Source organism: Salmo salar, chromosome ssa08 (assembly GCF_905237065.1).
Source record: "Salmo salar chromosome ssa08, Ssal_v3.1, whole genome shotgun sequence".
Classification (NCBI taxonomy): domain Eukaryota; kingdom Metazoa; phylum Chordata; class Actinopteri; order Salmoniformes; family Salmonidae; genus Salmo; species Salmo salar.
In genome coordinates this window covers 11,188,791-11,477,148 of record NC_059449.1, presented here as the reverse complement: position 1 = coordinate 11,477,148, position 288,358 = coordinate 11,188,791, and the positions used below count along the sequence as shown (strand labels likewise).

The following is a 288,358-nucleotide window of genomic DNA, read 5'->3' as shown; positions in this document are numbered from 1 at the left end:
TATCTAGGAGGCAGGGAAATGTATCAGCCCCAGTGTTACCCAGCGAGTTAAAGAATGAAAATCCACTCTGCATCAATTTTTAATCACTCGTGTCGCTAGTGACTCATATGAATGGCAGCGGGAAATACATTTGGAACGAAATCTTGGAGAGTTTCAGAATGTTGAAGAGTTACGCAACTGCTTTCACCTGGGAGTAATTGGATGCTACATGAGTTGCATTATGTTACAGTTGTCCCAGGAGCCACAATCAAGGAGGAACAGGCTTCCAATCCATGTAGATCTAACTCAAATATGGATATGCAATACACAAGAAATCCCCAGTCTTCTGCTACATGGATTCCACTCAGCTGTCAGTCAGGCAAGCAATTCCTAGGATTATAGGCACAAAAGAGCAGTGCCTTCAGAAAGTATTCAGACCACTTGACTTTTTCCCCAAAAAATTGTGTTACAGCCCAAATTTATAATGGATTTTGTGTCACTGATCAATACACAATAGCCCATAATGTCAAAGCGGAATTATGTTTTAGAAATTTTGGGAAATGAATAGAAAATGTAAAGCTGAAATGTCTTGAGTCAATAAGTATTTCAACCACTTTGTTATGGCAAGCCTAAATAAGTTCAGTAGTAAACATTTGCTAAAGAAGTCACATAATAAGTTGCATGGAATCACTCTGTGTGCAATAATAGTGTTTAATGTCATTTTTGAATGACCACCTCATCTTTCCCACACATACAGATAATTGTAAGGTTCCTCAGTCAAACAGTGAATTTCAAACAGAGATTCAACCACAAAAATCAGGGAGGTTTTCATTGTAAAGATGGGCACCTATTAGTAGATGGGTAAAAAATAAATAATAATAATTGAATATTCCTTTGAGCATGGTGAAGTTATTAATTACACTTTGGATGGTGTACAGTATCAATACATCCAGTCACTACAAAGATAAAGGCATCTTTCCTAACTCAGTTACCGAAGAGGAAGGAAATCGCTCAGTATTTCACCAATGGAGATTTTAAAACAGTTACTGACTTTAAGGGCTGTGATAGGAGAAAGCGAAGGATGGATCAACAACATTGCAGTTACTCCACAATACTAACCTAATTGACAGAGTGAAGGATGTCTGTACAGAATATTCCAAAATATGCATCCTGTTTGCAACAACGCACTAAAGTAATACTGCAAAAAATGTGGCAAGGCAAATTAACTTTTTTCCCTGAATACAAAGTGTTATACTTAGTGCAAATCCAATACAACACATTACTGAGTACTACTCTCCATATTTTGAAGCATATATCGATGGCTGCATCATGATATTGGAGGATGCATGGCAGAGTTCCTCTTATTTTGGTTATTGCTTTGTCCCAGAGCGGTTTCTTTCAGTTTCCTAGAAAACACCTTGACACCCTGTTTGTTCAAGTGTACTAGGTCGTACATCAGCCGGGGGTGAATGTCACAGTGGTTCGATAGGTAAACATTGTCCAAGAGAGCACAGCCTCTAGACAGCTCAGTGTTGTTGCTCTGAATAATGTGGAAGGGCACATCTCCATATGGCAACAGGGTGTGACATAGTGATTTTGATGTTAGGAAACTTCTCAGCGTCTCCGGCTGCCACTTGCTGCATTGCAGAGGCTACAGTACATGTCCTCTCATTGCCATCAAATCATTAGTACCTGTGTGGATTATAATATGTTTGGCCCCGTTTAATTTGTTGCTTGACAGACTTTTCAAGGCACTTGCTGTTATTGGGCTCCATAGCTTTCACACTGACATGCCAGGGAATAGCAGTTTCTTGCTGAGAAATTTCCCTTTGGAGTCACATAAAATGAAGGCTATAGGGTACTCAGCCTGTGTGCTGGTGTTGTGGGCTGCGGTGTCTGGAGCGACGTTCTTTGGCTGGGGACCACAGGTAGCCTTTCCTTGTCTTCCTCTCTCCTGAGGGTCCTAACAAGGTTCACTATGAGAAGAAGTGGCATTGCCGATGAGGGGATGTGAGGGTGTGGTGGTGAGGGTTGTGGTAGGCTCCAGTTGTTCTCTTAGAGTGGGGATGGTGGTGTCTCTGTGTTCTAGGCATTCTATGACTGCTGACAACTCCCCTTGTAGCTCCTCCCTGATGTCTGCCACCTCTCTCCACATGATGCCCTCGACCGTTGCCCGTTTCTCTCTCAGATCCTCCTTATCCTGCCTCAGAACTGTCCCTCACCACCAAGCTCAGGGAGATACTCCCAAAGGCCAGTGACAGGTTGTCTCTCTTCCTGTCTGCTAGGGTGGCTTGGTTAGATGAGGGTGGGGGGACTCATCCAATCTGTCTTTTCAGATTGAAGTGTAGCAGTTATCTTTCAAGGTGTCTGCTAGCTCTTTCAGTGATGTAAACTCGTGTGTATATAGAGGAAAGGGCCTTGAATCATTACGGTGCCATTGTTGTAGGTGTGAATGGTGAAGAGTCGATTATCAGGCACCTGTTCATCAAATACCAAGATCTGTCGACCATTAGTGATTCCTCTCTTTCTGACATGGGCAAAGTACCTACATGGGGGGGGGGCAAGCTCTTGATACTTCTGCCATAATTTTTTTAATAAAGCACTCTTTTTATAATGAAAATATAAAAGCTATTCAATATGTAATTTAGAGTGATTAACACTGTACACATCAATTACAATGTCCAGAACAATCCTACCTCACATTTATGTGCTTTTTTGTTTGTTTCCTTTCCAATGCCTTGTACTGTCTTTCCTCCAGAAATCCTCCAAATCAAATCCTTTTCTGGTGGTTTTATTCTCTATTTTATCCACTATCTTATCAAAGGAAAAACATCTACTGATATCTCCAGATGTGGAGAACACAGCACTGCATTGAAACAACCAAACTGTTCACTAATTATTATTATTATTCTTTTTTAAATATTCACATTTTAGGAGGATCTCTCCTAGCCTTAACTCGGACAACACCTGCCAGTCTGCACAGTGCGATATCAACCCAGAGCATATCAGACTGCTTCTCTCTACCATATCACCGGATTCCTACCGCTCTGGATCATTACACCGGATCATTACTCCGGCTCATCGCTAGCTAGCTAGCTGCAGAGCTAACACCTCTGTCCCGAAGCAAGCACCAGCTAGCCTTGAGCTAGCCTCGAGCTAGGCCCATATACCAGCTAATTCTAGGGCTACAATACCTCCTTTGCCAATTGGCCTGGACCCTTTATTGTCGACACGGAGCCCCGCCGATCCATCACGACTGGACTGCCGATGTGATCGCCCAATGTGGTCTCAACAGGCTATTCTGTTACGAGGTCGCCGTAGAACCATCTACTAGCCCCGGCCCGCTAGCTTTTCTGAACGCTGTGTCCCCTGCTCGCCTAGCATAGTAGTGACTACCGAACAGCATCCTGACTCACCTATTGCTGCTCTTTTGACGCTTTGATCACTCGGCTACACAGCTGATGCCCCCTGGACTGTTTCAATGGCACAGTGCCTAATTTTGTTTACCTGTCGGCCCCAGCCTCGAACTCAGGTCCTGTATGTACCTAACTGACCCGCTCTGCCCATTCATCGCCATTTACCCGTTGTTGTCTTAGCTCTCCTGATCAACACCTGTAATTGCTTTATGCCTCTCTCTAATGTCAATATGCATTGTCTACTGCTGTCTTGGCTAGTTTTTACTGTTTTATTTCACTGTAAAGCCATCAGTCCCGTTCAAAATGCCTTAGATAACACTTTTGTCCCACCCCACACACATGCGGAGACTTCACCTGGCTTAACGTGTGCCTCCAGAGACGAAACGTCACTCAACGTCTAGGTTTACCTCCACTGTACTCACATCCTACCATACCCTGGTATGTACATTATGCCTTGAATCTATTCTACCACGCAAAGAAATCTGCTCCTTTTATTCACTGTCCACAATGCACTAGACAACCAGTTCTTATAGCCTTTAGCCATACCCTTACCTTCTCCTCCTCTGTTCATCTGGTGATGTAGAGGTTAACCCAGGCCCTGCAGCTCCAAGTTCCACTCCTATTCCCCAGAAGCTATCATTTGTTGACTTCTGTAACTGTAAAAGCCGTGGTTTCATGCATGTTAACATCAGAAGCCTCCTCCCTAAGTTTGTTTTATTCACTGCTTTAGCACACTCCGCCAACCTTGATGTCCTAGCCGTGTCTGAATCCTGGCTTAGGAAGGCCACCAAAAATGTGGAAATTTACATCCCCAACTTCCACATTTCCGCCAAGATAGAACTGCCAAAGGGGGTGGAGTTGCAATCTACTGCAGAGATAGCCTGCAGAGTTCTGTCGTGCTATCCAGGTCTGTGCTCAAACAGTTCGAGCTTCTACTTTTAAAAATCCACCTTTCAGAAATAAGTCTCTCACTGTTGTCGCTTGTTATAGACCCCCCTCAGCCCCCAGCTGTGCCCTGAAAACCATATGTGAATTAATTGCCCCCCATTTATCTTCAGAGTTTGTATTGTTAGGTGACCTAAACTGGGATATGCTTAACACCCCGGACATCCTACAATCTAAGCTAGATGCCCTCAAGCAGCACCCACCCGTAGCACTGGCTCCAGCAGGTATATTTCACTGGTCACCCCCAAAGCCAACTCCTCCTTTGGCCACCTTTCCTTCCAGTTCTCTGCTGCCAATGACTGGAACGAATTGCAAAAATCACTGAAGCTGGAGACTTATATCTCCCTCACTAACTTTAAGCATCAGCTGTCAGAGCAGCTTACCGATCATTGCACCTGTACATAGCCCATCTGTAAATAGCCCACCCAACTACCTCATCCCCATATTATTATTTATTTTTTTGCTCCTTTGCACCCCAGTATCTTTACTTGCACATTCATCTTCTGCACATCTATTACTCCAGTGTTGAATTGCTAAATTGTAATTATTTCGCCACTATGGCCTATTTATTGCCTTACCTCCCTAATCTTACTACATTTGCACACACTGTATATAGACTTTTCTATTGTGTTATTGACTGTACGTTTGTTTATCCCATGTGTAACTCTGTGTTGTTTGTGTCACACTGCTTTGTTCTATCTTGGCCAGGTCGCAGTTGTAAATGAGAACTTGTTCAAAACTGACCTACCTGGTTAAATAAAGGTGAAATAAAAATGTTAAAAAATAAACTGCTGCTGCTCAGTTTGATGGTGATATGAACATAGAATGTTTCTGAGTGGCCTAGCTCCAGTTTAGACTTAATTCGGCTTGAAAACATATGGCAAGACTTGAAAATGGCTGTCTAGCAATGATCAACAACCAACTTGACAGATCTTGAAGAATTATTGTAATGTTTAATGGGCCAATATTGTACAATCCAGGTGCTGAAAGCTCTTAGGAACTTACCCAGAAAGACTCACAGCTGTAATCACTGCAAAAGGTGATTCTAACATGTATTGACTCAGGGGGTTGAATAGTTATACTAGTGCTTTATTTTCCATACATTTTTTGACATTTTCTTGAACTTTGGCATTAGAGTATTTTGTGTTGACAAAAACTTTGTGACACAACAATATTTGGAAAAATTTAAGGGGTGTGAATACTTTCTGAAGGCACTGTATATTGGTAGTCAGTCAACGATGGTATTCAGTCAACGTAATACTGTAGTCGTCATTAGCGTGACATAACAGACTGCATATGTCATAGTCAGTAGATCATATAGTCAGTAATGTAAGGTTCAAGAAAACATCAAGTCACCCCACATTCAAAACAATACTGAAGGTATTATATGAGATACTACTTCACCCAAAGGAATGTCCTCAAACAGAGCAGGCTCTGGTTCATCTAGTACTACTACATTAGCTCTAGTACACCAGCAGTTCAAAGTGAGTAATGTCCATTCATTCTTGATATGCTTTTAAAGTAAAAGAAAGTGTAGACGGAGAAAAAACAAATTGTTGCCTGAAAATTGAGTGGCGCAGTGGTCTAAGGCACTGCATCTCAGTGCAGGAGGCGTCACTACAGTCCCTGGTTTGAATCCAGGATGAATCACGTCTGGCCGTTATTGGGAGTCCCGCAGGGAGGTGCACAATTGGCCCAGCGTTGTCCGGGTTTGGCCGGGGTAGGCCGTCATTGTAAATAAGAATTTGTTCTTAACTGACTTGCCTAGTTAAATAAAGGTTAAATAAAGTATATTGAAACCTGGAGGAGAGTGGCATGCCCCCTTTAGTTTATTACATTGTTCATAGAGCAGGCTGGCTTTAAAAACCTGGAGTTATTGGACTTATTTTCAACTCTCACTCCCCCTCGTTCCCTTGGAACAACATTAAATATGGATAAAGTTTATAAATAATTAACGGTTTTGGAAATTGCACTTGGATTGATTGTGTGCAGATGTGAAATGTTAGGCGAGTTTGAAAAGGTATTTTAGTGAAATTGCTTTCCTTAATGAGCTCCTAACAGTTTAAAAAGATTCATTTGAAATAATATTTTTAAACGAGATGATCTCTTCTCAGCCTGCGGCATGGTGGGATAATTGAAGTAGAACTGCTAGTTTCCTCACATAATGAACATAGATAAGCACACTTATTTTAGTATGGGTAGATTTCCAACCATAACATTTCCAGTCCACAAATGTAATTGCTGTGGAAATTACATTAGGAAAATGGGTTGGCACATGGGTTTTGGCACATGGTCTGGCCAAAACTGTCAGTTTTACTAAAGAAAGAGAAACTTATGTAGGACATTTCAACAAACGGTTTTCAACAAACGGTTTTCAACAATATGATAACTAGCAGAAACAACAGGCTTACCTATTGGGGACACAGGGCAAATATCCATCTTGGCTCATTATGAAGGACTAAAGGTCATAGCAGTTTAGTAGTGTTTGAACCTTTGGTAGTAGCCTTTTTGCATGCATGATTACAATAGTCGTTTCAAAATCGCTGCAGCTAATAGAACAGACAAATATATTATCACCTCCGTAATGGTGAACCTCACAAAAGGTCCCACCTGTCACATTTCATAATATTTTGCTTGCGATAATCTACCGGAACCCCTATGACTGACATTACATAATTGAGCAGGCATTGTGTAGGTGTAACGGATCTCTTTGGAAGAAGAGGACCAAGGTGCAGCGTGGAATTTGTTCATCTTTTATTTTGGATGAAAAAAGGCACTTCACAAAGAAAAAACAAACAACAGCCAAACAGTCCTGTCAGGTATCCTAACACACTAAACAGAAATGAACCACCCACAAAACCCAAAGGAAAACAGGCAACCTAAGTATGGCTCCCAATCAGCGACAACGATGTACAGCTGTCCCTGATTGAGAGCCATACCAGGCCAAAACAAAGAAATACAAACACATAGAAAAAAGGACATAGAATGCCCAAAACACACAGAAAAACACCCCCTGCCACGCCCTGACCAAACTACAATAACAAATAACCCTTTTTACTGGTCAGGACATGACAGTAGGCTCCATATTTTGGGGGCTTTACCTGTCATCCCTCCCTAGCTTCCGCAGACTGTGACAAACTTTAGAAGCCTTTTTAAACATAAATATACTACAAGTTATGTGAGGAGACATTCGCAGCCTGAACAAAGAGCAAAAAACTATTTTTTCAGGGGAGTGAAAAGAAAAAAGTGCATTTGGGTACTGAAGTGAGCAGAATGAGAATCCTCCCCTCCCCCACACTTAGCTGTCACGTTCGATCCCGTTCCTCCCTGGTAAAAAGGGTTTTTAAAATGGGAGAACTTCCTTGTAACCCCACAATAACCCCATCCCGTTTGGGTTGTGTCCCCCACCAGAGGGAAACCCTCTGGTGATAAAAGCATGTGACACATCCACCAGCTAGCTTCCTATTATGGTTCCTTGTACACTAATTTAAACAGTGTCATGGGCCACATACTGAATACTTGTTGACAGTTCTGTAAGTCGCTTTGGATAAAAGTGTCTGCTACTGTGAATACCTTATCCTTTCAACAGCCCACAACTCTTATGAGTTGAACCTTTTATGGGCTGTTGAAAGGATAATGAAGGATAAGGATAAGGAATGATGAGGCAGTAGACCCAGAGTAACCCAGTTCTTGTCTTTTTCTCAGCATGGGCAAACTGCACTACAGGGGAGAGATGGAGAAGGAAAACAGAACTGATAAAGCTGAGGAGAATCGATGTGTTTTCTAGTGAGAGACCTATGAGGAAGAGAGACAAAGCCCTTTGAACAATTCGGCAAAGCTATACAATCACCCCGGTGAGCTGCATTAGCATTTACTGTTTTATTAACACTGTCTCTTTAACAGCTTTCTCCGAGATATCCCACTGCACATTTCGTCAAAATGGTGAGTCCTAGCCACATAGGCCAATCACCAAAGACTACTCCTTCCCCCGAGATACAGTATATTTTCATTCAGAATATTGCAGTCATTTTTAGAAGGTACAGTAGTTATACTGGAAGGTAAAGTTAGGAGTACACTCTAGAAACGGAAATAGCTTCAGTCACGGTTGTCGTCAAAGAGCAGAACTAGTGTTTGCTACTGCTGCAGTAATTCCACCACTAAACAGACGCTCCAGTTTGTTTGACTGTTAACATCAGTGGGAAAGAAATGTGTCTAAAGTCTGGGACTGACCAGACCTCTGTGCTCCAGTGAAGCAGAACTCTTGCTTGGTGTCACTCTGTGGTGCACATACTAAATAATGCATGCTGTTACAACAGCGAATTCATCCACTCTCCCCCCAGGGGGGTGATGACATAACAATGTGTTGCTAACTGCTAGACTTCTATCTCTCTGTGCCTTTCGCTCAGCGCGCACACACACACACACACACACGCGTGAGCGCGCGCACACACACTTTCTGAGTTCAAAAGAGTCATGATATCAGCCTAATGGGCCTTGTACTTCTTTTCTTTCCGACGACGGAGGCACTACATCTAATTGTAGCTTTTTTAGGGCCGGGGTCTATTTTTCATCCTCACAGTGACGTCCAGGCGTTCTGCAGTCCAGTTGCTGCGGAAATGTGGTCATGATTTTGTGTCTGAAAACATTACCCGCCTTTTCATACACACATTTTCGCACATGCAGGGCTAGAGATATGCACACAGCCAAACCGCCAGCTGCATCTCTCACAGACAAAAAGAACATGGCCCCGTGCGTTCACTTCTAGACCTTCACAGCACTTCAATAAAGGAAATCACACACTTCCCACTGGGCACACACTGGTAGAAACAACATGGAATAGACGCTGAATTGACGTCTGTGCCCAGTGGGTTGTGTGTCTGAAGAGTTAGCTCCCTCTAATCTTGCGATGTTGTAAAGTTTCCCAACAACCCTAGTCTTTCATTTCTTCTTCTGTCCATCTTTGTGATTTTGTTTTCTTCTTCTCAATCTCTATCTTTTCTGTGCTCAACATGCTTGACTCCTGGTGTTCTTCTACTCAATTGAAAGAGACATTTCTGTAAAAAATACAGCAGCAGGGTACCTCAGTGTGTGTATGATAGTCAGGAACAGGGTACAGTACAGTAGGAGATATAATCAAAGGTAGACATGTCATTAGAAAATCCACAGAATGTTAACATATTAACCATAGTAGTTATACATCATCCAAGGTGACCGATAGTTATGTCACTAACCAGCGATACCATCTCAGCCTCCATCTTATTTCCTATCCATCTCTAGCCTACTGTACCATCTCTGGTTGGGACAGGGAGGGTTCTCTCTCTAGTCTACTGTACCATCTCTGGTTGGGACAGGGAGGGTTCTCTCTCTAGTCTACTGTACCATCTCTGGTTGGGACAGGGAGGGTTCTCTCTCTAGTCTACTGTACCATCTCTGGTTGGGACAGGGAGGGTTCTCTCTCTAGCCTACTGTACCATCTCTGGTTGGGACAGGGAGGGTTCTCTCTCTAGTCTACTGTACCATCTCTGGTTGGGACAGGGAGGGTTCTCTCTCTAGTTTACTGTACCATCTCCAGTCGGGGCAGGGAAGGGTTCTCTCTATAGTTTACTGTACTGTCTCCAGTCGGGGCAGGGAAGGGTTCTCTCTATAGTTTACTGTACTGTCTCCAGTCGGGGCAGGGAGGGGTTCTCTCTATAGTCTACTATACCGACTCCAGTCGGGGCAGGGAGGGGTTCTCTCTATAGTTTACTGTACTGTCTCCAGTCGGGGCAGGGAGGGGTTCTCTCTATAGTTTACTGTACTGTCTCCAGTCGGGGCAGGGAAGGGTTCTCTCTATAGTCTACTATACCGTCTCCAGTCGGGGCAGGGAAGGGTTCTCTCTATAGTTTACTGTACTGTCTCCAGTCGGGGCAGGGATGGGTTCTCTCTATAGTTTACTGTACTGTCTCCAGTCGGGGCAGGGAGGGGTTCTCTCTATAGTCTACTGTACCGTCTCCAGTCGGGGCAGGGAGGGGTTCTCTCTATAGTTTACTGTACTGTCTCCAGTCGGGGCAGGGAGGGGTTCTCTCTATAGTTTACTGCACCATCTCCAGTCAGGGCAGGGAGGGGTTCTCTCTATAGTTTACTGTACTGTCTCCAGTCGGGGCAGGGAAGGGTTCTCTCTATAGTCTACTATACTGACTCCAGTCGGGGCAGGGAGGGGTTCTCTCTATAGTTTACTGTACTGTCTCCAGTCGGGGCAGGGAGGGGTTCTCTCTATAGTTTACTGCACCATCTCCAGTCGGGGCAGGGAGGGGTTCTCTCTATAGTTTACTGTACCGTCTCCAGTCAGGGCAGGGAGGGGTTCTCTCTATAGTCTACTATACCGACCCCAGTCGGGGCAGGGAGGGGTTCTCTCTATAGTTTACTGTACCATCTCCAGTCAGGGCAGGGAGGGGTTCTCTCTATAGTCTACTATACCGACCCCAGTCGGGGCAGGGAGGGGTTCTCTCTATAGTTTACTGTACTGTCTCCAGTCAGGGCAGGGAGGGGTTCTCTCTATAGTTTACTGCACCATCTCCAGTCGGGGCAGGGAGGGGTTCTCTCTATAGTTTACTGTACCATCTCCAGTCTGGGCAGGGAGGGGTTCTCTCTATAGTCTACTATACCGACTCCAGTCGGGGCAGGGAGGGGTTCTCTCTATAGTTTACTGTACCATCTCCAGTCAGGGCAGGGAGGGGTTCTCTCTATAGTTTACTGCACCATCTCCAGTCGGGGCAGGGAGGGGTTCTCTCTATAGTTTACTGTACCATCTCCAGTCTGGGCAGGGAGGGGTTCTCTCTATAGTCTACTGTACTGACTCCAGTCGGGGCAGGGAGGGGTTCTCTCTATAGTTTACTGTACTGTCTCCAGTCGGGGCAGGGAGGGGTTCTCGCTATAGTTTACTGTACTGTCTCCAGTCGGGGCAGGGAGGGGTTCTCTCTATAGTTTACTGTACCGTCTCCAGTCGGGGCAGGGAGGGGTTCTCTCTATAGTCTACTATACCGACTCCAGTCGGGGCAGGGATGGGTTCTCTCTATAGTTTACTGTACCATCTCCAGTCAGGGCATGAAAGGGTTCTCTCTATAGTTTACTGTACCGTCTCCGGTCGGGGCAGGGAGGGGTTCCATTTAAGGGGCTGTAGTAGACAGACGGGGCCATGTGAGGATAGGAAACCCTGCCAGTTTTTTTTTAAACGTGTGCTCTTACAGCATGTAAGAAGCTTGAATGATGTAGGGTTTTCAGGCAGCATGATGCTATCCCCACTCTCCTCCTGCTGTCATAGAGGAGTGAATACCAGTGTAGCAACATGCTAGTTTCAGAAGGGTTGTTGCTGTAAATGGCTATGCACTGATATGATGCTACACCCTATGTTTAAAAATAAATAACCAGAAAAAGTGGTTTGTCATCGTTATGAAACCCAGTGGTAACATACTGTAGGCCACCCAATATAATTTGACTGATAAACCCTTTATTGATTAGCAACATCACAATCTGTTCTAGTGTAAATCCAAACTGTTTTCTGGGTTTTCACATGATGTGAATGCATACCTTGGTACCAGGACTGTTATTATGCTGGAATACAAACACATTAAGATGTTATTAGGGCCAGGGGACATGAATATATGGATGACATCAGGTTTAACGACATGTCTGTAACCATGGTGAAGTTTATTGAGGGGCCCCAACTGTTCTGTGTCCTGCCGTTCGCTCGATACCTCTCGACACACACACACACACACACACACACACACACACACACACACACACACACACACACACACACACACACACACACACACACACACACACACACACACACACACACACACACACAGGCAACTTGATACAGTACTTCTCATTCCCTAGGAGCCAGGCACCAGCGAACCTGTCAGTAAATCTGTAGCCTCATTGGATTTCTATTCCCCTCGCCGACGCCTGTTGAATGGACATGTGCTGTTGTTGTCGTTAAGTGTTTTCGTCATTCATCAACACTGCCTTCTTTAGCCTTCATCTTTCCCAGACTATAACATATTATATGAAATTACATGGTTATCTTTTTTGTTGGATTAGAGTACATGATTTGTTGATGTTATATTTGTTATTTTATATATATATATATATAAATAAATAAAGGCCTACAGCCGGTTTTGATCATTTAATTAATGAGACTCATTGGTTCTTGAAGAATATCAAGAATAATGATTTGTTTACCTCGAATCAATCATGTGATTATCCCGGTGATTATCCCAGCACTAGTGGCATCGTTACCGTTTTTTACAATCCCTTCGGCACAAATTTCAGAACCTTGTGGTCATTTTTCAAAACTCAAGACACAAAACTCATAACGGTCATCACTTGTAACACAGGCTGTCCAATGTTCAAAACATTGCATTGTGCATTCATATCTTTAAAGAAACCTTCCACTTGCAGAATCATTGGTTCAAATAACTCATTTATCATGAAATACCAAAGGAACATTCATTTAGATCACCCACACACAATATACCGATAGTTTCACTGTGTAGTTGTTCATACAATCATTAAATATTGTAGTTCAAAATATGTGATACATGTTTCATTATGGTACTACACGTAAATACATCACTGTAAAAGGACTAGTAGAGAGAATACTACAGACACAGTGGAATCATTGAACAAAATCCAAAATGTATTGATGAAAAATAATAAAATCACAACATAGGTTTCTTTGAATCATAGCAAAAAATAATTAGCTACAAAAAAGAAAAAAACTGCAGTAAACATCAACTGCGTGTTCCTCACCTGGCTTACTGTAAAAAGCAAAACAAAGGATAGATTACTGTACTTCTATATTTCCATCAACCCTGTCTTGTGGATTTGGCCACAGGTTCTCATCCACATCACAATGGATGTTTTCATTAGACAAACATCTTGGGAAGAATCTCCGGGCGAATCCAGGCCTGACACTGGTCTGCCGTGATGTCATTGCATGCGTCATCCATGGCCTGGAGAAGGGCGGCTTGTTCGTGAGGGCGCCTATCACATACCTTCCACCAATTAAATTCCGACCTCTCCTCCTTGTCTTGGCCAGGTTGAAGCCTGCCATCCAGTAATTGGAATTTGTGATGGTTTTTGTCAGCATCCAGCTCCATCACCCTCTAAAAATACATTTTGGAAAGAGAATTACTGATTACAATGATGTAGAATTTTGGGGGAATTTTTCACAACAGGCATCTTGAAACTGAACATACCTGAACATACTCAGTCTTCAGTTGCTTCACTCTGTCTGCATTTCTTTCAAAAGGCACACGGTATAGCTGTTTTAGAGAGACCTGGAGCCTTTTCAGCATGCATGCAATAGTCGGCAAACTTATGGCTTCCACATTGTTGAACATGTCGTCATTGTCCAAGATCTGCTGCTGAATTTCTGTAAGGCGAACATCATTTCTGGCCAGAACCAAATTGACCACAGCCCGCTCTTGTAGGTCAGTCAGAATTTTGTCTCTGCCTCCTCTATGTGGCCTAGTCTCAATTCTGCAGGGAAATTACAGTAACAACACATTCAGTCACATCACCTACTCTGTGGTACACATTAGCATGCAGTATACAATCATTTGACAATTGAGAGTAGCCTAATGTTTAATGCATGCTGAAGACTTACCGGTTCTCATTACAGAAAGTTCTGATGAGGCCATGGTTTATCATCTGAGGTTTGGTTGAATCATTGTAGCTGCCTCAGTCATTGTCATGCCATGATTTACGACATGGTCTACAACTATTGCTCGGATTTCATTGGACACTCTTTGCTGTTGCTGCCGCTGTCTTGATCCGTGGCCTTGTCCTCTATCACCACGTTCCCCCATACCTCTCAAACGAGACCCGCGACAACCTCTCAGAAGGGGTGCTTGTCCCCTGCCATTCCTTTGACCACCACGTCTTCTTCATCTTCCTCCTCCCACTGCTTGACCTCCATTGTGACCTGGATCACCTGCTGGCTCCATGTTATCGCTATGTTGTTGTAGGTGGATACCACTCATTTTACTATATACCCGTACCACAATGTGATATCAATCATCAGTAACGAGTTGGCAGTATTGGAAAAGCAATGACAAGGACCTGAATACATACACTAACCGGCCACTTTATTAGGTACACCTGCGTGTTAAGGCAAATAGTCTGCTCCTTCGAACAGCGAATCATGTGGCTGCCTGCAACTCAATATATAGAGTGTATAGAGTAAAGAGCTTTAGTTGTTGTTCGACCAAACATTAGAACGGGCAAGATGAGTAATCTAAGTAACTTTGACCGTGGTATGATTGTTGGTGCCACACATGGTGGTTCCAGCATCTCAGAAACAGCTGCCCTCCTGGGATTTTTACACACTACAGTCTCTAGAGTTTACAGAGAATGGTGCGATAAACAAAACACATTCAGTGAGCGGCATTTCTGTGGGCAAAAACACCTTGTTAATGAGAGAGGTCAGAGGAGAATGTCCAGACTCATTCAAGCTAACAGAAAGGCCACAAATGCTCAAATAACCGCCGTTTAAAACAGAGGTGTGCAGAAGGGCATCTCTTAACGTACAACACCATTAATAATTCAGGCTGTTGGGGGGGAACAAAATGGCGCCGTAGAGAGAACACGGTGTTTCAGTGAGCTCACGCGGTATTCGTAAATTTATATTCTTTCATTAATCTCCTAGCTTGAAAAAGTGGTAGAATTGGCTAAATAAGTTACCCTACAATGAGTCTTGGCGACTATTTCTCAAAAATCCCCGACAACATGCCCAACAGAGCTACTAAGAAGTCGACCAAAACCGCCATCCATGTAGATGTGCAGGAGGAGCTAGCTAACGTTAGCGAATCTAACAGCATTACAGATCCAGGCACAATGGACCTGGTGATTCAAAGGATGACGGATAACATTACTAAAGTGATCGATGTTAAGATAAGAACGGTCCTGGAAGCAATAGCAGGCCATTCAGCTGAACTACAGAGGGTTGTCAAACGTGTTGATGAGGCGGAAGGAAGAATTGCTACTGTGGAAACTTCAACTACATCCATGGACACTAAGATAAAAGCACTTGAGAAACAGGTGCGCGAAATGGCGGAGCACATTGACGACTTGGATAATCGAGGACGCAGATGCAATATACGTGTTGTGGGACTCCCGGAAAATTCTGAAGGGACACGTTCAGTAATTTTTTTTGAGGAATGGATCCCTGGCTACCTACAAATGGACACTAAGGCTGGTCGGGTGAAGCTAGACAGAGCACATCGCTCTCAAGCACCGATACCTGGTCCCAATCAGCGCCCACGACCAGTGGTTATAAAGTTCCACAACTTTACCGACAAGCAGCGCGTCATGGATGCGGCTAGAAACATCGGTTCTGATGGTAGTCAACGTAAAGGTCCAAAGGTCTCATTCTTCAATGATTATTCCACAGCAGTTGTACGAAGGCGCAAAGCGTTTGATGAGGTGAAGGCCCGACTCAAGAGAATGAAGATCGACTACGCACTGCTGTACCCGGCCACATTGAAGATTATGGTCAACGGATCGCCTAAAAAACTCTACACATCTGAAGAGGCTGCTGCGTTTATTGACTCTCTCGGGTAAATAACCTTAAGCTGCACCTCCGCAGCATTGGATAACGTCTTATTTTATTTTTAATCTGATCATGAAACAGGGGTGTAAGTTCTCATGTGCTCCTGTTCAGTGACATTCGTATTGTTATTATTTTTCTTGCTAAAGTAACTGCCGCCTTAGCTCAGACTGAGATATGTGTGAACCTATATTGGTGCCCAGGCTTGGTTTTAGGTGGAATAGCCTCAATCTTCTATTGATTTTAATTTCCACATATATAAAGGATGAGGCTATTGAGTGGCAATGCGGACTTAAGAGTCTACATTGGAGAGTTGAAATCCCCTGCATGTTAGCTAGTGGGAAAACCCCCTTTTGGATCTTTTCATGTTTAATTTTTGGGTTTAGTATAGTTCGAGTTCAGGGTTCATATCGTTTGTTTACGCTCAGTGAGATAGAGGAGAGTTCAACACATGGAAAAAGGTACCACCCCATTTTTACAGTAGAATTCAGTCTGGATATTGAATGGTCAAAGCGCAATGGCAGGTAACAGATTACGTATATGTACATGGAACATTAGAGGGAGCCATAACCCCATTAAAAGGAAGAAGATACTGTCCTTTTTGAAAAAGAAAATATTGATATTGCCCTATTACAAGAAACTCATTTGAATGATAAGGAGCATCTGAAATTACAACAAGGGGGGTATGGTCAAGTGTTTTTCTCATCAGTTACATCCAGAAGTAGAGGTGTAGCAATTCTTGTGAAAAATAACCTACCACTTAAGGTCTTGAAGTGTGTGAAAGATAAATTGGGTCGCTTTGTTATAATTAATGGTACTTTACAAGGGCAGAGCATTTCCATAATGAATATTTACTTCCCCCCTGCCCACCCCCCTGACTTCCTCACTAAGGTATTTCTAGACTTTTCAGAATTAAACTCAGACACTGCAGTGGTTGGAGGAGATTTTAACTGTTTGTTGAACCCCCTTATTGATAAGCTTCCCAGTGGTATAGCCTCACTCTCTCCTCAAGCTAAGTCACTTACGGCTATTTGTGACGATCTGGGGTATGCTGATGTTTGGAGAGCTTTTCATCCCTCCAACAGAGAGTTCACTTTTTTCTCTGCACCTCATGGATGTCAGACTAGAATAGATTACTTTTTATGCCCAGGACGTCACTGCAGTCGGTTTTATCCGCTAGGATAGGAAGCATAGTCATATCTGATCATGCGGAGGTGATCCTGGACATAAAACTCAACGGGGCATTCAATCAGTCAAGACACTGGAGGTTGAATACAACCATTCTTAAAGACCATACATTCACATCATATTTTATTACAGAGTTTAAGGCATTTTTCTCTATTAACTCTCAATCAACAGATAACCCCTCACTCCTTTGGGAAACCTGTAAGGCGTACGCCAGGGGTCTGATTATGTCATACGCAGCCACTAAGAGGCGGAAAAAGCGTGAAAAGCAAAAAACACTAGAGGGTGAATTAGGAACTAAAGAGAAGGACTACATTGAAACTCCCACTCCTGCCCTATTAAAGGAAATATCAGTCATTAGATCAACGTTGGACTCCCTCCTAACACAGGACGCTGAAAAGAAAATTAGATTTGTCAAGCAAAAGCTATATGAACATGGCGATAAGCCAGGAAAGTACTTGGCGTACCTAGCTAAAAAGAGAGCTGACTCACAGTCAATTGCAGCTATTACTGATTCTGATGGCAATCATTTATATGAAAATAAATTGATAAATGACTCATTTAAGAAATTCTATGCAAATCTTTATGCCTCAGAACTGCCAAATGACGCAGCCAAGTTAATGGAGAACTTCTTTTCTAAGATTGAGCTCCCTACTATCTCCGAAGAACAGAGGTCTCTCCTTAATGCCCCTATTACCGAGGAAGAGATATTGTCCGCAATTAAGAATCTGCAAAATGGTAAGGCCCCAGGACCGGACGGGTTTTGTAGTGAGTTCTATAAAGAATTCCATGGCCTGATCCTTGAGCCATTGCGTGATATGTTTAACCACTCATTTTCAAATGACCAGCTCCCCCAAACGCTGCGAGAAGCCAACATATCACTTATTCTCAAAAGGGAAAATGCCCGGAGTCTTGTTCCTCGTACAGACCAATTTCCCTTCTGAATGTGGATAGAAAATTGCTTTCTAAAATTCTAGCCACAAGATTAGAGGACTCACTGCCGCTAATTGTGAAAGGAGACCAAACTGGCTTCATTAAGGGACGCAGGTCATGTAACAATGTCAGACGGCTTCTTAATGTAATTGAAGTCTACCAACGAAGTGCTATGGATGGTCTTGTGCTCTCCCTAGATGCTGAGAAAGCATTTGATCGTGTGGAGTGGTCTTACCTATTCTTTGCTCTAAATAAATTCGGACTGGGGGACAACTTTATAAAATGGGTGAAAGTTTTATATGATGACCCTCAGGCTGCTGTCCTTACTAATGGACTACGGTCAAATAGCTTCCCTATACACAGAGGTACCAGACAGGGCTGTCCTTTGTCCCCCCTCCTATTCGCACTTGTTATGGAACCACTGGCCGAGGCCATCAGGGCAACGCCTGCTATACAGGGGCTGCTCATTGGCGATGTTCACCATAAAATAAGCTTGTATGCTGATGATGTCCTGATATTCATTTCTAATCCCGAGACTTCAATCACACCTCTTATTAATATTATTGAGTTATTCAGCGAATTCTCAGGCTACAAGATTAACCTCACTAAATCAGAGGCTATGCCACTTGGTAACCTTCACTCTGTACCTAATACTTCTCCCCCTTCCCTTTTAAATGGTCTCCCTCAGGTTTTACGTATCTGGGTATATCTGTAACTCCTAAATTCCAACAAATGTACAAAGCCAATTTTGTTCCCTTGTTCGACACAATAAGACAGGATCTGGAGCGCTGGAACTCTCTTCCGATTTCATGGTTGGGTAGAATATCCCTCTTGAAAATGAACATTTTACCTAGGCTACTCTACCCAATCCAAATGATCCCAGTATTACTCTCCAATAAGGTAATAAAGGATGTAAATGGATGGCTAAGTTCCTTTATATGGAGTAAACGCAAGCCAAGACTTAAGATGGCAATATTGCAGCTGCCAAATTCTATGGGTGGCTTGGATCTGCCCAATATCAGGTTCTATCAGTGGTGTGCCCACCTATGTTATATTTCAGACTGGATCACAAACGATGACTCCTCTATTTGGTTAGACATTGAGACTTCTCTTTCAAAATACCCTTTACAGGATCTTCTGTTTTTCACAAGTTTCAAGTCTGTAAAAGATCATTGTAACAACCCCATTACACTTAACACACTCAAAGTATGGAAGTCAGTTCAACGTTTCCTGGGAAGGTCCAAACTAACCTCTGCTCTTACCCCAATTCTTAACAACCCAGATTTTGCTCCAGGATTGCTGGATGCTGGCTTTAACGTTTGGCTTAATAAGGGCATACGCAGACTAAATGACTTATTTGCAGATAAGATTTTATTGTCATTTGAGCAGATGGTCGAGAAATATCAACTCCCAAAGCAGGACTTTTCCGTTTCCTACAAGTAAGGCATTATATTCTGAAGAGCACCACCTTAATTGGCAACCCTGATATGTCTGTCATTGAAAGAATGCTTTTTTTCCCACAAAGGAAAATGTCTGTAAGTCTGCTTTATGATGCTTTAAGGTCCTTTTCCGCTGTCGATACACAGAGGGTGAAACAAGTGTGGGAGAAAGAACTGTCTGTTACTATTGATGAAGAGATGTGGGAGGACATTTGGAAATATGCAAAAACAATATCTATATGTAATCGTACTAGAGCAATTCAATTAAGAATAATACACAGATTGCATATATCCCCAAATCGCAGACATGCTTTTAGCCCCTCTTCCTCCTCTCCTCAATGTCTTAAATGTAAAACTGATACAGGCACCCTAACACATTGTTTATGGTCATGTACCAAAATACAAAGATATTGGTCTGGTGTTCTGCAAGAAATTGAAAAGATCCTAGGGGTCGATCTAGAATTGGACCCAGTCTCTCTACTGTTAGGTCTACCTAGTAGGCATGTAACTTCTGTGGGTAAGAGGAGGCTTTACAACATCCTCACCTTCGCAGCAAGGAAAAACATACTTTTACAGTGGATTAGTGATAAGGTTCCCTCTATTAAAGATTGGCATAAGATACTATTTGAATGGGTACCGCTGGAATATCTGACATGTACATTGCATTCTAAGACAGATCAGTTCTACAAAGTATGGGAACCTTACCTAAATTACCTAGAACCTGAAGTGTCAGCTATTATGCTGCAAGGATTCTCTTAGAATGGTGATCTATGTATTTCAGAATTACACTGTACGTTCCATGTGGGGAACTCAACTTCTTGGTTTAAACTGAGCTCTTTATTTTCATGTATTTTAATTTTTTTTTTTTGTATTTTATTTATTTATTTTTATTATAATTTTTTATTTTTTTTTCTCTGTTCATGTTTGATTAAATGTATGTATTGAGAGACGCAATGGGGGGGATGGGGTGAGAGAAGCGCTGAGCGGGGAGAGGAAAATGGTGGGTGTGTATGTATGTGTGTGGGTGCGTGTGGGTGTGGGTGTGGGTGCATGCATACATACGGATATGTGTAAGTGAGTGCGTTTTTTTTTTGCCTTGTCCTTGTTGTTGTATCTCTTAATATGGGTGAAAATTGTGAAACTCCAATAAAAATACTGTTACAAAAATAATTCAGGCTGTTATGGAGGCAAAGAGGCACTCACCTAATAAAGTGGCCGGTGAGTGTACAGTAATGTCAAATCTGAAAACATGGTCTGGAAAAGTGGTACATGGGACCATAGAAACAGTGTCTGATAAAGAATGATGATGAAATATTACATCCATAGATAATGTAGTCCAATTGGTTCATGTTCCACGGTAATTGGTGTCAATGGATCTCGTTATCCTGAAACTGTCATGATCTAAACATGGAGTATTGTTTGTCAGTTTCCATAAAACTATGCATTAAGAGTAATGCAACAGTTACTTCTCATTTTGAGCAGTTGTATCAATTGATAGTTAGATCATTGTAATGAAATGAATAGACAGTCATCTCAGACGTAATGTGTGAATTGCATTTTGAAATGGTAATACTTTGATGTTAAGTCATTTTGAACAGGTGATTTTAGTTCAATGAACAAATGATCTTAGTTTTATGTGTATTGCATCCAAGCAATTGGAAAAAGTGTTAAGAGTTTTGAACAATTTGCATTTTGATCATCGGTTGTGAGTTTTATGTCTAGAGTTTTGAAAAATGACATCAAGGATCTGAAATTAGTACCAAAGTGATTGTAAAAAACATGCAGACTGAGCTGGTTCCCTCCATATTAGCATTGCCTATGGTGGCTGATCATTGCCCTCTACACCTCTTCAATTTAGACTTGGTTGTAATCTGTCGACGTGATGTATTACCATCAACAGGGTGACATTTTGGAAATGTTAATTGTACTTTCATACTTAGCCTTTTCATATAGCCGCCAAATTGATTTGAACGTCTATTAGGCTTGACTGTGGTCGCGTGTGTTTGTGTGTCTACGTGAGTGTGTGTATGTGTGTGTGTACCTGAGTGTGTGTACCTGAGTGTGTGTGTATGCGCGTGCATGTTTGTTCTCTATTTCCTCTTACAAAATGTGTAGATTTTGGATTTTGACTAAGACACAGTACACTCAGAAAATCCTTCAGGCAGTTCCAGGCACTTCCATTTCACTTACTGGTGCATATCTTTGCTCAAGACAGGTAACATCTTTTTTCTTTCTGGTAGTCTCATTGCCCTCTGGCATTGTTTTGGCCTTTTAAGTCACAGCTTCTCAAACATTCCCTGTGATGTTCTGCACTGCAGGATTTAACCTGACAGCCCGGCGTGTGATCTCTCAAATTACCACAAAAAAACCCTCCATTCTCCTCAGTGAGAAACCAGCCTAGATAAACCAGGCAAGATTAAAATACTTTCCCTTCTCTGCAGTGAAAAACGAAACAGGTTAGAGATAACAGACTAGACTTAACAACGTTTCAAGTTTCAAACTTTCAAACGTTATTCACCACGTGCACAGGACAAAACAGGTGTAAAACAGTACAGTGACATTCTTACCTTGAGAGATCTTACCAAACAATGCAGTGATAATGATAGAAGATATAATAAAACATTTAAATAAGAATAAAAACCACACAAGAACTACAAAGAGAATCCAAGTACTGTACAGTGGCTTGTGAAAGTATTCACCGCCCTTGGCATTTTTCCTATTTTGTTGCCTTACAACCTGGAATTAAAATAGATTTTTTGGGGGTTGTATCATTTGATTTACACAACATGCCTACCACTTTGAAGATGCAAAATATTTTTTATTGTGAAACAAACAAGAAATAAGACAAAAAAACTGAAAACTTGAGCGTGCATAACTATTCACCCCCCAAAAGTGAATACTTTGTAGAGCCACCTTTTGTAGCAATTACAGCTGCAAGTCTCTTGGGGTATGTCTCTATAAGCTTGGCACATCTAGCCACTGGGATTTTTGCCCATTCTTCAAGGAAAAACTGCTCCAGCTCCTTCAAGTTGGATGGGTTCCGTTGGTGTACAGCAATCTTTAAGTCATACCACAGACTCTCAATTGGATTGAGGTCTGGGCTTTGACTAGGCCATTCCAATACATTTAAATGTTTCCCCTTAAACCACTCGAGTGTTGCTTTATCAGTATGCTTAGGGTCATTGTCCTGCTGGAAGGTGAACCTTCATCCCAGTCTCAAATCTCTGGAAGACTGAAACAGGTGTCCCTCAAGAATTTCTCTGTATTTAATGCCATCCATCATTCCTTCAATTCTGACCAGTTTCCCAGTCCCTGCCGATGAAAAACATGGTGTTCTCCTGATGATGAGAGGTGTTGGGTTTGCACCAGACATAGCGTTTTCCTTGATGGCCAAAAAGTTAGAATTTCTGTCTCTCACTGTTCAAATAAACCTACTATTAAAATTATAGACTGATCATTTCTTTGTCAGTGGGCAAATGTACAGAATCAGCAGGGGATCAAATACTTTTTCCCTCACTGTATGCATGCACCACTTTTCTGTTTTTCATTGTTTTAAATTTTTGGAAACAAGTACTTTTTTTCACCAATTTGGACTATTTTGTGTATGTCCATTAAATGAAATTCAAATAAAAATCCATTTCAATTACAGGTTGTAATGCAACAAAATTGGAAAAACACCAAGGGAGATGAATACTTTTTCAAGGCACTGTATATACCGGTCATTGCCAGTACCTTATTCAATGTGCAGGGATACTAAAGTGGTTTATACATAAAAAGTGACTGGTAGTAGGATATACATGTAAACAGGGCTGAAAAGTGTCTGGTAGTAGGAATATATAAATACTTGTACTATATAAACACATGTAAACAGGAGTAATAGTGACCATTAGCAGGATAAATAGATGAATGGTACTGGTAATCAATAGACAGCAGCATAATGGAGTAACATCTAATCAATAATGATTTTAGCAGCAGCGTAGGTGTCTGAGTGAGTAGAGACCTGTGGATGGGCATAGAGTCAGTGTGGATAGTCTGTGGGAGAGGGAGAGAAGTAGTTGTTAGCCATTTAACAGTCTTATGGCCAGGGGATAGAAGCTGTTTCGGAGTCTGTTAGTCTGAACCTTGAAGCACCGATATCGCCAGATGGGAACATGGAGAGCAGTCCATGTCTAGGGTGGTTGAAGTCTTTGGAAATGTTTCAGCCTTTCTCAAACACCGCCTGGCATGTGCGTTCTGGATGGCTGGGCACTCGCCCCCAGTGATGAGCTGGGTCGTCTGCACCACCCTCTGTGAAACCTTCTGGTCGAGGGTGGTGCAGTTGCCATACCAGACGGTGATACAACCAGTCAGGATGCTCTGAATGGCGCAGCTGTAAAAGTTCCTGAGAATCTGAGGGGTCATGCCAAATCATTTCAGCCTCCTGAGGGAGAAGAGGCTTTGCCGTGCCTTCTTCACGACTGTTCTGGTGTGACCATGTTAAGTCCTCAGTGATGTGGACACCCAGGAACTTGAAGCTCTTGACCCACTCCGCTGCGGCCCCATAGATGTGGATGAGGGTGTGCACTCCTCTGGTTTCCTGTAGTCCACAATCAGCTCCTTTGTCTTACTGACGTTGGGGGAGAGGTTGTTGTCTTGGCAACACACTGCCAGTTCTCTGACATCCAACCTATAGGCTGTCTCATCGCCTTTGGTGATCAGGCCTACCACCGTTGTGTCGTCAACAAGCTTGATGATGGAGTTGGAGTCGTTTGTGGCCACACAGTTGTGGGTAAACAGGGAGTACAGCAGGGGGCTAAGCACACACCCCTGAGGGGCACACACATTGAGGGTCAGCGTGGCAGAGGTGTTGTTGCGTACTTTCACCACCGGGGGCCGACCCGTCAGGAAGTCCAGGATCCAGTTAACGAGGGAGGTGTTCAGTTCCCGAGTCCAGAGCTTGGAGGGCACTATGGTGTTGAAGGCCGAGATGTAGTTGATGAACAGCATTCTCACTTAGGTATTCCTCTTGTCCAGGTGGGAGAGGACAGTGTGGGGTGCAATTGAGATTGCATTGTCTGTAGATCTGTTGGGGCGGTATGCAAATTGGAGTGGGTCTAGGGTGTCTGGGATGATTGAGTTGATGTGTACCAACACCAGCCCCTGGAGTAAATTAAGGTTAAGTGCCTTGCTCAAGGGCACATATACAGATTTCTTGGGTATTTGAATAAGCAACCTTTTGAATACTGGCCCAACTCTCTAACCACTACACTACCTGCCACCCCACTCTGTTGGGTAACTTTGTTGGGTGAGAGGTCTAGTCAGTCAAACAAACTCACACATTCCATGTTTTACCATATGCTGGTGACTGCACCAAATCATGGATGAACATTTGTGATGATTGCGAATATATTTAGATACAGAATGAGCCTTTGTGTCCTAGAATGATAACATATGAAAAGTAACGCTTGAAAGTGATAGGAAATCATTTATTCAATCAATGCACAAATAGCAGTTAGGTTTAGTTTGTTTATACAAAGGATTGCTGTCTAAGGTGCTGGCTGAGTGGACATGGAATGTAATCCAATATCTATATGAATATGTATGGCTCAGTTGGTAGAGCATGGCGCTAGCACCACTAAGGTTGTGGGTGTGATTCTCAGGGCCAATCATACGTAAAATGTATGCACGCATGACAATAAGTCACTTTGGTTGAAAGTGTCTGCTAAATGGCATACATTACTATAGTAATGCTGATCTATGCAGATGAAGCCTAACCTAGCTGTGACCCAATGAACATTTCCATATCAGTGACCTTATATCCTGCATCACCAGTTTTCTACATTAATGACTGAATGATTTCGAGGGTAGCATTGTATATCCATTAGTTTAACCCTCAAACTCTTCTATTATGACTTTGCCTTTCCTTCCATATCCAGTACAACCTGTTAACCTCCTCCTAGCTTACTGGTCATGTTTGGCATTCATACAGCTCGCTATGTTAATGGGACCAATACACGCTAGGTGCTTTGCCAAACAAGAACACTTTGGAATCCAACAATATAAAATATAAACGTGATATCCTCTTAAGTGAAGTAGCCTATAGCTTCATGTCTTTAACTATTACACTGCTAGACTTCCCCAGTATCTACAAATATGCCTTTTCCCTGTTTTGTTCCTGAACTTTCCCCTGTGCATCAATACCTCTATTTCCAGAATCAGTTATGGAATCCAACAATGTAATTATTTTTGAAACACAACTGCACATATAACCATTACATGAAACTCAGATACCTATAAATAACCACAAATATGCCTCTTTGGTCCCTGGACCTTTCTCTCTGCATCAATACCTGTGAAGAAGTTGAGTAGAAAAAGACATTGTTTTGCCACGTGGCAGGATGTTACATCATAGCTGCTTCCTCTTGTATGGCTGACCTTCCGAGGCAGTGAAGTTAAACACACTGCATCTATTAGCTTTCTGTTTCTATTTTTTTTGTTTCCCTCTCTTTATTTGAGTCACTCCCAGTTCCCTGGGGGTAAGGGAGAAACTGTCAACTCGGAGAGTCAGCACACTCCTCATCCTCCTCGCCACCCACAGATGTGCCTCCTTCTAGATAGTGCGCTCATTCAACATAGAAAAGCACAGCGGGAGTCTCCCTGTGCGCCGGGTGGAAATACTGTACACGCACACAGACACACACACACAAAATTCAGAGTCCCTTTTCTACATTGTCATGCTGAGGCCCTCCTGCTCTCTCCTGGGTCACGCATGTTACAGTGCAGGATAAGGTGGCGTGTTTTACAGTATGTAAATATGTTCACTCTGCTCTCTCCCTTCCAGAGACAAAGGAAAACCCTGAATTATGTCAAAATGATTAACATTTTCATTAAAATACCTTGAGCTGATCACAGGCGTGGAAGTAATACTGACCTTGTCAACTTTGGGGGCGGATTTGCACTAACGTTTCTTGCCAGCTTCACCCATAAATGTGTACATTCACTGACATTTTACTTTGCTGTGTTGTTTTGCCTATAGGAATACACTCTAGCTAGCTGAGTGCAGCTTTCACTGACAGAAGAACACTGCAGAGCGATTTGTGTGACATTAAGGCTAATTGTGCTTGACTGCGGAAACTTGTAAATAGAAATGGGTGACAAGGGTCATCCTTGTCGAGTCCCTCCCTGTCAATCCTAAAGCTAGTGCTGTCTTCTGCTGGATCTCTGTCTCAAGTCTGTTTCTGCTGACTGCTAAGTGGTGTCAGCTTCTCAAAACTCTTTTAAAATGAGAACTGATGCTCTGTCAGTGTCAACTGACCAACATTGTCTTACAATGCCTTATAACATAGTTGTAGAAAGGTAATAAGCCTAGCTTAACATGATGCAACTGTTAATGACAACAAATCTTTTGCTTATGACAGCTGACATAACACTGCATATGTAGGATCTTAAATTGATCGCCCTGTTCCAGGACAACTTTTCTACAATGCAGGAAATTTAAAACTGGTAATGTATTTGAGGTTTAAAAAGGCTTCAGAAGTTTGCAATTTCCACTTAGAAATTTCAGATTTGATTTTCCATTACGAAAAATATATCAACCCCTACAAAAATGTCCATTAGTTATAATCCACATAATAATTCACGTTTCTTGTTGCTGCAGGATTATTTTCTTGTTGTAGCATGCTGGCTCAGGTTATGATCCTACATCTGTATAGGAGACATGATGTAGATAGCTGTTATAGGATATATTAAGTAATTTTGGCGAGCGACATGTATCCCGACAGTGTTAAGCAGTCATAGTATGTCTTAGCATTATCTCACTGATATGACATTGTTGTAAATCCATTATGATAGTACACAGCAGGTTAAGTACAACTATTAGTATACACTATCACATTAACAACTACATCTCCGATACTAGTACTGTAACGTCTGCTTCCAGCTCACACTCTCAAACACCTAGATCCCCTGAATGCAGCTCACTCTCCAGATCCCAATCACCTGAATACTGATCACCTGTTCACACACCTGTATGTCATTATCACACACTATTTAGTTCAGTTCTTTGCACCCCATCATTGTGAGTTATTGTTTGTTTTTTGACACACGTCTTTTGGAACTCTGTTTATCCCGTGATTTACTCCTCCCGTGTATGATAGTTTTTGCCTGCCTCACTAACGGCGCCTTTTGCCTATTCCCTGCCTGTCTATCGGATTTCCTGTTATCAACCTATTGCCTGATCTCCCGGACGACGTTACTAGCCTTTTCCCTGCCTGTATTGTTGCGTTTTTGGACCCCCTGTGTATGACCTTCTGTCTGCCCTGGACCCAGCTACCTGCCTCCTCCTGTGGTCCTTTACATTAAACACCTGCTGCGCCCTGCGCTTGAAACCAGCTCTCTGTCTCCCCTCGTGTTCATTACAAATACATTATCAACTACATCTCCCATACTAATTAATACATTATCACATTAACAACTACATCTCCCATACTAATACATCTATCACATTAAAACTACATATCCCATACGAATTAATACACTATCACATTAACAACTACATCTCCCATACTAATACATTATTACATTAACAACTACATCTCCCATACTAATACATTATCACATTAACAACTACATCTCCCATACTAATACATCTATCGCATTAACACTACATCTCCCATACTAATACATTATCACATTAACAACTACATCTCCCATACTAATACATCTATCACATTAAAACTACATCTCCCATACTAATACATTATCACATTAACAACTGCATCTCCCATACTAATACATCTATCACATTAAAATCTACATCTCCGATACTAATACATTATCACATTAAAATCTACATCTCCGATACTAATACATTATCACATTAACAACTACATCTCCCATACTAATACATTTCATGATGTATTTAATTCAGGAAAATACAATGTAAAATGTATTTAATTCAGTCAAATAGATGTTTAGAAAAAGAAAAGACTGATCCATATGACGGGGTTGTTCCAATTTGCCTCGAGGAATTCAAACAGGCTTGTGTATTAAGATGGCGATGCCTCCAACAAACAAACAAACAAACAAACAAACAAAACACAAAGCTTAAATGGTGCCTTCGGAAAGTATTCAGACCCCTTGAATTTTTCCACATTTTGTTACATTACAGCCTTATTCTAAAATGTATTAAAGTTTTTTCCCCTCACAATCTATACACAATACCCCACAATGACAAAGCAAAAACAGGTTTTAAGAAATTACTGCAAATTTATTACAAGTAAAAAATGGAAATATCAGATTATCATAAGTATTCAGACCCTTTACTCAGTACTTTGTTGAAGCAACTTTGGCAGAGATTACAGCCTCAAGTATTCTTGGCTATGACGTTACAAGCTTGGCACGCCTGTATTTGGGGAGATTCTCCCATTCTTCTCTGCAGATCCTCTCAAGCTCTGTCAGGTTGGATGGGGAGCTTCACTCCACAGCTATTTTCAGGTCTCTCCAGAGATGTTAGATCCAGTTCAAGTCCGGGTTCTGGCTGGGCCACTCAAGGACATTCAGAGACCTGTCCTGAAGCCACTTCTGCATTGTCTTGGCTGTGTACTTAGAGTTGTTGTCCTGTTGCAAGGTGAACCTTCGCCGCCAGTCTGAGGTCCTGAGCGCTGTGTGAGCGCTGTACGGATCTTTCCGTACTTTACTCCGTTTCCCTCGATCCTGACTAGTCTCCGAGTCCATGTCACTGAAAAACATCCCCACAGCATGTTGCTACCACTACCATGCTTCACTGAAGGGATGGTGTCAGGTTTCCTCCAGACATGATGCTTGGCATTCAGGCAAAATAGTTTCATCAGGGTCCTTTTGGCAAACTGGCAAACTCCAAGCGGGCTGTCATGTGCCTTTTACTGAGGTGTGGCTTCCGTCTGGCCACTCTACTATAAAGGCCTGATTGGTGGAGTGCTGCAGAGATAGTTGTCCTTCTGGAAGGTTCTTCCATCTCCACAGAGTAACTCTAGAGCTCTGTCAGAGTGACCATCGGGTTCTTGATCACCTCCCTGACCAAGGCCCTTCTCCCCCGATTGTTCAGTTTGTCCGGGCAGCCAGCTTTAGGAAGAGTCTTGGCGGTTCCAAACTTCTTCCATTTAAGAATGATTGAGGCCACTGTGTTCTTGTGGACCTTCAATGCTGCAGAAATGTTTTGGTCCCCTTGCCCAGATCTGTGCCTCAACACGATCCTGTCTCGGAGCTCTACGGACAATTCCTTCAACCTCATGGCTTGATTTTTGCTCTGACATGCACTGTGGGACCTTATATAGACATGTGTGTGCCTTTCCAAATTTTTATTTATTTATTTTTATTTCACCTTTATTTAACCAGGTAGGCCAGTTGAGAACAAGTTCTCATTTACAATTGCGACCTGGCCAAGATAAAGCAAAGCAGTTCGGCACATACAACAACACAGTTACACATGGAGTAAAACAAACATACAGTCAATTATTATTGTAGTAGAAAAATAAGTCTATGTACAATGTGAGCAAATGAGGTGAGATAAGGAAGGTAAAGGCAAAAAAAGGCCATGGTGGCAAAGTAAATACACTATAGCAAAGTAAATACACTATAGCAAGTAAAACACTGGAATGGTAGATATGTAGTGGAAGAAAGTGCAAAGTAGAATTAGAAATAATGGGGTGCAAAGGAGCAAAATAAATCCAGTGGAGGAAAAAAGTATTTGATCCCCTGCTGATTTTGTACGTTTGCCCACTTACAAAGAAATGATCAGTCTATAATTTTAATGGTAGGTTTATTTGAACAGTGAGAGACAGAATAACCACAAAAAAATCCAGAAAAACGCATGTCAAAAATGTTATAAAATGATTTGCATTTTAATGAGGGAAATAAGTGTTTGACCCCTCTGCAAAACATGACTTAGTACTTGGTTGCAAAACCCTTGTTCGCAATCACAGAGGTCAGACGTTTCTTGTAGTTGGCCACCCGGTTTGCACACATCTCAGGAGGGATTTTGTCCCACTCCTCTTTGCAGATCTTCTCCAAGCCAGTTTCGAGGCTGACGTTTGGTAACTCGAACCTTCAGCTCCCTCCACAGATTTTCTATGGGATTAAGGTCTGGAGACTGGCTAGGCCACTCCAGGACCTTAATGTGCTTCTTCTTGAGCCACTCCTTTGTTGCCTTGGCCGTGTGTTTTGGGTCATTGTCAGGCTGGAATACCCATCCACCACCCATTTTCAATGCCCTGGCTGAGGGAAGGATGTTCTCACCCAAGATTTGACGGTACATGGCCCCGTCCATTGTCCCTTTGATGCGGTGAAGTTGTCCTGTCCCCTTAGCAGAAAAACACCCCCAAAGCATAATGTTTCCACCTCCATGTTTGACAGTGGAGGTGGTGTTCTTGGGGTCATAGGCAGCATTCCTCCTCCTCCAAACACGGCGAGTTGAGTTGATGCCAAAGAGCTCCATTTTGGTCTCATCAGACCACAACACTTTCACCAGTTGTCCTCTGAATCATTCAGATGTTTATTGGCAAACTTCAGACGGGCATGTATATGTATTCTTGAGCAGGGGGACCTTGCGGGCGCTGCAGGACTTCAGTCCTTCACGGCGTAGTGTGTTACCAATTGTTTTCTTGGTGACTATGGTCCCAGTTGCCTTGAGATCATTGACAAGATCTTCCCGTATAGTTCTGGGCTGATTACTCACCGTTCTCATGATCATTGCAACCCCACGAGGTGAGATCTTGCATGGAGCCCCAGGCCGAGGGAGATTGACAGTTCTTTTGTGTTTCTTCCATTTGCGAATAATCGCACCAAATGTTGTCACCTTCTTACCAAGCTGCTTGGCGATGGTCTTGTAGCACATTCCAGCCTTGTGTAGGTCTACAATCTTGTCCCTGACATCCTTGGAGAGCTCTTTGGTCTTGGCCATGGTGGAGAGTTTGGAATCTGATTGATTGCTTCTGTGGACAGGTGTCTTTTATACAGGTAACAAGCTGAGATTAGGAGCACTCCCTTTAAGAGTGTGCTTCTAATCTCAGCTTGTTACCTGTATAAAAGACACCTGTGAGCCAGAAATCTTTCTGATTGAGAGGGGATCAAATACTTATTCGCTCATTAAAATGCAAATCAATTTATAACATTTTTGACATGCGTTTTTCTGGATATTTTTGTTGTTATTCTGTCTCTCACTGTTCAAATAAACCTACCATTAAAATTATAGACTGATCCTTTCTTTATCAGTGGGCAAACGTACAAAATCAGCAGGGGATCAAACACTTTTTTCCCCCACTGTAAATAAATAAATACAGTAGGGGAAGAGGTAGTTGTTTAGGCTAAATTATAGATGGGCTATGTACAGGTGCAGTGATCTGTGAGCTGCTCTGACAGCTGGTGCTTTAAAGCAAGTGAGGGAGATAAGTGTTTCCAGTTTCAGAGATTTTTGTAGTACGTTCCAGTCATTGGCAGCAGAGAACTGAAAGGAGAGACGTCCAAAGGAGGAATTGGCTTTGGGGGTGACGAGAGAGATATACCTGCTGGAGTCCAATCAACTCTAATCAAGTTGTAGAAACATCTCAAGGATGATCAATGGAAACAGGATGCACCTGAAGTCAATTTTGAGTCTCATAGCAAAGGGTCTGAATATGTATGTAAATAAGGTATTTCTGTTTTTTATAAATGTGCAAAAATGTATAAAAGCCTGTTTTTTATTTGATCCATTTTAGAATAAGTCTGCAACGTAACAAAACGTGGAAAAGTCAAGGGGTCTGAATACTTTCAGAAGGCACTGTATGATGAATGCTGATGATGCCCTCTTTACCTTCTCACATTTGCATGTCTGAATCGTGTTGTAGTAAGTACACGTTTAGCATGTCAATCACAGGGTGTCAGTGTGTGGGTTCTCTCCATGAAGTCTGGGACTCTACAGGGAATGGGCTCAGCTGTATAGGCTTATGTGTCTTGACTTTTGTTGTACATGTTCAGCATGTCAATCATAGCTGTTATAAGATGTCCTTATCTCAGCTCACTGGTCACCATAGCAGCACCCACTCGTAGCACGCGCTCCAGCAGAGATAGATCACTGGTCACCCCCAAAGCCAATTCCTACTTTGGTCGTCTTTCCTTCCAGTTCTCTGCTGCCAATGACTGGAAGGAACTGCAAAAATCTCTGAAGCTGGAGACTCATGTCTCCCTCACTAGTTTTAAGCACCAGCTGTCAGAGCAGCTCACAGATCACTGCACCTGTACATAGCCCACCTGTAAACAGCCCATCTACCTCATTCCCATACTGTATTTATTTATTTATTTATCTTGCTCCTTTGCACCCCAGTATCTTTACTTGCACATTCATCTTCTGCACATCAACCATTCCAGTGTTTAATTGCTATATTGTAATTACTTCGCCACCATGGCCTATTTATTGCCTTAACTCCCTTATCTTACCTCATTTGCACTCACTGTATATATACTTTTTGTTTTCTTTTGTTCTACTGTATTATTGACTGTATGTTTTGTTTATTCCATGTGTAACTCTGTGTTGTTGTATGTGTCGAATTGCTATGCTTTATCTTAGCCAGGTTGCAGTTGCAAATGAGAACTTGTTCTCAAATAGCCTACCTGGTTAAATAAAGGTGAAACAAATAAATACAAAATAAATAAAAAATGTGTACTACTTTTGTATGGAAGGGTAGTGTACAGTCGTAGACAGTTGGGTTCTGTGAAGCCTCAGTGTGCTTGTCTATTGGAAAAAGGCTCAGGTGTGAAGCTTAGGTGTGTCTTGACTATTGAGTTGTACATGTTTAGCATAATAGCTGTTATGGGATGCGTATAACTGAAGCCTCCACGTGATTGTCTACAGGGAATGGCTCAGGTGCTGTGAGGTCTGTGGGGCCTATTCTTAGAGTCAGTGGTAAGCTGGATTTCATTTTATTGTCTGAGTTCGAGTCGCTGGGGCGGTAACAAAGGTGACGGCGCATTCGGATATCCTGGTGTGTGTGTGTGTGTGTGTGTGTGTGTGTGTGTGTGTGTGTGTGTGTGTGTGTGTGTGTGTGTGTGTGTGTGTGTGTGTGTGTGTGTGTGTGTGTGTGTGTGTGTGTGTGTGTGTGTCCTATCTTAGCTTCCCAGCACTGGTTCATTTATTCTAATTAATAAACCAGTGATGTGTGCACATGCTGGTAAATGAGAGTTAGAGGGACGGAACCCCAACGTTACCACATTAATAACAAATCAGAGAAAGAGTTGTTGAACACACACACACACACACACACACACACACACACACACACACACACACACACACACACACACACACACACACACACACACACACACACACACACACACACACACACACACACATGCCCCCAGGTCTTCCTCCTACATCCTAGGAGAATGCAACAACAAAATGGTATTCTCCTGATGCAAAGCGAAGTGGAAAATATTACGAACATCATGCAAAACTTGATGTATTAAAGACGACATGGCTGTGAGCTGATTTGTTAATAGGCTGTTAGGAGCTAATAAACAGTGTTTCATATGGATTTATCAGCAAAACTGCTGGGGGGGGGCAATGTTGTGATGCCTTTTCCCCCATTTGTTCTCAAGATTACATTACACAGCTTGCTCATAGATCAACCTTTATTAAATATCCAATGTTGACATATTATGCTACAATATGTTGAGTACAGTCGTCACAAATTTACCACCTCTGTACATGCTGTATCTGCCACTTAAAATGAATATGTCCTTTTAACCCCCTACAGTCGATTTACCGCGGCCCCTCAAACATTTTATTAGGATAATAATAATATAAAACCATTAAAAAAACGTCAGTTTAAGCTAGAGAGATCTGTTTTTTGCATTGGATGCGTCTCAATACATCGCATCCGCCAATGTCGCACTTCCGCATCTGTGGTGAAAGGTGACAGAGCTGGAGCGGTGTTTGTCAGACCATGAGACATCCCAAAAATCGGTCTTCTCACTAAATCGTTTGTAGCGTCCGAACGGTTTGGCCTACAAAGTACTCTGACCCCTCTATGGAAAGATGAGACTCTCACAGCCACACAAAATTAATATGTCCTTTTAACCTGTTAGGGCTAGGGGGCAGTATTGACACGGCTGGATAAAAAACATACCCGATTTAATCTGGTTACTACTCCTGCCCAGTAACTAGAATATGCATATAATTATTGGCTTTGGATAGAAAACACCCTAAAGTTTCTAAAACTGTTTGAATGGTGTCTGTGAGTATAACAGAACTCCTATGGCAGGCCAAAACCTGAGAAGATTTCAAGCAGGAAGTGGCCTGTCTGAGAAGTAGTGTTTCATCTTGGCTCTTTTTATTGAAGACTCAGGATCTGTGCAATAACGTGACACTTCCTACGTCTTCCATAGGGTCTCAGAGCCCGGGAAAACGTTGAACGATATCGAGGCAGGCTCTGGCTGAAACACTTTATCGCTTTTGGCAAGTGGCCACTCAGAGTACTATGGGCTTAGGCGCGTGCCCGCTTCGACCGAATGCTTTGTTTTCCTTTGTCTGTTTATCTAAACGCAGATTCCCGGTCGGAATATTATCGTTTTTTTATGAGAAAAATGGCATAAAAATTGATTTTAAACAGCGGTTGACATGCTTCGAAGTACGGTAATGGAATATTTAGAATTCTTTTGTCACGAATTGCGCCATGCTCATCACCCTTATTTAGCCTTTAGGATAGTGTCTAGAACGCACGAACAAAACGCCGCTGTTTGGATATAACGATGGATTATTTTGGACCAAACCAACATTTGTTATTGAAGTAGAAGTCCTGGGAGTGCATTCTGACGAAGACAACAAAGGTAAGAACATTTTTCTTATAGTAAATCTGACTTTGATGAGTGCTAAACCTGCTGGGTGTCTAAATAGCTAGCCCTGTGATGCCGGGCTATCTACTGAGAATATTGCAAAATGTGCTTTCACCGAAAAGCTATTTTAAAATCGGACATATCGAGTGCATAGAGGAGTTCTGTATCTATAATTCTTAAAATAATTGTTATGCTTATTGTGAACGTTTATCGTGAGTAATTTAGTAAATTCACCGGCAGTGTTCGGTGGGAATGCTAGTCACATGCTAGTCACATGCTAATGTAAAAAGCTGGTTTTTGATATAAATATGAACTTGATTGAACAAAACATGCATGTATTGTATAACATAATGTCCTAGGGTTGTCATCTGATGAAGATCATCAAAGGTTAGTGCTACAGTTAGCTGTGGTTTGGGTTTATGTGACATTATATGCTAGCTTGAAAAATGGGTGTCTGATTATTTCTGGCTCGGTACTCTGCTGACATAATCTAATGTTTTGCTTTCGTTGTAAAGCCTTTTTGAAATCGGACAGTGTGGTTAGATTAACGAGAGTCTTATCTTTAAAATTGTGTAAAATAGTCATATTTTTGAAAAATTTAAGTAATAGCATATCTAAGGATTTGAATAACGCGCCACAGGATTCAACTGGCTGTTGAGTAGGTGGGACGCATCTAGCCCATAGAGGTTGAATCACTAACTCCCATTGCATACTGTCTTCCGGGTTTGGAGCGAGTAGTCGTGCCGCACCTCGCTCTGCAGGTAATATTACATTTCATTACATTACAACGGTTTGATTTGTTTGATCTGAGCAATTTTTTTTTAGCTAGCTACATAGCCGTCTTTGTATGAAAGATAATTGTGTAGTTTAGAGTAATTATCGAGGTTAGCTAGCCAGCTATTTTCGTCCTCCGCGACGCGTTCTCCAAACTCAGTCAACACTGCTAGCCAACTTCTAGAAACGAAATACATTACAACGGAACGATTTGATTAGTGTAGTGTTAGCTAGCTACATAGCTGTCTTTGCTGTCTTTGTATCTAAGATAATTGTGTAGTTTAGAGTAATCATCGAGGTTAGCTAGCCAGCTATTTTCGTCCGCCGCGACGCGACACCGTTCCCCAGACTCCAGACTTAATCAACACACCTAGTCATCATCAAACCCAATGCTAGCTAGCCAACCGTTACCGACTAGCAGCACTGTAGAAACTAATACATTACAACGGAACGATTTGACTAATGTAGTGTTAGCTAGCTACATAGTTGTCTTTGTCATAGTTTGATAATTGTGTAGTTTAGAGTAATTATCGAGGTTAGCTAGCCAGCTATTTTCGTCCCCCGTGACGCCATCTTCCAAACCTAGCCAACTATTACCGACGAGCAGCATTGTAGAAACTAAATACATTACAAAGGAACGTCTTGATTAGTGTTATGTTAGCTAGCTACATAGTTGCCTTTGTATCATGATAATGGCGTAGTACTGAAACTATCGAGGTTACCTAGCCAGCCACACTTTCAAACAAAGTCAACAACGCAGCCACTGCTAGCTAGCCTACTTCACCAGCCAGCAGTACTGTATCATTTTAGTCTTTTTAGTCAATAAGATTTTTGCAACGTAAGCTTAACTTTCTGAACATTCGAGACGTGTAGTCCACTTGTCATTCCAATCTCGTTTGCATTAGCGTAGCCTCTTCTGCAGCTTGTCAACTATGTGTCTGTCTATTCCTGTTCTCTCCCCTCTGCACAGGCCATACAAACGCTTCACACCACGTGGCCGCTGCCACTCTAACCTGGTGGTCCCAGCGCGCACGACCCACGTGGAGTTCCAGGTCTCCGGCAGCCTCTGGAACTGCCGATCTGCGGCCAACAAGGCAGAGTTCATCTCAGCCTATGCTACCCTCCAGTCCCTCGACTTCTTGGCGCTGACGGAAACATGGATTACCACAGATAACACTGCTACTCCTACTGCTCTCTCATCTGCCCACGTGTTCTCGCACACCCCGAGAGCATCTGGCCAGCGGGGTGGTGGCACTGGAATCCTCATCTCTCCCAAGTGGACATTCTCTCTTTCTCCCCTGACCCATCTGTCTATCACATCCTTTGAATTCCATGCTGTCACAGTTACCAGCCCTTTCAAGCTTAACATCCTTATCATTTATCGCCCTCCAGGTTCCCTTGGAGAGTTCATCAATGAGCTTGACGCCTTGATAAGTTCCTTTCCTGAGGATGGCTCACCTCTCACAGTTCTGGGTGACTTTAACCTCCCCACGTCTACCTTTGACTCATTCCTCTCTGCCTCCTTCTTTCCACTCCTCTCCTCTTTTGACCTCACCCTCTCACCTTCCCCCCCTACTCACAAGGCAGGCAATACGCTTGACCTCATCTTTACTAGATGCTGTTCTTCCACTAATCTCATTGCAACTCCCCTCCAAGTCTCTGACCACTACCTTGTATCCTTTTCCCTCTCGCTCTCATCCAACACTTCTCACTCTGCCCCTACTCGGATGGTATTGCGCCGTCCCAACCTTCGCTCTCTCTCTCCCGCTACTCTCTCCTCTTCCATCCTATCATCTCTTCCCTCTGCTCAAACCTTCTCCAACCTATCTCCTGATTCTGCCTCCTCAACCCTCCTCTCCTCCCTCTCTGCATCCTTTGATTTTCTCTGTCCCCTATCCTCCAGGCCGGCTCGGTCCTCCCCTCCTGCTCCGTGGCTCGACGACTCACTGCGAGCTCACAGAACAGGGCTCCGGGCAGCCGAGCGGAAATGGAGGAAAACTCGCGTACCTGCGGACCTGGCATCCTTTCACTCCCTCCTCTCTACATTTTCCTCTTCTGTTTCTGCTGATAAAGCCACTTTCTACCACTCTAAATTCCAAGCATCTGCCTCTAACCCTAGGAAGCTCTTTGCCACCTTCTCCTCCCTCCTGAATCCTCCTCCCCCTCCCCCCCTCCTCCCTCTCTGCGGATGACTTCGTCAACCATTTTGAAAAGAAGGTCGACGACATCCGATCCTCGTTTGTCAAGTCAAACGACACCACTGGTCCTGCTCACACTGCCCTACCCTGTGCTTTGACCTCTTTCTCCCCCCTCTCTCCAGATGAAATCTCGCGTCTTGTGACGGCCGGCCGCCCAACAACCTGCCCGCTTGACCCTATCCCCTCCTCTCTTCTCCAGACCATTTCCGGAGACCTTCTCCCTTACCTCACCTCGCTCATCAACTCATCCTTGACCGCTGGCTACGTCCCTTCCATCTTCAAGAGAGCGAGAGTTGCACCCCTTCTGAAAAAACCTACACTCGATCTCTCCGATGTCAACAACTACAGACCAGTATCCCTTCTTTCTTTTCTCTCCAAAACTCTTGAACGTGCCGTCCTTGGCCAGCTCTCTTGCTATCTCTCTCAGAATGACCTTCTTGACCCAAATCAGTCAGGTTTCAAGACTGGTCATTCAACTGAGACTGCTCTTCTCTGTGTCACGGAGGCTCTCCGCACTGCTAAAGCTAACTCTCTCTCATCTGCTCTCATCCTTCTAGACCTATCTGCTGCCTTTGATACTGTGAACCACCAGATCCTCCTCTCCACCCTCTCCGAGCTGGGCATCTCCGGTGCGGCCCACGCTTGGATTGCGTCCTACCTGACAGGTCGCTCCTACCAGGTGGTGTGGCGAGAATCTGTCTCCGCACCACGTGCTCTCACCACTGGTGTCCCCCAGGGCTCAGTTCTAGGCCCTCTCCTATTCTCGCTATACACCAAGTCACTTGGCTCTGTCATATCCTCACATGGTCTCTCCTATCATTGCTATGCAGACGACACTCAATTAATCTTCTCCTTTCCCCCTTCTGATAACCAGGTGGTGAATGGCATCTCTGCATGTCTGGCAGACATATCAGTGTGGATGACGGATCACCATCTCAAGCTGAACCCCAGCAAGACGGAGCTGCTTTTCCTCCCGGGGAAGGACTGCCCGTTCCATGATCTCGCCATCACGGTTGACAACTCCATTGTGTCCTCCTCCCAGAGTGCTAAGAACCTTGGCGTGACCCTGGACTACACCCTGTCGTTCTCCACTAACATCAAGGCGGTGACCCGATCCTGTAGGTTCATGCTCTACAACATCCGCAGAGTACGACCCTGCCTCACACAGGAAGCGGCGCAGGTCCTAATCCAGGCACTTGTCATCTCCCGTCTGGATTACTGCAACTCGCTGTTGGCTGGGCTCCCTGCCTGTGCCATTAAACCCCTACAACTCATCCAGAACGCCGCAGCCCGTCTGGTGTTCAACCTTCCCAAGTTCTCTCACGTCACCCCGCTCCTCCGCTCTCTCCACTGGCTTCCAGTTGAAGCTCGCATCCGCTACAAGACCATGGTGCTTGCCTACGGAGCCGTGAGGGGAACGGCACCTCCATACCTTCAGGCTCTGATCAGTCCCTACACCCAAACGAGGGCACTGCGCTCATCCACCTCTGGCCTGCTGGCCCCCCTACCTCTGAGGAAGCACAGTTCCCGCTCAGCCCAGTCAAAACTGTTCGCTGCTCTGGCACCTCTATGGTGGAACAAGCTCCCTCACGACGCCAGGACAGCGGAGTCAATCACCACCTTCCGGAGACACCTGAAACCCCACCTCTTTAAGGAATACCTGGGATAGGACAAAGTAATTCTTCTAACCCCCCCCCCCCCAAAAAAAAAGATTTAGATGTACTATTGTAAAGTGGTTGTTCCACTGGATATCATAAGGTGAATGCACCAATTTGTAAGTCGCTCTGGATAAGAGCGTCTGCTAAATGACTTAAATGTAAATGTTAAATCACTAACTCCCAATGCATACTGTTTTAAATCACTAACTCCCATTTCATACTGTTTTAAATCCCTAACTCCTATTGCATACGGTTTTAAATCACTATCTCCCCTTGCATACTATTTTAAATCACTAACTCCCATTGAATACTGTTTTAAATCACTAACTCCCATTGCATACTGTTTTAAATCACTAACTCAAATTGCATACTGTTTTAAATCACTAACTCCCATTGAATACTGTTTTAAATCACGAACTCCCATTGAATACTGTTTTAAATCACTAACTCAAATTGAATACTGTTTTAAATCACGAACTCCCATTGAATACTGTTTTAAATCACGAACTCCCAATGCATACTGTTTCTTCTTCTCTTTCTTTATTTTACATTAAGATTTTCTTTTCCTTAAAATCCTTAAGAGTCTATTGACGCACCCATGCGTCAATCTAAGTAACAAATTAAAAAAATCCCCATCAAAAGCCGTCAGTTCAAGCTAGAGAAATCCGTTTTTAGCATGGACTGCGTCTCAATCCACTGCATCCGCTTATGTCGGCCTTCTGCATCTGCGGTGGAAAGTGGCTAAGCTACAGCGGTGTTTGTTAGACCATGAGACATCCCGAAAATCGGTCTTCTCACGAATAAGTCTGTCGCGTCCGAACGGTTTGGCCTGCAAACTAACATGACCCCACTGTTTAAAGGGGAGACTCACGAACACAATGGTGTTCTCCGATGTTGTTCTTTGCTCAACGATCCCAACAAGTGTCACAAGACTCATCTGAAGGTAACCAATACAAATGAATGGAATTAATGGAGATAGTTTTGTGGAAACAAAAATAATAAGCGGTTAAATATGTGTAAAAAACATATCTATATTTCTTATATCCTAGGTATTTCTTATATCCTGAGCTTTCTTATATCCTAGGTTAGCTTCTAAGCTAACATATGGAATTGTTTTAAGATGGTCTGAATTTTAGGACCCCTTTAGGTATAAAAACATATTTAAAAATGATTTGATAAAATATTGAATTTGGCATTTACTATTATAGCCCATAGAAACACATTGAATAACACATTCAGAAATGGAAAGAAAGAAATAAGAAATAAGGTTTTGAAGTGTCTGTCCAGTATCTAGGAGATATAAGGAAGCTTAAACAGTGTCTTTCCTATACTCTTTCCCGTGCTCTAGTCTCATCCTCACAGTTGTTAATGTATGGGTCTATTAACTGTTTACTAAGCACCCTTGCCGACAGACAGCACAATTATAGCCCCCCTCTCACTGCCAGTGCTTAGAGGTTAAATCTCTTTAATGAGACGTGCAATGCCACGCTGTTCATCTTTATATCACGTCATGGAGCCCTGATACCCAGAATGCACTAAAACTATCCTGTCGCATGGAATAAACTGTCTCCCCTCTCTCCCTCCCTCGTCACGGAAAGCAGAGCCGTTGCTGAGCAGGGGAGAGGGGGTGAGAGGGTGGAGGAGTGGGTGGGGGGTTAATGGAGAGGTAAAGTGAAGCTGAGCACAGACAGAGGTTCCCCCCTCCCTAACTCAAGGCCAAACACCAAGCTATCAACAGAAATGAGGACAGTAAAAGCCATCTGCCTCAGCTCCCACCCCCATCAATAGTACTACCTCATCACTGAGCATTCCATTCTGCTCCACCCTTTCAATAACCCTTCATTCCTGAACGATCTGCCACTCTCCCTCCCCACCTCAACCAATAACCTACTTCATCACTGAGCATTCCATTCTGCTCCACCCTTTCAATAACCCTTCATTCCTGAACGATCCGCCACTCTCCCTCCCCACCTCAACCAATAACCTACTTCATCAGGCCCTGAGAACGATCAGCCCCCCCCCCCCAACACCCTGACTGTCACCTTCAACCCCTAAGCACTGCCACTGAACACACACCTTCCAGCAATCCCAACAGGTTAGTGAAGCGGCACTGAACACCACTGGCATCTTGCGTCACGTCCGTCAAAGAATAAGTGAACTGCAGTCAAAGAAGTGGACATACTGCAGCAACCACTACATACTCAATTCCTATTCTCAGCAGCTGTAGCCAATTACTGACAGGGCCAGACAGAACCCCACTGACATTCTTACATCATAAAAGTGGACCCAACAAACAAGCTATCATTAGAAATAAACACAGCGTGTCCTCTATGCATTCAATGCCCTTCTCTCAGGAGCTGCACGTCGCTAGTCACTGACAGGGCTAGGTGTTCTGAGGACCACCCACGCTCTGTGTCGACCCCATTCCCCCTGCCTTCCCATCAGGTCGTACTGCAGTTGCTCTGGCGGCGTTTTTCCCAGGCAGTGGCAGGTACCTGCAGTGTGTCCGTGACGCCACCCGCCTTCGCTCCTGTCCGAACACATTTCCTGTGACACACACACCCTGTGACGCAGGTGTCTCGAGTTCTCTAACACTCTGGGCGAAGAGCAGGAGAGAAGATGCCCAACTCACGTTGTCGACCTGAGTTAATGTTTACCGTATAGTCTCAAACTGATTATGTGTGACTAGTGCATCACAGACTGATATGAATGAACAAGGTATTCACGTGTACAGTGATACTACACTAGCTATGAAAGTATCCTGGGGTGTAGATATGGGTTTATATTGGGAGCATATATGAAATTAATCTGGTTATATGTTTGTTAAAGGAATTTTATATCTTGATGATAATAATCAATAATCAATTCGCCTTGACTAATGCCCAAGGTTTGTAAGACAATGGGTTAAAATAATTAGGCAAGGACTCAGCTTTCTGCAAAAGGTTTCTGTAGCTTTATTCAGAGAACGTTCTGGCGTCAGGATAACAAAACAGTCATTATATAGTTCTTGCTTACTTACGCACATACATTTACACACAATCTGTTGGTGACCTGCAACCCCCATAAACTTCTCACGCTGTTTATCAACTTCTGGCTCAGCCTGTTCCTTTCCTTCAAGGTTAGGAACTCTCTGAAGTTTTACTCCCTTGACCATCTGCTTCTCTATCTCTCTATACTAATTGCATACACACATTTCTTTCCCTCTCCAGTGGTTCCTGGACTTTCCGGAACTAATCAGACCAATCGATCCCTACATTGATCATTACATTGATTATTCATTAACCCTGCTGTATGACTCATAATTCATCATGGTTTATTGATTCATTTACCTTTATTAGATAATTCTCTTATCAATGTTCAAGGCTTGTAAGACCTTTTCCTATGGCACATAACAGCATCATTCATTTGTGTCAGTTACATAACAATATCAGTAGAATGTCAGTAGAATGGCATCACATTCCATAATTTTACTCATTAACCCATTATAATATCCATAGGCCAAGGGGTGTCTGAAAGGCACCCTATTCCCAATGGAGTGCCTAGGGAATAGGGCACCATTTCAGACGCACTTATAGTGTGTGATTATTGCCAGCAAATTAACCCGAAGCTGTTTGCAATATCCTAGCATCTCCAGATACACGTACCGCAGATGTCTCAAGCACAGCGCGTGTCTTAGTTAGTGAATAACCTTTCACATTCAAGATGGAGAAATCAGGGAGGTAGTTTGATTCAGCTCATTATAATCAGGGTCTTGCTGTTGGGGGGTGGGTGGGGGTGGGTGAGGGGGGGGGGGGCTTGGAAGGACACGGCCGAGTTGCTCCCACAGTCTGAATGTCATGCTGTTTATAGTGTCTAATCAAGCTTGAATGTGATGTTGATTTCAACTGTCAGGCCTTTTATGTTTGTTTGTGTACAAGCGCTTTGAGTGAAGTGAGATACCAGAGTGCAGTAGTCTGTGCGTATGTACACTGTTTCATTCTACCTCTCTCTCTCTCTCTCTCTCTCTCTCTCTCTCTCTCTCTCTCTCTCTTCCTCTGTCTTCGTTTTCTCTTGCTTATTCTCTCTCTCCTTCTCTCTCCCTCTCTCTCCCTACCTCCACCAGTCTGTCCCTTCAGTTCTCTCTCCTTCCTTTCTCCCCCCCATCGCTCTGTGTGACTTAGAGTCATTAGCATTTACAGCGGACACTTTCTTCTCAATTAACCATGTCGGTAAATCAAGCAAAACACCCTAGCAACACATGCCCATCCCGCATAGCAACGCATATTCTAAGAACAACGTGTAACTTAAATAATAAAAGGCATTTTCCATAGGAGTCCCTGTTCTAATCCGCCTGAATGAAAGACAAGTTGTTTCCTTTGCAACCGTCGAAATGGGAATACGATCCCAAACGAGCGAACTCTGCCACCGAAGTGAGTGAACCAGCTCTCGTAGTTAACTTTCTGTGTCAGGCACGGTTTCAAGTGCACGCATGCACGTGCACACACACAGCTTGCCTTAGATAACATATTGCCATGCAGTACAAGGAAATATGGTAGATGATATTTTCCCCTACGAAAGACAATTATCCTACAAAATGAAAAACTGGATTCATATTCTGTTATGTTTTATGTATGATAAACCTGGGGCCAATGTATCGAATTCCAGAATTTATATGGGGCTTGCCTGACAGCAATTTTGTTTATCATAGTTTCATATTTATGAAGGCATAAACAGCCGTTAGTGCTGATAGACAATATTGTTTTATGAGATATTTCTAAATATGGAATGATGATATCATGAACAATTTGTATGCACCGTTCGTGCGAAGTCAAGCAGTGAACATTCAGTCCAGGAAGACTATTTACTGTCTTCACAGAACATTCCCTCTCCAGAACATTCTCTCTCCAGAACATTCCCTCTCCAAAACATTCTCTCTCCAGAACATTCCCTCTCCAGAACATTCTCTCTCCAGAACATTCTCCCTCCAGAACATTGTCTCTCCGTCTTCTCCCACAAAATTCCTGGTATCTAATAATGGAATAACTTTGTGGAAACTTTGAATGCCAGATTTTTCCATGGAAAGGTGGCCTATTGTATGGTTCGGTAAACGTTCCCTGGGTTGGACAGAAGCCTTATTCCCAGGAGAGTTTTGCTTGAGAGCTCCTCTTGTCCTCATCGTCCTCCACCCCCTCCATTTCCCTCCTTGTGCTGTCCTCAAATCCACCTTTGCTCCCTCTCATCCTACTGCACCTCCACCTCTCCTCCTCCTCTACTCTCACCTGCTCCCTCTCTCATCCCATCCACCGTCACCACTGAGGCCCCAGGTCCGTGAGATGGGACCTCCACTCATCACCCGTGGCTGGAGATGGAACGGTCCATCTGGGCTGACCACATGGCAGGCAACTCAAGTAGGGACATGTCTCTGGGGGTGGGAAGGGGCCGTATGGGTGTATCCCTTCGCACACATACATACTATGTCTGTTGTTTCAAAAAGAGATCAGAACAATTCCCATTCCAGGATCCAAATTGGTCGTAAAATGCAAAACAGTCCATCTAAAATGTTACTAAAGCATTTCATAGTTTGTATTCAATATCAAACTCAATGTAGAAGCTACAATAGAAATGACCCTAAGGCTGGTACAAATCTCCATCCCATGTACGTATATGGTCAGAAGCAAAACCAATAACCCCCTTATTGACTATACCGCACAATTTCATAAGTTATTCAAAGCACCATCCGGAAAAAAAAGAATAATCCTTAACCCAAGAAGACTTCAGAGTGGATGGACGCTCATCTAAAAACCCAGAGCATCATATTACCCACATCCAGACACTGATTGTCTTGGAATTGGCTGGAGGCATCAGTAGCAACCCATTAGGTTGTAACTTGGGGTGCGTCTCAAATGGCACCCAATTCCCTACATAGCGCACTACTTTGGACCCAAAGTAGTGCACTATGTAGGGACTAGGGTGCCGTTTGGGACACAGCCTTGGTAACGGCGTAAACATGTAGTGAACTGTGGCAGTTATCTAAACGGGCCACGTGGACGCGCTAATGAGGATGTCAACTCTAGTGCGCTCGTTTAGCGAGAGGTGATAGTCCGTAATGAATGCGGCTACGCACTTTTCAACCCGACTGGTCCGTTTAGATTCGTTAATGTTGCATTGTTACAATGTGCTACCTCTTCTTCTTAAAAATCTGTTACGCGAGTCACACTACAAAGTCATACAGCCACAAAAGTGATGTTATTTACTACAAAGGGACATGCTGTAGCACATATTGACTTAAGCTATGGAAAATGTGGCTTATTATTTGCCCCGCACAGTATCTTTCTTTATTTTATTTAACCTTTATTTAAACTTTATTTAACCAGGCAAGTCAATTATGAACACATTCTTATTTATAATGATGGCCTAGCAAGAGGAAAAAGCCTCCTGTGGGTACGTGGGCTGGGATTAAAATAAATAAAAAACAGGACAAAACAGACATCACGACAAAAGAGACACCACAACACTACATAGAGACCTAAGACAGCAACACAACATGCTAGTAGCACAACATGACAGCAACACAACATTCTAGTAGCACAACATGACAACAACACAACATGCTAGTAGCACAACATGACAACAACACAACATTCTAGTAGCACAACATGACAACAACACAACATGCTAGTAGCACAACATGACAACAACACAACATTCTAGTAGCACAACATGACAACAACACAACATGCTAGTAGCACAACATGACAACAACACAACATTCTAGTAGCACAACATGACAACAACACAACATGCTAGTAGCACAACATGACAACAACACAACATTCTAGTAGCACAACATGACAACAACACAACATGCTAGTAGCACAACATGACAACAACACAACATTCTAGTAGCACAACATGACAACAACACAACATGCTAGTAGCACAACATGACAACAACACAACATTCTAGTAGCACAACATGACAACAACACAACATTCTAGTAGCACAACATGACAACAACACAACATGGTAGCAGCACAACATGACAACAGCAAAACATGGTAGCAGCACAACATGACAACATGACAACAACACAACATGATAGCAACACAACATGACTCCACAAAGCAAGTACTGCAGGCCCTAGTTGTATCTTATCTTGATGATTGTCCAGTCATATGGTCAAGTGCTGCAAAGAAAGACCTAGTTAAGCTGCAGCTGGCCCAGAACCGAGCGCCATGTCTTGCTCTTCAGTTGAGGAAAGACTGACTGCATCACTTCTTGTTTTTATAAGAAACAATGTGTTGGAAATTCCTAATTGTTTGCACAGTCAACTTATACACAGCACTGACACACACACTTGCCCCACCAGACATGCCACCGGGGTCTTTTACAGTCCCCAGGTCCAGAAGAAATTCAAGGAAATGTACAGTATTATACAGAGCCATAAGTGCATGGAACTCCCTTCCATCTCATATAGCGTAAGTGAACAGCTTTACCTGGTTTCAAAACACAATTAAAGCAACACCTCAAGGCACAACCCCTCTCCCCCATGTGACCTACTTGTTGTGTGAATGAACTGACATGAATGTGTAACTGACAGATGCACACACAAACTACTTGTGAATGTTTTTAAATGTATGTAAATTGTAAAGTCTTTTGTCTGTAATGTATTTTTCGTTATATGTCGGACCCCAGTAAGACTAGCTGTCGCCATTGGCATCGGCTAATGGGTATCCTAATGAATAAAATGTAACATGGTAGAAACACAACATGACAACAACACATAATGGTAGAAACACTACATGACAACAACACATCATGGTAGCAACACAACATGACAACACCACAACATGGTAGCAACACAACATGACAACAACACATCATGGTAGCAACACTACATGACAACAACACATCATGGTAGCAACACAACATGACAACACCACAACATGGCAGCAGCAAAAACATTGTTAGGCACAGACAACAGCACAAAGGAAAACATTGCACAAAAAAACGCATCACACAAACCAGCCACACGTGTCATTAACGGGTGCTGTATGTGGGGGATGAGGGTTGTAGTGGGTATCTCAGATAGGGGGGAGTGAGGCCTAAGAGGGTTTTATAAATAAGCATCAACCAGTGGGTCTTGTGTCGGGTATACAGAGATGGCCAGTTTACAGAGGAGTATAGAGTGCGGTGATGTGTCCTATAAGGAGCATTGGTGGCAAATCTGCCTCTCGAGAGCCCCCTTACCTACTAATGTTTAAATTATGTCTCCGTAATCTAGCATGGGTAGGATGGTCCTCTGAATCAGAGTGAAAGAGCAGCGATAATGATAGAGGAAACCAAGTCTAGATTTAACCTTTGCCTGCAGCTTGGATATGTTCTGAGAGAAGGACAGTGTACTGTCTATCCATACTCCCAAGTACTTGTTTGAGGAGACTAACTCAAGAGAGTGATTCCTAGAGCCTGAACTTTGTTGTTGATGTAAATTGAGAAGAGCGTGGGGCCTAGGATTGAGCCTGGGGTACTTCCTTGGTGACAGGCAGCGGCTGAGACAGCAGATGTTCTGACTTTACACATTGCCCTCTTTGAGAGAGGTAGTTAGCAAACCAGGCCAAAGACCCTCAGAGACACCAATAGTCCTTAGCCGACCCACAAGAATGGAATGGTCTACCCGTATCAAAAGCTTTGGCCAAGTCAATAAAAATAACAGTACAACACTGCTTAGAGTCAATGGCAAGAGGTAACATAATTTAGGACCTTTAAGGTTGTAGTGACACATCCATAACCAAAGAAGAAACCAGATTGCGTACCATAGAGAATACTATAGACATCAAGAATGCCAGTCAGTTGATTATTGACAAGTTTTCCCAACACTTTTGATAAGCAGGGCAAGATAGAAATTGGCCTATAACAGATAGCATTAGCTTGATCTCACCCTTTAAATAAACAATGCACCGTGGCTGCCTTCCAAGCACTGGGAATCTCCCCAGAGAGGATAGACAGGTTAAAAAGGTGAGAGAGAGGCTCGGCGATGATAAGAGCTTCAACCTTAAAGAAGAAAGGATCTAAACCATCTGACCCAGATGTTTTTTTGGGGTCAAGCTTAAGGAGCTCCTTTAGCACCTCAGACTGCAGGGAGAAGCTGTGTAGGCCGGCAGGGAAAATAGAGGGAGGAGCATCAGGGCTAGTCGAATTAGAAGGGCTGGGAGATGAAGTGTTGGACGGGCAAGGAGGCATGGCTAAGTCAAATAGGATTCTTGACTTAATGAAGTGGTGATTAGTCTAGGTCCAAAAGGCTTCTTAACAGCTTCTACCCCCAAGCCATAAGACTCCTGAACAGCTAATCAAATGGCTACCCAGACTATTTGCAGGTCATGAAGGAAGGTTTGCTCATTAAAAGTTTTCAGCAAGCGTCTATAATAAATAAGGACAGGTTGTTTAACTGAGCATTACAAACACAGGCCTTTAAACAGTGATCACTAAGGTCATTACAGAAAACACCAGACTAATAGCTATCAGGATATTTGTGAGGATAACATCAAGGACAGTAGCCTTTCTGGGTGTTTGGGGTCATACCTGCACTGGATAGCCAATTCAGAATTTTTTTGTGGTTTTTTTTTAGATATTTTTCCTACTACATCTTCCTACTACTGAAAAGAGCGATAACTAACCTGCTTTTTGAAGAACATTTCTACTTCATCAAGTTGGAGGCGCAGGACATAATGCTCACCCCGGACCATGCCCTAATCCCCGAGAGTCAGAAAAGAAAAAGGTGGCTTAAGAGAGGCCAACGTGCTGGCACCCTGACGAGTTCATAAACGGCTTCTACCCTCCATTCTATTTGCAAATGTACAATCACTGGATAACAAACTGGACAAGCTCTGTTCGAGACTATCCTATCAACAGGACCTGAAGAACTGTAACGTATCCTATGTTACTCAGAGTCGTAGCTGAACAAGGACATAATATACATCTCGCTAGATTTTCTATGCATCAGCAGTACAGAACGGCAGAGATGGGTAAGTTCAAGGGGGAGGTGAGTGTTTCTTTGTTAACAACAGCTGCTCGCCTGAGTTAGAACACCTCATGATAAGCTTTAGACCATCCTATTTACCAAGAGAGTTTTAATCTATATTTTTCGTAGCCGTCTATTTACCACCAGAAACCAATGCTGGCACGAAGACTGGACAAGACAATGCTCATCCAGAGGCGGCACTCCTAGTGACCAGTGATTTTAACGCAGGGAAACTGAAATCCATCTTACCCTAATAACTACAGTCGAAAAAGCTATACATCACCTTTACTCTCCCTTGCCTTCATTTGGCAAATCTGACCATAAGTATATCCACTTGATTCCTGCTTACAAGCAAAAACTCAAACAGGAAGTACCAGTGACACTCTCAACACGAAAGTGGTCCGATGAAGTGGCTACTAAGCTACAGGTTCGCTAGCACAGACTGGAATATGTTCTGGGATTCATCCAATGGCATTGAGGAGTTTACCACATCAGTCACCAGCTTCATTAATACGTGCATCGATGACATCATCCTCACAGTGACCGTACGTACATATCCCAACCAGAAGCCATGGATTACAGGCAACATATGTGCTGAGATAAAGGCTAGAGCTGCCGCATTTAAGGAGCGGGACACTAATCCGGGTGCTTATAAGAAATCACCCTATGCTTTCCGACGAACCATCAAACCGACAAAGCGTCAACACAGGACTAAGATCAAATCCTACTGCACCAGCTCTGAAGCCCGTCGGATGTGGCAGGGCTGGCAAACGTTAAAAAAAAAGGAGAGCCGCACACTCTAGGAGCTCAGATGAAAAAATATTTATGTCCAACGTTTCGACAGACAAGCTGTCTTCATCAGGGTATAACGACAAACACTGCGAGATGACTCATTTATATAGTGTCAAAAAACACACACAGGTGTCTGTAATCATGGCCAGTTGTGGCCTGATATCATTGGTTATTTATCATATATTTAAATAGCATACAAAAAACATAAATGGATAGCATACGATCATAGATACAACTTGGCTACATAAGCCTACAAACATTTACAATAGCAAAATCACAATAATCACAAAAATTGCTTCAGATCAAAGTCTACGTTGAGACTGAAGGGAGCAAGGGTCTTTAAATTAAAGATCCATGCAGCCTCTTGTTTTAGCAATACATTGTCGAGGTCACACCCTCTCCTAGGGAGGGTGACATGTTCGATGCCAATATAACGTAGAGACAAAATCGAGTGGGTTTCTTCCAAAAAGTGGGCTGCAACTGGGTAAGTCGAGTTTTTGCACCTAATGGTGCTACAGTGCTCTGGCAAACTATCACGGATTACAAAGGGAAACCCCGCTGCGAGCTGCCCAGTGACACGACCCTACCAGGTGAGCTAAATGCATTCTATTCTCACTTTGAAGAAAGCAAAACTGAATCATGCATGAGAGCACCAGCTGTTCCAGATGACTGTGTGATAATTCTCTCTGTAGCCAACAAGAGTAAGACCTTTAAACAGGTTAACATTCACAAGGCCGCAGGTCCAGACGGATTACCAGGGCATGTACTGACCAGCTGGCAAGTGTCTTAACCAACATTTTCAACCTCTCCCTGACCCAGTCAGTAATACCTACATGTTTCAAGCAGACCACCATAGTCCCTGTGCCCAAGAACGTCAAAGTAACCTGTCTAAATGTATATTACTCCGTAGCACTCACATCTGTAGCAATGAAATGCTTTGAAAGGCTGGTCATGGCTCACACCATCACCCAGCCACACTGGACCCACTCCAATTCACATACCGCCCCAACAGATCCACAGATGACACAATCTCTATTGCACTCCACACTGCCCTTTCCCACCTGGACAAGAGGAACACCTATGAGATAATATTGTTAATTGACTACAGCTCAGCATTCATCACTAAGTTAAGGACCCTGGGATTGATCACCTCCCTCTGCAACTGTATCCTGGACATCCTGATGGGCCGCTCCCAGGTGGTAAGGGAAGGCAAAAACACATATGCCATGCTGACCCTCAACATGGGGGACCCTCAGGGGTGCGTGCTTAGTCCCCTCCTGTACACCCACGACTGTGTGGCCTCGCACGACTCTGACGACACAACGGTGGTGGGCCTGATCACAGACGAGGATGAGACAGTCTATAGGGAGGAGGTCAGAGACCTGGCAGTGTGTTGCCAGGACAACAACCTCTCCCTCAACTTCAGCAAGACAAAGGAGCTGATCACAGACTGCAAGAAATGGAGCACTCCCCCATTCACATCAACAGGGCTGTAGTGGAATGGGTCGAAAGCTTCGAGTTCCTCAGTGTCCACGTCACTAAGGATTAATCATGGTCCACACACATCAACACAGTTGTAAAGAGGGCACGGCAATGCCTCTTACCCCTCAGGAGGCTGAAAAGATTTGGCTTGGGCCCTCAGATCCTCAAACATTTCTACAGCTGCACCACTGAGAGCATCTTGACAGGCTGCATCACCGCTTGCTATGGCAACTGCTTGGCATTCCGACCACAAGGCGCTACAGAGGATAATGCGTACGGCCCAGCACATCAGGAGGGCCGAGCTTCAAGCCATCCAGGATCTTCATACCAGGCAGTGTCAGGGGAAGGTCCTAAAATTTGTCCAAGACTCCAGCCACCCAAGTCATAGACTGTTCCCTCTGCTACCCATGGCAAGCATTACCGATGCTTGCCATGTGAGGTAACTACCGATACTTGACAGTGAGGTAACTAATTGGTGTCTACAGTGACGATCAACTCTCTCTCTCAGACTCAGTTCTTCTCTGTCACCGGGCTCTATCATTCTCATGTACATAGAAGGAAGGTAGCTATAGAATTCTCCTGCAACTCTGCAAGTTTCATTTCGAATTCTGGAGCCGGCAGCGAAGCCAAGGGAAACTCTCACGGCTGCTTGTGTTCATCAAGAGTATATGTGTGCTTTCTGTTTGCTACACGTGTGTGTCTGCTGTGTGATTGTATGTGTGTGTGTTTTACTGCATGTGTATGCACACACAAGTCGTGTGTGTATGACTGCATCTTTATTCCAATGTAATCATCCTCTCATCCACTCCAAATGGAGAAGTGAATCTCAGTGGAGGGAGGGAGCGGAGAGGAGGAGAGGCGTAGAGAGAGGCTTTAGAATCTGTTTACGATATTATGGAGATAAAGTCACCTCCACATAATTCATGACACGGGGAGCGAGATAAGGGGATTAGGCATGCGAACCAGTCCCGTGTGATGCTTTTATCATAACAGACCAAGTGCAGGCTGACGACTTGTGTGTTGGTGTCTGTAAGAGTGTGTGTGTTGCCTTTGTGTTTATGCCTGCATATACAGAAGGGAATTGGCGATTGGAGTTGACAGCAGAGTCATCATCAGAGTGGATTATATCTGCTCTGCCTGGGTATTGCTGCTCCCCTACTTCACCGAGACACACATTACCATAGGGACACGCTTTGTATTAAGCTCCGGTGTTAAGTCGACATCGGCTGCTGGAAGCAAACGCACGTGACAAAATCAATGTTGTTTTTCTCTCCCTACACTTCCTCAAGGTCGTGTCTTTACTCGGCAGCGAACACAATACAATACTTACTTATTTTTTTCTTCTTCTGGCCCTCAGCAGAGACACTGTTCTGTCACACTGACTGGCATGATAATGGCACCCTTAGGCAAAGGTAGAGGCTATTGAGGCCATAGAGACATACTGTGCACTATAAAATGCTTCATTGACACATAGGGATGTCTGTCTCAGGCCATTCTAAAGGTTTGATGTCTCTGAGCCTTCTTGTCGCTGTTGATGACCTTTGAGGATACATTTTGTCTTCTACATTCCTTCACATTTTCTTCTTTGTTATGATTGCCAGTTCAGCCCGTTATTGGTAGGTGACCCTCAGACTAGAGGCAGCAACATCTTCAGCTATGTTCACGATGCTTTCTATCTGAACATAGATCTGTGCCCCCGCAAATGTCAATGTAAGTGCCCACACTCCCTCTCCAGTGTATTGAACATGAACACTAGTAAGCACTTTACCCACCCTTTAGTTTTCAAAGTGACCCAACACATAGCCATACACCGCGGCGGAGAAAAGCATAGCGGTACTATGCTTGTCCTTAAACCACCCTTTGACATTAAACTCCAGTCATTATGAAGCTCTCTATAATTTCATCACTCTAGTGTGAAACAAGATGGCACACCTGTCAAAACACAACAAACTCAGCACGGTAATGCAGTCAAAAGCCTAACCTGTACATGCAACCAGCCGGCTGTGGAAGCTACTTTACATTCAACAGCAGCACAAACGATGACTATGGAAGAACTGAAGATGAAGAAGAAAAGCATCCTATGTTCTACTCTTTTACCTTCCTACCTACGTTTCTGGGGCTGGTTAGGATTGTTACTAAGGTCAGCGGCGCTGCATGGGGCAGAATAGTATACATGTTGAGGCCAGGTGCTATTCTAATCAGGAATGAAGCTGAACTTTTGGGATGTTTGACCTATGGCACCTTTGTGTTACTTTTCACATCGATACTTTTCACATTGGGTCCCAGTATGCCTTGACTCAGAGTGAATTTAGTAATACTTTGGGGCAGTACACTGTGGTACACCTACTGTGCTCTTCTACCTGCCTTCCTGTCCATCTCTCCATTCCCTGCTATCTAATGATGAGCGGGTGGAGAACAGTAGCACTGAACACACACAGACACACATGAACACACACACACACACACGAACACACACACACACATGAACACACACACACACACACACACACACACACACACGCACGCACGCACGCCACACACACACACACACACACACACACACACACACACACACACACACACACACACACACATTACCATTCACAGTCACATCTCTTAAAACATCCATTTATCCCACATGCTCCTGCTCCAAAACCGGCCAATGAAAGCTCACGCTCATAATTCATGCAATAAAAGGAGGGCTTAGTCTTCCATTTATTTCCTGAATAGTTTTGTTAAGTTTCAATGCATCACTGTCAGTAGTGATAGAGTGAGTTTGGAAGCATGTCTTTTGGTGCTTCGCCAGAGCCGCCCAGATCAATTGTTCATCGACAGCTGAGATGAGCTTTCATTGTTCAGAGAAGTGAAGTCTTACACAGGCTGTCACTGCCATCAACTGGCTAGAACCAGTATTACACACACTTTCTGTCATCTGCAGAACAACTGTCAGCATCAACTAGATGTTGTTATTCTTACTCACAAACATAAGACAACACTGAAAACCAAGTTCCCAAAGAAGGACAACAATAAAAGTTATACATTATAAACTGGGGGAACTAACTTGAGTCTCTGCCGTCTTCAGTCTGTGATCTAGTCCCTTGGTTCCCCAACATATTGTTCAGTAGAAGGGCTGGCAGGTCTGGGTTGTATCCAGCGGCCAGTTCATATTAGTTTCCTCACCTGCTAGCTACAGATTGTAACACCAGATAATGTGATTAAACATTTTGTTGAGGAAACCATTATACTGGGAGTTACATGTTTGCCTATACAAAACGTCAGCAGCGATTTTTCAACTAAGCTGGTATTGGCGATACTATCTTTGTCCTCGATTTGTGGAAACTAGAGTCTCAAAATGTCCGTGTCCAGTTGCCGGGGTCCGTTTGAATTTAGAAAATGCTCCGTTATTAAAATAAATATATTTTTTCCCTACATGAAGCAACTCAACAATGTGTATGCTGCCATCTTGTCTTTTTCAAATCTTCTCTAATTGACTGGGACAGGTGGGTCCACCCCAAAGTGCTACATGTCATGATGACAGATACCTGTCTCGATCAATGAGAGAAGAGCAGTTGTTGTGGGGGGTGCTTTGCTCAAGAGCACAACTGCAGGCATCTAGGATTTGATATCAGTTGCTAGCTCAATTCAGCAAACTGTCAGACCCAAGACTCAAACTGGCAACCACACAAAGTTGCCCTCAGAACAGCCTCAATTCGTCGGGGAATGGCCTCTACAATGTGTCGAGAGCGTTCCACAGGGATGCTGGCCCATGTTGACTCCAATGCTTCACACAGTTGTGTCAAGTTTGCTGGATGTCCTCTGGGTGGTGGACCATTCTTGATACACACAGGAAACAGCTGAGCGTGAAAAACCCAGCAGCATTTTAGACCTATTAAACACGGATACCTTCACTCCCCTTTAAGACCTATTAAACATGGATACCTTCACTCCCCTTTAAGGCCTATTAAACATGGATACCTTCACTCCTCTTTAAGGCCTATTAAACATGGATACCTTCACTCCCCTTTAAGGCCTATTAAACATGGATACCTTCACTCCTCTTTAAGGCCTATTAAACATGGATACCTTCACTCCCCTTTAAGGCCTATTAAACATGGATACCTTCACTCCCCTTTAAGGCCTATTAAACATGGATACCTTCACTCCCCTTTAAGGCCTATTAAACATGGATACCTTCACTCCCCTTTAAGACCTATTAAACATGGATACCTTCACTCCTCTTTAAGGCCTATTAAACATGGATACCTTCACTCCCCTTTAAGGCCTATTAAACATGGATACCTTCACTCCCCTTTAAGGCCTATTAAACATGGATACCTTCACTCCCCTTTAAGGCCTATTAAACATGGATACCTTCACTCCCCTTTAAGACCTATTAAACATGGATACCTTCACTCCTCTTTAAGGCCTATTAAACATGGATACCTTCACTCCCCTTTAAGGCCTATTAAACATGGATACCTTCACTCCCCTTTAAGGCCTATTAAACACGGATACCTTCACTCCCCTTTAAGACCTATTAAACACGAGTACCTTCACCTAAACCAATCCGGCAAACTGTTAAATGTGCTGAAGTCATGTGTGCAAATGAGGGGATAAGATACACACGTACGTTACATGTCACATATGTCTGCCTGATTCAAAGGATGTTATCCTCTAGTATACACTGTAATGATCCCAAAAACGGCACACCTATTCCCTAGTGCACTATTTTTGACTAGAGCCCTAGTCAAAAGTACTGCACTGTATAGGAAATAGGGTGCCATTTCAGACGCACCCTCGGTCTAGCCTTTCTGTGATATGGGGAATGTCATCTAAGCTGCTCTAGTCTATATCTGATCGAGGCTTGTTTCTCTTCTCACACTACCTTAAGGTCAGACTCTGGCTGTCTTTGATTGGCCAAGGGCTTCAGTCTATCTGCTAAGGATGAGAAGTTCACCGGGGTTAGCGAGAGTTTGCTGAACACGTTTTCATTTGGTACACCGTATCCACAAATGTAATATGCTATTTAAATGCCACGGGTAAAGGTTAGCCAGTATAGAGAGAACATGCATAATCTTTCCCCAGGTCGGCGAATGTTTGTGACATGATATCATGCACTCTTCTTCAAGCCAAGCTATGTGGTATAGTCGGGTATAGTAAAGCCATTCTATTTGTGTGGATAGATGGAAACTTTGTTTTTTTCTGCTGGTAACGTAAATCCATTTCAATTCCATGCACAGCACCAGAGGTGTGTATAAACGGAATCCTTGTAGGCATGTACGTACCCACTGGGCAAAATCTGGTTGAATCAATGTTGTTTCCACGTAATAAAAAGAAATAATGTGATGATGTTGAATCAACGTGGAAAACTGATTGGATTCGCAAAAAGTCATCAAGGTAAGGGAATTTACTCTTTTTTTCACCCAACTTTCAACCTAAATCCAATGACATGTTGAGTTTTTCGTTGTTGATTTCACATCGAATTCCCGTTAGTGATGTAAATCAAAAACTAGATGTTGAAATGACGTCTGTGCCCAGTGGGTATACAGGTATATACATATACAGCTCTGACATAAATACATAAATAAAGAAATGGACTCGGGGTTTAATTATTAACAAGTACACAAGTGTATTTTATTTAACGCAAGCAAGTTTGTTCCTACAATAAAAAAAAAAGCCACTGTTTAAGCCGTTGGCACATGTATGTACAAAACAGATTATGAAGAATCGTACAGCCTGCTACAAAGCATTCTTAGTGTAAGTACAAAAGACTAATATGGGAGGAGAAAGCAGAAAGCATTGTCAGGTTAATACTGAAGAAGTGAATACGCAACATCATAACAAGTAGTATCTGTTTTATAAGACATGGTTTTCAAAAAATGAATATGACAAACGAAAGGAGGAAGGGAAACAAAATCATTCCCTACAACCTAATAGGCTATTTGTTTACTTAGCATAACACTGTTAGCGTAGGATCCGCAATACTGAAGCGTATAAGAAATCAGTTGACTCAGACAGTCCAAGCGTAAAAATGAGAAATGAAAATTATAAAGAGAGATGATATTTTGACTTTTTGAATCAGTTAAAAACTATTACCACTGAATGAATGCATAACCATGCCACAAATAACAACTAGATTCACGGTTCTTTTTACCTAGATAATACAAGTCATTTTTTTATTGGTTAATAACCAAATGTTGCATGGCTACAGTACAGAGATTCAGCTTCAAATCCAAACGCACGTAACATCTAGAAAGACCTCACCATGGTTGAATTAGTGCACCAAAAAAAATAGTTGTTCTTTTTTGATAGCAACGGAATGATGAAACGCTGTACTGCAAAACTAGAGTAGTAGAAAGAGTTAAGACAGAGTTTGGTCCATACTCAAGAGTAATATAATTGTAATTGTTTTATTGACATTTCATGTTTTTTAGTATAGCTTCACAGACAGTCAGGGTTTGGGTCAGTTTTATTTCAATTCAGTAAATTCAGCAAGAATTTCAGTTTATTTCCAGAATTGACTGGACTTGAATGCAATTGAACCCAACCCTGCAGACGGTTAAGTTATCTCTCAATGTGATATTCAACTTTTTCCACGTGTAGCAATACGACCGTTTCAGGCCTAAAGCTTGTTTATCCGCTTGCCGTCTAGATTTGGTTACCATATTTATTTCACTGGTATCTCTGAAATGGACGTTCACAAGAATATCACCAAACTTTGACCAATGAAATGAATGACCTGAAATTGAAGTGTATCACATATATGTATATATTTATATACCGTAGATATATATATAGAGCAGAATACTGACCAAAAAAACATCTCATATTTTTTCTTCTGATAACTTGTATTTAAAAAGTTGAAGATTAAAACATATAAAAATTAAACCTGTAAAATGTTATTTGCATGTGAGTTATGGCTTGCGATGGATGAGAAAAGTCGTTTTCTACAGAGTTTCCCCCACAGCGAAATCCTGAAAGGCCATTCTATCAGATGTATTTCTACGTCATGTCATTCCCACTACCCTCTTCTTCTTCCTCCTTATACTACATATCATCATCTTCATCACTCCGCTGACTTGCCACTCAAACAACTGTTTTCTTTTCACAGTTTCAGAACACTATTATTATTGACAGACAATCAGTGTTCTTCACTTTGAATGACTAGGCTACTCAACAAAGCTAGCATACATTTCTGACAGTTAGGCCAAGCTACAGTTATAGCAATATGTAAAAAGTCACTTTAAGGTACTTTTTTTTTGTTTGAAAATCTCTGGCACTCCCAAACCAATAAAGAATTTTCTGAAAAAAGATTCTGTACATAGTTTTTATACCGGTGATGCTTACTGTTTCGGAAGCTTATTATGCTGTAATTTACCTGTAAATTATACAAGTTTGGTCACATTTTGGTCTTGTTAAGTGGATATGTTGAAATAAAATGGATGTTAAGACCTATGTATGATTGGAGGTCCGTTGGATGACGAGTGTTTCGGAACGTATAAATATATTACACGGAAATGTGAATTAAAAAGCGATAAAAACTCAACAGCCCCCCAGCCCGACCCCTCCTAAAACCAAACATAAATAAATGGAAGTACTCGACGTCGAGATATAGAACAACATGGTAAAAAGCAATGACACATTGTAAAAAGATGTGCTACTACTAACATACAAAATGCAAATGGGAAAAAAGAGGGGAAGAGGTAGAAGAGGAGAGAGAGGGAAAAGGTAGGGTATAAGAAGAAGAAAGGGTAGAGGAAAGGGAGGAGTAAGAGCGGGAGAAATAGAAAGGAAATCTCAATACAGGAAAGAAGGGTTCGTCAGAGAAGACACACGATATCCCGTAGGAACGACTTGTCTCGTCACACCCGTAAGCTTAGTGAAGTCGAAACCACCCACAACACGACACCACAAACCCCCCTTACACTTGTGCCCCTACGAACATAAACACCAGACATTGAATAGCTTGTGTGGTTTCTGTGTGTGTGTTCTGCTGCGTGTGTGTCATGGACGTGTGTGTGTGTTGGAGAGGGAGGGAAGGATAGGGGGACGGGACGGGGGGACGGGGGACGGCGTGTGCTTTAGGTGTAGGCATTGAGACGCTCTTTAGAGCGGGTGGAGTGGATGTCGTGGAGCTCCTGCTCCTCCTTGGACTTGATGTCCTCGTACTTCTGCATCCGGCACGCGTCCTTCACGTAGGCCCAGTTAGCGGACAGTACCATTAGGTAGTGGACCTGTATTAGAGGGACACATGGGTTACAGGGATGTTAGTGGGACGATTGTTAACCCCTCGACCAAGCCTGTACCTCAGGGGAGAGTTTATTGATTAATGAATTAGGCTGAAACAGAATTAGTTAGATAATTAGACAAAGCTATAACCAAAAACCCAAAGCAGATCTTTTAGTGGCGCTGCGCCTTCACTGGTTTAAAACCAAAACAAACCAACCAAAATTGAAGTGATGGATTAGTTGATCAACCTTATTCTTTAGTGAGCTCTGTGTCTGTTACGGCCGTGTCAGCATTTGTGCTCGTCAGGTGCACGGGGCGTGACAGGAGAGCTCGGTTATCAACATACCTATCGATAGCAACCAGAGGAGCTTGGTTATTATAATCAGCGGTGCCAGCAAAGCATATTTTAGTGAATAACAACAGAATCATGTGACGTGACCGATGACAGAGCTGGCGATGCTTTGGGGGCGACCCCTAAGCTCCTAGGTTCAGAGTTCAGTTCGGCCATGTTGATATCGAGGCGGTCGGCTCCTCTCAGCTCCTGACGGCGTACAGTGATGTCACTGAGACCACTGAGGTCAGGGGTAAAGGTGATGGGCCAACCGATAGGCCCCCGTCAGAAGCGGGTGCAGTATTTGCCCAGACTCTGAGACGTCAGGAGGACATTGTTACGGATAAGGACCGTGGCAGCTGACGCCTGTCCGCATCAGACCAGAGAGAAAGAGAAAAGGAGAGAAGCAGTTATTGGACTCTGGGTCGCGTTCATTAGGCACCAAATGGAAGAAGAAGGACTGAAACAGGAAGCGACTACGTTGAGTGCCCTACCTAAGGAACATATCCCTGATGTGTTTCTGCAGTAACTCTTTCCTCCACTGAGTGGCAGTGAGGTGTCAGTGATCAGCCAACCAGAGCATCTGCTGCAGAGGTTCTGAAGAAGTAGTTATGAGGTAATTAAATAAAGAAAAACACCTGCACTCTGGTCCAGTTCTAGGATTTATGGCCATTGGCCAAGTGTATGGCATTTATCTATTGATGATATTGTGTTGTAATGACGATGTGAAGATTAACATGCCCAACGAATTCCCTAAGCTTGGGATAATGAAGTTATTCTATTCTTTTGTTATATAATGGCATGACTCAAACTCATCATGAATAAACAGATTCGCCTAGATAGATACAGACAGTACTTCCTTCATACAATCTCACAGTGATCTAAGATCATTTATCATGGAAAATATTAGACGAGAAGATGGTACATCAATATTATCTACGCAAATTGATTTCTTACCCCAGAACTAACACAAACACGCTTGGGTGAGTCATCCCATTGTGTATTACCATAGACATCCACCGGGTGGCCAAAGAGCACACAGTTGGGCCACGGATACAGACTTTGTGTTGCAAAGAGCCGCTCCCGCCCAAATTGATTACCATTTCATTTTCTCTCGTCTTTTATAGTCTTCAGACAACGCAGCAACAATGTCCTATTTGTAGATTTAAAACATTACGTCATGGGTCTAAGGACTGGAAATGTATGGCGTTTATATTTTGTGGTAACAGGAAGCTGTTATGGGCATATCTATTTGATGACAACCAAACCATAAGAAACTAGTGTCATTGATGTTTTGACAAAACATTTCTCTGTTATTTTCACAGTGAACATATGTTTTTGTTTAAAAAGGAACTAGATACCGAATAACAGCCTTCATTAAATGTGTATCCTTCCACCCTGGCTACAGACGCAGCAGTCTTCTCCAGTGAATATGGTTGCTCCAGTCCTCACCATCACTTAGCTGCTCTCAACAAGCTCCTTTCTTCTTCCCCAGTTTCCATGGCAACTGCGCCCTGTGCTTCTCCATCGCTAGGTTAACACCTCCCCTCTAATCAACAGCTCTCTCTCTCCCCCCTCTCGCGCTCTCTTTCTCTCTCTCTCTCTATCGCTATGTGTTACTCTGTGTGTCTCTCTCTCTCTCTGTGTCTCTCTCTCTCTCTCGCTCTCTCTCTCAATCACTCAGTGTCTCTCTCTGTCTGTTTCTCTCTGTGTCTATCACTCGATCACTCTGCCTCTGTTTTGCACTTTCTCGATCTACCTCGCTCTTAACACTGGGAGGACCTCTTTCAAAGTCAGCAGCATAAAAAACAGTCCGTTTTTCCTCCCGATTACCAATCTCTTGAATCCCTAGTCGTATAACCTTTGGTATGCCCCCACACAACAAGACAATCCTCTCTCACTAAGGTTTACCCTGCCTGCCTATCTTTATGTGTTCAGACAGAGGGGATGGAACAGAGTGGCGATGCTATCAACAGACATTTAAGGACCAATAGGCAGGTCACACAACCCTCAGACATAAAGTAGAGCTGTCATTGTCTCACCATGGCGATAACTGCAGCCCCAGCCCCGGCCAGAGCACAGACGAACAGGTGGAACGTCATGTCCAGCTGAAAGACAATCAAACACAACACAGCTTTATTAGTCACCAGGAAATAAAGACAATATACAACATCAGTGCTTGCTTTGTTGGTATTCAAAATGGGACACAAAGCATCGTTCCAACCTGTAATGTCTGTGTTTACAATATTGCCAGGTCATGTTGAGATTAAAAAACTAAATCACAGAGTGGTTGCTTTGAGAGTGAGATAGGGCAAGATTTATTAAGATTTGTCCCAGTGCAATATTAGCTCACTTTTTCAAAGGGAATTAAACGGAGGTAAGACAAAAGGATAAAGGAGGCTAAAGGTTAAAGAAAAAGACAGACTAATCTTTATTACGCTATGTTTTTTGTTCCCTTTCCACAAGAGGTTAAAGTTCAAACCCCTAGAAATCTGGAACACTCATCACACTCACACAAATCACAATTTAAAATGACAGCAGTGTTCCTATAGCAGTGTTCCCAATCCTAGTCCTGGGGTCCCAAAGGGGTGCACATTTTGTGTTTTTGACCTTACACTGACACACCTAATTCAAATCAAAGGCTTGACGATGAGTTGATTGGTTGAATCAAGTGTGTGAGCGTTAGGGCAAAAAACAAAAAGTGCATTTTGGTCCCCAGAGGCAGGATCGGGAAACACTTCCCTAAAGCATTTATGATTTGAGAAACATATTCCACCTCTATGGACAGACAGCCTTCAATGTGAGAGAGGAGCCTAACCCCTGAGGTGCGGCGATCACTAAAGGTTACAGCCAACAGAACCTCGCCTCCGCCCTTCATCGCTCCCCAGCCACACACACACACCCTTACCTCGTTAGACTCACACATCTTAAAGAACTTCTCGGAGCCCGTGCACACCTTCCTCTCCTCCCCGATAGTTACCATGCCTGCGAAAAAACAACATTCAATTTCACATTTACATTTCAGTGACTTAGCTTGGCAAGCGCTTCGATCCCCAGAGACCTAACAACAGCTACTGCAGCGAGTTACAACAAACACTCTTGTTAAAGGGCTGTAAAATAGATCTCCTTCGGGAGCATTAAATAACTGCAATGAAATGTAAAAAATATTTATTGAATTGTGTGTCCGCGAAGTGAGAAGACTAAACGACACACTATTCAGTACAGTATGCTCTATAGGTCATTGTCTTGTCAGACATCTTATCCACGTTCATGATAGAACACAAAGAAACAAACAATAAAATAAACAATGGAAATAAACCACCAAAGCCCTGGTTAACCACTGCCAGTGTCAGTGACTGTGTACGTATACTGTAAATGGCAACAGTGGCGGCGCCACCCGGGCCCGCCCTTACCAAACTGGCGCAGGTCCAGGCAGAGGTTGGCGCCCTCCACCACAGTGGTGTTCTGACAGATGGTCCAGATGTTGAAGTACATGAAGACGGGCAGCGAGGTGAAGGCTGTCACACCCAACCAGGCCAGGAAGAAGATATAGGTCAACATAATGAACTGCAGGAAGAAACGGAGGACACAAGAGAGAATGGTTCATTAGAGAGAGAGGGAAAGAGAGAGAGTGTTAGAGAAGAGCACAGAAGGAAATGAGGGAGGAGAATAAAGAGAGGGAAGAGAAGAGAGGGAGGAAGGAGGAGAAGGAAGAGAAGGACAATTCATTAGAAAGAGAGAGGGAGGGGAAGAGAGGGAGGAAGGAGGAGAAGGAAGTGAAGGACGGTCCATTAGAAAGAGAGAGAAGATGACAGTTGTAAGTCGGTAGAAGGCTGACTGACTCATCAGCTGTCATTAGCATTGGGCCATAATTCAAAGAAGAGACATCTTAAACTGTAAATTCTCCATCACCAGATCTCTAATCCCGTCTCTCGGGTACTTCCTCCAGAAAGACGTGTCCTAATTGTCTACCCGAATGCTTATACCCATCCAACGCCTTCAGAAATACAGGGAGCGGATAGGGCGCAGAAGATAAGGGTTGATTTAAGTGTATTTCTTACCCAGGCGGAGACGCACCGTCCGCAGGCGGTGATCTTGAAGTCTCCGTACAGGTCCCTGATGGCGCCGGTGGTGAAGAAGCCCTCCACCATGAGCAGGATGCCGTAGACGAAGAATGCCGCCGCCACGCCGTAGATGACATACTTCAAGATATCAATCCTGCGGAGGAAGAAAGAGAGACAGGAACAGAGCGATGGGATCACTCAGTTGGTGTGGCTAGCACACCAAGACTAGCGGTTTCATTCCCAGGAACCATAGAACTAGGAATTAGAATACTAATTAAATAATCATTTAATAGGATCTGGGCAGGAACATACAAAGATCCATTTTTGGAATCAAAACATTGCTAAACAATACAGATGTGTGCATTGAGTGTGCGGGCCATTTAGTACAGTACTTCACTATTACATGTTTTTTTAGGCCCAGCAGCCCCATTTGTAGTCCAAGTGCATTGGACTACAAATTATATTACTTCCAGCAGTGACAGACAGTATTCTGACTGTATACTGCAGTCAGTTTGCTTCCACAGTCATTCTGAATTTTTTCCTTGCTTGGACTAGTGGATTAGCTCTCATTTAGCTAATGAGTGTGTGTTTAATTCTGTGGGGTTATGTAAAAAGCTCTAATGTCCCAGAAAGAACCTGGGTAGGAAAGTTAGGGTTAGCTCCATCCCTGCAGGTTCGGAAGAGGTTTCGGAGATAGTTTTAGACAAACACAGTGGGTAGATTTCACAAGCTTTCCTCTGATAAAGATGATTTTATAGAGGTGTAAACCTTATTTTTTTAGTACCCTTAATCTGAAGTGAATTTCACACCTAGTACAGCACACACCACATATTAGTGGCCTAGAAAGTGTATAGAAAGCCCAGTTACATCAGTAAAAAAAGACCAGTTAAATCAGTATAACAAGCCCAGTTACATCAGTATAACATGCCCTGTTACATCAGTAAAAAAAGACCAGTTAAATCAGTATAACAAGCCCAGTTACATCAGTATAACATGCCCTGTTACATCAGTAAAAAAAGACCAGTTAAATCAGTATAACAAGCCCTGTTACATCAGTATAAAATGCCCAATTACATCAGTATAGAAAGCCTAGTTACATCAGTATAAAATGCTCAATTACATCAGTATAGAAAGCCCAGTTACATCAGTATAAAATGCCCAGTTACATCAGTATAACAAGCCCAGTTACATCAGTATAACAAGCCCAGTTACATCAGTATAAAATGCCCAGTTACATCAGTATAAAATGCCCAGTTACATCAGTATAGAAAGCCCAGTTAAATCAGTATAAAATGCCCAGTTACATCAGTATAAAATGCCCAGTTACATCAGTATAATAAGCCCAGTTACATCAGTATAAAATGCCCAGTTACATCAGTATAAAATGCCCAGTTACATCAGTATAGAAAGCCCAGTTACATCAGTGTAAAATGCCCAGTTACATCAGTATAGAAAGCCCAGTTACATCAGTATAGAAAGCTCAGTTACATCAGTACAGAAAGCCCAGTTATCTCAGTATAAAAAGCCCAGTTACATCAGTATAGAAAGCCCAGTTACATGTGTATAAAAAACCCAGTTACATCAGTATAAAATGCCCAGTTACATCAGTATAGAATGCCCAGTTACATCAGTATAGAAAGCCCAGTTACATCAGTATAAAAAGCCCAGTTACATCAGTATAGAAAGCCCAGTTACATCAGTATAGAAAGCTCAGTTACATCAGTACAGAAAGCCCAGTTACATCAGTATAAAATGCCCAGTTACATCAGTATAGAAAGCCCAGTTACATCAGTATAAAAAGCCCAGTTACATCAGTATAGAAATCCCAGTTACATCAGTATAGAAAGCCCAGTTACATCAGTATAGAAAGCCCAGTTACATCAGTATAGAAAGCTCAGTTACATCAGTACAGAAAGCCCAGTTACATCAGTATAAAATGCCCAGTTACATCAGTATAGAAAGCCCAGTTACATCAGTATAGAAAGCCCAGTTACATCAGTATAAAATGCCCAGTTACATCAGTATAGAAAGCCCAGTTACATCAGTATAAAATATAAAAAGCCCAGTTACATCAGTATAGAAAGCCCAGTTACATCAGTATAGAAAGCCCAGTTACATCAGTATAAAATATAAAAAGCCCAGTTACATCAGTATAGAAAGCCCAGTTACATCAGTATAAAATGCCCAGTTACATCAGTATAGAAAGCCCAGTTACATCAGTATAGAAAGCCCAGTTACATCAGTATAAAATATAAAAAGCCCAGTTACATCAGTATAGAAAGCCCAGTTACATCAGTTAGGCCAGGTCTACTGCTCATGCCACAATCTCCCGCCATTTACAACATCTAGTAGAAGCACAGACACACTCCCTCTCGGCAGGCGGAGTTCCGGTGAGCAGGTGCGCCGGGACAACCCAGAGTGATTTCAGAGGGCTTAAATCCCCCAACGGCCCCGTGCCAAGACATCACGCAGACGTAGAAACACAAGCATACACACACACACAGGAGTGGAAAAATCGATCTCCGTCAGTGTGCTGCGTCAGGGAAAAGTCTCCCTCCCTCCCACTCACACACATATTCATGATCAAACACCTGATAAATACACCTCTCTTCACCAGACAGCCATCCTGAATATATTTTTAGATTTTAATTGAAGCTTAAAAATGCACGAATGTGTGTATTTCTATTTCTATTTATTATGGATCCCCATTAGCTGCTGCCACTCTTCCTGGGTTCCAGCAAAATGAAGGCAGTTCATACAATTTTAAAAACATTACAATACATTCACAGATTTCCCAACACACTGTGTGCCCTCAGGCCCCTACTCCACCACTACCACATATCTACAGTACAAAATCCATGTGTGTGTATAGTGCGTATGTTATCGTGTGTGTGTATATGCATGTGTCTGTGCCTATGTTTGTGTTGCTTCACGGTCCCCGCTGTTCCATAAGGTGTTTTTTATCTGTTTTTTAAATCTAATTGTACTCCTTGCATCAGTTAGTTGATGTGGAATAGAGTTCCATGTAGTCATGGCTCTATGTAGTACTGTGCGCCTCCCATAGTCTGTTCTGGACTTCGGGACTGTGAAGAGACCTCTTGTGGCATGTCTTGTGGGGTATGCATGGGTGTCCGAGCTGTGTGCCAGTAGTTCAAACAGACCTCGGTGCATTCAACATGTCAATACCTCTCATAAATAAAAGTAGTGATGAAGTCAATCTCTCCTCCACTTTGAGCCAGGAGAGATTGACATGCATATTATTAATATTAGCTCTCTATGTACAGCTAAGGGCCAGCCATGCTCCCCTGTTCTGAACCAATTGCAATTTTCCTAAGTCCTTTTTTGTGGCACCTGACCACATGACTGAACAGTCGTCAAGGTGCGACAAAACTAGGGCCTGTAGGACCTGCCTTGTTGATAGGGCTGTTAAGAAGGTAGAGCATCGCTTTACTATGGACAGACTTCTCCCCCATCTTAGCTACTGTTGTACCAATATGTTTTGACCATGACAGTCTCATCTCAACTTGCTCAATTTCCACATGATCGATTACAAGATTAAGTTGACGTTTAGGGTTTAGTGAATGATTTGTCCCAAATACAATGCTTTTAGTTTTAGAAATATTTAGGGCTAACTTATTCCTTGCCACCCACTCTGAAACGGACACTTAACAAAGAGTTAAACGCAGTCATTTCAGACACTGTATAGTGAGACTCACCATCGCTTCAACAGTTCAGTACTATACTGTTGTGTATTGAGATAAGGGAGGGGAGAGTAAGGATAGTTTTACTTGATCACATTTTAAATACTCATCTTGTTGGGTACATGTATAGATAGTGAGTAATAATGTAGGTGGAAGGGAGATTTTACCGAACCTCAATCTACACTTACGAGGCAGCTGTTCACCGCTAATGGTTAATCACTTCAGAAGAAAGAGAAGAGAAGAAAATGTTCCATTAAGTAAGTGTGACTCACTTCCAGTACCAATCACCAGGGACTGCTTGGAGGGACTGCTTGGAGGGACTGCTTGGAGGGACTGCTTGGAGGGACATGTACATTTTACTATCTAGGGCGAGCGAGGATACGGCGTCTCGATAAGGTGTTAACTAGGTGTGCCAGTCATAGCACAGGTGAGATCGGAACCATTCCCTTTACAGGTACTGAAGCTTTCAAAATAGGGTAGTGTTTTTTTTTTGTGAGGACACACAGACTGCTGTTTTAACCACACTAATAAAGCTAGTTTCTCCAGGGGTCGAAACAGACAAGGAGTAGGAAGAAGTGAAAATTCAACGGCAACTTCTTCTCATTGAGTTTCAACACATCTCCAGGCTGCATGTAGGTGTTTTGACTAACCAGACCATGAGTCATTTAGAAAACGGTGAAAAAACCCCACTGTGACACCCCTCCCACGCAAACACACCCACACTCACATGGTTAAGACGTCCAGGGTTTCTGCTCGGACCACCTCGAAGTAGTTCTGCAGGATGGTGACGGTGCCAGAGAGGGCCTCGTGCCCGCAGCCGCAGAACAGCGCCACCCCAGCGTACAGAAGGATGGTCGCGAAGAGAGAGGCATACGGGAGGACGCCCAGGCATTTGACGCAGCACTCAAAGCATCCTGGACAGAGACAGAGAGAAGAGGAGAACGTTTAGAGTAAAGACGATGGTAGAATATCTTAGATATTCACAGGTGCTCTAGTCATGAAATACTGTACATGTCACACTCTATTCATGGCTTGACAGGAATTGAAATACGTTTGACACCAGAACCAAAGGAAATAAAAGCACTCTAACAGCAAGGAAATCGTTGATTCAGAATCAGAAGATCATTAAATCAACGTTTTTCATTCAACCTTTTATTTTATTTCATCTATTTTACCACACCAAATCCCACCGCATCTAATTTAAAATGCACAGGGATCAAATGATATCCCATCTACCATCCGATAACAACAAACACTCTAACCACATTTCTCCAGTTGACCCAGAGCCAATAAATCGCCTGTTGCCATCTCGAGAAGGAAGTTTACTGTCACTCCAGCCAATCATAATCGCTCCTCGGACAGATTTATGGGTTTAATACAAAGAGCGCAAACAGTATTGATCTGTGGATTGCGGCCCTGCAAATGGAATCCCTCTCTTCACCCAGGGTAGAGCAGCTGCTGGATTTATGACCAGTCGTAAACACAGTGAGTCAGTGAGTGAGAGAGTGAGTGAGAGTGAGAGCGAGAGAGAGCTACAAAACAGAACACTGATAGCTAGAAGGAGAAGACACAGTGAGAGAGGGATAGAAGGAGAGATGCAGTGTAATGGATAATACTGTGTCTGTGAGGGGGGGTATGTTATATTATTTCAGACTACAGGAAGTATCTATCTGACAGTCTCCGATGAAGAGAAAGCGTGTTTGTGATACTTGAGTGTAACGCTCCCATCTCTCTTCAACTGGACTGGATAGGCGAGGTTCAGATATCGCTTATCAAACGAATCGGCAAATGTCCAATTGCAATATTGAACTCCTATTTTCCATAGCCTGGTCGCAGATCCATTCGGGCTCTTGCCAATGCCAACAACATTGCTGTTTGGCATGACAGTGAATGAAAAGGAGCTGGCATGATAGCTCAAACAGACTGGCACTCAGGCTAGGTTTTCCTTGTTGTATTACTACTGTGCAGTTGGTGACTACAGCACAAATCCCAGTTCTGTTCTGCCTCTACTGTACATTAGTGCCTCTGGACTTGCTTTAGTTAGAACACTTGGAAGGCATTTAAACTGCAGGGTCCCAGCTGTGTTGTGAATGAATAACCCTCACACCTACGCTACAACTTGACTTCACCTGAAAGCACTCCTGTCTATTACTGTTATACCCCTCTCTGCGCACACAGGATGCTCTGGAGACCACCACTGCTACAGCCTGGAGAATGTGCGTAACCGTGTGTGTGTGTGTGTGTGTGTGTGTGTGTGTGTGTGTGTGTGTGTGTGTGTGTGTGTTAGTCAGTTGATGTCAGGTGGTATTTAGTCTACCGTGAGCACAGGACCAGACTTCAGCCAATAGGAAATCAGACTTAGTTCAGAATCCTCTGCACGTCTCTTTCACTGTCAATCATGCTTATTATCCCCTTAAGGCACAGAGGAGTGTGTGTGTGTGTGTGTGTGCACGCGTGTCTGTGTATGTGTCTGTGCAGTCAGGCGAGAGACAGGAAAGACCGTCAACTCACTCCCCATGTCTTCAGAGAGCCAAGACTGACACAGGGAGAGGAGAAACTGACAAAATAATCTGAATCTATACTGTTTCATATCACCATCATCCCATCAGGCCATGTGGTATACTGATTTTAATATATATTCATGATGAATAAATATTGGTGAATAAATTACAGTGATAATAGTAAGCAAAGGATATATGATCCTTTTACGGTACCCTCCTCTTTGTGCATTGAGGGAAGATTACTGTATCATGCAGGGGTATGCAGCAAGATAAAACCAATCTCTGTGTCAAAAAAGTACAGGGTCACCTGTTTCTAATTGCCCCAATCCTAGTCATATTAGTAACATTGATTAACAGTACAGGGTCACCTGTTTCTAATTGCCCCAATCCTAGTCATATTAGTAACATTGATTAACAGTACAGGGTCACCTGTTTCTAATTGCCCCAATCCTAGTCATATTAGTAACATTGATTAACAGTACAGGGTCACCTGTTTCTAATTGCCCCAATCCTAGTCATATTAGTAACATTGATTAACAGTACAGGGTCACCTGTTTCTAATTGCCCCAATCCTAGTCATATTAGTAACTTTGGTTCCTTGGTGTTGGACTGCATGGGCATGCCTATATACGGTCGCTAGTGAATGTCTACACACCCCTTGCACAGTCTTCAACATTTTCTCCCTTAAAATTCAATTTAAAAAAGGGATTACCGATCTATACAACCTACTCCACATTTTCAAAGTGAAAGAAAAATTTTACAAATTAAAAAAGAGGGGTGTGTAGACTTTCACTAGGTTATCGGCTCTGGTGTGTGTGTGTGTGTGTGTGTGTGTGTGTGTGTGTGTGTGTGTGTGTGTGTGTGTGTGTGTGTGTGTGTGTGTGTGTGTGTGTGTGTGTGCGTGTGTGTGTGCGTGTGTGTGTGTGTGTGTGTGTGAGAGAGCGAGAGAGAGGGAGTGTGTGTGTTCCTGTGGCAGACTAGACACAGTGGGGTATTGATTTCTGAGCCCAGTCCACAGGGATCAAAGCACAATATGGGCAGTGGACACCTTCATTAATCTACAAACACACCCGATAAATCGTCCAAACGATGTAGTCATAAGTATCTGTATGATGGCAGCTGATCAATTATTTACAAAGCTGATATGTCATGTGGGTGAGGACTTGGGGAATGATTCAAGCAAGCTTAGATTAACAGACCAAGGTATTTTCCCATTTCAAGTGATACTGGGTTGATCACATTTTTTGAAAAATCGTACTGCATTTACTAGAGTCAGTTGTAAATACTATAGCTATAACTTCACTATTTCATCTTATTAATTCTATAACTGGTGCAATGAATTGCAAAGATGACACGATTGCACCTCCACTGTTTTCACTGAAGTACGCCTTTCCGTCTTGCCCCAATGCCCAGCTCAGAATACTAACACGAACTGTGCTCTCTCAGTTGAGAAACATTCGAAAGAGTCCATGGATATTCATTGGAAGCGGTCGGCCGGATGCCCCCAGGACTGAATCTGGGAAAGCCATTGTCAGCACAAAGTGGGAACGAGCAGCTCAGTTCACCATCTTTCCCAGGGGGAAAAATCCTTCATTCTACAAATCTATTAGCTGATGTGAGTGGGGTGTGTGTGTGTGTGTGTGTGTGTGTGTGTGTGTGTGTGTGTGTGTGTGTGTGTGTGTGTGTGTGTGTGTGTGTGTGTGTGTGTGTGTGTGTGTGCATATGCAGAGACATTACTAAATAGGGTGGTGGCAGGTTGTAATTACATTGTCCTCCTCTATACAATATGTCAGGTTAGACACTGTGCCATCCTCTTCTTCTGCCATGCTGTTACCCACTGTGGGGGAGTGTAGTAGTTGTCTGTATGGCAACATGCCTATGGGGGATACGGCAGGTAGCCTAGTGGTTAGAGCGCTGGGCCAGTAACTGGAAGGTTGCTGGATTGAATCCCCGAGCTGACAAGGTAAAAATCTGTCCTTCTGCCCCTGAGCAAGGCAGTGGATGTCGATTAACGCAGCCTCCTGCACCTCTCTGATTCAGAGGTTATTGGGTCAAATGCGGAAGACACATTTCAATTGAATACATTCAGTTGGATAACTGACTAGGTATCCCTCTTTCCCTAAACCTTCATATATGCACACTCACATGTAGACGCACAAAGGCCGGCAGATAGGCATGGACACCCAGAGCCAGCGCCAGCCAGTGGTGGAGAAACTACCCAATTGTCATACATGAGTAAAAGTAAAGATACCTTAATAGAAAATTGTAAAAGTGAACGTCACCCAGTAAAATACTACTTCAGTAAAAGTCTAAAAGTATGTAGTTTAAATATACTTAAGTGTCGAAAGTAAAAGTATACATTATTTCAAATTCCTTATATTAAGCAAATCAGACATAACCATTTAAAAAATAATAATAATAATAATAATTTACGGATAGCCAGGGGCACACTCCAACACTCAGACATAATTTACAAATGAAGCATTTGTGTTTATTGAGTCTGCCAGATCCAAGGCAGTAGGGATGACCAGGGATGTTCTCTTGATAAGTGCATGAATTGGTCCATTTTCCTGTCCTGCTAAGCATTCAAAATGTAACAAGTACTTTTTAATTTTATTAGGCAAGTCAGTTAAGAACAAATTCTTATTTTCAATGGCAGCCTAGGAACAGTTCAGGGGCAGAACAACAGATTTTTATCTCGACAGCTCGGGGATTCAATCTTGCAACCTTTTGCTTACTAGTCCAACGCTCTAACCACTAGGCCACCCCATCACCATTTCCCTGGGTGTCAGGGAAAATGTATGGAGTAAAAAGTACATTCTTTTCTTTAGGAATATAGTGAAGTAAAAGTTGTCCAAAATATAAATAGTACAGTACAGAAAGCCCCCCAAAACGACTTAAGTAGTGCTTTAAAGTATTTTTACTTAAGCAATTTACACCAATGGCACCAGCCCTAACCCAGCCTCCCTCCCTCACTCCCTCCCTCCACACACACCCAATAAGATGTCATCAGAGATGATCTAACACCCTACTGACTGCCTGGTTCAGACCCCTCTGTTCAAATACACGTCTAGCAATGTCCAACACTCAACACAGTTGTCTGGTGAACAGCCAGCAGGGGGAGGGCTATGTTGGATCATCATTCTTAGCGATTTGTCATAGACGCCACAGGCATGTTAGGAAAAGGAGGATTTCGCCAACAGAGAGAGAGAACTTATGGCATGTTTGAGATCTGGGAAGGAACATATTGTCTTATTCATCTAGTCTATTCATGATTGGGATAAATCCATGTATTCATCTAGTCTAATCTATGATAGGATACAGAATTGATAGGTAGCTGACTTTTGATTGATAACTAATCAATAATTACTTTCCAAGTGGATAACACACCACACATCATCTCTACAACTAATGGCACCTGATATGGGATCTATCTGATGACAGTCCTCTAAGGACTCAAATTATAACACAGATGCATGATCTATCTCTCTATGTCCACCCTATGAACATGAGTAGTGCTACATAGATGATTAATAACTGTATGTAAGGCCCAGTAAACCAACATACACAGAGTAGTTAGAGACCTCCCAGTGGGCAAAAACTGTTTGAATCAACGTTGTTTCCACGTCATTTCAACAAAGAAATTCAATGTGATGACATTGAATCAAAGTGGAAAACTGATTGAATTGTCTTTGTTTTCACCTAAATCCAGTGGCATGTTTTGTAGATTTCACTTTCAGTTCATGTTAGTCAAAAACTCAACCAAATATTAAATCAAAATTAGAAATGACGTCTGTGCCCAGTGGGATGTCCTGTTGATCGATGAGGTAACAGTAGATGAATGGCCTCTTAAAGGTATCTTAAAGGGGATGCGAGTCTCTTAATGGGGAGGCTAGGGGAAATTTACTGTAGTGCTGTGCGGGTCTTAAGTGGTTGTTTTTTTCATCTAGATGGATGGTGACACACACAAACACTCACATTGAATGGTGATGGATAGAGATGCTCGCTTGGCTCAATAGTTCTCTGTCAGCACTATCAACTCCATTTCCCAGGAAGCTTTGGCTTGGATGCCTAATCACCCAGTGAGGGCCTAGTCTGTCTATCTGGTCTGCTCAGCCTTCTACACTACTTATTAAAATGGTAATCTCTTCTCGCCTCCTCCCTGTGCCCTGCGGTGGAAAAGTTCCCTTTACTTAAAATAAGACGTGTCAAGGCAACCCCCGCTTGTGAATTTTAATTAAGAAAGCCTGCTTCTTTTTTTAAATCCTGTGTTTAAGACAGGGTATTTATATGGGGTTAGATACCATGTCTGGTTATGAAGCTTGATAGGCAGGAACAATACCCCACAATTCCCTGCTTTATACTCTTAGGGCAGGCTCCAGGACACAGATTAACCCGAGACTAGATACTCTCCATTGAGTTTGCTTTTCAGTCCAGGACTAGGCTTAATCTGTGTCTGGGAAACCAAAGACTCCAGCCAACCTAGTCATAGACTGTTCTCTCTGCTACCGCACGGCAAGCGGTACTGGGGCACCAAGTCTATGTCCTAGAGGCTTCTAAACAGCTTCTACCCACAAGCCATAAGACTCCTGAACAGCTAATCAAATGGCTACCCAGACTATTTGCACCCCCCCAACCCCTACGCTGCTGCTACTCTCTGTTATTATCTATGCATAGTCACTTTAATAACCCTACCTGCATGTACATAATTACCTCAATTACCTCGACACCAGTGCCCCCGCACATTGACACATTGACTCTGTACCGGTACCACCTGTATATAGCATCCACATTAACTCTGTACCGGTACCCCCTGTATATAGCCCCGCTATTGTTATTACTGCTGCTCTTTAATTATTTGTTTTTCTTATCTGTTACTTTTTTTTGTTGGTATTTTCTTAAAACTGCATTGTTGGTTAAGGGCTTGTAAGTAAGCATTTCACAGTATGGTCTACACCTGTCACACACCTGGCGCATGTGACAAATACAATGTGACTTGATTTGAAACCAGCCCTTACAGAAATAGTGAGCAGAATGGATTTTAGCCTAGGCTATACCTCAAGTGCTAATGACATAGAAGTTCCTAATACAAAAGAGCATTGGCTGTGGCATAAGCATTGATTGGCTTTGTACACTATTATCCCCTGCAGGTGCATAGGCCTCTTCCAGAATGGCTGTCATTACGAAGCAGCCGCTCAGACATTTAACAAATGTTAAAGTGAGGCAATAAAATGAGAGACAGAGGGGAGAAATGGCGGCAGTCGGATTGTTATTAAATGATTTTAAAAGCTGTGTGATATTCCATTCCAGCTGGCACATTGACCCACCTCTGTGCCCACTCCTTTGAAGGGTATTAGAGATTTAGAGTTGGGGTTGTGCCCGCCCTGCTCTTACTGTCAGTCATTGACCTCATTGGGAATGCAGCCAATCAGCTCATACTGCTAACTGTTACTCATCGACCTCATTGGGATCACAGCCAATCAGCTCATACTACTAACAGTCACTCATCGACTTCAGTGGGATAATAGCCAATCAGCTCATACTACTAACAGTCACTCATCAACCTCATTAGGAATGCAGCCAATCAGTCACTGACTTTGACAGATGTGGAAGAGAGCTGTTCAGACACTCTTAGAGATAGAAAAAATACACAGAGACACATTCATTTCACTATAAACCCCTTATTTTCCTAAAATATTATTCTATTTTGAATGCATGCCTTCTGATTGGCCATAGTGAGGGTAAGATACAAATCAGTAGGTTTGTGAGCTTCCTTACACAATAATAGTCTATATACTTGTCAATCCCCCAAATGATTTCTGTTTGGCTTCCCTGTCTGTTCAGGCTCTTTGTTTTAGCTCATCCAACTGTTTAATGAGCCAATTCAGTTTACCACTGATTCCATCCTGTCGTCGATATAGGCTGTGCAGCCTTGGGCATAGGGGACATGTCGATGTTCATTTCTGCACTGACGACTTCATTTATCCAAAGCCTGACGTTTGAGCTCTGATGCATAAGGCAGAGAGCATGGGTCTTACATCTCAATATGCTGCATTGTCTATAACTGAACTCGGAGCTGTACTGAGATAATTCGCTAATTAAACTGGGACTTTTTAAAGACCGCCTTGAGACCTCACATCAAACATCAACGTACACAAAACCTTGTGTGTAATCGTAAAAAAATTCATCCCCAGCACCTGTGAGAAGAAGTTCATGATCAAATTACTGTCACAGCTACTTCTCACAGCATCGAGTCCTACTCCTTAAGGCATGAACCTTTTGCACGATTCAAATCTCATTTGTAATGGACAGCTGAACTATAGTGAGATGAGATGATCAATCATTAGCCTTGCTAGCACGTTTTCACCACCGCCGCCTCCCTCCCTTTCCTCAGACAGACATACAGACAGCTAGTGGTCGGCGCTATTACCCATCTCTCAGCCAGCCGGCGCGTGTGACTCAGAGGCAGTACTGAGATAAGCTCTGCTGCCTTCATCCTCAACTGGACTCCTGACTGGAATAGCAAACAGGCCGAATGACCCAAAGGCAAATGGGTAAAGATCTAACCGTCCGTGGGTTAGCTACTAGCCGATATATACCACGGCTGTTTCTCACACTGAGACTGACTCTCTCGTTGACATTTTCCGTACAGTCCATGTTTCACACCTCCATGTTTCTAGGACTGACTGTGGCGCTGTCTGAAATGGCCCCCTATTCCCTATATATGCAGACTAAAAGGATGCAGGGACCATTTAGGACGCAGCCTTTATTTCACATTGCCAGTCTAGTTGATGTTTCACACCCGCCATTTCAGTGTGAACACCAGTGTGATGCGTGATGAGAGGAGCTCGGGTGCCAAAATGGCTGCCTTGGCGTGAATCAGCCAGGTGGGTGTTACTCATTAGCGGTGGATGAGAGGAATTAGGTTATTACTATTATAGGACATAGTGAACCACACACTAGGCCTACACATCCATTAAGACTCAGGTTAACTACCTACAAACCAGAGCCTGTGTGTTTGTGTGTGTGATAAGAGGGATGAGAGGTATATCTGTTTGTCCAGTGCATTGTTAATGTTGACCGGCGTCCAATAGAATAGCATGGCAGGTATTGATAGATTACAGAAAGGGACTAGAGCCCTTGCATGTGTATAAAGAGGAGCCATGCTTAATCTATACAGAAGGAGATATCCCAGCTGCCTTGGCAGACAGTAGAGTATCCCATCAATTATAGGAGTTATGGAGCTGAGGCCAGACAATGTGAAATTAACCTGAATTTCCTTTGACTAGAATTCTTACTCCAGGTACTTAATACAACGGCAGTGTGGCTACAGGCACACATGCACGCACGCTAGAGCTGGGCGATAATGGACAAATGCCTGAATTTATGCAATAATGATAAATAGAAGGATAAGTTTATAATATTAACGTTGGTTACACCCATGTGAGCAAACTTATTTCATTTAAAACTTATACTTCTCTAGTATAGGCTACTTATTGTAATGAACGATATCAGCAAAATGCCCGCGATAAGTGATCGGTATGGTTGGTGTCAATAATGTACACACACACACACACACACACACACACACACACACACACACACACACACACACACACACACACACACAGATTACATATGGATCCAAAACCTTGATCCCAATATGATCAGATCAACTATCCTTGACTAACACCACACCCTTCCAGTCCAGCTCACCCTTTCGCAGTCTAGACCAATAGAAACCAGATACCCCATTTAGTCTAGTCACCAGGTCTCATAGGGCAGTAACCAATGTGCCAATGTCACAGGCCACTTCATTCTACTCCATTGTCCCTTCATAATTGAATCAAGCAGCACTGAGATGTCTGTTGGAAGGCTAAGTCAATACCAGACAGTCAATACAGACGCAGTATCTACCTGGAGTACCATCTACTGCCACAGAGTAGGGAGAGACAGGCACCGTACACAGTGTTGGGATGGAAGACGATATCATAAGCCAACGATACAGTATCTACCTACTTTATATGTCACAATAGGAAGAGATGGGAGAATATTGCTTACAGTAACCACATAGAATACGATGTATTCCATTATCCACATGAGCACAGCACTTAAAATGTATGTCCCAATATATTGCTTTAGTTGAAGTGGTATGCTAGTGTGGGTATGCTAGTGTGGGTATGCTAGTGTGGATCTTGGCACTGAGCAGATAATATTCCCTTTGTGTCTCAAGTAAACCTTTTGTCTCATTGCGACTCATGCTCCACCGACAGGCTGCATCCTGGGTAATATCTCCCATGCTGCTCGGCTCCACAGGAGGTGACGATTGGCCCCTTTTTTTTTCTCTCATCGTTCTATCTGTTAATCTTGTTGCGTATTCATCATCCTTATTGTTATTAGTACGGTTTCTCGGCACGTGAGACCGATAGACAGAGATCATTATCCAAAATTAAATACGGTAAAGAAGACACAGAACTCACATTTGTTTTGACATTCCTTTATGAATTGTAAATGTTTCAGACCAATGTGTGACTCAAATCAAACTCGGCGCAATTCAATGACATGTAAATGTTCTATTCTTCTGGCAGGCTTAAATGTGTATCTATCTTTAATAAAGAACGTATCGCAAGTGATTCGAAATCCCTGGGTGTGACTGAGGATGTAGTGTGGTAGTATTGTGGTAGTGTTACCATAGAAGCATACAGTGTGACTGTCAGGGACGGTTAGGGAAGCAACGCCCTCAGAGCAAGACAAGATCACAACAATAACACTCTACTTTCCTCAGGCTATAACACGATAACCCCCACTTTAACCACACACCCACACACAGACAAAATATGAAGGTGTTTTCATCACCATTACCATCAAATCAGATGCAATAAGGTTTGAAAAAATGCCAGAACATTAAAATGAATGTCAGGTCCGCTAACGAATTAGGCGACCAGTTTCGTGGGGAACGCACTGGAATGATCGGTCGGTACGAACTGGTTCATTTTAGTAATGCATGTGTAAATCGGGTTTGGACTAGCTGTTCTGAATTAATTTCCAGAAGTGGATGAATTATCCCTGTCGGCGGTGAGGCAGGCAAGCTACATGTGTTTCATATGATTAGAGTCTTTTTGCTAGGGTACCTACAGAGCATTCCCTTTAAACCGTCACTTTTTAAACGATTTATGAAGATGCCGGTATTCAAAATACAGGATAGACAGACAGACGGAAAGAAAGCGTAACAATTATGAGGAAAGAAGTGTGTGTGTGTGTGTGTGTGTGTGTGTGTGTGTGTGTGTGTGTGTGTGTGTGTGTGTGTGTGTGTGTGTGTGTGTGTGTGTGTGTGTGTGTGGCATAGAAAAAACAAGTCTGGGTCTAGCAGGTGTACATTTCCACTAATAGGATTTAAAGTCATTATTAATAGATGCTCCGTTGAAGCGGCCTTCCCTCTCTCCATTTCCAAAGTTCAAATTCTGTTAAGAAGGATAACACGCATTCTATCTGTCCATCATCGGAGTATTAAAATGAATATTAAAATGTAATATGGCTCAGCCCAGACAACATTTAGAGAGACTAGGAGAGATTGGGAGAAAGGGAACCGGGGAGGATCCTTCAGTACAACACCAAGCAACAAAAGAAAAGAAGCTGTTCAAGCCTCTAACACTACAGGAGATATGAAAGCAGCCTGGTGAATAATTCATATGCATCATTTGCATATCAGTCTAGAGAAGTAGCAGTAACAGCAGTAACAGGGTCCCAGAACCCCTACTGTGACTGCAGGTGCCGTTTTCTCAGGCGCCTCTCAAAGTGGTCTACTTTGGCTCTGTGATGGGATGTTTCCTTACACAGGGAGACAGACAGATACACAGCAAATCATTGTTTTGTTTATTTGATGTGTTTTTTGTTGTTTGGGTGAAATGGGTTAATTGGAGAAATCAGTGGTCTAGTATGAAGCCACTTGAAAGATAGTCCAACAACACTTTCTCTGATTGTAAGTGGTGCAAAGCACTCAATAAAAGTGGCAAAGCACTCAATAAAATGTGTGAATCAAATCAAATCAAATTGTATTTGTCACATGCGCCAAATTCAACAGGTGTAGACCATACAGTGAAATGCTTACTTCGAAGCCCTTAACCAACAATGCTTTAAGAAGTTAAGAAGACAAATGTGTAGTAGAGAGAACAGTCTATGACTAGGGTGGCTGGAGTCTTTGACAATTTTTAGGGCCTTCCTCTGATAATGCCTAATATAAAGGTCCTGGATGGCGGGAAGCTTGGCCCCAGTAATGTACTGGGTCTTACGCATTACCCTCTGTAGTGCCTTGCGGTAGGAGGCTGAGCAGTTGCCATACCAGGCAGTGATGCAACGAGTCAGGATGCTCTCGATGGGGCAGCTGTAGAACCTTTTGAGAATCTGAGGACCCATGCTAAATCTTTTCAATCTCCTGAGGGGGAATTGGCTTTGTCGTGCCCTCTTCACGACTGTCTTAAGTGTGCTGGAAACATGATAGTTTGTTGGTGATGTGGACACCAAGGAACTTGAAGTTCTCAACCTGCTCCTCTGCAGCCCCGTCGATGAGAATGGGGGCGTGCTTGGTCCTCCTTTTCCTGTAGTCCACAATATTCTCCTTTGTCTTGATCACATTGAGATCAGCTATAGGCTGTTGTCCTGGCACCACACGGCCAGGTCTCTGATCTCCTCCCTATAGGCTGTCTCATCGTTGTTGGTGATCAGGCCTACCACTTAGGTGTCATCGGCAAACTTGATGATGGTGTTGGAGTCGTGCCTGGCCATGCAGTCATGAGTGAACAGGGAGTACAGGAGGGGACTGAGCACGCACCCCTGAGGGGCCCCTGTGTTGAGGATCAGCGTGGCGGATATCTTGTTGCCTACCCTTACCACCTGGGGGCGGCCCATCAGGAAGTCCAGGATCCAGTTGCAGAGGGAGGTGTTTAGTCCCAGGGTCCTTAGCTTAGTGATGAGCTTTGAGGGCACTATGGTGTTGAAGGCTGAGCTGTAGTCAATGAATAGCATTCTCACACAGGTGTTCCTTTTGTCCCGGTATGAAAGGGCAGTGTGGAGTGGAATAGAGATTGCATCATCTGTGGATCTGTTGGTGCGGTATGCTAATTGGAGTGGGTTTAGGGTTTCTGGGATGATGGTGTTGATGTGAGCCATGACCAGCCTTTCAAAGCACTTCATGGCTTTGACGTGAGTGCTACGGGTCGGTAGTCATTTAGTCAGGTTACCTTAGTGTTCTTGGGCACAGGGACTATGGTGGTCTGTTTGAAACAGGGATATCCTTGTCTTATTGCGCACTAGCGACTCCTGTGACGGGCCGGGTGCAGTGCCGGCCCGTCACGGTGTTTCCTCCGACACATTGGTGCAGCTGGCTTCCGGGTTGGATGTGCGTTGTGTCAAGAAGCAGTGCGGCTAGGTTGGGTTGTGTTTCAGAGGACGCATGGCTCTCGACATTCGCCTTTCCCGAGTCCGTACGGGAGTTGCAGCGATGAGACAAGACTGTAACTAATTGGATTCCACAAAATTAGGGAGAAAAAATGTGGGTAAAAAAAAGTTCAAAGAAAATGTCAGTGAAGACACTTGCCAGTTGGTCAGTGCATGCTCGGAGTACACGTCCTGGTAATCCGTCTGGCCCTGCGGCCTTGTAAATGTTGACCTGTTTAAAGGTCTTACTCACATTGGCTACGTGATGTGATCACACAGTCGTCACACAGTCGTCAGGAACAGCTGATGCTCTCATGCATGCTTCAGTGTTGCTTGCCTCGAAGTGAGCATAGAAGTAATTTAGCTCATCTGATAGGCTTGTGTCACTGGTCAGCTAGCGGCTGTGCTTCCCCTTGTACTCTGTAATAGTTTGCATGCCATGCCACATCCGATGAGGGTCAGAGCCGTCGAACCCATGCTTTATATGATGCTTGATTGTTTTTCTCCTCAACAGACTGGTGCATGGTTGTGATAATTCGTCCCAAAGGTTCAATGCCAAAAATGCTGTGAACCAATGTCCTGTGACAGTGTTATGTTCTGTGAAAGAGGTCCATCAGCTTCTAGTCTACACACAGAGAGATGCAGCACCTCATGTTGAGTCTAACTCCTCCTGCCTGAGAACAGAGTGGTGAGGTCAGATAGCAGAATTTGATATGATGTTCAGAGGAGTCAAAATAGAGAGAAAGAAATACAGAGAGAAAGAGAGAGAGACAGAGAGAGAAAATAAGAGAGAAAAAGAGAGAAACAGAATTCAACTGCCCTGAGGTGACGCTATGTTGAGAGTTGTCACCAAACCTCCCTCCCTCCCTCCCTCGACTCCACTTCAGAGGCGTTCCCCTGGGGACAGGCCGGATAGCCCTAGCAGACAGCCGTCACACGTCACAAGCATCCCTTCAGCTGACAGAGTTCTGGAGCTCACAGTCACGTCAAACAGACTGTGTGTGCTTCCCTGACTCTTCCCTTCTTTTCCTCTAGGGAAACAACAACCAGCTATTCCCCCTCTTTAAACAGCTTTGATAAAATGGTTCTGAAGTTCTCAGTGATGTCATCATTAGTAGGTTTTCTGAGTCGGTTAGTTGGTTTTGACCTATGGTGTTTGGGGTCATAGGCGGTTATATTCAAGGTTATACTCTGGTCTAGTGTTGCCTACTCGTCTTTAGATGACCCCTTCCAACCTTGTGTGGTGAGGTCAGGATGTGGATGTGAACCACAAACTTGAAATCCCTCTCCGATTCAACACAATCTACCATTCAGAAAAGCGTGTTTGCTTTGTCCATATGTCCTATCTTCTTTAGATGGAAATACATGATTGGCTTTCCATAAAGCATAGCCATATATCTAGACTATAGGTTATGGCTCTGCCCTAAACCACTCAAATCCCTCTAAAACACATCAATAGGCCTACTGTAACTATCCACCTCTAGTCCTTTGGAACGCTTCATACCGTAGTGCATTGACCACATCAACTAAATCCAACCCCATTGTCCTCCTCTGTCAGTACAGGTCCTTAGGTCCCCTTACAGCGATCTGCTCCATCACCTGCAGTTAGATTTTAGCGCTATGCATCTGTCTGGCGTGCTAGCGTTTAGCCGTAGCGATGGTGTTGCCTTGACGGGGCATATGTTAGAGAAGGCTGGACAAATGGGAGAGTGCAGAGTCAGAAAGCTTGGGATGGGCGACAGAGAGGATGCTTCTTCCATTATTTAGGGCTGCTAGCCTGCCAGGGTCATTAATAATGTAGCTAGCCTAGCGTCGCGCTGGGACCACCTTGCTCTGTGCTGCTGCTGCTGTTGTTGTGATGCTGTGGGGAGGTTCATTCAGGAGGCCGGGTCTGAGGGAGGACTTATTATTAAGGCATAACCAGTATCAGAGTCAACCTGTAATTTACAGGATCAACCTGTAATTTAAATTGATTTTTATTTGGATTTCATGTAATGCACATACACAAAACAGTCCAAATTTGTTAAGTGAAATGGAAAAAATGGAAAACTGAAAAGTGGTGCGGGCATATGTATTAACCCCCTTTGCTGTGAAGCCCCTAAATAAGATCTGATGCAACCAATTACCTTCAGAAGTCACATAATTAGTTAGATTTCACACAGGTGTACTTTATTTAAGTGTCACATGATATGTCACATGATCTCAGTATATATACACTTGTTCTGAAAGGCCCCAGAGTCTGCAACACCACTAAGCAAGGGGCACCACCAAGCAAGCGGCACTATGAAGACCAAAGAGCTCCAAACAGGTCAGGGACAAAGTTGTGGAGAACAGATCAGGGTTGGGTTATAAAAAAATATCAGGAACTTTGAACATCCCACGAAGCACCATTAAATCTATTATTAAAAAATGGAAAGAATATGGCACCACAACAAACCTGCCAAGAGAGGGCCGCCCACCACGGACCAGTCAGAGGGCATTAATCAGAGAGGCAACAAAGAGACCAAAGATAACTCTGAAGGAGCTGCAAAGCTCCACAGCGTAGATTGGAGTATCTGTCCATAGGACCACTTTAAGCCGTACACGCCACAGAGCTGGGCTTTACAGAAGAGTGGCCTGAAAAAAAGCCATTGCTTAAAGAAAAAAATAAGCAAACACGTTTAGTGTTCACCAAAAGGCATGTGGGAGACTCCCCAAACATATGGAAGAAGGTACTTTGGTCAGATGAGACTAAAATTGAGCTTTTTGGCTATCAAGGAAAACACTATGTCTGGCGCAAACCCAACACCTCCCATCACCTCGAGAACACCATCCCCACCCTTGAAGCATGGTGGTGGCAGCATCATGCTGTGGGGATGTTTTTCATGGACAGGGACTGGGAAACTGGTCAGAATTGAAGGAATACGTGGAAATTCTTGAGGGAAACCTGTTTCAGTCTTCTAGTGATTTGAGACTGAGACGGAGGTTCACCTTCCAGCAGGACAATGACCCTAAGCATACTGATAAAGCAACACTCGAGTGGTTTAAGGGGAAACATTTAAATGTCTTGGAATGGTCTAGTCAAAGCCCAGACCTCAATTCTATTGAGAATCTGTGGTATGACTTAAAGATTGCTCTACACCAGCGGAACCCATCCAACTTGAAGGAGCTGGAGCAGTTTTGCCTTGAAGAATGGACAAAAATCCCAGTGGCTAGATGTGCCAAGCTTATAGAGACATACTCCAAGAGACTTTCAGCTGTAATTGCTGTAAAAGGTATTGATTTTGGTATTGACTTTGGGGGGGTGAATAGTTATGCACGCTCAAGTTTTCAGTTTTTTTTGTCTTATTTCTTGTTTGTTTCACAATAAAACATATTTTGCATCTTCAAAGTGGTAGGCATGTTGTGTAAATCAAATGATACAAACCCCCCAAAATCCATTTTAATTCCAGGTTGTAAGGCAACAAAATAGGAAAAATGCCAAGGGGGTGAATACTTTCGCAAGCCACTGTATGTGTGAGTAGTGTGTGTGCATGTGTATGTGTGTGTGTTTAGGTAATGTCAGTGAAATAAGTATTTGTCCTTTAACCAACGTAACAATGCCAAAACAAGACAATATCAACCATGACACATTGTGTCAACAATGACAGTAACATAGGTGAAATGCAATTACAATCAGGCAGAACGGCATATAAAATGGACTTTTATGAGAACACACAAAAATGATTGAAGCTCCCTCATTTTGTGGTGTGTTCATACTCAATCCCACACAGTAAATCCATGCTGCATTTTGAGCAATAAATATAATATAATAAATATAATATAATAGGGCCTCTAAGTGGTCATCCTGACCCAATTCTAAAGGGTTCAGATGGCTTAGTGGAGACACACACACTGCTACAGTACAAGCAACAGAAGGTGTCTCCCACATGACAAAGAGACTCCTCTCCTGCCCACCCCCTCGTGCTCCCTCTCGCCTCTCGTCACCTTTTTGGTCTTTCCATCTATCAGAGCCCATGTCAAACAGGCACCCCAGGGATTACCCCCCCCCCCCCCCCCCTTAATCCATACGGGGATCAATCAAAGGTCATAATTATCTAATGGTTACCTCTGTGTGGGGGAAAGAATAGAACAAGCATCTTCAATAGAACCCAGGATATAGTGGGTAATTGGAATACAAGGCAGCATGCCCCCTTTGCCACTCTATCCTTTTTGTGTATAACTATACACCAGCTAATCCTGTGAGGTGAGGGAGGGGACTGGGTAACGAGACAACGGAAGGGGAATTACAACCCCTGAACAAAGACACACAAGGGTCATAGACATTAGGCAAAGCAGCTATTGTTAGGGTTTGAAATACTATATACTGTAGTATATAAATCAAAGTAAATTAGCAAATCGGTTTCGTTGACAACGTAGCTATAAGTGACCTTCTATTGTTCAGAAGGAACAACCCACCTATGTAACAGTGAGGGATAGAGAGGACAGCTTCCTCTTTCCCCTTTTGCTGCGGATGTGAGGAATAGCTCCCTATAGCTGTTAGCTTTTACACTGTACCAACCTCTCCTCCTCATGCCGGTGTGTATAGGCCTCTCCGGCTCCTCCTCCATCATGTGCGCATGTTTAATCGACCAGCGTGGTTGCCATGTCGACGGGCGACAGGGAGGGAGAACAGGGCAAATTCGGCTCTGGCACTCAGTGACCCACTTAACTGTAAAATGCCACAACAGATACACTGGGAAGGACAACGTGTGTGTGTGTTGTATATTATGACTGGGTTAATTCACATTAAGTAAGGTCTAGGAAGATTTGGTTTAAAGCCACTCACAGTAATCCCCTACTATGCCATATCTCCATATTTGGAGATAGTTAAGATGTGGAACAGATGTCAGAATCGACTGAAAGATAAACATGCAGAGCAGAGTGTGTGTGTTTCTGTAAACGCTGGTTCCCTGGCTTATATTTACTCCTTTGTACAGTTCAAAAGTCTAGTTTCAAATACTGCATTATTCATAGTACAAAGTCTGAAAATCTGTAAATTGGGGACAGGGAAGGAAATAAAAGAGAGTACAAGTTGACTCAGAGTGGAAGGATCCTAGAGAAAGAGACAGAGAGACGGAGAGAGAGATGGACGGATAAACAGACAGACAGACAGACAGACAGACAGAGTTGAAGTTGAAAGTTTACATACACTTAGGTTGGAGTCATTAAAACGTATTTTTCAACCAGTCCACAAATGTCTTGTTAACAAACTATAGTTTTGGCAAGTCGGTTAGAACATCTACTTTGTGCATGACACAAGTCATTTTTCCAACAATTGTTTACAGACAGATTATTTCACTTATAATTCAATGTGTCACAATCCAGTGGGTCAGAAGTTAACATACACTAAGTTGACTGTGACTTTAAAAAGCTTGAAAATGTCCCAAGAATTATGTCATGGCTTTAGAAGCTTCTGATAGGCTAATTGACATCATTTGAGTCAATTGGAGGTGTAACTGTGGATGTATTTCAAGGCCTACCTTCAAACTCAGTGCCCCTTTGCTTGACATCATAGGAAAATCAAAAGAAATCAGCCAAGACCTCAGAAACAAAATGTGTAGACCTCCACAGGTCTGGTTCATCCTTGGGAGCAATTACCAAACGTCTGAAGGTACCACGTTCATCTGTACAAGCAATAGTACGCAACTATAAACACCATGGGACCACGCAGCCATCATAGCGCTCAGGAAGGAGATGCGTTCTGTCTCCTAGAGATGAACGTACTTTGGTGCGAAAAGTGCAAATACATCCCAGAACAACAGCAAAGGACCTTGTGAAGATGCTGGAGGAAACAGGTACAAAAGTATATATATCCACAACAAACCGAGTCCTATATCGACATAACCTGAAAGGCCGCTCAGCAAGGAAGAAGCCACTGCTCCAAAACCGCCATAAAAAAGCCAGACTACGGTCAGCAACTACACATGGGGACAAAGATCGTACTTTTTGGAGAAATGTCCTCTGGTCTGATAAAACAAAAATAGAACTCTTTGGCCATAATGACCATCGTTATGTTTGGAGGAAAAAAAGGGGAGGCTTGCAAGCCGAAGAACACCATCCCAACTGTGAAGCATGTGGGGAGCAGCATCATGTTGCGGGGGTGCTTTGCTGCAGGAGGGACTGGTGCACCTTACAAAATAGATGGCATCATGAGGATGGAACATTTTGTGGATACATTGAAGCAACATCTCAAGACATCAGTCAGGAAGTTAAAGCTTGGTCGCAAATGGGTCTTCCAAATGGACAATGACCCCAAGCATACTTCCAAAGTTGTGGTAAAATGGCTTAAGGACAACAAAGTCAAGGTATTGGAGTGGCCATCACAAAGCCCTGACCTCAATCTTATAGAAAATTTGTGGTCAGAACTGAAAAAGTGTGTGCGAGCAAGGAGGCCTACAAACCTGACTCAGTTACACCAGCTCTGTCAGGAAGAATGGGCCAAATTTCAAATTATTGTGGGAAGCTTGTGGGAGGCTACCCAAAACGTTTGACCCAAGTTAAACAATTTAAAGGCAATGCTACCAAATACCAATTGAGTGTATGTAAACGTTTGACCGACTGGGAATGTGATGAATGAAATAAAAGCTGAAATAAATCATTATCTCTACTATTATTCTGACATTTCACATTCTTAGAATAAAATTTTGATCCTACCGGGGGGTTAAAAAGTATTTGATCCCCTGCTGATTTTGTACGTTTGTTCACTGACAAAGAAAGGATCAGTCTATAATTTTAATGGTAGGTTTATTTGAACAGTGAGAGACAGAATAACAACAAAAATATCCAGAAAAACCCATGTCAAAAATGTTATAAATTGATTTGCATTTTAATGAGGGAAATAAGTATTTGACCCCCTCTCAATCAGAAAGATTTCTGGCTCCCAGGTGTCTTTAATACAGGTAACGAGCTGAGATTAGGAGCACACTCTTAAAGGGAGTGCTCCTAACCGCAGCTTGTTACCTGTAAAAAAGACACCTGTCCACAGAAGCAATCAATCAATCAGATTCCAAACTCTTCACCATGGCCAAGACCAAAGAGCTCTCCAAGGATGTCAGGGACAAGATTGTAGACCTACACAAGGCTGGAATGGGCTACAAGACCATCGCCAAGCAGCTTGGTGAGAAGGTGACAACATTTGGTGTGATTATTCGCAAATGGAAGAAACACAAAAGAACTGTCAATATCCCTCGGCCTGGGGCTCCATGCAAGATCTCACCTCGTGGAGTTGCAATGATCAAAGATCAAAGAACTGTGAGGAATCAGCCCAGAACTACACGGGAGGATCTTGTCAATGATCTCAAGGCAGCTGGGACCATAGTCACCAAGAAAACAATTGGTAGCCTTCCCTGTGGCTCAGTTGGTAGAGCATGGTGTTTGCAACGCCAGCATGGTGTGTGCAACGCCAGGGTTGTGGGTTCGATTCCCACGGGGGGCCAGTACAAAAAAAAAAGAATGCATGAAATGTATGCATTCACTACTGTAAGTCGCTCTTGATAAGGGCGTCTGCTAAATGACTAAAATGTAAAAATGTAACACACTACGCCGTGATGGACTGAAATCCTGCAGCGCTCGCAAGGTCCCCCTGCTCAAGAATACATCTGAATGACTCAGAGGACAACTGGTGAAAGTGTTGTGGTCAGATGAGACCAAAATGGAGCTCTTTGACATCAACTCAACTCGCTGTGTTTGGAGGAGGAGGAATGCTGCCTATGACCCCAAGAACACCATCTCCACCGTCAAACATGGAGGTGGAAACATTATGCTTTGGGGGTGTTTTTCTGCTAAGGGGACAGGACAACTTCACCGCATCAAAGGGACGATGGACGGGGCCATGTACCGTCAAATCTTGGGTGAAAACCTCCTTCCCTCAACCAGGGCATTGAAAATGGGTCGTGGATGGGTATTCCAGCATGACAATGACCCAAAACACACGGCCAAGGCAACAAAGGAGTGGCTCAAGAAGAAGCACATTAAGGTCCTGGAGTGGCCTAGCCAGTCTCCAGTCCTTAATCCCATAGAAAATCTGTGGAGGGAGCTGAAGGTTCGAGTTGCCAAACGTCAGCCTCGAAACCTTAATGACTTGGAGAAGATCTGCAAAGAGGAGTGGGACAAAATCCCTCCTGAGATGTGTGCAAACCTGGTGGCCAACTACAAGAAACGTATGACCTCTGTGATTGCGAACAAGGGTTTTGCCACCAAGTACTAAGTCATGTTTTGCAGAGGGGTCAAATACTTATTTCCCTCATTAAAATGCAAATCATTTTATAACATTTTTGACATGCGTTTTTCTGGATTTTTTTGTGGTTATTCTGTCTCTCACTGTTCAAATAAACCTACTATTAAAATTATAGACTGATCATTTCTTTGTAAGTGGGCAAACGTACAAAATCAGCAGGGGATCAAATACTTTTTTCCCTCACTGTAACTAACCTAAGACAGAGACTTTTTACTAAGATTAAATGTCAGGAATTGTGAAAAACTGAGTTTAAATGTATTTGGCTAAGGTGTATGTAAACTTCTGACTTCAACTGGAGAGAGAGAGAGAGAGATATAGATACAGACAGAGATACAGACAGGGATACATACAGTGAGAGGGATGACCCAGAGAGCTTTGGCGTCTGAGTCCTTTGGCCTGAGCCTGAGGTGTTGTTGACCTGCTCTGAGGGGTATCAGCAGTGTAATGCGGTTAATACGGCTTTAAAGGACAGATGCACTACCACTCATCCACTACCAGTCACGTATTATACTACACAGTAGGGAGAGTACAGCAGGCAGCCTGCTGCTTGATAGGCCTACAACAATTTGGTGTAGTGACAATAAATACAATGTTCTCCAATGTAGCCTACTGCAGTATTCCTTCAAAATGTTTTAACATTCTCAATATCGGTCTCAAAAGATGAGTCTGTGACAACACATGAACGATAGCCTATTGTGTATAAATGATATGGTTCAATGTGTCAGTGGTCCAATGTGGTCCAATCATTGACATGGAGTGTCCTTTTCCTTGTTTGCCCTTTTATCAATGCCGTAACTTGGCAACACTATGTTTATTCACTGAGAACCCTTGCATGGCGTTTTTGTGTCCAATCACGAAATAACAATCTGAGTTTCCCCCCTTTCATGACTTATCATTGCAGCAATTATTGACGGCAGACAGTTCTGAGCCAGCAGTTTTCTGAGCCTGCATTCCGTCTGATTAAGTAAGCCTTGGTAGCTACGGACGCTAACCCTCTTCAGCGGCTGTCAAGTTCTTTGCTTGTTTGGCACACCAAGCTGATTCGTGACTGAAGCTTGGCTGGTTGGATAAAATGAAGGCGCTATGGTATCATTTGTAGAAGCAATTTGGAAGGGGCACACTGCTCTGGTCGTGTCTTTTCGAGGGTCTTTTGTGAGTTGGAACTGATGGTGATTACTGGTATTCACTAACAAATAACAAGCTGATCCGAAGCCCCTTGTAGAAAGTCTGTGTCTGGTCCTGACGTCAACAGGCCAGACTGAATGAATGAGGGGTCTGTGTTTGGGATGTTAGAATGCTCTTTTGTCTTCCACTGATTGGGCTTGTGTTATGTTCCTGGGATGGGGGGGAAGAGATGGGTAGACGGGTAGACTGACTAGAAAAACTGAGAGACAGATCGGGCGGTCGGGGTCACTGAGGTCAGTGCAGTGAGGACTGGGATTTACTGTAGGCGGTTAAGATAATGGGAGTTAGGTGACCTCTATGGTTAAGGTAATGGGAGTTAGGTGACATCTATGGTTAAGGTAATGGGAGTTTGGGGTTCAGAGAGGTTACCAATTTCTCAGTTGATTGCATTGGAGCATGATGACGGCAATATCAGCACTGTGGGTTTGATAACCACATGGGTCACTTAATTGTATGTTGTCGCAGACAAACTGAACAAGGCGAATATAATTAATTCAGTATATTAATACTCGTCATGGCAATTAAGATGTTCAGAGGTTTCTGTATTCAATCGGCCGTCCATAAAGAACAGGACATGCTATGATGACAGGTTGGGCTGATGGGGTTGAACAAGGACATGAGATGGGAAGGGCCCGAGCTCTGAGGATGCTGTGTTAGCCCACTTGGGGAGGTGGGAGGGTTGAGTCTCATGGCCAAACTCCTGAGGGTTCTGGCTGTCAGGTGGCTATAGCCTGCTGGCTTATTCACACCATGTCCAGCTGGCCTATCTGGCTAGCTAGATGTACATCTACCAGCCTCAGAGAGACAGAGAGAGAGAGAGGAAGAGAGAGAGAGGGAGAAAGACGAGAGAGAGAGAGAGAGAGAGAGAGAGAGAGAGAGAGAGAGAGAGAGAGAGAGAGAGGGCCTTTTTATATACCATGTGAAAATCTCAAAAAGCCTTCTGATGATAAGAACCAGAGCACTGTCCCAACACACACACATGCCCAACGGGCCTGTAGGTCAGAGAGAAGGGTCTAAATCCTGTGACTGAGCTAGAGCCCAGACAGACTGCAGCTACTGCTCTGAGGGGTGACAGCGACACGACAAACAGCCCAGCCCAGCGTGGACCATTACCATACAATAGACAGCAATAAAGCAGTGGGCCTCAGATTGTACAAAAACAATAACAACGGACCCCTTTGTGTCTGGCGTGTGTTTCCTCAACTCTGACATGGAAAACAGCTAGCGACGAGGCAACCATGATACCGTCACTAATTCATGTAAACAACAAAGAACACAAAGGAAAACCCACCTCACAGCAATAATTCCCCCGATTACTTTTGACGCCAATTATCTAGGCTATTACACCAAGATGGCTATCTTTTTCAAAATGGCCGCCATTTTAATTCATGGGTTTTCCATAGGTTGAATGAACATAGTTTAATATAATGTTATCTTATGGTAATACTGTGCTATTATGAATGTTCATAAATCACGATTTCTTTCCCCAATTACCCCTATTGTAAGTGTCTGTTTTTACAATGTTACTCTACGTCAGTATCAAATAACCTAAGCGCTCAATGCGGTTCTAGGCTTTATTACAATACCGTGTTGGCAGCCAAAGCTAGTAAGCAACATTAGGGTTGAAACCACAGCAGCAGAATCCTCTGCAGCATTTAAAGTCCATCTATCAACATGCGCTACGCTGTGCAGTGCAGAGAGATGCAGGAGGAATCAATGCCAGGGTTTACAGATGTTCGACTTGTTCACTAGATATATAGTCCTGTATCCAAGACATGTGACGTCTCATAGGACTCAGATCAACTACAGTGTGTAACAGTGATGAGTAACTTTGCCTGGTACCTGAACACTTGTGTTAGCTCCCCAAGCCAACCCATCGGCTTTAGCCCAGTTTGGCTAACACTGTCTTGTGGCAGGCAGGAGATCCAGAGGTGGATTTTAAAACGATAGCTCTACGGATTGAGACTTTTAGGCATCCGTTTGTGTCTCATCCATAATGTATGGTGTTGTATAAAGCAGTGAGTCATGGACACAGTGAGAAGTGATGAGGAGTGATGGAGGAGGAGGGATGGAGGACTGATGGAGGAGGGATGGAGGAGGGATGAGGAGGGATGGAGGAGGAGGGATTGGAGGAGGGATGGAGGAGGAGGGATGGAGGAGTGATGGAGGGGGAGGGGTGGAGGAGGAGGGATGGAGGAGGGATGGAGGAGGATGGGTGGAGGAGGAGGGATGGAGGAGGATGGGTGGAGGAGGAGGGATAGAGGAGTGATGGAGGAGGGATGGAGGAGTGATAGAGGAGTGATGGAGGAGGAGGGATGGAGGAGTGATGGAAGAGGGATGGAGGAGGAATGATGGAGGAGGAGTGATGGAGGAGGGATGGCGGAGGAGGGATGGAGGAGTGATGGAGGAGGGCTGGAGGGGTGATGGAGGAGGGCTGGAGGAGGGATGGAGGAGGAGTGATAGAGGAGGGATGGAGGAGGAGGATAGGACTGGAGGAGTGATGGAGGAGTAATGGAGGAGGGATGGAGGAGGAGTGATGGAGGAGGGATGGAGGAGGAGTGATGGAGGAGGGATGGAGGAGGGATGGAGGAGTAATGGAGGAGTGATGGAGGAGGAGGGATGGAGGAGGGATGGAGGAGGGATGGAGGAGTGATGGAGGAGGGATGGAGGAGGGATGGAGGAGGGATGGAGGAGGGATGGAGGAGGGATGGAAGAGTGATGGAGATAACAGGAGAGGGATTTGATGGGCACAGGGGACAGGTGAGGGTACACTCTTAGAAAAAAAGGTGCTATCTAGAACCTTAAAGAGTTTTTTGGCTGTCCCCATGGGAGAACCCTTTGAAGAACCCTTTTTGGTTGCAGGTAGAAGCCTTTTGGGTTCCATGTAGAACCCTTTATACAGAGGGTTCTACATGTAACCATTAAGAGTTCTACTATGGGGACAGCCGAAGAACCCTTTTGGAACCCTTTTTACTAAGAGTGTATAGTTCCGTAATACCTCTTCCAATTCAATTCAATGTTAATGTTTTATTCTTTATCCCAGAGGGGGTAATTGTGCAGGCAAGGTGGAAAAATGTATATTCTCCTCTCTACTGTTGGCTCCTCCATTCATGCACCTTGGTTGGAGAGATAGTGTTAATTTGCTTTTGCACGGATACTAGCAGTGTGCCACTCCTCTTCCTCTGGCTGTAGCAGGTTCTTGGTCCCTGACACAGTATCACTCTTCTACAAAAGGATAATCAGAGTGATGCTCCAGAGAGGTCATGCACTGTACTGCTTGGGGAATGGTATGTGATAGCAGCTCCTCCTTTTCAACCCTTCCATTGTATTATTTACAGTTCCTCTGACCTCCACTACAGTGAGCAGTGGTGTAAAGTACTTAAGTAAAAATAATTTAAAGTACTACTTAAGTATTTTTTTGGGGTATCTGTACTTTACTTTACTATTTATATTTTTGACAACTTTCACTTTTACTTCACTACATTCCTAAAGAAAGTTATTTGCATTTTCCCTGACACCCAAAAGTACTCGTTACAATTTGAATGCTTAGCGGGACAGAAAATGGTCCAATTCAGTGCCAGGGTCATCCCTGCTGCCTCTGATCTGGTGGACTCACTAAACACAAATGCTTTGTTTGTAAATTATGTCTGTGTTGGAGTGTGACCCTGGCTATCTGTTAAAAATAATGTAATTATAATATTGTGCTGTCTGGCTTGCTTAATATAAGGAATTTTAAATTATTCGTACTTTTACTTTTACTTTTGATACTTAAGTATATTTTAGCAACTACATTTACTTTTGATACTTAAGCATATTTAAAACCAAATACTTTTAGACTTTTACTCAAGTAGTATTTTACTGGGTGACTTTCACTTTTACTTGAGTCATTTTCTATTAAGGTATCTTTACTTTTACTCAAGTATGAGAATTGAATACTTTTTCCACCACTGACAGTAAGACTGAAAACACAACCCAAGCCCAGAGACATCGATGCTCTCAGGACTTTATAAAGCAATATGTAGGTGTGTGTGTGTGTGTGTGTGTGTTTGTTTAACTATCCAAGTAGGGACGCCAATCCCTACAAGGAAAAATGCTATTTTAGGCTTAGGGGTTAGGTTTAAGGTTAGGGTTAAAATTAGGGTTAGGGTTAGAATTAAGGTTAGGGGTTAGAGGTTAGGTTTAGGATTAGGGCTAGGTTAAGGGCTAGGGTTAAGGTTAAAGTTTAGGGGTTAAGGAAAAAACGATTTTGAAAGGGAATACATTTTCTGGTACCTACAAGGATACTAAAACTGTGTGTGTGTGCGTGTGTGTATGTGTGTGGGTGTGTATTTGCTTGTGCACGTGTGTGTGTTTGTGTGTGTGTGTAAAAACAACACATCAAAACATCTCACACCACACACAGAGGACTAACCAAAATCACAAAACAAACAATCAAACCATAATTATCTAAGTTCCTTTGTCAATAATTATCTCAAACATCACTGCTAAAATAAAACGATGAATACAAACAAAAAGCTGTTGATTTAAACACATAATACGATGACCATCCCTCCATGTCAAACAGCAAAGGATTGAATCTACACAAGGTGAATGAAAAGAAAAGACCTTGACTATAATTGTCTTTGTTGTGGGAGCGTATGATTCTAGCTGATAGCATCTCCCCCCGCCGCTAAAAGCAATCCTCAACTGTCAATCATCCGGTTGCTAAGAGACAGACTCAGATTAATACAAAGAGGATACAGTGGAGGAGAGAGGGGTGGGGGGCTGGATGATATCAAAGCTGCTTCACGTACCAAGGAAAGGTTCATTTAAAACGCCCTGCCATGGTGATGTACGTCTTAACCCATCGGGATTTTTTTGGCGGTCAGAGAAAATTGAAATCTAGTAGATTTGGATGAGAAACTAACTGCTTTGAGCCTGGTGGAGAACGATAAACGTTTCTGAACGTGCGGTGACGTACACAGTTTGACTGCAGAGATGTTTCATTTTGGCTCTGCAATACGGCCATTAGCCATTCACGTAGAATTACATATAGAATTTTAAAGGATCTCCATGGCCATACAGTATTTGATCCTCATGTAACCTATAGACAGACTACAGTGATGGAAATAAACACATAGACATCCTGGCTGTACCACAACAAGCTCACAGCATCACCAAGCTGTTTCCACAACAACCCAGCTGGATTGCTCTGCGGCTATATGACCAACCAATCCCGTAGAACTCACGTCTGTAGCCATGAAGTGCTTTGAAAGGCTGGTCATGGCTCACATCAACACCATCATCCCAGAAACCCTAGACCAACTACAGTTTGCAAACCGCCACAAAAGATCCACAGATGATGCAATCTCTATTGCACTCCACACTAACCTTTCCCAACTGGACAAAAGGAACATCTACGTGAGAATGCTATTCATTGACTACAGCTCAGCATTCAACACCATAGTGCCCTCAAAGCTCATCACTAAGCTAAGGACCCTGGGACTAAACACCTCCCTCTGTAACTGGATTCTGGACTTCCTGACGGGCTGCCCCCAGGGGCTAAGGGTAGGCAACAACACATCTGCCACGCTGATCCTCAACACGGGGGCCCATCAGGGGTGCGTGCTCAGTCCCCTCCTGTACTCCCTGTTCACTCATGACTGCATGGCCAGGCACGACTTCAACACCAGCATCAAGTTTGCAGACAATACAACAGTGGTAGGCCTGATCACCAACAACGATGAGACAGCCTATAGGGAGGAGGTCAGAGACCTGGCTGTGTGGTGCCAGGGCAACAGCCTATAGCTGAACTCAACGTGATCAAGACAAAGGAGATGATTGTAGACTACAGGAAAAGGAGGACCAAGCACGCCCCCATTCTCATCAACGGGGCTGTAGTGGAGCAGGTTGAGAACTTCAAGTTCCTTGGTGTCCACATCACCAACAAACTATCATGGTCCAAACACTTAAGACAGTCATGAAGAGGGCACGACAAAGCCTATTCCCCCTCAGGAGACTGAAAAGATTTGGCATGGGTCCTCAGAAAAGGTTCTACAGCTGCACCATCGAGAGCATCCTGACTGGTTGCATCACTGCCTGGTATGGCAACTGCTCAGCCTCCGACCGCAAGGCACTACAGAGGGTAGTGCGTACGGCCCAGTACATCACTGGGGCCAACCTTGCCGCCATCCAGGACCTTTATACCAGGCGGTGTCATAGGAAGGCCCTAAAACTTGTCAAAGACTCCAGCCACCTTAGTCATAGGCTGTTCTTTTTGCTACCGCACAGCAAGCAGTACCGGAGCGCCAAGTCTAGGTCCAAGAGGCTTCTTAACAGCTTCTACCCCTAAGCCATAAGACTCCTGAACAGCTAATCAAAGGGCTACACAGACCCCTCTTTTACGCTGCTGCAACTCTCTGTTTATTATCTATGCATGGTCACTTTAACTCTACCTACATGTACATATTACCTCAATTACCTCGACTAACCGGTGCCCCTGCACATTGACTCTGTACCGGTACCCCTTGTATATAGCCTTGCTATTGTTATTTTATTGCTGCTGATTAATTATTTGTTACTTTTATTTTCAATTTTTTTACTTATCTATTTTTTACTTAACACGTTTTTTCTTCTTAACTTCTTAAAGCATTGTTGGTTAGTAAACATTTCACTGTAAGGTCTACACCTGTTGTATTTGGCACATGTGACAAATCAAATTTGATTTGATTTGAATCCCACAACTGCTATACAAGCTAAGTCCTGACAGAACTCAACAACACAGGGTACTGGCAGGCAAGCTGCCATTTCACAGGAAGCTATCCCTCAAAAGCCCCTATACATGAAGGGTACTTCACTGGAAAAGTCCTGCGTCAGGGATGTCTGTCAATTAGCACCATTAGCTACAGTTTATGCACAGATGTAGGATCTTCCTGCAATGGAGGAAATGCAAACGTGTAGTGTATTTGAGGCTTCTAAAGTTTCCACTTTGAAATGTCAGATTTGATTTGCCGTAACGAAAAATGTATCAACCCCTACAAAAATGTCCATTCATTATAATCCACATTTCCTGTTGCTGCAGGATTATTTTCCTGCTGTAGCAAACTGGCTCAAATGAAGATCCTACATCTGTAGCTAAACAGAATCTGGGCTAACAGCTAATAGAATAGGAACAGGTTAACCTACGTTTAAATAACTTAAAGCTATCGCTAACAATAGCATCATGGTATAAAGCACATCCTGTTTTTGGGTTGTGTCAGATTAGGGTCTTTGTCTACAATTTAGAAGCACCACTGTCCTCTCATCCACATGGTGTTGCTCAATTAACTTGCTGTGTGGGGAAAGTGGCCATTTTGGGGAGCTGAAAAACAGCTCTGTCTTCTTTTAAGTGTTGTCAAATGCATTATTCCATAGCACGATTTTCCACAGGATGACTCATGGTAAATGTATTATTCATTCACTAGCTTTAATTCCGGGTCAGCTTAATCTAATATCCATTACCTTAACATCTCATGGTATGGGCCAAATAAACGTTGAAATAAATCAAAACCTGTATGCTTTTTGGGTAATACTTTACTTAAAGCTCACCGGTTGAATGCATTATTATTGTATCATCACTTGTTATAAGCATGCATAAACGTGGGTATCATACTATATGTCACTGGGAGTATTCAAGCTTGTCAGGGATCAATTAGATATAGCCGCAGGCCGATGTTTTTCTTGATCGGATGGTCTGGGGGCCGGAACATAATTACAAATAAATTATAGAAACTGCAAATTGACTGCAAGAAGCCCAAACATATATAATATTTGACTAAAGCATAATCGTTTCAAACCTTGCTTACATGTGTCTCTCTATTATGCGTGGGAATACTTGGGTACAGATTTCCAACATTAAAACCACTTGGAGCTGATTTCCTGGTGTTTTTACAGTCTTCTATGTCCAGCAATAAAAATTTGAAAATATTTTTCAATAAAATATCAAATGTGCTCAAAAAACGAATAATGTAACTTTGGTTATGTGTCGGGGATGCTACTATAATCAATAGCGGTGTATAGTGTTTCTGTGAGAGCATAGTAAGTGATGCCCTCCAGTAACAGATATCCTGTAATCACCCCATACATTCCCTAAGCAGGGGCATTAGGGACTGTAAGTTGTGTCATCACATCCCTGTGAGAGAGGGGAAAAGATAGCTGCATCCTATTCATTTCCACAGGTTGGTTCCCAATGACATGCCAATGCATTCCAGTCTTCACATCAATAAACTATTTTAAAGTATACCTGCACAGCAAGAGGAATGCGGTCTTTCATCAAGCGGAACGTCTTTCACACTCATATGTATCTCGTCCCTTTGAAACGCTACCTTCTATTGCTCAAAGGCTTTTAGATAGATAGTTTCACTACCACGTCGCCCCGAGAGCTGACAGTAACAAAGCTGATCTCTCTAGCAACTGTGGTAAAGAGAATAGTCTTTGGACGAAACACCCATGGCTGGAAACAGACATCGGTGCCCGTGGCAACCCTTTACCAGTCCAACAATCCAACAGCAACCTTTCCACATGTCATCCATAATACATGAGGTCTGCGGCTGCTATCAACCAAAAGAGGCATTAAATAAATATTTTTTTACGACGTCAGCCAGGGCTCGTAATAAAACACAGGGGTTAAGTACCTGGGTGCTTCCCTCAAGAGCAGCAGTCACAACAACAGACGCAGAGTTTTGAACCCTGACCTCTCCCTTCTGGCCCTGTACTTCATCTTAAATTCTGAATCAACATAGTACACAGTGCACTCACTACCTCTGCAGTCATTACGTTGGGAGTATTAAAGCTCGGACCGATGTATCACTGCGACCTCATCGCGCATTCTCACCTGCATTAGAAGAGTCTTGCTACACCATTATCCTCTAACAAGACACATTTTGGTTGAAGGCATGCGGTTGCGCAACTGACTAGTTTTCCCCTTTCCTTTCCTTTCCCTCCCTTCCTCCTCTTCAACATCATCCTCCTCCCCATCATTATCCTCAATCACCTCTGGTCTCACTTTAAGCCACCAATTCCACAACCATCTCCTAACACCAGCATGACATTGGGGAATGAGAAGTGTTCATGTCTGTGTCCTGCTATAGTGTTACTAACTGGGTTTGATTCATGTTCACTTACAGGGGGGACAAACAGGAAGTGCTAAATGATGGTGCTGGTACTAACTGCACTGTAATTAGAGGTCATTCATTAGCCTCTGTGTTAGTACAGGCACAGGCAGCATCGTAAACCAGGAACACTCGGCAACGGCATTAAACAAAGTGTCTCTTTATGGAGTCCATCCTGCGAGACACCGCAGCACTGCTAATGGCTTTGCTAATGAAATCAAATCACATTTTATTGGTTGTATACAACATATTTTGTGGCCTTGCTAGGGAGCTAGCATCTATGATGCTTTCCTGTTCCATTGCAAAAGACTGACAATGTACAATATAGCCCGAGGGTAACACTTTACCTAAGGCAAACAGATATAATGCATTATAGTACCTATGAACGCCTCATTAGGTCTTAGTATCGTCTGATAACTGCAAATGAAAATGAATTGACTGTTCTTTAGCTGACATCCTTTTATGATGACAATACAATGAACAGAATGAGCGATGATGAGTGAGCCGTGTCAGTTTGCTGTCTGGCTGGCTGTCTGCACACAGCATAACAAAACGAGTTGCTTGACTTCAATAATACTCTGCCCCAAAAACAAAAGGACGAACGCCAAAAATCGATAGAGGACAAAGCATCCCATTTTCACCCGGGGACAAATTCCATTATACATTTAAAGATGGTCCTTTTAGAACTGGCCAGTGGCATGAAAATGTAATCGTAAAGCGATCATTGTAAAACAACGATTCTCAACACAAATATGTGGCGCAATTTAGGCTACCTGTCGCATGTAGGCTACCTGTCGCAAGGACGATGGGATGGGAAATGACAAATCTCAGGCTAGATAATTGCTATTAGCCTGAAACACCACTGACATTGCACCAATCTATAGATTGTATTGTCTGTCACTGTGCACGATCAAAGTCCAATGACTATAACCCTGTCCAGCTAGATTGAGCATGCAGTTCTAGTACGTTCTACTGTGCTCTAGATTGACAGTACACACAGAGTAATTTACTCCAAGCTACATGTTAAATGTGTCATAATCAGTTGATGTTTCCTAAATGACAGTAAGTGTTGATGTAATGTCAACAAATGACTGTATTCCTGGCTGGGTGTTGAACCCATGACCTTGGTGTCACACGTCATTTAGCCTAACAATGGGGTTATACAGTGGCGCCCTGGGGAACATACAGTCTGGTAGATTAGGCTAATCAACAAAGGCCTTGAGGTAAGCAATCGTACCCATCTGAACAGAGCACAACGAAACAGTTGCTTTACTTCAATACAATTCTGCTCCAAAATACAAGCAAACAACTAAAAATGTAAGAGGAATTATTGTCCAGTTATAGCCAGTCCAGCGCTAGACAAAGTCCGCTTTCCCAGAGACCCCAGTCAGAACACTCATCGGACGTAATCGGTGGCGTTGCCCTGGTACCTTGACCTTTCTCTCAGTACTTTAGTCACCATGCTCCTCCAGCTGTAACAACGAGAAAGCTTGTTAGCATAATTGCAGTCCGGAGAGGAGTGGAGCAGACAGAAGGTAAGAGAGGGAAGCCCCGGCCGGATCTTTCTGGCCTAAATAGACTACACTAGGACCAGCCAGGCAGGACGTTTTATGACTGAAGTCCTATCAGTGCCAAGGCCAGGCTAGCAATCACCCTGGAGCAACAGAACTCTACTCCCAGACTTGCCTCCCTCCCTCCCTGTACCCTTTTCTGAAACACGGTAGGGTTGCTTCTCTGCCTTCCTCCCATTCTCCCTGCCTCTCATAGGCCTGCCTACATGCTTCTTTCCTTTGCTCCCTGCCTATCTCCCTGCCTCCCTCCCTCTCTCCCTGCCTATCTCCCTGCCTCCCTCCCTCTCTCCCTGCCTCCCTCCCTATCTCCCTGCCTCCCTCCCTCTCTCCCTGCCTCCCTCCCTCTCTCCCTGCCTATCTCCCTGCCTCCCTCCCTCTCTCCCTGCCTCCCTCCCTCTCTCCCTGCCTATCTCCCTGCCTCCCTCCCTCTCTCCCTGCCTCCCTCCCTCTCTCCCTGCCTATCTCCCTGCCTCCCTCCCTCTCTCCCTGCCTATCTCCCTGCCTCCCTCCCTCTCTCTCTGCCTCCCTCCCTCTCTCCCTGCCCATCTCCCTGCCTGCCTCCTTCTCTGCATGACCCCCACGGCCCACTAACTCCCTCTGCCTCTTGGATACTGAGAGTTATGGATCACTTTCTCTTAGCCAATACCCACTGGTGGGCGAAGGGGACGGTGATTTGTAGCTTATGGCTTACACAGGTACTGGATCAAGTTGATTCAGATATTTATCTTGGAACCCACAGTCTGAGTCACAGACCATCCAGAATGTAATGAAAGAGCCTAGACAAGCCCTAAGGTGAGTTTGTAGTCGGTAGAGTGTGAGGGATCTCTATAGGACTATATCACTGAAAACACTGGTTCAACATTTTATCCACACGCATAATGAGAGTATTTTTGTCACAGAACCTCAGTTTGGACCAGTGTCATTTCAGCCCCCATTTCACAGCATAGTACACTCTCTAACTATATTGTCAGGCTCAATCATTGATGCAAACCACGGTGGGCCAGTTAGTCGATTGTTTATGTACCAGAGTTAGTAACGTGACAACAATTGTCTCAACTCGACTGTTTTTACGAACAGAAAAAAGCTCCACTGTCCTAAAAGACAAGCAACATCCAATAACGTTAACCCAAAGTGAAGGAAGAGAGTCAATTAGTCATTCAAATGGTTCAACATAAATCAGCCGCGAAAATCCCACACAGCTCTGTTACAAAAATCCAAGAGAGTGCTGATGGATGTTCATACGTCCTTACCATGGAGTTCTGTTGGTAGCAACAGCAGCATGATGCTAGCTGTAGATGGGGGAGTGCAGCCTGGGTATTTCATTTCACTCCCGCTGCGGCTTATCACGCCCGGATAAATCAATAGTGCTTCAATATTCAAACTGCCATCAGAGACCGGCTTGATTCTAATTGAATTATATTATAAGCCCTCCATTTTCCAAGCTATGAACGCTTTACAATGTGGAAGTGCTGTACTTCCTGATACAATCAACAAGAGATTGGAGGTGGTTGAAGATGACAGGGAATAGTTTATTGAAATCAGGCAGGAGTTTTTAGTCAGCAAATAGCACTTTTGTCCCAACCAGTCATCACCATAACATTCAGCATCACCGTCCCCATAATCAACACCATAACATCATCAGAATCATCACCATGTTCGTCACCGTTATGACCACAGCTGCCCGTGCTGACCCCCCACGCAGAGTACTTCCTAATGCTCTGTATTTCTAAATCTAAGTGTTTGGGGAGACCAGATATGTGTGTTTATGTGTGTGTGTGTGTGTGTGTGTGTGTGTGTGTTTGTGTGTGTGTGTGTTTGCGTGTGTGTGTGCGTACAGTGATTAATGTCTGTGTAAGCGTGTGTTGCCGCGTTGATATACGGGTAGGAGGTATTTGCTTTCTCAAAAATCGACACCATTACCTTGTTAATCTCCATACTTCTTCAAACCCACTCCCGCTATCCCTCCTGCTTTCTCCAAAACAACATCCCTCCATCCATCAGAGAGAGAGAGAGAGAGAGAGAGAGAGAGAGAGAGAGAGCGAGAGAGAGAGAGTGTGAAAGAGCACCTCCCATCTCTCCGTCGTCACCACCATCGCTGTCGTTTTGTTTCTCCACAGCACATCTCTGCTCACCCAGCTACCTCCCTCCCTCCATCTCTCCTTCTGTCGTCCCTTGCCCTCTCCCTCCAATTGTCCCTTCCCTCAGCCTGCTAAAGAGATTTGCATTGATCATTTTTTTCTGTGGGTTCGGCTATATTTGTGGTTAGCCAAGTATGCTGCAATGAAGTATAGGAGACCCGCAGCCGCATAGAGGGAAGTAGAGAGAGAGCAAGCGAGAGAGAGAGAGAGAGAGAGAGAGAGAGAGAGAGACTATCAGTATTCTGCTATCCAACACCCCAAGGCATTTATTATTATCTCAAGAAAGCAACAACTGCCTGGACAAATATTCACAGACCCTCTGCTTTCAGCACCTGACTCTTTAGACTCTAGAGAGTATGGTAATGAAGAGATGACACGCAGGGAAACAACTAATTGAACTGGGAACTTCAAATGGTTCGAGTCCAGCAGTTGAAGATTTTCCAAAGGCCGGAGCTAACACATTTTCTCCCAGAGGTGGGTGGTGCTCACTCAGAAGTAAACAACCATCTAATCCCACCAACCCCTGTCGGTAAACATAGACTGACTCTGTTGCTGTTGCTGGCAAACTGTGATGGGGCACATTTTGGATTTGGTCACATTGAGTACCATCGCCACATGGTTGTAGTTATTTTGGCATTGGGAGAGATAGACAGAGAAAGAGAGAGAGAGAAGGGATAGAGAGAGAGAAGAGCCAGAGACAGAGTTCTTAACATATGTTTCCCATGCAAATAAAGCTCCTTGAATTGAATTGAATTGAGAGAGAGAGAGAAACAGAGAGAGAAGAGAGAGGTAGAGAGACAGAGAGAAGAGAGACAGAGACAGAGACAGAGACAGAGAGAGAAGGGATGGAGAGAGACAGATTGAGAGTGAGAAAAAAAGAAAGAAAAGATTATGGGTTCTACAAAAACAAAATGATATGTTTAAGCTGCCCTGTTTTTTTTCTCTCTCTCCCTCCATCTCTCTCTATTTCAGATGTGGGTCGGGGCTAATGAGCGATCAACAGAACAGTTACTTAAATACGCGACAGGGACCACTGGAAGGACAATGACCATGGCAGGGAACCTTCACTCACTCCCTCACTCTCTCTCTCCCCCTATCTTTCTTTCTCCCCCCCTCTCTCTCTTTCCATCTCTCTCTCTCGCTCTCTCTCCCTCCCGCTTCTCTCCCTCCCTCCCTCTCTCTATCTCATAGTCATAGTCTCTCTCTCTCTCTCTCTCCCTTCCCCCTCTCTCACTCCCTCTTTCTCATTCTCAATTCAACTCTCTCTCTCTCTCTCTCTCTCCCCCCTCTCTCACTCCCTCTTTCTCATTCTCAATTCAATTCAAGGGGATTTATTGGCATGGGAAACATGTTTACATTGCCAAAGGAAGTGAAATGGATAAGCAAAAGTGAAACAAAGAATAAAAAGTGAACAGTAAATATTACACTCACACAAGTTCCAAAAGAATAAAGACATTTAAAATGTCATATTATGTCTATATACAGTGTTGTAACGATGTGCAAATAGTTTAAGTACAAAAGGGACAATAAATAAACATACATATGGGTTGTATTTACAATGGTGTTTGTTCTTCACTGGTTGCCCTTTTCTTGTGGCAACAGGTCATAAATCTGGCTGCTGTGATGGCACACTGGTATTTCACCCAGTAGATATGGGAGTTTATCAAAATTGGATTTGTTTTCAAATTCTTTGTGGGTCTGTGTAATCTGAGGGAAATATGTGTCTCTAATATGGTCATACATTTGGCAGGAGGTTAGGAAGTGCACCTCAGTTTCCACCTCATTTTGTGGGCAGTGTGCACATAGCCTGTCTTCTCTTGAGAGCCAGGTCTGCCTACGGCGGCCTCTCTCAATAGCAAGGCTATGATCACTGAGTCTGTACATAGTCAAAGCTTTCCTTAAGTTTGGGTCAGTTACAGTGGTCAAGTATTCTGCCACTGTGTACTCCCTGTTTAGGGCCAAATAGCATTCTAGTTGCTCTGTTTTTTTGTTAATTCTTTCCAATGTGCCAAGTAATTATCTTTTTGTTTTTCTCAGGATTTGGTTGGGTCTAGTTGTGTTGCTGTCCTGGGGCTCTGTGGGGTATGTTTGTGTTTGTGAACAGAGCCCCAGGACCAGCCTGCTTAAGGTACTCTTCTCCAGGTTCATCTCTCTGTAGGTGATGACTTTGTTATGGAAGAATATCGCTGTCTCTCTCCCCCTCTGTCTCTCTCTCTACACTCCAACCCCAAGTGTAACCTTTTGTAACGTGTTTTTAGTGGAGGGGCGGGGGTGTGTGGTTCATATGTGTAAATTGTGTATGTGAAAGCGGCGTGGGGGAGGAGGTAAAGGGGAGGGGAGGGAGAGGGAGAGGGAGGGGAAGGAAGGAAGGAAGGAAGGAAGGAAGGAAGGAAGGAAGGAAGGAAGGAAGGAAGGAAGGAAGGAAGGAAGGAAGGAAGGAAGGAAGGAAGGAAGGAAGGAAGGAAGGAAGGAAGGAAGGAAGGAAGGAAGGAAGGAAGGAAGGAAGGAAGGAAGGGCAGCATCTGCTTGGGCTAAAGATGGGTCCCCATGCTTTTCTCTGATTGGCTAAGAGTGTCCGTCATCTATAAAAACAGTCAGAAATATTCATTCCATCTCCATAACAGAAAACGCATTCACATTTTTCATTCATAATGGGTATATAGTGTTAGCTAGCGCTGCATACGTGTTCTGTTGATCCCCCCTCGACAAGACAACACCCGCCCATCCTCCAGCACAGTGCCATTAAATGAGATGAATGGTACAGCTGCCATACACCCCGCCACTAAACAAACAACTGTTACTGGGTCAAAGGGACAGGAGGACAGACAGGCGTGCTAATCTGATTTGAGATGATTTGAGCTTAGATAGCATTGTAATGGCTGCATTGTTTCCATACCCGGGGAAAATGGAGAGAGTGAGTGAAGGAGGGAGGGATGGAGGGAGGGAAGTGAATTCACTTCTCTTCTGTCTCTTGTGAGCCGCCAAGAGAAGCGTTCAAGCAGAAGACAAGACAATTCCCACGGACCCCGTCTCCAATCCACCACTCAACAAACAAGGGACCCCCAAACACCCGCCTCCTTCTCTCTGCCTCCCTCCCTCCCTCCCTCCCTCCATCCTCCCCACCCTCCACCCTTCAAAACAGCATTGCTCAAATCAAAATAAAACCAGCGCAATTCCAATGAACTCTGAACGATGATGACAATCAATAATAATGAAAAAAATCTCCCGAAAACACTCAAGTAATTACAATCCATGTGTTTCTTAGTCTGCATCAGTAGCTTATTCTTTGCTTGGCAGCATCCAAATACATGTCTGTGTCAAAGAGAGAGTGTGTAACATAGGCATACAGTACATACAGTTGCAGCAGCAGCAACACAAAGGAAAAATGGATAGCTCCGAGATATTTAAAAAATGTTTTTAAAGATTTTACACCGTACCTTTTGAATTCTGTCCTTCTTCCATATTCTCTTCCATTGTGACTGGGTTTTTGTCCACTTCGATTTCAATACACGGAAATTTCACAAAGCCTTTCGGTCAGAAGTGGATAAAGCCTCCTCTCGGCTGGGTGTGTGTACAGTGTGAGTGTGTGTTGGGGTGTGTTTTGTCCCCTAGCTGTGAGTTGTGGCGTTGTAGCAGTGAGCAGCTCCTAGGGAAGTCCGCTCTCAGTGTTGTGCTGTCTCTCTCAGACTCTCACTCACACCCTTCCCTCGCTCCTCTCTCTCTCTCTCTCTGGCACTCACACGCCTCCCTCTCTCTCTCTCACCCGTCTCTCTCTCTCTCTCTCCCTCCCTTTCTCTGTCTCTCTCTCTCTCTCTCTCTCTCTCTCTCTCTCTCTCTCTCTCTCTCTCTCTCTCTCTCTCTCTCTCTCTCTCACTCTCTCCTCTCTCTCTCTCTCTCTCTCTCTCTCTCTCTCCTCTCTCTCCTCTCCCTCTCTCTCTCTCTCTCTCTCTATCTCTCTCTCTCTCAGAGCGCGGCAGCCCCTGATCTCATTCCTTCTGTTCTTCTGATGATGATCAATTCCTCCTGTCCATTAATAGAAACCGCAACACCAGGAAGCACATAACTGGACTGGGAGAGAAAAATCAAACTCCTCTTCCCTTGAAATGTCTTAAGCATAAACATGAATAACCATGTTTTTGAAGGAAGGAGTGTAAAGGGAAGACTGAGTCCAGGAGGAATGCAAAGAGCAACTCTACTTCCCTGTGAGTTTCTTTAAATGGAAATTGAGAACAATACTGCTGAATTGGGAAGGCAGAAAAGGAGGAATGGGCTTCGCTACAAGGAGAAAGACATAAGCAGGTGTTCAGCCATAAAAACAAGGGATTGAGGGTCTGTATTAGAAGCAGGATGGTGAAAGCAGCAGCAGCAGCAGCCCGGCACACTGTGAGCAGATGGAGGGGTGTAACCAGCCCAACAGCCACTCTCCCTCGCACCCTCCTCCCCCACCAAACCCCCCTGTTTTTTTAGCGTAAATGGAAGAGCCCGCCAGTCAGCCTGCCTGTGGTTAAGTTATGCTGCACTGACTAGTGAAAGGAAGAGGATATATGTTTTTACCTTCTGATATTGAATTATGCCTTTTTCATTGCGGTTCATTGCTTTTTCATTGCGGTGTTGGGCTTAGATGGCAGTATGTCTGTGTGTTGTCACAAAGGTATACAGTGCTATGGCTCTCAAAGAACCCCTTTCTCAATGACAAAGAGTATTGATGAGACTTTTTGTTGTTGCTAGCACTAGTCGGCTGTACCTGCGCCAAAACTCTTTTGAAAAAGTGAGCCAACATGTTTTCAGCACTTTTATTTCCATGACTGATCCATGCTCTCTCCTGTCTCTGCAGCAGACATAATGGTGAGCAATATGTTCAGGAACATCAAATCACAATAAAATCACAGTATCAAATCACAATGCATATAGAATGGTGAGAACCGTAATACCTATCGTATCGGCACCTAAATATCGTGATACCGTATGGTGAGGTCCTTGGCAATCCCCAGCCCTAACACGCACGCTCGCACGCACACGTGCACACACACACACTCACACATATCTCTGTCGTTTATAGAGTGACTGATTTACAGTATAGGGGATGCTGTAGGGGTTTTACAGGGGAGGTCATATACACAAAGAGAACAGAATGACAACGTTTCCTAGGGGTTGTTGTCTTATGTAGCTGGTCTTAAAGCTCTGGGACAGGTTCTCATAGCGCCTCAGGACACAGGCACTCCTGGTTGATCCCTATAGGGTTACAGGGTTGGTGAGGGAAGCAGGCAGTAATTGTGATTGAACCCGATGCCCCAGAAGACTATGTTAACCCTCTGAACTAAAGGCTTTAGCCTCAGAGAAGGTTAGTCATCAGACAGGTCCCTCTTGCAAAAGAGATTGTATCTCAATGAGACGAACCTGTATAAAGGTTAAATGAAGACAATCGATCACTGGTTACACGTAGATCGATTTGAGCTGTGTATCTCCACTCTGCCTGGTTCCCCAGCACCCCAGCCAGTACTACCGAGGGCTACTGTCTGAATGAAGCACTGATTGGTTATGGTTGGTGAGTACAATCAGGGCTGGACACAGCACTAATCAGTCACACTGTTCTGGCCAACAGCCAACACACACACACACACACACACACACACACACACACAAAATCGCTCTGGCGGAAGAGTTGGCGCAAAAATGTAGCGCTGCGTGGTACTGCTTCGTACACACAGGCGCACATTGAGATAAGACCTGCAGCCAAATCAATGATCTCTCAATCAATCAATATTAGCAATTGGTGTTAAATGATGACAATAGAATGGTAACAAAAAAAACACACGTTAAATGTGACAGCACATGATGATAAAAATGATGAAAATGCAAACGAGGAATCAAGTTCATTATTAAAACACACACAGATGAAATAACCCATAGCTGTCTTTAACTGCTGTGTGAATCTGATCCTGTTCGTTTTCTATGCCGTCAGCAGCAGTGGCACGTCCACATAAAGACAAGTGGGAGACCTGAGCACGACTCTGCACGGAGGCAGCGGTAACCACGGCGCGTGTCGCTCTGCATGCAGCGGCAGGCACGACAGCCTAGCAACGACAGCACGAGCTGCGCGCCTGGCGACGGCGGTGAGATGTGATGTGGCGGCCGCGCCCGAGATGAAAATGATTGGCTGCAGTCAGCCAGGTCATTAACAATGAGAAGGAAGTAGAGGAGATAGAATGCAAGGAATCACAGAATGACAAAATGAAATTGAGCCGCAGACTCCAGAGAAAAGCAGCGCAGCTGATAATAATTGTGTGCAAGTAGTGCCAGAGCAGAGTTGATCTGGGCAGAGGAGGAGTGAGGAGTGACCCTGCATCAGGTATGGTCTGAGGGGAGCGTAGAGCTCACGTTGATGAAAGACACTGTAGATAGGAATACGGAGTGGATGTGGAATCAGATACGGTTGGGCTGACAGCTGATAGAAGATCTCAGGACTGAATCAGATCGTCTAGACGCACAAGGCAGATAGTCTAGACGGATAGGAGATAGAAGAACGATACTGAATGAAATACTGAATCACATTGATTCAGATACTACAGATACTGGAAGTAAGCCATGTGCTTCTGTGTAGAATTCAAGTGACAGGAATGTAGGCCTACCGCGCCAATGAACAACGACAGATTAAAACCGTTTTATTTTTTTGTGACACTCACAGTGCAGACTGTTGAGTTATTTTTCCTTTGCTAATTATGCTATGAACCAGCCACTTATCTGGCCATTACTATGCTATTAATGTCTGTAATCTCAGCTACGGGTTTGTTTCTCACGCATACTAATCAGACAATGGAGAGCGCCATGACAACCTGAGATTGGCTAGAGTGGCAGAGAGGTTGAGTTTCTGAGAACCTAGGGCCAGGATGGATGACTCATACCACAGGCCTGGACGTAGGCCCGCGCCCGCACACCCTCACAACTGCTTCTGTATCGCTGGTAGAACAAGACAATGTTCCAACGACAAAACAATAAAATCTTCTCTACTATACAAGTTGTAATTTTCTCAAGAGACACATTACTGAAACCAAGACGCAGACTCAACATACCGATAGGCTAGAAAATGTCATGTAATCATTCTGAATATTTAATTTTTTTATTTTTATTTCACCTTTATTTAACCAGGTAGGCAAGTTGAGAACAAGTTCTCATTTACAATTGCGACCTGGCCAAGATAAAGCAAAGCAGTTCGACAACATACAAAAACACAGAGTTACACATGGAGTAAAACAACATACAATCAATGATGCAGTAGAAAAAAATAAGACTATATACAATGTGAGCAAATGATGTGAGATAAGGGAGGTAGAGGCAAAAAGGCCATGGTGGCAAAGTAAATAAAGTATAGCATGTAAAGCACTGGAATGGTAGATTTGTAGTTTGAAGAAAGTTCAAAGTTAAATTATAAATAATATAAAGGAATATAAAGGATAAATAAAGGAGCAAAATAAATTAAATAAATAAATACAGTAGGGGAAGAGGTAGTAGTTTGGGCTAAATTATAGATGGGCTATGTACAGGTGCAGTGATCTGGGAGCTGCTCTGATAGCTGGTGCTTAAAGCTAGTGAGGGAGATAAGTGTTTCCAGTTTCAGAGATTTTTGTAGTTCGTTCCAGTCATTGGCAGCAGAGAACTGGAAGGAGAGATGACCAAAGGAGGAGTTGGCTTTAGGGGTGACCAGAGAGATATACCTGCTGGAGCGCGTGCTACAGGTGGATGCTGCTATGGTGACCAGTGAGCGGAGATAACCTGGAGCCAATGTGTTTGGCGACGATTATGAAGCGAAGGCCAGCCAACGAGAGCGTACAGGTCGCAGTGGTGGGTAGTATATGGGGCTTTGGTGACAAAACGGATGGCACTGTGATAGACTGCATCCAGCTTGTTGAGTAGGGTATTGGAGGCTATTTTGTAAATGACATCGCCAAAGTCGAGGATTGGTAGGATGGTCAGTTTTACGAGGGTATGTTTGGCAGCATGAGTGAAGGATGCTTTGTTGCGAAATAGGAAGCCAATTCTAGATTTAACTTTGGATTGGAGATGATTGATGTGAGTCTGGAAGGAGAGTTTACAGTCTAACCAGACACCTAGGTATTTGTAGTTGTCCACAAATTCTAAGTTAGAACCGTCCAGAGAAGTGATGCTGGACAGGCGGGCAGGTGCAGGCAGCGATCGGTTGAAGAGCATGCATTTAGTTTTACTTGTGTTTAGGAGCAGTTGGAGACCACGGAAGGAGAGTTGAATGGCTTTGAAGCTCGTCTGGAGGATTGTTAACACAGTGTCCAAAGAAGGGCCAGAAGTATACAGAATGGTGTCGTCTGCGTAGAGGTGGATCAGAGATTCACCAGCAGCAAGAGCGACATCATTGATGTGTACAGAGAAAAGAGTTGGCCCAATAATTGAACCCTGTGGTACCCCCATAGAGACTGCCAGAGGTCCGGACAGCAGGCCCTCGATTTGACACACTGAACTCTGTCAGAGAAGTAGTTGGTGAACCAGGCGACGCAATCGTTTGAGAAACCAAGGCTACTGAGTCTGCCGATGAGGATGTGGTGATTAACAGAGTCAAAAGCTTTGGCCAGGTCAATGAATACGGCAGCACAGTATTGTTTCATATCGATGGCGGTTACGATGTCGTTTAGGACCTTGAGCGTTGCTGAGGTGCACCCATGACCAGCTCTGAAACCAGATTGCATAGCGGAGAGGGTGCGGTGGGATTCGAAATGGTCGGTAATCTGTTTGTTGACTTGGCTTTCGAAGACCTTAGAAAGGCAGGGTAGGATGGATATAGGTCTGTAGCAATTTGGGTCAAGAGTGTCACCTCCTTTGAAGAGGGGGATGACAGCAGCTGCTTTCCAATCTATGGGAATCTCAGACGACACGAAAGAGAGATTGAACAGGCTAGTAATAGGGGTTGCAATAATTTCGGCAGATAATTTTAGAAAGAAAGGGTCCAGATTGTCAAGCCCAGCTGATTTGTAGGGGTCCAGATTTTGCAGCTCTTTCAGAACATCAGCGTAATGGATTTGGGAGAAGGAGAAATGGGGGAGGCTTGGGCGAGTAGCTGCGGGGGGTGCAGTGCTGTTGAATGCAGTAGGGGTAGTTAGGTGGAAAGCATGGCCAGCCATAGAAAAATTCTTATTGAAATTCTCAATTATAGTGGGCTTATCGGTGGTGACAGAGTTTCCTATCCTCAGTGCAGTGGGCAGTTGGGAGGAGGTGTTCTTATTCTCCATGGACTTTACAATGTCCCAGAACTTTTTAGAGTTGGAGTTGCATGAAGCGAATTTCTGTTTGAAAAAGCTAGCCTTGGCGTTTCTAACTGCCTGTGTGTATTGGTTTCTAACTTCCCTGAAAAGTTGCATATCGCGGGGGCAGTTCGATGCTAATGCAGAACGCCACAGGATATTTTTGTGTTGGTTAAGGGCAGTCAGGTCTGGGGAGAACCAAGGGCTATATCTGTTCCTGGTTCTACATTTCTTGAATGGGGCATGCTTATTTAAGATGGTGAGGAAGGCATTTAAAAAAAATAACCAGGCATCCTCTACTGACGGGATGAGGTCAATATCCTTCCAGGATACCCGGGCCAGGTCGATTAGAAAGGCTTGCTCGTTGAAATGTTTCAGGGAGCGTTTGACAGTGATGAGTGGAGGTCGTTTGACCACTGACCCATTACGGGTGCAGGCAATGAGGCAGTGATCGCTGAGATCTTGGTTGAAAACAGCAGAGGTGTATTTAGAGGGCACGTTGGTTAGGATGATATCTATGAGGGTGCCAGTGTTTGCGGCTTTGGGGTTGTACCTGGTGGGTTCATTAATAATTTGTGTGAGATTGAGGGCATCAAGCTTGGATTGTAGGATGGCTGGAGTGTTAAGCATGTCCCAGTTTAGGTCACCTAGTAGCACGAGCTCTGAAGATAGATGGGGGGCAATCAGTTCACATATGGTGTCCAGAGCACAGCTAGGGGCCGAGGGGGGTCTATAGCAGGCGGCAACGGTGAGAGACTTGTTTTTGGAGAGGTGGATTTTTAAAAGTAGAAGTTCAAATTGTTTGGGTACAGACCTGGATAGCAGGACAGAACTCTGCAGGCTATCTCTGCAGTAGATTGCAACACCGCCCCCTTTGGTCGTTCTATCTTGTCTGAAAACGTTGTAGTTAGGGATGAAGATTACAGATTTCAATATATGCCATACAGATTAATTATGAATTCATTATTTGGTTAATTGTACATTATTAAACATTGCTTACCTCTAGGACCTAGGTTATTAAATAGCAGCATAATTGTTGTTTTAAATGAGGGCTGTAGAAGGTTGACAAACAGTACTATGCAGAGACTGTATTGGCTCTAACATGGGTGGAAGACTTCTATGTACAGTTGAATAGTTGTGAGTATGTATGTTACTATGTACTTTAGGACTAATAGTTGTGAGTATGTATGTTGCTATGTACTTTAGGAATAATAGTTGTGAGTATGTATGTTACTATGTACTTTAGGAATAATAGTTGTGAGTATGTAAGTCAGCAGCTGATAGGTGGTATAAGGAGATTAGACAGTATGCCTCCTTGTTATCATAAAATAATGTCCCAACAGCCGCCAACTCTAGGAATCAAACAGATGGTGTGTGTGTGTGTGTGTGTGTGTGTGTATGCATACGTGTCTGTGTTCATTTTAGCCCGTTTGTGTATTTGTTGTCATACAATGAAGGTTCAACCACTTTGAAGACCATTGTATGTCCTACATCAGCCTCTCTGACTGAACATATACAGTAGGCTTAGATAACCATCTAGTTTGGGTTCTATGAAATTCAGAACAGGCTGCATTAGACCTGGGGTTTGACCCCACATGTGGATCTGCTGTCATCTATGTCCACTATATGATCCTGTAGGTAACATGATAACACACCCAGAAAAACAAAAAAAAGAAATTGTATGAAATGTATGCATTCACTACTGTAAGTCGCTCTGGATAAGAGTGTCTGCTAAATGACTTAAATGTAAATGTAAATGTCTATGGATCTGCCTGGCTCTTTGTGTGTGTGTGTGTGTGTGTGTGTGTGTGCGTGCGTGCTGTGTGTGTGTGTGTGTGTGTGTACAGTATATTCTGTTCTTCTGATACTCAGTACTGAGATCTAAGTTGAGGCAAAATCAAAAATTGACAGTAGTCTACCATATTGTCAATGACCACATTATTTGACTAACAAAATCAGCCAGCACTTTAAATAGCCTAGTCTCAATACAGTGCAAGTATATTTGGATGCTTTGTACTGATCCTGAAAGCAACCAGTTGGTGTGATGGTTGTTGTGGCCTATCTCTCTGCTTGCTCTGCTACCGACTTCCTATCTCCTAGACACACGACTTCAAACGCGCTGTCTCTTTCCAGACTGAGGCAGCTTCTGAATCTATTACAGGCTACAAAAAACACGTCTCTCTTTCTCTCTGACGTATTCAAGAGTTCATGTATCTAAACATTTCATAGAGAATGTGTCTTCGTCTAAGCACTCCCCCTCCACATACAGAGAGAGAGAGAGAGAGAGAGAGAGAGAGAGAGAGAGAGAGAGAGAGAGAGAGAGAGAGAGAGAGAGAGAGAGAGAGAGAGAGAGAGAGAGAGAGAGAGAGAACCCAAAGCCCCCATAGGATTCCCCTAGCAGAGGCTGTTCATTGCTCAAACGGATTGCTGGGAGCAGAGGAGTGTTGAAGTGACATAATCGGGACTGCCGGCCTGCGTAGCCTATCCATTATAGAGAGGCTGTAGTGCTGGAGTGGTGCACAGACTAGAGCTCGCACCCTACAGAAAACAGAGAGACAGACATTTTAGATTCCACAAGCTATTTCCATTGTAAACAACTGGTGGTAGATTCTGTGTATGTGTTTATGTGTGGAGAAACACAGGCTTACAACATATGGGGCCTGTTCAGGGGGGGTGAAATGTTTAGGAGTGTTCCAATAAAAATTATTTTGTGTGTAGAACAGGAATGACTGTCTACGTAGAATAGAATGCAATGTACCTAATCAAGTCAGCTCTAGACGTTCCATTTCTATCTTCACTCTGAGGATTTTATTTTGAACGTCCTGGACATTTCAGCCAACCGAATGAACAACTTGAATGTTGCTAGTTTACATGAGAGCGGAAGCTATTAACACAAATATGCAAGCTATTCACAAGCACGGAAGTGTGTATGTTGACATATTAAGACGCACTCTTTGGTTGATATGATGAAAATCACGGCGATGCTTCAAATCCATTTGTGAACATAAGAAACTCACCTAATGAATAAACAAAGCATATTTTGTACGATTTTCTGTTATAATTTTAGTCAGAAGTATCACGACTTGTTACTTAACAGAGAAGTAAGTTAGAGGGCTGTTCTTCAAAGAACCATCACTTCACTTTCAAGATGGAAAATGAAAGATTTTTTCAGTGGTGCGGGGTTGCACTTTCCAGCTCGAGCCGCCACATATATCTGACTACAGTATATGCAGTGAAATGAATATGTCTGTGAGGGCAAAGTCACTGAGTTATTCCCAGACAAGACAAAGCCATGTCACATGATAGCATGAATGATGCCAAAGGTAGTGGACATTGTCTCCTACTGAGTCTTCACAGCAGTACATAGGAGGCTGGCGGGAGGAGCTGTAGGAGGACAGGCTCATTGTAATGGCTGGAATGGAATCCATGGAACGAAGTCAAACATGTGGTTTCCATATGTCTGATTTGCTTGATACCATAAAATGCATTCCATTCCAGCCTCCTCTGCAGTAGCAGTGACATATTATGTAGGGTTATATGCATATGTACAGTATGTATAACCTTACATAAATGTATATATACAGTATGTATAACCTTACATACATGTATATGTACAGTATGTATAACCTTACATAAATGTATATGTACAGTATGTATAACCTTACTTAAATGTATATGTACAGTATGTATAACCTTACATAAATGTATATGTACAGTATGTGTATAACCTTACATAAATGTATATGTACAGTATGTATAACCTTACATAAATGCATATGTACAGTATGTATAACCTTATATAAATGTATATGTACGGTATGTATAACCTTACATAAATGTTTATGTACAGTATGTATAACCTTACATACATGTATATGTACAGTATGTGTATAACAGGTACTACAAATAGCTTATTTGTTTAAGTGAATTAACACAAACAACCCAATAAATAACTATAAATGCTAACCTAAACAAACTAATTAAAACATGGAATTTGCATTTAAATAGCATCTCTCATCTACTGTATATATAAGTGTATCTCACACCCACTATGAATTGGGTATTCCCATCGGCACAAGCCTAAAGAAAAGGAGGACGGATGGGGGATTCTCCTCTTCTCTAATATACTGTATACTGTGTGACCTACATACAATGGATTGTGCACCGCCTGAATCTACCTTGGATACCAATCAGCCTGGCTTGGTGTGTGCAAGATAGCCTGGTTAAACCAGACTGAATGCTGCACTCAATGAGGAGGGTGGTGCTCTCTCTAGTAAAGGTAATGATTACCAATATTACGTGTGTGTGTGTGTATGTGTGTGTTCGTGTGTGCGTGTGTGTGTGTGTGTGTGCGTGTGTGTGTTCGTGTGTGTGTGTGCTACTCGTGATGTGTTGCTTCACTCAGTGACGGAGGGGGTGATAGGGCTTTTGCTCGCGGCTTCCTGCTTACTGCTCACTAAAGTCTTGCGTAATTGGTCAGATGCTCAAATAAATTCTGGGTCCATACGTGTTATGAGAAGAAAGGAGAGGAACCGGAACGAAGAGCTCCACCCTCTCTCTCTCTCTGCAAGTTACAGGCCGAATGTCCCCTCCCCTTCCGAAATTCCAAACACCTACGAAATGGTGAATTGTCCAAAGTACTGGGACCAATGCAGCTTGTTATCTCACACATCCCATTGTATCATGACAGATTGACTGTACCAATCTCACGCATCCCGTTGTATCATGACAGATCGACTGTACCAATCTCACGCATCCCGTTGTATCATGACAGATCGACTGTACCAATCTCACGCATCCCGTTGTATCATGACAGATCGACTGTACCATTTGTGTCTACGTAGTCTGTCTACAAGAGATTACAGCAGTGGGGATTGTGGTTGTGAAGCCTCTCTAAGCCAAGTTGTAGGTAGGTGGGATTACTATTTACTAACTGTCTACTGTCTGTCAGTCAGTGATGTTAGCCAATAGTGTGACAAATGACCATGCCCAGGCAGGCTCCCCTAAAGGGCTTCACAATGTGCGGAGTAAAGAGAGACGACTTCAGTTGACTCACATCAGACGATGCAGTGAATGACTATATCTCACAACGGCTAGACGGGAGTCTCGCTGTGAAAAGAAAGACAACAAACGCCATCAGTCAATCAACCAGTCAACACACTGAACATTGTTCTAACGTACCCTCAATCTCTTACACGTTCCACTGGTGTGAGAGTCAACCAGGTTGCTGAGCAGGGGCTGCCCTACGAGGTTATCCCCCTGTAGTTAGTTCTACCACATGGATGTCCCATCTGGAGGTTATACTGTAGGTTCATAATTACTGATGGCTGTTGATCATACAGTGCTGTCATATGACGTGTCACAGTGTTACAGAGTCAAATTCTTCTAAGTGTGGCTCAGGTGCTAGAGCACGCCGGCAGGGTTGTGGGTTCGGTTTCCGGGGCCACCCATACGTAGAAACGGATGCACGCATGACTGTAAGTCGCTTTGGATAAAAGCGTCTGCTAAATGGAATATATTTAATTATGTTTTATATGGCCCCGTGTGGCTCAGTTGGGAGAGCATGGTGCTAGCAATGCCAGGGTTGTGGGTTTGATTCCCACGGGGGACCAGCATGGGAACAAGTACAAAAATGTATTCATTCACTGCTGTAAGTCACTCTGGATAAAAGTGCCTGCTCGAATCTAGAATAGAATTTTGCGATAGTCAGTCATCACACCATTATTAACAGTGATAACGGTTACAGTGGTTACATCACGGTTTGAGTAGGACGTGAGAAGAAGCTGGACAGGAATCTGTTTTAAGGCGGCCATAGAGAGTTTGGCTCTGCAGTCGCTTCTTTAGTAATCGTGACGATATGCTGTTAGAGCACAGTACGGGCTCCTAGAGCTTTTCTTTGTGAACCCTGGCTAGGAGGAGATCGATCAATGTAGCCTATGTATTAAAAGTGTGTGTGTGTGTGTGTGTGTGTGTGTGTGTGTGTGTGTGTGTGTGTGTGTGTGTGTGTGTGTGTGTTTACACGTGCGTGCATGTGTATACCAGTGCTTCCAGCGTCCTGCAGATCTTTCTCAGTACAGTAGAATAGCTGAAAGTCAGACCGACCGCCAACTGGCTTCAAAACAGCATCGAAAGAAGAGAGGACAAGTGGTGTTTCAAAGAAGCATAGAAAGAGAGATGGAAAAAAGGGAATAGATAGAGAGGTGGGAAAGGAAGAGAGAGTGAGAGCGAGAGAGAGAGAGAGAGAGAGAGAGAGAGAGTCAGCAGACAAGAGGAAAAAAAGTGACAGGAAGGAGGATAAGAGGTAGAGAAAGACAGAAGGAGAGAAGGAGAGATAAAAGGTCATGTCAGTGAATGGCCTCGACACTCTAAAGCTCTCAGACACAGCTCTGAGGTCACATCCACGGGACACAAAACATCAAACAACAATTCAAGACAGATTCTCTTGGTATGTGTACACGCCGGTCGGCTCGAGTTCGGTCGCCACGGTAGACGGCGACCATGGCGACCGTGAGATCCACTTCCTGGTTTGAGAAGTGAATAAGCTCTATCTTCCAGTGACTTCCACCGGGCACTCCATGAAAAGAGAACTGTCCACGGGGATTGTGAGTGAAAAACGGGACGTCTTGAAACGAACGATCGCTCTGCTGTGCTGTGTGCAGGCGTCATAAATTGTCACACCGATGCAAAGACGATTTCTAGATGGGCAAACTCACCTCTCATATCTCATCATATTCTCAGTGGCAGTTGGAGAAATTGAACTCATTCTGAACCACAGGTTGTCCACCATTGGGTTAGTAAAGATGTAATAAACTACTATCAATACCAAACTGGATTTTGCAGTAAAGTCAAAGAGGGGTAATCTATTTATCTGCCAGTCAATATAGCATAATGAAATCTTCCCACGGGTCAATTAAACTCAGTCTGCCATTAAGTGCCATTGACAATAACGATGACAACATGAGTCTAGTAATATGATTTTGACAATGTCTGATGCATTCTCTTGGCTGCTATAATTCATTGTCCATCGTACAGTACTTAAAAGATTCCTTATCATCCCTTATTCCGGATCCGGGAATAATTCCATTACATCTTTTAAGACGACTGCACAGAAATAGAAAGAAATCAGGCCAGAGACAGTGGACAGACTCTCCTCCTCTCCTCTCCTCCCCTCCTTTTCTCTGTATCTCTTCTCTCGCTCACTCCTTCTCCTCTCCTCCTCTCCCTCGCTCCATCTCCCCCTCATTGTGCTATTTTTCCCGACCAGTCAGAGCATGCATGCATCGCGGTGCCCAAGGATTCCCTTGATGTTTAAAATAGCTCTCCGAAAACAGGATTAAAAATGTATTCACTTGTTTTCTTAATTCACAAATATTTAACCCTCCTCCCTTCACCTCCCTTCACCTCCCTTCACCTCCCCCCACCTCCCTTCACCTCCCTTCACCTCCCTGTTCCCATTCTCTTTACACTGACAAAAGACTGAGTAGCGTCCTTGTTTTCTAAACGGCCCTGTTGAAAAGGATATCTATAGGGATATGTACAGCATAGTGTGTGTGTGCGCGTGTGTGTGTGTGCGCGTGTGTGTGCGTGCGTGCGTGCGTGCGTGTATGTAAAACATGTATGTATTATTCATCCAGAGGGTGGTTCTCCCACCCACTATAGCTGTGACCAACATAAAAATATTTCAATAAATAAATATATTAAATAAATAAATGACGTTGTGTTATGATAATGTAATAACCCCAACCACAAACAATATTGATATCTACACAGGCCCTGTCAATCATTCAGTCTCACCTGGCCTATTCTATTATTTTAAGCCTACAGTGCGCAATCCACTTTAGATGATGTATCTACTGAAAGCTGGTCCTCCCCTGAACCTGATTCTGCTCTGATTAAACTCAGGATTGTGCCTTTAAAGCATAATGACCCATTTTTATTTGATTTTAAACCCCTTATCAGGGGAGTTGGGAGAAATGGCCATGCATCTTTTATGCAAAGTAATGTTTGCCTTGTGACGCTGAAGAGAGTGGAGTGCGCTGACGTCAGGTGTGAGCCAGCAACATCTGGGTTGTTTTGAAACCAAGCTGCTCAGTAAGAGCTCCATCATCGCTAGGCCACTGTAGGTCTGGTATCACCGAGGCAACGGCACGTGACTGTTTGCTCCTAGCATCTGATGTACCAGACATATAGGCTAAGCGCTTCCTCTTCTGCTGTTATTTCCTTAAAATCTCTATATATTGGAAATGAGCTAACCTTTTAGAAGGTGAACTCTGACCTCAAGTTGGTGGAATTCTTCAGCCTAAGGTGACTGTGTGCTGATCAGTAACTGAGACACCTCGGGCAGCACTAGCAGTTTGGCCCTCCTGCAGTTCGAAAAGTTATTATGTCGGAAATGGATGGAAATGTGTCTCGGGGACATTATGACGCTTCAAACACATAAGGGCCAATTTCCACAAGGAAAGAGCAGAGTGTGTGTGTGTTGTGCGTGTGCATGTGTGTGAAAATATAGCCATCAAGGTGGTGTGTCACGGTTGTCGTCGGTGAAGGAGGACCAAAACGCAGCAGGTATGTGCAGGCTCATCTTGATGTTTATTTGCTTTCAAAATGAACGTACAAAAATAACAAAACACGAACGATCAACAAAAACAGTCTGGTAAGGCACAAGGCGAAACACAGAACAATCTCCCCCAAAATACAAGACAAACACACCCAACTAATATAGGACTTCCAATCAAAGGCAACACCAAACAGCTGCCTTCAATTGGAAGTCCAACCCCAATTAACTCAACATAGAACCAGACACACTAGACTAAACATAGAAATACCTAAACATAAACCAAAACCCGGAAATACTAAATCAAACACCCTTTTAACAAACACACCACCCCGAACCACATAAAACGAATACCCTCTGCCACGTCCTGACCAAACTACAATACTAATTAACCCTTATACTGGCCAGGACGTGACAGGTGAGAGAGGCACTAATGCTTTCAGAGACAGAAAGGGAGCTGATGAGTGACTAGGTGAGCCTATGTACAATTAGAGGGAAAGATGTATATTTATGACTGTATTGTATTGAAACCAGGGACTAGGGTTTCTGTGAAGTGAATGCCATTTCCCGCTATGTGAATTAGCATGTTGAAGTAATGTGATGTATTATTAAGTTGAGATTGTTGTCCTGTATTTTCACGCCACGATAAGAGATGTTACCTGCTTCGATTGAAGCAAGCCCAATGTCTAAATATGTATTGTCTGTGTCTGGGTTTAATACAGTACCTGAGCCTGGCACTACAACAGCTAAGCCATGAGAGGAGTGGAAGAGGAAGAAAGCGTGAAACAGCGAGGATGGAGGGATGGAGGAGTGAAACAACGAAGGTGGAGGATGGAGGGATGGCGGCGGAAGAGGGGCGGAGGGACGGGAGCTCATATCACAGTCTGATGTCATGGTTATGACTCAGGCCCAAATTGCAAACTATTCCCTATATAGTGCCCTATGGGCCCTGGTCAAAAGAAGTGCACTATAAATGTAATCGGGTGCCATTTGGGACTGGGACATACATACAGGCAACGCTCCAGAAAGCTTCTCATGTGTGATGCACTGCCTCTTGCCTCCACATTTAATACACATACAAGGTAGTCACTTTGGCATTTCTAGTCTCAGGGACATTCAATAAGATTATATTAAATGACGTTTGGGCTGTGTTGGGAGATTTTGTGTATCTGAGAGGGATGGTGTTTTGTGTAGTATGTGTATTAGAGCGCTATGGCTGCAGGCTGTGATTAACTTGACGGTCTGCCCCACCCATGACCTGGATAACAGTTATACTGCGATATTATAGGAGGAGAGGACAGAGAGTGGGGAAGGTGCAGGGCTATATCAGTGAGGGAATCCTCTCCTCTCCTCTCCTCTCCTCTCCTCTCCTCTCCTCTCCTCTCCTCTCCTCTCCTCTCCTCTCCTCTCCTCACATATAGCCACCATGCCTCAGTGACACGGGAATGCTCTTTCTGTGCCTTTAGTGGAAGCTCTGATGTGAATTATGACCACTGTGAGTGTCCTCATGTGGATGTAATGTGCACACACACACACACACACACACACACACACACACACACACACACACACACACACACACACACACTGCTTTGCCAAGTCATTAGATGGTGGTGAACAGAAGGAGGAAGAAAAGGACTAAAGGAATTAGCTGAACACAGACTCTCGGCTTGGTAGTATTCAGTAACCATGGCAACGTACTCTGGTAGAAATGCATTTGTCTGCCGGTGAAGAAAAATACACACAAAACACCTGTTAGAATCTACCTGACTTCTATAGTTCTGAAACGCTCAAACAGGCATATCTCCATGTTAGGTCTATGGTAACCTGGCGTGGAACACACTGAACATGCCCTGCATGTGTCTTTAAGTACCAGGCTCATAATAAGCATACAAGGCAGTCAGAGAGAGTCCAAGGCTACGCTACAATAGACTGCAGGAATCAATACAGACCTGTTGAGAGCAACTCCATTAAGAGGTGAACGAATGGAAGGAAGGAATAGAAAACAGAGCGAACGAGAGAAGAATAAACAGCAGAATACATTTCCTGCCCAATTCTTATTTGATCAAATCACAGGACATGAGCCTGTAAAAGAAGGATTAGCGTAATTTGTGTGTTTTACTATCTATGTCTTCGCGCAGAAAGAGACGCGCAGTTAATCTGACAACAAAACACTACCTTCTCAGAAATGTTTGACGCTTTACACATAGTACTTCATGTATTGTGATATATGGAGAAGAAATTCAAACTCATAACAACAGTTTCCATCCCATTTTCCAGCACAACACGTATGAGGACGTCATGTCTTATTTGGGTTAGTCCTAAAATGTTATGTAAGCATGATAGGATTACCCAGAATGCCCCCTGTTGAAGCTCTGTGGGGGGTCTGAAGGTCGTGGTTCCCCTCTACCTGTACCCACCACTGTACACGCACACACACGCACAAATACACACAGTATGTGCCCACTTCCTTCATGTAATATTGAAGGGATGAGAACGGACAAGGCTGTCTAAACCTTGGATCACGGTACCTCGGTTTCATTACAGTAGACTAACAGATCTAAAGAGCAACTCAAGCCCCTACATAATGTGTGTGTGTGTGTGTGTGTATTGTAACTTTGCACAATACACAAAAAAATGCGGGCTGAGGCTGTTGAAATGTACAATACAGAGGCCATAAAGTTTTCGCCATAGCACGCCTGAACCTGCAAAGAATGTTTCTTCTTCTTCTTTAAGTACCCATTGTGTGGTGAAAACGGGAGGTCAAAGGGCAATTGTGTCATAAGGGAACTGAATTCCATTCCAGAGGGGATTGAGTTTGGACACAGAGTTCTGAGAGCCTTGGCAACAGTGAAGTACACTTGCTCGAGCCACAACGGTTTTGGTGGCAGGACATAGCTACTGTGCTAAACACACTTAGCTGGTCTGCTACACTCAAGGGCACTCAACAAGTGTACACTCGGGTGTTCACTACAGTACACTGCTGCACTACAGATATGAACAACACAATGTGTTCCTCTTTTACAGTAACACCTGAGGGAATAAACAGGAACAGATAGCAGCCTAGCTCACCATGTAATAGCACCAAGACAGTGGAGCCAACAACGATGAAGGACCATGTGACTCAAAGATAGAGATAGAGAGGGTCTGGATTTTAGATCAAACCCCTTTGGCCACTGGTAAGTTGGAAAAGAGCCTACTTTCCGCTAAAGCCTCACCAGGAAAAATAGTGGATCAAGCGCTGGCTATTTGGTAACGTTTTGTGTAGGTACTTGTTTGACATATTACTGCGTTGTTAGGAGCTAGTAACTTGAGAATTTCGCTGCACCTGCTATAACATCTGCCAAACTGTGTACCCAACCAATACACGTTGATTTGATTTGGCCTATAGGGAATCAACAGCAGAAAGGTCTTTACGATAGAGAAAGAGAGAAACGACAGACAATTGGTCAGAATATGAACCTATGATGGGAAGGATTATCTAAGGAGAGTAGGAAGCAGCCAGTTTGACCTTGCTAGGGGGTATACACTACTAGATAGTCCCTGTGACTTAGAGAGGAGACTTCTCACTGGTTCAGTACGAACTGTATGTCACCCGCTCAGTCTCTCTCTGTCTCAGAGCATCTGGAGAAGTGAGTTAGTGGCGGTGGAAGGGAGTTTTGTATTTCAGGCTCTCTCTCTCTGGCCAAATCTGATCTAGGAACAGTTCACAACCCGTAACTCCATCCAAATCGAAAGCAGGGATGCAGAACAGGAGAGCAGGGGTAGGAGGGTGGCTCAATGACTCCCCCCCCAAGACATACAACTGCTTGCTCACTATTTACTGCTGCTTGGAAATCCAACACCGTGGAGTCCGACGGGAGGATGAGAAAGAAGAGAAACATGGAAGATGGCGCCAGGATGGGCCGCACATCAAAGCTTGGCCGGCACCGCCTGCTGCCGTGGGTAGATTGTCTGTTATTGAGATTTGAGCTTTAGTCATTCCATACAGGAAAGTAAAATGACCTCTCTTCAAACACACACACACACACACACAGAGAGAGAACTTCGATTAAGGAGATAGGAGTTTGGAACAACGGGGGATTCTAGCCCTGGGTCTCTGCCAATGATTGCAATTCCATACAGCATAATGCTGACAGCACTGTTGTATCATAATAAATCATTCTCCTGCACACACACACACACACACACACACACACACACACACACACACACACACACACACACACACACACACACACACACACACACATACACACACACACACACACACACACACTGGGTAATCTGTCCTCACTGAGGGTATAAGGGTGCGGATAAACTTCTCAGGTTCAGGTAGAATAGAAAAATCACTCAACTCTGCAACTGTATTCTAATTCAGTGCGTGCAACATTAGTGTCCAACTCTCTGTCACTGCATACTCTTCACACAGTAACGTCTGTACAACATCTGACTAATGTTTCACCAACGTAGAAGCTGAACAGCTGCGTCATGGGCGTTTGAGCATATTGGCATATTTAGCATATTGGCATATTGGTGACTTATTGGCCAGATGGAATGAGATAGGCAGACATGTTATTGGCATGGCGGGATGGGGTCTGTTAGTGGGCCTCATACTCTCATGCCATCTGATAACACTTGATCTAAGGCTGCAAAAGTGGCAAGAGTTCCCGCCTATAGAGCCCAGGAGTGTGCACGTGTGTGTGCAGCCGTGCATATGTCTGTGTCTCTGTCAGTGTCTGTGTGTGTGTCTCCGTGTCTGTGTCCAACCCATGGGGTCAGACCCAGACCCAGATAGGCTTGGAATGCAAGACAGACAGACAGACAGACAGACAGACAGACAGACAGACAGACAGACAGACAGACAGACAGACAGACAGACAGACAGACAGACAGACAGACAGACAGACAGACAGACAGACAGACAGACAGACAGACAGACAGACAGCGCTATTCACATTAGCAAATCCTCCCGGTTCTCAGCTGGAGCAGGGAGTCAAAGGACATGAAGTGAAATTGTTCCACAAACACTGCAACGCTTGTGAAGATTATCAAAAGGCCCCACAGAAAGAGGAGAATGCTTGGAGGGGGCACAGAACAACCACATAATACCACCATTTAGCACCCATGTGATTTGCTGGATGCATAATGGAGGGATGATGCAAAAAAGAATGATTGAAAGAATGAATGGCCGTTACACAGTAACAATGTCTGTCTGTCTGTCTGTCTGTCTGTCTGTCTGTCTGTCTGTCTGTCTGTCTGTCTGTCTGTCTGTCTGTCTGTCTGTCTGTCTGTTCTCTATGAGATTTCATCAGACATAATGCACAATGGGGAATTGGCTGCTCGGGTTATAAACACTCCAAACAATGAAATGGCAGTCGTTTTCAGGGTGCATATCCCTGCCAATATACCCCACTAAAATTAATCTGTGCCAAATGTCCATGAAAAGAGGTATCCTTATAAAAGACCAACCATAGACAACAACAGATGACATAATCCAGATTGTTTCTTTCCTTCATTCTCTAGATTGATGAGCACCTTTGACCAAGGCCTACAAAGACAAACCAATAACAAACCAATTAGAAACTACTTTGAACCTGTGACAAACACTTTCCTCAAGGGGCCAGGTGAGGCTCAAGGCCACTTCCCCTCATTCAAGATGAGTTTTTCCTGGTAGCTGTACTGTTCTTTCCTTTCCTCACATCTGTTTGTGTTCCACCAGTAGCAAATTGACATGGCAGCGAGAGAGACATAGAGAGAGACAGAGAGAGAGGGACAGAGAGAGAGAGACATAGACAGAGAGAGAGAGAGAGACAGAGAGAGAGAGAGAGAGACAGAAAGAGAGAGCAGGACCGAAAGATAGTGCAAGACAGAAAGAGAGGGACAGAAAGAGGCAGCGAGAGAGAGAGAGAGAGAGAGAGAGAGAGACAGAGACAGAGACAGAGACAGAGAGAGGGGGGAACCAAAGAAATTAGCAGCCGGCCCTGTCCTTCAGGGGGGAAATTAAACATTGGGTTGACATAATTGGAACAATGGAGAATCTGACACACAAACGTACTTTGAAGGCTATTCTTTATGATTACCTTTCATTTGCGTTTCCTTTTCACGTTTAATTGAAAAAGAGGCAGAGCTCTTGATATACATTGCTTTGTTTTCAATTGGACTGTGCATCCTTAGACATCCACACAACAGTGGTATAAACCAGTATAAAATGTATCCAGTCATTATGAGCAGTCGTAAAATCAGTGTTTCAGTAAAATGGCAACCCTGCCACTTGTTTTGCTATACAGCTGAGGGATGTGGCTGGAAAAATAATTAATATACCATTGAACCAATTCCCAGATCCCAGATTGTAGCTGTAAATCTAGTGCCTAGTGAGTTGTAATTGCGTTAAAAATCTCACCATAGCTTCTGTCACTTCCTCATATCTAGCAAACAGACAAGCAGCATGATGTGATTCTGAGCTTCTTACTGGACTAGTAAGTTCAATACAAACTCTGTGGCTAGTTAACGTTAGTATCCTACCTAGTAAGAAACCTACCGCAAGCTAACGTTAGCTAGTTAATACGCATAGCTACATGTTGTACATAGCTAAACAAACGTATTGTTTTGTAAAATTAGAGAGTAAGCATATCTAGCAATTATTTTTGAAATGGTTTTTCCTGACCCCAGTTGACCTAGGTAGGAAAACTGACCCCTAGTTGTACTGTAGCCAGATAGATTCCCGTGTGACGGTTCTGTACAATGTTTTAGTTAAAGCAAATAACTACAGTGGGTCCTGGAGTTTTCCTTGGCCAGGTCACTTGGTCAGGAGAAACTGCTGCCTCCCATAAACTCTGATCAGCTCTGATCAGGCCCTACACCCAAACAAGGGCACTGCGTTCATCCACCTCTGGCCTGCTGGCCCCCCTACCTCTGAGGAAGCACAGTTCCCGCTCAGCCCAGTCAAAACTGTTCGCTGCTCTGGCACCCCAATGGTGGAACAAGCTCCCTCACGACGCCAGGACAGCGGAGTCAATCACCACCTTCCGGAGACACCTGAAACCCCACCACTTTAAGGAATACCTAGGATAGGATAAAGTAATCCTTCTAACCCCCCCCCTTAAAAGATTTAGATGCACTATTGTAAAGTGGTTGTTCCACTGGATATCATAAGGTGAATGCACCAATTTGTAAGTCGCTCTGGATAAGAGAGTCTGCTAAATGACTTAAATGTAAATGTAAATGACTACTTAATAGCATATTAGCAGCATGGTAAATAAAACAACATGTTTTGAGGAAATTGTGTGTGTATGGGGGGGACAGTGTGTGTGTGTGTGTGTGTGTGTGTGTGTGTGTGTGTGTGTGTGTGTGTGTGTGTGTGTGTGTGTGTGTGTGTGAGCGTGTGTGAGCGTGTGCGTGTTTTTGCGTGTGTGTTCAATACCATTTCATCACTCAGTTGAAGGCGTCTGGCAACGCAACTCAATTGAAAGCACTTTAATTATATCCCTTCCATGCACAGTGCACACATTCCTTTCCCAGGAAAGCTACGGAGTTCAAACCATCTATTCTTATCCAAGGCTACTCAATAGATACTGTTACAGAAGGCTCCCACAAGATAAAGAAACTGTTGCTTGTATCAAATCAAATTCTTATTCTGATTGATAAAGCATTTGGTTCAAAACATGTTGACGTTAATTTAATAGATCATGAAAAAAAAATATTCCACATGCGGGGACATTGCATTCCTCTTTCTAAAATGTATGCATTAGCAATATGATTTTAACAATTTTCTAAACAGTTTCCCGAATCAGCAATTCAAACGCTCTGCTGTAACGTCGTTCATCCAAAAAGTGTCAATCACCGCAGCACCCAAACCCACGTTCCGTTATCATTGTTCGGAAGTAGCATCAACAAGTCGCCAATAAATTATAAACCAGAAGACAACAATTGTATTTCACTTACCCATCTCAAGCTATTTCTCTTCACTGTGATGGTGAATAAAGTTATCAGGTTGTAGACCTCAGTAGCAACTTTCGAGATACAGCAGTCCAGTCCAATGTGGGTCGCAATGCACAGACAAAAACGGACCTTGCGACGTAACAGTAATCAGCCGAGCGGGTGAACTGGCAAGCGCAGATTTCTAGAGGGAAAAATCCGGAGGAATCAATGGTGTTTTGTCCGACCGAATTAATGAGTAAAGAAAACGGACAAAAGTACAGTATTGTGTGGTCTGTCCGAAGCTAAATCCCTGGGTCATTTTAACAAAGAGAAAGCACACAGAGCATGGGTTGTCTGCATGTATGGCTACGCTAAGTTCAAGTCATCAATTCAAACGGTGATTATTGAATATGCCTACAGTTCAAAAGTCGATAAAACCCCTATATTTTTACATTAGACACCACAAAGTTGTGAATTTAGATGGTCAGTAAATCAATAAAATACTTGGGGTATCCTAGCTTGGGTTGTAGCCTATTGCGTTATAAACAAGTAGTAGGTCGGCCTAGGCTTGCTTAATAAACATCAGATGTTACCATGGTTACTCCATGATATCAGTGTGAAAGAAGTGGCTGTAATATTCTCTACGGAGAGTCGCTTTAATAGTCTCTGCAAGGGAGAGAGAGAATGTTAAATTAAATGATATTTGAGATTACTTTACACGTTGTACATGCTATTGGTCCTTTTGGCGGTTGAAAGTGTTTATTTGACTTTTTCCAGCGCTGGTAGGTTCCATCGTTTATATATTAAATCTCTTGACTCATTGCAGGTGATGTAGTCAACCAAAGCATGTTTCCTCGCAGTCAGCTGGACGTGTTTGTCATTTGGTCTGTGGTTTGGTTAGGCTCGGCCATATTGTGCAAGTGTTTGTTTGCAAATTGTATCAGAACTGAAAATAAAAACCGGAAGTACAAACCGATATCCAGACCAGCTACTGAAAGTTGGAGTAATAACACTACTCTATTTTGTCTCAATTTTCGAGCAGCAGGTGAAACCTCACAGACAACCAGTAGAGTAAGTTTAAATATAATTGTATTCAACATTCTGACTTGTCAGGAACATTTACACAATTTAAGCACACAGCCCTGATGTCAGCCTGATTAATCAGACTAGGCCTAGGCTAGTCCCGAATGTGGTGATTCTTTCCACTCACTGTGGTGAAGCTTTCCATTGACCGTATGGCATAGCCACGCACATTTAGGCTACATAGAATAAAAAACTAAAACTCCCTTGTCTGTCATGAATGTTGAATAAACATAGTCTGCTGATTGTTCGTGTGGTTGGTTCATAGTAAGGTCGAAATTTGAGACAAAATATTTAATGTAATTTTTTTTAACCTTTATTTAACTAGGCAAGTCAGTTAACAACTCATTTGTATTTACAATGACGGCCTATACCGGCCAAACCCGGATGACGCTGGGCCAATTGTGCGCTGCCCTATGGGACTCCTAATCACGGCCGGTTGTGATACAGCCTGGATTCAAACCAGGGTGTCTGTAGTGACGCTTCTAGCACTGAGATGCAGTGCCATAGACCACTGCGCCACTTGGGAGTAGTATTAAACCGACTTCAAAACATTTTGTATTGTATTTTGAATTTATTATGGATCCCCATTAGCTGCTGCCACTCTTCCTGGGTCCAGCAGAATTAAGGCAGTTTAAACAATTTTAAAAACATTACAAAACATGAACAGATTTCATGACACACTGTGTGCCCTCAGGCCCCTACTCCACCACTACCACATATCTACAGTACTAAATCCATGTGTGGTATGTATAGTGCGTATGTTATCGTGTGTGTGTACGTGTGTATGTACGTGTCTGTGCCTATGTTTGTGTTGCTTCACAGTCCCCGCTGTTCCATAAGGTGTTTTTTTTATACTTTTAAATCTAATTTTACTGCTTGCGTCAGTTAAACATGGGTCTTTGTGCGTGGCAATCAATACTTGTTTGCACATCAGCTAAGGCACGTGCCCAAGACGAAAGTTCATACACGCAATGCATGCATACTAACTGAAGTCTTCCTGATGTTTACATGGTTTTTCGCATGTGCCAGGTGACAGAAATTTCAACGACGCTACCAGCGCTCTAAAAGGTAAAGGAAATAATATTTTCCTGTCGATATTTTGTCAAACATTTACACCTGCTGAAGTACCAACCACACAGACTACTGGTAGAGAATGGTGCTGCAATGAATAGTCGACCTTTTACGGGCTCCTGACCAATTCTCTTATTTTGTGTGTTTTTTTTGTGCTGATCTTAACTTTTTTTCTACATAATGTTTCCGCCCATCGTTTCTATGACCGAAAATACCTTCTTGACATCAGAACAGCGATCACTAACCTCGATTTGGATGAAGATTTGTACTTCAAAGAATCGGAGGCGCAGGACATACTGCTCACCCCGGGCCAGGCCCTAATCCCAGAGACTCTGAAAAGAAAATGGCGACGTGAGAGAAGCTGACGTATAGGCACTGGGGACCCAGACAAAACTATGTCGGCGAGTTCATAAACCGCTTCTACCCTCCGTTCTATTGGCAAACGTACAATCACTGGAGAACAAACTGGACGAGCTCCGTTTGAGACTACCCTATCAAAGGGAAGTGAATAATTGTAATATCCTATGTTTCTTGGAGTTATGGCTGAGCAAGGACATGGATAATATACAGTGCCAATCAAAAGTTTGGACACACCTACTCATTCAAGGGTTTTTCTTTATTTCTACTATTTTCTACATTTAGAGAATGAATAGGATATAAAAGTAAATAAATAAAATCAAAACCTGCTGAAAAAGAACATCAGAACAATGAAATAACACATATGGAATCATATACTAACCCAAAAAAGTGTTAAACAAATTCTTCAAAGTAGCCACTCTTTGCCTTGGTAACAACTTTGCACACTCTTGGCATTCTCTCAACCAGCTTCATGAGGTAGTCACCTGGAATGAATTTTAATTAACAGGTGTGCCTTGCTAAAAGTTCATTTGTGGAATTGCTTCTTAATGTGTTTGAGCCAATCAGTTGTGTTGTGACAAGGTAGGGTTGGTATACAGAAGATAGCCCTATTTGGTAAAGTCCATATTGTGGCAAGAACAGCTCAAATAGGCAAAGAGAAACAACAGTCCATCATTACTTTAAGACATGAAGGTCAATCAATCCAGAAAATGTCAAGAACTTTGAACATATTTTCAAGTGCAGTCACAAAAACCATCAAGCGCTATGATGAAATTGGCTCTCATGAGGACCGCCACATTACCTGTGTTGCAGAGGATAAGTTATTTAGAGTTACCAGCATCAGAAATTGCAGCCCAAATAAATGTTTCACAAAGTTCAAGTAACAGACACTACTTAAGCACACCAATAATAAGAAAAGACTTGCTTGGGCAAAGAAACACGAGCAATGGACATTAGACCGGTGGAAATCTGTCCTTTGGTCTGATGAGTCCAAATTTAAGATTTTTGCTTCCAACTGCCATGTGTTTGTGAGACGCAGAGTAGGTGAACGGACAATCTCTGCATTTGTGGTTCCCACCATGAAGCATGGAGGAGGAGGTGTGATTGTGTGGGGATGCTTTGCTGGTGACACTGTCTATGATATATTTAGAATTCAAGGCACACAAAACCAGAATGGCTACCGCAGCATTCTGCAGCGATATGCCATCCCATCTGGTTTGCGCTTAGTGGGATTGTCATTTGTTTTTCAACAGGACAAAGACCCAACACACCTCCATGCTGTGTAAGGGCTATTTGACCAAGAAGGGGAGTGATGGAGTGCTGCATCAGATGACCTGGCCATCACAATCACCCAACCTCAACCCAGTTGAGATGGTTTGGGATGAGTTAGAGCACAGAGTGAAGGAAAAGCAGCCAACAAGTGCTCAGCATATGTGGGAACTACTTCAAGACTGTTGGAAAAGCTTTCCAGGTGAAGCTGGTTGAGAGAATGCCAAGACTGTGCAGGAAGTACCAGTGATGCGCACAATATGGAAGTGGCCAGATGAAGCGGATGCTAAACTACAGGACTGTTTCACTAGCACAGACTGGAATATATTCTGGGATTCTTATGATGGCGTTGAGGAGTTTACCACATCAGTCGCCGACTTCATTAATAAGTGCATCGATGACATTGTCCCCACAGTGACCGTACTTACATATCCCAACCAGAAGCCATGGATTACAGGCAACATCCGGACTGAGCTAAAAGCTAGAGCTGCCGCTTACAAGGAGCAGGATGACACAACGGTGGTAGGCCTGATCACCGACGATGACGAGACAGCCTATAGGGAGGAGGTCAGAGACCTGGCAGTGTGGTGCCAGGACAACAACCTGTCCCTCAACATCAGCCAGACAAAGGAGCTGATCATGGACTGCAGGAAACGGAGGGCTGAGCACTCTCCCATTCACATCGATAGGGCTGTAGTGGAGCAGGTTGAGAGCTTCAAGTTCTTCGGTGCCCACATCACTAAGGCTTTATCATGGTCCACACACACTAACATAGTCGTGAATAATGCATGACAACGCCTCTTCCCACGCAGGAGGCTGAAAAGATTTGGCATGGGCCCTCAGATCCTCAAAAAGTTCTACAGTTGCACCATTGATAGCATCTTGGCTGTACCAGGCAGATGAAGACACTAAAAATTGTCAGACTCCAGCCACCCAAGTCATGGACTCTCTCCTACCGCACGGCAAGTGGTACCGATGCACCAAGTCTGGAACCAACAGCCAACAGGACCCTGAACAGCTTCTACCCCCAAGCCATAACACTGATAAATAGTTAATAACCCTCTAAAGTCGATTGACGCACCGGTGCCTCAATCTAAGTAACATAATAAAAAAATCCTCGTAACAATCTGTCAGTTTAGTGGTTCTCAATCCACTGCGTCCGCCGATGTCGCACTTCCGCTTCTGCGGTGAAAGGTGGCAGAGCTAAATTGGTCTTCTCACGAAAACGTCTGTAGCGGCTAAATGGTTTGACCTACACACTATTATGACCACTCTATGGAAAGGGGAGACTCTCACAAACGCGATGGTGTTCTCCGTGTCGCTCGTCTAAAGTGTCACTCGTCTAAAGGTAACCGGTACCGGTTTTAAAAAATATATGGAAGTATGAAGGTAGTTTTGTTACTACCCAAAAAAGGTGTTCTTGCTTTCTCAAGGGACGCCGTTTAACCGGCTGTCACAATCTCCTTATAATCAGCACGAACCCCTCGGGATGTACCCCGACATGCACTGCCAGCTGTGGTGTTTTATTACCATTACCACACCAACCTGGAAAAGGCCAAGGAACCAGTGAGAGACAGGCAGCAATCCAAACTGGTCCCTCCCCTGCCTCGTTTCACCTCAGTAGAAAAGTGTAAGTAAATTACACTATGAAAAAAAAAAAGTACAAAAAAAAAGCATGAAATGAAATGTATGCATTCACTACTGTAAGTCGCTCTGGGTAAGAGCGTCTGCTAAATGACTAAAATGTAAAATGTAAAATGTAAAGTATGTTTAAAAAATATATATTTCCCGAGGTTTCATATATCTTCTAGATAAAGGACAAACACTGTAAAAGCTTGTTTCTACTGATTTATTTTTTTGTCTTTGTTTTGCAATTTACTAATGTGCTATTCAATGTGTTTTTCTGGGCTATAGTAGTAAAGGCCAAATTCAATATTTTATAAAAGTATTGTTTTATATATATTTGTAATACCTAAAAGGGTCATAACATTCTAAATAGCTAAATTATCCATAGTACGACCCCCCCCCCACCCCCTGACCCTTTTTGCACAAATGTTTTTTCACTCATCGCATATGCTGCTGCTACTGTTTAACATCTGTCACTTTATTCCTAGTTATATGTACTTATCTAGTTCAATTTCCTGGGACCCTGTGTATATTGCCAATCCAGTAAACCAAATTGGTTCTGTGAAGCTTCCCAGAACGTTCGTTAGGGCGCGGCAAATGTTCTCACAACACAAAAACTGACCAGTCGTGGTGATGATTTAGAATATTTGTATAAAACATTCACCTAGTGTTGAAAGAACGTTCATAGAACACATTTAATCATCTGTTCTTTAAATGTTTCCAGAATGTTTTATTAAGTTGTGGGAAGAGAACAATATAGGGACATCATGTCACGTCCTGACCAGCAGAGGGAGTAATTGTATTAGTATTTGGTCAGGACGTGGCAGAAGGGTATTTGTTTTGTATGGTTTAGGTTGAGTGTGAATATTGTAGGGGTGTTTGATTTATTATTTCCGGGTTTTGGTTTATGTTCTATGTTTTGTATTTCTAGGTTCATTCTAGTTCTTTGTATTTCTATGTCTAGGTAATTGGGTGTTGGACTCTCAATGGGAGGCAGGTGTTTTTAGTTGCCTCTGATTGAGAGTCCTATATATAGGTATGTGTTTTGTTTGTAGTTTGTGGGTAGTTGTATTTCGCACTGCTGTGAGTATTAGCCTGTGAAACTGCCGGTCTGTCGTTCTTGTTTTTCTGTGTTCACATTTAGTTAATAAAATATAATGATGAACATGCAACCCGCTGCGCTTTGGTCCTCTCTACCCAACGACAACCGTTACACATCACAAGAGATATGTTCCCGAAACACAAAAACGGTCCTGTTGTGCGGATGATTCTACAAAGTTTTTTTAGGGTGCAAAAAAACACCTGATTTTACAAGAATGTTCCCATAAGACATTTAAGCTGTTTTTTAAAAAGGTTCCCAGAATATTTAATTAAGTTGTGGGAATAGTGTGGTGGGAACATTGTGGAGACATCACAAAAGACATGTTCCCAAAACACTAAAACTATCCAGTTATACAATATTTATTTTAGGGTGCAAAAAACATTCGCCTGATATTACAAGAACGTTCCCAGAACACATGTAGTATTTTCTTTGAAGGTTCCCAGAATGTTGCATTAGGTTGTGGAACCAGTCTGGTGCGAACATTGTGGGGAAATATTTTATTCAAACATATACATTTTGGGGGAGTGCTCTGGGGTGGTTGTTATAGGTGTTGTGCACAACATTTTTTGTGAACGTTAGAACATTGCAGGGATATTTCATCTAAAACATTTTTATAAATAAATAGATTTTATCAGAAACATTCTCAGAATGTTTTTGGGATGTTATCAGCCTAGACCTTAGCTGCTTTTAGCAACGCTAGTATACATTAAACTTGGGTCTGTTGTAGACCCATGCAGTTTCTCTCCACTTACCTCATGCACGTGCACCATACTTGCACAAGAAAAGCAAGAACTTGTGGGGTACTTTAATTTTGACATGAGGGAAGCAGAGAGGAACTGCTTGGTTTGTTTTTTCACTGTGGTCTTGGTTATTTACTTGGTTATGAGGTTGAAGGTGGTATTGTCAAGGGAAGGGATAGCCAGTTGCCTTGTGCATTTACACATTCTGCATTCGTGGAGATGGGCTGTGCTGCTTTGAGCTGCAGTGGATTCATGTTTAACTGTTTATTTATCTTCAAAGGTTAATTCAGCTATGTCTGTGACTCAATTTCCTTTTTTGGTGTCATGTAGAGTTGTGTCTTTTAATATTTTCTCCACTGTAGCCTAAACATGGACATTGGACAACCTGCACCACTCCCTCGCTGTAAATAAACCATTCAGCACTTGAAGACCTGGTTACAAGTCATGCCTTCCTACATCTCCCTTGGCTACTATGGTTCTGCTATTTTACACTATTATTTGCATAACATAATAATAGTAATAATTTATAGCCCCCCTCTCTCTCGCTCTCTTTTGCGCTCTCTCCCTTTCTCTCTCTCTCACACACACACACACACACACACACACACACACACACACACACACACACACACACACACACACACACACACACACACATACATATACACACCCACCCCTTCCTGTGGTTGTTGTTTATCAATTTTAGGGGAAATGACGTCTCTATCTAGTCCTTCCATAGGCACGTATATTGAATGATGTGGTGCTGCATGTGAATTGCTTTCCTGTTATTGGCTACTCTCCTGATGCGAATAGCATATTTATGTACACAAATATTATAGCTGAAAAAGATATTATATACTGAATTACTTATACTGAAATTATAATTTGGTGTCGGATTCCATCAATATTTCTTTACATTATAAATGTAGCTTTTTGGGCTTTAGAATTGGCAACATTGCACCTGTGCACAAGTCATGTCAATCTATTTCAGTCATTTCTGATCCGTCAGCCTTCCCCTGTCGTGTAAATTCACACACTCACATTGCTTTCATTCTTTCACTGCTGTTACTAAACAGACAGTTTCCCTCCTAGTCGCCTCAAAAACAGATGTTTTAGCCAGAGTAGTGCTGCCATCTTCTGGTCATTCCGTGGTAGGACACATGTATCGTTCATCATAATTGGGAGTCGCACTCAATATTGTTTTTCCGTTTGGTGCATTCAGCTAGGTGCGCATTATACACCCCTCCTCTTTTTACTCACAAATGCAGGCGCATTGTTTACCAATTTATTATTCGTTTTTAATCTGATTGATTCACAAAGCAATGTGGTAATGTATAGGCTATCATCAGCTTTGAATTACCCAAATATCTATTCATATAACGTCTATTTATCCAGTCAATCAATTCCCACCGATTTTCTTAAATTATACATGACTTATACTATTACATAAGACGATCATGATAGGGAACACCAAAACTAAATGTATTGTAGCCAATGTAGGCTATACCCATTATCATTACACACAGTGCTTGGAATTACGAATTAGAATACGTGAGTATTTCGAACCCTCTAACAACGGAATAGAAAATGATCGAGTTCTTTTGGTTGGACTACAATCTGGCGAAGCCTGTCTATGGCGGCTAGGCACCGCCTACTGGTCAAGATGACTCTAAATAAACCACTGATATGCCTTTAACCGTGAAACTGACGCCTGGTATCTTTGATTGCCAGGCTAAACAACCAATGGATGTCTAGAAAGCAACAGCGTGACTAACACAGTCCGCTGAGGTAGCCAATCGTTGCAGCCGCAGCAAAGCCTATTTGAGCCTAGTACGTCCTCTAACTCTCCGACAGTTTGTGTCTGAGCAGCGATTTCAGCACCTCTTCGCTGTCTTCTGACAGCATCACCGAAGGTAAGAAGACTCAATAATGGCACTTTCTTATTCCACTTTGAATGATTTTAAAACGTCCCTTAGATATTCAGGAACTCAGACAGATAAAGTGTAGTATTTTAAACATCCTTTGTGGTTTAATTAGCTCATAAATACATAACCATGTGGGGGTTATCAGGCTGATCGTATTGAATAGACTGGAGTGGAGTCGCCGACGCACCCTTAGATACTGTGGAAACTCGCTGGAACTCTGGGTCCACAACCCATATGTCAACACATTGTGTCATGTATGCAGGATAAACTTGCTTGTAACTTACACATTGCGCGGGTCATGCTCTTGAACAGAGTGGGTATTGCAATGTAGCTGCAGCTTATGCTACTATGATAGGGGGTAGGATAAACTAAGCAAGCGCTAAGTAGCCTAGTCCACCTGGTATGTTACAGTAAATCTGGGACAAGAGTGGCAGCATGCAGAGTTTACTCAAAAAGTATATTTATTCTACACATACGCATGTGAATCATTACATTGGTGGTTTTAGCTTGAATGCTATTACTGCAGATGAGTTTGATCCACCAGACAGCAGTGCTAACGTACTGTTGCCTAGTGTTTCATGTAAGTAAAAGCCTACCACTGCCAACGACATGCTGATGTGTTGAATGGCGAGTGCAAACAATCCTCATGTTTACCTGTGTTTTATGTTATCACACGTTGCTCTGCGTTTTGCATTGGCGCCTTGCATGCAGTGGAACACTGCGTTCCCAGGTGAATTCTCTCTGTCTCCCCACACTGACAGCCAGCAGTGGCATACTCAGGGGTCTCTATTAAACATTTCACATTGTAGTCATTTAGCAGACGCTCTGATCCAGAGCGACTTACAGTCAAGTGCATTCATCTTAGCATAGCAAGGTGGGACATCCACGTATCACTGGCATATTAACTCTGCCGTTACACAGTACACTGTCATCAACCACCTGTCAGCAAATCACCACGTCGATAAACATATCCTAAACGCTCAGCGTCAGTTAGAGGAGAGGAACGACGGAGACAGAATCCACTGAGGATACTGTAGCGAGTAACAGGTGTTTCGTTCTCACACATGAACTGACTGAATTCATTAAGACTAAGCTATTATTAGCTGCTAGTGGCTCTGCGTACTGTATCATAAAAGTACTGGAGAGGACAAGAGCAAATAGACGCCATACTGTCCTATATACAGTCCAGCATGATATTGGGGAACTAGGGTGAGAAGCGTTTAAACGTGTCTGTTGATATAACCTAGTTTTGAGTCTGCAGAGGTTGTGTCCATCTTAAAGTTACCCACAGGGTTCTTGATTGTCAACGTGACTGTGATTGTACAGGTGTGCAAAAGAGGATTTCGTCTTTGTTCATTTTTGTCAGGACTGGACGACATTATTTACAGGCTGATATACGTCACCTTTCACAGTACTGGCACTGTATTTATAAACTGTTGGCCAATCGAGAGCTTGGGACTTTAAGGGTCTACCTGCATTTTTGACAAAATTGAGTTATTGACATAGCCTTATTCTGTTCAATGTATTCCCACTGCTTCACTTTTCCTAAGGAAGTTCAGGAGTAACAATGTGCTTAACAAGTCACATAATAAGTTGCATGGACTCACTCTGTGTGAAATAATAGTGTTTAACAAGATTTTTGAATGACTACCTCGTCTCTGTACCCCACACATACAATAATCTGTGTAAGGTTCCTCAGTCGAGCAGTGAATTTCAAACACAGATTCAACCACAAAGACCAGGGAGGTTTTCCAATGCCTTGAAAATAAGGGCACCTATTGGTAAAATTTAAAAAAGCAGACATTGAAAATACCTTTGAACATGGTGAAGTTATTAATTACACTTTGAAGGTATATCAATACACCCAGTCACTACAAAGATACAGGCGTCCTTCCTAACTCAGTTGCCGGAGAGGAAGGAAACCGCTCAGGAATTTCACCATGAGGCCAATGGTGACTTTAAACAGTTACAGTGTTTAATGGCTGTGATAGGAGAAAACTGAGGATGGATCAACAAAATTGTAGTTACTCCACAATACTAACCTAAATGACAGAGTGAAAAGAAGGAAGCCTTTACAGAATAAAACATTATCTAAAACATGCATCCTGTTGCAATAATGCACTAAAGTAAAACAGAAAAAAAATTGGGCAAAGAAATGTTACTTTATGCCCTGAATACAAAGTGTTATGTTTGGGGCAAATTCAACACAACACATCACTGAGTATTACGCTTCATATTTTCAAGCATGGTGGTGGCTGCATCATGTTATGGGTCTGCTTGTCATCGGCAAAGACTAGGACGTTTTTTGGGATAAAAATAAATGTAATAGATCTAAGCGCAGGCAAAATCCTAGAGAAAAACCTGGTTCAGTCTGCTTTCCACCAGACACTGGGAGACAAATTTAACTTTCAGCAGGACACTAATCTAGAACACAAGGCCAAATATACACTGGAGTTGCTTACCAAGAATTGTCAATAAATTTACAAAATATATAAAAACATGTTTTCATTTTGTAATCATGGGGTATTGTCTGTAGAAGGGTGAGGAAAAAAAATATTTTATCAATTTTGATTTCAGGCTGCAACAGAACAAAATGTGGAATAAGTCATGCGGTATACCCTAATTCATGTTGTGAGGTTCGAAAGAATACCATATAAAAATTGCTGACACCATTCAAACCAATGAGGGTCCTGAACTTAAAGCCAATTATCTCAGATCCATCTTGTTGCAGATAGAACCTTATCGTCCCAAGCTCTCCAAATGTAGATTTAGCATATTGTTTTGTTGCACAGTATGTTGTAGCCTACCTATCACATGAGAATACCTCAGTTCAGATGCTGGCCTATTCTTCCATGTGTCAGATGAGTTAATCTCTGTTTCTAACTGGATGTGTCTCAACTAAACTAATGATAGCACGGCGTTATGGAAAGCCTAATGATGGAGGATATTGTGGTGAACCATCTGCATTATTAACAGTTAGATTGGGGATACAGTGTCCCTCTGGTTTCATTTCGGTAGCTCTTATAAACCATTCCCACAGGTCAACACCATGGTCCTAGGAGGTGTTTGGTTTCCACTATGCATATTTCCGTAGGTCCACACACAACACAGATCTGACACCACACAACGTGAATGGCGTTCTCAGGTGGAAATAGTCAAACACTCACACACACACACACAACCATAAATAAATAATTAAATCTATTCAACTCAATCCATAGCACTCTAAGGTCAGGGGTCAGGGAGAAGAGAGAGGAAAGAGTGTGGGTAATCATCCTACTGACTGACATCCTACGCACGACTTAGGTTCTTACTAGATCGTAGTGTGTTAGAGTGAGAGAATGGCTCCTGTAGCCTGTAGGCTAGGGTTGAGTCTCAAATGGCACCCTATTCCCTATGCAGTGTACTTTTTGTTGCCATAGGACTTTAGTCAAAAGTAGTGCACTACATAGGGAAAAGGGTTCTATTTGTGACACAGGTTAGTTGATGTCAGGTGGCATTGAGTGTACCGTGAGCACAGGACCAGACTTCAGCCAATAGGAAATCAGACTTAGTTCAGTATCCTCTGCAAGTCACTTTCACTGTCAATCATGCTGATCCCCTTAGGGCACAGAGGAGTGTGTGTGTGTGTGTGTGTGTGTGTGTGTGTGTGTGTGTGTGTGTGTGTGTGTGTGTGTGTGTGTGTGTGTGTGTGTGTGTGTGTTGTGTGTGTGGATGGCAACTACGTAGACCTAGTCCTGTTCCACTCTCATGCAGCCACAACACTGCGAAATATCAATTATGTAGCGTATGGAATTGGAAACTGGACTTTTAAGGCTGTATATTAACATGTTGAATTAAAACATTACGGCTGTTTGTTGCTTCTTTAAAAAGGATCATGGACTTAGTGTCCATTTTTGTCCAGCAGTCATTTCTTATAAATGGTTTTCATTTCTTTGAAATGCTTTGAATCTATACATAGCCTTACATGTAGCTTAGTACTTGATGAAAGAGGTCATTTCCATGTAAAACGATCGATGAGTACCAGGATGTGACGTTCATAGGAGCATATCAAACTGGATGTCAAATAAAAGATAAGAGTCTATTTTTATTTATTTAAGGCATATATAAATCTTTCAACCATTTTACATCCTAACAATTGGGAATAAGCAAAGATTTTGATTTCTGGTCTAACAGATGGAAAAGGGGTTTTAAAAAACATGTACCAGGAAAAAGTCTTAAAAGTTAAATAATATCAACACTTATATTTCGTTTTGGAGAAATGTTTCTGCATTCTGTAAGTTTAAGAAACACTGCCTTGTGACTTGAAATTCCGGTCCCAAAAACTGACGTTTTCTAATTTCTCTCCCTGATGAGGAGGGGGGATAAGGAAAGTTCACAGAAGTAACAAGTAAAGGTAGACCTACCAATTAGTTATAGTTTTATATGCATTATCAAGTGAATAAAACTCTAAATTCTGTTACCAAATCAGTAACGGAATTTCCAAAAAATCACTAACGGGATTTTTGGAATTAATTTGGCTACAATCGAAAATCATAGTTGTCACAAACCACAATTGGTTTCACAAATTTGGACAGCACAGTACAGTAGAGTACAGTACAGTACAGTACAGTACGCAGTAGAGTACAGTACAGTAGAGTAAAGAAAAGTACAGTACACAGTAGAGTACAGTACAGTAGAGTAAAGAAAAGTACATTTCAGTACAGTACAGTACACAGTAGAGTACAGTACAGTAGAGTAAAGAAAAGTACAGTTTAGTACAGTACACAGTAGAGTACAGTAAACAGTAGAGCACACTAGAGTTGAGTACACTATAATGTAAAGTACTGTAGTGTACTGAACTATACTCTACTGTGCTGTACTGTACTGAACTCTGCTCTACTCTACTGTACTGAACTCTGCTCTACTCTACTGTACTGAACTCTGCTCTACTCTACTGTACTGAACTCTGCTCTACTCTACTGTACTGAACTCTACTCTACTCTACTGTACTGAACTCTGCTCTACTCTACTGTACTGAACTCTGCTCTACTCTACTGTACTGAACTCTACTCTACTCTACTGTACTGAACTCTGCTCTACTCTACTGTACTGAACTCTACTCTACTCTACTGTACTGAACTCTACTCTACTCTACTGTACTGAACTCTACTCTACTCTACTGTACTGAACTCTACGCTACTGAGCTCTTCTGTGCTGTACTTCAATGTTCAAACTTGTGAAACATAGACGTCTATGATTGATCCGGTCCAGACCAACCAAATGTTGCCTTGTTTGGGGCCAGAGCTCATTAAAGTAATAGTGTGTAGAATAATACCCAAATATGTGGAGGAGGATATTGCGTATTGCTACCTTTGTGTACCTGGTTAGGATACATCACCATGAAGAGAATGACGTTCATATCCATAATTATGTACTTCTGTATAGTACAGATCATGGACACATGATGAAATTCCGTTCCTGCAATTCCGTTACCGATTGTAAATCCACTTCACTTACTGTAGTTCAATACCAAAATATAATTTTTCAAAGTTAAGGAGTCATGTCATAGCTGACACTCCATTATTTCTGCAGACATCTTTGAATCTTAATTCAGAGCAGATATTTAAAATCGTTTTTGGAAAACGTGGTCACTTCTGTTACTAAACTTTGCATCTCCACAGTTCTTCCAGTAACTGTGTTTTAGTAAAATCTTCAGTGTAACTTGTTAAAAGTAGTCCTTGTGCATAGAGTTGTATGGTTTGTTCGACTTTTACGTCAATGTTTTTTGTTTGGCATACATTTTAAAGTGAAAAATCTCATTCTCAGCGCAATTCCGTTACCGTGGAATTGCCCAAGAGCAACACTTTTCATGGATTATTGTCTGTTTCATCGCACAACTTTGATTGTCTCTTGTTTTTCCATAGAAAGAGATTTCCATAAACACTATATTGGAAAACACTTCTGGTGTGTATTGGAAAACACTTCTGGTGTGTGTTGGAAAACACTTCTGGTGTGTATTGGAAAACACTTCTGGTGTGTATTGGAAAACACTTCTGGTGTGTGTTGGAAAACACTTCTGGTGTGTGTTGGAAAACACTTCTGGTGTGTGTTGGAAAACACTTCTGGTGTGTGTGTTGTCAGTGTGTACATCCTTCATTAAATACAACCTATATTTATGTTTATTTATTTTCCCTTTTGTACTTTAGCTATTTGCACATTGTTAAAACACTAAACGTAGCTATAATATGACATTTTAAAAGTCTCTATTCCTTTGAAACTTTGGTTAACTGTTCATTTTTTAATTGTTAATTTCACTTTTGTTTATTATCTATTTTTCCCATGCCAATAAAGCCCTTTGAATTGAGAGAGAGACTCATTACACTAAAAACACCGCATTAACCCCCCATAAAAACACATTGCGTGCTACCCAAACCTTACACAGTACAACACCGTTGTCACGTTCGTTGGAATAATGATCGGACCAAGGTGCAGCGTGAGTAGCGTTCCACATCTTTAATGTAAAGTGAAACTAAGCAACATACAAAAACAATAAAGAATAAACGAAATGTGACGACACATAAACAATATCCCATAACCCACAGGTGAAAAAAAATGCTACTCAAGTATGATCCCCAATTAGAGACAACAATAGCCAGCTGCCTCTAATTGGGAGTCACACCAAAACACCAACATAGAAAAAACAACTGACCTACTCTACCATAGGCTTTTCTGTCAGGACGTGACAACAGTACAATACAATTCACAATCCAGCACCACATTACAAATATACATCCAACCCCTCCTATCCTGCTGTACAGTCAGCCCCCTTGACCCCCCATACCTCCTGAAACATCTCCACACTGTTAATCATTTTATAGAACTCTAAGGCAGAGAGAGAGAGACGGAGAGAGAGAGAGAGAGAGAGAGAGAGAGAGAGAGAAAGAGATATATAGAGAGAGTTTTTATTCTTGTCATCATTTGTTTGGGTAATGTAAATTCCATTACATTTCATGCCAATTAGACCTAATCTTCCTGAAATCAATTCAATTAAATTCCCAGAGTTAGAAGGAAAGGGGGGACTCTACGACAAAGTGGCGAGAGAGGCAGCATATGACTGGCATTTGTAGATCGTGCTGCTGCAAGGTTGCAAAAACCTCTGGTCCTTTGGTGGCTAATTAAACCGTACGGCTGTTCTTCCCTTGGCAGTAAGGCAACGTGGCTGCAGCGATATCGAGCCTTTGAAAACATCCCCAGCTTTCATGTGCAGAGCTGATACAGGCCTAGGAGTCTGAATAATATTACCCAGTGAACATGACCGCGGTCTTGCATTTTGTATTTCAGTCGTCTTCAAAAACATTTGAATTCACTTGGTTGTCGTGAGGAATTTTAATTCATTAGAATTGTTGATCATACATGCCAGGCGTCATACCAGAGAATGAGGGGTCCAAGAAAAGGATAGAACGTTGTAAAACTCTTTATTAGGTTGTGGACTGGTTCTTCCTGCTTCTCCTCTCCTTGGATTGTCCTTGACCTCTGTGACCAGTAACAAACCAACACCGCTTCTGCTTCCAGCAAGTAGTCCTGCAGGACACGTCTCGTCAAGTGATTGGTGTAGCAGTCTGACTGGCTGTAGCTGTAGTGTTTACACTGTAGCTTAATGGAAAGTGCATTGTCAGGCAACTAGACAGAAAAAGCTGCTTTGTGGAAAAGAAGAGGACTTGGTGTCATTAGTCTATACTTAAGCAATAAGGCCCGAGGAGGTGCGTTATATGGCCAATATAGCACGGCTAAGGGCTGTTCATATGCACGACGGAATGTAGTGCCTGGACACAGCCCATTCATTGGCCATATACCACAATACCTTATTGCTATTATAACTGGTTACCAATGTAATTAGACCAGTAAATAATATTTTTTGTCATACTGTGGTATACTGTCTGATATACCACAGCTTTCAGCCAATCAGCATTCAGGGCTCAAACCACCCGTTTTCTAGTTATGATTTTATCATTCGTACTCTGAATGGATGGCTTTACTCTTTCAGCAAGGATGAGCAACTTACACCTCTCTTTCTCACTCACACTCTCTGTCTGTTCTCCCTCTCCCCACCTCTCCCCCATCTCTCTTTTCTCTCCCTCAAGTAGTGTTCAGTGCTACTTCAGTTGAACAGCCTTCCTGAGTCTGTCTCCATCGCCTAGGTAACGCTGCACCAAGTTTCCCCTCTGTCTCTCACTCCCGCAGCCGAGGGTGCTGGGATGTGAGTCCGATCACAGACATAGTCGTGGCATCACCGAACAAACCCACCTACACATCCATCCACCTCTCCTCCACCCATGTCCACCACATGACACACTTAGAATAATACATATACCATTAAGTGACATTACAGTCATGCATACATACATACATGTTTTTTTAACATATGGGTGGTCCGGGGAATCAAAACCACTATCATGGCGTTGCAAGCACTATGCTCTACCAACTGAGCTACCACTTGACTCTGCAGCTAATCCATTCATTCATTAGTTGAAGGTGCATTTGTCATTATACATTATACATTATAATCATTTAGCTGACGCTCTTATCCAGAGCGACTTACAGTAGTGAGTGCATACATTTCTTTTTCATTCTCCTGCTAATTAGAGACTAGTGTGTCTCTAGTCATTACCGTATCTACTGTCCTGTCCACACACACACACACACACACACACACACACACACACACACACACACACACACACACACACACACACGCCACAGGAGGTTGGTGGCACCTGAATTGAGGAGGGCGGGCTTGTGGTAATGGCTGGAATGGTATCAAATAGAATAAACATGGGTTCTATGTGTTTGAAGCCATTCCATTTGCTCCGAACGCACACTCCCCTCACACACAAACTCTCTCTCTCTCTGTAACGCTTGTCATCTGTAGAAGAAGGGGACCAAAGCACAGCGGGGTGAGTGTTCATATTAATGATTTAATAATAAGAAACACTTCAAACAAACCAAGAACGACAGCCAACAGTTCTGTCAGGTCACAAAATGTACAAAACAGAAAACAACTACCCACAAACCCCAAAGGAAAACAGGCTGCCTAAGTATGACTTCCAATCAGCGACAACGATGTACAGCTGTCCCTGATTGAGAGCCATACCAGGCCAAAACAAAGAAATACAAAGCATAGAAAAAAGGACATAGAATGCCCACCCAAATCACACCCTGACCAAACCTAAATAGAGATAAAAAAGGCTCTCTCAGGTCAGGGCGTGACACTCTCTCTCTCTCTCTCTCTCTCTCTCTCTCTCTCTCTCTCTCTCTCTCTCTCTCTCTCTCTCTCTCTCTCTTTCTCTCTCTCTGTAAAATATCATACAAGGACCCTCCAAGCCCCCTCAACCAACCTCAGATCCTCAGATGAGTTTAGAGACCAATCCCATGCTCAAAGTCAGGAATATCTGTATCTCCAGCATCCTGTCTTTTGCCACCATCATTGTCATGCAGATTGAGGCTTTATAATAGAGATTGCTAGCCTCTCTAGACCCAGTGAGGGATCTCTCCACTGTGTCCTTATCACAGAGGCCATTACGCTGATTGCATTGTTACCATTATCTGACGGATGTAGAGAGCCAGCTACACAGGAGGCTGGACCTAGGGATGACAAGGGGGGAACGGTGGGTCCCTGCTAGAGGTTGTGCCGGGTTAGTTAGGTGGGTTGAGGTGTGGGGGAGGTGGACACTGGGTTGTACACTGAGTCAGAGAGAGAATGGAGGAAAACAACTAACATGACTGGGTGTGGGTGAGGTGTGCAGTCAGGGGGTTAGGCCGAGGAAGTGTGTGTTGTTTACGTGACGCTCCTGAGTGTGTGTAGGTACTTGTATGTTTGTGTGTGTATGCATTGTGCATAGGTGTGTATAGGTAGGGGATTTATCATCGTGGTACACGAGTAGGTTCACAGATGTGTGTGTGTGTGTGTGTGTGTGTGTGTGTGTGTGTGTGTGTGTGTGTTTGTGTGTGTGTAGGAGGGGGAGTTATAAGGCACGTCATTTTAATACAGGGTGCTGCTGTTGCCTGGCTACCGGCGGGGGCTGCACTTGTCTCCCACAGACACACACACACACAACTACGCTGCACCAGTCAATGAGTGCACACACACACATACACACACTCCTCCGTCTCTATCTCTGAGACGTACACACAAGGCTCCTCTCTCTTCACTCGCCGGCTCTGTCTTCGCTGTGACAACATCACCACACCTCAGCTCTGTAATCTTAGCTAGCTACCTTGCCTCTAACAGAGAGCCTTGTCAATCTGTTAGCTAGCTACCTTCCCTGTAACAGAGAGCCTTGTCAATCTGTTAGCTAGCTACCTTGCCTCTAACAGAGAGCCTTGTCAATCTGTTAGCTAGCTACCGTCCCTCTAATACCTTCCCTGTAACAGCGAGCCTTGTTAATCTTGCTTTGGAGAGACTAGAGGAGGAAGGGATCCTTCTGGAAAATGGACACAGACAATCTGGAGTGGTACACTAAGAACGATGCCGACGTGAAGGTAGGGAAAAGAGGGGAGGAGTAGATAGAACGAGGGGAGGAGAGAGAAGGGGAGGAGAGAGAAGGGGAGGAGTCAAGCTGTGTTTTGTCTATGTGTTTTGTCTGCATTTTGTCGATGTGTTTTGCCTATGTGTTTTGTCTCTGTGTTTTGTCTCTGTGTTTTGTCTACGTACGAGCTCTCGGGTTCTGTTATGTTCTGTTTCTGTCTGGTTTTTAGCATGAGACAGATTATGATCTACAGGACTTTAATGAGGACCAGTCAACCTTTTGACACAGGATCCGGTGAACTGTCACCTGTTATAAAGCGAAGGGCGCACGGGTAGACGGCATCCCAAGGTTTAAGAGTAGTGGAACTGGCACGAAAGTTGAGTGTACAACTTTCTGTCAGACAGGACACAATGTGTGCTTTCTGATGGTGTCAAGTCTACTTACCTCGATATTACTAAAGGTGTCCCACAGGGGTCAATTTTGGGACGTGTCCGCTTTACTATTTATATAAATAATATTGGTCTATCTGCAAAAACCTGTAACATTCATCTGTATGCAGATATCAGTGTTATGTACACTACTGCCGCTACGGCTGACCAGGCTATGTTGGAGCTGCAATCTGATTTTGTCGCCTTGCAGAAGGACCGTGTTGATTTAAAATCGGTACTTAGTGCCGGAAAAACTAAATGTATGCTGTTTTCTAATTCTCGTAGAAATATTTGATGGCTTACACATTTATGCATTGGATGGTTCTTTCATCGAGCAGGTTCTGGGCTTCTATAATTATCTGGGCTTTTGGATTGACAATAATTTAACGTTTAAAAAAACATATGGTGACACCGTTTATCGGAATGCAGCAGCAACTACTGTTAAACCTTTGGATGCCACAGCGCCCTTCTACCACAGCGCCCTTCACTTTATCACAGGTTCCAGTTTTACTACGCTTCACTGCATCCTGTATCAAAAGGTTGGCCGGTCCTCATTAGAGTCACCTAGATCACTTCATTACTCCCTTTTTGCTTACAAAGCCAGCATATTGAGCAGCAACCGTCCTGGTATAGGGACACCGATCCCGTATAGGTTCCGACCTACCAAACGTACTGTTCAAAATGTCAAATGTGCGACACCAAACCCGTTCACAGGGATGGTTAACTCTCAAGGTTCCACTAGTACTTATCAATCTAGGTAAATCCTCCTCTAGTTTTATCCTTCCCATTTTTGGAATAGCCTACAAAACTCACTACATGTACACCTTGACTCTCTGGCGCCTGTAGGGGCAGTTCAGGACTTTAATGTTCAATGAATCTGATGATAATTGAAACTGTTTGGATTTCATGTAAATAATTGTATTTGTGGCGTTTGAAGCTGCAGTGTTGATTCTGTAATTTGTAGTTTATTTTATTTGTATTGATCATTTTGAAATTGTTGCATTGTTGTCCTCAGGGCACCATGGCAAATGAGACTCTGGTCTCTATGGGTTCCCCTGAATAAACAACAGTTCAATACAGAGAGAGAGAGAGAGAGAGAGAGAGAGAGAGAGAGAGAGAGAGAGAGAGAGAGAGAGAGAGAGAGAGAGAGAGAGAGAGAGAGAGAGAGAGAGAGAGAGAGAGAGAGAGAGAGAGAGAGAGAGAGAGAGAGAGAGAGAGAGAGAGAGAGAGAGAGAGAGAGAGAGAGAGAGAGAGAGAGAGAGAGAGAGAGAGAGAGAGAGAGAGAGAGAGAGAGAGAGAGAGAGAGAGAGAGAGAGAGAGAGAGAGAGAGAGAGAGAGAGAGAGAGAGAGAGAGAGAGAGAGAGAGAGAGAGAGAGAGAGAGAGAGAGAGAGAGAGAGAGAGAGAGAGAGAGAGAGAGAGAGAGAGAGAGAGAGAGAGAGAGAGAGAGAGAGAGAGAGAGAGAGAGAGAGAGAGAGAGAGAGAGAGAGAGAGAGAGAGAGAGATTTCAAAGACCTCTCTGATGAGAGTAGGCTACCCATCCTGTTGGGGGAAGATGCAGAAAGCTGTTGGTTGGCAGCGCACTTCGTTGCTGCCTGCCATAAGATGAGGGACAGTGTCTGACAGACCAATCAACCTGCACATACACTCTACTGTATGCTTATTGTTGTTGTTCAATGTATGGTTATTTTGATCCTTGGTTATTGTTGTTACTGTTGTCCTGTTGACAATTTTGATTCTTATTATTTTAATATTGTAAATATCAAAAGTAAGCTTTGGCAATATGTACATTGTTACGTCATAGCAATAAAGCGAATTGAATTGAATTGAATTGAGAGAGAGAGAGAGACAGACAGACAGAGAGAGACAGGGAGAAACAGAGAGAGAGACAGACAGAGAGAGACAGGGAGAAACAGAGAGAGAAACCAGAGAGAGAGAGAGACAGAGAGAGAGAGAGAGAGAGAAACCAAGAGAGAGAGAGAGAGAGAGAGAGAGAGAGAGAGAGAGAGAGAGAGAGAGAGAGAGAGAGAGAGAGAGAGAGAGAGAGAGAGAGAGAGAGAGAGAGAGAGAGAGAGAGAGAGAGAGAGAGAGAGAGAGAGAGAGAGAGAGAGAGAGAGAGAGAGAGAGAGAGAGAGAGAGAGAGAGAGAGAGAGAGAGAGAGAGAGAGAGAGAGAGAGAGAGAGAGAGAGAGAGAGAGAGAGAGAGATGTAAATAGGGGGACTCTGACTGTCTCAAGGCTGTTGCTGTGTGCCTCTGTGTGATACCAACATACATGCTGGAGTTTTCACTGATTCATGTACAACATCTCTCCAATCTGTTTCGTTACAAAGTGACTGGCACTCCATGTGAAATGTCAAACTACGTTTGTTATCAGTATGCATTTAAGGCCACTGTGCTGCTATTGTGAGAATGGTCTATTACAGCTGAGCAGTAAGCCATTTCAATGTATTATCAGTTCTGAAATGCAAGACTGATGTACATGAGAATAGAACATGCTTTAGTCCTGAATGTATCCCTCAATCCATGAATGACAATCACAGAGCATTGCCTGTGTTCAGGTGTAGTCTCATCTCTTCCTCTTCTCTGTGTGTCGCAGATAAAGATGTCCCAGGTGAAACAGGTGGGCCTGCTGGCTGCCGGGTGCCAGCCCTGGAACAAAGATGTGTGTGCTGCCAGTGAAGACCGGTTCGCTTACTGTGCAACACTTGCTATATATGTCTACCAGGTAATTAGCTTGGCGAACATCAGTGTGTGTGTGTGTGTTTGTGTGCGTGTGCGTCTGTGTGCCAGTGCACGTGTGTGCGCGCATGCGCGTGTGTGCGGCCGCGCTGGCATGCGTGCGTCTCTCTTTGCGTGCGCTCGCTCACTTCCCTGTTGACAGGACATTCAAAAGAGATGTCTAATCTTCAAGTGATTTCTGTCATTGCCGTTTTCCTTGTCTATTGTTATCTATGCCACTCCATCTGTTTACATACGCAATACCAATGTGTTCCTGGTCGTTCCCACCTGCACCCACGCAGCTGGACCACAGATACAATGAGTTCAAGCTTCGAGCCATCATGTCAGAGCACAAGAAGACTATCACAGCCATATCGTGGTGCCCACACAACCCCGAGGTGTTCGCCAGCGCCAGCGCTGACAACCTGCTCATCATCTGGAACGTGGCAGAGCAGAAGATTGTGGCCAGGCTGGATAACACCAAAGGTACTGATGATGAACTATGCCCAGTGGAGGCAGATGTACAGGGGAGTGGGTCGGCCAGAGGTGGGTGTTCAGTAGGGAGAAAACGTTTTGAAACAGAGTGAAACAAGGTGGAGCGGAAAGCTGTGGCCAGACTAGATAACAGCAAATGTACTGAACTATAGAGACACATGGTCTGTATAACGCTAAAGATACTGGTTCTGATCAGTCATCAGAATGGAAATGAGGAATGACTGTGGACCAATGGTAAGGGAGTTTATCTGGGAGTGGGCTCCTCTTTAGACACTACTGATGGGAGACGTGTCAGAGAGGATAGAGAGAGTAGGTTGGGTTGCCTTGGGAGGGTGACTCAGTGTAGTGAAGTGTTTGTGTGCTTAGTAATGTCATTAGTACTGGCTATTGTTGCTGCTACACTGACTCCTATCAGGAGGGAGATGGCTGACGGCTGGGTGGTTTGGTGTTATTTGTTTTTCTAGGAGAGAGTGTGTGTGTGGGTGGATGGGGGGGGTGAATGTGTGTGTTTGGTTTTGTGTGTGTTTTCTTTGTGTGTGTGTGTGTGTTTTCTGTGTGTGTGTGTGTGTTTGCTGTGTGTTTGCTGTGTGTGTGTGTGTGTGTGTTTTCTGTGTGTGTGTGTGTTTGCTGTGTGTGTGTGTGTGTGTGTGTGTGTGTGTGTGTGTGTGTGTGTGTGTGTGTGTGTGTGTGTGTGTGTGTGTGTGTGTGTGTGTGTGTGTGTGTGTGTGTGTGTGTGTGTATCTAATGTGTCTCTAACCCTTGTGTACCATCAACCAGGCATCCCAGCGTCTCTGAGCTGGTGCTGGAACGCAGGTGACGGCGTGGCGTTTGTGTCCCACCGGGGCCCTCTCTACCTGTGGGCCATCAGCGGGCTGGACGCCGGCGTCACCATCCACAAGGAGGCACACAGCTTCCTGTCCGACATCTGTCTGTTCCGCTGGCACCCCGTCAAGAAGGGCAAGGTGGTGTTTGGACACACGGACGGGAGCCTCTCCATCTTCCAGCCAGGTAAGACTGAGGCTGCATCTCAATAGTCTATAGATAGTCTAGACTGAGGCTGCATCTCAATAGTCTATAGATAGTCTAGACTGAGGCTGCATCTCAATAGTCTATAGATAGTCTAGACTGTGGCTGCATCTCAATAGTCTATAGATAGTCTAGACTGAGGCTGCGTCCCAATAGTCTATAGATAGTCTAGACTGAGGCTGCGTCCCAATAGTCTATAGATAGTCTAGACTGTGGCTGCGTCCCAATAGTCTATAGATAGTCTAGACTGTGGCTGCGTCCCAATAGTCTATAGATAGTCTAGACTGTGGCTGCATCTCAATAGTCTATAGATAGTCTAGACTGTGGCTGCATCTCAATAGTCTATAGATAGTCTAGACTGTGGCTGTGTCTCAATAGTCTATAGATAGTCTAGACTGTGGCTGCGTCTCAATAGTCTATAGATAGTCTAGACTGTGGCTGCGTCTCAATAGTCTATAGATAGTCTAGACTGTTGCTGCGTCTCAATAGTCTATAGATAGTCTAGACTGAGGCTGCGTCTCAATTGTCTAAAGTGGCTTCCTCTCTTTGTCTTATCTCCTTCATTTGCACTGATGTGAAAGAACTGGGCATGCGTTTCCCTATTACAAACTATTTTACATTTGAGTCATTTGGCTAGCAGACACTCTTATCCAGAGCGACTTACAATCATTTTAGTCTGGAAAAACAACCACATATTACAATTATTGCAAGTACAGATGTAGAGTCTAAATTTGAGACAGTTTGCTACAGCAGGAAAATAATCCTGCATCAACAGGAAATGTGAATTATTATGTGGATTATAATTAATGGATATATTTTGTAGAGGTTGATACATTTTTTGTTAGGGCAAATCAAGACTGACATTTTAAAGTGAAAATTACATACTATAGAAGCCTTTTAAAAACCTTGAATACACTACAAGTTTGCATTTCCTGCTGTGCAGGAAAATTCTCAGCAACAAAAGATTGATCAAATTAAGATCTTACATCTGTAGACCCTTCTTCGAAATAGCTGCTATCAGCAGAATCAGTGCCAGGAAGAAAAAACACTTACAACCTTTAAATATGTATTTATTGACTGTTTCTTCCACATGAGAACCTTTATTTGGTACCTCCAGGTATTTCACTAGGGGCTGTGGTGACTTAATTTAGTCAGTTGATGCAGCAGGTCTCCGCTCCTGTCCTAGGATCTAAAAACCAGAAGCACATGTTGCGCCCGGAGTCTTTAGAGGGGACGGACGAGGAGGACCCGGTCACAGCGTTGGAGTGGGATCCCCTGTCTACAGACTACCTCCTAGTGGCCAACCTGCATAATGGCATCCGAATGGTAGACTCAGAGGGGCTCACCTGTGTCACTACCTTCAGCTTCCCCAGTTCAGCTGCCTCTGTACAGTGTCTGGCCTGGGTCCCCAGTGCACCCGGCATGTTCATCACTGGAGGTAAGGACATATTGGGGTAGGGTTTACGGGTAGGGTACAATGGGTTAGGGTGCAGGGTGTAGGGAGGAGGGGAAAGCTGGGTCCCCAGCGCCCCCGGCATGTTCATCACTAGAGGTAAAGAAACGGGGGTAGGGTTTAGGGGGTAGGATATAAGGGGTAGGGTACTTGGGGGTTAACTTCTATGGGCTACGTGGGACGCCTGCGGGACACAACCAGTGAAATATCAGGGCGGCAAATTCAAAAACAACAAAATGTCATAATTCAACTTTCTCAAACATACAACTATTTTACACCATTTTAAAGATACACTTCTCCTTGATGTAACCACATTGTCCGATTTCAAAAAGGCTTTACAGCGAAAGCAAAACATTAGATTATGTTAGGAGAGTACATAGACAAAAATAATCACACAGCCATTTTCCAAGCAAGGACATGTGTCAATAAAACCCTAAACACAGCTAAATGAAGCACTAACCTTTGACGATCTTCATCAGATGACACTCCTAGGACATTATGTTACACAATACATGTATGTTTTGTTCGATAAAGTTCATATTTATATCCAAAAACAGCATTTTACATTGGCGCGTGATGTTCAGAAAATGTATTCCCACCAAAACATCCGGTGAATGTGCACATCAATTTACAAAAATACTCATCATAAACGTTGACAAAATATATAACAATTATTTAAAGAATTATAGATAGACTACTCCTGGATGCAACCGCTGTGTCAGATTTTAAAATAACTTTACGGAGAAAGCACATTTTTCAATATTCTGAGTACATAGCTCAGCCATCACAGCGAGCTATACAGACACCCGCCAAGTTCGGGGAAACCTAAACTCAGAATTAGTATTAGAAATATTCTCTTACCTTTGCTGATCTTCGTCAGAATGCACTCCCAGGACTGCTACTTCCACAAGAAATGTTGTTTTTGTTCCAAATAATCCATATTTATGTCCAAATACCTCCGTTTTGTTCGTGCATTCAGAGCACTATCCAAAGGCATAACGCACGAGCGCGGTACCAGAGACGAAAAGTCAAAATGTTCCATTACCGTACTTAAAAGCATGTCAAACGCTGTTTAAAATCAATCTTTATGGTATTTTTTACGTAAAATTGCGATAATATTCAAACCGGACAATAGCGTATTCATTCAAGGAGAAAAAGAAGGAACGGCGTGCTCGCGTGACTGCGCATATCCAATCCCTTTGTTGCCAGGCAGTCCACTCAGAAACTGAGCTCCTATTATCTGCCCAGTGACAGGAGAATGCTCCAACCACTTTCTGAAGGCTTCAGACAGCCAATGCAACGTAACCCCACGGATACTGTAGTTTCGAAAGGGACTAGAAAGAAGAACTACAATTCTCAGATCCTCCACTTCCTGGTTGACTTTTTCTCAGGTTTTTGCCTGCCATATGAGTTCTGTTATACTCACAGAGACCATTCAAACAGTTTTAGAAACTTCAGAGTGTTTTCTATCCAAATCTACTAATAATATGCATATTCTACTGCCTAGCCCAGACAGGTTAAGATAAGGTCACAGCCCTGGGTTTGTTCTTTACATGAGGTAGGGTATGTATATCAGTGTAGGTAGCTAGAGGTCAGTTGTGTAAGGCTCAGGCCTTTAGAACTTGGGTCAATACCACTGTTCCAACTTGTTCCTTCTGTTTCCAGATTCTCAAATTGGTGTGTTGAGGATATGGAACGTGTCCAGATCTACACCTCTGGACAACTTCAAACTGAAGAAGACCGGCTTCCATGCTTTACATGTGTTAAACTCTCCTCCAGCCAAGAAATGTAAGCATTAGACACACTACTGGCAGATGAGCTCTGATAATCCACAAATTAGGGTAGAATCCACAGTCTGCATCACACTCTTAGAAAATAAGGTGCTATCTACAGCTGTCCAAATAGGAGAACCCTTTGAAGAACCCTTTTTGGTTCGAGGTAAAACCGTTTTGTTTCAATGCATAATCCTTTTGGGTTCCATGTGCAACCCTTTCCACAGAGAGTTGTGTATGGAACCCAATAGGCTTCTACCTAGAACCAAAAAGGGTTACACTATAGGGACAGCCGAAGAACCCTTTTGGGTCCCTTTTTTCTAAAAGTGTACAATAACTTCAGGGTTTTGGATATGAATGACTGATCTTGTGAAATAAGATTGCTATATTTCTTGGAAAAACTGTAACTTTTCTATAGCATAGTGTGTTCTTTCCCCATTCTTGCTATCACCTGACCCCTCCTGACCCCGCCATTATTTGCCTCCTACCCTCTTTTCAGCCTTGAGCTCCATCTCCCCGACAAAGAACCACTACACATCATCCACCAGCGAGGCTGTTCCTCCGCCTACTCTATCCCAGAACCAGGCCTTCTCCCTCCCCCCGGGCCACGCTGTCTGCTGCTTCATGGATGGAGGGGTGGGGCTCTATGACATGGGAGCCAAGAAGTGGGACTTCCTACGAGACCTGGTGAGGGAGGGAGGGGAAGAGATTGGGGGGGTGAAAAGAAGGGAGGACAAGTGGTAGCAAGGGAGGTAGGGAAATTGGGATGATCGTAAGGGCGTTCTTCTATTTCTTGTTTGTGTCTGCATTTCTGTTGTACATATCTCCCAATCCAGTTCATGTTGAAGAAGACCTGACCATGAAACCATATGTTGTTCTCAGGGTCATGTTGAGACCATATTTGACTGTAAATTCAAGCCAGACGACCCCAACCTGTTGGCGACAGCCTCGTTTGACGGGACCATTAAGGTGTGGGACATCAACACCCTCACGGCGGTTAATACGTCTCCCGGCAACGAGGGTGTGGTCTACTCTCTGTCCTGGGCTCCTGGTAAGACATGGGGAGAGAACACACACAGACCATAATACTTTGGGTGTTTCTCAATATGCATTCTACCGTGTTCCACACTCTCGTGCTCCGAGTGCATTCTCCGAGGACGTTCTTGTGAGGACGAGAGTGTGGAGATCGCATAAAACATGACATTTGAGAAGCACTCCCCTCAGCGTATTGCCTCACGCTGCACCTCCCCATTCAGTGAACCTTCTTCCAGCCAGGTGTCGTGTCTTTGGCATCATTAAACTGAAGACTGTTAGTTTATCAAATCAATTCTCTGTAATTATTGTTACGTGATTAACTAATCAGGTAAATGTAATTAACTAGGAAGTTGGGGCACCAGGGAAAATATTCAGATTACAAAGTTATAATTTTCCTAATAATATAACTTTCAGATATTTTAATATCTGCTCAATTAGTCTTTTAATTAATGAATTATTCTTTACCTCACGTTAGTCTCATTCCAAACGTCGTAAATTGTTGGTTATCTGCACGAACCCAGTCTTCACTATGAATCCATTCTACATTATTTATTAACTAACTAAATAATAACAGAAATGCACATACAAACAAACAAAGTAGATATGGTTACAAGGAAATGATAGGGGATGTGCCCTAGTGGGCTAAACCGATATTACGGCTTGGTGGACAAAAGGGAAGTGGTTGTATACTGAGAAAGGCGGGAATTACGCAAATGAATCACTACACACTTGATAATCACATTCATTGAAATGCTAATCCTTTGCACATGAACACTCAGTCATTCGGGAATAATTGCAATCAATATATATATTTACGCTCAGTGTGTCGTCGTGATCTCTGTTGGGATCGTCCGTCTTTCTATTGGAGAGTTTGTCCGCCCTCTTTCTCTCTCTTCCGTGGTCAGAATGGATAGTTCCGAGTAACATTCAGCAATGTTGTTATAGAATAGATGTTTCGGCGGTTGTCGGCCTTCACATTCAATGGTATAGAATTCCTAGCTGCAGACTAGTAATTAGTATCAAAGATTTGCTCTTATTCTGTCAGTATCGATAGTCTCAGAGTTTCAACAACCATTACAACCTTAGCTTATACTCAGGTTTATGGTCTGGTCTCAAACCTTAGCCCTCTCGTGGTAATCGAGGTAAGCTGGTCTGAAGGGAATTCCTCCCTGTGGGCGTTATATTCATAACAGTAGAAAGAGGCTGTCCCATGACGCCAGATCAATGTGTGTGCTCATGGGGCGGGCCAATGATTTAGTTCAACTTTAAAGGGAAATGGAGTTTCCTTCATTAAACAGTTTAAAATCACATTACGTAATTTTACAAATAGTTTCATCTTTACTCATTAATTTTATACAACAATTAGATGCAAGCCTCACAACTGAGACTCTTGTATAAACAGAGTTATGGTAATGTGGCTGTATTGTCTCTCATGAGTTTCACGAAATTGTACAAAACGGACCAGTTCGTAGCTGGATTCTTCACCGACCGTGTACACCTTCTCCAAAACATGGAAATTGTTCAGATCTCAAGTTCTGTGATGTGGAAGAGGTTCCTTTGTTCTCCTGTGAACCTCACTCCCTCTCTACTCTGGCCATGAGGAGAGAACTCCTTTAGGAATTTATGACCTGCCTAACAGAGCCTGGGTGTAGGGGAAGAGAGAGAGGGGGATGGTGCAGAGAGAGGGGGATGGTGCTCGCTGTACCCAAAGAGGGCCACGTCATGACACAGGACAATGGCAACAATAGAGACGGAACAAGTTATACATAAAGCAAATGTTTTACTTCATAACTATCAGCTAGCTATATGTGAATCGTAATAATCTAGCTAACCAGATAGTTTAACAGGCAAAAATGACCTAAAACGAATGTTATGCAAGGTAGATGTCAATTCTTCGTTAGTAGCTAGCTACCAATTCTTCATGGCTATCTAGCTAGCTAACAGTAGTAGCTAACAAGTCTCCCTATTGAATTACTAGGCTTGTTATCTCTGCACAGTACAGTAGATGTTGTAGGCAGGTAAACATGCCAAAAATAACACAGTATGCATTTCTTAATGTATCAAGAAAAAACATTGTAGTCAGTTTATTTTCTCTCGCTTCAGCTCAAATAATGGCCATTGCTTTCAAGAATTTTGCGTGTTTTTTTTTACATGGTTGCGTCATATTTCTGTGCACACTTTCCATTGAAGCTTGCGTCTATGCACGCGTCAAAATATATACAAATGGAGTACGCAGCCGAGAAGTGCCCGCGTGTCCCGTTTCGCATACTTTGATATGCACTCATACGCCGACCTTCCCATGCTCGAAACACCCTTTATATACCATAATTCGTCATGTCGACTTTTATTTTGAGAACTGCTCTGCTGGTGATGAATAGATGTTTTATGAACGCCTTAAGTATATATTTTCAAGTAAAGTGTTACCTTGAGTTCTTTCCCATTAATAATGATTTACTGAATATAAATTAAGAAGTCAACGTTATGCATTTTTTTTTTTTTATGATTCAAACCAAGTTATTAAATATGTTGCGCTTTCTTGCGTTCGTTCATTTGGAAGTCGTAAATATGTCTCTTGTTGTCTTTGTGTGTGTTCTTCGAAAGGAGACCTGAACTGCATAGCTGGAGCCACGTCCCGGAACGGTGCATTCATCTGGGATGTGAAGAAAGGCAAGATGATCACACGATTCAATGAGGTACGTCAACAACACTGACGAAAAACATGACAGTCATAAGGGCTTTTCACACTACTGAGCCGAACCGAGCTAAACCAAACCAAGCTGTACTGAGCTAGCCTGGTTACACATCCACTAGCCAGCACAGTTTTGTTCGGGTCGGCACGATAGTGTGAAAAGGATAATAGAGTGATTTATCAATAATTTCTTTAGTTTATCAACAAAATAAATTATGTCATAGCCTTTTTGTTCCCTTGTGTACTCAACAGCATGGGAATAATGGTATCTTCTGTATCGCATGGAGCCATAAGGACTCTAAAAGAATAGCCACATGTAGTGGTGACGGCTTTTGCATCATTAGGACCATCGACGGCAGGGTCTTACACAAGTACAAGCACCCTGCTGCTGTGTTTGGTTGTGACTGGAGCCAGAATAACAAGTAAGAGTCCAGCTGTGTTGTTCACCTTTCATACTGTATAACAAGTATACTGGGAAATGTTGTGAGTTACCTATACTCTAATAGATTTCTTTCTTTCTTTCTTTCTTTCTTTCTTTCTTTCTTTCTTTCTTTCTTTCTTTCTTTCTTTCTTTCTTTCTTTCTTTCTTTCTTTCTTTCTTTCTTTCTTTCTTTCTTTCTTTCTTTCTGTCTGTCTGTCTGTCTGTCTGTCTGTCTGTCTGTCTTTCTCTCTCTGTATCTATCCCTCTCTCTCTCTTTCTTTCTCTCACTCTTTTTGTCTTTCTCTCTCTCTCTCCATTCCCAGAGACATGATAGCCACCGGTTGTGAGGATAAAAACGTGCGTGTGTACTACCTGGCCACCAGTTCTGACCAGCCACTCAAGGTGTTCACGGGTCACCTGGCCAAGGTGTTCCACGTGCGCTGGTCTCCTCTCCGAGAGGGTATTCTCTGCAGTGGCTCAGATGACGGGTACATGCAGTACATTAATACATCATTCATATATGTTCTTTCACTGAGTCTCACATCACATTGCATTAGGGTAATGTATCACATCCACCAATGTGTAACAGTACCTGCATAATGCATGGTAAACACTTTGTACTGATACACAGATACTCATGGTAGTTATTTGATATGCTACCATTATCAATACAGATGCCATTGGTTTGAGTAGTCACTCTATTATGTATATGGGAGTCCGTATATAACCTCTCTCTCTCTCTCTCTCTCTCTCTCTATCTCTCTCGGTCTCTCTCTCGCTCCCTCCCTCTCTCGCTCCCTTTCTCCCTCTCTCTCTCGCTCCCTTTCTCTCTTTCTTTCTCTCTCTCTCTCTCGCTCCCTCTCTCTCTCTCTCTCTCTCTCTCTCTCTCTCGCTCCCTTTCTCTTTCTCTCTCCCTCCCCCTCCCCTCTCCAGGACTGTGCGTATCTGGGATTATACCCAGGATGCCTGTATCAACGTGCTGAGTGGTCACACGGCGCCGGTCCGAGGCCTGATGTGGAACACGGAGGTGCCCTACCTGCTGACCAGCGGCAGCTGGGACTACACCATTAAAGTCTGGGACACCCGGGACGGAACCTGCCTAGACACCTGCTACGACCACGGCGCTGATGTTTATGGTACCAGTCCTCAGTAATGAATCAGGAACAACACACTGCAGCCACCATCAAATAGATTCAGCCACAGGCCCAGGATCATTTCTAGACTGCAAACTGACCCACCAGAAGCCCAAACATATAATATTTGACTAAAACATTATCATCTCAAACCTTGCTTGGGTTTTCATACAATCACATATCTCTCTTTATTATGCGTGGGAATCAACATTAAAATCACTTGGAGCTGATTTGTTCACAAAACTTTGGGGGCCAAGTAAAATCATCCGCGGACCACCAGTTGGGGAAACCTGCTATGCTTTATAGAGGCCACTGAATGTGAAGTTAAATATATAGAACTGTCTCTACCCTGACACTGTGTCTGTAATACTGTAACCTGATCTGATTCCTCCAGGCCTGACCTGCCACCCCAGTCGTCCGTTCACCATGGCCTCATGTTCCCGGGACTCTACGGTCAGGTTGTGGTCCCTCACTCCGCTCATCGCTCCTCTCCTGGTCAACGTCCTGGCTGACCACAGCTGGGACGACATCATCGGCAACACGGGTCAGTCAAATGTTCCGATACTGAAGAAATGTTTTGTGTAGAACATGTACAGTGGAGGGTAAGGCACGTAAACACCCTTATTTTGTGCCAGCGTTTACCCACCTTTCGCTGAAAAAAAAATGCATTGAAAATATAGGGAGCGTAACTTTACTCACCGCGAACTGCGGTTAGCGTTTGTCCGTCTATTTCTTTTTACCTCTACATCACTGACCATGTAGAATAAGGAGTCGTGTTAGTTCTATGTGCTACATTTCTATCTGTATACACTCCAGGATTAGGGATTCATCAGTAAACACTCTTTATCACTCTCCCATCAGACACTATGACTATATTGTTACAGAAGTGTTGATTACTCATGACATCAATATGTTGATTGCTCATAACTCTGTCTCGACTGTGAGAGAGTGATACCACAAATATTTATCAGTCCAAGCACGACATAGCCTCACAAGAACAATTATTCTGAATGACATCAGTCTGAATCTGTGTGTGTCTGTATGGTAGAGTACTATATCCCCTCCTCTCCTCCAGATAGGGCCATGGTGCCTGGTGCTACCCCTCTGCTCTGTGGGAAGGTGTCCAGAGACATCAAGCAGGAGCTGGATAAACTCTCCAGTGAAGTACGGATGAAGAAACTCAGGTGGTTCTCCGAATGTTTCTCTGTGAGTATATTTACTTGCAATTTTCCTGAAATTAATAGCACTCTATTTACGGTCATTTTGTTATTCCATTCCCGTAGTCCAGACACATGGTTTTAATCTGATGGTTTGATGGAAGTACAGGAGTTTTTTCCTTGGTATAGTTTTACGTCATCAGGTATCAAATAACCTATAGATAACCCTTCAGGTTAGTACTCCTATTTGGTAGTAATATTGGCACATATTACTGGAATCACCATGTATTATGTACTGTACTACCTACTCTTATGAAGTGCTTATGAAAACTTTTTCTATGTTCTTTCCTCCAGCCACCAGGGGGCAGTCATAACCTGTGGGACCTGGTGTCAGTGATCAACGGGCAGGACGACAGTCTGCTTCCCCAGAGCTACGGCAAGGGCATCATGCACATGAAACACTTGGTCCGCTTCAAAACCGTAAGTCGACCACTGACTGACTGACTGTCTCATCTCACACATGATCCAGTCCCTTCAGATCTGCAAACATCCAAGGGTTAGGGCCAAAGGAAAGGGGGATGGAGTGATTTTGGACCAAGCGTATGAATCACATTTCTAAGGGGTTCGTTTTCAAAAGAACATCAAACGTTTCACGACTATTCACTTACAGTACACGTTTCAATGTGTCTGTTCTGTAGTCTGAGGCCCAGGAATTGACCATAGTGAAGATGTCTAAGTTCGGCGGGGGGATCGGGGCTCCCAGTAAAGAGGAGAGACTGAGAGACGCAGCAGAGATCCATCTGAGACTGGGGCAGATCCAGAGATACTGTGAACTCATGGTGGAACTGGGAGAGGTAATGGTCTGATTTATTATAGGTCCTAGGCTACACTCTTAGAAAAAAAAGGGTTCCAAAACGATTCTGCGGCTGTCCCCATGGTAGAACCCTTTTTGCTTCGAGGTAGAACCCTTTTTGGTTCCTGGTAGAACTCTTTTGGGTTCCGTGCAGAAGGGTTTTACCTGGAACCAAAAGGGGTTATTCAAAGCGTTCTCCTATGGGGACAGCCTTAGAACCATTTTTGGTACTAGATAGCACCTTTTTTCTGTAAGTGTAGAACAACTATGGGTGTATCAGGAACAATACATGGACTCATATGGCATTACAGTATGTCCCTCATTAAAGGGTGTCCATTAAGAATCATAGCATTAATTGATGTACATAATGATGGTGTTTGTCATGTTTTCTGTATTTGCCAGTGGGACAAGGCATTGTCAGTTGCCCCAGGTGTATCCATAAAGTATTGGAAGAAACTCATGCAACGGTATGTTTTGAGTCAGTCTGTCAACCTTATTCAAGAGGCGTGTTATGGTTACATATACATTTGAGTCATTTAGCAGACGCTCTCATCCAGAGCGACTTACAATTAGAACCACAACAGTGGTTGTTGACTTCCTTACTCAATGCATGTGTCCTCGTAGAAGAGCCGACCAGCTGATGCAGGAAGAAAACCATGATGTCATCCCGTACTGCATCGCCACGGGAGACGTGAGGAAGCTGGTCAACTTCTTTACTGCCAGGGGTCAACTGAACGAGGCGCTGCTAGTGGCCCAGGTATGACAACATTGGCATCCTATGATTCATTCTATAATTAGAAAACAAAGTGACATAACATAAAACATGTATTGGTTCCAATCGGAACCCCTGTTCTCTAAAGGAGAGAGCAAAATACAACCATGTTAATTGACTTATCTGGATTGATGAAGGTTCCTTCAGCCAAATTGCTGTCATACGTCATACCTTTGTTGTTCCTGTACAGGGAGCTTGTGAAGGCAACATCCACGTGCCTCAGACCGCCGTAGTCAACCATACAACCACTACAGACAGCGACGACATACAGGCATATAATGGGTGTGTCCTTTTCACATGAAAATACACCATTTTGCCTAATTTTGGTGTGTTCCACAGCATACGTAATCACCATCCTGTCCATGGTGCATTGCATCCATACTGGGCAACTGAATATCCCCTCATGACCCCAGGCTTGTGAGGCTCAAGTGTAATCTCTGTTGTTCCAGGCTACTGCAGTGTGTATGTAAGGAGCTAGCGGAGTGGTATTTCCAAGATGGCCGTGCTGTGCTGGCGGCCTGCTGTCACCTGGCTGTGGACAACACTGAGGTAAACACACAGACGAGGCATGATGGCGTCAAAGGTTACGTATGATCCTCTCTGTATGTTCTCTTGTAATCCACACATAACATTCACTGTTGCGCATGCTAGTTGTGCACCTGAAACCTAAAGCTGGTCATGAGCTACCCTGCTGCAGGGTTTTGTTCCAACCCTACTCCCAATACACCCGGTTCTACTAATCAGCGGCTCCTCTGGCCCTTGATTGGCTGAATCAGGTGTTTACGTGTAGGGCTGGAGCAAAAACCTACAGAGCACTAATGCCTATGAATGTGAACATAAATGGGCATATTTGGTAGATGCATAACTTATCATGTTGTTGTGTGTCCCCCACAGCTAGCCATGGCCAGTCTGATCCGGGGTAATGAGCTGGAGCTGGCTGTGTGTGTAGGGCTGGTGTTGGGAGAATCAGCCAACCAGGCCACTCACTACGTCCTGGAGCTACTAGCCAGGAAGTACATGACCGCACCCACCTGGTAAGAGCCAATTACAACTCTCCATGAGAGGGCTAATGAACGTGACAGGCTAGATGATATATATTCTCCATATGATTGTGAATATACAGAGTGCATTTGTTTATCATCTCCATTCTCTCATTTCTTGTAGCTTTCCATCAGTTGGAAGCAGGTATTATACATTTCTCATGTGTCATAACCCTATGTTTAATGCGAGAACGGATTTGACTTTATTCTGGATTGATGTTGTTCCATCCGGTTGTACCTGGTCTTGTTCAGTGCCTTACCTCATTCATAAAGACTGCTTAGGTTTTCAAAGGGATGTGTGGATGTGTATTCTGCAATCCAACAACTGGACTAATGTCACCACCTTTCTCCTTCCCAGGGACCTGGCAGCTGACCTTCTCCAGATGATCCCAGACAACCAGGTCCTGCTGGCCAAGCTGTGTGCCTTCTACCCTGGGAGCTCCTCAGAGATAGACCAAATCCATGAAAAAGTTGGTGCTGAAATTCAGCGGAAATTCTCTATCGAGAATCCTTTTTAGTCCAAACTGGGTCCGGGAAACCGCTCCTAATTGTTTAAACAGAAGAACATAGAAAATAGACCTATCGACAATACGACATGAAAATGTCAACAACAACATTGAAGTAAAAAATGCATGTTAATAATTGGTGGTGTTGTTTCAGTGTGGTCTTCCCAGTCTGGAGGAGTGTCGGGCGTTAGCTGAGTCGGCTGTCAGCGAGGGAGACATCTTCAATGCTGTCAAGTACTATCTAATGAGTCCAGAACCCGAGGCAGCCCTGCTTGTTGGCATCACCTACGTCAAAGAACAGCTGAGTGATTCTGACTGGACCGTAGACTCTGTCCATCCTATCCTGGACCTTCTGGGTTACATCAGAACGGACCGGCTCCTACTTGCCAAGTTCACTGAGTAAGTGAATGGGAATCAGAATGTGTGAGACAACGTCACCTGGGCCTAGGCAGGTAGCCTAGTGGTTAAGAGTGTTGGGCTAGCAACCGAAAGGTTTATGGTTTGAATCCCTAGGTGAAAAATCTGTCAATGTGCCCTTAAGCAAGCCACTTAACCCTAATTGCTCCTGTAAGTCACTCTGGATAAGAATGTCTACTGCTATAGATTGGTCCTCAGCCCTCTCTCCTTGGATGTTCTTTCTGTGTTATAGAGCTCGAAGTGAGCTGCTCATCCTATCTGGCTACATCGGCGCACTGTTGGCCATCAGAAGACAATACTCCAGCATCGTTCCTGCACTTTACGAGTACACCAGGTAAGATGCAAAAAGCCATAGTATGGAGCACTTTCTAAATGTCTGTGTTGAACCTACATCACCTAATGCTTCAATGTTGAATGTAAAGCCCTATCTCTGACCTCTCACCTTCCTCCCCAGTCAGTTGATGAAGAGGAGAGAGGTGTCTGTTCCCTTACAGATAGAGCAACTCTCTGTAGAGCTGGAGGCATGGATGGCCTGCACACAGTCTCTCATAAAGTGAGTAGAGGAATTGTCTTATCAATCTCTGACACTGATATACTCTACTCTGGCCTGGCCCATACATTAGTCATCACGTCCAAGTATTGGACTAGCAAACTCAAGACCGTTTGAGGTTCAAAGTCTGACATTAAAACACACCAGTGTTTACCTGTCTGAATCGTTTGATTCTGTCTCCATGCTCACCCAGCTCCAGGGGTCCTGATGAGGCTCCCTACACCCCTCCGTCAGAGGCCCAGAAGGCAGAGCACGCCCGTCTGCTAGACAGGCTCCAGGAGGAGCCACTCAGGGGCCTGGAGGGGCCCGACTATGTCACAGGCTCCAACCTGCCCAGCCACTCTGACGTCCAGGTCTCCTGCCTTACCGGACTCAGGATCCAGGTCAGCCTCAAGCGATCAACCAGTTAATAAATCAAAGTGTATTCAGAAAAATACATTCAGAAAAATACATTGGTCACAAAGGGACAGTTTCGAGGACACAGAATTTGGTTAGGGACTAGGCTTAATCTGGATCAGGGAAACAAAGGGCTCAGCAGCAACCCAGACCGAAACCGCCATGCTTTCTAACCCCTTATAAAGAGGACCATGCTATATATAACCCATAAGTGGTTACTATTTGTAGTCCCCTAGTGGTGGGTAATCACTATGTGGGTGGTAATCAGTAAATTGCTGCTCAAGCTGTATCCACAGCGACGATTTGAAGTGCCTTTCTGCTTCAAGTGTGTCTCAGTCACTTCCTCTGGTGAGTCAAGGGGAGAAAGATGACGCTACTACAACCTTTAAACTGTTTTGCAGGACATGGTGATAAGGTCAATGATAGAAGAGTAAAAGTAGTGCTGTGTTTTTCCTTTCTTCACTCAGGGCCCTGTGTTTTTCCTTGAGGACGGTAAATCGGCCATATCATTGAACGACGCCCTTATGTGGGCCAAAGTGAACCCTTTCTCACCTCTGGGGACAGGTGTCCGTCTCAACCCCTTCTAAGAGCCAGCCTAGCCAACGAGGATGGGCTATAGGACTAATAACATTTGATTGGTCAGCCTCCGAGGCCAAGGTCACGCGAAGGTAAAAGGTCGACGTCAGGACCGACACCTGCTCTTCCTGAGAAAAAGAAGGAAGAAGGGATGGACATTCCAGAACGAAAGAAGAGAGGTGGACGGATGCTTAAAATGAGTTCTCTCCGCTATGTGCTTTTTCTATGTGGTTTACAATGTGTGCACCACAAGTCATCCAGTCAACAGTGTTACAGCTTCTCATAGAAAACGTGTTGCCGTACTTAGACACTGACAAAGAGGGTTCGCATGGCTGAAACGGGCTGTAGTGTTTCTATGTAGGAGCGAGACCATTGTAGTACGGCTGTCTTGTTTTAGACACACCGTCACATGCACATCAGTACACAGACAAGTCGACGAGCTATGTGATTGTTATTATGCTCACGGTCATAGCACCAGCATCATTTGATTGATGAATACCATATTTGTGTTGTATTGCTGTTGGTTTAACGTTGCGCAATGTGGCATCATCATTTCTGTCTGTTACAGAAACCAGCCCGCACACATAGATGTACAAGAGCAAAGCGTATGATGATGTAGGCTTACAGTGGTAGTTGATCGAAAGCAAACAAATACAGAGAAACGTACCTGTTAGCCTTTTATTTAGCGTAGCATCAATCAATCAAATAATTGATGTAGGACTTGATTGCTTTCGCGTTAAAACAGCTTAGCAGCATTGTGTCTGTACAGTACTGTGTTTGACTGTGAATGTATAAGACTTCTGCTGGACCAACAACAACAAAAAAGGGTGTGGACATGTAAAGTTGTCAATTAACTTGTGAATAGGTTATTGTGTTGTACATAAGACTGTCATTCCTGTTGAGTTGTGCAGCACTGTTTCAGGGATCACAGTTGCTAGCTAGAAGGGGAGGTAGTTGGTACTGTACACGGATAGGGACTTGCAAGTGTAATAGCTGTCACGATCCTGGATCCGTAGAATTAAAACTCATATTCTATGGTGGGGTCGATGCTTTATGTCTCTGAGTCTCGTCAGCATTACCGCGTCATAATCATTCGTAGGCATCACCCGACTGCAGAATTTGTAGTGATTTCATAATGATGACAAGCTTCTGTATGGAATTCGTTATTACTAACACAATTTGGCAGACGGTGACAACCTGCTAAGACTAGCTAGCTTATATGTTAAACAGAAAGCTGTGATAAAAAGGCAATATTTGAGAATCATTTTGCTTTTGAAACACAGACTTGAATAAATAGGCTAATTAATCATTTAAAAAATGAAACACCTGAAGGTTGTGCCTTAAGTAGAAAACGATTTGTTATCACTGCAACATACAGTATATTGGTAAGTAGGTACATTCATGTAAAGACGAGGTTTTCTTCCTTCTGCTTAACGAAACAAACATTAATTCAGATCATTTATACAAGCATTGTAATTTTTTTAATAATGTATTGATATTCGTTTTCCACCTATACTTAAATTATCTTCAAATGCATTTATTTACATATGTATTTATTGATTATGTTTTACTTATTGACATATGTACAGTTTGTTTGTACTACCATTGCAGTTTAGAAAATGTGTTCATGAAAATATCAAAATGTTAGTTTTGTAACATAAAGACGATACCAATGTAAACATGTAAAATTTGTAAGCAGGATATATTTGAGTTTTGATTCATGGAAAAGGTAAAAGATCTTGTAAATCAATTGAGAAGATTGGTCATGCTACAGAGCACCATCTAGTATTGTAGACAAAATAAAAATGAAAAATGACTGAACTAAACCACAGCCGAAAAATGCAAGAAGTATAATCTCCAAGACAACCACATCATGGAATAACATTCTTATTTATTATAGTGAAACAGATGAGAGGTATGTCAAATGAGTTTTGGCAAAATACTGTACATTTTTCACAGAGTTATGCATATACAGGTTACGTTAATATATTAGTTGGCTAATATTATATAAGAAAATAATTGAAATGCAATATTATTCACAGTACATCTGATTAGCATAAGAGCCTCATATAGGACAGATTATCATGGGTATCATTTTAAATATTTTTTTACTTTTTCCACATTATCAGGGAATTACAAGGAGTCGTTGAATCTTTAACGTACACATGTCAGTGTAATGAATGAGCTGCATATATCCGTCTTTCGGATGTGTCGTTAAACGGGTGTCCTGACTCTCTGTGGTCACTAAAGATCCCATGGTACTTATCGTAAGAGTAGGGGTGTTAACCCCGGTATCCTGGCTAAATTCCCAATCTGGGGCCCTCATACCATCATGGCCACCTAATCACTCCCAGCTTGCAATTGGCTCATTCATCCCCCTCCTCTCCCCTGAAACTATTCCCCAGGTCGTTGCTGTAAATGAGAATGTGTTCTCACTCAACTACCTGGTAAAATAAGGGTAAAATAAAATAAATATATGCTACCAATGATGCAAACAAGATAACATAACACTGTACATTAAAGTACATGATGTTATCTTGTTTGCATCATTGGTAGGATAAAGGCAGCTCATTCAAACAAGATGACATAACATTCATTATGTGTACATTAAAGTACATTATGCTATGTTATACATTACGTTAAAGATTCAATGACCCCTTTTATTGTTTGGGTCAATGAATATTAGGCAGTTAAACGTATGGCGTGGACAGGAATATTGGATATAAAACCAAAGTGACATGCAAGGTGATCAACTTGACTTAGATAGTAATGTGCAGAAAAACATGATTTACACCAATACACATCTTTACAGACAACTTTCTGACAAGTTGGGATCACAACGATCACTGCAGTGGGGGTGTCATTTTAACAAGGACTAATAACACAGTATTATACAGTGTTAATATTTAGTTATTTTGAACATTCAAACTCTTGTTTTGGTCAATGTAACAGAATATACACATTTACATGACCATATGCGTAGGTGCTTCAGAGAAACTGTTAAAACAGATGTCAGTGAATGGGAGGGATTCGGTGCGTTTGAGGTTCTGGGTTAAAAAGAAATAAGGTTCAGTGAGTAATACAAAAATTCACTTGACGATAAAGATGGATGGAGAGAGAAACAGAGAGGAAGAGAGAGGACGGGATAAAGAATATCCTCTACTATGACGATGCTCTCGTTTAGAAAAAGAGAGAAAGAGGAAGACAGAGAGAAACAGAGGGAAGGGAGAGAGCAACAGACAGAGAGACAGACAGACAGAGACAGAAAGAGAGAGAGAGAGCGTTGTGTTCTATCTATACTGGAGGAAGCGTTTGAGAAGGTTGGGGAGGTGTAACTGAGGGATGAGGTGTAGTCGAGATCGGCCCATATAATCTCTGATACTGAGACGACACAGCTGACATAGTGACGGAGGTGTTGCTGCAGAGAGAGAGAGAGAGAGAGAGAAACAGAGGGAGAGAGCAAGAGATAGAGATTATCTGATTAATCCAAGACAGCCTCAATATCATCCACTTTTATAATCCAAATAGCAATGTTTTACAAGGGATTCTGACTTCTTCCCACCAGCTGAATGGAGATATTTCCTAAGCTGGTCCCAGATCAGAATTAGTATCAGGAAACTTCAGTATCGGTTTCTGATCAGACCACAAGTTTTGCATTAAAACAAACATATGAGTTAGTTATACAGTACAAACTGATCTGGAATCAGGCTAATTTTCCCATGTGAACTGAGCACAATCTTACCTTCATGCAGCAGTAACGTCTCCTCTGCTGAGCTGTTAGGTGGGGCTGACTCCACCGGTCTCTTCAGCTCTAGGTTTTTAGCGTTAATGTTCGCTCCAAACTCTAACAACACATTGATGACCTCAGTACAGTCCTTCTGAGCTGCTGCATGGAGCGGGCTCTCCAGGAACCTGCCCTTCTGCACATTGGCCCCTGTGGAGCAAACCAGACAACATTGGTTTAGTTCAGTAGGTCACACTGTAGCAAAACGGTTTGCAACAGAAAACATGAATCTATGATCTGAGGGGACACGTTTGTGTAGTTCCTTCCCGTTTCACTCAGTTTCAATATATTCTCCCTCCTGAACACGCTCCATGTTTGTGAGTACTGCATCAGGTAAAACAATGTCCTGTGACATACCTTTCCTTAGTAAATGCAGAATACAGAAGAAGAAAAAAGTACAAACGGATGAATCGTAAAAATAAAATCAAAAATGCATTGATGCCAATGGGAGAGATCATTTGAAGTTAGGACCAAAGTGTCTGGTTAGTTACTGACCTCCATCGAGGAGTTTCTGTGTGCACTGGAGTCCTGAGGAGATGCAGGCGATGTACAAGGGGGTTCCTAGGTGAGGAATATCATAATCCACGTCTGCTCCCCATGTGATCAGTGCCTCCAGACAAGCAATTCTGCCTACACACAATACGTCCTGCGTTACCAGGGTACTCTCATTCAGAAACGCATTCAGTAGTCTCATCTTAGAATAGAGGGGGGGAAACATATTAAAATTACAGCCAGAGTATTTCAAAACCTCACAGTAAAGTGGACAGCTATCTGTATGACACACATATCCTGCGATGGCAGTCCTGCTACAGTACCTTTGCTGGAAGCTTCGTGTATGGGCGAGGGCTGGCACATCTCTGACTGAGGCCTGGCTCCGTTTTCCAGCAGTACCTCTGTACAGCTGGCACTGCCCACTGAGCAGGCATTGAACAGTGGCGTCACCCCATCAATGGTGGTGGCATTTACCTGATCAGATAGATGGAGCATTGTCATAAAACCATGTGTATCTATCTATAAGTTACAAAGTTACAACAAAGACAAGTCAATCAGAATGTAAAATAAGTAGTTGCTGCCAAAGTTACAACAAAGACGAGTCAATCGGAATGTAAAAAGAGGAGTTGCTGCCACAGCATAATGATGTCTCGTTCTGACGTGGAGTGTATGTGTTTGTGTGTGCATCCATTTGGTCATGACTTACATTGGCACCAGCTGCAATAAGCGCCTTGGCGCATGACGCGTGGTCTGACAGGCAAGCCTCATGCAACGGCGTCACATGGTCTATGGTAGGGATGTTTGCGTTGTAACCCTGGGATGACAACAAGAAATGTCTGCATTCATTATATAGGTCTCACTTTCCCTACACTTTATTTTGTGTAAATGCTCCACAGATGGTCATACTATCAACACACAATCTGTTGATAAGCAGCTGCTTGCTAAGGTTACAGTTAGGATTCCAATACGGGTTACACTCTTAGAAAAAAGGGTTCCAAAATGGTTCTAAGGCTGTCTCCATAGTATAAATCATTTTGGTTCCAGGTAGAACTCTTTAGGGTTCCATGTAGAATCCTATGTGTAAAAAGGTTCTACCTGGAACCAAAAGGGTTTCACCTGGAACCAAAAATTGTTTTTTCAAAGGGTTCTCCTATGAGAACAGGTGAAGAACCCTTTTTAGTTTCTAGATAGTGTAGAGTGAGGGTTAAGGTTAGGTCTAGGGTTAGGGTTGAGTTTAGGTTTAGGATAAGGGTTAGGGTTAGCGCTAAAGTTAGTAGATAGATAATTGAAATATTACTGGCAGTCTGTAGAGCATCTACAGATGGACTGTCCAAATAAACTTTTGGAAATCTGACTACGAGGGAAAATGGCAAACATATATGTATCTTATCTGGAACATACAGACAGAGCATCAGCATTTTATTTTATTTTATATAAAGGTGTCAAAACAGTTCCTCTGTCTTAACACTGTATAAACAATTGTCCAGAAAGCTTTGCGTTGTGTGTGAATCACCTGTGAGAGTAGGGTCCTGAGGGCCAGGAGACGGCCCTGACACGCTGCCTCGTGGAGAGGAGACCGGTCCGCCCATGACCCTGGGAGATGGACAGACAAAACACTAAGCATCTCCAAAACAACACACATTACAGTCATACGTTTATAGTGATAGCCCTTCACTATCATACAAGCTCTTAATGGTCACATCCGCATGCACACATAAAAAATATACTGCTCAAAAAAATAAAGGGAACACTTAAACAACACAATGTAACTCCAAGTCAATCACACTTCTGTGAAATCAAACTGTCCACTTAGGAAGCAACAGTGATTGACAATAAATTTCACATGCTGTTGTGCAAATGGAATAGACATCATGTGGAAATTATAGGCAATAAGCAAGACACCCCCAATAAAGGAGTGGTTCTGCAGGTGGAGACCACAGACTACTTCTCAGTTCCTATGCTTCCTGGCTGATGTTTTGGTCACTTTTGAATGCTGGCGGTGCTTTCACTCTAGTGGTAGCATGAGACGGAGTCTACAACCCACACAAGTGGCTCAGGTAGTGCAGCTCATCCAGGATGGCACATCAATGCGAGCTGTGGCAAGAAGGTTTGCTGTGTCTGTCAGCGTAGTGTCCAGAGCATAGAGGTGCTACCGGGAGACAGGCCAGTACATCAGGAGACGTGGAGGAGGCCGTAGGAGGGCAACAACCCAGCAGCAGGACCGCTACCTCCGCCTTTGTGCAAGGAGAAGCAGGAGAAGCACTGCCAGAGCCCTGCAAAATGACCTCCAGCAGGCCACAAATGTGCATGTGTCTGCTCAAACGGTCAGAAACAGACTCCATGAGGGTGGTATGAGGGCCCAACGTCCACAGGTGGGGGTTGTGCTTACAGCCCAACACCGTGCAGGACATTTGGCATTTTCCGGAGAACACCAAGATTGGCAAATTCGCCACTGGCGCCCTGTGCTCTTCACAGATGAAAGCAGGTTCACACTGAGCACATGACAGACGTGACAGAGTCCGGGGATGCCGTGGAGAACGTTCTGCTGCCTGCAACATCCTCCAGCATGACCGGTTTGGCGGTGGGTCAGTCATGGTGTGGGGTGGCATTTCTTTGGGGGGCTGCACAGCCCTCTATGTGCTCGCCAGAGGTAGCCTGACTGCCATTAGGTACCGAGATGAGATCCTCAGATCCCTTGTGAGACCATATGCTGGTGCGGTTGGCCCTGGGTTCCTCCTAATGCAAGACAATGCTAGACCTCATGTGCCTGGAGTGTGTCAGCAGATCCTGCAAGAGGAAGGCATTGATGCTATGGACTGGCCCGCCCGTTCCCCAGACCTGAATCCAATCGAGCACATCTGGGACATCATGTCTCGCTCCATTGGCGGATGCTTTAGTCCAGGTCTGGGAGGAGATCCCTCAGGAGACCATCCGCCACCTCATCAGGAGCATGCCCAGGCGTTGTAGGGAGGTCATACAGGCACGTGGAGGCCACACACACTACTGAGCCTCATTTTGACTTGTTTTAAGGACATTACATCAAAGTTGGATCAGCCTGTAGTGTGGTTTTCCACTTTAATTTTGAGCGTGACTCCAAATCCAGACCTCCATGGGTTGATACATTGGATTTCCATTGATTATTTTTGTGTGATTTTGTTGTCAGCACATTCAACTATGTGAAGAAAAAAGTATTTACATTTAATAAGATTATTTCTTTCATTCAGATCTAGGATGTGTTGTTTAAGTGTTCCCTTTATTTTTTGGAGCAGTGTATATATATAACCAGCACATTCCCATTTGGGTCTGATACATTGATAGCATTCATCATAGCCTTCACTCTCTGTCGGTATCGTTATTATTCAATCATTACCGTAATCCTCACCCTCCCTAAGTTTGTTTTATTCACTGCTTTAGCACACTCTGCCAACCCGGATGTCCTAGCCGTGTCTGAATCCTGGCTTAGGAAGTCCACCAAAAACTCTGAAATATTCATCCCTAACTACAACATTTTCAGACAAGATAGAACGGCCAAAGGGGGCGGTGTTGCAATCTCCTGCAGATATAGCCTGCTGAGTTCTGTCCTACTATCCAGGTCTGTACCCAAACAATTTGAACTTCTACTTTTAAAAATCCATCTCTCTAAAAACAAGTCTCTCACCGTTGCCGCCTGCTATAGACCACCCTCTGCCCCCAGCTGTACTCTGGACACCATATGTGACTTGATTGCCTCCCATCTATCTTCAGAGCTCGTGCTGCTAGCTGACCTAAACTGGGACATGCTTAACACCCCAGCCATCCTACAATCTAAGCTTGATGCCCTCAATCTCACACAAATTATCAATGAACCTACCAGGTACCACCCCCAAAGCCGTAAACACGGGCACCCTCATAGATATCATCCTAACCAACTTGCCCTCTAAATACACCTCTGCTGTTTTCAACCAAGATCTCAGCGATCACTTCCTCATTGCCTGCATCCGTAATGGGTCGGTGGTCAAACGACATCCACTCATCACTGTCAAACGCTCCCTGAAACATTTCAGCGAGCAAGCCTTTCTAATCGACCTGGCCCGGGTATCCTGGAAGGATATTGACCTCATCCCGTCAGTAGAGGATGCCTGGTTATTTTTTTTAAATGCCTTCCTCACCATCTTAAATAAGCATGCCCCATTCAAGAAATGTAGAACCAGGAACAGATATAGCCCTTGGTTCTCTCCAGACCTGACTGCCCTTAACCAACACAAAAATATCCTGTGGCGTTCTGCATTAGCATCGAACAGCCCCCGTGATATGCAACTTTTCAGGGAAGTTAGAAACCAATATACACAGGCAGTTAGAAAAGCCAAGGCTAGCTTTTTCAAGCAGAAATTTGCTTCCTGCAACACAAACTCAAAAAAGTTCTGGGACACTGTCCATGGAGAATAAGAACACCTCCTCCCAGCTGCCCACTGCACTGAGGATAGGAAAGTCTGTCACCTCCGATAATCCACTATAATTGAGAATTTCAATAAGCATTTTTCTACGGCTGGCCATGCTTTCCACCTGGCTACCTCTACCGCGGTCAACAGCACTGCACCCCCCACAGCTACTCTCCCAAGCCTTCCCCATTTCTCCTTCTCCCAAATCCAGTCAGCTGATGTTCTGAAAGAGCTGCAAAATCTGGACACCTACAAATCAGCCGGGCTAGACAATCTATACCCTTTCTTTCTAAAATTATCTGCCGAAATTGTTGCAACCCCTATTACTAGCCTGTGCAACCTCTTTTTCGTGTCGTCTGAGATTCCAAAAGATTGGAAAGCAGCTGCTGTCATCCCCCTCTTCAAAGGAGGGGACACTCTTGACACAAATTGCTACAGACCTATATCTATCCTACCCTGCCTTTCTAAGGTCTTCGAAAGCCAAGTCAACAAACAGATGACCGACCATTTCGAATCCCACCGCACCTTCTCCGCTATGCAATCTGGTTTCAGAGCTGGTCATGGGTGCACCTCAGCCACGCTCAAGGTGCTAAACGATATCGTAACCGCCATCGATAAGAAACAATACTGTGCTGCCGTATTCATTGACATTGGCCAAGCCTTTCAACTCTGTCAATCACCACATCCTCATCGGCAGACTCAATAGCCTTGGTTTCTCAAATGATTGCCTCGCCTGGTTCACCAACTACTTCTCTGATAGAGTTCAATGTGTCAAATCGGATGGCATGTTGTCCGGGCCTCTGGTAGTCTCTATGGGGGTCTTTTCTCTGAATACATCAATGATGTCGCTCTTGCTGCTGGTGAGTCTCTGATCCACCTCTACGCAGACGACACCATTCTGTATACTTCTGGCCCTTCTTTGGACACTGTGTTAACAACCCTCCAGACGAGCTTCAATGCCATACAACTCTCCTTCCGTGGCCTCCAACTGCTCTTAAATACAAGTAAAACTAAATGCATGCTCTTCAACCGATCGCTGCCTGCACCTGCCCGCCCGTCCAGCATCACTACTCTGGATGGTTCTGACTTAGAATATGTGGACAACTACAAATATCTAGGAGTCTGGTTAGACCGTAAGCTCTCCTTCCAGACTCACATCAAACATCTCCAATCCAAAGTTAAATCTAGAATTGGCTTCCTATTTCGCAACAAAGCATCCTTCACTCATGCTGCCAAACACACCCTCGTAAAACTGACCATCCTACCGATCCTCGGCTTCGGCGATGTCATTTACAAAATAGCCTCCAACACCCTACTCAATAAACTGGATGCAATCTATCACAGTGCCATCCGTTTTGTCACCAAAGCCCCATATACTACCCACCACTGTGACCTGTACGCTCTCGTTGGCTGGCCCTCGCTTCATACTCGTCGCCAAACCCACTGGCTCCAGGTCATCTACAAGACCCTGCTAGGTAAAGTCCCCCCTTATCTCCGCTCACTGGTCACCATAGCAGCACCCACCTGTAGCACGCGCTCCAGCAGGTATATCTCTCTGGTCACCCCCAAAGCCATTCCTCCTTTGGCCGTCTCTCCTTCCAGTTCTCTGCTGCCAATGACTGGAACGAACTACAAAAATCTCTGAAACTGGAAACACTTATCTCCCTCACTAGCTTTAAGCACCAGCTGTCAGGGCAGCTCACAGATCACTGCACCTGTACATAGCTCATCTATAATTTCGCCCATACAACTAACTTCCTCTTCCCCTACTGTATTTAGTTATTTATTTTGCTCCTTTGCACCCCATTATTTCTATTTCTACTTTGCACTTTCTTCCACTACAAATCTACCATTCCAGTGTTTTACTTGCTATATTGTATTTACTTTGCCACCATGGCCTTTTTTGCCTTTACCTCCCTTATCTCACCTCATTTGCTCACATTGTATATAGACTTATTTTTTACTGTATTATTGACTGCATGTTTGTTTTACTCCATGTGTAAGTCTGTGTTGTTGTATGTGTCGAACTGCTTTGCTTTATCTTGGCCAGGTCGCAATTGTAAATGACAACTTGTTCTCAACTTGCCTACCTGAAAATAAAAAATAAAAATAAAAAACATTTAGAATTACTTCCCAAAAGCCAGTAGTACCAGTCCACTATCCATGTTCATATGTTCAGAAAACTGAAACCCAGTTGTCACGGCTGTCACTAATATCACAGAGCATATAACAGAGTGCTGGATAGATTTTCACACTCTCACAGTGTGGATGGAACTATATATATATATATATATATATATATATATATAACTGAAGCTCAACCAAGCTGGCCATCTGGCAGGCATAGCCTTGTACAACTGGCAGGCATAGCCTTGTACAACTGGCAGGCACAGCCTTGTACAACGGGTAGGCACAGCCTTGTACAACGGGCAGGCACAGCCTTGTACAACGGGCAGGCACAGCCTTGTACAACTGGCAGGCATAGCCTTGTACAACTGGCAAGCACAGCCTTGTACAACGGGCAAGCACAGCCTTGTACAACGGGCAGGCACAGCCTTGTACAACGGGCAGGCACAGCCTTGTACAACGGGCAGGCACAGCCTTGTACAACTGGCAGGCATAGCCTTGTACAATTGGCAGGCACAGCCTTGTACAACGTGCAGGCACAGCCTTGTACAACGGGCAGGCACAGCCTTGTACAACGGGCAGGCACAGCCTTGTACAACGGGCAGGCATAGCCTTGTACAACTGGCAGGCACAGCCTTGTACAATTGGCAGGCACAGCCTTGTACAACGGGCAGGCACAGCCTTGTACAACGGGCAGGCATAGCCTTGTACAACTGGCAAGCATAGCCTTGTACAACTGGCAGGCACAGCCTTGTACAACTGGCAGGCATAGCCTTGCACAACTGGCAGGCATAGCCTTGTACAACTGGCAGAGCAGAGCTCAGTCTCTCCCTACACACCCAACAACACTACCATCCACGTCAGAGAACAATATTTAGGTGTTTTTTTTTTACTATTATTTTATTAATCCTTTATTCAGGTGAAATCCTATTGAGATATGAGTCTCTTTTATGTGGGAGCCTTGAGTATAATAAAATGTCAGCAATACTTCCACATAAACATCACACAGCAATGCAGTGCAATATTCAATACTACATACCCATGTCTCCATCTCCCCACGGAACATCTAGCCATTGATAGGTATATGACATTCCTGCCTGTAGGAGAAGAGGGCGCCTGTCACCTACTGTACTGTTACTGTACTGAAGGGACTTGTTGTCACTGCATGGATTCACACAGGCAGAGCTGTGACTGTGCCGGCCATCTTTGGAAGGGCATCTGCATCACCTGACAAGCTCATGTAGTACACTAAAATGGCCTGTTGTTGCTACTATCTTTTATGATGAATAGGACGACTAAAATACTGTATATTTATTTTTTGTTGTTGCAAATTGACATGAAATTTGATAGATCTTTTTTGTGGGAAAGGACAATAACATAGACTCCTCAGTCAAGGTATACATAACAACAGGTGCCAATGAGGACCACCACTGCTGCAGAGATAAGTAGAGTTTGGAAGCTATTCTTAGGAAGCACATGTTAGAGCCACAGTAAGTAGTTAATTCCAGTCACAACAGTAACCTGGAATCCCCCTCTCTCTATTTTCTCTCCTTTCTCCAGGAACCCAGCCAACCTTTCCCACAGTCCTGATCCTCTATAGCTGGTTGCCTGGTGCGGCTGAAGCCCATTATTCTCATTCGGACAGCACACGGTGTCTCTCTTCTAGCAGGGTAAAATGGTAGATCTCATGAATATTGCAACAGTGCACTGAACATGTGACGTTTGCTTTCGCTTAAGGCTCCCCTTTGCCACACTAAGCAATAACAGGAGGAAGCAGAAAGGGCTAGAATATCTGCAATTTGTATTTCTGTTTATTTATTCTGCTTAAATAACAAACTATTGCATTTAAAACATTTGGATGTCAAAGTAAATGAGTAATCACGCAGTTACAACCCTAATGTGACCCAGCTACTGTTTAGATTGGATACAGCTGTTAAAGAGATATAATCAGGTTTAATTGTCTGAAGCTGCTGCTTAGTCTAGTTCAAAGGTCATACTCTTATTGTCTTGTGTGAGAGTCATGAGAGCACACAGCAGCTTCAACTGTTGTAGGCCAGTCATTATTAAACTTGAATAGACACATACCCCAAGGCCTACTACTACACATAGACCTAGTAATAATACTAATAAAGTATGTGTTAAATAAATTTAAAAAATGCATTTGTGTTATGATGTAAGATGTGTCCAAGGCTTTTGTTTGATTATGTCATGATATTCTTATATCATAGAGCTTCATTTCACATGCTGTAGCACAGTCCCAAATAGGCTGGATCCTATGAGAATCAGAACAGGTGCCTTTTTCACGCAACATTTCCATGTCAACCCCTCTGTCTACCTCAGAGAAACTTGACACGAACAGCACAGGAGTTCTATAATAACATTGCACTGTGACAGTCCGAGACGCACTCACCCAGTGCGCAAATACGCAATTGTGTGTGCGTAAAACGCTACTGACCTTGGCTAGTTAAAATACCCCAGCAGCGTGGTTTCTTTTTTGCTGTGTAATCGTCTGTGTTCTCTAACGTTCTTTTCCTCGGCGTGTTTTCCGGCTGCTGCTCGCTCGAGCTCTCTGCAGATGGAACTTCAGGCATGTTTACATCAGCTATCTGTCCCCCGCACCACAGTGCACCATGATCCAGTCTAAATCCTGCTCTCTGATTGGCTGCTCGGCTTGTTGTCGTTTCACTGCCAAGGACAAGCACCACAATAACATGAACAGGCAGAGAAGGAGTTAAGGGAGAAAGAGAGAAAGAGAGAGAGAGAGAGAGAGAGAGAGAGGGGAGAGAACGATAAGAATAAGGTGTGGGGGGTAGGATATATTGTGATAGGGCGGAGAGAGAGAGCGCAAGAGAGAGACGACTGAGGGGATGAAGAGAATGTGGTCGCTGTGGCAGTGACACCCTGCTATTTTTATCAGAGGTTAAGAAATGGCTTAGACCAGAACAGCCTTTACCCCCGCTGGTCTCAGGGTTAGGAACCGTTCTGTTTATAAAGGATTCATTCTGCATGGTTTGAAATATTAAAGTTTGACCTTTGAGTTGAATATAGTATTTGCTATTTTGAGTATGCCTAGTTGCTTATGTAACAAGCATTTGCTTGCAATATTCAAATGAAAAAGCCACATACTGTTTATTACGGTCATTGGTCACGTTATAAGGTCATAATTGTCAGGTTATAATTCAGGGACAGACATAATGCAGGTTTTCTTTGGTAGTTAATTCATTGATCAGTCCTTGATTGACCAGAGAGTTTACATATCTGATGTCCCTGGTCTGAAATAGTCCTTGATTATGAGGGAATTTTAATAACTAGTTAATAAGTATTTTGTCTCTCCAGAGCCATAATTGAATATCCCTACTATAGGTTATCAAATCAAATAGGCTAGTTAAACTAGTTGTACTTGGGGATGGAAAGTTAGAGCCTCTCTAACCTCTCTCTAACATGCTTCTGTTCAGCTCAAAACATTCCTGGCTGACAGTCGCTGTGCATAACCTACTTGGAGTATGACTACAGGCTGCAGCCTGTAACTGCCAAGTCTCAGCTGTGATAGAAACTTCATTTGACATACTCTCAAAAATGTGCATTTCATGTGTCATCTCATCAGATCACTTGATGATTGCAGTGCATGGAATACGCTAAGGGCGGAAGCAAGGTTGAATCAGAGACTTCTGTCATGCCAACCCAACGTGCCGTCATGATGCCAAAGGTTCTGGGTCTTTTCCCTCATCCCAGGTGTGGTTGTTACAATGCAGTGCTTTCCCCCAGTACCTCAGCAAGAAAAGAGCATTGAAAGACATCAAGAAGGAAGTATATCTAATGCACACCGTATCTAAGTGTTTCTAATGCCCACAACGATAGGCTGAGTAGTTCCTGGGCAGACTGGATACAGTTGCCTGGCATGTTACAGACACAGAGCTTTTAGAAAGCTGGAATACCCTAATACACATACTTTACTGTTGAAAGTGTGTGTATGACCCTCTACTATAGAATAATAGTCTGTTGCCTTTCACAGAAACAACTACTTACTGTGCCCTTGTCCAAAATCATAAAACTCTTCTGCAATGCGGGCAGCCTCCTTCCGATTCCCCTTCACCACGTAGAAGTGGGTGAGAATATTCAGGCTGATCTTGACAAAGAGCTTGACGCAAAACAGAGCGAATATGGAGAGGTAGACATTGGAGTAGTGTACTGTGCCAAAAGACTGGCTATCCACATTTGGAGTCATTGCTTCCTTTCTTGTCTATCCTTGCTTATGTCTTGCCTGGCTGTCGGTGGCTGGCTGCTAATGTTTTGGAAATTTCAATGGGGGGCCTGGCTATCTGTGTTGTGTTGACTCTGGTACTGGGTCATATGCCAGCCCAGAATGACACAGAAATTCCCCTCAGCAGCTGGGTCGAGACCAGATCGGATAAGTTGGAGAGAGCAGCTGTATTATAGCGCTGCCTGCCTGCCTGTGGGACAACTGGGGCCCATAGTCATACAGTGTCTCAGAGTAGGAGTGCAGATCTAGGCTTAGGCCCCTCCTATCCATGTATTCTTATTCATTATGATCTAAAATGCAACACTGAACCTAGAGCAGCACTATCAGCACTCCTACTCTAAGACGCTTTGTGGATTACGGCCTAGGGCCATTTAGACTCTGCCAGCAGCCCTAGGGCAGGGAATACAGTACAGCTATAGCCAGGGCCTTTGTGACTGTGACCTGTGGTTACTAAAAGCTAGCCCAGGCCTTAATCTTAGTTGAACTGTGGTTTGCTCCATTTTGTTGTGATGCTTCGGAAAGGTTAAAAAATATGTGTTGAGTATTTCTTCTCTTGAGGTTTAACATTATCTTGACTCATGTACTTTTACTTCAAAATTATATTATCCAATCATTATCTACTGTCATAAAATTCCTTAGCCATCACTGGTAGTGTGAACTGTAGTTCACCTCCATAACACATGGGGGCAATGTTTCACTTTAATGTTCCATCGATTAAGGAAGAACCATCCTGTTCCGTATTTCTTTGTGTCAAACTACACTTCCTGCTTTTGCAGCTAGAAGTGTTCCGCATCGTTGTGTATGAAACTGTAATATAATTGTATTTCAAAATGAATACAGTGTTGTCGAGGGCAAATTCCCTCTTCGCCTTCTCGCTCAGCGTGATGGCAGCTTTGACGTTTGGCTGTTTTATCACGACGGCGTTCAAAGACCGGAGGGTTCCGGTGGATATCCACGTATCGAGAGTAATGCTGTGAGTGATGACTAGTTATTATTATTATTAAACTACAGTGAACATGCATTGCTTTGGTTTAGATATATTTCACTCTGTGATCTATCACATTTTTATTCGTATAAACAGTTATTGGTCTCAATTGGCTACATAGCTATGGTGCTAACATGCTATGGTGCTAACAAATGCTAGCTCGAGGTGATCATTGAATCCATATGGCAATATTGACGCCAATCAATCTAACAGACAACAGTGTATCAAACTGCCTGAGCAATGAACAACAGTTGTTTTTGTCTTTGGCTACTACGTAGCCTGCCAGCCAGACTGGATGCCAGCTGCTGCTGCTTGCAACATTGTATCCAATAGTTGAACAGCACGTCAGCGCGGAATATTTTGTCAAACTGTAACCTAGCTGCCAGTAGATCAAATGTTTCCGACCTTACTGTAAATAAGAACTGTAAATAAGAATTTAGCATATGAACAGATCATGAGCCATGGCACAATTCGTTTTTTGTTTCGGGAAATTAGCTGTAAAACTGCAACATGTTCTCTCAGTATCATGGCAAAATGTGTAGAATACCATGAGATTAGCTATAAAACTGCAACATGTTCTCTCAGTATGATGGCAAAATGTGTAGAATACCATGAGATTAGCTATAAAACTGCCATTTTTTTTCTCTCTGCCCTGTGGCCAAAAAATTGCAGTTTTATAGCTAATCTCATGGTATTCTACACATTTTGCCATGATACCGAGAGAACATGTTGCAGTTTTACAGCTAATTTCCCGAAACAAAAAACGAATTGTGCCATGGCTCATGATCTGTTCATATGCTAAATTCTTATTTACAATTCTTATGTGTAGATTTGCAGGAAATTACTTTTAAACAGCAACATTTTCTCTCAGGCTCATGGTAAAATAGCATGAGATTTGTGTAGAATTGTAGGAAGTTAGCTGTTGTCCCCCCTTGCTCAGACCTTGCGGGGGCCCGCTGAACTGTGGCATGCCATTCTAGTAGCTGTACCAAGCCATACAGTGCAAAGTGTAGCTAGACAACATTGCCTAAATGTACAGCCAGAAACCATAAAGTAAATGTAGCCTATTACTATCTATGGTGTAGCCAAGACAAAAAACTGATATTTTGACAGCTTATTGTTCCACGTGGTGAAAGAAATGTCTTGGCCTAATTCTAGGATGCAATGCACTGCACACAACTAACTCGACCTTTACCATTTGACAGGAAAAACGTAGATGACTTCACAGGACCCAGGGAGAGAAGTGACCTGGGGTTCATCACCTTTGACCTCTCTGCTGACATAAAGCCCATATTTGACTGGAACGTCAAGCAGCTCTTCCTCTACTTGTCTGCCGAGTACGCCACCAAGAGCAACGTAAGTGTCTTACAATGGAAACTGTTTAACATTTAAGAACCAAACGGGGTGGTACCTACCTGAAATGATCTAATAGAAAGGAGGACCCAAGGCACTCTTCGAACTCTGTTTTCCGTTTCGACTAAACGGTTTCTGTTGCAAAATGTTTTTCAAAATCGGCGTGATGAATACAACCCAGACCTGTTCTCTTTCCTGTTGATCTATCAATTATCATTATCATACGTTCCTCTTGGCTTGCTTTGGTAGTTGCCACAACAACAGATCACACAAATTATACTTGATGAAGCCAATCTGAAGGGATGACCTTCTATAGGTAGATTACCCTATATATAGAATTGCAGCAGAATAGTCATACTTCTACACCACCAGGAGCAATGTAAGAACTGACCTCTTTCCTTTATGATGTATCAATAATCATTATCACACGTTCCTCCTCTTGGCATGGGTAGGCTGGTTGCCACACACTGTTAACACATTGGTTCTTCTACACGTCACACACATTTAATTGGTGGAAGCCAAGAAGGCAATATGGTTTGAAGGGTAACATTTTATAAATAGTGTATCCTAAGAAGTAGCCTGGGTTGGTCTCAGGTCTGTTTGTGCTGTGTAGTCCTATGTAAACTATGACTATAGGAATTTGATACACAGTCGTGAAGAGAGCACCCTCAGGAGGCTGAAAAGATTGGGCATGGTTCCTCAGATCCTCAAAACGTTCTACAGCTGCACCATTGAGAGCATCTCGACTGGCTGCATCACCGCTTGGTATGCAATTGCTTGACAACCCACCGTAAGGCGCTACAGAGGGTAGTGCGTACGGCCCAATACATCACTGGGGCCAAACTCTCTGCCATCATGGACCTGTATACCAGGAGGTGTCAGTGGGGGAAAAAATGCCCTAAAAATTGTCACCGACTCCAGCCACCCTAGTCATAGACTGTTCTCTCTGCTACCGCACGGCAAGCAGGCCATAAGACTGCTGGACTATTTGCATTGACACTCTTTTTTTAAATATAGATTGTTTTTATTTTTTGCACTGACTCTTGCACCAGCTCTATGCACACTTACTGAACTCTACCCACACACACATACTACTGACACTCCAATACACACACACAATACATATGCTCACACACAAAACACACACATGCATATTGACGCCACACGTTCACACACACTGCTGCTACTCTATTTATTATCTATCCTGATTGCCTAGTCACTTTTACCCCAACCTACATATTACCTCAACTATCTCGTATCCCTGCACATTGACTCCGTACCGGTACTCCTTGTATATAGTCTCGCTGTTATTTTATTGTGTTACTATTTCCGTATTTATTTTTAGTAAATGTTTCTTGCTTTTTAACGCTGCATTGTTGGGAAAGGGCTCGTAAGTAAGCATTCCACAGAAAAGTCTACACCTGTTGTATTCTGCTCATGTGACAAATAAAATTAGATTTGATACGGATCTGGGATCAGGCCACCTAGGAAGGTGATATGCATGGTAAAATGGCTGCCAGCTAGTGATATTTAACTGTGACGTGTTGTGCTTTCTTCCAGGCCCTGAACCAGGTGGTTCTGTGGGATAAGATCGTGCTAAGGGGAGAGAGCACCAAGCTCAACCTCAGAGACATGAAGTCCAAGTACTTCTTCTTCGATGACGGAAACGGTCTTCGGTAAGCATCCTTTGTTCACCCTCACTTTTATTCGGGTGCCAGTACCTAACCATAACAAATCAGGTTTTTGATATAGCATTGGTGTGGAATCGGTCTTGATGCCATTTTATTTCATCAAATAGTTTGTCACATACAGTTTACAGCAGGTATAGAAGGCACGTCAACATAATCATTTTGCTATACCTTTTAAACCTGCTGTAAACTATCTGACAAATACAATTTAAACTGATTTTACATTGAGAAACAAATATTTGTTTCCCTTTAGTCCTACATTTTATTTTAACCTTTTTTTTTTTTTTACCTTTATTTAACTAGGCAAGTCAGTTAAGAACAAATTCTTATTTTTAATGACGGCCTAGGAACAGTGGGTTAACTGTTTCTAGTCCAACGCTCTAACCATTGTGTTGAATAGTTATGGAAAACCCTTTGTATGCAGCAGAGGGCAGTATAGGACCGCTTTTGGCACCTCTCCTGCTCCTCCCCAGTCTTTCCAATGGAAATACTGTAGGAACACTATGATGTTTAAGGCCTTTGTGTGATGATCTCTCCACCAGGGCGAACAAAAACATCACCCTGACTCTGTCCTGGAACGTGGTGCCCAACGCTGGGATCCTGCCCCTGGTCATGGGCTCTGGCCACATGTCTGTCCCCTTCCCCGAATCATACGAGACCACCAAGAGCTACTGAACTGTTCCACCATTTGTATTTGCTGTGTAATCTTTTATGACTTTTAATAAAAGTGGACATTTGGGAACGGTTCAATTGTATGCCTTTGCATTAATGCTGCCACAGAAAAAAGACTGTCTAAATGTTGCTAGCAGTGAAATCATTGCTTCTTTTTTTCCTAAATTTCCTCTCAAAGCTCAATAGAGGAGAGACCACGCATCATCTACTTCAATGCACTTTGAGAGAGGTGAGGAATCGAGGAGGATGCAAGGATTTGACTGCTAGTAATCCTTGGTTTAAATGGTCATCGCTGAGATGGACTTAGTAACTAGCAAGGCAGGACTCCTCATGCTTCATGTAACTCTACAGTAGTTCTCAGTACCTGTATAATGAATGGCAATGTGAAATCGTTGAATAATTACGTTTTTGTTTGTTCACTGTAGATGTTGCTTTCTTTTTTATAAAAAAAATCTGAAAGATAATTCTGTATAACTGGTTATTAGTAGAGAAACGGAAGAGGATTGGTTAAAAAGGGCTCCCGAGTGGCACAACGTCTAAGGCCCTGCATCTTAGTGTAAGAGGCGTCACTACAGTATTCCCTGGTTCAAATCCAGGCTGTATCACATCTGGCCCTGATTGGGAGTCCCATAGGGCGGCGCACAACTGGCCCAGCGTCGTCTGGGTAGGCCGTCATTGTTAATAAGAATTTGTTCTTAACTGACTTGCCTAGTTAAATTAAAAAAAACATATGTAATGTTAACATTTTACTGACAGATGGCGCCATATGACCACAAACACAACCTACCACTTACCTGAAGCATTCAGAGTAGTTGCCACATTTAGAATGATGGACATTGGCCCATAGAATAATTTTCGATGTATTATAATTGAGTTCCCCAAAACAATATCTGCTCTAGTCATAATGTTTTGAAATGATGGTATATGAATATAATGGCTACAACAGCATTGTTTGAAATGTGTCTATGTGCTCCAAATAACTAAACATAGTTCACTGTACCTCTAAAGAATGTCCATAGGTCGTAGACTAGACAGATTGGCGATATCAACATTTAATTGGAGGCCTCACGTTTGAGTGGGTTTGCAGAGGTAGCGAGTGGAAAAACATCCATTGTATGACAATAGGAACAGAAAAGCCCAAGGTTGTTGACACAGCAGCACCAGTTGAAGGGGAAATGTAATTATAGCTAGCCAGATATTTGTATTCAAGAGACTGATTTCAATCTTGGAAAATAACAAATTCATATAAGTTGTTCTTAAGACCACATATCATATGCAGGGGAACCAAACAAGAGTTGGGGAAATTCAGCTGCGTATCTGCTATTTAGAGGAAGGGTGTTTAGTGAAGAGTTGTACAGGTTATTAAACCCAAAGTGACTTCCACTTTAAGACAAGGGGGAAGCTCACCAGGGCAGCAGGGTATCTCCTAAATTTAGGCCTAGATTAAATCAGATCATGCGTTAACTAGCGATAGCTGTCACCTGCATTATAGCTGATGTTTAGGTAGTGTTGGAGGTGGAACTGGTTTGGAGCTGTCCAATAGGTGAGCAGCCTCTTGGGGCTCTGTCACGAAGCCACACCCGCCCCACTGGCGTTAGAAGTTCAGAATGAGAAAGTGTAGGCTATATAGAAATAATTTACGCTCAAAATGAAAAATCATTAAACGAAATGAGGATTTATATGATTTCCATCGAGGTGTAGATTACATTCCAGTGTTTGAATTTGGAAGCAAGGCTCTATGGGATTTATGTTAATGTGACTGTGCAGCCAATGGATATGTCTGCTTTAGGTATAATGCCACGAGCTGCTTGTGGATTTGACAGCTCTAAGGGACAGTTCAAACTTCCAAAATAGGGGAGGGTTGTGTTTTTAAAAAATATATAAAAAAAATAGCGTTGTGCGTTTTTTTTCCCTGGTTTACATTGGCTCTTTTGCAGGTTTTTCTATATAATTTCGTCTATCCTAGCCACATTTCCTCATCTGCTTGCATGCGCCTCCACTATATCAAGGTGTTTTGGTACTTCCCTTATGCATTATGCCTTTCCACAAGCTAACTTTTACTATACCACTATAGTCTACCAGTCGGACTGTCTATCCTACTCTCTATCCACCATTCATAGTGATAGGTGGATCGTTTGTACAGATGTGCAATAGGCTAAGTAGCAATCATACCACACATAAAACCATTCAAAGCGGCATAATTTTTTCAATATGAATCCACAAGAACAAATAGGAATAGCTGATAGGCAGCGGAGAGGAAAGGTGTATCAATGCCCATGAAAGAACAGTGAGACATGAGGCACGCAGCTCATAAAGCTCCCCTATTGATCTTGTTTAGGGACAATATACAATTATCCTACATAGACTAACCTACAACGCCACAATGAATAATTGCATTATTGTTTTCAAGTGACCACAAAATTCAACTTTTACTTCTGATATTGAGATGCGGGTCAGAAGTCTGGGTCAGATGACTGTGTGTAGTCAATCTGGATGGTCAGAGAGCTAGCAACAATGACAAGAAGCTGCCATGTGAGGAATCGTAGGTGCTTGTTCTTCTCTTTCTTCATCAAATATATCTTCATCATTTCTTCATCAAATATATGCCCTGTGTTTCTCCAACAGTCGCTCAGTCACCATCAATGTCTGTCGTCATTGATGGAAACACAACTCTTTCTTCATCAAATATATGCTCTGTGTTTCTCCAACAGTCCAACAGTCACCATCAATGTTTGTCGTCATTGATGGAAACACAACTCTGATGGGAAAATGTACATATTGTTTTTATACAGATTTTAGAATATTCACATGGAAATCTGTCGCCAATTGGATGGAAACCTATTTATAGATACCCTAAAGACTCTGGCTAGTGTGCTAGTCCAGTTTCACTTTTATTATGCCTCCACATCATGGTTCATCAACAGTCCCAACCAGAATCCACAGAATTATCACGGACTCAGCCACTAGGTACCTATCCAACTAATTTTCATTTGTTAGAGATGTCCACCAGCATAATACCAGAGCCAGAGACTCTAATATTCAATGTTTTAAATATAAGAGTCTATCTGATGAGAACACATTTCTATATACCTGAGCTGTTGAGTGGAACAAACTACCGCAACAACTCAAAGCCTAAACAACCATAACAGCTTTTAAAAATAATGAAAAAAAGCTAGCTAATGAGCGAACAGTACCCCCACTTCCTTCCATTCTGCTAGCAAACATGCAATCTTTGGACAATAAAATAGATGACCTACGCGGAAGATTAAACTACCAACGGGACATTCAAAACTGCAATATCTTATGCTTCACGGAGTTGTGGCTGAACGACGACACTATCAACATATATACGCTGCACCAGCAGGATAGAACAGCGGCGTCTGGTAAGACAAGGGGCGGCGGACTATGTATTTTTGTAAATAACAGCTGGTGCACGATATCTAAGGAAGTCTCGAGCTATTGCTCGCCTGAGGTAGAGTATCTAATGATAAGCTGTAGACCACACTATCTACCTAGAAAGTTTTAATCTGTATTTTGCGTAGCTGTTTACATACCACCACTGTCAGAGGCTGGCACTAAGACAGCATTGAATGAACTGTATTCCAGCATAAGCAAACAAGAAAACGCTCACCCAGATGCGGCGCTCCTAGTAGCCGGGGTCTTTAATGCAGGGAAACTTAAATCCGTTTCCCCAAATTTCTATCAGCATGTTAAATGTGCAACCAGAGGAAAAAAACTCTGGACCACCTTTACTCCACACACAGAGACGCATACAAAGGTCTCCCTCACCCCCCATTTGGCAAAACTGACCATAATTCTATCCTCCTGATTCCTGCTTACAAGCAAAAATTAAAGCAGGAAGCAGCAGTGACTAGATCAATACAAAAGTGGTCAGATGAAGAAGATGCTAAGCTGCAGGACTGTTTTGCTAGCACAGACTGGAATATGTTCCTGGATTCTTCCAATGGCATTGAGGAGTACACCACGTTCGCTGTGGGGTTCACGTCCTCGATGCACTTATTGATAAAGCCAGTGACTGATGTGGTGTCCCGTTGGTAGGATATTCGTGCTTTCAGTTCGTCCCATTTATTTTCCAGCGATTGAACGTTAGCTAGCAGGATGGAAGGCAAAGGCAGATTAGCCACTCGTCGCCTGATCCTCTCCAGGCACCCTGATCATTTTCTGCGAAATCTCAGTTTCCTTTTCCAGCGAATGACGGGGATCTGGGCCTGGTCGGGTGTCTGTACTATATCCCTCCCATCCGACTCATTGAAGAAAAACTCTTCATCTAATCTGAGGTGAGTAATCCCAGTTCTGATGTCCAGAAGCTCTTTTCAGTCATAAGAGATGGTAGCAGCAACATTATGTAGAAAACAAGTTACGAACAACGCGAAGAAACAAAATAGCATGGTTGATTAAGAACCAATAAGACGGTAGCCATCCCCTCTGGCGCCATCATAGTAACAAGCAGGGAGAATGAGCTCAACCATCTGGCCCGTATCCCTGCATGCTGTAACAGGGATGCTGTTACCCCCCAGTAAATGTCTAACTCTCCCTAATGAAGTTTCACCTCCAACATCGCCAAAACAACCTCTATGCAGATGTCAGCTAAAGCGGTTCTGATTGAATAGAACCCCATATGTTTTTTAGCACAGAAGTAGAAACACGAATAGGTAAAATCATTTAGGCGATAACTCTGCATTAGCATAATGCGTCTTTATGGTGTGTGATGAGAAAACCGTTCAGCAGCTTTTCATTCCTCTGGGAAGTCACTGATACCCTTTTCACACTATTTTGCCGAACCGGACAGTGCTGATTTTTCATTAAACATTATCCTATCTAGCAGCTATAGTGGATTCTTTACCAGTACAGCTCAGTAGTGTGAGAAGGGTACATAAAAGGTCTCTCTGTCATGTTGTGACACAGAGCAGAAGTACCAGAGTGGATCCACTTCACACAACCTCTTCTTCAGAAACACCGCACAGGGGCTTCTGTAATCACTCAAGGGCAAACCTAAGGCATGATCAGCATGTATTAAGCAGCCCTGGGAACTCCTCCTGTCAGAGACACAGAGCGCGGGAGGGAGATGTTATCCACCTGTCTGGTGAACAGGGAGGGAACCTGTTTTAGAGGGAGAAAGATGTGTGTCTGTGTGTATCAGGAGTGTGTGCGCGTGTATCAGGAATGTGTGTATCAAGTGTGTGTGTGTGTGTGTGTGTGTGTGTGTGTGTGTGTGTGTGTGTGTGTGTGTGTGTGTGTGTGTGTGTATCAGGAGTGTGTGTGTGTGTATCAGGAATGTTTGTGTATGCACGCATCACTGTAAGTCGGTTAGGATAAAACTGTCTGCTAAACGGCATATATTATTATTATTATTATTATGTAATTATTATATTATTGAGTCAGGAGTGTTTGTGTCGGGAGTGTGTGTGACTGTGTGTCAGGAGTGTGAATGACTGTATCAGGAATGTGTATGTGTCTATAGCTCATCGTATGCTTCCCAGTTGAAACAGGTTTTTTTTCAGCTGTTCATGCAAATGGCATTTTATTCTTCGTCGGTGATTAGTCAACAGTAGGGATTCTTCAATGAAGTGTTTGTTGTCATTCGAAGACAGACGACTAGATTTCATGTACATTTTTCCACTTGAGAAATACTGCACCAAACATGTTATTTAGATGTAAAATTGCACCGCAAAAACGTCAAGATGAATTACAGATATCTTTACTATTTTGCGTAAGTATACTTTTGCTACGGTATCTCAAGAAGGGACAAACCGTAATTTTGCCGCTTTCTCATCGTTGTCCAAGCAAAGGTATTTTAAGGGCGTATGCGAGCACAGACGTTCACTTCGTCCCTAGCCGAGTTCTGCTAGAAGCAAACTGAATCAATTATGTGGACGCCTTTAACCCCCCCCAAAAAAAACATTTTCTACTAGCACTGACTTTTCTGATAACTTCTTTATTGAGGATAAATGTACTTTGACTGTGATATGTGGTTGTCTCACCCAGTTATCTTAAGAGGAATCCACTAACTGTAAGTCACTCTGGATAAGAGCATCTGCTAACTGACTAAAATGTAAATGTGTGCATCAGGAGTGTGTGACTGTGTCAAGAGTGTGTGTGTGATAGTGTGTCATGTGTGTGTAAGCTAAGGGCTGAGAGATACCCTGGAGCTGAGGGATACCCTTGAAGTCACAGTCACACCCCGCCAAGTAGAGAAGGCCAGTTCTATTGTGGCCAGGGGCTATCTCATCCAAAATATGCATGTTTCAGCAGTAGTGGGACACCCTTCTGGTTACACATCAGTAAACAAAGAAAATAGGAAGACAGTTCAGGGTTGTCCTATTCCGAAATTACAAAGAGAGCTTGGATCATAGAACTGTGATGTTGCTGACAGGGCATAGCCAAATAGTAGAGCTCAGTCATGTATAGTTGTATGAAAGAAGAATAGTGAATGCATGCATAATCTTCTAGACTCTTGCCCTGGATCCACACGTTAACAACATTGTCAAATCTTAATGTGACAGGTCAAATAAGGGTTAGATAGACATTGTTTGAACAGACTTTTTAAGAAATTGAAAATTACGAAGAGGTTGATTACGGGCGAGTTTGTGTTTTAGTCAAAGTTTCTGGAAAGTTTTGACAGCAGAGCCTCACGGTAATTTAAATTCACCCTCCCCCTTGCAAACTTCCAGGAAGAAAAACAACATTCATCTTATTCCCAAGCCTCAAGCCCTTCTACTCTCAAAGAGAGAGAGAGAGCAGAGAGAGAGAAAGGGGGAGAGAGAGGGAAAGGGAGAGAAAGAGAGAGAGAGAGAACCCCACTAGGTCATCAGGCAGATGTTCATAATTACATGGCACCTTCATGGTATCCATATCACAATGCACAGGAGACATGGGAGGTCAAAGTTCAGCCTGCCTGCTGCCATTATTGTACCTTTCAAGTGTAGTGTTGCTAATGCTTTGTGTGAGACGCAACTCCCAGTTGCTGCACGATAGCCCAATGCGATTATGCAGAGTCTGGGTAGGGGAAGGTTAAAAGAGCTGCTACATCGGAATATTCAAGATTTGGAAAGGAAATAGGCCTTTCGGAGCCATGTGGGGGAGTTCAAAATGACTCAGGTGGGACGATGGTTTGGTGTGCCAGTGACTAACAGGAGACTATAATTCCCTTAGTGTGCATTGAGCTAATGAGCCAACAAGCAAAGTGAATTTATACCCATTGTAACCGCCACATGACCAAAATGGAATTGAATTTGCTCTCCTGTTATATAAAATATGCTTGTGAAAGCATTCAGATGTTCTTCATTGGAAATTCAAGCCCTGTGGAAATTCAATTCCCTTTAAAAAAAAAAAAAAACTTCACGTGGAATATGCTGATCATACCGGGAAAAACCTTACTGCAATTACCCTTTGTCATACCTGATATCATGTGATGCCTTGTTTAGCTACTTCTCAGAGTCAGAATTTAAGAATGCAGGGGGTAATTCTGAGGCAGACAGATTCTGCTAGCTACCCCCCCATTCACCCGTGGCATGCGCTGCTCCTCTCTGGCAGCCTCTGTATCTTTGGCCCTAGTTATGATGCCATTCTGGCTCTTCTCCCAGTGTCTGGGAGGCACAGTCCTCATAGACTCAACCTCCTCAGTGGAGTATTACTCCTGTCAGGGTCGGGGTAAATTCCATTTCAATTCCAGTCAATTCAGGAAGCATACTGAAGCATACGGAAGCATACGTCCAATTCTCTTTTATGCAATTCAAAGATGAACATTTGGATTTAGAATTGGATTTGGTTTACTTTCTGAATTGACAGGCACTGAAATGGAATTGACCGCAACCCTGACTTATCTGCCCCAACCCGTAGAAACATAGTATTGTTATGGAAGTTGTTTAGGGCGTAGGTAGACTTCCACTCTACACTTCCACTACACGCATCCCAACCCTAGAAGGTAGCAGCAACTGGGCCAGGTACTGAGAGTGATAAGCAAGTGATTGCTCACAGGTAATCATACTGGAGAAGTGGATTAAGTAGCCTTCCCGCAGTTGTTGGCAATTCTTTTTCTCGATAGTATGCATTTTTCACGTCTTTCCATTGTTAGCTTGTGTCATTAGCCTCAATATTAATGATCTGCTTGGGTTGGCTGACTACCGAGTCAAGACAGAGCTCGCCCTGGATCCTGGTAAGAATGCTGTCACCTCGGCACGTGTATCTAACAGAATGAGTTACAGTGAGAGAGGAACACTGTGTGTTAATGTGTGTATTAATATCGAAACCAATAGATTTTTGTTTAGTTTAGTTCATTAGGATCCCTATTAGCTATTGCACATGCAGCAGCTACTCTTCCTGGGGTCCTCCTAAAATGTACAAATACATGATAATGGTCAGAACAATAATAGACTAGAACAACATAAGATATTATATTCAATTCCAAATAAACACATTTTTACTCCAAGAGACAACAAAAATACTATTTATACACTATTCATATATACATTCGTATTCCTATATAAAACACAGTTATAATTAGATATTTGGAAAGAGGAGAGGCGCAGTGATACGAGATGATTTTATCCCCAAAAATGTTTTACTTGCTTTTTGTTTGAGTAACCTCTGGTGGCAGAGCATTCCACGATGACATGGCTGTATACATAACTTAGCAACGCGTTGTCTGTTTTTGGTTTGGGTAATGTGAAGAAACCCATAGTGGCGTGTCTAGTGGGGTATGTATGTCTGTTTGAAGTGTATGCAAATAGATTATACAAGTGGTTAGGCATTTTCAACACAGAGCCAATTGTGTGCCACTCTATTGGACTCCCAATCACAGCCAGATGTGATGCAGTCCGGATTTGAACCAGGGGACTGCAGTGACCCCTCTTGCACTGAGATGCAGTGCCTCAGACCGCTGCGCCACTCGGGAGCCCAGATATCACAGACTATCATGTTCTTGATGTTAGTTCTGTGTGTGTTAGTCATAATGCTCCATTGTTCTTGTCCTGATCCAATGCCACCCAGAGCCCAGGGTAGCACAGTTGGCATTCCAAGCACAAAGCCAAGACATATTTTGTCAATGGTTGGCAGTGACTAGTACCTCTAGAATGCTACAGCATTGTATGATCCGATCCCCAAAGTCCAAACACAAAGAATAACCCTGGTGATAAAATGTGTAATTCCAAATAGGCTGTGAGGCCCATGCTATTGTACCTACTATAAATCCCCTAGTATTGAAGTAAGAACTGCTGGACAACAAAGAGGAGTTGTTGCTGTTGTTTTGCTATTACCACCGGTCCCTGTGCATTCTCCTGAAAATAACCCCAATGTCACTCATTGTGTCATTGTGTCATGTGTGACTCTTCGTTGGATGACGTCATTCCAGAGTCCTTTCTAGAATTCATCTATTTTTTTTCACTCTTTCCGGTATTTCCTCATTCTGTCTTCCCTGTTGTGGAAATGTAGCACGTAGGCCTGGTCCGTGGACTGAATGGAGGCGTAGGTGGTTGACGTAGACCACAGGAGGTTGGTGGCACCTTAATTGAGGAGGACAGGCTCGTGGTAATGGCTGGAGCGGAATGGGTGGAACGGTAGCAAATACATCAAACATGGTTTCCATGAGTTTAATGTCATTCCATTTACTCTGTTCCACCCATTATTATGAGCCGTCCTCCCCTCAGCAGCCTCCACTGACATAGACCTAAATGTTTGTGGACATCAAAGCACTTAGAGTAGGAATACCAGAGTAAAACCATTTGTTACATGGCATTTGGAATTTGTTTTCTGCATTCCTTGCGTAGCAACACATTTCATACTGCACCACTCGTTCACATTAAAGCCAAACATGTAGGCCTATCCACACATTGTGAATTATGTTATCTCTTCAATATGAGTGATTGAATGCGCTTTCCATTTGTTCCCCTCAAATCAAACACATGTACGTGCATACGTTCTCCCCAGTCCACATACTGTCTGTCATGTATGTCTACTTCTCTCTCCTCCACTCCTTGTTTTGTTACCAGTGTTTTTTCTTATCAGTTGATCTCTGTTGTGTGGTACCAGGAACCCAGCCATCCAGTTGTAGGCGTTGGGATTCATTTCCGTCCTGGCAGCCGCCCCGTGTTTCTGTTCTGTTACACGGAGATGTTAATTATCAAGCACAACAATGGGCCGAGTTCATTTCCAGCAGGTCAGTCAGTCAACCAGCCAGCCAGCCAGCCAGCCAGTCAACCAGCCAGCCAGCCAGTCAGTCAGCCAGTCAGTCAGCCAGCCAGCCAGCCAGCCAGCCAGCCAGCCAGCCAGCCAGCCAGCCAGCCAGTCAACCAGCCAGCCAGCCAGCCAGCCAACCAGCCAGCCAGTCAACCAGCCAGCCAGTCAGTCAACCAGCCAGCCAGTCAGTCACAGTCATTCAACCAGCCAGCCAGCCAGCCAGTCAGCCAGCCAACCAGCCATTCAGCCAGCCAATCAGTCAGCCAGTCAGTGAGCCTGCCAGTCAGTCAGTCAACCAACCAGCCAGCATCAAAGGCAGGCATCACTGAGAGTGTTTCCCCCTCCACTCACCTGAAGACACCCACCATAGTCGGGGTAGTGGTGTGAGGAGGGACTCCTTGGCTTGAGTTTTACAGCCAACTTTACTCAGTAAAGTGAAGTAGACTAGGAACCCAGCCATCCAGTTACAGGCGATGGGATGAATTGCCGTCCTGGCAGTGTTTCTGTTCTGTTACATGGACTGTTACAATGGACCGGGTTCATTTCCAGCAAGTCAGTTAGTCAGTCAGTCAGTCAGTCAGTCAGTCAGTCAGTCAACCAGCCAGCCAGCCAGCCAGCCAGCCAGCCAGCCAGCCAGCCATTCAGCCAGCCAATCAGTCAGCCAGTCAGTGAGCCTGCCAGTCAGTCAGTCAACCAACCAGCCAGCATCAAAGGCAGGCATCACTGAGAGTGTTTCCCCCTCCACTCACCTGAAGACACCCACCATAGTCAGGGTAGTGGTGTGAGGAGGGTCTCCTTGCCTTCAGCAAAGTGAAGTAGACCCCTTGTGTGTTATTAAACCGCCACAAGTGTCTACAGGAAATTAGGCCAGATGTATAAAGTGGTATGATGGGCTGGTGCTCACATTGTAAAGTCCTGATGAAGATAGGTTAAGTAGAGAGCAGTAGACCCACATGCCATCTTTGTATTAGCAAGGCTTATATTGCTGATCCTTTTCATTAGTTAGTAGACTACCTGCACCAGGCCTCCGTCTGGAAACCTGTGTGATGTTTATTAACAATGGCACAGAGGAACGTTTTAAAATCCTTATTAAGTCAGAATTTCATTTAGAAAAATTGAAATACATGGTTTTCCATTTCAAGCACATACCACATAGTTTTTCATGGATTGTGTTTTCCTCACCGCCAGTCCATTGGACAGACGGTGCCAAAAGAACAGTCTTTCGTGCCAGACTTCAGCTACATTCACAAACCTGGGCTACATTCCAAATTGCACCATATTCCCTATATAATGCACTATCTTTGACCAGGTCTCAAAGGGCTTCTGGTCAAACGTAGGGAACTATGTAGGGAAAAGGGTTCCATTTGGGAGGGTTCTCTTGTCCAGTTTTAATCTCTTCCTCTTAAGGGCTTCTAAAAGCACTATAAATATCCAGTATCAAATGAATTTGTACCATTTTGACTGTGGTATTTACACAAATTATCGGATTATGACGTGAACATAACTGAAACCTCTATCTTTAAGTGTTTTTGATATAAAACAATATTTCTCAAACACAATCATATTTACTTTGTATTATATCTCATTCAGCTTTTGATTATTTTCTTGGCATTTCTGCTGTGGACACGGGTAACAAACCATAGTTTGTTTTGGATAGGCGGCCAATAGTTCTAGTTTTGAATTGACAGGTTTGAGTTTGTGTTCCTCAGTCTACCAGATGTCACTCAGTACTTTATGGAGCTACAACTAACTGAAATAACATAAAAGCAAGTCAACATTTTCTTGTATAACACACCAAACAAGCACATACATGGCAACTACTGGCTTCTGAATGCAAAGGCTTTGTGAGGGCTGTGAATTTATACCCCTCCACCCTTACACCCACCCTCTCCATTGTTGTTCACTGAGTCAAGGACACACCCCGTTCCTATAATGGGAATCTACACCCCCCACAGCCCTACACCTCCACCCCTTCACAGAGGTCATAAGTCTTCCACAATTTCAATAGCAGGAAGAGCGCATCATAGTAAATAATGGGCACAATGATGTAATATACGGTGTGAACGCTTCGACTGTGCCACAAACGCTTATCTGACAATCAGTAAGACCAAGGCAATTGACATGGTTTCCTTCCCTTGGCGGAGGATATTGATCCTCCTTTTAAGAACCTTTTCGGTGGTTAAGGCGTTTGTTATTGTCAAACCGTATCCAAGGGGACAACCCAGACAACAAACTATGTTCCAAAGACATCCTGTGAAGTTAGATGTGTTAATTGGTGTTAGGATGTGGGTTGGTTTGTTGTAATGGTGGTTATCTCACATTTGAAAAGTTTCGCTTTGTTTTATATATTTGAATTTGAATTTGAGACTGGTGTATTTTTCTTCAGGATCTCTGTGTAACCTACAAGGTTCTTGCAAAATATTGAAGTTGAGAATTGAAATTAAAAGCAAAACATCTGGATTGGCCAAACTTAATTTTCAGCCAATTATACAAGTCATCAAATATATTATTTTTGTCGATGCAGCCTAATTTTGCAGCTCTTCGGTGGCAAAGGTCTACTGCCGAACAACGAAACTAAGAATGTTGGTTTTTCAATTATGGACTGTAAGGTTCGATGTTGTACTGCCCATTCTCGTTTGAACTTCAATGATGCGCCAAAAGATTGAAAAATAACTAACTGTTCACTATAATAACTATTCACCCCCCCAAGTCAATACTTTGTAGAGCCACCTTCTGCAGCAATTACAGCTGCAAGTCTCTTGGAGTATGTCTCTATAAGCTTGGCACATCTAGCCACTGGGATTTTTGTCCATTCTTCAAGGCAAAACTGCTCCAGCTCCTTCAAGTTGGATGGGTTCCGCTGGTGTACATCAATCTTTAAGTCGTACCACAGATTCTCAATTGGATTGAGGTCTGGGCTTTGACTAGGCCATTCTAAGACATTTAAATGTTTCCCCTTAAACCACTTGAGTGTTGCTTTAGCAGTATGCTTACGGTCATTGTCCTGCTGGAAGGTTGAACCTCCATCCCAGTCTCAAATCTCTGGAAGACTGAAACAGGTTTCCCTCAAGAATTTCCCTGTATTTAGCGCCATTCCATCATTCCTTCAATTCTGACCAGTTTCCATGGCCCTGCCGATGAAAAACATCCCCACAGCATGATGCTGCCACCACCATGCTTCACTGTGGGGATGGTGTTCTCGAGGTGATGAGAGGTGTTGAGTTTGCACCAGACATAGCGTTTTCCTTGATGGCCAAAAAGCGCAATTTTAGTTTCATCTGACCAGAGTACCTTCTTCCACATGTTTGGGGATTCTCCCACATGCCTTTTGGTGAACACCAAACATGTTTGCTTATTTTTTTCTGCCCACTCTTCCGTAAAGCCCAGCTCTATGGAGTGTACGGCTTAAAGTGGTCCTATGGACAGATACTCCAATCTCCGCTGTGGAGCTTTGCAGCTCCTTCAGGGTTATCTTTGGTCTCTTTGTTGCCTCTGATTAATGCCCTCCTTGCCTGGTCCGTGAGTTTTGGTGGGCAGCCCTCTCTTGGCAGTGTTATTGTGGTGTCATATTCTTTCCAGTTTTTAGTAATGGATTTAATGGTGCTTCGTGGGATGTTCAAAGTTTCTGATATTTTTTTATAACCCCACCCTGATCTGTACTTCTCAACAACTTTGTCCCTGACCTGTTTGGAGAGCTCCTTGGTCTTCATAGTGCCACTTGCTTGGTGGTGCCCCTTGCTTAGTGGTGTTGCAGACTCTTGGGCCTTTCAGAATATGTGTATATATACTGAGATCATGTGACAGAGAACATATGACACTTAGATTGCACACAGGTAGACTGTATTTAACTAATTATGTGACTTTTGAAGGTAATTGATTGCACCAGATCTTATTCAGGGGCTTCATAGCAAAGGCGGTGAATACATCTGCACACGCACCACTTTTCCGTTTTTTATTTTTTAGAATTTTTTGAAACAAGTTATTTTTTTCATTTCATTTCACTTCACCAATTTGGACTATTTTGTGAATGTCCATTACATGAAATCCAAATAAAAATCTATTGAAATTACAAGTTGTAATGCAAGAAAATAGGAAAAATGCCAAGGGGGGTGAATACTTTTGAAATGCAATGTAGACCAGCTGGCACACCATAAACCCATTGTCTCATGGGCCTTGTATTGGTGTCTCTGTTCTCAATGCCACAACCCTAATGGGTTCAGGATTCAGGAGTATTGTGAACATGTGACCTCACCAGGGAAAACTCAGGCCCTAGTTAAAGTCGTTACCTATTTCTCTTCTTAAAATCAGATTTTAAACCTTAACCTTAACCCTAACCTTAACCACACTGCTAACCTTATGCCTAACCAAAACCTTAAATTAAGGTAACAGCCAATTTTTACTTAGTGGCTGTGGTTACTAGTGACAACCCCTTGTTAACATGTCTTTCCTGGTCAAGTCACGTAGTCAGGAAGAGCTCCTGGCTCATACACACGATCACATTTTGAACTTCTAAACGCTGCTATAGAAATTATGTCCCATAGAGAAAGTATGACAACTGTCTATTGGCTGGAGAGAGAGACCTGTGAAACATAAAGGAACATGGATGATTTGTAGAACAAACCTGTCACAATTTCCTCCAAAACGCTGACAAAGCTTCTTGTCGGTGGGCGGCGTGTTCCCCTTGATTAGAATGGATGGCCCTCTTCTGCAGTGTGGAAAGGAGCAAAGGTAGGAAAATATGAAGTTAGGAAGTACAGATGTAAGATCTTAATTAGATCACCCTGTTGCAGGAGAACTTTCCTGCAATGCAGGAAATGTAAAACGTGTAGTGTATTTGAGGTTTAAATAGGCTTTTACAAAAAATGTATCAACCCCTACCAAAAAATGTCCATGAATATTACTCCACATAAATAATTCACATTTCCTGTTGCTGCAGGATAATTTTCCTGCTGTAGCAAATTAAGGTCCTACATCTGTATGGAAGCTTCGACCAAGGTGTGTGTTAGGATTTAGACTAGGAATGGAAATCTGACCTAGCCTGTGGCAAACACAAAGTCGTCAAAGGTAACTCAGTTAGATAGTTGGAGCCAGTTAGCTGTGCCAAGCTTGTGCAAGCTTCTTGTCTTCCTCTCTTGAGCTGGAAGTTCAAATTCTCACACAGCCCAGCAGTATTTTTTTTTGGTGTTGCAGTTTGTGTTCGTGATGAATATAAATGTGTTTGTGTCTCCCCGTGGCAATATTGGCACGCCGAGGCCTACTCAGTCTTTCATGGTTTGCAGAAGGAGTGTGAGAATTAGATTTTAAAGGCTGTAGTGAATCAGTCATCAGTCTCCACAATTCCCAACAAAAAATACATTTATACATCCTGCCTGTAACTTAATAGGATGCTCATAAACCTCTTATAAGAACCTAAAATCACCATTGCTTAAGCTTACCATGAACTTTAGAAGGGGAGACATAGTAAAACTCATGTTTGTTTAAAAAAGCAAGTTAAAGCATTTTTCCCTTTTCAAAAACAGCATACCAACAAGTGTCTGTGACAATTAAGCAATTCCAAAACGTGAGAAAAGCAATATTTAGGCAGAGAAACAAAAGCCTTTCCTTTCTAAGTAGTGTTCCGTGTTTATGGCTTAAATAGGGATTACTAGTAAATGGGGCTCATGCCATTGATTCTGTTTGAATTTCTTTCCAAGTGTAAAAAAGATAATCCTTTATGGGGTGCAGAGAGGGCCAAAAAAGGAGCGGTGGTGTTGTGGACAGATGGAAGCTATCAGATCGATGTGGAAACGCTGGGTCATAACTCAGCTAGAGGACTACGATGCACCCCAACGTCTACAAGCGCTTGAGTTATGGAACCAGGAGAAAACAGAGAGAAAATATTCACTTTTTGGATCACTTTTCTTTTTCATCCTAAAAGGGGTGACAGTGATTTTTGTATGCATGTAGTTGAAATAAAATGATTGGAGGACATGTTTGTCTGGGACTGTGGGTGTCAATTACTGTTACAATCAAGTGCAACTGATACATGGAGCTAAGCCTCAATCTCTAAACTCATGTTCATACCCTCTTGCTTTAGTGAGTGACGTTACTGATATAATGGAAGAACTATACAATAGAACCTACTACTGTGTTGGCTTACATTATGGATAGGATTAGGATTCATGTATTCTAATTGGTGCCCATTCTTTGGATGAATTGTTGCTATTTCAGAGGGTTTTTTTCCCAGTCTCGTAGTATTGAAAAAATCTGGATCCTCACTAGTTCCTCACTGTAGTCAGGCAGGCACTCTGCTGGAGTTGACCTCGAGGTCAGGGGTCAGGGATCCACTGCTGAGAAGGTCATCTCAGTTAGCGTCAGCAGTGTGTGGCCTATGAGATCGTAGAGCTACAAACCACCCATAAACACAGCGGATTCTATTGGGTAGAACTCCGTCTGCATGATCTATGGACCACTTGAGAATATGGTCAAATAGCTTTACACCTTGAGAGGAAGTAAGACTGAATCATAGCCGGGTGGACAGAAGATTTTGGGATTTGATGAAAGATGTATGTTTTGGAAGAAAACTGAATGTTTGTTGTGATTGTCTAGCCATGCAACAAATAAACTTTCTAGTAATCTGTTTTAAGTGCTCTGTGCTGTTTTTCTCCCCTATGAAAACAATGGTTGATTAAATTCATAACTACAATTGTTTTACACTGACATAAATGAGAATTGTAAGTGAAAATAAAAACATTTTCAGTTCCAACTTTGTTTGCTTAACTTGTGTTACTTACAGTATACCGAAATTGGACTCTAGTGACTTGAGTGCCTGTGAGAAACTGTCTGAGTAATAAGGTTGGAACAGAATAACGTCTCTGTCTCTATTCTCTTCCAGTTAGTCTAAACAATCGGTGGTTTTCCTCAGCTGTCTCGTGGAGCCATTGATGAGCAACATCACCGCATCATTTAAATGGACAGAAACTCTGAGAAAACAGTTTACTTGCAGCCGGAGTTCTGCCGCCTCTCAACGGACATTTGTTTAAAAAGCTGTCCATGGTGTAAAATACTGAACAGATGTATTGTTTTTATAGTGGAAACGTAACAGTACACACAGTGAATATTGGATCAGTAGTGATGCATTTCAATACTCATCCTTTACCCCACTACTAATTGCTAAGCAATGACAAGACAACTTTTTGATTCCACTTATGCTTTCCAATGAAAAATGTCTGTTTTTCAGTTTACACAGCATAGCAAGATGTAATGTATTTAAGTGAAGGGTATTCTAAGAAGATAAAGAAAGACTAATTTGAAAAATGTCCAGATATATTATATCGTTATCATGAAAGGTCCAAGTCTGTAGAGGAAAAATGTATAAGATTTAAACAACCAATTACAGCCAAATCAAACAATCCAACAGTTGGGAGAAATATGTCAAGACAGAGCAGAAGAACTACTGTTACACAAAATTAGATTAATATTCAGTTTACTTTTCTTTTACTTGTTTCAACAGTGTTCTGTGTACCTTGTGGTGGGGTTGAATTTGGTGCTGCCCCTCTTCGTCTTGAAGTGACAAGTGTTTTTGTTTGCTCTGTAACCCGATTATTGGCTCATGCTTTGGTGTGGACCACCAACAATCTCTCTCTGTCCATTCCTCACATGCTGGACCTTTCCTTCTCAGCATTACAACACATCCCCGTGGGTTTTAGAGAGACTAGCATGCCTAATCCATTACTCAGTCAACCAGTCACCGTAACAGTGTCCCAAATCAAGGTCCTTGAATACCCCTCTGTCGGTTTTACTAGCCATCTCTGATTTGGTTTCTCTGTCTAGACTCTCTACCTATTCAGCTGTTTCTGAGGGACCCATATCTGACATCAGTCACTGTCATTGGTCTATAATACTGCTAAATGAACAATAATTATCCATTTCAGACAGCGGATTTTAGAGATATATGGAGCAAAAAAACAGAGCACCAACTGTTGGTCAAGGGTCTAAATTGTCAGGGCGATTTGTGCAGTTTCAGTTTCTGTTAGGATGCTGTCTTTTGCAGTGAAACTATGGGTCATAATTTACTGCAGGTTTTAAATGTCATAATCACAACATGACCGAGTTACCAAAGAAAACTGTGCCTCTTTGAGATTTTAATAACCAAGCCGTGTTGACGTGAAGATAAGGAATACGTCAAGCGCCTTGAGAATTCTGCATACGACACATACCACCTACAAATTCACCAGGCACATCCTGTAGGAATGGACCCCGAGCAGTAGGCTTTTTGAGGTCCAGTAATCAGAGAATGTGTGCTGGTGGGAGGGAGTGTGTTGCAATTATTGACTTCTTTTCTTTACAGGTGGACGTATGAATGTTTTCATTGCAGAGAGAAAAACACACCCAGTCTCCCACTTGGCAATTTCCACATCCTCCCTTTCTTGCCTTTAGATAAAAAAAATTCATTACTACTTAATGGTTTCCCTTTCCCACAGCCTAAATAAACACCAACCATTAGAAAAACCTTATGCTCACCCTGGCTGGCCTCAACACACACACACACACACACACACACACACACACACACGCACGCACGCACGCACGCACACACACACACACACACACACACACACACACACACACACACACACACACACACACACACACACACACACACACACACACACACACACACACACACACACACACACACACACACACACACACACACACACACACACACACACACACACACACACACACACCCTCTGATAGGGTTCAAGGTACTCTGACTCTCAGGGCGTTGGATCTCTCCCACAAGGTTCTCTCTTCATTTGATTTGACTTGTACCCGTTAGCGTTCAACATATATCTTTCTTTCAATTGATTTCAATCCAAGTTATTTTATGACTCTGTCAGATATGTGGGATTGTAAAAAGGCAGGGGATGGGAAAATATATTGTTTTTGTTATGAGGTGTGTGTGAGAAAGAATGATGGTGGTTTTAGTTCTACAGTAGAATGTAATGCGGTCATCGTTTTCTTTCGCCTGGGAACCTCTTGGTAGGCGATTGTAGCTAGTATAGACTGGTACATTTCTCTTGTTGATTGTTGAGTGGGTGTAGAAGAAAAGGACTGTGGTCAGAGTACTAAGGCAGGAAGAGGGTGAGGTCCAGAGGCAGGAGTAGTCAGACCGCTGGAGAGTGGAGGAAGCTTTGGCATGATATAGGATCAGTTTAGCCGTTTAGATCATAATAAATAAGATTATATGGAAAGCGGGGACCTGATCCTAAATCAGCACTCCTACACTATTAGAATACAGGCCCAGGACTATTCAACAGAGGAGAGAAAGAGGAGAAGTGAGGGCTGGGCATTGTTCCTCATAACGTACGATTCATTTGAATTCCAAACTCTTTCTATAAGACCCCTGTGGATATTGCTGACTAATTGTGGTAGGCCCAGTTCCACATGAAATGTACTGTTTCATACAATAATAACACAAAAGTCCCATTTTGATCCAAATTCCGACAGCTATCAGCTTCAGAGAGATCAATATTGGAGCAACCTTATGAGACGTTTATGTCACTCATTTTCTAAAGGAAGAACGTGAACCATAAAACAATAGCAGAACTACACAGCCCGGCCAGATCCATAAACCTACGGAGAGACAGAGGATGCGTCCTAAAGGGAATTTTATTCCCTAGGTAGTGCACTAAAGCGCTATGCGCCCTGGTCAAAAGTAGTGCACTATATAGGAAATAGGGTGCCGTTTGGTACGCACACATAGAGAACAATGGTATTTTCCAACACATCACATAACAGCCAAACACTGACATGATTTATAGATTCTGAGAAGACAGAAAGACACAGAGTCTGTTTCCCATACCTGTCACTCAATCTTTATCTGATTCCAAGTATATGTCACTGGGGTACACGTTCACATCAACGCATTGTAGTGGACGATACCAAATGGCAGGATTGTTGTTGTAACTGGAATGCAGTCAATGTGGCTAATGTGTGTGTGTGTGTGTGTGTGTGTGTGTGTGTGTGTGTGTGTGTGTGTGTGTGTGTGTGTGTGTGTGTGTGTGTGTGTGTGTGTGGGTGTGTGTGTGGGTGTGTGTGTGTGTGTGTGTGTGTGTGTGTGTGTGTGTGTGTGTGTGTGTGTGTGTGTGTGTGTGTGTGTGTGTGTGTGTGTGGGGGTGTGTGTGTGTGTGTGTGTGTGTGTGTGTGTGTGTGTGTGTGTGTGTGTGTGTGTGTGTGTGTGTGTGTGTGTGTGTGTGTGTGTGTGTGTGTGTGTGTGTGTGTGTTGTAGACAGGATAATCCTCTAGGAAAATCAAATATAAGAATAGACCACAGGGTTTGGACTGAGGTGATAACCAGACCTCTCTGGTGGGCTGAGCCGGAGGTATGTTTTCTAATCAGCTGTGAAAATAAGCTTCAACTCAACAGCTGTTTTAAAGGCGAACAGTACAGACAACAGACCCCTTAGACGCCATAATAACTCCATAACCATAATCCAGTTTGTTTTACGGTAATCTGAGAATGTTACTTAAGAAGAAAAATGGATATATGTGTGGACATCAACTCTCGTACAGTATGTTACTGGCTATGGGCCGTACAGCTTTGACAGTGTTCCATTTGGCCTCAGTAATGCACCAGAGGTTAGTTGTCAGTGCGTTACAAAGATGAATAATCGTTTTTAGGATCATTTCTAGTTGATTGTCGAATTAAATTGAATTTTGAGGAACACATCCCCTTAAGACCAAAATGATTTTTGGTTGAACTATTTGCTGGCTAACGATGTAGCCTGAAATTATTGGCGGGCTAACATTACAGCCTGAAACTATTGGCGGGCTAACATTACAGCCTGAAACTATTGGCGGGCTAACATTACAGCCTGAAATTATTGGCGGGCTAACATTACAGCCTGAAACTATTGGCAGGCTAACATTACAGCCTGAAACTATTGGCAGGCTAACATTACAGCCTGAAACTATTGGCGGGCTAACATTACAGCCTGAAACTATTGGCAGGCTAACATCACAGCCTGAAACTATTGGCAGGCTAACATTACAGCCTGAAACTATTGGCGGGCTAACATCACAGCCTGAAACTATTGGCGGGCTAACATTACAGCCTGAAACTATTGGCAGGCTAACATTACAGCCTGAAACTATTGGCAGGCTAACATTACAGCCTGAAACTATTGGCGGGCTAACATTACAGCCTGAAACTATTGGCAGGCTAACATTACAGCCTGAAACTATTGGCAGGCTAACATTACAGCCTCAAACTATTGGCAGGCTAACATTACAGCCTCAAACTATTGGCGGGCTAACATTACAGCCTGAAACTATTGGCAGGCTAACATTACAGCCTGAAACTATTGGCAGGCTAACATTACAGCCTGAAACTATTGGCAGGCTAACATTACAGCCTGAAACTATTGGCGGGCTAACATTACAGCCTGAAACTATTGGCAGGCTAACATTACAGCCTGAAACTATTGGCGGGCTAACATTACAGCCTGAAACTATTGGCAGGCTAACATTACAGCCTCAAACTATTGGCGGGCTAACATTACAGCCTGAAACTATTGGCAGGCTAACATTACAGCCTCAAACTATTGGCGGGCTAACATTACAGCCTGAAACTATTGGCAGGCTAACATTACAGCCTGAAACTATTGGCAGGCTGACATTACAGCCTGAAACTATTGGCAGGCTAACATTACAGCCTGAAACTATTGGCAGGCTAACATTACAGCCTGAAACCTTAGTCAGGTGGAAGATCTGCAGGTGATTGATAGAAGTTTAGGGGAACAGAAGAAGTACAAGGTGGAAGACCCATAAGGTAGACCAAACCTTGCCTAAAGCTCAGCAGTTCCTCTGGAACCATTATTCCAGTAGCCCCTCTAGTTAAAACCTTCTACAAGGTTCTATTGCTATATAACATATGGCAACTTGACAGACATGATGTATGTAGTATTACACCACACCTGAGAGACATGATATACAGTATATAGTATTAAAAACTGGGTGGTTCGAGCCCTGAATGCTGATTGGCTGACAGCCGTGGTATATCAGACCCGTATACCACGGGTATGACAAAACATGTATTTTTACTGCTCTAATTACGTTGGTAACCAGTTTATAATCGCAGTAAGGCACCTCAGAGGTTTGTGGTATATGGCCAATATACCACGGCTAAGGGCTGTATCCAGGCACTCCGTGTTGCGTCGTGCAAAAGAACAGCCCTTAGCCGTGGTATATTGGCAATATATCGCAAACCCCGAGGTGTCTTATTGCTATTTTAAACTGGTTACCAACGTAATTAGAGCAGTAAAAAAAATGTATGTTTTGTCATACCTGTGGTGTACGGGTCTGATATACTACGGCTGTCAGCCAGTCAGCATTCAGGGCTGGAACCACACAGTTTATATATAGTAGTACACCACAGTGCACCACACCTAACAGCCATGTACCATACATTACACTGGATTAGTGAGAGGGGCTAAGTAGAGCAACAATAAATAACATGACTAACACAGGCCTCGTTCACCACAGGAGACCTGGTCCTGGCACTAACAGCAGACAGACACAGAACACATAACTCAGCCCAGATGTAGCCAGGTCACTCAGGTGTGTTAGAACTACTGCACAGCCTGACAATGAGACTGGAACGGTTTCAGAATGATTTTAGGCCATGAGCACTGCACTTCACACAGACCACCCAAGAGAGAGACCTCAATGTACACTGTGTCACATATCACATGCTTGTATACATTTTATTCGTTTTTAAGTCTACCCTAAGATTTTTTATTCTGAATGTAATCCATTTTTTTTTTATATATACGATTAGAAAAAATATATATAACAACATTCTTTTTTTTTATCACATTTTTGTAATTTTTCTACCTAAACAAATCGTGTTCAATGTCTGGAACTGTAGAACAAACTGACGAAATAAGACACTGGTTTGTTTAGACTGTTGTCTGTTCCATCCTGTAAAGTGTTTTTGTTTCCCGCTCCGCGGAACACACCAATACCAAACAAAGGCCTGATCCCGTTCCCGTGGCGACCCACTTTAATAGAGTGGAACGTAAACTTTAATCATTGACCGCAAAAGTCAAAGGGTTAAATCAGTTAGACAATTTTTTTTCTCTCTTTCAGCTTTCTTTCTTTCCTCTGTTGATGCGATGGCTGTTTCTGGTTTTCTGTCTGTGATTCATGGTCCACAGTCACACATGTTATGTCCGACTCCTTCTGAGGTGAACCAATGGGAAAACCATTTGGACGGTATTCAGAGACAGAGTGTGTTCTACCATGTCATTGTAAAGCCCTGTTTCTGGAAAGGAAGGAACTTTGAACATACAGACATACTTTGAACAGACATATGTACAGTACCAGTCAAACGTTTGGACACACCTCCTCATTCCAGGGTTTTTCTTTATTTTGACCATTTTCTACATTGTAGAATACTAGTGAAGACATCACAACTATGAAATAACACATATGGAATCATGTAGTAAACAAAAAAGTGTTAAACAAATCAAAATATATTTAAGATTTTATATTCTTCAAAGTAGCCACCCTTTGCCTTGATCACAGCTTTGCACACTCTTGACATTCTCTCAACCAGCGTCTGGATTAAGATAACGAGTCCGGATAAAGATCAAGAGTCTTGATTAATATAAAGAGTATGGATTAAGATGAAGAGTCTGGATTAAGATAAGGAGTTTGGATTATAATAAAGTGTCTGGATAAAGATAAAGAGTCTGGGTGGAAGATAGAGAGTTTGGATGGAAGATAAAGAGTCTGGATAAAGATAAAGAGTCTGTGTGGAAGTTAAAGAGTCTGGATAAAGATAAAAAGTCTGGATAAAGATAAAGAGTCTGGGTGGAAGTTAAAGAGTCTGGATGGAAGATAAAGAGTCTGGGTGGAAGATAAAGAGTCTGGGTGGAAGATAAAGAGTCTGGTTAAAGATAAAGAGTCTGGGTGGAAGATAAAGAGTCTGGGGGGAAGTTAAAGAGTCTGGGGGGAAGTTAAAGAGTCTGGATAAAGATAAAAAGTCTGGATAAATATAAAGAGTCTGGGTGGAAGATAAAGAGTCTGGGGGGAATTTAAAGAGTCTGGATAAAGATAAAAAGTCTGGATAAAGATAAAGAGTCTGGATAAAGATAAAAAGTCTGGATAAAGATAAAGAGTCTGGGTGGAAGATAAAGATTCTGGATAAAGATAAAAAGTCTGGATAAAGATAAAGAGTCTGGGTGGAAGATAAAGAGTCTGGATAAACATAAAGAGTCTGGGTGGAAGATAAAGAGTCTGGATAAAGATAAAAAGTCTGGGTGGAAGATAAAGAGTCTGGATAAAGATAAAGCGTCTGGGTGGAAGATAAAGAGTCTGGATAAAGATAAAGAGTCTGGGTGGAAGATAAAGAGTCTGGATAAAGATAAAAAGTCTGGGTGGAAGATAAAGAGTCTGGAAAAAGATAAAGAGTCTGGGTGGAAGATAAAGAGTCTGGATAAAGATAAAGAGTCTGGGTGGAAGTGAAAGAGTGGGTGGAAGATGAAGAGTCTGGATTAAGATAAAGAGTCTGGATGAAGTGTAACAGAGAGTGAATAGGTGGAGGTAATGGAGGTAATGTGCTCCAGATGCATTGCACTGCTGAAGTGAACAATGGTTAAGGGGTGAGTGTTGGGGGTTCAGGAGGACCAGGCCCACCTGGTGTGTAAATAAGAAAGAGGTGGAGCTCTGTTTAACTGGGGAGACCAGCAATAACCCCCTTTATACCTCTCACCCATCCCCTCCCAATGGAACTATGAATGTATGGCATTATTGGGGGGCTATGCACTTTGAAATACTTTATAACGTAATGAGTGGTACCTCTAGTAGTCCACACACACACACACACACACACACACACACACACACACACACACACACACACACACACACACACACACACACACACACACACACACACACACACACACACACACACACAGCACACAACAACAGAAAACATACACACCACACTAACTCTGACGCATTGGCGTGGGACAAGAGCAGCAAATGATTTATTATATTTACAATGCTCAGACAAAAAGTGTGTGTGAATATCAGGTGGACCCAGGCCAGTTCCAAAGCTCATAAATGCACATTTATTAAGTGCCGTCTGTGGTCTTTCACATACCAACCCGGTGGCTAGCTTGCATATCCATGTCAAGATATAAGCGTTCCAACTCTCCAGTTGAAATAAGCCAAAACCCACAGTCCATCTATCTTGCCTTCTTTCATTGCCCTTCCGCCCAAACGCTTTGCTGCGTCCATTTCTAGTTTCTCTGCACACAAGACAAAAGACAGGACAAGTAAAAAGGAACTATTTGCTTCCACATAATCTTTCAACAGTCAGTTACCTCAGTCCAATCACTGACACAGAATAGCTGTGCGTATTGCGAAATTGGTGATTTATTTTCCAGTAGAAAAACATAGGAACAATACAAATACAGTTGATGTAGAAAGTGACCATGGCATACTTCAACACTATAACAAGAACTCGACCTGCTCTTGTTTAAACCCATACGGAGTGAGCACCTTAGAAACATCTTAGTAACCATTTGTCCCGATGTGACATTCATTGTAGACTTTTAAACATCCATTCACTTGTCCAATGTGTTTTGGTCAGAGAATTAGGAGCGTTCTCATACTGGTCTTCATACTGCTGTACTGTAGATTGGAAATCCTTATCCATTTTGCTGATTAGGGTTCTCCATAGTAGCAATATTCATTCATTGACAAGGCAGGATCCGTGCATTAGTTCACGGTATCCCTTCCTTGGAGATTTCCTACTGGTGATTTACATTCATAGGATATCCTCATCATGTCATAAAATGGGCCAAACTGGAAAAACGTATGGCACTATCATCATGATCCTAGAACTGAGAGTCCCAATGTTAGTATTGTTGGTGAAGTGGTTGACCAAATATAAAAGTGATATATAGTATATTTTCAAGTATCTAACATAAATGTGTATGCTGTGGATGGCAGTTCAGAAATGACATGCTATTTTGTGTTAACTCATATGGAAATTTAAATGACATTTTTGTTGTGTAAATATAGCCTGCCGTAAGATCATAATTGTAAGATAAGTGTGTACATTAGTTATTTACAATCAGTAACTACAATTCAATATGATAAACTAGATTAGAAATACGTTAACAATATTCAACTTTTATTTTAAAGAGGCATCACATGATGCAAACATATCGATCACAGTGTATTTTCTTGGAAAGATTGAAATTACAATAAACAAAGAGGTTGCCAACATTTAGTGGCAATAAATTATATAATCAATATCTGACATACGAATAACAAACAAATACAAAATAACAAAAATAAGGCTTTCGCCTTCAATTGCTCCTCATCCTTCAGTCTTTTCATTAGATCCTCTCATGATATTTGGGGTTCATATCAATATGTCCATAATATTTCGCAAGTGTCACTTTATAATTCCAAAGTAGCCCACAAACTCTGTGTCCTTTCAACCATTTCCCGACCTAGGTCCAGGCGAGGTACTTCTCCACACGATTGCGGCTAGCATAATAGATTCTAATCATTATAACCGGGTAGAAGGTCAGCTGCTTAATGTGAACTCAACGTTAATCCTGTCCTCTCCAGTATGTTGGTACGCACCGGCAGACCTCCTCACTGAAGTAAAAACCTGATGCACAGCGTCGATTCCTCCGTACGTCACAAGGTGGTCTGTGGCAACTAGGGGAAGACAAAGACGATTCATGTTAAAGGTACATTTCAAAAATGTTTTACTTCATATTCATCATCTCCAGCACCACCCCAACATCAACATATGGGAAAATGGCACGTTTTTATTTTTTGTAGTAAAAATAATTGAGGAAGATGTGTTTCCAATGACATCATCAACTAATTAGTAGACAAATAGTAGGCAATGCTCATAGTTGGTTAAAATCCCGATGCACACCGATGATGTCATCGGGAACACTTATTTTCCTCTCTATTTTTTACTACAAAACACAGAAACGTGCCATTTTCACATATGTTGATGTTGGGGTGGGCTGGAGGTGATGAATATGAAGTAGCATTTTTTTGTACATTTCCCTTTAAATCATGTAATGTGCAGGAGTTTTAACCATATATATAACCACAGGTTTATTAGTCCATTCTGGTATACTCTTTCTTTTAATATTTGTCCTACGAGGTACAACCTCTTACTCAGTATATGTCAATTTTATGGCATCGATATAAGGAAGTCCCTCAGGCTTCTTCAGGAAATTAACCTTTTCTAGTAAGTTTGGTATCAAATAATAACAGGAAGAAACGAAAGCTGATTCTTTTCTATCGGTCGAGTTCCCGACATTGGATCCTTACTGCAGATGGATAGTCATAAATCATTTTAACGTGGCGCTACAAGGGGTCACCGTAGTGGGTTGAAGGCTGTTCCTTCAGGCAGGGGGAACTAGCCGTTAACTGACAGCAGTGAGGCAGTGAAACCTTTTATTTGCAAGTGAAATATGTTGTACTATGACCAATGAACACCAAGCCCTTAAAGAGGGCTCATATCGACTAACTGGGTAAGGTTTATCACCCTGGCACTGGTTTAAGACCACAGGAGCAGAACTGGCAACATCACCTGAAGAGTGAGATCACTGGTAAGTGGGCAGCCCTTATTGCAGTGTTTTTATCGCAGTGTAATGTGCAAGACTGCAAGTTCATTTACAACTCTGGGCGGATTTGTATTCACAGGACTTCTCTCCTTGCAGAATCCTAAAAAATAAAGGGGTTGTCAGCTTTGAAATGAAAATGATTTATGTCTAATTTGTGTGGGAGGGCATCTGGAAAATGAACATGTATGACTACCAGTCATGCAATGTCATGTCAAAGACATTTATACACTAAATGGACAAAAGTATGTGGACACTTGCTCGTAGAACATATCATTCCAAAACCATGGGCATTAATATGGAGTTGGTCCTCTCTTTGCTGCTATAACAGCCTCCACTCTTCTGGGAAGGCTTTCCACGAGATGTTTGAACATTGCTGTGTGGACTTGCTTCCATTCAGCCACAAGAGCATTAGTGAGGTCGGGCACTGATGTTGGGCCTGGTTAGGCCTGGTTGCAGTCAGCTTTCCAATTAATCCAAAAGGTCTTCGATGGGGTTGAGGTCAGGGCTATGTGCAAGCCAGTCAAGTTCTTCCACGCCGATCTCGACCAACCATTTCTGTATGGACCTCACTATCTGCACGGGGGCATTGTCATGCTGAAACAGGAAAGGGCCTTCCCCAAACTGTTGCCACAAAGTTGGAAGCACAGAATCATCTAGAAAGTCATTGTATGCTGTAGCGTTAAGATTTCCCTTCACTGGAACTAAGGGGCCTAGCCCGAACCATGAAAAACAGCCCCAGACCTCCACCAAACTTTACAGCTGACACTATCAATTCGGGCAGGTTGCATTTCCTGGCATCCGCCAAACCCAGATTCCTCTGTCAGACTGCCAGATGGTGATGTGTGATTCATCACTCCAGAGAACGCGTTTCCAATCTCCAGAGTCCAATGTCGGCGAGTATTACACCACTCCAGCCGACGCTTGGCATTGCGCATGGTGATCTTAGGCTTGTGTGTGGCTGCTCAGCCATGGAAACACATTTCATGAAGCTCTCGATGAACAGTTGTTCTGACATTGCTTCCAGAGGCAGTTTGGAACTCGGTAGTGAGGGTTGCAACAAGGGACAGACGATTTTTACTCGGTACGCGCTTCACCACTTGGCGGTCCTGTTTTGTGAGCTTATGTGGCCTACCACTTTGCTTCTAGAAATTTGACAAACTGACTTGTTGGAAAGGTGGCATCCTATGACGGTGCCACGTTGAAAGTCACTGAGCTTTTAAGTACGGCCCATTCTACTGCCAATATTTGTCTTTGGAGATTGCATGGCTGTGTGCTCATTTTTATACACCTGTCAGCAACGGGTGTGGCTGAAATAGCCGAATCCAGAAATTTGAAGGGGTGTCCACATACATTTGGCCATGTAGTGTATATAGTATAGCAGTTCATATGAGTTTCTCTGTGTGCAAATAGACATGTTTTTGAGTCCACAATTGTAGTCATCAGTTAATATAATTCATATATTCTATTGGTTCGCTGACATAATAACTCTTCACGTTCTATTTGAGCCCGTCATTCTAGCTTTGCTGGAGTTCTCAATGATAGAACACTCCACAGCTCTGGATGTGCGGCCGCATACATTCTCTCCGTTACCCAGAGTCTGGACGCTGGATGTTCTGAATCAAGTACATTTAGCATGGCTCTGATAGACACCAGCTGGAGAGGGTTAGTCTTACACAGGCCATGTCATTTTAGCGTTTGGCAAACACAGCTGTGGTACAGCCTTGGGGCTTAGCGGCGTGGATCTAACAGGACTTATACCTAGGCTGCGTCCCAAATGGCACCCTATTCCCTATTTCGTGCACTACTTTGACCAAGAGCCCTATGCCCTGGTCTCGTCTCCAGTAGAGTATGGGTTCAACTGGAACTGGAATATCATTAATAAGTCAGGAACGCTCCAAACCACACTCTCCTCTAAGTCACTTAGTCTCTTCTTTCCACATTGATCAATGGAGGGAGATTTTCATGCCCCCCTTCAGTCCTTCATCTTGACTGGCTACTTGAATTACCAGTGACTATGCTAATGTATATGGTCTGCTATGGAAATATGCGTTTGAAAAGATCTGAAAAGGTTGTCACGGTAGCAATTTGGAATGTCATCATCAGACTTATCCCTATCCTCCATTCTCTACCTTTCTCCATGTCGTCCTCCTCCTCCTTTTCAACAGTCCTTCTCATCCTTCATCATCATCATCATCATCAAGCTGTATTTACCTGCAGGTGGCCTGGTGGAACCTTTTGCCTTTCAGGAAGCACCGGTTGGGTGACTCGTTGCACTCGCAGGCACACTTGGTGCGGTTGAGCGGCTGGTGCTTGGGGCACGTCCTGGTGCAGGAGCACTGGCACGTGTCTTTATTGAAAAGCTGGTGCGGCCCACAGGACGAGGGAAGCGTCTTACACACACACTGGCACGTGTCTTTATCCAGGTAGCGGTGGGGTCCGCATGCGCCCGAGGCCCGAAGCTGTCGTCTGCACACACACTGGCATGTCTCCTCGTCCAACTTCTTATCTGACCCGCAGACATCTGCTTCAAACGAGTCTAGAGAGATACAGGGGAGGAGATTAGATTGGAATTATACTGAACAAAAATATAAACGCAACATGCAACCATTTCAAAGATTTTACTGAGTTACTGTCCATAGGAAATTAGTCAATTGAAATAAATTCATTAGGTCCTAATCTATGGATTTCACATGACTGGGAATACAGATATGCATCTGTTGGTTGACAGACCTTAAAAAAAAGGTAGGGGTGTGGATCAGAAAACCAGTCAGTAACTGGTGTGACCACCATTTGCCTCATGCAGCGAGACACATCTCCTTCGCATAGAGTTGATCAGGCTGTTGATTGTGGCTTGTGGAATGTTATCCCATTCCTCTTCCATGGCTGTAAGAAGTTGCTGGATATTGGCGGGAACTGGAACACGCTGTCGTACACGTCAATCCACAGCATCCCAAACATGCTCAATGGGTAACATGTCTGGTGAGTAGGCAGGCCATGGAAGAACTGGGACACTTTCAGCTTCCAGGAATTGTGTACAGATCATGCTGATACATGAGGTGATGTCGGTGGATGAATGGCATGACAGGATCTCATCACGGTATCTCTGTGCATTCAAATTTCCATTGATAAATTGCAACTGGGTTCATTGTCCGTAGCTTATGCCTGTCCATACCATAACCCCACCGCCACCATGGGGCACTCTGTTCACAACGTTGAGCAAACCGCTCGCCCACACGACACCATACACGTGGTCTGCGGTTGTGAGGCCGGTTGAACGTACTGCCAAATTCTCTAAAATGACATTGGGGGTGGATAATGGTAGAGAAATTAACATTAAATTCTCTGGCAACAGCTCTGGTGGACAGAGCAGAAAAATGTATCAACCTCTATATTTGCTGTTGCTGCAGGATTCTTTTCCTGCTGTGAGAAACTGATCAAATTAAGATCCTATATCTGTACGTAAGAAGAACATACCAATATCCTGCAGACTTGAAAGTTAGCTAGAGTTGTTGTTTGACATCACAGCAGCAAACTATTGGAGATAGATTGAATAGATTCCTGCCCTAAATTCCTCACAATATATTTTCCCCCCAGTGGAGCAAACAGATGTTTTCTTTACAACACAGGCGAATAAACGAATGGGATATCTTCGAGAGAGAGAGAGAGAGAGAGAGAGAGAGAGAGAGAGAGAGAGAGAGAGAGAGAGAGAGAGAGAGAGAGAGAGAGAGAGAGAGAGAGAGAGAGAGATTTGGCTGCAGTCAGGAACTAAATTCCTGTCGTTACTGTGTTTATGTGTTTGCTGATGAACAGACCCAGATTGCGATGGCAACGCGTGGAGATGTTTACCACAGTGAGGTTTTCTAACCCTAACACATTAATGGACTGTTTGCTTGTATATGGGGCTGTTGTGGTGTTTCAGACAAAGAGAAAATACATTTCCACTTTGAACAAACTATCAATTCATAATTCATGAGTCTTTAGTGATTGATGTTATTCAATAACACATCTGATAATTGGCCAATTATCCCTCATGGGGTATGGTTGAATATGCATAATGTTGCACTGTGGTTTATCATGAATCATGAATCAATGTCAGTTGTCAATTATTGAGTTGAATTTACAGTAAATCATAAATCAAGTTTGGCTTGATTTGGAACGGTCCAACAACTTCGTAATCTGAACAAAAATCACCGCATTTTCAGTGGCATCCGAGTCAACTTAGTTTTTTACAGTTTTATACAGAAGATTGACACTGTGGCCGCTGACGTCGGCCATAATTAACCACGTATCGACGGTGTCTCTGTGGTTTTGGTGATCATCAGGGAGGTAATGGAGCTAGAAAGGTCTCTCACGGATCTCCAGCTCCTCTGTCTTGTGTAGAGATCATTATAAGCCATTGTTCTGCTTATCTGAAGAGCGAGAGACAGGAGGGAGTAAGGATCTAGCTGCCATCCAAACTCTGCTTGATTTGCGGAGGGAGTCACCCATAACTACCATCACTTCTGTGACTTATGAGATCACCACAAACCTTGAGACGTGGTAGAATTTTTTTTTAACGTTAATTACCTCTACACACACGCTCACTTTCTCTTCACTTCTCTTCTCTTTCTTTCTTTCTCTCCCTCACTCTCGCGCTAATGTCTCTCTCTCTCTCTCTCTTGCTCTCTCTCTCTCTCTCTACTCTCTCACTTTATGCAAGAGGATGTGATCGCAGAGAAATAGGAGAGAGAGCCCTCTATTAGTCATTAGTGACAACCCTGATGAAGTCGAACCGACGAAAAACAAAACCCCAGGTCTAGCTACTTCACCTCCCTCTGTGAATGATACCGCACTCTAGATGATGGTTAAATCCGAGCGGACCATAACTACGGCACAATGACGTATCTGTCTCCCTACATCAAAGTCCTAATTCCCCTATAGGAGTAATGACCCCAACTGTATATTACACAGGCGCTATAACTGTACGGCTCTAAGGTTTTGGTGTCTGTTCCCCTGAAGACTTCAGTTAGTGTTTCATACTGACCTGGGGAGCCTCTGACTGCATAGCGGAGACATTCTATTCCATGGCTGCATCACAAATGGCACCCTATATTCCCTTTAGTGTGCTTATTTTCAACAGGGCCCATAGGGCTCTGGTCAAAAGTAGTGCACAATCTAGGGAATAGGGTGGCCATTTGGGATATGCTGTCCCTGTGAGCAGAGCACACATCTCTAAGCTTCTAGATCTACCTCTGATTGGGCCTGTCAAAGCTGGTTAGTGTGAAGAGGAAACACAAATCAGCTCTGCTGCTCTCGCATGGCTATTGCTATCAAGTCCTCTCGTTGAATTATTAGTCTGTAATGTGGAAGATATAGGCCTAGCTAAATGTTTCTTTGGGTTCCATCAAATTGTAGAACATGGCAATGGGGTTGAATGATAATCAATGAGAAATTCAATGAATTGTCAGCCAGTAAATGTCATCGTATGACTGGACAATAAACCTACAGATGACCAACATCTTCTTTAATCTGGTAACTGCATGAGAAAGCTATGCTTCGATCATGAAGTCAATATCAGCTGATGAAAAGGGGTGATCCCCCCATTAAACCAAATGTTGATGGCTCGATGTCCCCAATTTACCCAGATGCTTTTTAATATGAGTGAGTAAACTTTGAAGCCAAGTCTGTTAAGAGAGATTAACTTTCATGCGACAACAGAGTTGTTTGATTGGCTTCCTGCTTTCAGTGCCTCATAAACATTGTGTGGCTGGGGTAGAGTGGCGTGAGCCATGGGCTTCGTCCGAAAGGGCACCCTATTCCCTACATAGTCCACTATGGGTCCTGGTCAAAAGTAGTGCACTACAAAGGGAATAGGGCCACATTTGGGACGAAGCCATGGAATCCAGAGCTCTGGTATTCTTTCTGAATTCTTCTGTCTCTCGTTTGTTCACTCAGAGTTCTCTCTACTGCGTAGCCACGTCTGCTGAAAAACAACTGCCATGTTGTGTTTTCATAGTGATAACTTACCGAGACATGCCCTGGGCGATTTCAACATCTGCCTTAGAAAAAAAGTGGACTCGGGTTGTAAATAGTGTATGGGGATCACGGGTACGTTCTCGCGTGGAGTGGAATAAGTTGTTCTCTTGTTGGTGAGCTGTTGAAGAGACTCAAGTGCTGGTCTGTGTTTGCGTGAGGATTTTGTGGGCTGTTGTAAAAAACCAAGAGCACATTGTCCTTCTCTGTGTCTGTTTTTTTAAATCTATTATACTCTAGCATGTTGCTTCACTCTGTCACAGTCTTGTAAGAGGCCATTAAAATACCATTAATTGTGTTCAACACATTCTCTTGATTCCACATTTCAATCCATACCACAACTAGGACACCCTCAGAACAGCATAAGCCTATCTTAGTAATATTGAACTCAAAGAGAAACATAATTCACCACATTAAGCGGTAATTCAGACTAATAAACTGTAATTCAGTCTAATAAGTGGTAATTCAGTCTAATAAGTGGTAATTCAGTCTAATAAGCGGTAGCTAATTCAGTCTAATAAGCAGTAATTAATTCTAATAAACTGTAATTCAGTCTAATAAGCTGTAATTCAGTCTAATAAGCAGTAGCTCATTCAGTCTAATAAGCGGCAATTCAGTCTAATAAGCAGTAGCTCATTCAGTCTAATAAGCAGCAATTCAGTCTAATAAGCGGCAATTCAGTCTAAGTGTTAATTCAGTCTAATAAGTGGTAATTCAGTCTAATAAGCAGTAGCTAATTCAGTCTAATAAGCTGTAATTCAGTCTAATAAGCGGTAATTCAGTCTAATAAGCGGTAGCTAATTCAGTCTAATAAGCGGTTATTCAGTCTAATAAGTGTTAATTCAATCTAATAAGCGGTAGCTAATTCAGTCTAATAAGTGGTAATTCAGTCTAATAAGTGGTAATTCAGTCTAATAAGTGGTAGCTAATTCAGTCTAATAAGCGGTAATTCAGTCTAATAAGCGGTAATTCAGTCTAATAAGTGGTAATTCAGTCTAATAAGTGATAGCTAATTCAGTCTAATAAGCGGTAATTCAGTCTAATAAGTGGTAATTCAGTCTAATAAGTGATAGCTAATTCAGTCTAATAAGCGGTAATTCAGTCTAATAAGTGGTAATTCAGTCTAATAAGTGGCAGCTAATTCAGTCTAATAAGCGGTAATTCAGTCTCATAAGTGGTAATTCAGTCTAATAAGCGGTAGTTCAGTCTCATAAGTGGTAATTCAGTCTAATAAGTGATAGCTAATTCAGTCTAATAAGTGATAGCTAATTCAGTCTAATAAGCGGTAATTCAGTCTAACAAGCGGTAATTCAGTCTAATAAGTTGTGCAACAGGTGCAGTATCAGCATCAGAACTAGGACCTACTCACCCAAGTGTTGTGTCTGGGGCAGGGGAGGGGTGTCGCGTTGCACCGCCATACATCTACACAAGCGGTTGCTCCAGCTGTGGTTCTTTGGGCAGGTTTTATTGGCTACCAGACATCTGTAAGGGGAAAGCAGTTATTAGCATTAGAAGAGGAGGAAACCGACAGACAGAGGCTGCTGACCAGAGCCATATGGGCCCTGGTCAAAAGTAGTGCACTATATAGGGAATAGGGTGCCATATGAGTGGCAGTAGCTGGAGAGGAAATTCCTCACTTCATCGACATTCATTAACCTGGCCCAAACTACACAAAGCTATGTAGCATTTGATGTTGTTTTGGTTGTTGGATGAAATGTGACAGGGCTGGACTGGCTATTTTAAGGGTTATTTTGTCAACACCCACCCAGCACATCAAAGTTGGGTTAGCAGCCCATCTAATCGCAGAGTGAGAGTGAATAAGCCAATTGGCTCTGATGACATGAAACATTTCTGTCCCCTTAAAGATAAGAGGGATGCTGATTGGCTGAGTTTAGACAAACAACCATCAAAGAGAGAGGACTCTTGGGAAGACATCAATGGACAGCAATGAAAAAAAAGTAAGAAGAATATATTTGGTAGTCTAGTAAACATTGGTTAGCATTGGTAAGACCCTTCACTTTAGCTTAGAGCTGTATTCACCTCTTGAGCTTCCTTTCCGTTCCACATTACACGTCCTAGTAAAGAACACTTATTATGATGGACAGAAGATCCCCTGGATCTGTCAACGGGGATGATCATTTAGGGGGAGGAAAGTGAAAAGGATAAAAACTGGAGACACTGTCTGTCGCTCTAAATCGAAGCACATGGTGAGGCTGGCACACACGTCACATGATTCTGACCCTCTCCAACTCTCTCTCTCCAGCTCTCTCTCTCCAGCTCTTTCTCTCCAGCTCTCTCTCTCCAGCTCTCTCTCTCTCCAGCTCTCTCTCTCCATCTCTCTCTCTCCATCTCTCTCTCTCTCTCTCCAGCTCTTTCTCTCCAGCTCTCTATCTCCAGCTCTCTCTCTCCAACTCTTTCTCTCCAGCTCTCTCTCTCCAGCTCTCTCTCTCCAACTCTTTCTCTCCAACTCTTTCTCTTCAGCTCTCTCTCTCCAACTCTTTCTCTCCAGCTCTCTCTCTCCAACTCTTTCTCTCCAGCTCTCTCTCTCCAACTCTTTCTCTCCAGCTCTCTATCTCCAGCTCTCTCTCTCCAACTCTTTCTCTCCAGCTCTCTCTCTCCAGCTCTCTCTCTCCAGCTCTCTCTCTCCAGCTCTCTCTCTCCAACTCTTTCTCTCCAACTCTTTCTCTCCAGCTCTCTCTCTCCAACTCTTTCTCTCCAGCTCTCTCTCTCCAACTCTTTCTCTCCAGCTCTCTCTCTCCAGCTCTCTCTCTCCAGCTCTCTATCTCCAGCTCTTTCTCTCCAACTCTTTCTCTCCAACTCTTTCTCTCCAGCTCTCTCTCTCCAACTCTTTCTCTCCAGCTCTCTATCTCCAGCTCTTTCTCTCCAGCTCTCTATCTCCAGCTCTTTCTCTCCAACTCTTTCTCTCCAGCTCTCTCTCTCCAACTCTTTCTCTCCAGCTCTCTCTCTCCAGCTCTCTCTCTCCAGCTCTCTCTCTCTAGCTCCTCTCTCCAGCTCTCTCTCTCCAGCTCTCTCTCTCTCTCTCTCTCTCTAGCTCCTCTCTCCAGCTCTCTCTCTCCAGCTCTCTCTCTCTCTCTCTCTCTCTCTTCAGCTCTTTCTCTCCAACTCTCTCTCTCCAGCTCTTTCTCTCCAACTCTCTCTCTCCAGCTCTTTCTCTCCAGCTCTTTCTCTCCAGCTCTTTCTCTCCAGCTCTCTCTCTCCACCTCTCTCTCCACCTCTCTCTCTCCACCTCTCTCTCCAGCTCTTTCTCTCCAACTCTTTCTCTCCAGCTCCCTCTCTCTCTGAGTTCGGCAATCATCATCATCTCTGTCTTCACAACCTGCACAATAATATCCTACTCACACACTTTCCATTGGCTTTCCATTGACAAAACACATTAGACAAATGACTGACCATCATGGACAGCGTGTTTCACACGCACATCTGACACATGCCAGACCAATATGGGTCTATTTAGTTTTGGACATTTCTGATATCTCGGAGCCCAGTGCTTTGCTTTTTCTCATACTGTTAACAAATTAGGCTAGACCACCGCTGAGAATCCAGTTGAAATCACATACGGCCAACCGACCTACACTGACTTTATCAGAGCCAGTGTCATGCTCCATCCATCTGTCTTTTTGCTCTGAGACAAACGCACGGCTCGTGCTACAGTGCAACCGCTGGCCAGTGAAAGCACGGTCGCGTTCCAAGCTAAACTTGATTCTGGCTGCTTTAACTGCTGTGAAAGAAAAGGGATAGCTCTCAGCATGGTGGAGTTGTGGAGTGAAATGTGTGCAATATCAAAGATGTAGTGGATTGCATTTAAAACACGTCAACTCTATATAAACTTCATATGGAGAAGGACTGTTGTTATGCAACATCTGATCCACATGAATGTAACAGCAGTAGAACTGCAAGAGGTTTGACACAAAAATAAAATGGCAATAAATCCAGTTAAAATGTATTGAAGTGAATTGGTATTTACACTGAACATACTGAGGAGTATTTCTGTCTGTTTTACAGCCCTTTTGCAGGGGAAAACTCATTCTGATTGGCTGGGCCTGGCTCCCCAGAGCTGCACCCCTGCCCAGTCATGTAAAAATGCATTTATTTCAATTAATTGATTTCCTTATAGGAATTGTAACTCAGTAAAATATTTCAGTATAGTCCAATTATCAGGGTTTTTGTAAACACACTGCAGTTTCTTCTTTCAATTAACCCCCTGAACAAAGCAACACCACCTCCTAAGACAATAAACTGCATTTCAGCAGAACCAGAGATATTACATAACCTGTATACTCTAGTCAGTAGTTCCTGCCAGACTGAGTTTATCACCACTAAGGAAAATGCACTGAAAAGAGAACCGCACTAGCTCCATTCTGCCTCTGAAGAGAGAGCCAACAAATAGCACTTAGCGCCTCTATGGAGGTTCGTTGTTGTATTCCTTTCAAGAGGGGGGAGAATACGAATGGAGCAGGTGGGAAGTTCACGGTAAAGAAAACAAGTGTATGAAATGAATTACTGCGTTGACTTCCGTTGTGCTACACACGAGGGTAGGTGCTGTGCTAGAGCTAAGGCTTCCGCTGTAGCTCCTGGAACTCACACTCGAAGCTGCATGTGTTTAGGTGCAAAAATGCTAACAAACTCTACTACCCCCAGCATGGAACATTCCTAAACAGTTTGATAAGGCTGCGTTCAACGCACACTTGTGTAACTAGCCACTGTACTGTGAGTGCATGCAGGTCTAAGGCTTCCTTCGACGTGCAGTACAACTGTATAACTAAAGTGTTACAGTGCATTCAGCTGGTCAGTGCAGTTGAAAAGGCATCCGTAAGGGCAAACCACTGTTAAAAAAACGGGCCTCTGGTTCAGTAATATATCCTTTTTCTATAACTCTGTCCTGAGGAAATGCCAACCATACACGAGCTCTGCGAGAGGCAAGCTAACGGATTGACAGGGGAACTTAAACATTTTTTCTTCTTCAAAACGTAGACCGTTTGTTTCCTCATGGTAGTGAAAAAGCAGGTCTTACCCTTCTCTGGTAGTGATTTATGACTCTCCCCCTCCATCTCAACCTCCGTCTCCCCCTCAGTCTCTACATCCGTTTCCCCCTCTGTCTCCCCGTCTGCTCTGGCAGTTTGATTTAAATGGTCCAGTCATAGCAGGCAGCTCCACGAACGACCAGGGCCTCACCCCCAATATCACCCCAATATCAGACCTGATCTGTAATATATCATCCCAATATCAGACCTGATCTCTAACATATCACCCTAATATCAGACCTGATCTGTAATATATCACTCCAATATCAGACCTGATCTCTAACATACTGTATCACCCCAATATCAGACCTGATCTGTAATATATCACTCCAATATCAGACCTGATCTGTAATATATCACCCCAATATCAGACCTGATCTCTAATATATCACCCCAATATCAGACCTGATCTGTAATATATCACTCCAATATCAGACCTGATCTCTAACATACTGTATCACCCCAATATCAGACCTGATCACTAACATATCACCCTAATATCAGACCTGATCTGTAATATATCACTCCAATATCAGACCTGATCTCTAATATATCACCCCAATATCAGACCTGATCTCTAATATATCACCCCAATATCAGACCTGATCTCTAATATATCACCCCAATATCAGACCTGATCTCTAATATATCACCCCAATATCAGACCTGATCTCTAATGTATCACCCCAATATCAGACCTGATCTCTAATGTATCACCCCAATATCAGACCTGATCTCTAATATATCACCCCAATATCAGCCCTAGCAGGCAGCGGTGCAGGGGTTCAGCCTCAGGCTGACTGAGTCCACTATAAGGGACAGGAGGACCCAGACCCACACCCTGCTCCACACCTCCAATCAATGCCCTGAGGAGCACCCCCTCACCTTTGCACCGAGCCCCACTGAGAAAGTGGACGGATGTAACAGCTAAGGTTACCCCCTCTCTGCGATTGATTGAGCCCCCTTTGTCGGGGGGTGACGGGGTGAGAGGGGTGAGAGAGTGAGACGAGTGGCACGGTCAGGGGTTTATCAGACACAGACATGCAGGGAGGCCTGGGACTCAGGTAGGGAGGCATGAAGCCTCCTTCACCCCCCCCCCCCATCTAACATCCGTGCCCTCTCACCTCTTCCCTTCTCTCTGCCTTCTTCTCCCCAGGTCTAAGATCATCCTGTCTTCAAATGGAGGTGCTGTCTGATATATGACCCTGGTACAACATTCTGTCATCGGAGGGCGTTGGGGTGAGTAAGGGGGATGTGCAGGCGCTTTTATTATGAAAATCCCGGCAACAACAAAATTAGTCAGGCCTCTTTGAGGTCAGAACCTCTGAGCCTCCGAAAACATATCTGAGACATTCCACAATTGGTGTGCTAATCACAGTAAGCATCCATATGCTTGAAAGCAGGGGCGCTACTTTCGTTTTAGAAGTGGAGGGGACATAATTCATTTAAGAAATCTATCCAGTCAGATAAACACTCCAAACAGCCTACCCGACCGCTCGGAGGCATCCACATGGTCCTAAAGCACACCGTTGCCTCGTTTTGTATCACATTCCAATGATAAAACTGCGGGGGACAAAAATGCAATTTCAGAACATGTCCCCCGTCCCCGTCCCCAGTGAAAGTTGTGCCCGTGCTTGAAAGTGAAGAGTGAGCTTAGTCGACCTGATAACAAATTACAGTTAGTGGTTAAAGCACTACAGAAAAAATCAACTGTTTTGAATTCACAAACGCATTAGTTTCAAATGCTACAATGCAAACAGATGTTGGCTCAATTAACATTTTGGGTTGATTATCTACGGAAAACAAAAACATACCCTTTCGACTATTTATTTGAATTAAAAGTTGCTATGAAACAGCTCAGTGGCAGCTCTACACGTTTGAGGGATTGTCAATATGCTTTCAATTACCATACACACAGTGGCTTAAACAGACACCACATTCCAAAGGGCTGAAGAAAGTAACAAAAATCACCCTCCTGACATGTTTGTGGCTTCGTAGGAAGATACGTAATCTGATTAACAACACGTGCACTGTGCACCTTTCATAATACACAAGAACAAGAACATGTTAGTTCTACTTCAGCCGGGAAACTTTGCTGCATGTGATTTGATTAATATAGTACAACTATTGTCTATAATTCATATCAGGATGGGATTTGTATGTGGTATGTGAAGGCCTCTCTTGGTATGTGTTGTTTTGATTCATATAGCAAATCAACTACTGTCTATATTTCCGATGAGGAATGGATTGGTATGTACAGGGCCTCCTCTGGAATGTGATGGTTTGAAATGAATAATAACTGTGTGCATACAATAGAAGGTAGACTATGTGTTAGGGGGCTATCCACCTGATTTAGTAGCTTGTCTTATGTTAAATTGATCCGGTGATATAGAGCATCACTGTACATAATGTTATATATTATAGCTCTGCAGTTTCGGCGGTACCTGCTGCAATGTCCTATCCTGCTCCAATTTATGGCACAGGTCTACAGAGTACGCACGTCAGCACTCCATATGCCAAACGTCCTCTCCTTGAATAGGTCCCCCATTAAATGTTCATCTGTAAAACTAGCTACGCATCTGTTGCAAAGAAAACGTAATCTTTCCGAGTAGAAAGAGTAGCCTCACTCAACATGTTACCCACACATACTGTACAAGCTCAAGCAAAGATATGTATATTATAAAATTGGAGAAACAAAGCTTTAGCAGCACATCTGTGATGCGTCTCTTGACATCAAGCGTTTTACTGGCACTGAGGGTTCCCCCCCCGACAGACTGACAGCCACACGCCAGGATAAACGCCATCTTAGATAACGGATGGGATGCCCTTTGAGCTCCTCCTCGCTCCTCTCGCTCGGGTAACGGCTAACTGTTTGTCCCGTGGTATCCCAGAGAGATATTTTATTTTCATTACGCCTGTGAGTAACTCACAAAACCTCCATCCCATAGAAAAAGCAACCGAGCGTGAAACTCTTAGCCAACTTTTCATAATTATTACCAGTCTTTTCCCCTCACCGCGGTAGCTGCCCGAGAACAGATAAGGACAACACACTCTAATATTTGACATTTGAGGAATTACACTCTCAAGTTGAAAGCATTTCTCTTCACTCTGAAGAGTAGCTCATCTCTCTAATGGTTTATTATGTCCAGTATGTGTGAGGGCAGAGAGCGCCTTCTTTGGCGCTTCTTAGCCCTGGGCCTTGATAAGTAACGTTAGACCACCTTGTGTTAACGCTGGAAGCCTACAGGCTATATGATCACGAGATGTTGCCGTTCAGACAACAGCATTCTCCGTAGGTTTTGATACGCGTCTATTTATATGACGGCTGAACCGGCCAACATGTATTAGACTACCATTCCGTAGCATCTCCTCATCATTTTTCTACTGATATCAATCGGTGAGATCCTTACACATGTTGAGAGGCCTGGGCTTGTAATGGTCTGTGTGTCCTGGGCATTCACAACAGTTACGAGTAAAGGTCCATGGAAAAGAACCGCAGAGAAACACCAGAGAAAGATCAGAGCTCTACTACTGGACCCACGTGTCGGTTTCAGTCTTTAGCAGCTAGCTGAATCCGCAGCTCAAACTAATCAATTATTATTAGCCTTCACAGCTTAATTTGGTCCTATTTCTGAAATCCGGAATAATTCTGGGGATGGATTGGTCTAAACTAGACTCCATTAGGTCACTTTTAGATGTTGTATACAACTTTAATGCCTCTGTATCCGCAATCAGAACATAAACTGTTGCTGCTATATAACCATACCCAGAAAGGAATGGTGGAAAGAGACACCCCTTAGTGTCAAGGCAAAGAAGAAAAACACAAGGGATGCGTCTCAAACAGCACCCTATTCCCTATATAGTGCACTACTTTTGATTAGAGCCAAATGGGCCCCGGTCAAAAGTAGTGCACTATAAAGGAAAAAGGGTGCAATTTGGGATGCAAAGTTCTGCTCGCCATAGGAACACATCTGCTTTTTCTTACGCGAGGAGCTGAGCGAAGCCTGGCGATGTGTGAGAGAGAGAGCAGCTCACTCGCCGAGGGATGATGCGTTTTCCCCTTCCCTCCTGCTATTGAAAATCACTCTGACAGAGGAGCAGGCAGAAAAATACTGTTGTAAAATATCACATAATAATAAACAGGTCTGCTGACTCTCTCTGGAAGGATCATTCTGACAACTCCAGGACCAACTCAGGGTCTTAGGGGACGAACGCTGATCATTTGTCAACTTCATTCCCTCTGAAATAAGACTTTTATTCCATCATTTGATATGTGGTGATGTCACAGCCAGATAAGTCATAATATCATAGACATCCTGAACATGGACTCTCAGCCTCTAACATATTTATTTAATTTTACTTCATCCTTATTTTACCAGGTAAATTGACTGAGAACACATTCTCATTTACAGCAACGACATAAAGAGGACCAGGCATTTCAATTAGTCATGTCGGGTAAGATTCTATCCATTAATCACACATTGTTAAACGTTACTACTGAACTTAAGCATTATACCATGAATAAACTTTTCCATACCAAAAACACTCAGTCACCTACATTGTAATTCATCGTGCTTCAAACTATCCTATTGATTGGCCCCTGTGACACGGCTGGTGCAAAACAGTCTTGTAGCAGGCTCATATCCTGCCATAGATCTTTTAGCCAGGTAGTTATGACCTGGACCTCTGGTCTCCATCCCAAATTGCGTTCTATTCCCTATGGGTCCTGGTCAAAAGTAGAGCACTATAAAAGGAATAGGGTACCATTTGGAACGCAGCCCTGGATCTGACTGTAGCAGGCTGGGATCTCATCTGGGATTGATCTGCAGCTCTCTCTTGGCAATACTGTCCTCCCTGGTCGGTCACAACAACACCAGAGCTTTAGGACATGGAGAACATTAGGGCTTAGAGATCAATGGTGTTCCAATTGCCATTGTATTGCTAGAGGAGAGTTTTTCACCTTGGGAATGAGTCATTTCTCGGCATGCCGGCGCATTTCAAGAATGGGCGAAAGGCTAATCCTTCAGTCTGTGGGGTTGACACAAGGGCAATAAACATTTACACTAGTCGCACTGCAACAGCGCAATGCCGAGCAGAAATAGAGAGCAAGATCCTTTGTTAGTATACTAAGCGCTCGTACGAGATTTACAGAGACTTACAAGTGATCTAAACATTCTGTCACATTAGAGACTATGAATTGACAGTACATGACATGACAAGGCCAGTGAACACGTCGGTTGGTGTAGAGTTTCTTATTTCGGTTTGAAATGAGCCATTCAATTTTGGGGCGAGGAGTTTTTCCTGAACACGTGAACTGAAACAGGTCAAACTCTGGGCCCTTGTTGATTATACCTAGGCTCCAGAGTTATACATAGGGCCCAAGTTTTTAGCTATGAGCTCATTGTCTATAGTATATTCTAAGTGTTTATGGAGTGTTGCTCTTAAGCCTGTTAGCTTGAGTTGTGCAGCCCTGGTCTTGCTCTCCTCTCCCTGGGGTGTTGACAGGCCGCCCCCACCCTGCTGCTCCTTATATCACCACTGTTACTGCTACTGTTAGTGCTACTGCTACTGTTAGTGTTACTGCTACTACTACTGCTACTACTACTGCTACTGCTTCTACTACTACTACTGCTACTGCTATTACTACTGATACTACTAGTACTACTGCTACTACTAGTGCTACTGTTAGGGCTACTGCTACTGTTAGTGTTACTGCTACTACTAGTACTACTGCTACTACTACTGCTACTGCTTCTACAACTACTATTGCTACTGCTATTAATACTGATACTACTAGTACTACTACTACTGCTACTGCTAGGGCTACTGCTACTGATACTACTAGTACTACTGCTACTACTACTGCTACTACCACTGCTACTGCTACTACTACTACTGCTGCTAGTACTACTGATACTACTAGTACTACTGCTACTGCTAGGGCTACTGCTACTAATACTGCTACTGCTTCTACTACTGCTACTGCTAGGGCTACTGCTACTGTTAGTGTTACTGCTACTACTAGTACTACTGCTACTACTACTGCTACTGCTTCTACTACTACTATTGCTACTACTATTACTACTGATACTACTAGTACTACTACTACTGCTACTGCTAGGGCTACTGCTACTGATACTACTACTACTACTGCTACTACTACTGCTACTACTACTGCTACTGCTACTACTACTGCTACTGCTATTACTACTGATACTACTGGTACTACTGCTACTACTACTGCTACTGCTATTACTACTGCTACTGCTGCTGCTACTACTACTGCTACTGCTATTACTACTGATGCTACTAGTGCTACTGCTACTGCTAGTGCTTCTGCTACTACTAATGCTACTACTAGAACTGCTGCTACTTCTACTGCTACTGCTTCTACTACTGCTACTGATACTACTAATGCTACTGCTACTGTTACAACTACTGCTACTGCTATTACTACTGATACTACTAGTACTACTGCTACTGTTACTGCTACAGCTTCTACTACTGCTACTGCTACTGCTACTACTAGTGCTACTACTACTGCTACTGCTACTACTGCTGCTACTGCTACTAGTTACTACTACTACTACTACTGCTATTGCTACTACTTGGTGGAAAACCTCTAGATGTACCCTACTGTAGAAGAAGGACTGCTCTAAGTCTGGTGGAGGCTCTGGAAACAATATTGTCCCCCGACTTGTTCTGATTAAGCTAAACAGTTAACACCCCAGCTATCTCTCCTACCGCTCCCAGAAAACGACTGTATGTAAACGCGGCTTAATGTACAGTACATGTGGGAGCGTGAGACTGGGGGCCGGGCTAGGTGTTCGGGTCCGGGGACCAAGTCTACACTCCTCTGCTCCTCTGACGTAAACACAGCAGACAGACAAAACGAGGAGCTGTCTGTAGATACGTCTCCCATGTAACCTCTTGCTCACGATATACTGCAGTTTTCATAAGGTAAGGCAGGTGAAGTTATGCTTCTGGACGTTTACTGCAGAAGTAGCAACATCTCATCTTTACATCACCCAAGTGGGTGCTGCACAGGTGTGTGTATGATGGAGGAAATGACACTAACTCTTATTATGTAAAAGTGATTTCAGGTCTGGTGACAGAAACGCCATCCATTTATCTGTCCTCACTCCACGTAGTGTCTATGGACTCAGTCCATAATGCTCCACAGTGCACTGCCCTGCCTAGATGGAAAGTTAATCAAGGTTCACTGCTGGGATTTCCTGTAGTAGCACCTCTTATATCAACACACTGACAGGAAGCCTTCACAGCACAGGAACAATAGGTGTCTACACTAAATTGGCCAATATGAACCTCTATATCCGTTCAAGGGAAAATACTGTTGCTGTACAGCATAAGGCAACATCCCACTGTGTCCAAAACACACACAACCTTTTCGCCACATATACTCCCAATAAAGAGAACCAGAATCCAGGAACTGACTGGAAAAACTGAGCGAGTTTGTTGGAACTGGGGACTTTTGGTTAGCATGCTGACAGCGGAGACGCTATCCTAAGTTTCTTGGTGCGAGAACGAGCTCTTTGCAGGCTTAAATACATCCGCAACATCTTGCAAACTGTTGAAGTGTATTTCCTGTCCTGTGGTGGACAATGCTTCCTTCTCACTTTCTGGGCATTTGGAAAAGTCCCTGTGACAGATATCTGTTAGAATACTTTTAGCAGTTAATTCAACGGATCCAATGTATTGGATCTGAAAACACAATGGATAGACTGTATTAAGAATCCAGAAAAAGGCACTAGAAGAGGCCTATATAATGCAGAGAAGATACTTTACAGAACTACTAATACTATTACTACTACCCCTAACTCCTACAGGGGTAGGAGCAGATCAACATAGCTAACTATTACTACTACCCCTAACTCCTACAGGGGTAGGAGCAGATCAACATAGTTAACTATTACTACTACCCCTAACTCATACAGGGGTAGGAGCAGATCAACATAGCTAACTATTACTACTACCCCTAACTCCTACAGGGGTAGGAGCAGATCAACATAGCTAACTATTACTACTACCCCTAACTCCTACAGGGGTAGGAGCAGATCAGCATAGTTAACTATTACTACTACCCCTAACTCCTACAGGGGTAGGAGCAGATCAGCATAGCTAACTATTACTACTACCCCTAACTCCTACAGGGGTAGGAGCAGATCAACATAGTTAACTATTACTACTACCCCTAACTCCTACAGGGGTAGGAGCAGATCAACATAGCTACCTATTACTACTACCCAAGCAGATCAACATAGCTAACTATTACCCCTAACTCCTACAGGGGTAGGAGCAGATCAACATAGCTAACTATTACTACTACCCCTAACTCCTACAGGGGTAGGAGCAGATCAACATAGCTAACTATTACTACTACCCCTAACTCCTACAGGGGTAGGAGCAGATCAACATAGCTAACTATTACTACTACCCCTAACTCCTACAGGGGTAGGAGCAGATCAACATAGCTAACTATTACTACTACCCCTAACTCCTACAGGGGTAGGAGCAGATCAGCATAGCTAAGTTAGAGGACTGGATTAAGAAAAGGAACACTTACTCTGGTAGAGATCGTCGTATGATGGAGTGTACTTGTCTGTAGGCGTCCAGTTTGGACAGACAATTGCAAACGGTGTGGTTGGCAAAGCTGATAGTCACTAGGTTGTTATTTGTACTGCTGGAAACTGTGATTTCAAACAGCTAGGAGAAACAGAGAGAGAAAATGAGTCAAGTAACACATAGTAGGACTTTCAGACAGTTTTCTTTAGTCAACATAATGGTGAAACCTACAATGAATAGTGGTTTTCAGACAGTTTTGAGAGAAGAAAAAAAACTATTATCAAGCAACTGACAGAAATAATAGTACTTTGTAGGACCTGTATTTGTCTGGTTGATGTCACGGCGCAACCAAACTTGATGATCAACCTTTTGCCACAGTTTCTTTGCAGCATTCTAGTCAGGACCATTTGAGGGTTGAAGATTAAATCTAAAAACAACCAGATAAGTGGGGCTAAGAATGGGCCATGTTGTGCAACTCTAAATTCGCAGAGCCCTGACACACAACCACACTGTGAATAAACTCTCTAACCACAACTACAGACAACATTGAAGTGGACGGGATAGCAGCCATGAAAGAGGAAATGAGGCAAGGGAGCTTGTTTTTATTAGTGTCGGCAGGAGCTTTCTGTATCACGCCTTGATCAATTAAACACTATTCATTGAGGTTACTCTGTTCTAGGGCCGCATAGGGAGGAATGGAGTAGACTCAAGCAGTGATTGAGAGTGAGTCTGTGAATGGCCATTGGCCCCCAAAGCACGAATAGCAAACAAAAGTCTCTGTGACTTGAATCCAGACTTTTCTTCCCTTCAATGAAACAGGTCAGTCAACATTCACTCAAAAAATAAATAACAGAACACTCAATGAGGACTATAGTCCTTTAGGATGATTAAAACTGACCTAAGCAATCACCCCAATCCTCCTCCTGGCAGACATGTTACCAAGGTAGCCCAGTCTGATTAGTCTCAGCACCTTGGCATGGGCTTTGGCAGAGGCCATTCCAGCTTCCTTTTAAGAAACCGGTAAAACCTGACAAATGCCGCTGCAATAAATACTGCAACCCTTATCCCAATACATTGATGAGATTGGGAATGGTTTATAAGTGAGGGGAATACCCGGGAATACCAAAAATACTGTAATAATGGGATGATCTGACCCCCATGCCCTAACGTCGCCTCAGAACATCCTCCCCGGTGACAGGGAGGGGTGCTTCCCTACCTTCCCCTACCCGCCCCTCCTTCCCATCCACACCCGGCTCCTTACAGCCATGCTTACGCACTTACACTGCATCACACATCCCCCCACCGCTCTAAAGACAACACACTAACCCCTCGTTAGGCTGGCAACGTACATGAGAGAGATTTCTTAAGGCGTCTTGATGTACTGTATCTGACAATGGACTCTACTCGCATCTGGGGAAAGGAAGTGAGCACTACCAAAGATCTGTCTTAAAGAACACTCCCACTGTACCTACAGAATAGTTAATTGAGGGTAGAGGAAAGAAATGCTTAAAAGATCCGTAAAATCAACTAGCGATGCTCAAATAAAATAAAACAAAATGTTATTGGTCACATACACATGGTCAGCAGATGTTAATGCGAGTGTAGCAAAATGCTTGTGCTTCTAGTACCAACCGTGCAGTAAAATCTAACAAATAATCTAACACATTTTACAATGACTAACTTATACACACAAATGTAAAGGGATGAATAAGAATATGTACAGTACATATAAATATATGGATGAGCGATGGCCGTGCGGCATAGGCAAGATGCAGTAGATAGTATAGAATACAGTATATACATATGAGATGAGTAATGTAGGATATGTAGACATTATTAAAGTGGCGTTATTTAAAGTGACTAGTGATACCTTTATTAAATCAATTTATTAAATGTATTAAAGTGGCCAGAGATTTGAGTCTGTATGTTGGCAGCAGCCTCTCTATGTTAGTGATGGCTGTTTAACAGTCTGATGGCCTTGAGATAGAAGCTGTTTTTCAGTCTCTCGGTCCCAGCTTTGATGCATCTGTACTGACCTCGCCTTCTGGATGATAGCGGGGTGAACAGGCAGTGGCTCGGGTGGTTGTTGTCCTTAATGATCTTTTTGGCCTTCCTGTGACATCGGGTGCTGTAGGTGTCCTGGAGGGCAGGTAGTTTGCCCCTGGTGATGCGTTGTGCAGACCGCACCACTCTCTGGAGAGCTCTGCGGTTGTAGGCGGAGCAGTTGCCATACCAGGAGGTGATACAGCCCGACAGGATGCTCTCGATTGTGTATCTGTAAAAGTTTGTGAGTGTTTTCGGTGACAAGCAAAAATGTTTCAACCTCCTGAGGTTGAAGAGGTGCTGTTGCGCCTTCTTCACCACGCTGTCTGTGTGGGTGGACCAATTCAGTTTGTCTGTGATGTGTACGCCGAGGAACTTGAAACTTTCCACCTTCTCCACTACTGTCCTGTCGATGTAGATGGGGGGGTGCTCCCTTTGCTGTTTCCTGAAGTCCACGATCATCTCCTTTGTTTTGTTGACGTTGAGTGAGAGATTATTTTCCTGACACCACAATCTGAGGGCCCTCACCTCCTTCCTGTAGGCCGTCTCGCCGTTGTTGGTAATCAAGCCTACCACTGTAGTGTCATTTGCAAACTTGATGATTGAGTTGGAGGCGTGCATGGCCACACAGTCATGGGTGAACAGGGAGTACAGGAGAGGGCTGAGAATGCACCATTGTGGGGCCCCAGTGTTGAGGTTCAGCGGGCTGGAGATGTTGTTTCCTACCCTCACCACCTGGGGGTGGCCCGTCAGAAAGTCCAGGACCCAGTTGCACAGGGCGGGGTCGAGACCTAGGGTCTCGAGCTTATTGACGAGTTTGGAGGGTACTATGGTGTTAAATGCTGAGCTGTAGTCAATGAACAGCATTCTTACATAGGTATTCCTCTTGTCCAGATGGGATAGGGCAGTGTGCAGTGTGATGGCGATTGCGTCGTCTGTGGACCTATTGGGGCGGTAAGCAAATTGGAGTGGATCTAGGGTATCAGGTAGGGTGGAGGTGATATAATCCTTGACTAGTCTCTCAAAGCACTTCATGATGACAGAAGTGAGTGCTACAAGGCGATAGTCATTTAGTTCAGTTACCTTAGCTTTCTTGTGAACAGGAACAATGGTGGCCATCTTGAAGCATGTGGGCACAGCAGACTGGGATAGGGATTGATTGAATATGTCTGTAAACACACCAGCCAGCTGGTCTGCGTATGCTCTGACAACGCGACTAGGGATGCCGTCTGGGCCGGCAGCTTTGCGTTAGTTAACACATTTAAATGTTTTACTCATGTTGGTCACAGTGAAGGAGAGTCCACAGGCTTTGGTAGCGGTCCGTGTCAGTGGCACTGTATTGTCCTCAAAGCTAGGAAAGAAGTTGTTTAATTTGTCTGGGAGCAAGACGTCGATGTCTGCGACGAGGCTGGTTTTCTTTTGTAGTCTGTGATTGACTGTAGACTCGGCCGCATACGTCTCGTGTCTGAGCCGTTGAATTGCGACTCTACTTTGTCTCTATACTGACGCTTTGCTTGTTTGATTGCAGAGGGAATAGCTACACTGTTTGTATTCGGTCATGTTTCCAGTCGCCTTGCCATGACTAAATGCGGTGGTTTGCCCTTTCAGTTTTGCGCGAATCCTCACATCAATCCACGGTTTCTGGTTAGGGAAGGTTTTAATAGTCACAGTGGGTACAAAATCACCATTGCATTTGCTAATAAACTCGCTCACTGAGTCAGAGTATACATACATTTTATTGTCTGAGGCTACCTGGAACATATCCCAGTCCACGTGATCGAAGCAATCCTGAAGCGTGGAATCCGATATGTCAGGCGAGCGTTGGATAGACCTGAGCATGGGCGTTTCCTGTTTTAGTTTCTGTCTATAAGCTGGAATCAACTAAATGGAGTCATGGTCAGAATTGCCAAAGGGAGGGTGGGGGAGGGCTGCTACCAGCCCGTCGAGACTGCTACCAGCCTGTGTCGCACATTTGATATGCTGATAGAATTTAAGAAGCCTTGTTCTCAGATTAGCTTTGTTAAAATCCCCAGCTACAATAAATGCAGCCTCAGGATGTATGGTTTCCAGTTTACATAGAGTCCAGTGAAGTTCTATCAGAAATGTACAGACGAGTCCTAATCTAACATCTATGCTCCCCCAGTGTCTCCTTGAATGTTGACGCATGCTTATTCTCTGACGCAAACACATTTTACTGTACCACACAGACCCCCCCCCCCCCACAGCATATCACATCTCAGAGCCCTATGAGTGTAGTTCAGTGGTCATGAAAAACATTGCACAACTATTAGGTCTTTTTTCTGATCCCCTAAAATAGAGAATCTAATTTCTTGATGGTCCAAAAAAATGTGTTAGGGCAGTAAAGATTATAGGAAAACCCCCTTAGGTTCCCAGGGGTGACCAGGATTAAGTCAAGTAGGTCATTGAGTTACACTTACAGAGGCTGTGGTAGGTCCGCATCGAAACATTAGCAGTCTAACAACAGTTGCCATGCTAAGGCCTTGACCAGGAGGACTCAGACTCAAACCCCTGACTGTGAGCGTGTCATGCTTTAAATCACACAGACTCCGAATAGCCCGGCTGGGGTCAGCCCACCCAAAATAAGTGGACAATTATAAGAGGCCTAGCCGCTAATAACTCCAACACACACACAACCTCGCAGAAGACCCCCTGCCTGCCGTTTACCCCCTGAATCAAGGTTGGACACTGAGAATGAACCCCTCACTCCCCTCAGTCTAGTAGAGAAAAACTAAGCGCAGGCTTTAAAGAAGCTATACGCACATCAGAGTGCCTCCAATACGTCATTTGGATTTCCACAGATCCCACTCTGTAAAAACAATGCGTTGTTTTGGCATTTTCATGCAAATCAACTAAACCGTTTCTAAATCATATGAAGCAAGGCTTTAACCCAACTCCGGTCCTCAGGGGCCTGTGTGCCTAACCGTTTTCAGGTCTTGCCATTCAACTAGTAAAATGATGATCTGTGAGTGATCTGTGGTCAATCAAGATACTGCGGCCTGTGAGGACTGAAGTTGAGTACCGCCGCTGTTTAAGAACCCCACTCCAACGCACACTCGCGCGCGCGCACACACACACACACACACACACACACACACACACACACACACACACACACACACACACACACACACACACACCCACCCCCCCTTGCGGTCCCCCAGGTTGTGTGTAACTCACCGTCTTGCTGATGTAGGAGGTGCTGATGTTCATACACTGATGCGCCTCGCTGTTGCAGCAGCCCCCACATCTGTAGACAGACACGCAGGGTGGTTTATAGAAGGTGTTTGTAGCCGCCCCAAACTCTTTCCCCACATCTAAACAAACTTCTCGTGGCATGCACTGGGTCTTTTTCCACTCTGACACAATACCTGTTGGATGCACGTTGAGAGAATCAGACAGGAAGACCAGAGCATTAAAATGACATCATCATTCGACAAACCATGTATTGTATTGCACTTCCTGTATTGACGTCAGTCAAGATAAGTGGCCAATCAAATGTATTTTCTTTTTTAGGTGATATAAATTAGTTTGCAAAAATAAGCACTGATCTAATTGTTTGTTATAGTCAAATGTTACTAGGCTACAAGGTCAGTTGGTCAACAACAAACACATCTAGACAGGCCAACAGCGACAGAAAAAGCATCTCCTGAAAACAGACACCTACTTTTCAGTGTGTCAGGGTTCAAGGAAGCGAACGCCGGCAGTTCGTCGCTCGACCGCGTTTCCGTGGCTGTGTGTTCCCCTCTCCGGGTGAAGCGTGCGCCCCGCTTTGACCGGCAACTGAGCACCCTGTAGTAGTTAGGGTACACTATCCTCATCAGTTCGTCAACACTGGCCACGGAGCGCAGCTGCTGCTCAAGGTCTGGCTCCGACAGCTCCTGGATGGAAAGAACAGAGAGACCATATAATGACTGATGGACTGGTACCGTTATCACACAATAAGAACTGGGGAGAAGACATGAAGGTATTTGGTTTGAGGAGACCTCCTACAATAGTGTGGTGAATGATACAAACAGGGTTCACGAGGAACTGTGTAACAAGAGTCAACTCAGCCGGAGACGATACCATGATCTGATGAATTAACTTAGATCTTATTGCTATTTGTTAGGAGGAGGAAGAGTGTTTAGAAAGGAATCTCATGGTGATGGTTTTGGCTCACGGACATATACATGTCACATATCAGGTGATATGCATTTTACATAGTCTTATCCAGAGTGACTTACAGAAGCAATTAGGGTTAAGTACCTTGCTCAATGGCACATCGCCAGATGTTTCACCTAATCGGCTTGGGAATTTGAACCAACGAAGTTTCAGTTACTGGTCCAACGCTTTTAACTGCTAGGCTATCTGCCGCACCTTACGTAAGCTCTTTGAGCAATCAGTCACTCATTCATTCACGGACTGCAAACCAGCCCTTAGTAGGCTTCTATACTTGTTGATCTGCCATGAATCAGTTCAACCTACTAACTATGTTAGTTTTACTATTCATTCCAAAATATAATTCTCATTCAATGCTGAGAATCCCTTTGTATTGCACCACCTTTAGCAGTTGTATCAACCACAGACCAGTATTGAAATGAAATAATATATATAATTGTAAGTAGAAATAAGTGCGGAGTGAAAGATAAAAAGCCTTTATTGTATGGGCTAAGACATTATTAAAATACACCAACACGCCTTCAGGGTGTCTACACAGTGGAGAGGCAGACCAATGTTGTCTGAACGGGTAGGGAGACGTGAATAATACAGAATGCTTGGTGTGAGGGTAGCTACTCTAGCTAATGACCTGTTCTCCTTCAACAGTACAACCAACCCCTGGAAGACATCTGTATCAGAATCGTCTAGTACACTTTCAGCACCCGGTCGTCCCTCACCGACCAAACAATTGACAGGCTGCTTCCCTCCCTACACACCGCCACTCCTTGGGGGATACGAGTTTGCAAAGTGTGAAAACATGAGCACTGTCTAACAGAGTGTACAGGAGTCGCCGATGAAAAGTGATACTGCTGTCTGGAACATTCCAGGAAACATGCCCAGTTACCCTCATGAGTCATGACTGATCACCCCCGACGATAACCAAAAAAGAGAGAGAAAGAAAGAGAAAACCTCCCTCCCTCACATTTGTCTCCCTTCAAGGTGTCAAAAAGCGAAAGTAAGAAAACAAGGTGTCAAAAAGCGAAAGTAAGAAAAAAAGGGCCAATAAATGTTTTTTTACTTTTTTCGGACAGACTCTATCTGGGTAATTCATAATAGTTTATTATCCAAGACCTGGCTGGGATTATTAAATAGACATGACATCTTATTCTGTGCTGACCACCATGTTTACAGGTGGTACAGGTACAGGATATGTAAGTTCCTTGACTCTAATTTACAGAGAACACATCTCTTAACTTCTTGTCTTGGAGAACATGATCAATTATAAATACATGTCTCATATGTTTGCCTTAAAGTTTGTGGTATGTTTAGTGTTTTAAAACATGTTGACAGGATTGGCAAATTCAACAAAGACATGAACCATTATGTTTTCCCTAGTTGAGTCGTTCCCAGAGAAGGTTACTTAATAATATCTTGATTTGTCTAGTTCATCTTGTCTTCAAAGATGAGCCATGAGCTGTTTGCAAACATTTCACCCAAACGATAATAAAGAGGATTGAACTGAAAGGGGACGTGCTTTGCAGTTTGCATGAAAATGGACAGATTGTAAACATACTGAGTGCATTATTCAGTTCAGGGAATGCTTGTTGGACTCTGATACTCTCCAAGGACACAGGTTCAAGCCTTTGCTTTGACATCAGATGTCATGACTTAATAAACAACGCAGAGCAAATAACAGGAATAGCAGTTCCATCTTTTGCTCCTGTATCGCCAATAGTTAATTGACAATACGACCTCGGCTCCACTCTGGTTGACATAATCCAGAAACAAAGAGAGAAAGATTTGGACCTTTCTGTCAGGTTACAGAGGAACCGTAGGGTAGTTTATATATTGGAATCTACAGTGTACTATATCTGACTTGATACAGGTGTCTTATTTTCTTTAAGCTCGTAACCATGTGTGTGAGGTGTATCATTTTGTTTCAAAGTAGATTTGTTTCAAGAAACACTCTGTGTGACCCTGATTTAGACCCACTGCAATAAAAAGCTTCAAATGAATCAGGTCCACCACAAAACACACCACTTTCATTTGCTCCGTGCAGTTTAGAACTCTGCCAAGCAATCCCACTGATGACACTTACATTGACTACTTTTGACTAGGGTTCATGCGGTGAAAGTTTGAAGTCACAGGATATGAATGACCGCGCGGACAGACGTACAGTCCGGATAAAAGAATGTTCTAAATGTAACACATAAAACCTCAGCCAAAGTTCATTTTTTTGTCAGTCCTGGTCTTCATCCAAAATGGCACAGTATACCCTTCATAGTGCACAAAAGTAGTGCACTATATAGGGAATAGGGTGCCATTTTGGACGAATCTCTGCTGTTAGTGGAATGCACTGCCACAGGCACAGGAAGGTGAATGTATGACTGAGTGATGGTAATGGAACATTATTGCCACACTACAAATAGGCACAGGAAATCTGCCTGACCACTATGACAATAATAAAATGCCAGTGTGGTTTAATCATCAGCATGTGTGGTTCTAATTACCAAGCAAACATGCTCACCCTTGCCTAAAAACAGCATTGTAAATTGAGCTGACTTTCAATTGTTCACTTGACACCATTAGGAGGGAGTGGCTAGGGCCAGGAGTTTTCCCTGACCATGTGATCTGACCAGGAAAAACTCCAGTCCCTGGTTGTATAAATTAAAACCAGGGCTGTGAGATTCCACTTGTCAGGGAAAACGGACAATAAACAATGTCAAGATGGAATCATATGCGTGGGAGTTACTACCTGTAATGAACAGTAAAAACCTGTGGGCAAAGTGATGGCCTCAGTACTGAGTTACTGGAAGGCTGCTACATCCTATACCGTACAGTATGACTCTAGGTATTTCCTATGATGACAGGTATAAACCACAGCCTGAGCCTGGGCTCGACGGTGAAGCAGCAGTGTCCGTGCTTCCTCTGACTAAGCAGAGCAGGGCAGGTTTACGGCTACCGGGCAAGCCCCCGTCCTCCCTACCTCCCCCCCCCCCTCGTCCTCTGGTTCACCGGCATCCCGGATGCTCTAGGATCCAACAGCCCAAAACGATCTTCCCAATCTGAGCCTGGAATTCCTCTCTTCCGTTGTCCTGCAGGGCCAGGGATTTAATCCATGTTGCCAGGATTCAACTAGAATCTACCTCTTTAAATATATTACCATGAATGTATTGCCACGGGGCGTATATGATAGTGTATGGTCCATTTGTATCTGTTTTACACTGCCTAAAGACGCAGCCTGATGTCATGTTCTGCATTAGAGTGACATTTAGTGAGCAAACCGCCTGACAAGATTTTTCCATTCCCAAAAGTGATGTCATAATCAATAAAAACAGTCAAAATACTGCCAAAGTCAGACAGTGACTCATCGATATTGCATAAATAGTGAATTAAAGATTTCCTAATATGTCCAAACCGCATAATCTAATGATATGAGTCACATTGAAAACAAAATAACCGATTGAAAATGGTTCCCTTAAGAACAAACAAGCATCCTGGTTTGGAAAAACGCTGTAACAGTGGCCAATAGGTAATAGGTCTGATAGTTACTCAACAAATGATGTACTTGATGTCAACGGAATGACAGGAAAAACCTCAAACTATTTCTGTCCTTAACTTGTGATAGTAACATACTCTGTTTACGTCATCCAACAATTCAAAACGGAATAAGTCTTCCACTTCCCAAATCTGCTTCAATTGATTTGAAACCAAACCCAGAATTATATTCGCTGTTGTACATCAGAACAGAACTCACTAAACAGATCCTTTGAAACCAAGGCATATCCTCTTTGGGTCAAGTCAGATCCAACATTCAGTCATCTGAAGTTTGATCTGACGACATGATGTTATAGCCCCAGATGTGAAACCACTAAACAGATCCATGACGAACAGTAATATCTCTGATGTCTGCATATCATCCATGGTCTGTACATGAGGAGGAACCATAACTGCAAAATGGGGATAAGAGTTTATGGAATGGCATGTAGCCAAAGGCAAGGTGGAACAGAAGGCTGCTAAAGCAGGATTTTCTCCATAGCCTGATCCCACTACTAGCTACATGCACAAACACAGGAATTACACGTGTAGCATCTGTTGCAGCCATTACTTTCATCCATATTTATTAGACCCTCAGGACCAGGCTTAGAGACAGCGAACAGGAAGCAATGGAACAAGAACAGGCCTAGCTAGTGTAGGACAGGACAGGCTTAGAGACAGCGAACAGGAAGCAATGGAACAAGAACAGGCCTAGCTAGTGTAGGACAGGACAGGCTTAGAGAACACTGTACTGGGGAAACAGACCTTGCCAGAAGCATATTCATATATCTACATTTATACAACTTCGGACGCAGCTACAGTAAGACAGGACAGGTTCAGAGAGTACTGCACTGGGGGAGCTGACGTAGCTACAGTAAGACAGGACAGGTTCAGAGAGTACTGCACTGGGGGAGCGGACCTAGCTAGAGTAAGACAGGACAGGCTTAGAGAGTACTGCACTGGGGGAGCTGACGCAGCTACAGTAAGACAGGACAGGTTCAGAGAGTACTGCACTGGGGGAGCTGACGCAGCTACAGTAAGACAGGACAGGTTCAGAGAGTACTGCACTGGGGGAGCTGACGCAGCTACAGTAAGACAGGACAGGTTCAGAGAGTACTGCACTGGGGGAGCTGACGTAGCTACAGTTAGACAGGACAGGTTCAGAGAGTACTGCACTGGGGGAGCTGACGTAGCTACAGTAAGACAGGACAGGTTCAGAGAGTACTGCACTGGGGGAGCGGACCTAGCTAGAGTAAGACAGGACAGGCTTAGAGAACACTGTACTGGGGAAACAGACCTTGCCAGAACCATATTCATATATCTACATTTATACAACTTCGGATGCAGCTACAGTAAGACAGGACAGGTTCAGAGAGTACTGCACTGGGGGAGCTGACGCAGCTACAGTAAGACAGGACAGGTTCAGAGAGTACTGCACTGGGGGAGCTGACGTAGCTACAGTAAGACAGGACAGGTTCAGAGAGTACTGCACTGGGGGAGCTGACGCAGCTACAGTAAGACAGGACAGGTTCAGAGAGTACTGCACTGGGGGAGCTGACGTAGCTACAGTAAGACAGGACAGGTTCAGAGAGTACTGCACTGGGGGAGCTGACTTAGCTACAGTAAGACAGGACAGGTTCAGAGAGTACTGCACTGGGGGAGCTGAAGCAGCTACAGTAAGACAGGACAGGTTCAGAGAGTACTGCACTGGGGGAGCTGACTTTACTACAGTAAGACAGGACAGGTTTGGAGAGCACTGCATTGGGGAGCTGACTTAGCTAGAGTAAGACAGGACAGGTTCAGAGAGCACTGCACTGGGGAGCTGACCTAGCTACAGTAAGACAGGACAGGTTCAGAGAGTACTGCACTGGGGGAGCTAACCTAGCTACAGTAAGACAGGACAAACACCAGACTCCATTGACCTAGCTACAGTAAGACAGGACAAACACCCGACTCCACTGACCTAGCTACAGTAAGACAGGACAAACACCAGACTCCACTGACCTAGCTACAGTAAGACAGGACAAACACCAGACTCCACTGACTTAGCTACAGTAAGACAGGACAAACACCAGACTCCACTGACCTAGTTACAGTAAGACAGGACAAACACCAGACTCCACTGACCTAGCTACACAGCACAAACTCCAGCTCTGGATGGCTGAGCAGACTCCCACCACAATATAGCTAGAAGGAGTTGTAAGGGAAGAGAGGGCACATGGACCACCGTGCCTCCATCCATCTGGTGTGCATGGTAAGCCAATATCAGGGATATCTGTCCTATTCTACTGATATGGACCCAAAATGAACTGAGATACAAATCATCATGTAGGAACCGCTCAGCAGACCAGAACCCAGACAGACAGCAGGTTTCATTTGAATAATCCTATTCATCACTAATCATTTCCTGGGCTGCGTCTCAAATGGCACCTACTCCATTTTTAGTGCACTACTTTTGACCAGAGCCTTATGGGCACCTTATCATCACTATATAGGTGACAGGGTGCCATTTGGGACACAGCCCTGGTGTGATTGAGATGTTTCCCGGTAGGTAGGAAGACTCCAAAAATTCCTCTTGTACATCACGCTACAGCTCATCCTAAGGCCAGCATCATTCCACCCTCCTTCTTCCACACTCCCCCACTTGCCTTCTTCCTTGGGGGAATGGCTTTTCCCTTCTTAGCGCTAGAGCTGCTATAGCCATTAGATGTAAAACTGGCACTGTGCAAAGTCTGAACAAATCAAATATCATAGTCAGGGTTAATGTACATAGTATAGGATTAGCTTTGAAAACCCCAATAAATTATTATTGAATAATTGCCCAGATACAATCAGCTTTGCAGAAGAACTTGGAGGAAAAGGGATTTTGAACACTGATCTTGTAATCCTCAACTGGCTTCCATTTTGTCACCCTTCCTCTTTGACTTTGCAGATTCGTTTCGCAGATATCTGACAGCTTGGAGGACATGTGGGATGTGTTTTTAGTGGGATTAGACATGTTTATCTGTGAATGGCTGCTTGCTTTAGGGTTTCTGTGGTGCAATAAAGCAATCAGCTCAGCCTATTTATCTGGCTCTATAGGACCACCGGGAACTAGGGCCTAATGTAGCAAAGCCCACCTTCTGAGCTCCCCTTCCAGGGTGTTCTGCCTGGCCGACTTTACATCCCCACACACCAGCCTCCAGCCTCCACTGGGTTAGCTAGCCTCCACTGGGTTAGCTAGCCTCCACTGGGTTAGCTAGCCTCCACTTGGTTAGCTAAAAATGCACATAAAACAACTTTTGATGTACATTTGACAAAAGCTGGATCCCTTCAAGCCATGACCCCTCCACTGGGCTACCAATGCATGCTGCTTCTTTCCGACATAATGGCAACCTACAAATACTGCAGTAGGCTGAAGGACGAGAGAAAACCTCAAAGCATAGGACAGGAGAAAACGTGTATCTTACATGCTGTCCTATGCTAATTGTCCTGGTTGGAGCCTGAGAGTTAACTTGTTGGTTTCTCCTGACAGGGCAGGCCCTGTATGTGAAAATCCTTGAGATACACTTGAATAACTTGAATTTCATGTATTGTCAAAGAGAGAATTGTGTGAAAATTTGAACTACACTCACAGATTTGTAATTGTTTTTCACGGAGCAGTTGGAAGTGCTAAGCTGATACAGTACAGAGGGAGCCAGAGCCCATCGCTTTTTGTGGTATTGGCCGTGAGGGCATTACGTCACGACTTGTTGTTTTAGCGCTGGAGTGCTGCGGTTGCACGCTGGCAGTCGTGGTGTAAGCTGACTTACACCACGACCAGGAGCGCAGAGCCGTGTGTGTGTGTGCTTGCGTTTATGTGTGTGCACGCATCTGTGAGTGTGTGTGTGTGTGTGTGTGTGTGTCACTGTGGCGTGTCTTCAGACCAGTCATGCAGCTCACACTCCTCTTCTAAACAAACGTCTTGCCTCAGTGAGTTCTCAATTAATCAAAGACCGCTAAGCTAACCCGTTGTCTCCAAACCAGTTTCCACACAGTCTACATGCACACTCTGCTACTCCTGATGAGGAGACCACCTAGCTAGGCCTCTTGTTTAGTCATGGTGTCAGTACATTCAGAGTTACTGGGGCCCCTAAACATGTACCCATGACAAACAGTGAAGCTTGTGAGGACCCTTTGCTTTCTGACTGGTATGACAAACAGAACAATAGAGATTAGTCCAAACAGAATAGTCAATTGTGAAACTTGTAACGAAAGTCAATCAAATCGGCGTACCCACTAAAACAATCACTATGGAGGACTTCGTATGTAGCATGTACCATGACAGGCTTAGGTTATAAGGCAGTAGACAGAGAAATGATTGGTTGAGTTCCATTACGAAAGTAATATTGCCACAATCATGAAATACTATGTAATATGACCCTGGGTCTTCTCCAGTCGACCAGTAAAGCTTTTCCCTCTGACTGCTCCGTGCCTCTGTCTGAGGTCCAGGACATTTTAAATGACCCCTTTCTTTAAACCCGGCAGAGCTTAAAGGAAACCAGGCTAAAAATGAATGGGGGATTTTTCCTCTCTCTACACCTCTACCAACTTTGTGCGCTTCCAAATGGCAAGACCTTATGTTGGCGGTATGAATAAAACCGCCAATCACCTCTGTTCTGTAGGGCTGCATTTAAAGGCGCGTGCACAAAGTCAACGCTGAGAGGCCAAGAGTTTAGGAGGAGCAGCTGGGAGGTTAAAGTCCCTCTCCTCCACATCTCATTCTTCTTCCCTCTCTGGGCTCTCTCTTTTCTAATTAAACTTCAGCTGATGGATGCTCTTCCACGCTACTGTTTATTAAGAAGTGGTAAAACCCATGTAGGGGATTAGATGTACTTCCATATGTGAACAGAACAGGCTGAACAGGGAAGAGAAGAAAAAGAGACGGACAGAAAACTGGTGCAGTTATGAAAGGCAGATTTCTTGTCACCTGCTATTGATGTCTTTCAGGACCATTGTGGTCTCTATAGACTAGTGTGGTCTCTGTAGACTATTGTGGTCTCTGTAGACTAGCGTGTTCTCTGTAGACTATTGTTGTCTCTAGACTAGCGTGGTCTCTGTAGACTATTGTGGACTCTGTAGACTATTGTGGACTCTGTAGACTAGAGTGGTCTCTGTAGACTATTGTGGACTCTGTAGACTAGTGTGGTCTCTGTAGAGTATGGTCGTCTCTGTAGACTATCGCGGTCTCTGTAGACTAGCGCGGTCTCTGTAGACTAGCGCGGTCTCTGTAGACTAACGTGGTCTCTGTAGACTATTGTGGAGTCTGTAGACTATTGTGGTCTCTGTAGACTAACACGGTCTCTGTAGACTATTGTGGTCTCTGTAGACTATCGCGGTCTCTGTAGACTATTGTAGTCTCTGTAGAGTATGGTCGTCTCTGTAGACTATCGCGGTCTCTGTAGACTATTGTGGAGTCTGTAGACTATTGTGGTCTCTGTAGACTATCACGGTCTCTGTAGACTATTGTGGTCTCCGTAGACTATTGTGGAGTCTGTAGACTATCGCGGTCTCTGTAGACTAGCGCGGTCTCTGTAGACTAGAGTGGTCTCTGTAGACTAACGTGGTCTCTGTAGACTATTGTGGAGTCTGTATACTATTGTGGTCTCTGTAGACTATCACGGTCTCTGTAGACTATTGTGGTCTCCGTAGACTATTGTGGAGTCTGTAGACTATCGCGGTCTCTGTAGACTAGCGCGGTCTCTGTAGACTAGCGCGGTCTCTGTAGACTAGAGTGGTCTCTGTAGACTAACGTGGTCTCTGTAGACTATTGTGGAGTCTGTAGACTATTGTGGTCTCTGTAGACTATCACGGTCTCTGTAGACTATTGTGGTCTCTGTAGACTATTGCGGTCTCTGTAGACTATTGTGGTCTCTGTAGACTATTGCGGTCTCTGTAGACTATTGTGGTCTCTGTAGACTATCGCGGTCTCTGTAGACTATTGCGGTCTCTGTAGACTATCGCGGTCTCTGTAGACTATCGAGGTCTCTGTAGACTATTGTGGTCTCTGTAGACTATCGCGGTCTCTGTAGACTATCGCGGTCTCTGTAAACTTGCGCGGTCTCTGTAGACTAGCACGGTCTCTGTAGACTCGCACGGTCTCTGTAGACTAGCATGGTCTCTGTAGGCTAGCATGGTCTCTGTAGGCTAGTGTGGTCTCTGTAGGCTAGGTGGGTCTCTGTAGACTAACGTGGTCTCTGCACACTAGCGTGGTCTCTCATCTTAGCTGTTGTGATTCATCTCCCATATGAAATTGGTCCCATATGTCCAGCTTTGAAGTGCTGCATAATATGTAGTATCTAGTCCCTGAAGATATTCTCAAACACTAAGTTGTTATCATAGCAAAATTTCTTAAATTCAAGGACCATGACAATGTCTAGTACACATTTCTGACTACAGAGAGTTGGATCTGATTATCTAATCACCACAGAAAAACTAACTGGGCACCTTTCACTTTCCATTTAATCTGCTTTCATTTCCCTAGTCAGAAAATACCTGTTGTGGAGAGCCAGGATCAGCATAACAATGAGAAACAGGTTAAATGTTAACACCTGAAGGGCTCAGAAGCACCGCTTTATACAATGTCTGCTACCAACAAGTACCCTGAACTGAGCCTATTCATGATGCATTCTAACCTCCTTGACCCTCATTCAATCTCCCCACTGCAGAAAATGGGAGTTGAGTGTTTTGTATATCCTTTGTGAGTCTAATCCAACTCTTTACTGTTCAGTCTGAAGATGCTAAGTATATATATTTTTTTTCACCTTTATTTAACCAGGTAGGCTAGTTGAGAACAAGTTCTCATTTACAACTGCGACCTGGCCAAGATAAAGCAAAGCAGTTCGACACATACAACAACACGGAGTTACACATGGAATAAACAAACATACAGTAGGAAAAAAAGTATATATACAGTGTGTGCAAATGAGGTAAGATAAGGGAGGTAAGACAATAAAATAGGCCATAATGGCGAGGTAATTACGATATAGCAATTAAACACTGGAGTGATAGATGTGCAAAAGATGAATGTGCAAGTAGAGATACTGGGGTGCAAAGGAACAAAATAAATAAATAAATACAGTATGGGGATGAGGTAGTTGGGTGGGCTGTTTACAGATGGGCTATGTACAGGTGCAATGATCTGTGAGCTGCTCTGACAGCTGGTGCTTGAAGTTAGTGAGGGAGATAAGAGTCTCCAGCTTCAGCAATTTTTGCAGTTCGTTCCAGTCATTGGCAGCAGAGAACTGGAAGGAAAGGCGGCCAAACGAGTAATTGGCTTTGGGGTGATCAGTGAAATATACCTGCTGGAGCGCGTGCTGCGGGTGGGTGTTGCTATGGTGACCAGTGAACTGAGATAAGGCGGGGCTTTACCTAGCAAAGACTTGTAGATGACCTGGAGCCAGTGGGTTTGGCGACGAGTATGAAGCGAAGGCCAGCCAACGAGAGTGTACAGATCGCAGTGGTGGGTAGTATATGGGGCTTTGGTGACAAAACGGATGGCACTGTAATAGACTGCATCCAATTTGTTGAGTAGAGTGTTGGAGGCTATTTTGTAAATGACATCGCTGAAGTCGAGGATCGGTAGGTATACAAGGCCCGTCAAGCGTTCAGCCTGCAGCACTGACCCTACGGACGCTCCAGTCTACAGCGCCTGGTTCAATTGTGCTTAGGAACATTTTTTATTATCTCTAAATGGTTAAGCTAGTGATAAATATTTGTGATTATTGTAAAAATCTGTGTTTGCTTCATTTACTATAATTCATTTCCTATTTTGCCATATCTAATTAATAATAAAGAGTCTATTGACACACCCCTGCATCAATCTAAGTAACATAATACAGAAATCCCCATCAAAATCTGTCAGTTTAAGCTACAGGCTCAATTCACTGAGTGTATAAAAAATTAAGAACACCTGCAGTTTCCGTGACATAGACTGACCGGGTGAATCCCTTATTGATGTCACTTGTTAAATCCACTTCAATCAGTGTAGATGTAGGGGAGGAGACAGGTTAAAGACAATTGAGACAATTGAGACATGGATTGTGTATGTGTGCCATTCAGAGGGTGAATGGGCAAGACAAAAGATTGCCTTTGAACGGGGTATGGTAGTAGGTACCCGGCGCACCGGTCTGTGTCAAGAACTGCAACGCTGCTGGGTTTTTCACTCTTATCTGTTTCCCGTGTGTATCAAGAATGGCCCACCACCCAAAGGACATCCAGCCAACTTGTCACAATTGTGGGAAGCATTGGAGTCAACATGGGCCAGCATCCCTATGGAACACTTTCAACACCTTGTAGAGTCCATGCAACTCAATATTAGGAAGGTGTTCTTAATGTTTTGTACACTCAGTATATCTATATTTTATTTTGAATTTTATTTGACCTTTATTTAACTAGGCAAGTATAGCTTCGATTGCTGTGTTACTTCCTCCGTATTTCTCATGTGTTTTCTTACTTTTTATTCTTACTTGTATTATTTCCTTAACATTATTTTCTCTCACCTTGATATTGAATTGTTGTGAAGTAGCTTGCAAGAAAACATTTCACTGTACTGTTTTACACCTGCTGTCTCCTGTGCACGTGACAAATAAATGCTGAAACTTTGAAATGACACACGGTGCAGTATCATAGCAGGTGATACCATGCTAAAAGGTCAATATTTATACTGATACTCTCTAGCCTGGGTTTGTTGTTTTTGTGTTTTGAGAGATTTTGCGTTTTTTAGTTAAAGCATTCATCCAAATAGGTTGTGAAAAGAATGGAACAGTCCTTGACAGTTCAGTTCCTCCATTATTATGGGATGTTCTGTTCTTTGTCAAACACAGTACAGGAAACGTGGCGAAAGAGACAGATTAGTGAATTACTGTTTGCACTGATAGGATTAAACCTGTATGCAGTGACAGACCTTGTCAGTAACCCCATGAAAGCATGACAGATGTTCTATGTTAGGAAGAAATGAGACTTGCATAACATCACTGCTAGCTGGTGCTAACATCAAAGACAAAGCAATTTGCTGTTTTTTTTTTGTTGCACCAATTAGGCACAATATTTTTAGGGGGCTTTGGCACTTCATGAGAAAATCTGTTCAACCTTCATTAAATCATGAAATACTTGTTGCATCATCTTAACAATAGGAATTAAGCATTGTTTGGTCACACTACACCCTAAGCACCTGGCATTGCGGCTACCGTTCATTTCCAGCTCACGTGAGCTGAACTAAAGGGTCTCCACTGCAGATAAATGTGTTTTGAAAACATCCAAAACTTCTTCTGAGGACCGTGAACTCATTTGGCCTCTTCTTGACTGCACTGTTTCCAGGAAGTTGGTGAGGCGAGGGCAAGAGAGTGTCAGAGAGGCACCATTAGTTGTCCTGAAGGACCATGGGAATACATTCTTCTCTCTGTTCTCAGCTTTACATTAACCAGACAGAGTTAAGCACACAGCCGTACCTCTGACAGTGATGTTGATCCTAGCTTACGGTATGTCAGCTCTAGTTTTGTTGTGAGCTACCACCTGCTGGCTGCTGTGTGAGGGAGCTGGAAGGTTCAGTAGCAGACAGACAAACAGTACTGGTAGTCAAAGGCTTCCCACTGTGCTACTGTCACAGACATATGGACACACTGAGGATTCAACTGAGGATCATTGACTGCTTGTTGTTCGTAAGGTTCACTATACGGCCTGGGTCATTAGTAGCACAGACTGAACGAGGCAGAGAGAGAGAGAGGCAGACAGAGGGAATGAGGAGCAACTGAAAGAGAGAGAGAGACAGAGAGAGAGAGATACAGAGAGAGAGAGAGAGAGAGAGAGAGAGAGAGAGAGAGAGAGAGAGAGAGATAGAGAGAGAGAGAGAGAATATAACGTGTTTGTGTGGGAGAGAGATGGAGAGAGTGAGAGCATTGTACTCCTGGGTGGGTACAGGCATGTATACATTAAAGCGTCTAAGCATTAACTCAATTGTCTGAAGCAACATCAACATCATGTAACGATAAATACCTTGTATATATTTGTTTATATTTTTGTCCTCTTATTGTAATCCAGTGCTTGAGACTCCCATATACTCCACTGAACCTTTGACAAGGTTTTTTTCTCTCCATTTTGGCAGGCACTCAAATACTTGCCATTGTAGACATTTCATAACCACAGTGAAATGGCTAGTTGGCCATAAAAGTGACAGCTCTCTTGTAATACTGACTGTAATTGCAACAGTGTCCTAACTCAAAGGACAGCTGAACCTTGACCCTCTCTCCCTTCGCCTAAGCCACATCCAAACCCTACAACCTTATGTCACCAACTCATCTAGCTCATGTTTGATACTCTGTATCAGTGTTCTTTCGTAGTGAAAGCGGGTGAAGTGTTGAAAAGAGGTGTGATATACCGTCGTAAGACTAGGAGTTAGGACAGGTGGGTTGTGTAACAGAGATAACCTAGAGATAAAGTCGAGCTGAGGAAAGCAGCTGTGAGGTAATCTCTTCCACCTGGGATCTAACTGTTGGGCTTACGAGAACAAGGTAATTACTTCACATACTACACTGACTGTCATGGAGAAGACAGGAAACAGCCTTTAACCCCTACTCCCTACCTAGTCTCTTCACATACTACACTGACTGTCATGGAGAAGACAGGAAACAGCCTTTAACCCCTACTCCCCACCTAGTCTCTTCACATACTACACTGACTGTCAAGGAGAAGACAGGAAACAGCCTTTAATCCCTACTCCCTACCTAGTCTCTTCACACACTACACTGACTGTCATGGAAAAGACAGGAAACACTCCTTAACTCCCACTCCCTTCCTAGTCTCTTGAGTATATCTGGGAGGACTGGCTAGTGGTCCTTTGTTGCTCAGTTGGTAGAGCATGGTGTTGTAACGCCAGGGTAGTGGGTTTGATTCCCCGGACCACCCAAACGTGAAATGTATGCACACATGACTGTAAGTTGCTTTGGATAAAATTGTCTGCTAGGGGGTAAAGGTTGGGCTAGGAGCTAGGGGTTGTCTCTATACAGGGGGTACTAGCCTAGGGGGTAAAGGTTGGGCTAGGAGCTAGGGGATGTCTCTATACAGGGGCCCTATCTTACAATGTCTAGAGGGATTCCCCTTAACAACACAGTGTGAAGCTAGGCTAAGTGCTAAGTCCAGGTCAGGTCCATTGTCTTAGGGCGCAGTAGGTAATGGACCCTATCCCACAGCCACTCTCTAACACTCCAGGGCAGTGCGCTTCATTGCCTCAGCAGGTTTTCACACTGCCTTCTTCACCAACTGTAACACAAACACCCAGGCCTCCTGTACTTACACTACCAAGAGCCCCCCCTTACAGAGGTCTGTGTGTGTAATAAAGGAAACAGTCACAAAGCAAGCAATGTTTCAACATGAAATAGCTACAGACCAATTATCCAGACCAGACTATTGAGACAGACCCACCGGCATGCACAAAGGTCTACGCTATGGTTGGATTAAAGTCAGATCCAAACCTCAAGGTGACCACAAATTACAGCTGCCCCTCTTATCCCTAACAGCACCCCCTACTCCCATTCACCCCCATGGACGTACCCCTTCTCAACCCTCTCAACCCAGCCTCGTTCTACTCTCTAGCCCCACGAGAACAGTCATTCATCCTTAGTACTCTTTCGAAGTGTGTGTGTGTGTGTGTGTGTGTGTGTGTGTGTGTGTGTGTGTGTGTGTGTGTGTGTATGTGAACCCAACACTGAGTGATGCAGCCAGATGACTTCTAGTTCTAGGTGAGTTACAGGCTGACTACACCCCTCGTGTGCGCGAGTGTTGCAAAATAAATGTAAACATACATTTTATTCAATTATTGCTCGTGCGGGTCAACGAGCGTCTGCACTGCCAGGGGCTAAAATAGAAGTCAGTTCTATTTCTGACGCAGACCACACTGTAAGTCCTGCCTCTCCCATCTCCTCATTGGTTTATAGAAGCAGGTACCCACGTGCCATCTCCTCATTGGTTATACCCACGTCGGTGACTGAAAGACGAACGAGGTCAGTGGCGGTAATGCACCTAATTTATGAAAGTTGCCAATCGCAATATAAAGTCAAGAGAAGAAAAGGCCTGGAAGGAGGAGAGATGACTAGAAACGATTCGGTTGACCGTTTTATTTGTGGATTCATTGGCGGAGTAGAGGACCTTGTGCATTTCAGGTAAAATAACAACTCAATGTTTATATCCCAGGACAAATTAGCTAGCAACAGCAAGCTAGCTAAATAGGTCAAATTAGCTAGCAAGTGCAAGCTAGCTAGCTAACTTTCCATAAATGTTTAATGCTTTTTGACCTGTCCCCAAATTAATATAATTGGTTCAGAGTTTGTTTTGATATTTTAACCTGCGTGTCGTGATCTCGTTTGGTGTGGTGGGACAAAATACATTTATGCACGATGGCGCACGCGCGCAGCCGGTTTGGGTTCCGTGTTACACGGAGGTATAACCAATTTTTTTGTAATTTATTTTATTTCACCTTTATTTAACCAGGTAAGCTAGTTGAGAACAAGTGCTCATTTACAACTGCGACCTGGCCAAGATAAAGCAAAGCAGTGCGACACAAAAAACAACATAGAGTTACACATGGAATAAACAAGCGTACAGTAGAAAAAAAAGAAAGTCTATATACAGTGTGTGCAAATGGCGTGAGGTGGTAAGGCAATAAATAGGCCATAGTAGCGAAGTAATTATAATTTAGCAAATTAACACTGGAGTGATAGATGAGGAGATGGCACCTGCTTCTATAAACCAATAAGAAGATGGGAGAGGCAGGACTTGCAGCGCGATCTGCATCACAAATAGAACTGACTTCTATATTTTAGCCCTTGGCAACACAGACGCTCGTTGACGCGCGCGAGCAGTGTGGGTGCAATATTTGAATAATATAGATTTCTAATTACACCACTCGCAACGCAGTTATTGCAGTTATTGGACAAATATTCATCGCTGTATCGTAACCATAGTCACCGTAGGATAAATACCTCCCGCTTGGATAAAAAAAAATATATATGGTTGAACATGTAACCTTTGAATTCCGATGAAATGAATCTTAATTACTTTTAATTTGATAACGACTCCAGGGGGTTAACATAACTGTGATTACATACACCCAAACACACACACACACACACACACACACACACACACACACACACACACACACACACACACACACACACACACACACACACACACACACACACACACACTCAGACCAATTACACCAGTCCCTATGGGAGGTGATTAATGTTTCCATTAGATTTTTGAAATGTATGGCATATGAGGTCATTTATTTACACAGTGAATTTCATAAGCCATTATGATACTGTTTTGATATCAGAGGTAGGTACTGGAAGTGATACTATCCAAACAGGACATTTTGTTTTGTCAGGTCATACAGCCGTATGACTGTAAATAACCTTTATGAGCCAATGGGAGTACATAACAAGATCATTACTGAACACACACACACACACACACACACACACACACACACACACACACACACACACACACACACACACACACACACACACACACACACACACACACACACACACACACACACACACACACACACACAGAGAGAGAGAGAGAGATAGGAGAAGAGAGTTTAAGAATGAGAACCTGTGTTTTCAGTGCATCATCACTGCTGCAGGCTTTGTTGAGACACTAAAAGTCTACTGGTAGCAGTGTTAATCACACCAACTGAGTGTCATATTATATGCCACGTGTTTAAGATTATCCCTGTCTCCTTAACTCCTACTGCTACTGAGGAACACACACACACACACACACACACACACACACACACACACACACACACACACAGAGAGAGAGATAGGAGAAGAGAGTTTAAGAATGAGAACCTGTGTTTTCAGTGCATCATCACTGCTGCAGGCTTTGTTGAGACACTAAAAGTCTACTGGTAGCAGTGTCAATCACACCAACTGAGTGTCATATTATATGCCACGTGTTTAAGATTATCCCTGTCTCCTTAACTCCTACTGCTACTGAGGAACACACACACACACACACACACACACACACACACACACACACACACACACACACACACACACACACACACACACACACACACACACACACACACACACAGAGAGAGAGGAACACACCCACACACTGAGGCCCCCACAAGTTTTGACACAGTGACACCTGCCTCCAACCCCCCTTTCTTCTCCTAATTTGAAAGTGCTCTTCTCTAATCTGCTCTGCATCCTTTCATTGTGAGGAATTCTCACTGATCTCTTGCTCCATCTCATCCATGATAGCCCCCCCCCCCCCACACCCCCAGCTGGAGATAAATATTACCCCCTGTCTATGCCATATATTCCCAGCCTTTTTCCCATTTTCCCATTAAAAGTTCAGATGAAATGACCTCCTGTTGATGTGACCCTTGTTTCAGTGATGTCTATATTCACTACATACTGTACGGTAGTGAATGTTCAGTAACTTACATCATCACCACATTTGTGGAAAGTCAAATATTATGACTTGTATACCCTCCAGCTCCATCCCACATTCCCCAATATAATATTAAAATGGCTTTGAATATCAATTGAATAATTTACACTGCATAATAGTAATGCATAAGTAATATAAATAGCATGCGTTAAATAGAAAACTTGTATACAAATACATACCGGTGCATCCCCTTGATCCTGATCATAATCATAATAGTCATGACTGAATTCATGACTCGATTCACTGGCTAGATTTGCGTAGAGAATCGCTGAATTGGCAAGGAGAACAGATATTCCAAATAAGTGCATTGTATAAGTCTTTATCCGGAGCAAAAAACGTACTCTCTATTTGTTGACCTCTTTTGGTCAAGCGCTGTTTCTCAAGTTCTTTTTCCTCTAAAGAAAATTAATAGCGCATCAGATACCCGAATTTTCGGGAGACCACTGACATAAAAATGATGGTGCGATGATGACAGGTAAAAATAAGGCCGTTATTTTCTCCGTGAAACGAAAGCTGCTGGAGACAACTCTTTTGTGAGCTTTCTGTGTCAAACTTCTGTGTCGGCGGCGGCATCCATCAAGCGAGCAGATGAGAGTTTGGGGAGCCTGAACGTCCTCGGAGCAGAGAATGGCATGTTCAATGCAATTTCACGGTGTCACTAGATTTTCCTCCTCCCCCTGCATGCGTTTTTTCTTTCCAGCAGCTCAGTCTGTTTCTCCACGGAATAGCTGCAATTTACTACTAAAAATATGAGTTGGGACACGCGCACCTTCTCTTGGAGACGTTGGAGACGAATCCCTTATGGACTCAACATGTGGAGTGAAATGTCCTTGCTGTATTTCAATGGTTGTACTCTGACTGACTACTACATATTTATATAGCAGAACTATGCTTAATATCGCCATGAGTCAACACTTTTACCAATTATCAAACCCTAAGGATAAGATTAATGTCCCTGTATTGCCATCATTACGAACGTTTGCAAGGTGCCTTCTGTGGCCCGCTACTAATGTCTAACAGATTTGATTTAACCCATAACAATCCATATCATAATGCAAATCGGGATTTATAATCTCAAGCCTGACATATTAAGTATATAATAGATTACTTTGCTACAATATTCTCATATGGTTTGATGTACGAGTTATTCGATGTAATCCACGCCACGGGGCACTACCATATGTCTTAAACTTTATACTTCGTTTAACCAGATTTGTGTGGGTTCGGTGTGGTAATTTAGAACGACATCATTTACAGAAACGCTGCCCAACATGAGTATAGCATCATCAGAGTGAGAACTTGGGTGTGTAATATTTACAGTTCACGCTTTATTGTTACTTTTGTTTATACATTTCACTTGCTTTGGCAATGTAAACATATGTTTACCATGCCAGTAAAGCCACTTGAATTGAAATTGAAACGAGAGAGAGAGAGAGAGAGAGAGAGAGAGAGCGAGAGCGATCAGGGCAGTTTGGAGAGCTCTGCTCTGCAGGGTGTCTCTACATGCTCAAACCTCAAATTCATTGAGGGCTCTTATAATACGTTGGAATGCAAGCCACACTGAAGGATTTCCAACCCCCTTTACAGTCTTGTAAGTGGCCCCTCTTCACTTAGCTAAAGAACCACAAATAGTTTTAATGGATTTGTTAAACACACACTGTTATACTGTATTGTATTATGCTAGCCGCTTAGTTAGAATTTGTTCCAGCTACATCAATTGAGGATGATATATTATAATGTTTATGGGATGTCAACCTATATAATACAAGTTAATCACACTTGTTGCGGTGGCGTCTTTTTATGTGCGCTGTGTTTTCATGTTCACTGTGTTTTATGTTGCTGTTTTGGTGCGTGATCACCAAGGATAAGGATTTGCTAAACGTCTGATTTGTTGTGGCTAACGTTAGCTAGGTGGCTAGGTGGCTAATGCTAACGTTAGCTATGCTAGGGGTTAGGGTTAGGGGAAGAGCTAGCTCACATGCTATGTAGTTGCAAAAGTTGTCCGTGATGATATTCGAACACGCAACCCTTGGGTTGCTAGACGTTGGGTGAGTTGGGTGAAGTTCATTCTAAAGTAGAACTTGAGTCATTATTGTATAATAGATATCAGACACTGAATCAGATGGCAGTGACCTACTGACACCTCAGCGTGCTTTAGCTGCTGGTAGATATGCCACATGCCCCACACTAGGATGAGGAGTATATAAATATGCCATATCCACCAACAGCTGAACCATGCTGAGGTGGATGAAGGGATTTTCTCCCCAAGCCCTGTAGGCTGAACCATTGCGCCTTGAGTCCTAAACCCTAAGGCCTGTTATGAATGGCCCGTGACTGCAGAGGTCGCTGGTACTGCTGGGAGTGACTCAGGTCACGGGTAACCTCAATTGTATTACTACCACAGGCTGAACGATTGTACATAAAAGATTTTGTCATGAGCTGGAGTGGAATCAAAACTTTGACTTGGCCACTAATTGTTAGTCTGATATAGGATCTTGCCTCGTTTTTGTGTGTATCAATAACTTGTAGCACACAATGTAAAGTAAACCCGCGTCTATTTGCAAATGGTGTTTCACATGTTGATTTCCCCTTTGGTGTCAATAAGCTGTCAATATGGAGTCTATTCGCTAACATATCCAATGCCAGACTATTTCACAATCACTGTTTTGTTGAGTGGTAGCACTGCTGCTGTGTATGTTATTACACGTTACCAGGCAACCATGCAGCTATACTGTTCTTATACCTGATCAGTAAATGACATAAATACGGTGTCCATATTAGGACAGCCTCAGAGTTAGAAGAAGTTGGTGTCAGATACATGCGTATGTTCCTACCGATTCACGGTTGTCTGTATGATTCACAAAGTCTAAGTATTTGCGCTATTTGTCCCTCTGTAACCTTCCTGCATACTAAAGGACCAGAAGTCCCTTGGTACCAGAAGTCTGTTTTGAGCTGTCACGCAAAGGAAGTCATTAGCACTTATCGTGTTTTTGTCACTTCCTTATTGTTTGACGTATCCTTTATGGAAAATTGCAACATGATAACATTCTTGGACTTTGATAAACTGGAGGCATCTTTATAACATTTTTTTTGGTATCTCCTTTCTGTTTTGGGCCTGTGTGTTTATTTTCTTTTAAATAGCCGATCACATCCAACCCGTCAACCATGGCAGTGGCCATCGTAGCGCCCATCGCTGTCGCAGAGTTCTGAGGTTGAAGGCTGGAAGGAATGGAGAGCTGGGAAATTCTCACTGACCTATAATGGCGGACCTCTAAGCTCAGTGTCATTTAAAGAGGTGGCACCGGATCAACTTCCTGTCAGAATATCTGAACAGCAACACAAAAAGATGTCAACATGGATTAAACTGAGCAGCAACCTCCATTTAAAGCCGAAAGGGGTTTAAAGTATTTAAAGTCAAATCCGTCCTCTCCAGCAATGTTCTCGCTCCGTCTGGCTTTGTCGTCTAGCTTTGCAATAATTGCCTGCTTCTGACAATGTAGGCTGCTACTCTTTCCACTCATTACTTAGACAACCTGCTGTGAACCACTCTTTTAGCGTGTGTTGGTTGAGCGTCATATTTACCACTTCGACAAGTCAATGCATGTAGATGTGGAACTCTCAGTGTGTAGATTTGTCCGCCATTACCAATTTAAAACTCTTTGTTGACATTGTTAATTGTCCGTCTTGATTTTCTCACACGTGGTAAAAGTTGCGCTCTTAGCTAACCAATACAATGGGCACATCTCTCATCCATGAAGTCTTCATTTTCTTCACCCTCTCCTCTAATTGGTCTCTACTGTCAGGGAGCGTCTGCAAACTCTCGACACACAAAACCACCGTGAGGGATAGCACTTTGACTTTTCATGTGTCGTTAAACATAAGCACTTCATAAGACCCCCCCCCCCCCCCCATAGGAAGCAGTGGCGATGAGGAAGCTACTTCTCTACTAGCAGCATCCCATGGCCGAGAGAACCCTGACCGCCCGTCTGTTCAGCCTGCTGGTCTGCCCATGTGTGCACAGCTAGTTCCCACAGTGGGAATGACTGCTGGTCGGAACTGGGGAACAATGGAAAGGGACCATATGACTGTAGCCTCTGCTTTGGGAACTGGTGGCCCCTGTTAAAAGTGGAATTTGCAGTGTGTGTGTGTGTGTGTGTGTGTGTGTGTGTGTGTGTGTGCGTGTGCGTGTGTGTGCGTGCGTGCGTGTGTGTGTGCGTGTGTGCGCCCCCCCGGCTAAGAAAACTTCCCCAGGTTCAGCCGTGTCTGGGCAGCGATCGATTTGAATGACGAGATGGGAGAAGAGGGGTGGTGGGGTTGTAGAAAAGATCTTGTTCAGTCCCACAATCCTCTGCTTCCTTTCCATCCTTCATTATCTTAACTTTTACACAGGAGAGAGTCCCTCTTAAAGCTGTGACTTAATTATTTCAATATGGAGAAATGAAATGCTTTAGGAGAGTTGAAAACTCTCTACAAGTAATCATATTCAGTTTCAAGTTTCAAGACTAATCGTCTACGCCATACTGTACAATGCACCCATACATGCGGGTAAGGCAGCATACTCTATATGAGGGAGGAAATTGAGCCGGGATTACAAATGATTACATTGTCTTTTAGCCTTCGTTGGCTAGCTCAGAACTACCAGCTTAATCAGCTTGAGACTACTAGGGGCCAGTAGGGGCCACAGCGCATGGTAATCTATGGAGGGAAAACATGTAGGGTACAAGATAAGAGTTCTTTGTTGGGAATGTTGACACCGAACACAATTAATTACCCTGAAAGAAAAAGGGAAACGTGGAAATACCCTGTGTGTGCGGGCTGGCTGGGTTTCTGTGTTGGAGGGAAATGTTTCATGTTCTCTCCAATGAGTCTCTAAGACTGAAATACCTCCCTTTGCAAGGAACATGGGTAATATTTCATGAGAAGAAGTAGGATATGTGTTGAGCGATTCTTCTCCACTTTTTAACTCATTACAGCAAGTTTCTTTCAGTGCATAATCCATTTTAGACTGAAACCTTGCAAAATATTCAATGTTGAAATTGTGTAAACTTGGGGTTTCAGTTTAATCTACCTAGAGCTCTGACTGATTGTGCTATGATCTCATAAACATGCCTTGTGTGAGACTCAGCCATGGCACTTGTTAAAGAGCTCTGGTGTCTCTGGTGTTTCCAATGTTGTGTCCCAAATGGCACTGTATTCCCTAAATAGTGCATTACTTTTGACCAGGGCCCATAGGGCTTTGGTCAAAAATAGTGCACTATGTAGGGAATATTGTGCCATTTGGAACGTAGCCCCAGTTTAACTCCATGACTCTGTGATGTACACACACAGATAACGGAGCAAATCCCCCTAAATTCTCCCCTGAAACCAACCTTATACAACATTCTGTCAATGGAATTTCAGCCAAGTCAAAATATACGCTACCGTTAAAAAGTTTGGGGTCACTTAGAAGTGTCCTTGTTTTTGAAAGAAAAGCACACTTTTTGTCCATTAAAATAACATCAAATTGATCAGAAATACAGTGTAGACATTGTTAATGTTGTAAATGACTATTGTAGCTGGAAATGGCAGATTTTTAATGGAATACCTACATAGGCGTAGAGGCCCATTTTCAGCAACCATCACTCCTGTCTTCCAATGGCACGTTGTGTTAGCTAATCCAAGTTTATCATTTTAAAAGGCTAATTGATCATTAGCTAACGCAATGTACCTTTGGAACACAGAAGTGATGGTTGCTGATAATGTGCCTCTGTATTCCTATGTAGATATTTCCTGTGGCTCAGTTGGTAGAGCATGGTGTTTGCAACGCCAGCATGGTGTGTGCAACACCAGGGTTGTGGGTTCGATTCCCACGGGGGGCCAGAAAAAATAAAAATGCGTGAAATGAAAATGAAATGTATGTATTCACTACTGTAAGTCGCTCTGGATAAGAGCGTCTGCTAAATGACTAAAATGTCAAATGTAAATGTAAAGATCAGCCGTTTCCAGCTACAATAGTCATTTACAACATTAACAATGTCTACACTGTATTTCTGATCAATTTGATGTTATTTAATGGGCTAAATATGTGCTTTTCTTTAAAAAAAAAAGGACATTTCTAAGTGACCCCAAACTTTTGAATGGTAGTGTATATCGACCAAAGCAATGGTTGAATAAGAAGAAAAAACATCCTCATCGCTCTCCCAAAGTTCATCCCAAATAGCACCGAATTCTTTACATAGTGCACTACTTTTGACCAGGGGCTCATAGCACGCTATATAGGGAATAGGCTGTCATTTGGGATGATATACTCCAAATCTCACAGTTCAGCACCATCCATTCACAGCCAGGGCTCCCTCTCCCCTTCCTCTTCCCCCTACCTTCCTCTCCCCTTCCTCTTTCCTCTACCCTCCTCTCCTCTCCTCTCCCCTTTCTCTTCCCCCTGCCCTACCCTCCTCTCCCCTTCCTCTTCCCCCTACCTTCCTCTCCCCTTCCTCTTTCCTCTACCCTCCTCTCCCCTTCCTCTTCCCCCTACCTTCCTCTCCCCTTCCTCTTTCCTCTACCCTCCTCTCCTCTCCCCTTTCTCTTCCCCCTGCCCTACCCTCCTCTCCCCTTCCTCGTCCCCCTACCCTCCTCTCCTCTCCTCTCCCCTTCCTCTTCCCCCCTACCTTCCTCTCCCCTTCCTCTTTCCTCTACCCTCCTCTCCTCTCCCCTTTCTCTTCCCCCTGCCCTACCCTCCTCTCCCCTTCCTCTTCCCCCTACCTTCCTCTCCCCTTCCTCTTTCCTCTACCCTCCTCTCCTCTCCCCTTTCTCTTCCCCCTGCCCTACCCTCCTCTCCCCTTCCTCTTCCCCCTACCTTCCTCTCCCCTTCCTCTTTCCTCTACCCTCCCCTTTCTCTTCCCCCCTGCCCTACCCTCCTCTCCCCTTCCTCTTCCCCCTACCTTCCTCTCCCCTTCCTCTTTCCTCTACCCTCCCCTTTCTCTTCCCCCTGCCCTACCCTCCTCTCCCCTTCCTCGTCCCCCCTACCCTCCTCTCCTCTCCTCTCCCCTTCCGCTTCCCCCCTACCTTCCTCTCCCCTTCCTCTTTCCTCTACCCTCCTCTCCTCTCCTCTCCCCTTTCTCTTCCCCCTGCCCTACCCTCCTCTCCCCTTCCTCGTCCCCCTACCCTCCTCTCCCTTTCCTCGTCCCCTTACCCTCCTCTCCCCTTCCTCTTCCCCCTACCCTACCCTCCTCTCCCCTTCCTCCTCCCCTACCCTACCCTCCTCTCCCCTTCCCCTTCCTCTTCCCCCCTACCCTACACTCCTCCCCCTTCTTCTTTCCCCTTCCCTCCTTTCCCCTACCCTCCTTTCCCCTTCCCCTACCCCATACCCTCCTCTCCCCTTCCTCTTCTCCCTACCCTCCTCCCCCATTTCCTGAAGGGCTTTAGGAAGCATACATGCATCTGTGAAGAAGCCTTTTATCACTTGACGTTCTAGTGCCCCACTTCATCAAAATAGTAATTTACCAGGTCGCCATTTGACCTTGCACAGCCATTGACGTATTTGCCCAGCAAATTATTGGCAGGCCAGTGAGCAACCCACCTCCAAAGGCAGACTGGGCAGCTTTGACATGACCCGCGGAGGGCCGGGCTGCAACACCACAACACAAGGCCCCCACAGATCCCCTCCTATCCCAACCTCTGGCCCTGCTGGCATTCGTATGGAAATCAGTCATCCTGGGAAGTTTATGTTTAAGACCTCTGAATGGGGATTAGCCTGGCTCCCAGTTCACGAAACACTGCATTTAATGAGCATACTTCTCCCTCACGCCGGCCCACTGGCCCTGATTAAATATGGTGTGTTAGCGATAAAACCACCACACTCCAAATATACATTTACTTCACACAGATTTGTAAATCAAATCAAATCAAATGTATTTGTCACATACACATGGTTAGCAGGTGTTAATGCAAGTGTAGCGAAATGCTTGTGCTTCTAGTTCCGACCATGCAGTAATATCTAACAAGTAATATAACCTAACAATTTCACAACAACTACCTTATACACACAAGTGTAAAGTAATGAATACAAATATGTACACAAAAATATATAAATGAGTGATGGCCGAACGGCATAGTCAAGATGCAGTAGATGGTATAGAGTACAGTATATACATATGAGATGAGTAATGTAGGGTATGAAAACATTATATGAAGTGGCATCGTTTAAAGTGGCTAGTGATACATTACATCAAGATGGCAAGATGCAGTAGATGGTATAGAGTACAGTATATACATATGAGATGAGTAATGTAGGGTATGAAAAAATTATATGAAGTGGCATTGTATAAAGTGGCTATTGTTAGGGTTGAACTGGCTATTTGTATGCATAACTTATATAATATACTGGGGAAGCTATGCTAAGTACATAAACTACGAGTAAATCAACTGTTGAAAACAAGAAGAACTACAACCGGCAACAGGAAGTGCGTCACGACGCTGGGATCAGCCTGCACGCCGACGACAGGAGGAGCAAGTTTAAACCACGCTCCTCCTCCCTCTGACAGGCCAGCATTGAGCGGGAACTATCTCTGTCAGTATAAAAGAGAAAACAATAGGATGTGTCGCTCTCTTCTCTGTTTTGCCCTGCGAGGTAAAACAGCGAGACCGTATATATACGAACCACACATATACCACACACGTGTTTGCATTAATTAAAGTACAGCTAAATCAGAAGTCACTATGTGCTGACTATTTTGTTCTGTTACCAGAAACGAACTGTCGCAACATTAACACTAGTGATATATTACATCAAGATGGCAAGATGCAGTAGATGGTATAGAGTACACTATATACATATGAGATGAGTAAGGTGGGTATGAAAACATATAAAGTGGCATTGTTTAAAGTGGCTAGTGATACATTTAATTACATCAAGATGGCAAGATGCAGTAGATGGTATAGCGTACAGTATATACATATGAGATGAGTAATGTGGGGTACGTAAACATTATATATAATAAAGTGGCTAGTGATAAATTGATTACATCAATTTTTCCATTATTAAAGTGGCTGGAGTTGAGTCAGTGTGTTGGCTGCAGCCACTCAATGCTAGTGATGGCTGTTTAACAGTCTGACTGCCTTGAGATAGAAGCTGTTTTTCAGTCTCTCGGTCCCCGAGATTTGTAGGATTATTCCGTGTGTTATTATTACAAGTAGCCGTTTCCTCCTATGAGAAAGTCTAAACACATGTGGGGTTCTGCTTTCCGCAAGTGGTTGTTATGGCGACGAGTTTGATGTCCGAATGCTGAGGGAAACATTCAATGACCAAGTAAAGGCAGAATAATTGATATTATCCCCTCATACAGATGCCACAAATAGCTCAGCTCTCCATACATAGAACGATTCAAGTATTTCATTAAACAGCCTGCCTGGGAGTTTATGCACTAAAGTCTTAGGATTTTCAGGTCAGTCTTGAAAACGTCTGAATGTCTCAGGCTTAAGGACCTTGACCAGGCAGCCTGCTTCCCCCAGAGGGTTGTGGGTAATTACCAGACTTTAAAGAGGCCATTACCCAGTAGAACAGGCCAGAGGATTTGTTACTGTTGTTTATGTAGCATGGGTCACCCCATCACGACCAGGCAGACTCAGAGAGAGACGTGCACGCACACACAGACCAGGACACACTCACATTCTCTCTCTCTCTCGTCCCCCTCCCCCCACAGGAGAGTTAATGCGAGTTGTTTGACAAAAAAGTAGGTCTACCTACATCCCGTAATCAAAATAGCAGGGCTTGTGTGGGTAGTAGTATTACTCTTACAAACGTTAGCTGTGACAATAACAACCGTAATGTGTGACAGCTATTTGGATGTGATTCATGGGAATTTTTTCCTCAAAATGTTTTTTTTTTTTTGTTTTAATTTTCACCTTTATTTAACCAGGTAGGCCAGTTGAGAACAAGTTCTCATTTACAACTGCGACCTGGCCAAGATAAAGCAAAGCAGTACAACACAGAGTTACACATGGACTAAAACATACAGTCAATAATACAATAGAAAAAGTCTATATACAGTGTGTGCAAATGAGGTAGGATAACGGAGGTAAGGCAAGAAATAGGACATAGTGGCGAAATAATTACAATGTAGCAATTAAACACTGGAGTGATAGATGTGCAGAAGATGAATGTACAAGTAGAGATACTGGGGTGCAAAGGAGCAAAATAAATAAAATAGATAACTGTATGGGGATGAGGCAGTTGGATGGGCTAATTACAGGTGGGCTATGTACAGGTGCAGTGATCTATGAGCTGCTCTGACAGCTGGTGCTTAAAGCTAGTGAGGGAGATACGAGTCTCCAAATAAAAAAGGTGTGTACAAAAGGTAATTATTCAATGGATTCTGAAATAGTGCAACAAAAAAAAGAATGAGTCTGGTTTGGCAGATCTAACGGTTTATTGCTCATGTAGCAGCTCCCTCCCTGGCTGGGTTGAGTACTGCTTTCTGCAATGAGCTGTGGGTGAAAAGTTCAACACACCACAGGGCATCCCAAATGATGCACTATTCCATATATTGTGACTACTAGAGCACTATGGGCCCAGGTGTCATAAAATAAGTTGTACTCATCCTTGAAAATGTCGTACTGGAGAGAAGAGGACCAAGGCGCAGCGAGACTGTGAATACTCATACTTTAATAGACTCCAGTAAGGCATCCACAGGAAAACAATAACACGACAATAACAGTCTGACTAGGCACACGGCTAAGCACAGAACAATTCCCCACAACCCCAAAGACAAACACACACACACCTATATAGGACTTCCAATCAAAGGCAACTATACACACCTGCCTTCAATTGGAAGTCCCAATCATCCACCCAACATTTAACCAACACAAACATGCCACGTCCTGACCCCAAAACTAAAACACTAGCTCCATCTGCTGGTCAGGACGTGACAGTACCCCCCCCTCAAGGTGCAGACCCCGGAATGCAACTACCAACAAAAAACCCCAGCACAAAACCCATAAACAATAACCCTAAAACAATAAGGGAGGGAAGGGAGGGTGGCTGCCGTCACTGTGCTACACCCTCCCTCCCCAACCCACCTATCCTGGAGGTGGCTCAGGTGCAGGGCGTGGACCTTGCTCCACCGTCGGCGTAGCCCACTTCGGTGGCGCTGCTAGCTGCGCCGGGCAGATGGGCCACTTGGGCTGACCCTGGCAGACGGACCACTCGTGCTGGGCCGGGGGACAGGAGGGCCCCTCGGGCTGGGCCGGGGGACAGGAGGGCCACTCCGGCAGGTCAGGGCAGTCTGGCCACTCCGGCAGGTCAGGGCAGTCTGGCCACTCCGGCAGGTCAGCGCAGTCTGGCCACTCCGGCAGGTCAGCGCAGTCTGGCCACTCCGGCAGGTCAGCGCAGTCTGGCCACTCCGGCAGTTCAGCGCAGTCTGGCCACTCCGGCAGTTCAGCGCAGTCTGGCCACTCCGGCAGTTCAGCGCAGTCTGGCCACTCCGGCAGTTCAGCGCAGTCTGGCCACTCCGGCAGTTCAGCGCAGTCTGACCTCTCTGGCGACTGGCGGGCAGCTCTGGTGACGACTGTCGACTGGCGGGCAGCTCTGGTGACGACTGTCGACTGGCGGGCAGCTCTGGTGACGACTGTCGACTGGCGGGCAGCTCTGGTGACGACTGTCGACTGGCGGGCAGCTCTGGTGACGACTGTCGACTGGCGGGCAGCTCTGGTGACGACTGTCGACTGGCGGGCAGCTCTGGTGACGACTGTCGACTGGCGGGCAGCTCTGGTGACGACTGTCGACTGGCGGGCAGCTCTGGTGACTGTTGACTGGCGGGCAGCTCTGGCGACTGTTGACTGGCGGGCAGCTCTTGCCCCGTCAAACAGCCCTTGTGCCCCCCCCTAAAAAATTATTGGGGGTGCCTCTCGGTCTCCCTTACCTCACCAGCCTTCTTCCGCTGCTTGGTCCTTTGTTGGTGGGGAATTCTGTCATAAAATAAGTTGTACTCATCCTTGAAAATGTCGTACTGGAGAGAAGAGGACCAAGGCGCAGCGAGACTGTGAATACTCATACTTTAATAGACTCCAGTAAGGCATCCACAGGAAGACAATAACAGTCTGACTAGGCACACGGCTAAGCACAGAACAATTCCCCACAACCCCAAAGACAAACACACACACCTATATAGGACTTCCAATCAAAGGCAACTATACACACCTGCCTTCAATTGGAAGTCCAAATCATCCACCCAACATTTAACCAACACAAACATGCCACGTCCTGACCCCAAAACTAAAACACTAGCTCCATCTGCTGGTCAGGATGTGACACCAGGTCAAAAGTAGTGCGGTCTATAGGGAACAGAGAGCCATTTGGGATGCAGGCTCATTAGATGACTGTCAGACTATTTGATGGAAGGAGCAAATTACCTAAAGTTCAAATAGATTAGAATGAATGTGTTTCCCAAATGGCGCCCTATTTCCTATGAAGTGCACTACTTTTGACCAGAGCCCTATAGGCTTACACATGGGCACTACATAGGGAATAGGTTTCCATTGGGACACCGACTTATTCACTTTGTTCTCCATTTTGCTTTGTCTCTATAATAGTGTGATAGTGTGTGATTTGTATCTGTCAATGTGACACAGCTTAATTCATTCTATTAAATTTGCTCTGCTCCACTCTTCAAATGAAGCTCAATGAATCACTTTTTGGCATTTCTCGACCTTTGACCTACAGTATGTAGTTGTGTGTGGCTCCCCAAACATCCTATCGTAACCTCGCAATGGAGAACGAAGCACTTAAGGTTGTGGAAAAACAAATTAGACCGTGACGCATTCCTTTCATTAGGCACAAACCGGCTAGGCAGGACCCGGAATTTATGTCTTTTTTGGTCAAAAGCTGTTGAAAGTATGTGTCTCCATAACACAGGAAATCAAGCAGCACAAGGCCTTGGCTTCTTCCCAAATGGCACCTTATTCCCTATTTAATGCACTACTTTTGACCAGGGCCCTATAGGGAATAGGGTGGTGTTCGGGACACAGTTCACATGTGAAGGGTAGATGCCGATTACGAAAGACAGAGCGCGTTGTAGCGATGGCTTAGTTGACTTAGCTGATAGCCTCTCGCACACGACCAATCTTGAAGTGTCACTGGCTTCCCTCATCAGCAGTTCCCTCCGGAACAGTCACTTGGAATGTGAATTTGGGGAATTTTTCAGAGTTGGAAGACAGACAGAGTGAGGCTTTCTGAATATTCCCATGACTGACTGAAACCTGCCGACATACTACAACATCCCCTTAAGCTTTTATGGGTAAAAGAAACAAGCATTTTATAGTCTAGAAAACGGTGTAAATCAACACAGTGGGGCGCAGGCCCGTGGACGGATTGGGAGAGAGGTGTGTGAAGACATAGAACAGTACATGTGTGTGTGTGCGCCCGCGTTCACCTGCGAGTGTACGAGTGTGTGTGTTTCCATGTATCCGTATATCCGTGTCTCTTGTGACTGCACAGCGGTTGGCCGGTGGACAAACGTTGGACTAGCAGAGCCCTGCTTAAAGAAAGATGTCCTCCTCAACCCACGCAAACGTTGAGCAACTGGAATGTAGAAACATACGAAATGAGCATCGAAACGCAAAATTACAAAAGGTCCGCTGCCAAAGAAAACGTTCTAATGTTAGAAAAGAGAAAAGGCACTGCTGGATACCGATGAAACCCCAGACTTGACACTTTTGGCCTTTTGGTTCTCGTCTGTTGATACTCTTGATATTATTCTACTACACTATAGTATGTGGTTATACACCCCCTCACCCTTTTACAATACAACAGACTTGAAAGATGGGAGCTAAAGCCACAGCTGTGTCAGCCCTTCTGTTCGCTGGGTGGCTGAGTGACGGCTCCCCGTGGCGTCAGCCGTGATGGACACCTTCATCACCCTTCATCTCCTTCCCCTGCCTGAAGCCATCAGAGAGGCCCCTATAATCGTAACGAACATCACCCTTCTGAGAAGTGGAGGGAAAATACCTGTGCTGAGACCCAAATGGCACCCTGGGCTCTGGTCTAAAGTAGTGTTCAAGCACTTGGATCTGAGGAAATGTCTTGGTTTATTATTTGATATCGCAACCTCATGGATAGATACTCCATCATATAACCAGGATATTGTTTTGAACATTGAAACATGCACATTTTTCACACCTCCTCCGGGAGCATCGTATAGTGTGTATTGAGAGTGAGGCAATGGCTCATTAGCTGTAACGCAGTTTTAATAGGCAACATTATCATAACAGGCAAACCCTGAAAGGTGCGTCACATCCCACAGGCATGTCTTCCCAACGAGGGCAACAGAACGCTTTGTTTTCCCTCTATAGCATCAAAACCTGGTCTTGCGGCACCGCCACCCCTCCTCGAATGGGAAACTGGAGGGAAACTGGGAGAAAAAAAATTGAACGTGCTGAGAAGCGGATCGGAGCGACTTGACCGGGGAGGGGAGGAGGGAGGTATTCAGGCCATTTCCCAGAAACGTTTGCCAGGTTATGTCAAGGATAATCCCGTAGGAGAAACAAGCCGACTGTTTCAGAGCCCTTCTGCTTAGGTAACGAGAACATTCCTCCCGGCTGCCTTTCTCCAGTCTTTAATGGGACCAAATGAGGCTTTTGTTTTTTCTTTCGGGAGGAGAGGAGACAGATACTGCTGTCCTGCGTCTCGTTTACTTCTTAGCTCATCTACTTGACCTCTTTTAAAGTCAGCAAGGTGGGCCAACCATCGTATGATTGTTTCAGAGCAAGCAGTTAACACGAGTGTCGGATGAGTGCATGAAAAAGGAATTCAAACTAATGAGGCAAAGTATGTTGTTGGATGCAAACCAAGCAAGGACTTAGCCCATGTCTTATTGTCTTTCTGGCCTGCGTCAATGTCGACACTTTTGTTAGCTAATGAGTGTGTTTTCTGAAGCTACGGTCTTGTGACTTTTCCCTAGGGCACTACTTTTGAATTCGATACCATTTGGGATGCGCTTTGGGAGAGCGACGAGGATGTTTTTTCTTGTTATTCAACCATTGCTTTGGTCGACATATATTTTGACTTGGCTAAAATTCCATTGACAGAATGTTGTTTAAGGTTGGTTTCAGGGGAGAATTTAGGGGGATTTGCTCTGTTATCTGTGTGTGTACATCACAGAGTGATGGAGTTAGACTGGGGATACGTTCCAAATGGCACCATATTCCCTACATAGTGCACTATTTTTGACCAGGACCCATAGGGCTCTGGTTAAAAGTAGTGCACTAAATAGGGAATAGGGTGCCATTTGGAAATGCAGAAGGCTATCTTAGACAATACTGGGAAACTTAACTAACGACAGACTGGAGACAGCAGACATGTCTTATCTTAGTCCTTAGCTCAACATATTGATGTACCTGTCATCTTAAATTTACTGACAGATTTTTACGAATGACCAAACAAGCATCCTTGTCCTTGGAATGTCAATTCTTCCTGAAATTCTTTCCTGAAAAATTCTACAAACATGTTTTCACTTTGTCATTATGGCGTATTGTGTGTACTGTAGATGGGTGAGACATTTCTTCTCTCCATTTAATCCATTTTGAATTCAGGCTGTATCACAACAAAATGTTGATTAAGTCAAGGGGTATGAATTATTTCTGAAGGCACTGTAGATGTTTTTATCTGCGAAAAAATGGAGGGTACGTTTGAAAGGCGACATGGTGGGAAATCAATTCAAAGACTGCTTGTTTTCCTAACCAACCTAGTTATAGAACAAAGGAGAGGGGAGGGAGGCCAAGAGAAACACGTACCCAATTACCCTGACTAGACCACAGCAGGCCAAATAGGCTTGAGCTGAGATTCATAGCGTCTCATAAGGGTCGACTAGTTGAGTTCATGTAGTAGCCTAAGCGAACCCTTGAACCCCTGTTGATCCGTTAATTAACCTATTGAATTGATGCTAAGCTCTGGGAAATGCATGCATGACGTGTGGAACTCAGACAAGATTACGCTGTGAGACAAAACAGTAGTGACAATTGATGTTGCTGATATTTTCCTGATGGATCTATCGGATAATGTTAAATTGAGTCATTTGGGAATTAGAGACTGAAGCCGTGGACGAATAACTGAGAAGATGATTCTAGATTCTACATCCAAATTGCCCCTCAGGCACTATACAAGGTCAACCATGTGTTAGACAAAATGTACATAAAATACTTTAGCGACACAAATCATGAATATTATTTTGACTAGAAGGCTAGGGGTGTTTAACAACTAATAACAATGATAGTGGCGGCCTGGTTTCATTCCGTGTGAAATAACACCGAGTTTACATCCAAACATCTCTGACACCCTCAACTCATTTTTCATGTTTTATCAGGCTATATATTTTCAGTTTCACCCTTGACGACACGCTGCTCTTTGCCAAGGAGGACATATTGCCGGGACGTATTGTCGGATTGCGTGTACCCCTAACAGGAATTGCCTGCAGTTTATATATCCCTCCCCGAGCAAACGACGTTCCGTGTTTTAATTTCTAACCCCACCGCCGTATGCCGTATCCTCACAGTGGAGCTGAGTGATTTATCACCTACTAACAGTAACATGACTGTGTTGTGCAAGCGTCCCTTCCCGTCCGCCTGTGTAGAAAAACATTCAAAAATACATTCACGTTTGAATTCTCATAAATCAATTTATTGCCATAAATCAATGTTTGTACTGTATTACTGTATATGGAGATGCTGTCAGTAGGACTTTATAGAGAGATGGAGAGAGGAACTCCCGACCACCTAGAGACCAGCAGAGATGGACCCAGTATAGATCTGGGTCAATATGGCCTTTACTCTGGCCAACCCCCAGTCCCCGGTCCCCGGTCCACTCACCTGTCAACGTGGATTTTTATCCGGTCGCAGCTGTAGAACACATTGACGCTCATGACTGTGAATACACCGGGGGCTCCATAGATTGACTGTACTGTGGTCTTTTGAGGATGATAGTGAACTGTTAAACTGTGGCTTGGCCTACAAGTACTTGTTTTGCAAGGCTAGCTGGATGGCTGGAGAGCGTGGACCCTGGTTGGGGCGTTCTGTGGGTTTAGAGGAGTTAGATCTAGCACAGGTCAAGGAGCAGAATACAATGGGATTTTTAAAATGAAATGGTCCTGTCAACATTTATAAAACAACAGCTAAATCTAAATTACATCCAACCAAAGATGCCAATATGATGAATATCTGCTGTACATTGGTGATTTACTGTCTTGGGCTTACTGTATATTACTTCAGTGTCTCTCAACATACAGACTTCCACTCTGACCAGCTATATTGTACTTTAATATGTCAAAATACAGAATGTCACTCTGAACGCTAGTAATAAACAGTCAAAAAAGTGTATGTCTCCTGCCAACTGCTGTGGAAGTATTTTGATTGCAATCAAAATGTACATTTATAGATGGAATTAAGATTCTGTTCTTTATTGTACATAAATGTGAAAGCTTGTACCTCTGTGAAAGAAATTTGTGTAAAGGTTACTACAAACTTCACTGTGTTAATCTACGTGCGTGCTGACGGGTGGAGTGGGATGTTTGGAGCGGCGGACACTGTTTGGTAACATGATATCCTTGCCGGTCCCACTCCCATTCACAAGGGGCGATAGCAAAGTATTTTCTTTTTCTTTCTAGTAATAGCAAAGTATTTTATTTTCGTTTCTAGTAGTAGCTAGCTGGCTTAAATCTAGCTAAAAACAGCCTTTTCAGCTTCCCACATCTCCATGTGAAATAATCTGATTTATAATAAAACAATATCACCTGTCAAATATTCTTATACTTGCCAGTGTAACCTAAAACATGATCCCTGTTTGATATGCTGCTTGTGTATTCATTCCCATACCAGCTAAAAATAGAACGTCATCATGTTTTGGAGAAAAAAGCACATGGCTAGCTTGTTGGCTACAGCAGGTTCTACCATTTTACAATAGCCTGGAATCACTAGTTCAAAGTTCTAAACAAAATACCCTTTTGGGTGGATTCTTGCTGTTTGGTTTACTGTTGGAACAGTTGCTGAGATGATATTTGGTTATCAATGCAAAATAGACTACCTTGATGAACAGCCTATATAGCCTATAGATCAGATCAAGGAACCAAGCGACAACACTGCCCCCCACGGCTGCAGAAGGAATGATAGTGTGGGTCTCAATTTTCAGGTAGTCAAAAAGTATGTTGACTGCAGGGGCGTATTATTTTGTGACGACATTGCAACACTCCGAATCGTGCGTCTGTTTAGAGCTTGTAGTAAGCTCAAGAGTTTGGAACAGATCTAATAGGTTGCCAGGTAGCCTAGCAGTTAGAGCGTTGGGCCAGTAACCGGAAGTTCGCTGGTTCTGTGAACCGAGGCGACAAGGTAAAAAAAAATCTGTCGATGTGCCCATGAGCAAGGCACTTAACCCTAATTTGCTCCAGGGGCTCCGTACAACCGTGGCTGACCTTGTAAAACATCACATTTCACTGCACCTCTCTGGTGTATGTAACAATAAAATGTATTATGAAGCCTGTTATATTAATGTCCCATAAAACAGATTGATAAGCGTATTGTGGTGTGTTATTTGAGGAGATAACAGTTCGTAAATGGAATCCTTATGGCGGAGCATTTGCTTTGGGTAAACACAATTGTGTTGTTGCAGGCCGTTAACAGGTACTGTACTGAACTAAGCAATGGTACATTTGCTTTGGGTTTTGCACATCAGCCTAAATACTGCATAGCCAGTGAGTACAGCAATCTGAGTACATATGGAAAAGGTACATTTATGGCACCGTTTGCAGCACTACTTTGCCTTGGTTCCAGCGAGACATAAAAAGCCTTTGATTTGTGAGCTGCACCTCAGCGCCCTACAGTCATATTGTTTCTTTATAGCCTCCTATTGAAGAGCTGCACTGTAACTACCATCACAGAAGGAGTACAGGAAATAGTCAAGTGTACATTTTTGTCTGATGGGAGATGTCTTGCAGTCGCAGATCGTTTATGAGACGATACGAACCACAAAGCCAGCGTCCTCCTTGTGTTTTTACTTACTGTAGGCTTCCCTGTTTTTAACTTCAAATGAGCGTGTGCCTTTGCATGATGGTTTATGTTCAGTTTGTTTGTCTCGTCATAGCCATAAACCGTCTGGAGGTTGTCCCTGGAGCGGGTTCGCTTTCAGATACATTAGAATAGTGTGTGGACGTTGCCTTATTTCTCTGGCTTGTCCTTTATTGTCCAGATCTTGCAGGTAGCCTAGCGGTTAAGAGCGATGGGCCAGTAACTGATAGATCGCTGGTTTGAATGCCTGAGCGACTAGGTGAAACGTCTGCCGATGTGCCCTTGAGCAAGGCACGTAACCCTAATTGGTCCTATAAGTCGCTCTGGAAAAGAGCGTCTGCTAGATGACTTAAATGTTAATGTAACCCTATTCCAAGTTTGGATGTGCGTAAACGCTCTCGTTTCATGCATTAGAAGAGACTCTGAGTGTAAGCTTTACAGAAGTACTATAGAATACTAATGTTGTTTTGTCCTAAACAGGCCCACGTGGCTGTTATGTTTAGGGTACTGTATAGAGCAATTTCCCTGGCTTTTTCTGGACAAAACATGGCCCTGGCTGTATGAGTCTGTTTAACTTTATGGGACTTGTTCATGCTTATATTCATGCTTATATTGCATTTCGCAAACGGAACCAAAATCCCCCTATTGATTACATGTCAGTAGGGGGAAAGTTTGCGTCTCCTTACTAAGCCTAATGAGGCTGGTAGGGTAGGATAGCTTGTCTGCTGTGCCACTAGATAAGGGCACTGATCATTACTCTCTCTCCTAGCAGTCTGTGCTTGCCTCCTCCCCATCAAAGGGTGAGCTCAGCACCGCAGTGAGCAATTAGCCACATGCTAGCTAGCTTAGTGAAAGTTAGCTCATTTGCATCCTCCTTATATGGCACCTAGTGGGAATGGCTGAATTCAATAGACTCAGAAGGAAGCAGACTGAGTCTGGAGTCGTTTCATTACTTTGTCACACATTTTGTTTTGGGATGCCTGAGTGTGTGTCCCCTGCTCACCCTCGAACCAGACAAGTGTCCCTGTTTTGTTTGTTGAGCCGTTCTGGGTTTTCGCGGCCGCTCGGGTTTCGAGGTGTTTGTGTTTTTTCGACTGGGGGACTTAAATAGACCTTGCAGTGTGTTTGTTGGTTTTCCTGGACGCACACACAGGTCTAAACCCCCTTCTCACAACAGAGGCGTTGGAGGCCGTTGAAACCCGAGCAAGAGGATTCGGACCACCTCAGAACAGGACGACCAAATATCCCCCCCACTCTCTATACACCCACCACCGCTTGTTATCCCCATAGAGACCTCATCCCCCTCTCTTTTGTCTGCTGAGAAAACAAGCATTTTGTTCACTCTCTCTTTTATCTTTCCCTCTATCTATCTCCTCCGCTCTCTCCTCACTAGCCCTCCTCTCCTCCATTCACTTTCCCCTCATCCTTTTATATCCCTCTCCTCTCCCCCTCCTCGTATGCCCCCTCCTAAACCTTTCCCTTGTAATTCACATCTGGCGACTTGACCTTCAGTGTGTTACCGCGGTACCGCTTTATCTATCACCGCTTTTCCTGGCAACCCCCAATGTCAACTTCAAGAATTCATGGACTTTCGTGCCTTCAAATGGTTGATAAATACATGATTTCAAGCTCCCTCGTAGCCTGCCAAGAAGCCAGACAGGGTACTTCAGTTCACTGTCCCAGTGGGGTATGTTGAAATACAGGCAGTCTGTGGTTACATCCCAAATAGCACCCTATTCCCTATATAGTGCACTCTTTTTGACCAGGGCTCACAAGGTTCCGGTCAAAAGTAAAGCACTATGTAGGGAATAGGGTGGTATTTGGAATGCAGCCTGTGATCCTAGCCCAAGGAATGCTGCCTCTCTAGGTTATACTAACGTATACTGTATATGCACTCTGAGGCATTATGTACCCTACATCTCTGAGGGCACAAACTCCCTCCACAAGGTCAATAGAAGGCTCTGGCATTTTTCTCATTGATGATGGACATAGAGGATCTTGAAATGTTGTTGTTGCGTTTGGTAACGCCAGGGTTGTGGGTTCGATTCCCACGGGGGGCCAGTACAATTTTTTTTTTTTTTTAAATGCATGAAATGAAATGAAAATGTATGAAATGTATGCACTCACTACTGTAAGTCGCTCTGGATAAGAGCGTCTGCTAAATAACTAAAAACGTAAATGTAAAATGTAATATGGGCACCAGATGATCTCATGGAGTGAGAATAATATAATATGGGAAATGTAGTTTCTTTATTTAAATGGTGTTGAAGAGTTGTAGTGTTCTTTTCGATGAGCTGTCATTTTGACCAAAGTGATTAAGCAAGATCAGCTTTGGGGGAAACAAAGCAATAAAAACAACAATCAGTTGTATAATCAAAATCCAGCATTTCTGACAATATCTTCTATCAACTATGTGCAAACAAAAATAGTTTGGAGGGACACAAGCTGTCTGTACTCACATACTGTGTATACATTGCACATGGACAGTATTCAAGACCAACAGCTGTCTTGGACAGTGTTTTTAAGTTAATATTGATAGAACCAACTATTCCAGCAAGGACTGAATGTTTTATTTCACTAACGAACTGCACATGTATACTGTTGTCTGATGGGAAAAAACCATTTGTTTTTCTACCTTTGATGACGCAGTGCTATTGTGCAGGGGTCATGTATCAGTATATCAGTATCTTGCCACAACTTTATGTTGCTACTCACTGTCCCTTTGCCCGTTTGCTCTGGTTGCCTACCGGGTAATGGAGTTTTTTTAATAGATTCATGGACGTACTGCTCTTAAACTATAATTCCCTGTTCTGTTCTGTTCTGGGCTTTTCAGGACAAAAAGAAAGAAAACAACTCCCACACTGTCACATTTACTCCCGCTCTCCCTCTCCGGCACTCAACGTTCGCCAGTTGTCTCATCATTATGCACACCCGCCAAAATCGTTACGTGCACCTGTGCCTCATGACACTCACCTAGACTCCATCACCTTCCTGATTACCTCCCTTATATCTGTCACTCCGACAGGTTCTTTCCTCAGGCGTTATTGACTCTGTTTCTGTTTCATGTCTGTACGCTTTTCGTGCTTCTTGTTTGTTCCATGTTTTATTTATTATTGAATGATTCACTCCCTGTACTTGCTTCCCGACTCCCAGCGTACATGTTACACACACAAGGTTTTACCAGTCTGCCCATTTATTGTCGTCAATGTTTTGGTTCAAGACCTTTTTAACTTGCTCTGCCTCCTAGAGAGGAGCAGTGGGCCTGCTAAGCTAGTGAGGTAGCCAAACACTTAAAACAAATGTCCCGCTGATGACAATGGTGTTGGCCATGGGCCCAAAGTGCGGTTCGGCCACAAATCAACTTTGTGTGTGTCCATATTATTCTGCGTTGATTTCCCAACATATAACGATACACTCCACTTATGAATAATGTTGCTGCTGTCACCGAAGCTCCATGTTTTAACGGATGGTCAGGGCAGGGGAATCTCTGCTGTACATTTGTCAGCCTCGCAACACATTTGGGTTTTATTGTGCGGAACCTGCAGGAATCTCCAGTTACCCAAGGTGCCTTCACACAACCTCACAGGGACTATCCATCACTGAAATGCCCAGACATATAAATCGAACTTAATGATTTCTTACCTTACGTTCATTGATTGTGATTGTGTAGCAGCAATAAACAATTAGATAGCCTAAATGTATAGGAAACAGTGGATGAGTTACTGTATTTTGTTTTCAAGACATTTTGAAGGACTGTGTCGCTGAAAATACTGTGAACATGTTGTACTTATATTGAAATAGTTAAGCAAGATACTGTTCTGCCCGCTCATAATGCTTAACGTATGTTTATTTTGCCTTTCCTTTTAAGATGTTTAATATCTGCAAAAAAACATACAGTTGAAGGTTGGAAGTTTACGTACACCTTAGCCAAATACATTTAAACTCAGTTTTTCACAATTCCTGACATTTAATCCTAGTAAAAATTCCCTTTCTTAGGTCAGTTAGGATCACCACTTTATTTGAAGAATGTGAAATGTCAGAATAATAGTAGAGAGAATGATTTATTTCAGCTTGTACTGTATGTCTTTCATCACATTCCCAGTGGGTCAGAAGTTTACATACACTTAATTAGTATTTGGTAGCATTGCCTTTAAATTGTTTAACTTGGGTCAAACATTTCGGGTAGCCTCCCACAAGCTTCCCACAATAAGTTGGGTGAATTTTGGCCCATTCCTCCTGTCAGAGCTGGTGTAACTGACTCAGGTTTGTAGGCCTCCTTGCTCGCACACACTTATTCAGTTCTGCCCACAAATGTTCTATGGGATTGAGGTCAGGGCTTTGTGATGGCCACTCCAATACCTTGACTTTGTTGTCCTTAAGCCATTTTGCCACAACTTTGGAAGTATGCTTGGGGTTATTGTCCATTTGGAAGACCCATTTGCGACCAAGCTTTAACTTCCTGACTGATGTCTTGTTGCCTCAATATATCCACACAATTTTCCTATCTCATGATGCCATCTATTTTGTGAAGTGCACCAGTCCCTCCTGCAGCAAAGCACCCCCACAACATGATTCTGCCACCCCCGTGCTTCACGGTTGGGATGGTGTTCTTCGGCTTGCAAGCTTCCCCCTTTTTACTCCAAACATAACAATGGTCATTATGGCCTAACAGTTCTATTTTTGTTTCATCAGACCAGAGGACATTTCTCCAAAAAGTACGATCTTTGTCCCCATGTGCAGTTGCAAACCGTAGTCTGGCTTTTTTATGGCAGTTTTGGAGCAGTTGCTTCTTCCTTGCTGAGCTGCCTTTCAGGTTATGTCGATATAGGACTCGTTTTACTATGGATATAGATACTTCTGTACCTGTTTCCTCCAGCATCTTCACAAGGTCCTTTGCTGTTGTTCTGGGATTGATTTGCACTTTTTGAAACAAAGTACATTCATATCTAGAAGACAGAACGCGTCTCCTTCCTGAGCGGTATGACGGCTGCGTGGTCCCATGGTGTTATACTTGCGTACTATTGTTTGTACAGATGAACATGGTACCTTCAGTTATTTGGAAATTGCTCCCAAGGTTGAACCAGACTTGTGGAGGTCTTGGCTGATTTCTTTTGATTTTCCCATGATGTCAAGCAAAGAGGCACTGAGTTTGAAGGTAGGCCTTAAAATACATCCACAGGTACACCTCCAATTTACTCAAATTATGTCAATCAGCCTATCAGAAGCTTCTAAAGCCATGACATCATTTTCTGGAATTCTCCAAGCTTTTTAAATGCACAGTCAACTTAGTGTATGTAAACTTCTGACCCGCTGGAATTGTGATACAGTTAATTATAAGTGAAATAATCTGTATATAAACAATTGTTGGAAGAAATTACTTGTGTCATGCACAAAGTAGATGTCCTAACCAACCTGCCAAAACTATAGTTTGTTAACAAGAAATTTGTGGAGTGGTTGAAAAACGAGTTTTAATGATTATGTAATCTTCCGACTTCAACTGTACATGTCTTGGCTGTCGCTTTGTTTTCTTTCACCAGAAGGGTTCTGGCATGGGAACACCACTATTCTGTGCCCCAAATGGCACCCTGTTCCCTATATAGTGCACTAGGGCCCATTGGGGTTTGATCAAAAGTAGTGCACTGTACAGGGAATAGGTTGGCATTTGAGAGGCACACCTAGTCTGAAACACAATCATTCAGAAGTAGCTGTTGTGCTGAGGTTTTATGTAAAATGGGTTTTATTCAGTTTGACATAGAAAAATACATGAATCTGAGGAGACAAGTGGTTCCATTAATGATTGGAACGGCTGCAACTGCAATGCAACTTAATGTTCCGAAACCTTAGACAGATTTTCATACAGCATTATGGCATGACCCCAAGGGGAGATAAGGAGATAAGGAGATAAGGAGATAAGGAGAGAGAGAGAGAGAGAGAGAGAGAGAGAGAAGAATGAACCCTTTATTTTGTTACTCTAAAAAACTCTAAATTCCAACCAGGTTCAGTCTAGAACAGCAACAGGGTCTCTGTTCTAAATTCATTATCTACAATATGATTTGATTGGAAATGCGCAACATTGACCATTTAATTTGCTACATTTCACAGTAATAGAGTGATTATGAGTGTTGATATGAATGAAATCCAGAACAGAATTATTAAAAAAAGTCAGCAACATTAAAAAATAAAGAAAACATTGGACAAGGTGTTCATCTGCATCTACGGAAGGACAAAAATCTTGGAATACACAACTGACCAATGAAATTGATCCATGCTCAGGAGACTGCCTGTCCAGGTGTTTTCAATTTTGCACAGCCTTCATTCACAATTATTACCAGCAACACAGTGTATGAATACCAAGTGACCCCAATCAAAAGGAAACAAAAAGACCAATGGAGCACCGTTTCACACAGGTCATAGTGCAGAACCGAGACTCAGCTACGCCAAACAAGTCATTTTATTTTAGGAATTGAATTCATTGGAGATGGAATCATATGTGTGGAATTCCGGTTGAATTATGACTACCAGTCTGCAGGGTTTACTCACACACGCACACACACACACACACACACATACGCACGCACACATTGAGGGATGAGGTCATCTCACAACCTGTCACAGCTTCCAGATTGTACACTTCCTGTCTCCCTGAAACATGAGGAAAGACTTCCATGAAACTGCTATGAGTCATGATCGGGTTGCCTACTGACTGAAATATGCTAAACAGGAAATGACGCTGTGATTGATGGAAACTCATGGAGGGAGCAGGTCTGCCGGGTCTGTCGGACGGGCAGCCACTTACAACCTTTAACTTGAACTCTTTAACATGACCCTTTGTGGACAGATTGTGGAAAACCATATGTCTGGAATGCTTTGTAGTGAAAATACCATGGCCAACTTTGACCACTTAAAATATCAATATAATAATATTTTGATGAAAAGTGGGGGTACAGTACAGTTGATCTATTAGTCATCGTATGGTGTATGATCATTGTAAGTGTAGGTAATGTTTATATATAAAACTATGCATCACTGCCAAAATGGTAATAACAATGCGTTGTTCTCTCACTCGCTTTAAGAGCCACTGAGCCACAAGTCACAGTGTTAAAACGACCTTAAGAGCCACAAGTCACAGTGCTAAAACAACCTTAAGATTCACCGAGCCACAAGTCACAGTGCTAAAACGACCTTAATTAAGATCCACAAGTCACAGTACTAAAACTACCTTAAGATCCACTGAGCCACAAGTCACAGTGCTAAAATGACCTTAAGATCCACTGAACCACAAGTCACAGTACAAAAGCGACCTTAAGATCCACTGATCCACACGTCACAGTACTAAAATGATCCATAAGGCTAGGCGCCTTTTTTCTCCACTTCCTGTCTGAATGACGTGCCCAAAGTAAACTGCCTGTTACTCAGGCCCTGAAGCCAGGATATGCATATAATTGGTACCATTGGAAAGAAAACACTTTGAAGTTTGTAGAAATGTTAAAATAATGTAGGAGAATATAACGCAATAGATATGGTAGGAGAAAATCCAAAGAAAAACCAACTGGAATTCTTTTGAGAGAGAGACCATGCTCTTTCAATGGCCAGTATAAGGGCATACTCAATTCTACCTCCCAGGATAGTACCCGCAAAACACCAGTCTCAATGTCAACAGTGAAGAGGCGAATCTGGGATGCTGGCCTTCTAGGCAGAGTTCCTCTGTCCAGTGACTGTGTTCTTTTGCCCATGTTCATCTTTTCTTTTTATTGGCCAGTCTGAGATATGGCTTTTTCTTTGGAACTGCCTAGAAGGCCAGCATCCCGGAGTTGCCTCTTCACTGTTGATGTTGAGACTGGTGTTTTGAAGGTACTATTTAATGAAGCTGCCAGTTGAGGACTTGTGAGGGGTCTGTTTCTCAAACTAGACACTAATGTACTTGTCCTCTTGCTCAGTTGTGCAACGGGGCCTCCCACTCCTCTTTCAATTCTGGCCTCCCATTCCTCTTTCTATTCTGGTTGTGCAACGGGGGCCTCCCATTCCTCTTTCTATTCTGGTTAGAGCCAGTTTGCACTGTTCTGTGAAGGAAGTAGTACACAGCGTTGTACGAGATCTTCAGTTTCTTTGCAATTTCTTGCATGGAATAGCCTTCATTTCTCAGAACAAGAATAGACTAATGAGTTTCAGAAGAAAGTTCATTGTTTCTTGCCATTTTGAGCCTGTAA

At 43.4% G+C, this 288,358-nt stretch overlaps 5 protein-coding genes across 10 annotated transcripts; 2 read left to right on the top strand and 3 right to left on the bottom strand.

The window, feature by feature from the left end:
- Nucleotides 1-57,827: 57,827 nt before the first annotated feature.
- Nucleotides 57,828-130,973, bottom strand: LOC106610164 (neuronal membrane glycoprotein M6-a). Of its 3 annotated transcripts, none has more exons than XM_014209344.2 (7): nucleotides 130,526-130,973; nucleotides 69,276-69,462; nucleotides 64,845-65,001; nucleotides 64,197-64,350; nucleotides 63,692-63,768; nucleotides 62,826-62,891; nucleotides 57,828-60,457 (listed from the first exon to the last, which is right to left on the bottom strand). In XM_014209344.2, the coding sequence occupies exons 1-7, from the start codon at nucleotides 130,527-130,529 to the stop codon at nucleotides 60,305-60,307; spliced, it is 798 nt and encodes a 265-aa protein (XP_014064819.1). In that variant the 5' UTR covers nucleotides 130,530-130,973; the 3' UTR covers nucleotides 57,828-60,304. The 3 variants fall into 3 exon arrangements, with proteins under 3 accessions (XP_014064819.1, XP_014064818.1, XP_014064820.1); XM_014209343.2 differs by lacking the exon at nucleotides 130,526-130,973 and adding an exon at nucleotides 108,199-108,485; XM_014209345.2 differs by lacking the exons at nucleotides 57,828-60,457; nucleotides 130,526-130,973 and adding exons at nucleotides 60,469-61,149; nucleotides 108,199-108,486.
- An 8,486-nt stretch (nucleotides 130,974-139,459) lies between these two features.
- Nucleotides 139,460-170,655, top strand: LOC106610163 (WD repeat-containing protein 17). Of its 3 annotated transcripts, none has more exons than XM_045722710.1 (28): nucleotides 139,460-139,662; nucleotides 153,205-153,333; nucleotides 153,629-153,812; nucleotides 154,599-154,829; nucleotides 156,034-156,285; nucleotides 157,966-158,088; nucleotides 158,572-158,759; nucleotides 158,955-159,123; nucleotides 161,712-161,800; nucleotides 162,049-162,218; nucleotides 162,541-162,705; nucleotides 163,151-163,353; nucleotides 163,745-163,894; nucleotides 164,426-164,556; nucleotides 164,862-164,987; nucleotides 165,206-165,361; nucleotides 165,763-165,827; nucleotides 165,985-166,117; nucleotides 166,323-166,414; nucleotides 166,582-166,681; nucleotides 167,027-167,166; nucleotides 167,297-167,317; nucleotides 167,531-167,642; nucleotides 167,833-168,077; nucleotides 168,328-168,429; nucleotides 168,550-168,648; nucleotides 168,839-169,028; nucleotides 169,509-170,655. In XM_045722710.1, the coding sequence occupies exons 2-28, from the start codon at nucleotides 153,211-153,213 to the stop codon at nucleotides 169,626-169,628; spliced, it is 3,879 nt and encodes a 1,292-aa protein (XP_045578666.1). In that variant the 5' UTR covers nucleotides 139,460-139,662; nucleotides 153,205-153,210; the 3' UTR covers nucleotides 169,629-170,655. The 3 variants fall into 3 exon arrangements, with proteins under 3 accessions (XP_045578666.1, XP_014064816.1, XP_045578667.1); XM_014209341.2 differs by having other exon boundaries at nucleotides 139,461-139,662; nucleotides 161,709-161,800; XM_045722711.1 differs by lacking the exon at nucleotides 167,297-167,317 and having other exon boundaries at nucleotides 139,461-139,662; nucleotides 161,709-161,800.
- Nucleotides 170,656-171,488: 833 nt separating this feature from the next.
- LOC106610162 (ankyrin repeat and SOCS box protein 5) lies at nucleotides 171,489-184,718 on the bottom strand. 2 transcript variants are annotated; one of them, XM_014209334.2, is made up of 7 exons: nucleotides 184,465-184,718; nucleotides 175,407-175,486; nucleotides 174,600-174,707; nucleotides 174,217-174,367; nucleotides 173,897-174,031; nucleotides 173,360-173,551; nucleotides 171,489-173,035 (listed from the first exon to the last, which is right to left on the bottom strand). In XM_014209334.2, the coding sequence occupies exons 1-7, from the start codon at nucleotides 184,661-184,663 to the stop codon at nucleotides 172,908-172,910; spliced, it is 993 nt and encodes a 330-aa protein (XP_014064809.1). In that variant the 5' UTR covers nucleotides 184,664-184,718; the 3' UTR covers nucleotides 171,489-172,907. The 2 variants fall into 2 exon arrangements, with proteins under 2 accessions (XP_014064809.1, XP_014064812.1); XM_014209337.2 differs by lacking the exon at nucleotides 184,465-184,718 and adding an exon at nucleotides 182,894-183,211.
- A 730-nt stretch (nucleotides 184,719-185,448) lies between these two features.
- On the top strand, nucleotides 185,449-189,859 carry spcs3 (signal peptidase complex subunit 3 homolog (S. cerevisiae)). The gene is given in 4 exon segments (NM_001140682.2): nucleotides 185,449-185,672; nucleotides 186,890-187,040; nucleotides 188,598-188,713; nucleotides 189,268-189,859. Coding segments are annotated over 4 exon segments (543 nt in total). The 5' UTR covers nucleotides 185,449-185,529; the 3' UTR covers nucleotides 189,401-189,859.
- Nucleotides 189,860-214,998: 25,139 nt separating this feature from the next.
- Nucleotides 214,999-262,086, bottom strand: LOC106610161 (vascular endothelial growth factor C). Its single transcript, XM_014209332.2, has 7 exons — nucleotides 261,308-262,086; nucleotides 242,623-242,836; nucleotides 242,136-242,326; nucleotides 236,896-237,035; nucleotides 224,639-224,751; nucleotides 219,469-219,793; nucleotides 214,999-216,328 (listed from the first exon to the last, which is right to left on the bottom strand). Exons 1-7 carry the CDS (start codon nucleotides 261,434-261,436, stop codon nucleotides 216,217-216,219), a joined length of 1,224 nt encoding a protein of 407 aa, XP_014064807.1. The 5' UTR covers nucleotides 261,437-262,086; the 3' UTR covers nucleotides 214,999-216,216.
- Between the last annotated feature and the right edge of the window lie 26,272 nt (nucleotides 262,087-288,358).

Coding starts and splice junctions, on each gene's coding strand:
- LOC106610162 (XM_014209334.2), bottom strand. CDS start 184,663: ATGACTCCAAATGTGGATAGCCAGTCTTTTGGCACAGTACACTACTCC. Junction 175,487..184,464: donor TGATTTTGGACAAGGGCACA/GTAAGTAGTTGT, acceptor TCCATCTCCCAG/GGTCATGGGCGGACCGGTCT. Junction 173,036..173,359: donor GACGTTACTGCTGCATGAAG/GTAAGATTGTGC, acceptor CTCTCTCTGCAG/CAACACCTCCGTCACTATGT.
- LOC106610164 (XM_014209343.2), bottom strand. CDS start 108,235: ATGGAAGAGAATATGGAAGAAGGACAGAATTCAAAAG. Junction 64,351..64,844: donor GACGGTGCGTCTCCGCCTGG/GTAAGAAATACA, acceptor TTCTTCCTGCAG/TTCATTATGTTGACCTATAT. Junction 60,458..62,825: donor GGGCTGCAGTTATCGCCATG/GTGAGACAATGA, acceptor CCTCTAATACAG/GTCCACTACCTAATGGTACT.
- LOC106610163 (XM_014209341.2), top strand. CDS start 153,211: ATGTCCCAGGTGAAACAGGTGGGCCTGCTGGCTGCCGGGTGCCAGCCC. Junction 162,706..163,150: donor TGCAGTGGCTCAGATGACGG/GTACATGCAGTA, acceptor TCCCCTCTCCAG/GACTGTGCGTATCTGGGATT. Junction 168,078..168,327: donor CTACTTGCCAAGTTCACTGA/GTAAGTGAATGG, acceptor TCTGTGTTATAG/AGCTCGAAGTGAGCTGCTCA.
- LOC106610161 (XM_014209332.2), bottom strand. CDS start 261,436: ATGCACTTATTTGGAATATCTGTTCTCCTTGCCAATTCAGCGATTCTC. Junction 237,036..242,135: donor CCTCCTACATCAGCAAGACG/GTGAGTTACACA, acceptor TGTTTCTCCTAG/CTGTTTGAAATCACAGTTTC. Junction 224,752..236,895: donor ATACGACGATCTCTACCAGA/GTAAGTGTTCCT, acceptor TTCCCCTTACAG/ATGTCTGGTAGCCAATAAAA.